Here is a 288,358-nt window from a genome sequence, read left to right as displayed (position 1 = left end):
GTGAAATGGGGCGACGCCGGCTCTAATGATTATAGATTAGAATGCGGCGTGCGTCAAGGAGGATTGACCTCTCCGGACCTCTTCAGCATTTATGTTAATGATCTGATTGAGGGACTTAGAAATACTAGAGTAGGTTGCCACATAGGTACAACGTGCATTAACAATATCAGCTATGCTGACGATATGGTACTTCTAAGTCCCTCAATCAGGGGTCTTAGACGACTACTCAACATCTGTGAACAATATGCTAGAGATCACGGCCTTAAATATAATGTTAAAAAGACGCAGATGATGGTTTTCCGTGCAGGCAAGGGCCCGGAGAGGATCCCGTCGGTTTTCTTAGATGGAGTTCCTGTAGAAAGGGTGGCGCAATTCAGGTATCTGGGGCATATTTTAACTGAGGATCTACGTGATAACCAAGACATGGAACGAGAAAGAAGGGCTTTGTCTGTTCGGTGCAACATGCTCGCACGCAGATTTGCGCGGTGTAGTACTGAGGCGAAGCTGACACTGTTTAGAGCATATTGTCAATGCTTTTACACGTGTCAGCTTTGGGTCAACTGCACCGCAAGTGCACGTAGCAGCATCAGAGTGCAGTATAATAACGCATACCGTATTCTGATGAAACTGCCTAAATACTGCAGCGCGTCGGGCATGTTTGCTGACGCCAAAGTGCCCGATTATTTCGCGATTATTAGATCTCGGGTTGCGGCTTTCTGGTTCCGCATCCGCAATTCTCAGAACGAGATCCTCAGGGTATGCTCTGAGTGTCCTGAAAATCGCATACCGAAGTACTGGCTTGCCGTGCATCGTGGCAACAACCGTAAATAATTTTTATTTTACTCTTGTATTCTATTCTATTTTATTTTATTTTATATTTAAGAAATGGGTGTAAAAAAAAAAAATTGCCTGAAAATAAACTATTATTATTATTATTATTATTTTAGATAGTGTGCAACAGAATCAGCCGCATCTGGTATCTGTTGTAAAAACTAAATTGAAAGTTCTAGTGTTTAGGCTATTCTTTTCCGTAGGGAGCTACTCTGAAAGGGATACATTTTAGTGCCATTACGCACGGTCGACTAGTCGCCCGGCAATTCGATCGACTGCGACTCTTAGAATCTAATTTATATGGAAGTCACCGTATGTATACGCCCGCAGTCGCCGCAATTTCGTGCACATACACGGTGACAAAATTACAGATTCGTCGACTGAGTTTAAACATGGTCAAATTAGTATAAACATGGTCTACTTCAGAATCAGCTACAATAACAGACCTTATAACTTTTGCAACCATTCATAATAGCCATTGCTCAAAAATCTTTCCCTACGTGGATGCCATGCCATAGAAACTTTTAACAGTCGCAATACAATAAATAACGCAATCAACAGGTCTATTAAAATCCTAGTTTGTGGGCCAGAGACAAATTTAGACCGAATACCACTTACAGGAGTCCGCTGCACTCTGCAGCAACTGCCGAAAGAATATTTCTTCCGCTCTTTGAGTTTCGCGAGCGATTTTCTGCTAGTCTGGTGTCACTGACCAAGAAGCATCCTTCATCGACTGGGTCTAGAAAGTAAGGTTTATTATTGTCTTTCTACTTACTTTACTTCTTTCTTGTGTTTATCTTTTAGGATTCGATACCTCAAGAGAAAAAATGAACCCATATAGGATCACTTTGCTGTCTGTCTGTCTGTCTGTCCGTCTGTCGTGTCTATCAATAAAACCTATAAGGTACTTTCCGTTAACCTAGAATCATGAAATTTGGCAGTTATGTAGGTATTATAAGGAGAAACTCAGAAAACTGAATTTGTGGTTACATCATTAAAAAAAAAAAGTAAAAAATAATTGACTAAATCGCAAATATGGTTGTAGTCCGTCATCAACTTGCAGTGCTTTAAATAAAAGTGTTAGACCGTAGGTACGAGTATATCTTGTACGGAATCCTTCGTGTGCAATTGAAAAGAGCAACCGCCGAGTTTCTTGCTGGTTCTTCTCGGTAGGAACGGCATTCCGAACCAGTGGTAAATTATTTGACGATTCAAAAGCACTTGTAAAAGTTTATTTGAATAAAAATCTATTCTATTCTATTCTATTCTATTCTATGTGCGAGTCCAACTCACACTTGACCGGGTTTTTTGTAGAGTAGGTAAATTATCAATATAAAGAGCCGCGAAGGAGATTTATTAGTTGTGTTTTGATGCCTCGCTGGTAGGTAAGTACATAAATAACTGGTTGCATGTGACAGGTAGAGTGAAAGTACCGGAGCTGCATCAAGTGCGGTTAACGAGTCTGAGCTCGCCAATCTCGCTCCATCGCTAGATAGTAAAACTGATTTCATCACGCTAACAATGGGAAAGAAAGTGCAGTAATTGTAGGATAAGCAGGAACTGCTAGTGTATTATTTGGTCTGAGTTTGTTATGCGGTTTGCTTACGGAGTTACGGGTCCCTTCACTCGATTTGGCCATTTTGAATTACGTCGAGGACCGTTTATTGCTGCACTTTTGATAGACAACTTTTACACAGGTAGGTAAACTACGCGCGACTACTGTCATAAAATTGTACAGTAATCGCGGAGTGGATTACACAATCCCGGCTAACATTTGATTATGTGCAATGGACTTCTATCAGTTGATAATGATGATGATGATGCAGTCATACGTTTAGATTGGGATAATTGCTTTGTACGCATTATACCTAGTAATTTAACAGTCACGTCTTATTACTTTGCTAGAACGGAAACGAGAAAAGTATAAAATAGTAAAATTGTTTTGCTAAATCATGCTAATTTCTATACTTTGACGCTACCGGCTGCAGCCCTTTTTTAGCCTTGATCAAAAAGTTAACTCTTTCATCGACCACGGTCATCGGAGGCTATCTCCGTTCTTAGAAGTACCTAAGTACATAGTACCTAGTAAGCTGGTATGTACCTATCTTACGAAGTTCGAACTCGTGACCTCTTACTTGCGAAGAGGCCATTCGCACCGCGCTGTCGCAGGAAAGGTCGTTATAGATAGATATGCCTACATTTACATAATTTATTTACAAACTGTGAGATTCGGAGCAATGACCGATTATAAACTACTCAAAACAAAATAGGGCCCACCACATTTTTTGACTGTAACTTGTAAATGCATAAAATTATGATCTTTTTTTTAATAAGGTATGTTGACGTAGAGATTCTTAAATTGTGTAAACATAATTAATTGCAAATCAGTTTATTTTGTTTACTTAAATAACACACAAACAAAAATAACACATAAACAAGAAATGTAAAAGTTTAACTTAGTTCTGGTTTTTGTCACGTTTTCCACTAACTGCTAAAACTGCTGTAAGTTTAATAGCGAGTAGGGCCTCCTCTACTCCGTATACACTCTTGGAGCCTGTTTGGCACACTTTCAATCAAGTGAACCACATTTTTCTGGGGTATCTGCTCCCAACAGACTTTTAAAGCTCTTATGAGCTCTTCTTGACTGTTGATGTCACTAAATCTCTCTTTGAGGCTTCTCTTCGATTGATCCCATAAATGTTCAATTGGATTGAGGTCGGGACTCATCGCAGGCCAGGGCAAAACCGTTATATTGGCGTCCGAGAGTGCTCTTTGTGTGATACGAGCCGTATGTGCGCGTGCGTTGTCTTGCATTAAAACAAAACTTTCACCCACTCTTTGTGAAAAGGGGACGACATGGGGTCGGATCACACGTTCGACATAACTGGCAGCGGTTACTGTACCCTCATTCAGAATTACCAGCTCTGTTTTGCCAGTCAAGCATATTCCGCCCCATACCATCACACTTGGACCCCCCCAACGATCTGTTGCGTGGATGCAAGGATCGGAAAATCGTTCGCCTTCTCTTCTCTACACGCGTATACGTCTATCATCACTGTGAAATTTAACTTTACTCTCGTCAGTAAAGAGTACAGACCTCCAATTAATCATGGTCCAGGCCGCATACTCACGAGCAAATCTTAACCGTGCTGCACGATGAGCCCTTGTTAGTTTAAGGCGGACCAAACGCATTCGGGAAAATTGTCCGTCTTCGTGGAGTCGATTCCGGATAGTTTGGTCACTAATTCGGGTTCCAGTTGACGTCAGTAACCGATTTTGTAACGTCCGGGCAGTTACCGTGCGATCCCGACGTGCAGTTAGATGGATATAACGGTCTTCCTGGGCAGTTGTGGCTCGAACTCTTCCTGATCCACGTCTTCTTGATACACTGCCTGTCTCTTGAAAACGTTCCCATACATTTCTGATAGCGCGTCGTGACACACCGAGTCGTATTGCTACAGACCTCTGAGACATTCCCTCCTGAAGCAAAACTACCGCTCTGGTTGCAGTTTCCATATCCTTATGACGACGAGAACCAGGCATTGTAATCGGGACTAGTAACAAATCAAATAAACACAGTGATATTCAACAGCAAACTTTGTAAATGACACTAGGAACACGAGCGACTGAATCTATGCATATAGGGGTAAATTTCAAGCACTTGCATTTTTTTGGCTGTCCACTTAACGATAACGTGTAAGTTATTGCTTAAAATATCGTTAAGGATTCATAAACAAGCCTACTTGATGTTAGAATGCATAACTTTGCTTATGATTGACATACCGCATATTTATAAACAAAATTCGAGATTAACTCGTGGTGGGCCCTATTTTGTTTTGAGTAGTTTAGAATCTCCAAGCAAACACGCTCTCTAGGGTTGCTCGAGTAACTGTGGTCCTTTGTAGGGTCCTTGTATTTAGTGCTCCTACTTGCATGCTATACCGTATGCGTTTCATAGCTATGTCGGCATAACAATGCGAGGAATCGGAAGTAGCTAGAGTAGAAAGGTACACAGATGAGTCGCGTCATCAATTCATCTCGGAGTCTCATGGTGCGAATGTTGTCCATGGCGACGACGTCGGCGGCGTCGTCGCGTTGCTAAGCGGCGCGGGTCGGCAGCGGGCGGCGGCCGAGCGGCGCGGCGGCGGCGGCGCGGAGGCCGCCACGTCGCGGAGAGGCCCCGCGGCGGAGGGACGAGGGAGAGCCGCCGCTCGCCACTCAGTACTCTCTGTGCGGTGCCGGTGAGTCGCCGCCTCTCGCTCTGCCGCCGCCAGTGACCGACCTCTGGAACCCGACCGTTTATGACATTCGACAACCCCGCCCCGTGCATTTTTCCGAGTTGCATTTCGATCGGTGCGAAGAGTGCGTCGGCGGTGACCGATCGGTGACTCCTCCCGCGTTTATTTATGTTGTCGTTTTGGTGTGGTGAATATTTGTGCCGTACGGACGATAACCGGATTATCTGTGCGCCCGAGTTAGTGGATATTTTTACCGATCGACGGCTTTTCCTCGAAGGTGAGTGAATTTCTCGATTTGGCGAATGTGACCGTGCGTGCACGGGACGGGACGTGGAGTCGTCGCGACGTGGCGCTCTGGAACGTCGAGAACACGGAGGCCCGATGCTCGAACGCCTCTCTCTTGCCACTGTATCGAATCGAATATCCTTTGATTAGATCCTTGTATTGTTGCGTGGCGTTGTTCTAAATTACGTTTATTAAGCGCTATGACGTCATGCACTAACAGGACGTGATTCTTGGAAAGCGAAAGATAGGTATGCGAGTAGTTTTACCGGAACAACTGCTATTTAGATTCTTGTTAGAATGCCCTATCCCACTATTCCATATGGTGGACGGAAACGAATGGAGACACGGGCGAGAGCGGGCGTCGGCGCGGGGAGGTGCGCGGCTGGTCAAGCGACCGCATTCCATATGGGATGCCGGACTGTATGCAATGTCAGTGTGGCTCTTAGCTACTCCCGCCTCTTGTACCTACCGATCATTGCACATTTGCAACAATGTCGGTTTTCCGTAGGTATATTATTGTAGTTATCTGTTGCTAAATGTTTGTTGTAGGTGGTGACATGACGGTGCAGGTCTCGTGTGTGCCTACGCTTAAATTTTAACTAGCTATCACCAATTGGACTGATAGTAGATACGAGCCTACCTAAGTACTTAAAGTTAACCACGAAGAAGGTGTCCGCTCTTTATGGACTTCCCTGCGTTAGTATCTATCTGGCCCACCTAGGTTCCTAAACTATCTAAATAGCGATGAAAAAACAGCTGACCACAATTTGATGAAACTTTTGCTATTTCTGTAGATTTTCTTTATTAGATTCTGTAGCGCAGTGCTGATGTTATCACAATCTTCTGTATATCTAGATAACTACTACCTAGTATCTAATCTACCTATCTACCTAAATCACATCATAATAATATTTACCTATCAAGACGTATCAAACAGCTTTATCTGGCGCAGCTCCTTTTTTAACCGACTTCAAAAAAGGAGGAGGCTCTCAATTCGTCGTTTCTTAATGTAAAAGGTTTAGTCAAAGGTGAGTAGGTAGGTAGGTATGTCACCCCCGTATACTAATTTGAGGGCAGATTGCTATAGTACGCTGCATAGCGCTTTGGCGACTTGTTGCGTTTGAACGAGGTCGGTACCTGCCCCTACCTATCAAAATGTAAGGAGCCTTACTAAATCGACTGGGGTTAAAAATGTGTGCGGAGAGAAACTGGGTACGTACTACGTGCATAACGAATAACGGTAATGTGTTAAGTCCAACGTTGCTACTAGAAATGTTTGTAGGCGTTTTTCACTGCGAAGCGTGCGTAGGAATCGCGCTGCTGCCGTCACGCTCTGCAGTGTGACATACGTTTCATACAGTCCGTTGTATATTACACAAATTATACAAGCAAGTCTTAAGAATACAGTTCCAGCTTCGAGCTACCGAAAAGCGATAAAGTCGCCGATCGATGCTAAACGTAAATATGGCGTGTGTGGCGGCCCTTAGATCTCGTAACAAAGCGCGAGAGTATGCGTGTTAGATAGTGCGTGCCATATTTCGACACTTGTCCCTCACTTCTTCCGCCCTGTGCCCTACTATTACTTACCTACGAAAAATACCAGAGCGTAGGTAGGTATTTTTCCATTCAGCCAATTTTATCAAGGTACCTACTAGTCCTATTACCTACCTACCTTATGATATGTAGGTACCTAATATCTTTCTAAAGAAAAACTATAAAAAGTTTTTTATTGTATAAAGGCAATTTGAATTTCTGTAAGTTTAAGAACCTTTGCACGTTGTTACACCAAGTCCTAAGCAATAGGAAAGTGTATAAGTAACTTATACATCTTACTTTCCCATATTCTAACTATTCAATCCCATATCTTTATTGCGAATTTGGGTTAGTTTACAGATCTTTATACTGTTGTTAGGTAGTGTAAAATATCTGGGCCCTTCAGCATAGATTTATGCATTATAGGTATGTAAGTTATACATATGTATTATACTTATACATTACCTACTTGTTATAGCATTTGGTGCATCTCGGAACCGTCTCCGTAAAAGTCCGTACTTTTATGTCGAAAAATCACCTACAGCTGTCATCGTAGACCGTTTTTCCTTCCCTTATAACGTGTGGCGTTATTAATAGATGCGTCATAATGTGCACCATTTTATCCAATCCTTGGCTGCTTTTATCCAGTGATAGACGGTTGTTTTTGCAGATCTTCGTTGTTCGTCCCACACAAAAAATTTCTCCCTTTATGTCTAATATAAAAGCCAGTCTAATTACATTTTATTCTCTTCAACCCGCGCCTTTCCTTGGTGATAACTTTGACGTCCTTGTGTGGGCGTTGCGTTCACGTTGTGTATCTTAAAATACCTATCCAGAATTATATTCATTACTAGCTGTGCCCGCGACTTCGTTCGCGTGGAATAGTGACTTTTCGCGCTTTATATAGCCACGGACGCTCAGGCGCGAGGCGCCGTGATTCTTTAAATTGACATAACTTTTTTATTTATGAACCGATTGACATGAAATAAACACTAAATCCTAAGTGAAGCTTACTACAATATATTAGTGAAAACCGTATCTAAATCGAATAAGCCGTTTCTGAGATTAGCGTGCACAAACACACAGACAAACAGACAAACAGACAAAAAAAAAATTAATTACAATTTAGGGTTCGGCATCGATATAATAACAACCCCTGCTACTTTTTTTTTTATATATTTCCATTGTACAGACACCACTTTTCTACAATTTTATTATATGTATAGATGTAGCTATCTGTAATGTTATCCTCTCCTAGAAGAGCTTAGTGATGTTATATCAAATTCGGTATTTGATCTAATAAGGTTTCGAGTTCAAAGGAAAGACGACTTCACTTGTGCTTTGAAGTCTTAACATTGCTATAAACAGGAATAGGTAAATAATTTAATTGTGGTATTTGTTGCTGTTATGTAAAAAAATGCCTGAATTCCCACAGAGTCATGAGAATTCAATAATTTTTGGGCACCTTCCATATCTTCCCGATGAGCAGAATGCCTCATAATATCTAGTGTCATTTAATTGCTATTATAATATTTTTTAGGAGCTGCGTTAGACAGTGGACATGCGTTGTTTCTGCCCAGACCTCAATACGAGGAGAACGCGAAAACAATACCTAACGAAGCTTCTGTTTTGTATCTCCTTGTGTAGATACTTACTTAAATATTTATCGCATAAAGTCCGGGTGTCGGGTCAAATTCACACAATCGCTGACCTTTAATCCCGCTTCAGATAGCTTAAATGAGTTATTTTGTTAATTCTTGGTACTATGTAGTATGTTCTGTTGTTTGTTACTGATACTTCCCATTTTATTTACTGCTATCATGGCATGCTAGCTTCTTACTGTACCTATCAGATACTACCTAAAAAAGTTCACTTCTTTTACTAGGTTTGTCAACTTTGCTTTGAAAATGTAAGTGACGGAGAGTCCCCAGTCCCCTCAATATCTAGCTACCACAATATAATATAAATATATATTTATTAATTGTCTTTGTTCTTCTAATCAAATGAGGAAATACGACCATGCAGATTGCAGACTGGCAAACCTTTGTAAGGAGCTTTACCTTGACATTATACTCGTACCTACCTAATACACGATTCGATAGTTTTCTTGTTCGCAAATTGGGTGAGTTTTATTTTAAACTAGCTGATGCCCGCAGCTTCGCCCGCGTGAATTGGTCAGATCCCCTGCAGCATCAGGATTGAGGAGTTGGACTCCAATTTTTTTATGAAACAATGTCGCAAAGTTCTTCTATCGATTAAAAAAGAAATGACGCAAATCGGTTCAGAAATCTCGGAGATTTCGGTGTACATAGGTAGAAAAACACAACTCCCTTTTTGAAAGTCGGTTAAAAAAGTAGCCTATGTTACTCCCTGGTCAATTCTCTACTTGTCTGTGAAAATCCCGTCAAAATCGGTTCAGCCGTTCCCAAGATTAGCCTTTTCAAACAGACAGACAGACAGACAGACAGACAAAAATTTTAAAAACGTGTGATTCAGTTATAGTATCGTTCAAATAACCATATGACCTTAATATGTGGTAGTTATTTCGAAATTACAGACAGACACTCCAATTTTATTTATTAGTAAGTATAGATGGCAGATCTTCAATATCTGCCCTAATAGTAGTTGTAAATAAGTAGGTAGGTATCTATTACAAGTAATGCCTACAGCTTATCATTTTTTTATTTTCTCAACTTTCCAGTAAAGTACCTACGTCTACCTATGTAATAATTTGTAAATTAATTTCGCTAATGTGTACATCTTTCTGAGGTGATTCATCTGCTGAATGGAGATATTCTCATTTATGTTTTCTGATGAAATAAATGCATTCCGCGGTCTCCTCTCACCGCCTCGAGATAATAAATAGGTAGATAGCTACTAGCTAGGTATCTAATGTAGTAACGCTTGTCGCTACTGTTTGTCTTGCTCTTGCTATTGATAAAAGTGCGAGTCGTACTCGCAAACGAAGGGATATCATTGTACACGAAATAACACTTTTTTTTGTGATGTTTCTTAAAATTCACGGTTTTTGGATTTTCCCATAGAGGTAGTTATATTAAAACAAATTTTCCCCTTTAAGTAGGTACTTGTGCTATCTAAGTCACTGCTAAGCTGCTAGGTAATTTGCGCGCTTCTAGATGAACAAGAATGGACTCTATAGTTTTTAATTTCCTTGCCGGGTCTTGACAGACTGACCACGAAGTGATCTTGTAAAGGTTCCTTTTTTCCTTTTGAAATATATACGGAACCCTAATTGACAGGTAAATTCAGTCAGTCAATTTGTTATTTTATATACTTAATAGGTATTATGTAGGCACATAGATAACAATTATTATTTTGTTAGGAAAATCTAGTAGTAGGAGCCTTGTTGGTAACGGTTTCGTCGTGTTTGCAGAAGCGCGTCTTTGCGTGTGTGCGTTGGTACGCGTCGCTGTACACATACACGCACACTACCGCAATCACAACTACGGTGCGGCCGTTGAACCGAATATCTAAGGAATTTCTCCACTTCGTCATTACGTTTGAAAAAAATAAAGCAGGGGATGGCGCAGATTGGTTTTTGATGATGAATCTAAACAGTGGATTTCTTTTTCTAGTCTAGGATATTACTTGTTGTGGCCCATTCATTCAGATATTTTACGCCAAAAATAGGGCCTAAGGATAAGTTGTAGGAAATGCCAAAGAGTTGCCAAGAAACAGGATCTTGGAACATTTACCCTATTTTTATGATTTTGCATTTTTCAGATAAGTATAATGGTACAATCGACGACTTTATATACTTACTATAATAATGAAGAATCTCTCTATGAGTTTATAAGACAGTGCAGCTATAGGTACCTACCTACTGTAGTAATAATTTTCCTTAGAGATAACTTAAAAGATAAACAAATCGCAGAAACCTTCTCGGAGAAACACGTAAGCGACGTGATTTGCCCGGCATTTTAGACCTTCGGAGTTAGGTTTTTCACTGATGTATCACTCTCCTTTAATCATGATTTTATCATCTGTTCGCGATAACAAGGTCCTATGTTAGTATAGGGTTCCGTACCCGAAGGGTGCCAACACGGCCTTATTGCTAAGACTCCGCTGCCTGTCCGTCCGTACGTCCGTCCGTCTGTCTGCCAGCGGGCTGTATCTCGTGAACCGCCATAGCTAGAGGGTCGGAATTGTCACAGAATGTGTATTTCTGTTGCTGCTTAAGAACAAATAATAAGAATTTCTAAATGACCGCCATGAAAATAATAAATATTAAATAAATAAATGTTGTTTTTTGTACGATGGTACGGAACCCTTTATCTGTGAGTCCGACTAGCACTTAACCGATTTTATTGTATAGGGCATAGGCAACACCGCGCATAGGGCGCCTCTGTCAGCGAGAAGCTAGGTACTTGTTTACCTTTTAAGTCGGTTAAGAAAAATTGATTAGGTAAACCTTACTTACGGCCTATCTATCTCATACAGATAGGTAGTTGTAAATAACTAACGACAGTGTTATTAACCGTTATAATTAACATAAATTGCGTTATCGTGTAAGTTTACTGTTTACATAACTATTTACATAATAGCTAATAGGTAGGTAGGTAGATCTTATATCTTGACTCACAATCCAGATTCTAGCACTTTTACATCATTGCCTCGCTCATAGGTAGGGTAACCAGACGTATGGATTTCACCTCCCGTCATGTCAGGAATATCAGGATGCTTAGACGCTAGTATCAGAATTGTTGCCGGAGTGTAAACCGTCAGGCTTTTCATTAAATAGGTAAAAATCTTAATCATTATTAACTAAATAATATATTATCCTGACTTGTCAACGCTCAAGCCAAATCCTTGGACCTAGAAAGTAGAAAGCTCGAATTTTGCAAACAGGTTCCTTTTAAAATGCAGAAATAAGGATAGATTTTTTGAAATTATCAATCGAATGGGCAGGTGGTAGTGGTCGCTAGGAATAATTACTGAAAATTCTTTCTTTTTTATAAGAAAAATCAGGACTTGTAGAAATCAAAAGTCAGGACTTATCCATGTACTACCTGGCAACCCTACTCATAGGAACCTATTTCACTAATAAAAGATTGCATCACCCGCGTTCACTTGAGTTTCGACACAGTATATAGTTGTACAATGCATCAACAACATCCGGTTCGAAATGCTAAATTCACATTCAGCATTTTTGATGGTCTTTCTAACAATAGGTAGTAGGTACCTTGTTAGTAGTGCAATGATATTTTACAAAAAAAAAACTATTCTATAGTGTCTAGATAAGAGAATAGGTAGGTATATAGGTTTCACTAAATAGTGAAATGTCAGAAGAGCTATGTAACAAGTTAAGAAATTGAAAGTCTCAAGGCTTCTGCGCCGGACTTCCTGGTTAACATAGCTACCTAACCGTAAAATATGATAAATGAAAATGCAAAAAGTGCATCAAAATCGGTTCTGTAGTTTTTGAGAAAAATTGTATTACTCTTGTCTACCTACAACCAGTTTACGCTGGCCATATACGGTCAAGTTTGCAGGTGATTTGATTCGACGCGTCCAGGAAACTTGGCGGTACATGGCTATCAGTTGATTGGCTGGAGCTGTTTCAAGTCCGCTGTAAACACGATCGTGTATGGCCAGCGTTACAACCTCTTCTTGCATCCTAAGTACCGTTTGTTTATTTAAATGGTCTAATTGAGTTGTCGTTTTAACATCTCACGGGGTTTGACCATATCCCTGAAGGATATCGTAAAATCCTGGTTTATACCATTTTCCTGCGACATTTAAAATAGCGATGTGGAATCGCGATGGTGGTCCGACGGCGAGCGGGCGTACGGCGAGTCGGGCGAGAGCCAGCGAGCGGAGACCGGCGACCTTGGGCCGAGCCGCGCCGCGGACGTTCGTTGAACGCACCTTGCTCCGCGCACCACCCCGCCGCACGCCCGCCGCCATCGCAACCCGTTTGCGCTACGATTATGCGTAATTTTCGTAAATTAAATTTAGAATTAGTCGTAACTCGTAAGTCTAGGTACCTGCCTGCCTACTAGCGATGGGCATGATTGCTAATTTAAAATCATAAGCATTTATTTAGTGAAATTATTATTTTTTAATACAGTTGCTCAAAAAGTGGCGTATTGCAGGGACGTATAGCGTTCGGGATGTGGGCTATTACATACTCGTGCTTTTTCTTTACCTTTCCCGCACTCGTGCTTTTTCTTTCCCAACTGTCAAAATATTAAAAAGAAAAACCAACCATGAAGTTTTTACTAAAAAAATTCATAGAAGTTTTTATGATTCATGCAAATACGTATTTCTAATAAGAAGCTACTAATTTGTTTCAATATCAGATTTAATGATTTGATTGAATGAGTTTGGTTAGGTTTCATTTCATTTCATCTCATTAAATTTCATTTTCATTTCATATCAATAAAAAACTTCTACTGAAGACTTGGCTGTATGGGCATAGTTACCTTTGCCTACCAGAATGGGTGAAGAAAAAAAAACTCTGCTTATATTCTACGGTTGGCGCCATTTTTCAGAAATTTTCTTTGCGAGTTTAGTTGTTGGTTGCCTAAAATGAGTAATTTCGACCCTAGTTTTTATATCTATTAACAATAAAGTTGTTTTAAATTAAATTAAATTAAGTTAGGTGAGTTTATTGTGTTTTTATTATTTTATTAAATTGATCCATTTTTTCGCAACTGTATTAAAAATAGTCGTTCAGTACACGTGCGGAACCGTCATTGCAACTCGTTCCGACTGTCAACCCTCGCCTTCAGCTACGCCTCGGCTCGGGTAGACATTTGTCGGAACTCTTTGCAATGACAGCCTTTCCGCACTTGTAATGAAATATACTATTACTTGCCAGTGATTTTTCACGGAATGTGATTTTTCAATTTTCAGTTTTTCACACTTACAATCATTTGCTTCTTAAAAACTAGGAATTATGATCAAGATCAATGGCGCTGATATTTCGCAGGTTGGTTTTCACGAAAACAGATTTTTCGCATTTATGATACGTGCGAAAATTCGTTTTTCATGTAACGTTGCAAATGATTGTTTGCTATATTAATTGAACTGGATGTTTTTTCCCTTGGCCTTTCGGACACGCAGTGATGCGAGTGTTCTCGTTCGCGCGCTCTTTAGCTCGGGTGGATGACCGTGCGCACGCGAAATGTAAACCATAAAGCGGGATTGAATGCAATAATTTTCTTTATAAGATTTTGCTTTTTAATTTTACTAACTACAGGCAGTAAGGTAGCAAGTGCTACTCAAACGGAAAAGTTTTTCACGTGATTTTTCACGGGCTATGTGAAATGGTCCATGATTTCATAATAATAGGCAACTGCCATAGTTCTACTCGTCAATGCATCAAGCTACGTAAACAGCCTAGGCTATGCTGCCGACTCAGAATTTTAATTTAATTTGCGAAGATAAAAACTACTTGCCTCTGAAGTTAACAACGCCAACAATGCAACCTAAATTAGAGCTTTATTGCCTTTTCGTTGCTACGAATTTAAATGTGCTAATAAAATGCGAAAGACGTTGTTTGGATAAAAAACTAAGTGGATGCATGCTATTTTTACACTTGCCTGAAAAACAAAATAAAATCACATAAAGAGACAAGGCTTTGCCTACATACCTAAACTAATTATGTGTAACTAGTTGATGCCCGCGACTTGGTCCGCGTGGCCCTATAGTACGCGACAGTTTGAGATGGTAATTGAGGTATGAGGCAGGGGGAAGCACACCTGCACGTCACCCGCACTAACCCAAGCGGGCTAAGCGGGTGTAGGTACGGGGCGTTCCCACCCTGGTTGCCATCTCAACCTGTCGCGCACTATAGGTAGGTTTTTTACACCTCTTTGGTTTTCTCTTAAAATTCGAACTCTTCGATTTTCTGCAATTCAGGATGTTAGCTAATTTCAGCCAAATCAGTTCAGCCCTTGTGGATCGAAGAGGTAACAGACATCCAAACTTTCACATATTTTATAATCGGGATTAGTAATTAGAATTACGATTGCTTTTAAAAAACATCATAATAAATACAGGTTGGTGTAAAATATTTACGTAGGTAGTTAGTAGGTACCTTCCCTAGGTACTCTAGTTTATTCCTTATTTAATATTTACACATGGACAAAATGTTACAAAATGTGCCGTAAAAGAGGCCGCCGTTTGATATCGACTCTCCTTATCTGCTCGAGTCCAATAATAAACAGCTGATAAAGAGCGGATATTAATGTTGGCGTAAATTACTCGAAGACTATAGCTACATAGAAAAAAAACCGGTCAAGTGCGAGTCGGACTTGCTCACGAAGGGTTCCAGACCATTGTTCTACAACATACCTAATATACAGAACACTTTTATGTAGAGCGCTGCAAGTTTATGATGACGGACTATGCGATATATATACCTGCCTACGTGATTAAGTAAATTAATTTTTTCGTGAACACATTTTAATTTTTTTTTTTTGTGATGTAACCACAAATTCGTGGCTTTCGGATTATTTCCTTTAAATAATCCGAAGTAATTATACTTGTGCTATAAGAACAACCTGCCTGCCATTCACGATGCAACGGGAAGTACCCTATAGGTTTTCTTGATAGACATGTGCAATTGGGTCGAAATATCGACAGATAAACCATCGAATTGTACCATATGTACCCGTTATATACGTTAAACCCCAAAATAAGCTTAAAATCATTAGACAACAAAGTGATCCTATTAAGGTTCCTTTTTCCTTTTGAGGTACGGAACCCAAAAATTAAAGAAGTGATGTACCTACCTATGTACATATTTAATAGAAAATCAAAGGGATTGATAAGAATATAGGATTATACTAGGTACCTACCTTTAACTAATCAGTGATTGATTAGGATCACACATCTCCGACGAACATAACCAACCATATGTAACCAACATAAAATAAGTAGCATTGGACAAGAACGAGTTGCACTGCACGACCCAAACCGCATCGCATGCGCTAAAGGATGCGATATACCCCGGACCGTATTGTATCACGCCTTGTATTAAATAATAATATTTTATTCGCGTTTTTGAATAATGCGTTTCTTGTCCGTATTATAAATAATTATATATATGTAGTATGTAATGTGCAAATCAGTTTACTTTAACTGAGATTACAAGTTTAGTAGATAGGTACTTACATTATAAAAAAATTAACATAATATAGGTTCGGTAGGTAGGTGTAAATCATTTTAATTATTTATTAAAGTCAATATTTCGCTTGAATTTTTATCCTGAAATTCATCATCATTAACAATTTGACACATTAGAACAACTCCCTTTTTGTCTGAAGTTCAAAACACAGTTCAATGACCACATTTTCGAGGTAGTAATGTCGTCAACAGAGATTGAATCACTAGCAAAACAAAAGGCTTTTGGACGACGGACGTCTCGCCTTGGCATCCACAGACGTGCCAACAAGTTGGCTGCAAAAACGCTCAAACCAACAACTAATAAAAAAGAGTCAATTAATTAGCGCTACCAGTCTAATAAAATAACATATCCGCGTAAGTCTGCAGCTTACTAACGGCCAAAATTAAAATCAATCTATCTGCAATCTGTCGATGAGTTACTTAACAATGTTGTTATTCGTCCAAAGTCTTTTTGACAAAAAACAGCGTTGCTAAGTAACTTATCGACCAGTTAAAGATAGATTGAGCATTAATTTTGGCCGTAAGTTGAAATATGCCTGTAGGATAAATACCTGGATTTAGGCAGGATAGGTCACCGGTGGTTTGGAGTCTTCCCTTTCTCGTATTCCGTGGATAGTTTCTTCGAAGCACAGATTCGCAGAACACTTCACTTAATTTTAAAGTTTATGTGATTTAACTTATTTATTTAGCGTAGCGTTTTTACAGTTTAATAGCGGGTTTTGCGTGATTAATTTAGCGTTATATGAGTTTTTTACACAAGCGGCGCGTGGCGTTTTGTACAGCGGGCGTCACGCAGTTAGCGGGTTTCAGACTCGACGTGCGTAAACGCCGGTTCAAAGGTAACTGACAGGAGCGGGGTGTGAGAGCGGGTAATAGGATGGAATTTTATGTGTGCGTGAGTGTTTGTATGTGTGTATGTATGATAGCGTAATTAAATATATAATAATAACTTAAGTAACTAGAGGGCGCTTACAACTTCCCCCGCCTAGAGGTAATCCTCTAAACAGAACGAATTGCAAGACAGAGAGATAAAAATTATAGCGTTAAAAGCGTTTAAATAGAGTTAATAGCAGCCTATTGAGAAGGTAGAGGGCATATCCGAACTACAGGCCTGATGTAGCTTCCGGAACGCGTTCTAACTTTGACTGCTCGAATTATACTGTCTTTCCCTGGATAGAGTTCTTCTATAACTCCTAGAGGCCAGCAAAGAGGATGAACGTTGGAGTCTTTGATTACAACAACAGCTCCAAGACTCACAGGGTTGGATGGAGTATTCCACTTTTGTCTGTGTTGTAAAGAAGTCAAATATTCTTGGCTCCAGCGTTTCCAGAAAGAACAAGTAATTTTAGTTAACAATTGATAGCGGGATAAGCGGCTGTCGGGAATATCCGTTAAATCCTCGACAGGTAAATATTTTGCGGGAGTGAGATTAAGAAAATGATTGGGCGTAAGTGCGGAAAGATCTGACGGATCAGAGCTTAAAATACATAATGGTCTACTATTTAATAAGTTTTCGATTTGAATTATAATTGTATTTAATTCTTCATAAGTAAGGATTTGTGTCCCTACTACCTTGTATAAATGCGTTTTTACACAGCGAACGTTAATTTCGCTAAGACCATTAAAATGCGGGCCGTAAGGCGGGCTATGTTTAAATTGAATACGATGTTCTGCGAGGCGATTTTCAATGAAATTTTTATGAGCATTGGACTGTATGAGAGTGTAAAGTTCATCTAATTTGCGTTTAGCTCCAAAAAATGTAGTAGCTCCATCGCTGTATATTAGACTTACAGGGCCTTTGCGTGCGCTTAGTCTTAAAAAAGCTGCAAGAAATAAGTCAGAACTAAGATCTGAGACTAATTCTAGGTGTACTGCCTTGGTAGTCATGCATGTAAATATGCAGACGTACGCTTTATGACTTTTAATACCTCGGCGGCGAATGTGAGTTACAAAGAAAGGTCCCATGTAGTCCACAGCGGTGTGAACGAAGGCTTTAACTTGCGCTACTCTAAAAGCGGGTAACTCTCCCATTTGTGGAAAAGTAGATTGAGGGTTAGCGCGAAAACAAATATTGCATTTGTGTACACGTTGTCGAACCAAGTTTCTGGCAGCAATGATCCAGAACTTCTGTCTGAGTAAAGCGAGTAATAACGCGGGTCCTGTATGCAAATTAGTGATATGATAATAATCAACTATTAGTTGAGTGATGCGGTCTTTAGAAGGTAAGATTATTGGATGTTTTTTTGACCAAAATTTAATTGCGAATTGCTTAAACGACCACCAACTCTGATGATGTCGTCTGCGAGAAATGGGTTAAGTTTTAAGATCGATTTCGAGCAAGGTTTATTATTTTTGAGAGCGTGAATATCTTGAGAAAAATGTTTATTTTGAACATAGCGAATTATATAAGTTTCTGCAAATTCTAGATCTGAAACTGTAATAGAACCGCGTGATTTTAAGCGTTTAGAGAATCTTAACATGTAAACAATGGTGCGCAATAATTTAGACCAGCTAGAACAGCGTTCGGCTAAGATATCAATCGGATGTTGAGTGTCGGAAACAGAAGTTTCAACTGCTAGAACAGTAATTTTTGCTTCTTCAAAATTTTCATTGTGAGCGTTTACTTGAAAAGGCGTTATGGGCCATCGCGATATAGGATGCGTTGTCCACTGAGGAGCGTTAAACCAAAGTTTGCGTTCTAATAATTCTTTCGGCGTGACTGGACGAGATATAATGTCCGCAGGATTTTCGCGTCCTTTTATATGATACCAATGTTCAGCAGATAACTTTGAATTAATTTCGGTAATCCTATTGGCAACGAATGTATGGTATTTATATGCGGGAGAATGCAGCCATGAAAGAGCTACTGTAGAGTCCGAAAATGCGTAAATGTTATTTATTTTGCAGCGCTTGCTAAGAGTTTCACGTATCAAATCAATTAAACTGGCTAATAGAAGAGATGCGCAAAGCTCGAGTCGAGCGAGTGATGTTTTCTTAAGCGGTGCGACTCTAGATTTTGAAGCGAGCAAATGAATAGATCCAGAAGAATGTTCATCTGAACTTACGCGTATGTAAACGGCGGCTCCATAGCATTTTTCACTAGCGTCAGAAAAACCTATGAGCGTTACATGGGATTCAGAGTTCATCCCTACGTAGCGTGGAATTTTGATTTGTTCTAAATGTGGTAGTTCATTACAAAATTGTTCAAACTGTTGAGCGATTGAGCTGGGTACTGGAGTATCCCAGTCGAGATTTAATTTCCAACATTCTTGGACGAGAAGTTTCATAAAAGCGGTAACAGGACCTATTAGACCGATTGGATCGAACAGGCGCGCGGTAATTGAAAGAATTAAGCGTTTTGTATAATCGCGTGGACTCTCATTAGCGTTGATTTTAAAAGTAAAAGTGTCGAGTTTAGGATGCCACTGCATTCCTACTATTTTTGTAACGTCTTGAGCATCTGAATCAAAATTAATTGCGTGCGGATTTTTATGAGAGCTAGGAACTTCATTTAGAAATTTAGTGTCATTGGAGATCCATTTGGTTAAATTGAAACCACCTGAGTTGAACATATCGACCATTTCATGATAAGTTGCTTTGGCTTTCTCAAAACCATCGATTGAGTTTATGTAATCGTCCATGTACATGTGATGAGTAGCTTCATTAGCTGCGAGCGGGTACCTGTCAATGCTGTCTTCAGCTAGCTGACGCACGACTCTCATGGCGAGATAAGGTGAACTAGATACTCCAAATGATACTACGGTGAAGTTATAAGTGTCAATAGATTGATCAGTGTCAAATCTAAAAAGAATTCTTTGAAAAGCGTGATGCGCGGGCGATAAATTTAATTGAAAATAATGTTTTTCAATATCTGCGGTTACTGCGATTGAGAATAAGCGTAAATTTATTAAGAGTTCAAATATGTTATTTTGTAAGTTAGGACCTACATATAATAAATCGTTAAGCGATTTTCCGGAGGTAGTTCGACTTGAAGCGTTTAGAACGATACGAGTTTTCGAAGTCTGCTTATCAGGGCGATAAACAGCTCTGTGCGGAATATAATAACAATTTATATCGCGTGAAGGGTTGTCTACTTTCGTAAGATAACCTTTGTCTATGTATGACTGAATGGTTGCGTTATAATCTTTACGAAGAGCGGGATTAGCGTTTAATTTCTTCTCTAATTGAAGAAAGCGGAGTTTGGCGATCGAGTATGAGTCACCGAGTTTAGCGGGATCATCTTTAAAGGGTAAGTGAACAGTATATCGGCCTGTTTCATCGCGTGAGTAAGTATCTTTAAAGATGCGTTCACATGCTTCATCATCAGGGCTTATGTGAATTTTATTAGGTACATTTTCTAATGACCAAAAGCGTTCAGTAATTTCATCAAGTGACGGAGAGTCTGTGTGACATAAAAAAGTTTTAAAATCGTTTGAGCGGTGAGTCGAGTTGTGAGCTGCGCAGTCTGCTCTCCCCATCAGTATGTAGCCTAGCGTGCTTTGAACCGCGACTACAGACGAACGAGGCGAGACCACTCTGTCACACCCAAGCAAGAAGGGGAACAGTTCATTACCGATTAGGCAATCGATCGGCCCTGGAGTATGATAATCGTCGTCAGCCAATGGCAATGCGTGTAAATGAGTTAACTGGGAAACATCGATACGAGCGTTTGGTAAGTGGTCGGTAATTGTGTCTATCACCCTAGCGGTAATAGTATAAGAACAGCGTGAGTCAAAGCGAGAATAAATTTTAAATGTTACAAATCCCAGTGATGTGCTTTCTGTTTGACCAATGCCTTTTACAACTGACGGAGCGAATTTAATTTTCAAATTTAAGCGTTGACAACATTCTTTTGATATAAAATTAGTCATTGAACCTGTATCTAAAAATAAACGGATAGCGTATTGCGTATTGTTACTACATACATTTACTTTCGCGGTAGGTAAAAGTACAGTTGTATCTTGTGAATAATTGCGTGAAGAGGTAGTCACCGAAAGTGCTAATTCTGTAGGATTGGTTGGCGGAGCGTGAGGTGCGGGAGGTGGTGCTGTAATCTTTGGCAAATCACTAGATTTATCATTCTGCGGTGGCATCTGTATCGGAGTGTTATTGTTGTTAGCACCATAGCGGTTCGGTGAGTAAGCGGTGGCATGTGACTGTGAGGTCCCGGGTTCATACCTAGGCTTAGAAAAAGAGCTACATAACAGACTGTGATGTGAGCTAGATGCACAGTTCCCACATCGACCCTGGCTCTTACAGCGGAATTTTAAATGAAATCCTAGGCAGAACTCACAAAATCTATTTTTTCTCACTATGTCTAGCTTAGTTTTAGCGTCTTGATTTTTAAAAACCTCACACTTGTAAAGCGGATGAGCGTCTTGATTTTTACAGATTATGCACTTACGTTGAGTATTTTGAGAATTTAAATTATAATTATTGTTGTTGCTGACTGTACTAGTATAAGTCTGAGTTTGCGATTTAGGTTTATATGAATTAGGTTTTTTATTTGGAGTGTGAGTATTAACTTGAGCGGAGCGTAAAGTTTGTATTTTTAATTGTTCTTTTAGAAAGTTATTTAAATCGGAAAAAGTAGGTATTTTAATGTGTTTATGATTTTGTTCAAATAATGTGACAACATCTTTACTTAACTTTGAGAGTGCTATGTGCGTAATCATAAAGTCTGATAAATCTGGTATTTCTAGGCGTCGCAGTGCCGCTTGCGCGGAGCAAAATTGATCAACAAAAGATTCGAGCGGTTGATTTTGTTTGCAATTTAAAATCGTATCTATGTGTTGAGTAGCTTGCACTCTAGTATCTTGATATTTCTCTAATAATGCGTTCCATATAATAAGATAATTCTCCGAAGTAGGTGGTATACCAGAACAAACCAAAAGCGCCTTATCAGTCAAGCAACTAACTAAGTATTGGACTTTCTGTACGTCAGTGAGTCTATTGTTGTTATGTATTAAGTTTAAAAAGTTTTCGTAAAAGACAGTCCATTTTGACGGACAGCCATCAAATGTTTTTAAATTCAGTGGAGGTAATTTTTTATTTAACAAACTGTATTGGTTGTCAAACTGTGACACAGCGGATTCACTTTTAATTTCATTTAGAGTATATTGAATTTGACAGTATAATGTGTCAAATGCGCCTAGCGGGGCATAGTTCGGCGTATAAACAGGGTCATGTTTCAAATAGGCTGAAATTAAATCGTCTATAACTATCGCGAAATCTTGACGTAAATTTTCTAAACTTTGAACGCGAGATAAGAAATTCGTTTTGTTCACAGAATCACTCACCTTCAGACTTAAATCATATATTTGTTGAATTGATAAAAACAAGAATTCTTTCTTAGCCTCTAATCTAACAATAGTTTCGTTAGATTTCGACATTCTGATTTCTGATATGCGATAATAAACGTTATTTCAAGCGAATAAGACTCAATACAGGCGAATAATTATTTCGATATAATTTTTATAATGAGTTAGTTGTAGGTAGATATAAAAAGTTTTAATCTTTAAATATTGAAAAATATACATAAATAATTATATATAATGCGTTAATATAATGTAATGCGTGGATCTAAACATTAATATGCGTAATTATACAAGATTTTTGTATATTTTTGTTAGCGGCGGTACCTATGTTCCGAACGTAATTCTATTGCAATGAATATTGAAATATACAATAAATAGCGTGTTTAGTGTTGAATTGTATATGAATACGATTCTAGGAAGAGAAATTGGATCCGGTTCGAAGGACCAGAGAAATTGTAGGATAAATACCTGGATTTAGGCAGGATAGGTCACCGGTGGTTTGGAGTCTTCCCTTTCTCGTATTCCGTGGATAGTTTCTTCGAAGCACAGATTCGCAGAACACTTCACTTAATTTTAAAGTTTATGTGATTTAACTTATTTATTTAGCGTAGCGTTTTTACAGTTTAATAGCGGGTTTTGCGTGATTAATTTAGCGTTATATGAGTTTTTTACACAAGCGGCGCGTGGCGTTTTGTACAGCGGGCGTCACGCAGTTAGCGGGTTTCAGACTCGACGTGCGTAAACGCCGGTTCAAAGGTAACTGACAGGAGCGGGGTGTGAGAGCGGGTAATAGGATGGAATTTTATGTGTGCGTGAGTGTTTGTATGTGTGTATGTATGATAGCGTAATTAAATATATAATAATAACTTAAGTAACTAGAGGGCGCTTACAATGCCTAAATATTCTGTACCTTTCGGTTCCAAGATTGTGTCCATAATAGATAACACCACATCAACAATTCAGAAAAACATCGATACATGTAAGTAGGTTTACAATCTTGTGATATACCTACATAATATTACGTAGCAGACTTATCCACTGTAGCGACGTAGCTATGTATGTTATTTGTACCTTTTCTATAAAACACCTTTGCTGATCCACGATTGTATGTACATACATAGGTAGCCGTGTTGGGTAAGTTAGGTATACTAGAGTTGGAAGTTGGCACGTCCGTAGACGCTACCAAGGCATGTATAATTGGTCATATAAAAAAATATTACCAAAACAAGCGTAGCGAGAGAGGTGGTTGCATTATTTTCGCACTAGTGGATGCGTGGGGCCCGCCGGGCGGCGCCGCGAGCGTTGACCGCGCGGCCGCTGCCTCGCGCTACATTATATCAATAACAATAAATTATATAGGTAGACACCATGCAAGAATTCTTTATTTGATTCAACGCTAAATGGTCGAACTGTAAAAAATATCCAGGCCTCAGTTGTTGTATTAGGATCTTTTTAATAAGAAACCTCTTTTTTGTGTTAATATTCCTTCGTCATGTAATGACAGTAAAAAAAGATATATAATAAAAAGACATGTAAAACTAATGGTGTCTTATTTAATATAATAATTTCATAATTAAATTATAAACACGACATCAGTGAATAGGTACCTATATACCTAAATAGTTTGTAAGGTAAGTGCCTCAGGTCTCTTAATTGATCGGAGGTGTACCTAAATAATTTATGCAGATACCTATCTTCTTACCTAATTGTAAACTACGAAAGTCGCAAAGTGTCCAACAAATGAACTAACCGAAATTAATAAGTTAATCAATCTATCTATCTGTTACCTACCTATCTGTCGATAAATTACGTAGCAACATTGATATTTGTCAAAAAGGACAATAGCGTTATCATAGACATGGATCGCTGAACGTTACAGATTAGTAGACACATCAATTTTTGAGCTCCATTTATTTATTTCTATGAGTAGACCGTACCTAACCTATTGACAGCTTACGGATACCTAAGTAGGATTCGTTTTAATACACCGAAGAAAAAATCGTAGCAAATGGATGTTTCTGGAATAAAATCTATTACGTAGGTACACAGTTTGAAACATTCCAAGTAGCTATGTAAGTACTTCCATAACCTCAAGAGATACACAAAGATGGATGCTTTACCTATAGGCAACATCAATTCAAAGAAAAGATCAATTAGTAAACATTGTATCCTATTCACGTACTTATCTCAGGATTACATACATAAACAACACAACTAATTACAGCCATTTACCTAGCTCAGAATTTTACGTAAGTGATCCGGGAAACCTTGTTAGTGAGCAATGAGCACGCTCATTACTCATCATACACGACTGTGCCGCATCTGCATCAGCCACGATTTATTGCATGCAGTATGTATAGCCAATAAACATTGTTGATGATTTTTATACACAGTAAAGGGGCAAAGCAGACGCGGTACTTTTAGAATCACAAACTATACTTTATATGTCTTTTTATTTTGTGCTTTTAGTTGATGTTTGACCGTTATGTTAAACACGATGCCTACGGTGATTCAGATTTTTTAAATCCCGTAAAAATTACGTCGATCCAATGCTCTAACAACTAACTAATTAAACAAACACTGTTTCGTGTTTATAATAATATGGATAGTGATAGTATCGGAAGCTATGCAGCGACTATATGATTCACTTTATTCTCACAGTTGCAGCGTTTCAGTGATGGTCTGGTATATTTCGATCGCAAAAGTAGAAAAGGCGCAGTATTGAACACGCGATTTTAATACCGGGACCGATAGCATTTGACCGCCAAAACACGACGAAGCATCAATGCAGTCGTTAAAGGCTGATCGTCCATGCTAAAACTGGGTATAGTGTGTGCTTTGGCTCTAAATGCATTCGTGGCAGTGAGCAGGATGTTGGAAGATTTTCCTCGTTGAGTTGGCGAATTGTTAAGACGACTCCGAGGCACGTTCATAGATATAATTCGCCGTAAACGACACTAACTTTATCAGTACACACCTAGTACATACCTATGTTTCATTGTAACTGAACAGTGTGCACTAAATTCTGCTAGATGGATTTAGATCAGGGCCTGCCGTCTGCAGTAGGTATTGTAGGGCAGCCAAAATTAGTTTCAGACATGACGTTATCGATTTTTATAGATTACATATTTCAAGTTTTAACATTATGTCATGGTCTTGGTAATCGTTTGACTTATCAAACTCTTCACTGTAAACAGTATTTAACATTATCAAATAGCCCTTTCTTTTCGCTTTACCGTAGTTGAGTAACAAGAAAGGAACGAGGAACTATGTCTGAGAATGCAAATCACTGCAAATTGACAATTTTATCGCGGTGACAGGTCATTTTTAATACCTTTGAGAAGCGCAGAGTTACTTGAGCTATTACCGCCTATCCTGTCAAAAATATGCTTATACCTACTCATAGAATCTTGAGCCAGTGCTTCTGTTAATTGCCTCATAGCTTCGTAATGTTACAAACATTATTTCCTTTCTGGTTAAAGTTAGCAGGAACTGTCAAGGTCATCTTATTAGCACTTGGACGGGGGGTAATGTAACAGAATATGCATAGTACCTACCTACCTACTCCACCTCTGAAGTACAGTCTAGTCTACAGTGAAACTAAAAGATGCTTGTCCTATTAATCATTCTCATTGCCACTCGCATGGATATCTACTGGCCTTCGTTCCAATCAACTCACACGCAGTCACATTCAATAAATCTTTCACAATTATACGATATGACCATTTTAACAGCCCAAATAAGTTGGCATGTGCAATAAAGCAATAAACATTTCGTAACTCATGCTAGCGTGGGTATGAAAACGTACGCACCGAGATGACAATATAATCAGTTAAATTGGGGTTGATTCTGTGGTCTCTTAGTTTTATGGAGGTAGATTCATCGTCATGTTTGACCAATCGCTGGCTCACAACTGAGTTTGGGCCACGGGTCTCCTCTAAGAATATGGGTTTCGCCATAGTCTGCCACGCTTTTGGCCAAGTGCGGATTGGCAGACTTCACACATCATTGAGAATATTATCTATTAGGCATGCAGGTTTCCTTGACGGAGGATCGTGTGTGGTGGCGCGCTCTTGGGAAGGCCTATGTCCAGCAGTGGACTCAAACAGGCTGATTGATTGATGCAGGTTTTCTGGCCAAATTTACCGTCGCCTAAACTCACTCAGAAAATTTAGAGGTGATGGGGATCGAAGACCGGACATAGGTAGGTACATAGTTTGTTATTCGTTGATTATTATTAGTTCCAAGTCGACCGTCGCTAATGATTGTCATCGCCTCAGTGACAAGATGTTTGCGATCTCTCCAGTCTCCACCGCCACACGACACTTTCTCCAAGTAGGTACACTTAACTAGGTATGTACGAACGCAAATTACAACTTGTTATGCAATTACAAAAACTAATGATTTGACGAGCCATGAGATCTTTAGCATATGCTAAAGATCATATAAAGACATAATAGTATGTCATAAGTCTTCGAAAACATTATGATAATTTAATGATTCCCTTCTTCATAAATACGAAAGTACTCCAATAGACAAGAAACATTAGTCTGGACGTCATTGGTTGCTATCGCTTGAGGGATCATTAATTCTTCTCTCCAAGCTTCTGTGATTTAGAAGGTTGGCTTCGATTGAGATGCTCGGTAGCAGCTTTGGTAGCTGAACGGAAGCATTTGAACAACTCTAGCTCGAGCTGCTATAAGAAGCTTGAGCTTCTTCTTTAAACCATTGCTGCCAGAGCAGGTGCTCAGCCTAAAATCCAAATCAAGAATATTAAATAAGTACCTATTGTATAATCAAGCTGTTTCCCTTAGTCTAACTGGTAAACCATAAAAATACAATTATGTTAGCAAACTAGTGTTCCACGCAGATAATCTTACATCACATAAATAGTGCAGTAACTGCTTTACAAAAATATGGCCGAGCTGGGAAAAAATCCAACTATTATTTTACCAAAACGGCTCTCGTAGACAGTTTGAAATTACATTCTTGAATAATGCCTGAACTCCGCCCTAGGAATGAATTAGTTAGCGCACAGCCGCCAAAAGTTACGCATGTGCTAAAATTAGCTATACCTAACCTGGTGGGTACATGTTACTTTGGTTACACCTGCACAGTGTTCAGAAGTGGATCACCTTAGGTCATTCCTCTTGCTCTAGTTACTAGGACATACTCCTACGTATTAACGATTGCTTTGTGCCTATCGATCTAGCATTGCTATAACTATAGTACTGTAAAGATTGAAAATCAACAGTCGGTTTATCAGATGCGGACTACGGTTTCCCTAAGTGAAGCCATACTTTCATGTCCTTCATACAAACGTTAACGTTTAGTAGAATGGTCTATATTATATGTAATTCAATAATTTTGTTTTTGTAAACAAATTTCTGAAGAGCGAGCCCAGAGAGAAGAAGAAGAAGAAGAGAATCCCCGACCCAAAAAGAGGGGTGTTATAAGTTTGACGTGTGTATCTGTGGCTTCTAAACTAATGAACCGATTTTAATTTTGTTTTTTTTGTTTGAAAGGTGGTTTGATCGATAGTGTTCTTAGCTATAATTCAAGAAAATCGGTTCAGCCGTTTGAAAGTTGTCAGCTCTTTTCTAGTTACTGTAACCTTCACTTGTCGGGGGTGTTATAAAATTTTATTTTGTTAAAATTAGTGACAACTGACAGTTTCAAACAACAATTAGGTACACATTATTTTTTGTATGAAAAATTGGTGAAATGACACATTTGACATGAAACGATACGATTTGAATATCATAATATACGGGCTACGGCATGGCTACGGCCAAAAATATTGTTATTTGCTATAACTACGCGTATTATATTATGTTTGCATTACGGCCTAAGACATGATTTTAGTGTTCAGGGCAAGAAAAAATTAAGGTCACAGTCAACATGGCATTTCAAAAGTCATTGTTTTTTATTTTAAAAATTGCAATGGTTTTGAGCATCAAAACACACGCAATCCAGTTGTTATCAGCAGATAAGACCGCTTTGATTGTGCTACCCAATTCCCTTATCTCTGGCAATCGACAAATATCTTAATCAGTTGGCAATAGTCCATAACAAACAATTCTCCGACCAATATTTCGATTTATTGGTCCATGTTATAAGTAACGTATACCGCTTGATATTGCATATTATTACAGGATATTGCGTAGGCAATAATCATTTATATTATACAGAGCACAGATGATACACCAGGGCACCTGCTTAAGCTTAGTAGATAAATGTTTTTGAAATGATTCATAGGTTTTCTAGGCCACCTGTGCAAATTTTTTTCTATATCTTCTTCTTAGAAGAAAGGTTTGATATTGTTTAAATTGTGACCTTCGTTTATTTTAGTTAAATGATCGTTCACGAAAACTGGATTGTTGTTTAAAATAGGATTATTATTTTTAACCATCACGTACATATTCATTTAATCTGTACCGCGGGGTTATATTGTTTTTTTTTTAATAAGATGTGAGGTAATGAAACGTTACTTAAAATACTATAATTAAATGTATACTTAACTAACTAGATTAATCAGCATAAAACAACATCTTCTTTTGCAAAAGCGGTAGATGTAACAAGTGGTGTATCTGATGAGAAGAGAAACGAGTGGCGATCGATAGATCGTAGGCGGGTGTTCGTACCCGTGTCTCCTTGCACGCGGTAACTTAGAGCTACCAGACCAGACTTTACTAGATTCTTCCATCCAAATTCAAATTTTTTTATTGCGAATATTGATAAACAGTACAGCCAAATACCGCCTATTAGCATGCAGAACATACATAGTTTTGAAAAAATTGTCACATAAATACCTACTCACAAAAAAATATTAAAATAGTAATGGTAAAATGTCAAAATTAAAATAGAATTAAAGCTTTTCTAAGAGGTTTTCCAATATAAGTATTTGTCTCTTATATCAAATGTTTTCCAGCACATTAAATCGCAAGATTGCACATGGATAAGCATCGACCGCTAAAAACAAATTTCATTGCACCCAGATAGTTGACCAAAAGTTCTGCAGTTAGATAGAGTTAAAAAGAATTGATATTAACATAATCTTGTAAAAATTACGTAATTAAGACGCAAATGGTTGGACGATATAAGGGGGTGGACAGGGCTTAGCTACGGATGATGATCGCCAAACTGTGTTTCGAAGACGGCACGCGATGATGATGATGATGAATTAAGGTCTAATTAGTTTAAATAAAAGCAAAATGAAAGTACACAGTACATAATCAAGCCTAACATGCGGCGGCCTTGCTGCTATGAAGCGAACGCTTTCGGTCAAACAATTAATACATAAGGAATAGTATCGGGTAGGGGGTGTACAGGATGGTAGGTATACCGCAACAGCGTTCTCCAACCAACAGGCAGCGGGCAAAGACTGAAATGCGTCCAGGTTGAAAATGCCTGATATCCGCCCCCATAGCTTATGATTTTATCATTAGATAAATTAGATAGAGATTAGCAATACGGTATGAAATGTTTCTAGATAATTGTTGGCCCTTTGAAGTAATGGAGGAATTATTGAGACTTTTAGACCAAAAAATTTAAAAACCCCTGAATTGAGAAAAAGATTAATAATAAAATTATTAACAACTGACGAAGGCCATTCCGTTTAACATGGATAGGATATGAAACGCCCTTCCGGCATCAGTTTTCCCTACGTACTTTAGTAACCTACAAGTCAAGAGTGAATATAAGAGTGAGTAATAGGCATCTTCTAGCCAAGAGCGCTCCATTTTAGCCTGCAACAAACTCTCTGCAATGGCAATCAGACTTGCTGGCACTTGCCAGCAAGTCTGATTCCAGCCAAGCGCTAGTCATAAGACACAGAAGATTAGCAGAAAATGTGTCATCAAAAAAGGGAGATAAGGCATGAAACTAATCACAATTTTTTATTATGTTAACAAGATTGCAGCTTACATAGCTCAACAATTATTAAATATACATTATGAGCTATTCATGGCAGTACATTTTTATGATAATAGCCACACGTTCTTCTAGTTAGATGTTTGTAATAATAAAACGCGAGAGGCATTTTCCGCTTATGCATAATATGATATTCCATATCCCATTCATATATCGGTAATCAGAGGTAGCCATTAAATGTAAAAAATATAAATAAATCTACATATAATTTGAAAAACCCTTGATTCCTGAGTTGAATTGAATAGAAAAATAGACAAGTGCATAGTATAAATCTCTCTTCAATATTGATTTCTAGCTAAAGAATTTATTTCTTGGAGTGGCGCTGTTGTATTTGAGAGAGAAGACTTAGAAATAAAAAATGTGTGTGTATCAAGAGCATATTATAAAAGATGTCTCAGGCCTATTTATAACTTTATATTGGTTTACATTACAAAAAAACTATTTACGTATTTCAACTAGGTATAGCAATACTGAAACATTGGACCTATGTTGCTCGACATTGCGTAGAGAAGATTTCATAAAATATTTTAGAAGGAAAGAAGGTGGCAAGTGGAGCAAAACCTTTCCTGAGTAGAGACTAAAAGGCTGGAGGCGGAATATAGGTCAGCCAACGCATTAGGCGAGATCTCATTGTAAAAACATCTGGGAAATATTGGATGCGGAAAGCGTATTACATACTACATAATAGATTGATATTGCAGTAATGGAAGAAACCTATTGTATTTAAAGGTTTGATATATACAGTTTAAATAAAGATTAATGCTGAATAGTCTATCTATTGATCAGAGCGTGATCGAACCCAGCGCCGTAACCTAGAAAATTACTTTTAGATAATCTAATAAATAAAAATCAATTGCCGCATGTAAAAAATATCTTCACTTGTGAACGAAGAAATTTTTTGGATAAAAAAGTCAGATGGTATTTTTGTATGGAAATCCCAATACACTTCTCATTTTCTCCAAAAGGTTGCTAATAATCCACGAATTAATTATATTATTGTTAAAAGCCGGTTCATTCCAAAAAATAATGCTATAACTTAGAAAGAACTGTGAAACACTGTCTTTGAAAGACTGACCTACTCATCTTTTACACAACAAATTAAATCAGTGTAATATACTTTGTACATGTAATCAATTTTGGGTAAGTGGCTTTCTGGAATGTCAACTAAGTATAGTTACTAAATTACTATGTACTTACATCGACAACAATGCTTAATCGGTAGCTAAACTAAATAAATTGATGTTTTAAAAGTAATACTATAATTTTTCACAGGTAACATTATGGATGTGAATACATAACAGAATTGACACCATCGATGTATAACACATTTTACGTAGGATAGAGAAGACCGCAAAAAGGCACAGTCATTGAGTATGAATTGTCTTGATATACCTACTCGTAAATGTAGTGCCTAGCTACCAATCGCGTTACATTCGCGGTATCTATCTGATGTAGCTAAAACAGTTGCAATTCATTTGATGGCAGTCGGCTGTTGCTCTTAATCTGTGTAGGCATAACAATTCTGAGAATGGCTGTTACATGAATGCAAACAACACAATGGCGTCGCTTTTATTAAAGTACACTGGGTTCGTGCATTACTTCATGTCAGAGGAGCCCATTTCATCGTTAGGCGAATAATACACGGCACGGCCGCCGCAGCGGTACGCGATCAAGCAGAATAAGGTCTTACTTATTCAATTCAAAAAATTCAAAAATATTTATTTCGGTAGAACAGTTTTACATAGTACATAGAAATTGGGACCATCCCAGTAAGTGACTAGTGTTACTACTAGTACTAGTGGCAGGCGGCCCCGCTCTTCCATACTACCTACGAGCATCTGTCCAGTCATATTACATTTTATTTGTCGTTACGTTCTTGCCGTGGTTTTCTCTGCAGGGTTGTGATACCCTTAACTATTAGTCTCACTCTTCTCTGACATCTGCTTTTCTTGTGCTCTAATGTAAGGTGACGTCCGTCACAGCCATCACTTGGTCTGTCCATCTCATAAGCGATCTACGCAGTGATCTGGTGTCCTCTACTCTTTCTTGAACTCTTTAGCGGAAATATCGATAGGATAGACGCTGCTTGATGCAGAGTTCTTCGAGTATGGACACTGGATAGTCTATGATTCAGATCGTACAGTTTAACATTCAAAAATGAAAACATTACGTTTCGTTTTCTTAAAATCGACGATAGCGTTCTCAATTGCCATTTCGTACATTCAAATTAGATGAGCTTGAGTTCGGCCCAGAGTACCATACCGTATGGCAAATTGCATGGCTATTAAATACCTTAAAGTTTTTCTTTCTATCTATCTTTCTATACTGCGCGGAGATGCTGGATGGCATCCGTCGCGTCTTACCGCGCGTCTTTGCTGGCCGCAGCGTACAGTGTAGTTAATGTGTTTTTCCCCTTAGTCACTGGAAATGATTTTAGTTACGTCACTATTACATTGGCAACTATGATAAATCACGCTGACTTTCACCATGTCGTTAATCTGAGATGTAGCCGAATGTATCATTAGTAAGTAACTACGGATACAAACTTACAGCTGTTTGTACAAATGGGAGATATTAATGATGACATAATTGGTGAACAATTATCGGATTCCATTCTTGGAGCTTAGATCGGCTTCAAAAATGGGAATATTTTTTAATCGAGTTGTATTTTAAAATGCGATAGTTTGGGAATTGGGATGTATACTTAATTGGATTGTAAGGGCTGAGATACATCACCACGGTGCGACGTCATCGGTAGGACAAAGGTACGTCGTCGTCGTACCATGCTACGGTGCGGCACCGAAGAGATTTCATGAGCCCGGCAATTAGTAAATTACATTTTCCTTACCTTATAGTTTGATCCTAGCATCTCCAAAGGTTGTCTAAATATGAAGAATTGATTTTATGTATGAGATGATGATGTGAAATCCGAGTGAATGTCTCTTTAATTGTTCTCTTCAAATCTATATTACATACCTACATTCGAAAAAATTCTTACTCAACCAGGCGCGGGCATCGCGCGCGTGATCTTCCTACGATTTCGATGTCGCGCCGTAGCATGGCGTCATGTTGCGCCGTTGAAAATTCAAGCGCAGCAAGGCACGATGCGAAGCTGCACAGTAGAACAGCACGATGTCGTGTCGTGCTACGACACGGCATCGTGCGTTTCTACGGTCTACGGTTTCTACGGTGCAGCTGATGTGATGTATTACCGGCCCAAATATTTCAAAGAGAGACTGCGAATTTTGTGACTTGTGTGTATATTGTGTTGGATAATCTCCGGAACCACTGCATCGATTTGAAAAATTCTTTCACAGTTGGAAAAGTACACTATTTCAGAGGGAAATAGGCTATAATTATATCATGTTCAAACAAACCCTGGCGGATTCGGTAGTGATAAATACAAGACACAAGTAATAAGTTGCTAAAGTTAATGTTTTCAAATAACTAGTTATGTAAAACCAAGTGATTCATGTTCTGTTTGTAATTTCCAGGTATGTATGCAGATAACATAGCGCGCGTACAAAAAGCATCTTGTCTCATGGTAACGTACGTAGGTATATATTATGCTAACTAAGCATGCTCAAACTTCAACTACTTCAATCGTAGACGACGCTTGAAGTTTCTGTTTTTGGTTTGGGCAAATTACGTTAGTTACTACCTAACGTAATTTGTGCAGATACCTATTCCTCTGTACAAAATAATCTTAGGTATCTCATTAAGACGAGAAGTAGAAAAAGAGAAGTGGTAAAACGTAATACCTATTTAATTATTTATATTATATCTACTTATGACATATCCCTCAAAACACACACATAATCTACACTCACGAATCATTTTGGTCATCATTCCTCATACACATGGCTAAGATTTGAAATACTCTTCCACGATCTGTGTTTCCTACCAATTAAAATCCGGGTATATTTATAAACAAAAATGAATAGGCATGTTCTAAAATCTAGGTAAACGCGTTCTATCTTAGGCCACGCGACACAATATCATACTTTCCATCAGGTGTGATTGTGGTAAAGCTTTGGTCTATAATGAATGTAAAAAAACAGTTCAGTACAGGGCGCAATAGCTTTTTTTCGATGTAAACCCCAAAGTACGTATGGTCTACTCCAAGCAATAGATCAAAAATACCACATAACTGGGTACTTATTTGAATTGATTACATAATAACTTCAAATCAAAATGAACCCGGGTAAAATGTCTAGAACTCTATATTTTGATTAAATACTAAAAGCACGTATTGGTCGTTTATTTGCCTTTGAAACAAGTTGCATGAACCTCGTCGTTAATAACTTTGCAATTTACTTAGGTACTACATAAGGAATGTAATCAATATATATACAGCAACAAATCACTGTATAAATAAGTTTTATGGTGCATGGAATAAGGGTTATTTTATTTCACGATCAAATGTAGAGCAGACTGGACCACCGTAGGTACCTAGCTTAGCCTGTTATCTGTGGAAATACCTCTGTAAAACAAATATTTACTGAATGTAAACTTATATGTGAGAGGTTCACTAGATACCTACAGTAAAAACCCAATGAGCAATATGTTGTTGTTTTGTTGTCATTTAGGTCATTCTGATAATCAGGAATCCGGGTAGATAAATAAATCTAAGTATGCAAAAGAAGTAAGAAATCTCCAAGTCGTAGCCATTTTCTTTAAATTAACAATAGTTGGCAATCGGCAATTTCGTCGATCCGAGGGGTTTTTACTTTTTACATGATCCTACTAGCTGCCCCATTCCGGCTTCGTTGAGTGGAATATTTGAAAATCGGTGGATTTAGAAAAGCGTAGTCCTTTTTTTAATAAGTTTCTTTTTTTTTAAATCGCTTTGTGACCGCGCAATTTTTTTGAGACAATAATGCCGTGGACCTGTTCCATTGATTTTTACCTTACAAAACTTATTTTTATTTAGAAATGAGTAGAAAAATGTAGGGACCTACTCAATTTCATTTAAAAAGCCATTAAAATACCGTCAAACAAAAAATATATCTGTACAAATCACTGATCACAATATTTTATTTTTCTTGACACTAAAATATACCTAAAACTAATGGTTCTCCAGTCTGCTTGTCTCATTGTATGTTTGATTGATTGATTACTCTACGCTTTCAACTCAATAATTCTAAAGAAACTTTTACTAAAAGGTTATAGATTTGTTACGTCTACGGTCTAAGCTAGACTAGTAACTATTCTAGTTATGAAATACCGTCAGTAGCAAGCCGTTCACTGGTATTCAATAATCCGGTATTATGTAAAAGGTCGATGATTCACACGTTATATTGTGTTGCGATTCTATTATACTAATATCCTTTGAAACACAAAACCTACATACACAAGACATAGAAAGAAACAAATGGAGCTGTTTATTTCAAAATGACATCTACTTTGGTCCTACTTTTGAAAACAAATTGTAGATGCCTTGATCACACCTTATTAGGGTCGATGTCATTTTAGGCGCAACGCATATCGGCAGAGTAGAATGGAGCTAGCAAAGTCGTGGTGTCTTTCTTGCTTGTACCTACTTTGTCAAGGACATGCGCGGCTTATCGTGTATTTGTCTCCTCCATGTTTTGTTTTAAAATATTAACTTTAAATCATTGATGTAAGAAGTAATAAACTTATTTCAGGGTAACTCAAAAAGGGTACAAAATAGTTCCCAAGTAGGTAGCTCCAAAATTTCGTAGAGCTATGTAATTGTTTTCAATTTGTGACTGTAAAATCAATCTTAAAATCTTTTTAACCCCCGACCCAAAAAGAGGGGTGTTATAAGTTTGACGTGTGTATCTGTGTGTCTGTGTATCTGTGTATCTGTGTATCTGTCTGTGGCATCGTAGCGCCTAAACGAATGAACCGATTTTAATTTAGTTTTTTTTGTTTGAAAGGTGGCTTGATCGAGAGTGTTCTTAGCTATAATCTAAAAAAATTGGTTCAGCCGTTTAAGAGTTATCAGCTCTTTTCTAGTTTTCTTGTAGAAAAGAAGGTTAGATAACCGTTAGGTTCATAATATTATGTCAATAGACAAATGTCAAGCTGTCAAGATGGACGTTGCCTAAATACATAATTATTTATTTGAAAATGATGTTTAGGAAAACTCAGACACTTTGGATCGTCGGGGGTGTTATAAATTTTTAATTTACACTTGTTATTAATAAAAGATATGGATTTTTCAAATAACGAATTTTACTGCCTGCCGGCCGTTGAGAAAAGAACTTGCAAGAAACGTGTCAATACTCAGTTTTCCTGAAAGAATACTAATAAAAAAGTATTAGATACTTTTAAGGTTTATTTCAAGGAGACTTTCTATTCGAGATCTTTTGTTTTAACTTAATAACAGACTTGAGATAAAATATACATACTCTAATTTTAAACAAGTGAGTCTACCACCAGTTTGGAATGCAGAATTTACTAAGAAGAAGCCCCCAAGAACTTACCTATATAAGTTCCTGCTACCCAGAGCAAAAATTTCATGTTCTAATAATACTCGTGATATGTACAAGCTTTATTTGAATACATCTATTTTAAATCTATGAATAGTCTTATCAACAGTGACCACATTCCACTTATCTCTTGTTCTTTGCCGTCGTGGCACTGCTCAGTGATTCACGGGCCGTGTGTTTGCTTGTAATCTCGCTAAATATAATATAATTTATACATTTAGCTGTGTGGGGCGTGTGTATGCCACGTGTGTCCGCCTTTATTCAATACATCTCATTATTATCGCAATTATATGCACTTATGTTTTAACATTGTTAAAACAGCGTAAAGCTGCTTGCACACTTAATTCACATAACGTCCCAACTTGGGATGGTTTCGAACTTGTGCTATCTTGGGACAACACTGGATGAAAATCGGTCTCAGAATATATATAGCCAACGACTAATCTAATACATAGTTTCGTAGCTTCCAATGGGAACTCCTTGATTTTCCGGGATAAAAAGTAGCCTATGTGCTAATCCTGGATATTATCAATTCGCATTCTCAGCCAAATCTATGCAGTAGTTTTTGCGTGAAGGAGTAGGTAACAAACATACACACACATACACACACATACACACACACACACACACACACACACACACACACACACACACACACACACACACACACACTCACACACATACATACACACACACACACGCCCATACACACAAACTTTCGCCTTTATAATATTTGTGTGATAATCGTCAAAAGTATAGGTACAACAGGATATACCTACTTATAATATAATTAATAGCTTTTAACATTTAGCGACTCCCAGATATCTGCTCCTGAGTTTTATAATATAAATGATAACTGAACAAAACTATTTAGATAAAAGTATACCGTAGAACTGAAGAGATCGTAGAGACAGACTGAATTTCATCAGACTTCATAAACGTATGAACTCCTCTTAAAATATACCTATTTCTGAGGCTCAGAATATTGGTTGAGGTTGAATAATTATTCAAGTGTAAGTTACAAATTATAATTTGTAACTTACACGTTTTTGCCGCTCTCAATCCCAGTAGGTAGGTAGTTACTTATATCTGAATGTAAATAAAGAACGATCTACGTCCTTCGGTCACAACGGTCGGTCAACGACCAATTATTATAAATGGGGCCTTAGTTATATTATACATATCTATGTATTGCGTTGGTTTTATCTCGCTCGTGGACTATAAAATAGATGTAATGATGATATTATTACATTGGAAAACTATAATTTTGATGTCAGTTTATACACTCTAATAACATTGTAGACTAATTATTGACAAATGCGATTTACAATTAATAATTACATATGTATAATATAAATAACTTATCTAAGTATATTACTTACTTAATACATAATTAATTATATAATTTTTTATATTAGTAATACTTACCTACTTATTTGTTTTAATTTATTATCTTTCTAAAATATTTCTCCATTTTATATTATTGAAAAATCAAATATACCTACTTATTTTAGTTTCATAGTCTAGTTTTTATCCGCAATTAATAATATATTATGGTTGGTTAACTGTAAATTGCATTACATTCAGATAAATACACACACACACACACATATACAAACACACACGCACACACACATCCACACTTCATACGCTCACCATAGCAATCAAAAATACTAATAGAGAAGTACTTACTAACATTACATTAATACTAGATATAAAATGTAAATAACTTAAAAAATAATATGTAAATAATTAGGATTAAGATAAGATAAGGAGTAAATAAAGGCTATTTATTTATTTATAACTGTAAATTGCGTCAGTGCGTAACTGCATGTGTTTGTTGTTCCCACGTTATATGCAATGGCCTTAAACATATAAATTGATACAAGTAGAACTAATGCAAAGGATAAAAACCGGCCAAATGCGAGTCAGACTCGCGCACCGAGTAGGGGGAGTTTTTGATTTATCGTGCAAAATGTCGAAAAAAATATCCGAGTACGGAACCCTCGCTGCGCGCATCGACTCGCACTTGGCCGGTTTTTATATGAGATTTCAATGCTGTAAATGTGCCGTGAGCCTTCATGTACTTTTAATCAGTTTCTATAAAACAACTATGTTGGTAGTTGGTGGGTCTATCTACCAACTTTGGATCTGTTCCTCACTACTTTCTAATTTTTGACTCTACCATTTTGTCTATAGCCTACCTTATTTTCTTCTTCCCTTATATTATTGTAAGTTAAATTTCACTATGAAGGCACGATTATTTTAGCCTCATTCTTATTTAGGTTGACTTTGTGTTTTGACTTTTGACCATCCGAAGTTGTAAATGTAAATGGCATAGATTTTGGTTTCCAATTCCATAATTTCAATTCAAGCTGCATTTAAAGTAAGCATATTAAAGAAGCTCTACTTAGAGGGTTCAATTTATTATATGGACTTGTACAGGTAGTAGGTATAATATCTTAAGACCCACATAATACGTACAATCTACATTGTGTTGGATCCCGGGCCCCGTAGCCAGTGGCCCGTTCGTTCAATAAACAAATCCGTGCTTGTTGAATGTTGATACAGATTCTTTACAACTGCGCTTCGTATATTTATCAGAGTAGTTCCTACTCTATTTATTTCTTTAACCTATATCTTAATGCTAAGGATATTATATTATATTTCAAGTAAAAATCTGTTCATTCTATCTGCTTGTAAATAAAAAAAAAACCTACTAATCCATACGTAATATTACATACAAATACGAAAGTGTGCTTTCTTTTCCATTTTCTTTTCTTTTCTTTTTACGGTCCATCCGTTAAACTGATTTTGACGAAATTTTAAAGTTGGCTTACAATTTTACATCCTGGGGACGGACATAAGCTACATATTTTATAAGGAAAAGCAAATCAAATGTACCCAAAAATTATTTAATACGCTTGTTTGTTACACGGCTGCATCCATCATGCTAATTCGCATAGCGTAAAAAATAAGCAATATATTTTTCCCCCAAATGTTTTCGCCAATTTGATTTTGAACGCTACTTGCACACACGAAATCTGACATCGCGTGATCAGCAAAGAATGTATGATAATAGTATATTATACTTACGAGTGCTTTCATTGTGTATTTTACGATGCTATAATGTTTTTATCGTGCTTTGATAGTTACAATGATTTCAATTGATCAAAATACACCTACTTGCTTAGTATTTTTTACTTTTGGCTGGCGAGGATTTACGAATTTCAAAAATCTTGTAGAAAAGCTCTTTGTTTTGCAAAATGCAAGCTATTTTGTATCCTTATTTTGTCCAAATCGGTTGAGCGGTAAGTAGATCTGTGAATTTCCGTTTTTATAATGCTGCGTTGTTCGAAATAAATTCCTGATAAACTGTTAGGCAACAGCCAAGCTATCATATAAAAAGTAGTATTTATGTGTATGGTTTAGTAAGACGAATAAACAACTTAACTCCACTTAATTTGGCGCACTTCAATACCATTTATGTAAACGTAAAGAAGATGAAATATTTTTCCTACCGAAAATGAATGGAACGTGGAAGTTGAAATATACTATGTACAGGTCTGGCGATTCCGTTAATATAACAGTTAAGTAAGCATATAGCTTATTTCTGCAGAGGCATAAATAAATGACATGCCAGTCTCATTCAGGACTTCAAAGGTTTTGTGACCGAGCGCAGCTGTAGTCGCGAAGCGCGGGCCGAGCAATTACATTGGATTCTGAAACATTACTCAAAGAGACGGTGACAGTGTGTGCCAGATTTGTGCAAGTGCATCTGGCATATCGGCTTTATCATGTGTCTTCTTGCAACCGTTTGCTCTTTACTGTTTAGTTCTAACTTTATAAGGTCGTCGTAGGTATGTCATCATTCACTAGTCTGGGATGAGCCCAATGGACGTCGCGCAAAGGAGGAATCGATGTGTTCATAAGAGATTTCAGAGCCTCTTAGAAAATGGTATATCACCAGATGACTTGCAATAGTCGTAAGGGTATTCTTCAATTCTGAAAATCCGTGTTAAGTAAGATTCAGGCTTCGGCCGAATCAAAGATGAATATCTTGCAGTGCTTTGGACTCTGCTCACGCATTTTACCTCGCGCAATATCCATACTTCTGACGATAAATACTTAAATAATAAATACGATAAAACTTGTGTTTCTGTGTGCTCTTGCGCCTCTTACAGGCCTTGTGCAATCACTTTATTTCTAGCCTATTTCCAAGTGTCCATTAACAATAAAACTTGCAGAGGTCAGTCGGTAAACACTGACTGACGAAGCAAATAAATTTTGATAAGTCTTTCCATTGGAAAATAAGTTCCGAAACACTTTTGCAAGTGTTGTTACTACTGGACACGGCCTATAAATTAAGTCCATAAAATAGTTATAAAATAATACAGACATTAATAGTTTATTACTATGTCGCGAAGAAAAAAATTTAACAACCACTTTCGAAAATAATATGTGGCTTAAAATGTTACTCGAGACGATTAGCATTTTTTGAAGTACAATGACTGTTTTGTAAGAATACAGTTTTTACCTACTATGCAAACAGAAAACTGACTTAGATTCTATTTGATCTGGTATTTAGAGGAGATTTTCTAAACGGATTCGTCAGCCATGAACGTTTGAACAAAAAAACAAAAACGCTTTTATTTATATTTGATTTACATTAAAGGTCGTGTTTATTATGTTAATTTCAGCAATTAAGACTTGAATGCATTATAATAAATTCTCCAAATTGATGTAACATAATGTTATACTGAAATAACATATATCAGGTCTGTAATTAACATTGTAGGCGACGTAATCATAATGCCAGAGACCATTATTGTTCCTTATGATGAGAATAACAGCTGTAGACGCAAATATCGAATTTTGGATCTTCTACAGCCCGAGTGAGATCATCCCAAAGTATTAGACAACTAAACTCAGGGATTCACTATGGGCATTGAGCATCTGTGACGAAAGTTTATCGCATTCATCGTTCCATAACTTAGACACACAGTTTCGTCTTTATTTAGAGTAGTTAGGTAGGAATATAACTAGATTTGCCTAAATAAGGCTTTCATAAACAAGTGAACCTTCGTTTAAGTTTTTCTTTTTCTATATTTTTTGTTTAGATAACTGAATGATGGCTGATGTTTTTTGTACAAATCACGAGGCAACTCCTTGATTTTGCAGGACAAAAAGAAGCCCATGTCAACCCCCGGGATATATATCATATCGAATAGCAAGATCGTTAGCACAGAATGTAAATGTACTAATTAAATAACACCTAAATCGCTTAGAATCGATTTCCTTATGAAACCATACAACGACGCTTTGCTACGTCAGTAACGTTCAGAGACTCGCATGTAAGACGAATTATGGATAATTGATTTAATTTATTATTCGAATTTTTTCTTTCGTTATTGTGATGTACCTAGCTTAGCTGTTTGAGATATAACGGGCATAAAGTGGGGAAAAATAACCAAGAAAATCTAATATTGCTTTAAATCTTCCTGACAGCATTATGATGTGTGTGCTAGAATTGGCTTTCTCTTGTCGGTTTATTTTTGTATCCTTGCAAAGAACAGGTCTGTTTGACGAAGATAAACTTTTTGCCCATTTCCCCGCTTATCTTCTGCGCACGTCTATGGTGTTTAAAGCTATATCAGACGTGATCACGATCACACTTCACAGAGGAAACTCTGGAGGGCAGCTAACCTTAAATAGATTTGCCTATTGAAGCTGAATCCCTGCCACGATCTGTGGCGCTGCGTACTTGGAAATAATAATATAATAAAGGGGCCGCCGAGTGATTGGAGATCGCACTCGAAACGTACGAGGTGTTGCGTGCGGCTTAATGAAATTCCTCCACGAACGCAGTTTAATCCTAAACGATGTTTAATGTGTGCAATAATCGACCGTGGCCGTGCATCTCGATGTCATCTCTAAGATCTTGCGTGAGTTAATCGTATTGGGTAAATAATTTTAATTACGCACAATATGGTATGTATAGGTATGTAAGTATCCCTACCATCTCCTACTTCTCCGATTGGTCCAAATGTGGTTATTTTCAGCAATTTAACAAGCAAGCAATTTACAGCAATAATTATGATATCTTGGTTTAGTTAGTCTTAGCATCTGAAACCTGCTAATTCTAACCTTGCAGAATGTTAATAGAGTAATACAAATCCATAAATAAAATGCTCACATACATAGGTACTCGTCGCGTGTCTGTCCAGGACTTGTGACTGTGTTTGGCCGGCGGGCGCAAGCCGTGTGAAATCTCAAGTGAATAATCTAAGAGTTATTTCACGCCCTCATTCCAAGTCCATACGTTTGCAGAATAATTGTATTGTGTAGTTTTCTCAACGATAGGATACGATATTTTACAGACGTGCCGCTTTTGTTCTTCTGAAAATTTAATGTACCGTAGAGTCTCCTAACTTCAACTTATATACCTAACATCGGCTAAAATTTAAAAAATTCAATTTTTTTTTTCCTTTTAAGGAAACACTAATTGTAGTGATTTGGGAAGTATACATATTTAATCATGGCAACATTGCAATGTCATTTGTCAAAATATTGGCGGCCATTTTGTCACAATCGTGAGTAACTTCGGATCACGCACACGCTTCTTTTTTACCGACCCCGAAAATTTGTGTCATTACTCAATACTGCTTGGAGGTAAGTTTTTTAAATCTTTACTACAGTTTACTCATATAATCCATTACCAAAATTAAAAAAATCATTCAGATATGTTCGTTAACTACAGAAATATTAGGGCAGACAATGTTAGGATACAATCTGTAATGTGATGTTGTTCAAACTTCGTCTGCCCTTAGGGTCGTCAAAATTAGAATAAGAACTTATGTTTTTTTTTTGTACTATACTTATATGAAAAAGTACCTGGTCTGTATTTTTTCTTACTCTATACCCTCTATACCTATTTAAAACTGTTATGTATCTGAATAATTACCAAAACGTAGATATATTTTGTATAAATAACTATGTATTTCCTACATAACAAAATGTAAAGTAAGTTGATAAAAGAGTTGATTTCTGGCGCATTTAAGGTGTTTTAAATTGAATGATTGACGTTTTCTGTGCGCTCCATTGATTTAATGATTAAATCAATGGAGCGCACAGAAAACGTCATTGCAAACTGCTTATTTTACGCCACAGAAATCGTGCACTGTTAACGATGATGATGAAGATATGCCAAAGATGAAGCCAAAAAAAGTTATAACACCGGTAAAGAATCGTCTGTTCGTTGAAGGAAGTTCTGATGAAGAAGAAGATAACTACACAGTTCATGACAGTAGCAGTTCATGTGGATCAAACTTTAATGAAGATGACAAAGAGAACAGCGATGGTGAACAGAAAACAGAATACATCGAAATAGATAATAATATTATAGATGAAAACATAAGAATAAGTTTTTTTTATTAGGTACTACGATTAAAGTGTTTAATTCATTCATCATATTTAATTTTTATTTACGATACCTTTGTGCCACCCCTGAATTTAAGAACGATTTTGGACAAAGTACGACCTAACTTCGTCTACCTAAATAAAAGTATAAAATAAATAAAATTAAAAGGCAAATTAAGATAGTGTATTTGGACTTTTGAATAATTTTATCTTATTTATATTTGATAAAATTGGCATTATGTTTAAAATAAATTTCCTATGCATAGATGAAGTTTGGAATTTCGCCTTAACTTCGTCTATTTTTTTAACGGTCATTAGCTTGCCTAAACTATAAACAGTAGGTACACTTTCATACACACATAAAAAGAACTATTACCATTGGACGATGTTTGTCAGACATAACAGATTTTTTTACATCCGATTGGCGGAAAATTTGAAAAAACGGTCAAAAGCAGACGAAGTTAGGGAACTCTACGGTACCTAGTCCTAGCATAAACATAGAGCTTAGAACTTTGGCTACTTAAATAATTATGAATAACTCAAAATTTAAAAACCCCCGACACAAAAACCTCGATAAAAAAACTAGAAAAGAGCTAATAACTTTTCAAACGGCTGATACACAGACACACAGATACACCTCTCTTTTTGGGTCGGGGTCGGGGGTTAAAAACATTAATTAAATTATTATTAAACACTTTTTCAAACAGTTTCATATTCTTATTTCATACATGTTATGGAAATGATTTGGAAGTTTGGGCTTTGTCAGCTGCGAGTTGAAAACTAAAATGTGCAATCGCGATTTCAACCAATCGCTTATATTATGTAGATAAATCATCTACTCGTAGTTACATATCCTTAAATTCTTGTATGGACTGCCTCGCTGGTTTCTTGGCTAGCTTATTTGATTGCAATCGTGAGGTCAAAGGTCAGGTCACAAAGTTATTGGATTTTTCTGTCAAGAAAATCTCAGCAGCAACCTAGTGTTTGCGTTGCTTACACTGCCGTGCCTTGAAGTTGGAGAGCACTCAAAGCTGTTGGGTCTGTACCTGTGGCTGATCTTTTCAGCAGTTCGAACTGCCAGCCATCCCATCGGACCATGCTGATGAGCCACTATAACCATAATAACATGTAGAGTGAACCATAATAATATGTAGAGTGCATCATGTTTGCGTTATGCATCATATCCAGCGTAGTTGCAAGTCTCTGTTAAGATCGACATGCTATGGCTGAAATTCGCTTGGAAAGCGGGAAAACATTATTGCCTTTACATAGTAAAGGCTTGTATTTGAAAATTAATATCATAGTGGCTTACGTGAGGTATTTCAAAAAGCAGTTGCAATTAAAAGGTTGACGCGAAGGCCGTAAGTTCCGCGTGGTGTCGCAACTCAGGCGAAGGCAGCCGCTCACTGCACGCCGCGCGAAACGGCTGCGGGTCACGTGTACCTTCCATTCCTTTCTAAAAAGCTTTCTACGTGCATAAATTGTTTATGGGTGCATTGCTCGTCAAGTGTTTTGAATTTTAAATGATTCCTACGTCAAAAGTTCAAAAAAAAAACAATACGACATTATTTTCTAAACTATGCGATGGCATGAGATTTGTGTCGGATTTTGACTATGACCAAGAAAGAATAAGGAGAAACTCTTGTCTGAAACTGAGATTCTCAGAAAATCAAATAAGCAGCTATGAATTTTGAATTTTAAATCATTTAAACGTTCAAAGAAATCAATTCCACGCATACTAACCTATGATAATAATATATCATGTGAATTATGACCAAGAAAGAATAAGTGAATAGAAATAGGAGAATAAGATCCTGAGATTCTTATGAAGTTTAATAAAAATACTATAGAATAGGACAACAGTCATTTAAGATTAGATTACGACGTTTTCAATAAGTATTTTATTTACAAAAGACGATTACCTATCATCCATAGCAGCCCCAAGCAAAGGCGGATGTTGCCTCTTTCCACATGCGCAACGGTTCAATTATCTAGTGGTGTCTGCTTCATGCATTCTAGACATCAACATTCCGATGGCGACGCGTCATAGTTCTGCTTTGATTCAGTTTGCACTCAACAGTCTCTTTGTATAGCTACCTATACCTATTTTAAGTTTCAAAAATTGGTAAACAAGCTTTGTTTATCTAACAGACGGATGAAATTGAAAGTATTCTGTTACACAATGCTATTGTTTCAAAGAACTATGATCGTCTTGCAACATGCGATCTATCATCAACTTATTTAAAGCTTCGGCTTTTATTTAATTGGCACTTTAATTGGGGTCGATTGCAATCAAATGTTTTGATGAACTACAAACTAAGATTTCTTAAGACGTAACAATGTTGTTTCAGTGGCTGACAACGAGTAGGTACGAATACGTACCTACCTATGTCGTTAACATACGAGGCATTCGAGCCTGGCTTTCAAGAAGTTCCAGTAGGTACTTGAAAAATGAAGTAGATAATATAAACAAATGGACTTCTTCTATGCTTCTTACAGAGGCTAGAATTTCCTTTTAAAATACAAACAGCAAAAATAGAAGAGTAGGTACTCCATCCTAGAGATATTTTGTTAAAGCAGTTATTATTTTAGTACTTTTGATAGAATAATGTACCTTGAATGCTTTAAATAGGTAAGTACACCGTACTATATTTGCATATATAGATTATCGTACGTAACCATAGCAATAAGACTAAATCGATACTGGTAGGTAATTCTTGTTTGTAGTTAAATTAGTGTTGAAATTATTGAATGCAGCCTTCTGGATGGTACTCGTAATGCATCGCGGCGCCGTTGCGTTTAAAGGGAATTAATTCATCTCAATCTTCAATTTTAATTGTACCTTTAGGAATCTATAAAAAGAAAGAAAATTTGATCTTTTTGCGATCTGCTGATTATCGCGGAACTGGCGATAGCTGGCTAGAAAAAAAGAAAATAAATAAAATCAAAGCAATGCTGAGTAAATAATTTCTCATTTTATTTGATCAAAACTTATGAGTAGGTAGTAGGTACTACATCGGGCCTGCTTTTAATAGCGGTTGGCCCTGACCTTTAGATATTCGTCTGTCTTTGAGATATGAATTGGTCTATCCGGGTAGGCGGCTGGTGAAGATCAAAATTGATGCAAGCTGCGATAGTAATTAATAATTACTAATTATTTATTCATGAGCAGAAATATAATGTGGTTAACTAGACTAAACACGATTTTTTTATAAAAAATGAAATCTAGGTTAGATTAAGTTTTAAATGTAATTTTTTAAAAATGGTCAAGTGTGAGTCGGACTCGCACACGAGAATACTAGCATACAAGAAGTAACACTTTTTAATTTCTTTTAATATTTAAGGCAATCATTTTTTTGTTATAGCGGCAGTAGAAATACATATTATGTAATCAATTCTCTACTTGTTACGGTTCAGGAGATAACAGCCCGCTGACAAACAGACAGACGAACGAACAGACGTACAGCGGAGGCTTAGTAATAGGGTACCGTTGGCACCCTTCAGGTACGGAAGCCTAAAATTAAATTTTCACTTCGACTCTATCCGCCTAACTACGAGTATACTGTATGTAGTCTAGGACGACTTATAGAACGATTGTCCCTGTCTTATTGGTGATTTTAAGAAATCGTTAAGAGGCTATAAGAGGCAAAAGTCAAGAAAGACTTGGGGAAAAGTCAAAAAGCGTTTCTATTCTTCTTTTGATATCTAGCTTGCCTATTCACTCTTGTTTTAAGGATACCCGAATTATAATTGGTAGGAAACACAGATCGCGGAAGAGTAAGCCAGACTTTAGCCGTGTATGAGTAATGATAAAGCAAAACGTTTCGTGCGTGTAGATTGAATGTCGAGAGATAAGGATGGAAACTCGCCCGACGCCTTGCGGTTCTGTGGCAAAAATATGGTGAAGGGAGGGCAAATGGAATTTAAGCTTCCAAGGAATCATAGAGAACAGGCATCTGTTAACTGTTGAGGCCAAGATCCACTTCGAATCTCTGTGCCCTTTGCGCCAGCGAAGTTAGGCTTTCATTTTGCGTTAATTTATTTTAAGTTGCGCCTTCGAGTGGCCAGAACCGGCGAGGCGCGGCGCCTGGCTAATTTGCACAAATAGATATCAGCTTAGATTTACCAAGGAAATGCATTATTGGTACAAACTATTCCACGCGAACATGATTTGACTTCAGATTTAGCTTGCGGGTTACTTAATTAACTTCGAAATAAGTCTTCTGGTTAACTTTAAGTCCAGACTTTCTAAACGACTGCGATTTACTTGTTGATAACGAAAGTTCTGTATAAAATGTATTGAGTTTCTTCCTCACTCTACACACACTTCTTAACTATAGTTATATCAAAATTCAAGCTGAAATTTAGCTCTTCAAGTACCTAGTCTGTAGATACCTACCTACCTATTGTTTTTGTTTAAACATACATCGCAATGCTGAACACTTGACCTTTTCTTTGTTATGCTATGCTAGCGACTGCTTACAAAATGCAGCTATTTAACCAACTTTTCAAAAATTTCATTTTGGAGCAAATTTTGACTTGAGTATGGGTAAATAGTTACTACATAGGTAAGTAGGGACGTCATCTTTATTTTCAACTAGCTGATACTTGCTCCATTATCTGCGTGGAATAATTTTTTGAAAATCCTATGGGATGGATATATTTTTGGTTTTGCAACATAAAAAATATCCTAATGATGCTATTCTGGGCCTCAAGATCCGTTCATTCAGAATTACAGAGAGACGCTTTTTCGCATTTTTAATATTATAGTAGGTATGGAATATGGATGTGGCACGATCAAGAGTAAATAATGTTTCTTTTATTTTCATATAGGATTTTAGTTTTAGGTAAAAGCGAATTGTGTTTGCTAAAAATAAAATATGTTATTTTCCTTGTGTTAAACTTTGTAAAGACGTGCCAAAGTCCTCTACACCGGGTCCTGTTAGTCACCGCTGTGGAATGCCGCACTGGCACTCCGCAGCCATCGCTCGACGCTCTCTCATTTTATTTATTCATCAATGTAGTTATTAGCCCGGCCTGTATCTACAACAAACAAATTAAACTGGTGCCAGTAAGTGCCTTTCAATAAAATTGTACCAAGATTGGTATACTTACCTAGGTGTACTATTCTGTATATTCATACGATTTACAAATGCTTTTATACGTATAATAATGATGAACAGGGCGATTTTACTCTATACTTACTTAATAAAGATGCATCTAACTTTTCGCATCCCTAGTTCAAAATCGTTTCAACTAAAAAAAAACGCTTTTTTCGGTAAGGAAGAAAAACTCATTTTTGATATGTCCAGAAGATATTAAAATTCTAAAAAATATTTAGATTTTACCTAGGGGTTAGATTCATTAATTATCAAAAAAATAATGGTACAGGTTTCGTGATACCTATTTTTCCCTACCTAATGAATAATTCGTATTTGGTATTTTTCCTCCTCTAAATCGAAATTGGCACCTGCGATCATTAGCCAGAAATGCCAGAAACGCAAGAAATAACTGGATGCATGCTCTGTTCACAATATATAAATAAATCTAGATCTAATTCTATCCAGGCAACCTTACGATTACCGATTAGCTAAACTTTGTAAGACCTAGCAGTTGCGATAGCATATCGTATCTAATTATATTTCAGGTGAAAGAGTTTACTCATTATACTTTCTTTCTATGAAATAGTCAGTATGCCAAATCATCTACAGGTTAATTAATTAAATGTAATTAAATACGTAATTTCTACCTCTTACCTACTCATTAAGGAAAATAGAAACATTTGTGAATGAAATTGCAAAGCGTGACCATATTTTATGAAGTATGAGTAACAAACTATTTACCTACAAACTTATTTACCACAATCGTTCAATGAGTTAGGAGCTAAGAGCAGCAAACCTTACATAAACTGCATTGAACTTTCATTAAACAATTATATCGATCCCTTTTAGTATCAAATGATAATGATGGCAATATCATTTATAGGCTCAGGCAATTTCCTTACTTGTGGCTCCGTGGAGGACTAGCACTGCGCCTGTATACCCGCCACAGACCGCAAATGCTGAGTTAATTTGGGTACCACACACCACGCATCTTGATTCAAATTATAATCTTTTTCAATCTGTGGTTCCTAAAGTCTAAATTGTTTCTGGTCTGGTCTGGTCTGGTCTGATGGGAGGCTTTGGGCTGCCAGCAAAGATACGTGTCCCCAAGCCATTTCGCATAGCGTACTTTCTTCTCTTCTTCTTCTCATCTCCTATTGGAGGTTAGCAATCATTAGACTAACTTGGTAGTACTGGTAGCGTACTTTGCCGCATAGAAATAATAGAGACAAGGGTTTCGTTAAACTGCCATATCTTTTCCAAGTTAGCCCGCTTCCATCTTGAAGTGCATCGTCACTTACCATGTTAGATCGCTGTTAACAAGGGTTAACTTGTCAAGTGCTTTGAATCATCAAAAGAATCTACAAAATATAGGTAATTAAAAAAACATTGCTGCTCTAGGACCTTGTATATGACAGCTCATTGTTTCAGTGCGTCAACCCCGAGCACGTTTACGTCAAACTGTAATCTTATATTTTTCAGTCTACATAGTAGGTAGGTTTCCTTTTACTTTCTATTAGCAAAACTGATAACAGTCATTAGGCGATAAATAATGATAAATTGAATAAAAAGTCGCGCAATCAATATGTCTTATATTTATTTTTGTAATAGTACCTAACGTTGAATTAACTGTAATAGTTCAGTGTTTCTAGCTCTAGTTTCGAAATGAAGTGACTATGTTGAAGTTCAGAGTTCCACTTCTGATCCATTTTAAAATAAATACTCTCCACTGCAAAAAACTGCACACTTTGGATATTCGAACCAGTCACGGAGAAAAAACTGAGTTAAAAAATTATAATAGTAAAAAATATACGTACCGAATATAATAGTATTTCATGAGGGTGCCTGTCCATTGAAGCTGAGCGGAGCGAAGTTGACTATCAAATTTTTGTCAGATCACAGAATTTAATTATCACGGCATAAACCAATAATCCGATTGGTCCGTTCCACACCGCTTCAGTGGACAGACACCCTAATAAAGACAGTCTGAGTACTGACAGTCGAGTTAAAACAAATACTTAGGAAACATTTCTGTCTGTATGTGACAGTCATGCGTGTTCTGTTTGCATGAAAGATTTATGGCTCCTGTGAACCTATAGTGGACGTTTTCATACACATACCTACTTGTAAAATGCTTTGTCTTGTAGGAGCGCCTTAAAAGCGTACCCATGACGCAGCTGCCCAAAATAGAAGAGACGTTAACAAAACAAAAATTAAACAGTTACTTCCTTGCGGTTTTGTATGGGCCTCTGGACAAGGCGAAATATCAATCGGTCTGAAGTAAAATGCCATAGTGCGCTCCCCAGCGCTTTTCATGCAATCGTACTTTGCTTCTCATCCGAAAATTATATTAACCAATCGAACTAGATGAAATTTTGCAGACACGTTCTAGAAACAAATATCTGTGTCTAGTTTTTCAGGTGTCTGTAAAGAATGGTTAGTTATAAAATTACATTGACTCAAAGGTTTACATACAAATCTTAGGGTGCTAGGGTTACTTCCCTTAAGAAATTGCTTATGTATTTACATATTAGGTATGTTCCTACTATTGTAGGTACTGCATAGCTCTGACAGGATATTACCTATACGTATTAGGCTATTACTTATTCAAAATTAATAATAAATGAATAAAATAGGCATTATTCCTGTCAATAATGAATGAATAAAATAGACATTATTTCTATGGCTGGCAATCGATAAATGCTTAGAATTTGTAGTAGGTATACCTACCAGGGGGACCAACACGGAAATTGTAACCATTCATCATCCCAACCCATGACTGGTCTACTACTGAGAACAGTGTCCTCTGAGAATGAGGCCTTAGAGCCTTAGGCCATAGTCAATCTATCACCACATTATAGTGACCAAGGCGGATTGCCAGATTTCACACACCTATTGAGAACCTTAAATATGTAGAACTCTCAGGCATGAAGGTTATTTTATGATGTTTTCCTTGATCGTTAAATTGCCTAAAATGCCACATAACTCCGAAAAGTTAGAAGATATACCCAGAATCGTACCCCGGAATGTGATTTTGAAATTTTTGTATTTGACTGAATTTATGGCGGGCGTTCCTGTTGCAGATAGGTAGGTAGGTATACCGTATACCTATTCTAATCAGTGCAGTAATAGAGTGTCAGCCAAACAGAACTGATTGCGATTGTAACACAATAACTTTAAAAAAAAAGTATTCTATCAGATTGCACAATCCGCCTTGCAAAATATAAGTTTCGCGCAGATCTGCTAAAGCTGAAGAACCATATTTAGATAACAAATAAGTAGATGAGAAGATTAACCAAAAAGTACAGTTCGTTAAACATAATGACTCATAAAATGAAGTTCTGAGAGCCATAAGTAAAAGACAATGCATACACAGAGGTAAATAGCAACAAGATCTTATCTCTATAGTAATGAAAAACTTGGAACAATAATTATTCGCTGATTAAGTTTTACAAAATTTTTATGTTGGTTTTTATATGCGAATTTTAATGCGCGATTCATTGATAACAACGTAGTTACTACTTTTTATTTCAGCATTCAAATCGAAAACGGAAATCCATACAAATACCTACCTACTCGTATCGCAAGATAATGAAGTTGAATGAATTAATTTATGAATTATCATAATTCATGATAAAAGCCAGAGGATGTCGATTTCAACCGCGTCCATAATATAGTATTTGGCCCTATGTCAATCAGGTGTGAAGAAATCTTGTCTTGTTTCGCCTTCTTGATTTCTTCGGAAAAAGATCTTCCAAAAACATATCGTCTCCAGTGTATTACTACTAAGAACTGTCTCAAGAATCCCAGAATTATGAGAATCTGCGTCATCATCTTAAACCCATTGCCGGCTCACTACTGAGAATGAGTCTCCTTTGAGAATAGGAAGGGTTAGTACAGTTTATCACGGAGTAAGTGCGGGTTGCCAGACTTCACACACCTAAGAGCATTATGGCGAACACTCAGGCATACAGGTTTCCTAACGATGTTCTCCTTTGCAATTGTTGTACCTACGTAATTGTTCAAAACGCACATAACTCCGAAACTTCTAGGAGGACTAGGGGGCATCTATCTAAGAAAAGGTGTAGCCTAGATATGATTCTAAGAATCTGCAAACTCTACTGTGAACCAATCTAGGTAAAGGAAAACGTCAGCGTGAATTCTACTTTTCTCTATCTTATGAAAAAAAATTGCATATATCGAAAAACCTCAAAAAAATCTGTGAATTGAGGACCACCTCCATTTTAGAAGTCGGTTAAAAATAAACGAAAACTAAACATATTAAAAAAAATCATAGGGCAAGATTATGTTTTAGCATCATTCCAATAATATTAACACATGTTCATTATTATTAAATGAAATGAGAGCACACATGACATATTGTTGCTTCTATGCTAACTTCCAAAATTAGAATATCATTCTACAAATGGCAACGGCCCACAATTGGCAGGTCATAATTTGTCTTTAGGTATACCGTTTTAAATCAAGCTGGAGCATGACTTCGCTAACTGGTATATTGATATTCAGTCTGGTTGCGGTGTTACCAAATTTGAATAGTTACTGCCAACATTTGAATTTGCGTCTTCACACAGACCCATTTCGCATTTTCGAGAAAGCAGTTAATTTTTTTTTAAATATTAAATAAGGAAGGGAAGCGAACAAAACGGTGTATATGCTCTTATGATCTAAATACTTTTTTCTTGTTTATTCCGGATGATTTTGGCTCACTGAATACAAATCTGAACTTATTTCCAAAAAAAACGAATTAAAACTATGCTAAAATTAGTTCAGAGTTTGTAATTTCCGTCACTGAATTTTTTTTTAAATTTATTTACCTATTTAAAGTACAAAAAAAAAAGCCTTATACAATATATCTCGCCAAACTTGAAAATGAAAACTTGAACTCATTTCCAAGCAAAATGGCATAAAACTGTGCAAATTCGCCTCTAACTTTATGGAATTATGGTGCGTTTTAATCAATGAAATATCACTTGCTTTAGCGGTGAAGGAAAATCTCGTGAAAAAACCTGCATGCCTGAGAGTTCTCCATAATGTTCTCAAAGGTAGTGAGCCGGCGGCGCGGGCGGCGCGGCGAAAGGTTGATCATGATGATGATGATGAACTGATCAAATGTAATTTTTCTTAGTACTTTACTCAAGCTTCACTATACGATAAGTGCCAGTTTATTTACTCACGTGATGAGTCGATGGTCTTAATCAAGTACTAATTTATTTGCTAAGCTAAGATTAGATGTGGACTAATCGAATTACGTGACTTTTATCGGTCTCAGTGTAGAACAAACCTCACGTTGGCTTCATTGATAGAAATAAAGTCTTTATTTATTTACAGACATTTTTAAAACGTAAGAAAATTCAGATAATGTTGTCCTACTAAGCTAGTTGTATCATGTTGTATAATGTATACCGTATACACTATACAGTATGCGAATAGTACGTATACAGTATACGTACTATTCGCATAGTGGTAATACGGTTCAAAAACAAACTGCTGAAAGAGTTAAATATCTACCTACCTGCTTTTCATGATTCTAGATCAACGGGAAGTTATACCCTAGGCCTTTTTTTTTTTTTTTTTTCTCATTTAGAGAGCTGGGTCACTAGTGTGACCATGACCCTAGGCCTATAGGTTTTCTTGACAGACACGACGGACGGACGGAGGGACGGACGGACAGACAGACAGACAACAAAGTGATCCTATAAGGGTTCCGTTTTTCCTTTTGAGGTACGGAACCCTAAAAATCAGTGTTGGACTTCTTTTAAACAAACACCAACTTATACAATCATGTTTTTAATTATGTTTTAAACAAAAATTATTTTTTAAAACTGTTGATTTCCAACCCTGGAAATAAATTTTGGTCGATCACAGCGTTTGTGTACATGAGCTCCCCGAATAATCTTGAATGTGGTAGGTAACTATTACTTCCCATGTGAATAGTGAAGGTAGTAGTAATTACTCTAGGTGGGTAACAATCGGGCCAGGCCCCTAGGGCTCTCGAGGGAGCGGCGGCACGGCAATGACCTTCTATGCAATCCAACAAACGTATTACAATAGATAGGTAGGTACTTACGCCGTAAAAGTACGAGACAATCGTATTTTATAAAAAACAAACGCGTGAAAATGTTGATACCGTGAAAGATATATAGATACTTATATCAAAATACCTAATCAAAGTACCTAATACTTATTATCGAAATATAATGTGCGCGACTGTGTAAACTGTAATAGCTTCACCCGGTTTGATTTTCTTCCAGCGGAAACTCAGGGAATCTATTCAGATGATCTTTGAAAGTAAAACCTTTTCTAAACACATATTAAATACAAATAGATACCTGTTTGAGTAGCTTTTTTTTAATTAGGTAGGATGTAGGTAGGTAATTTCCTTACAGCTGGTTTTCTACTCATTGATTATGATTAGGTAGGTACAGTTAGCTCCTTATATGCATGTCTATGACTGTCGTGAACCTACTTACTCAATAATTTACTTTCGTCAGTTCGGTATTTTATATTATCGATGTGCCGCGAAACATTGTCTGTAGAATTCGACGTAGATCCATCTTGCAAGACAATAACAGAGAAAGTTTATCAGATGATGCGAAAGAACAGGCAATTATCGAGCGTTTCGGTGCCTTTCACCCAACGTATTCACTCCGCATCTCTGTTTCAGTATTCGTAGAATGTTACGCACTGATCTATCTTAATTGAGAAGTTGGGTGGTGTGCGTGCCGGAGCGTAGCGAGTAGGTGCAGTTGAATATCCTTATTATAGCATATTATCTCCAACCGCACTTTATCTCTTTGGAGTTACTCTAGTGGTAGGAAACCACAACTCGTGCGCGGCACTTTGTGCTTTTACAACCCGGAAATAGAATCATAATAAACTGTATCTGTATCTTCGTGTATAAGCCCAAACAATATAATGATACCTTATTACAAAACTAGATGATGCCTGCGACTTCGACCGCGTGGATTTAGATTGTTTTAAATCCACCAAACCAACCAAAAGTACCCTATATCCCTTCCCGGGATGCAAACTGTCTCTGTACCAAATGCCGTTAAAATCGGTTAAATGGATGGGCCGTGAAAAGCTAGCAGACAGATTGAGAGGTAAATATTCGCATATAATATAATGTTAGTGAGCATATTTGCAATAAATATAGGTACTTAATATTAATTATCCAAGTGGGTAAGTGCCCATTTATTTATTTAACACATATTGCAGGTTATAAAATATTTATAGATAACTAGGTAAGTGCTGTACACTGCAAAAAATATGTGAGGCAACACATGGCAAACGGACGTGGTTATTTAATAAAAATAATAAAACAAACAAATTAGTGTTATGAAAAATTGAGTGTCATTAAATAGGGAAACTAAAAAGAACAAACATCAAAAGCAGAGCGCCATAACATAAAACAAGCAATGCGCCCTGAACTAACATGTGAAAGGTCGCGCTGAATGGAGGATTTCTTTTACTATGCTTGCATTAATAACGCCATATGAACTCAACTTTCATTCATAACGCTTGTCGCGTGAATGAACTCCATTAAGGGCTGCTAATTGACCGACACCGGCACAATGAGGTGGACACGCGAGCCGCGCCTCATTGTGAACCATACACGGCTTTGAAGTGTCGCATACTTTGTGAAATTCATACTTTTTACCTGTGACGTCGACTCACATTAATTGGCGATTTGCAAAGTACCGGTACGTCGCGTCGGCGCCCTCTATGCTAATGATTTTCTTGTCATAATAATAGCTGTGGAGAGGTGAGTGGAAACGCGCAGAGACTTGGGCGTAGGTGGCGCTATCGACTCGCTTCAGCGGAAGCGGCGTCATCCTGCGGAAGATAAGCGCTCAGTTTCATCTGCGACATACAGTCTAATTAAATCAAAACGCCCTCCGATTGTTGATACGACCGACAGCAAAACACGGTATCGTCCAAAATTGCAGCCACACCAGCAATTTGCATAGGTGAATAACTCAACGCGTTGTGCACTGAATAGAATCGATTTCGAAACTCCTCTGGCTTGTGTGTAACACATAACTAGGCACCTATAATGCTAATGACATTTTTTTCACATTAGCTCTATTTGAATTGCGTGTGCGCATTCCACGTTGTACACAATAAATATTGTATGCTTTGCCGTTTGTGCTCCATTTACGTTATCACGTTGGTAATAATAAAGTTATATTCATTATTTGCAACTCGCAATTGGAATGATATGGGATATGATAGGGGCGAATACATTTTCGATTACAATAGAGAGTTATTAGATGAAAAATCATTCGCCATTCGGGGAAAAACCTAATTGTAGCGTTCTAGTTAGTACTACAGTCGCTACTTGCGTGACGGTTATCGCTGGAATGTGAACTTTTGTCACTTTATATTGTTATCTTGCTCCGATTAACCTAAAACAACAATACATCAAAATATGCACTATCTTGGAACAAAACGAAAAAATTCTGGCTCCGACAGATTTATGGAATAAAAAATCGCTCTTTGGAAATTTTCGATGAAGTTTGAAAAGGTCGAAAAGCTTTTCCTTTTTAGGGAAAAGTATGTTAAATCTGTTTCTTGCATAGATTTGTCAATATTCCTCGTTTGTATTATTTATCTCTACTCAGTTTTTTTGAACAAAAAATGGAAGTTCCTCTTAACTTAACTCTTAAGAAAATAGGTAGGTAAGTCTATTTATTTTTGGGTGTATGAAAAGTCATTGCTGGGTGCTTGCTTTAAAATAGCAGGACTGTAGAGTCTAGAAATACCAAGTCTGGATCACGACTGAGTTGATTATTATTGATATAAAACATACCAAATAGGTACCTAACGTTCCTTGCGTATTCTGGTAATTTGTTATTTATACGCGCGAGTTGGTCCCCGTGGATTTAGGTTTTTTAAAATCCCGTGGTAGCTATTTGTTTTTTCGGGATAAAAAGTAGCTTATGTCCGTCCCCGGGATCTAAGCTAACTCTGAATTAAATGTCATCAAAATCGGTTAAACTGTTGGGCCGTCATAAGCTAGACAGACAGACACACAGGCACATTTTCGCGTTTATAATATTAGTATGAATTCATGCGAAATCGCATCATTATTTTTTTAGATTTAGTTAAGATTAATTAATAACTGTTTTTTCAGAGGTGATCCCAAATGCGGGCAAAGGCCTCCCCCTTTTCTTTCTTAAGAATAGACAAAGTAAAAATAAATTCAGTATTAACTGTTTTAAAAGGATATTTCAGGCCAAAACTTCTTTTCTTGAGTATTTTTTGGGCAGCCTGGGACCGTTAGTGTGTTGTGAATGAACAATGTAGATATGCACCATTGTTTGCTAATGTTGTTGTGCTAGTCGATGATTCATTCGTCTGGACAAACGATAATTGTCGCTATTAGTATTTAAATATTGTATGCAAAAATAATCACAACGATATATATCCCGTACGGCTAAGCTTTTGACGACCTGCCGGGCGATTCAGAACACTCGATTCAGTAAGTTACCGTTCGATAAGACGTACTCTTCATTGAAAAATACGTCTTATCGAACGATAACTTACCGAATCGAGTGTTCTGAATCGCCCAGCTGTTCAGAACAGCGAGCATGTCTTTTATGAAAATCAAATGAAAACACATAATATAAAATATATAATATATATAATTTTTTTTAGAAAAATTATTGTACTGAACAAGTAAAATTACGCCAATATTATGATTATTGCCTCTATAATTTACTGACTCTACAAGCTAAGTAATAAGTAGGGGTAATTGGGATGAAATCTATACCTATAGAGTGAAAGAACATAGAAGGATACAAAAGTTTAAAGAGTTTGTAAAAAACGTGTGTCAGATCAATTCATGATCATCCCAGATGATTAATCCATACAAATATTATAAATGTGAAAGTCTGTCTGTATGTCTGCTAAGCTTTTCACGGCCCATCCATTTAACCCATTGTGACGAAGATTGGTACCGGGATATAGCGTACATAAATCCATCATCTAGTAAAAACTTTTTATTATATCAGTGGTTCTTAATGTCTTTCTAGTTAGTTACTTAAGAACCAGCAAGAAACCTAGACAAAGCTAAGGCCCACATAGGTATAACACCTCGATTCGTCCCCAAACATCAAGGGCATCGTCTCACTGTATGTATTTACTATTTACACTGTGGACCAGGTATTCATAGGTATTTATAAGTATTTTATTATCCGTGCGCCATTCTATGCAGCTCGTGCGTGCTATCCCCTGTACTCTAATCACTTCGTTTACTCCACTGGTGTTCACTACACAGCTTGAATGTCGTTGGAATTATCAAACCGTTATCACTGCAGCTGTTATTAGTGGAATCGTTGGAAAATAATTGCATGGAAATGACATGTTGTGAATCATGATGCATTTACTTTTTCAACTCAGATTGTTAACTTTATCCATGGCTTTTTAATTATTTTTTTAGTTAGGTAGGTACTTACGACTTCTCTTCCGTGTGAATATTATATAGTCCGCTTCACATAAGAATGAAAATCTTTGTGAAAAATTTCAGCTTTCAGGGTCTGATTTCAGAATTTCAGCTTTCAGCTCTCTGGCTGGACGTTGATGAGTTAAGACTTTTACACATATGTATTTAGACTAGCGACCGTCTAAGACTTTGCTCCTATCTATTTTGTAAAGAAAATCTCTGTCCAAAATTTCAGTTTTCTAGGTCCAAAGGTTTGGGCTGGGAGTTTAGAAAATGACTATATTTCGTGAATAATAATGAGGAGCTGGTGAACAAAACGGTGTTTCCGATCAAAATCCTTTTTTTTCTTTAATCCGAACGTTATTACAAATGATATACACCGAACACAAAATCTGAACTTATTTTCAAGCAAAACGGCACAAAACCAACAAAACTGCATCAAAAATTGAAATTGAGACTAAAGTTCATGATTTCGATCACTGAACATTCAAACTTGAACTAGTTTTCAAGTAAAACGTACTTACTTGATTTCGGCCCGTAACTTCGGTCAAAACGGTACAATTACAGTAAAGTTACAGCAATTTTCAACCATTTTTTTGCTTCTGTCGCTTTTATATCGAGCAATTACACCGTTTTGTTCGTCAGCGCCTTAATATGTAATATTAATTCATTGGTTTTGTTTATGTTAGAATACTATAGAGTTAGAATTTATAGAATTGGAATATATTTTATTCAAATAAACTTTTACAAGTGCTTTTGAATCGTCGTTGCATTACGTAGACACAGAAAATATGCTAGCCAAAATTTAAGCTAGGTACCTAGATTATTATTGGAGATTAATATGTATGTAAAACACAGACGCTTCTTAATTTGTTTGTTATGAATACAAAGCGGTGAGGCTAGACGTTTATTTCGTGTCTTGCGTCATCATCTCCTAATATTTCATCGAATAAAAAAACGATTTATCAACGTGATGTTAGTAGGTCAATTTCGTAGATGCATAGGTACTACTCTAGACTCTGAGAATAAATATAATATGATACGTTCTGCTCTGATAATTTCAATAAATCTATTCAGTTTATGAATTATTAATTATAGTTACGTATATATAATTGTAAAACATATAAATTAATGATACGTATAGCGGCGGATAGTATTGTCAAATCTATAAATATAAAAAAGCGAAATACGATTCACTGACTAATAAATAATTAATTAATGAACACAAAATAACAGGAATTATAAAGCCTATAGAAAATTTTAGTAGAAGGATAGTATAACGATAAGATGTACGTACTTATGCAACTATGAAAATACCATGTTTTTCATACGCGAGCTACCTACCTATGTTGATTGTTATGAATGTGGCGTGGCATGCTACTAAAATATGAAAATAACTTTGCTTTTCGTCATTATCAATCATCATCATCATCAACAACCGATAAACGTCAACTGCTGGACATAGGTCTCTTATACTGACTTCCACACACCACGGTCTTGCGCCGCCTGAATCCATCGGCTCCCTGTAACTCGCCTGATGTCGTCCGTCCACCTAGTGTGGGGCTCTATCTTAGGTGGTGTTACGTTGCCACTGCTTTTACAAGAAGATATTTTTTCTTTATTACTCCTTGTTTCGAATAGATACTTTGCACTTTGCAATCATCCTATTCACGGTCAATGTAGGGGCAGATCGTGTAAATTAAGAGCTTTTGTCGGGAACTCAGAACGCCTCTAATTATCTCAAACGGCTAGGCACCCTAATTATCATGTTAACGAAGCCATCTTTATATTGCGATTCATTATAATATTAACGCAACAAGCATTCTGTATAAATGACATAGTGTTAATTACGTTTTGAATGTAATGACACGGCTGACGGAAAGCCAATGTATCCCAAATGGCAATTAATTTGATCTGTGGCCTTGCTATTTACCGTCCGACTTCCTTTTGCAATTATTATCTTGCTGGCCTTCCTGCAGCTAGTGTTAAATGTGAATATGTACATTTTAAAAGACCCAAAAACGATCATAAATGAGCAATAAATAAACATCATGCAGAATACATATCGCCCATCAGACAAATCAAATTAAGACTTATATCGCAAGTAATTTATCTGGTGGTTTCTCGGGACTTATGAAACTTGTCCCAGAAGTAGGTTCAAAAATTTAATAAGCTTGTAGCACAGTGAACAGTTTGTCAATAATATATTTAGGAAAAGTCAGGGAAATAGATAAAAGGTATTGGTGCATTCATGCGGGTTTGCTTCCAAGAAACTTTATCATTAATATAATTAGCCTCAATTTGATAAACATGTTTTTACTTTTTATATATTGGTTTTTACAAATAATTGTTTCAAAAGCGAGTCAAAATCATATTGTGGAAACCCCTGAAAGAGTTCTGTAAATGTTCCTAACTTTGCAACTTTGCATATATTGGATGCCGGCTGTAGTGGACATGTCATGTGCAAAGGCTCTAAATAGGTATAGCATTTGCCCAAAATCGACGTATGTGCGGGAGCTTCAATAGCTTTATATGAAGCGAATAGATCCAGGCGTCGCGGCTCACATTGGCCCCGATCCAGGAATAGGCCATCCACAGTTCAAGTGTACGCCGTTTCCGGTTCAAATGTGTAGAAGGTATAGTTTATATATACGCGTTTAAAATAAAAAGACAAGGCAAGGTAATTCGTAGCTTTGTATATTTGTCGTGGGCACTTCTCATGCCTGGGCGCATTTGGAACCCTCGTAGCTTTAATTTTAGTCTTACAATTTTAATTACATCATCTTACAAATCCAACAATTGACAATCAAAAAGTGTTCAATAGTACTATTGTACCCTACTTTGAATAAATTATATTTGACTTTGACTTTGAATCCTTAGTCTATAAAACGTGTATAAATCACCATGACATAATAAATTGGGATGAGGTACCTACTTTTCGCACTGCAAAAGAAATACAGACATAGAAAGAATTTTTAAATTCCCTCAAAAATGAATAACTTAAAAGTAACTGTTTCTGTGTGAAAGCTGTGTGTTACATTCGGTGGTAGGGCAGGTAGCTATGGTAGGTATAACATGACAGAAAAAAGGAAAAATTGATATTTCTGCGAATAGCTGCTATTGCGACGTGATAATTAAAATCAAAACTGGCATCTATCTAGTATCTACCCTACCATCTAACCTGTTCCACCTAGTTGGAGCTGGCGAACAAAACGCTGTAATTACACTTCTGATCAAAATACTGTTTTCTTTAATTCGAATCTATTCGGCACTCTGAATACTTTGAAGTGAACTGATTTTCAAGCAAAGCATAGGCTGTTTTGCTAAATTTAAATTTAAACTTTGATCGTGACTTTGATCAAAACGGTGTATTGCAGTACGGTTTTAGAACTTTTCATTCAGTTTTTTGTTTCTTCTGTTAAATTTTATATCGTACAATTACACCGTTTTGTTCATCAGCTCCAACATCAAGTGTGAAACGATTTTATTTGATGACGCTTTTAGTACATACTTACCTAGGCACTCGTAATACGTTTGCAAATTACAAATAATACCCTTTTCTGTTTTCTGTAGGCGTGTAAAATGAAAATAAGAGTACGAATTTCATGAAAGAAAATCAGTAAGGCCGGGTATACATCAAGAGAGAACATGAAAACATGTTTTTAAAATTCACACGTTTTTTGGCAATAAAAGAACAACAAAAAAACTTGTAATAAATAAAATCAAGCTTTGTAAGTTTGTGTCAAGTGAAAGGAATTACTCATTCCGGGATTGTATAAATTGGTTTTTTACAAAATTTTATCATAAAATATAATATAATCCATACTAATATTATAAATGCGAAAGTGTGTATGTCTGCTAGCTTTCACAGCTCAACAATTTAACCGATTTTGATGAAATTTGGTACAGAGCTATCTTACACCCCGAGGAAGGACATAGGCTTTTTATCTTGGGAAATCAAAGAGTTCCCACGGGATTCCTAAAAACCTTATTCCACGCGGATGAAGTCGCGGGCATCATCTAGTAAGACTATAACTTTACTTAATCGTCCGTCGTTCATCCGTGGTGATTTTAAGAGTACCTACTTAGTCAAGTTTTGAAATGTATCTTTTTCTTACATAATATAACTCAATGTGCCCCTGCCTTTTTGAATCCAGTGGGTGTTATTCAGTCGCGGCCGACCGCGCCGAGCCGAGGGCCATGCTTGTGCCAGGAGCGAGGGCGTACGCTTGGTTAGAAAATCTTTATAAGTTTCCGTTTTGTAGATGGTTTCAGCGCTAGGTGGGCGGTAAGCGCTGCCCACTTCCAATTTACCTTAAAGCTTCCATGGCTCAGTGATAAGCCGGTCTTATAAGCATCTTAGATTCGATTCCTGGCCTCTTATTCGGGAGGTTCGCGGTACAATCCCAGGCACGCTCCTCTAAATTTTCGGCCATAAGTGCGTTTAAACTTTAGGATTAGAATAGAATAGAATACATTTATATTCAAGTGCTTTTAGATCGTCAAAATAATTTACCACTAATTAATTAAGATAACTTGGTTTGACGGCGAAAGAAAACATCGTGAGAAAACCATGCCTGAGAGTTCTGCATAATCTTCTCAAAGGTCTGTGAACTCTACCAGTCCGCACTTGGTCAGCGAGGTAGAATATTAATGGCCAAACCCTTCTCATTCTGAGAGGTGGAACGTTTCAATCTCGAAAGTTAATTAATATTGTTTACGTAGAACAGTAGAGCAGTTATTGAAAGGTCACATGGCAATAACATAATTTGCATGCCTGGTGACAGTAGACGCGATGTTCCCGTCTGCTGCGCACTGACACCCGCCCTGGCTCTGGCAGAGCGTGGAGCGCCTAATTGTGTGTACATCGTAATATCTGAACGACGCCTGACCATGGACCTATGTCCAGAAAACCTTATTATTAAACCTACCTATATATTTGCAATCTTTTTATGTCTGATAGTCATTGAAATAACGGTGTATCCTCGCTGACCTGGGTGACCTGCTTGGATTGCTTGGCCTGCTCGGCTGGTTGTAGTGATCAAGCGGAGTGCTGCGTCAGTGATCTTATGCACAGCGAACAGGCCACGTCTAAGTGCCGACAAGAAACCCGGGGCGGAAGCAGAATAAGAACGGCTCATTGACACTGTTGCCCAAGTAATAGAATAGAAGAAATACAACAAGGCAAACTTAAGGATCGAGAATCTTAATATCCTAGTCAACCTTAGGAAGGTGTGAGAGGCATGTTCGACACGACATCTTCAGAATGTCCATCTCCATCGCAGAGGCAGACAAAGCATTATTTTTACCTAGACCCGAAACGCCTTCCGCTGTAGTTTGACAGCTACAGTGCGACGGTCGTAACCTTTGATTGGCCGACACTCTCACTATTGACTGAAATGAATTTTTACAGCAAAAATACCATAAAATAACATCAATTATTGAGATTGTAGCATTAATTGATACAGCTTTTCCACTATCTTCCTATCGAATGCAACCGTGTACGACGGCAGCTCTTGTGTTAGCTCATAATATTACGAGCATGCACCGGTAGTATAGGATGTGCGTAATTTGAATTTTGACTCAACCATGACTTCCTAATAGGAGACAGAGGTTATATCGCAATATGTCACGGTCCGTAAAGTACAATAGCTTGTTCGTTCGCAGTGAGCACTATTAGTACGATTGGAGTCATACAATTAGGTCGCTTACTACGCGGTACCGAGTTAACTCCTAGACGAATATTCTGAGTTCGAGCCAAATAGCCTGTAATAACAGCGTTAGTCTGTAATAACACGACTACAACTTTTGTGATTTGTAATACGTTGTATAAGCCGAGTGGTTACGGACTGTTGTAGGCTAAATTGCTATATTTGGCGTTCTGTGGAATTAACAAAATTTTTTTCCAGGAGAGACCTATGGCCCTGTATATAGATCAAAATAAAATTTCTACCATATCATTATGTGATTAGAACAAGGAATCGCAAGCCTCAGCAAAGAAATCTATTTCTTTAGGGTTATGTACCTCAAAAGCAAAAACGGAACCCTTATAGGATCACTTTGTTGTCTGTCTGTCTGTCTGTCTGTCGTGTCTGTCAAGAAACCTATAGGGTACTTCCCGTTGACCTAGAATCATGAAATTTGGCAGGTAGGTAGGTCTTATAGCACAAGTACTGGAATAAATCTGAAAACCGTGAATTTGTGGTTACATCATTAAAAAAAAAATTAAAATGTGTTTCAATTTTCAAAGTAAGATAACTATACCAAGTGGGGTATCATATGAAAGGGCTTTACCTGTACATTCTAAAACAGATCTTTATTTATTTTTATGTATAATAGTTTTTGATTTATCGTGCAAAATGTAGGAAAAGATACCCGAGTACGGAACCCTCAGTGCGTGAGTCTGACTCGCACTTGGCAACTGGCACTTGGTTTTTTGTATCGTGCAACCTCAGAATACAGAATGCAACCTAGTAAATATCCTTTTTATTTCGTTTCCAAAATAATTTACAGTTGTAGTACCTATCCTACCATTTTATGCTTTAGTAACACACCTATTATTATACAATATATCTAGATAGTATGTACGTAAGTATCCACCATATAGCTACTTTTACTTTCAACTAATTACACACTTGTATCTAATAGACTGTGAAGGTTGGCTAGGTAAAAGGTCCACTCCACGTCCACTCTAATAAAAGTAAAGCTGTTCCTAGAATTCTAGATCTCACAGTTGATTCGACAGTAGACGGCCGGGTACGGGCCTTGACATTTTTTATCTGTTAATTAAAATAGGATATATTCACGGTTTCGTACAAACGTTCTCAATTAAAGATCATGTCTTCTTATAAGTTCAATATTAAGTGTTTCCTAATCCTCGGTTTGAGTATTCAATTCGCTCATCGCTTTTAGTAGGATGCTTTGAAGCCAACTAGCTGTTCCTCTTCTGCCGATGAATTCAAATTCCATTTCAATTTCCTGAAACTATTAAACTATCTTGCATTCTGCTTTCCGGACCGTTGCAGTCTTGATTCTTGACTCAACGTAATATCATAAGTAGCTGTCCTGCATAAAATAAATTCATTTCATTTCATTGGCATTTGGTACAAGTTTTTGGTTTGTGATTCTGCATATTATGCGTGTTGGTACTAGGCAGGCCGGTTGTCTTCTCCACACATTCGCTATGCAAATGAATTCTCAGAACGTCTCGGGCGACGCGACGCGTTCGAGATAACTTCCTTTTGCACTTCTCGACATTTGGAAATACCCGAACACCGGTTTTGTTGCGGCGGCGGTCGGCGCCGTGTATTAATATTGAACGAGCAAAAACTGCTGCACAATATGGATATAAATCAAAACAAACACTTGCTGGTGTGCGTAACAGTTTGCGTCAGAGCACAGAGTCAGAGGTAGGTACCTAACTAGTAACTACATACCTACCTACATTCCATGCATGCCATGTATGCATTGAGATGGATCATGGAGCAGCAGATCTTATATATCTCTCTGGCTTCAAAAAAGGCTCCACAGTAGGCGACGGCCGGTAGTAGGTACTTACACATTGGAAAAACGTTCAAACTAATCAACCCTTCTTTTAGTTAAAACTCTTCTTCCGTCCAGACTCACTCACTAACTGGGTAATCAACGCCCACCCTAAAGCCCAAAGACCTAGAAAGCTGTTTGCACGAAGTTTCAAGGAATAAGACCGAAATTCTAGGTATATTATTGACACAGTACAAAAGCAGGTGCAACGCTACTTTACTGAATGACAAACAACTTGATTGGTAAACTTGTGCACCAGTCAGGTTACTGAACTAAAGCTGCTCTATAATATTATGATAAGATAACTCTCAGCCTGAAATCTGAATACAGGATGTAACCAGAACGAAGACAGGTGATAGTATTGATGATTACTGATAAGATGCTATAAAAAATTACGAAAAAAAACCTGTATTTTTAAAAGTTCACAATATATTGCAAATAAAACTACTGTCACTAGAGATCAATAAACGTTACGTAAATAGGTCACTCAAAGTCGTAGGTAGGGTCGCATTGACCCGAGTTTTGCACGCTATACAGTGCGGGTTCGAAAAATACTAAATCACTATAACTACAAGATAAGGCAAATGGTTATTGGCATTAGATTGTGTTAAGGTAGTATAATAGATAGATAGATAGATAGAAACTCTTTATTGCACACAAAAACACATATAAGGATAACAACACAGTAAGAAGAAAACAGAAAAAAAACAATTGTGTGCAAAGGCGGCCTTATTGCTTGGAGCAATCTCTACCAGGCAACCTTTGCTGAAAGGAGAAGTTCTAGGAAGGAGGTTGGATAGTACCAAGTCGCAAGGATTTTTTTACAAAGATTTATATATATACTAATAAACATAAAAAAGTAATTATATATATATATATATAATATATAAATATATATGTATATGCTATATATGACAATATAGTTACTTGCATATAATATAAAAGGGATACATATAATATAAAAAATAATAATATAATAAATAAAAACAATATTTAAGCTATTATGGCATAGATAAGTAGAATTCTTTCAAACGATTTTTAAAAATGGGCAGGGATTTCGAATTTGCTATAATAATAGCGCTATACCTTGTATAATAGTATACCTTGTCGAAGAGGAAGCAGGCACGGGTGTGACTGCACTGCAACAGTTTGGTCACAATACCCAATAATAGTAACTCAACTTGGCCGACTTCTTGCAACACATTCCTATTTCCTACGTTTAGCCATTGTACCTAATCTACGGGTGCAACTTCCCTTATGTTGAAATAACGAGTAGATATCCCAACAGAAGATCAAAAACGTTATAACCGGGCACTAACAGGTGCTCTAACTCTACTAAACCAAACCAATTTGATACCAAACTATCACTCACATGAAATACTCCTGTAAATGGCTACACTATTGGATATGTATGTAGGTAGGTACCTATGCAAAGTAGATGAGTTTGTGTGCGTTATGTGTGCATGTGTGCCGCGGGGTTCCGGCTTCGTAAGTAGTTGACCGTTGAATGGAATTCTCAGTTCTGTGATTTCGCCGAATGTCTGGGCTACCTTCTTTGTCATCTTTGTTGCTAATTAAAATTAAAAAGTCTGTCTGTGTATTCGCGTATAAGCTCTAAACTTCGGACTGGATTCATGCACCTACAGTACATTTTAAGAATTTAGACTTTGGCCGGGGCCGTGTCGTTCAGATTTTAAATTATCTTTTGTGCTATAAGGCATAACCTACCTGCCAAACATGATTCTAGGTCAACGGGAAGTACCCTATAGGTTTCTTGACAGACACGGCAGACAGACAGACAGATAACGAAGTGATCCTATAAGCCTTGCCTGCCTTGATTGCCTTTTGAGGTACGGAACCTTAAAAAAATCAATATGGTGTCTATATGCACCATTTTCAAATGAGCAAACGTCTTTTTAAATTATTACTTAGTTGGTTTTTGGCAGGTCAGTTATATATATTTTTTTTTTAATTACGATTTGTTTTCAAGAACAGAACTTCTTGTTTTGGTAGCTCAGGCCTCAGACACTGGCTTATAGTACCGTAGCATCCATTTGCCTGCTTATTTACATAACAAAGTGTGGTCCGTTCCTCCCCGACTGCGTCTCGACTGTCGGGCGCAAACGTACGTCGTCGTCTCGTCGCCACCTCCTCGTTCCTCGTTTACCGTTTATTCAATTGAACATCATCGAGAGCGATGCGATGAATGATCGTCTTGAGCACGTCAATACTCCTATACATATACCGACCTCCTTACATTGTAGTAGCGTTTCCTAATATTTTTACGTGTGTACACATAATAAGTATACTTATAGGTTTTTTACTCATTGAGTCAAAGTTCTTAGTCGTCAGTATTATGTCTTTTGATATCACCATGCTCGTTGATAGGTCTGTACCTACTCTGTAGTTGGTTCCTACTTGATAGATTGCTTACTACATACCTACTAAATGAGATAGATCGTTTATTGGAAATATGAAGTAGGAACCTACCTACCTCAAAAAGATTTTCTTCATACCCATTGATTTATTTCACAGAACCCATTTAAAAAGTTCTTATTAACTAAGCAAGTGGGTAGATTCCTAGTGCAGAGATATTGGAAGAAGAGATATATAATGGAAGTTCTCGAATTCAGTTGCTTGCATAATTTTTCCTGAGAAAATTAAAGCCATCTTGTGGCTTCTTCGCTTTTTTTACACATAAGTACTTAATGTTAAATTAAATTAAAACAAGTGTAAATTAAAAATTTATAATACCCCCGACGATCCAAAGTATCTGAGTTTTCCAAAACATCATTTTCAAATAAATAATTATGTATTTAGGCAACGTCCATCTTGACAGCTTGACATTTGTCAATTGACATAATATTATGAACCTAACGGTTATCTAACCTTCTTTTCTACAAGAAAACTAGAAAAGAGCTGATAACTTTTAAACGGCTGAACCAATTTTTTTAGATTATAGCTAAGAACACTCTCGATCAAGCCACCTTTCAAACAAAAAAAACTAAATTAAAATCGGTTCATTCGTTTAGGCGCTACGATGCCACAGACAGATACACAGATACACAGATACACAGACACACAGATACACAGATACACACGTCAAACTTATAACACCCCTCTTTTTGGGTCGGGGGTTAATAATATAAGTAAACTAAGTGAGCATAAAATGCGATAGGTAGGTAGAAATATTGTAAATTCCAGCGCGGAAATGCAGCCAGTATTCTTGGCACCATTCCACGCGGGCATGACTTGTACAGTAATTAGATAAGGCTAGCTTTAAGTCTATTGTAATATTTTCAAATACTTTAACACGTTTACTGCGGGTACAATTTTGGCTATCTATAAGCAGGTGCGTTACGAGGCAGAAATCACTGCGTATTGGTATTTGCGTTAGATCGGAAAGCGATGTAAGGCACCTCGTAAACTAACATTATTTTGAACATCTAGATTTTTATGAATTTTAGTGACAAATAAAATTTAATCAAATCAATCGATAAATTAATAAAAACAAAAAACTCAGTGAAATATGAGATCAAGCCACAAAGGCAGGTAATCGTTTAGGTATTACATTACGGGATTCCCCTGGTAAATAGATATCCCGCGTAATTGAAAACTGGAGTGATCGTTTGTCATGTCGTAATCATAACATTTTGCAAAAAAAATGCAAGGTACGTAGATAATATAAACACTACAGCAAGTTTCTAAATATGCTGACATTGATACATTACATACTAGTAATTAGATGCTTTATAAGTTTATTTTTTGAGGTCGCTGACATACCTAATTTACCTATTCAAATCATTAATTTACATTTACTTAGTATTACCTACCTATTTACATACCTACAGGTTTAATAATAGTTGTAATGCATAATTAAAAAGAACTTAAGTAATTAGGTAGGCATCTACATATGTACTTAGGGAGATACCATGTACCTAGGCACTTACCGACTTAATTTTTTTTTGCCAGTGGTGTGTTATATGTGTTCTCTACGCATGTAAATGGGTGCCTATTTTATTAAACAGCCTGGGGGTTTATACCTACCCCCACTTAAAATAGTAAAAGTACTACAAATTTCCGCTTTTAGGTTTTATATTACACATTTATTACCTACAGGTAGGTATAGGTAATTACGTAATTGCTAGATTCGTATGGGTCTAAATCAAGGTCTAAATGCAACTAATTTTTGCTTGCGAATTCTCTATGTAAATCTGAGTAATTCATAGATCTACTATCTATCGTCTCTATTTCAAAGCATCCAGTACATTTTCGAACAAATTACAAGCGGACGGAATAGCTTCATGCTTTACATCAAAGGCAACATGATAAATAGAAAAGTAAGGTTACCGTTCTGTTTGATCAGGATTACCTCTCGTGTTACAAGTGTCACTAACCGTTATGGTCTAGTATATTTGATACATTCGATCTGGGAAAATGTATCATGAAATATAAGTACGCTCTATTTATTTCCTCACGTCTCGTGTTGCGAAACAGAAGTCGGCAATGCGGCGGTCCATATTATTTTTTCACATTTTCTACAGATTTGCGTAACATTTTGCTTTTAGATCCGTATCTAGATAACCGGGAACACTAAAACCAAAACTGCCTCCGAGATTGACAGTTTTTAACCCCCGACCCAAAAAGAGGGGTGTTATAAGTTTGACGTGTGTATCTGTGTATCTGACTGTGGCATCGTAGCTCCTGAACTAATGAACAGATTTTAATTTAGCTTTTTTTTTTGTTTGAAAGGTGACTTAATCGAGAGTGTACTTAGCTATAACCCAAGAAAATCAGTTCAGCCGTTTGAAAGTTACCAGCTCTTTTCTAGTTACTGTAACCTTCCCTTGTCGGGGGTGTTATTTTTTAATTTACACTTGTTAGTAGTTGTTAACAGGCTACACTTCTTGACTTGCTTCTTCATACGAAGATTAATCCGTTTTTTGCTGACGTACATTTAAACTAAGCCAGATAGATCTATTTACCTTTATGTCCGAAAGTAATAGTTAAATTAACGTAAAATAATTATATTTATTTTGAAAGTTATGAGTTTCATGACTTATATCTCTGTTTTAGTGCAAATGAGGCAATGTGTAAATAAATTATAATATACATATACATAATATATAAGAAACTATAGAATTGCAAAACTGCTTCTTTAGTTTGTTTAAAAATATTGATTACTTCGCAAAAAAATTAGTGCAACACCGTATACGTTGATTCACGTTGTTCAAAGGTCGCGCATCTCGTTCTTGAATACGGTGTCCCGCCGTAAATGTTGATTGCAACGCTCTCACGCTAGTAGCGACTATGGAGAGCACTCTTAAATAACGTTATCTCAGAAAGTGCACTTCTTCTGACAATGGCAATGGTCAACGGCCAGGAAGCGAAAGAGGAAACGTCACGCGCCTGGATAAAATTGCATTATGGCCCATTCCTTCCACCCACTATTCTCAATAGTTTACGTTTAGTTGGAGGCAAAGGAGAATACAGTTGTATTTAGCATTTAAAAAAAATAAAAACAAAGGGAACCGCAGAGTTAGATTATGTTCATTCTAAAAGCATCAAGTACACGATTGTATTATTACCTTTCAGATTGTGTAACAGCTAACAACTACACAGCTCAAGATTGGAAAGGAATCGAATGTGCAAATGTAATTTTATAAGCTAAATCTCATTAAGCGGCAATAATAGTGCGGTGCGGTGAGTTGCACAAGCACAGCTCGTCAAATCGATATCGACATCCGCGTGAGCGCATCGTGACGGCATTTGCCTTTTAAATGGGGCGCTGTCACGGCGCCTCACGAGTTTTGCGTGGATGCGCCGGTTATCTATGTCAGTGATTGCGGGTACGAACACTACGAACACCTTGAGAGGTTGACGTTCTCTCTTTGCTTAAAATTTGAAACGGATCACTGAATTATCTTTAATCTAATATCTACTTTTTTACATTTAAGATTGTAAAATTAGAGTTCTCTAGTCTAGCGTTAGAGTATATCTTCTTTAGATATCTTCTTTAGTTTGATGTCGGATGGTCGGTTGTAACTTGTAAGCCTTCCTCTTCCTTTCTCTTGTCATGCCTTCAATACAGAGGAGAGTGGCTATCCTTGACTCATATCACATGCTTACATTCTTTCTGCTATTGGACGTGTTGTTCCACTTCGATGGACTGAGCGTTTGGTACGCATTGAGGATGGGAGACTAGTTCTTCCTTCACCTCGTCTGTTTACTTTCTTGGGCTATGGCCTGTGCTATTGAGTTTTTCTTTTCTTGCTACGGTTTGTAAAGCGATCATACTATCGACACAGTTCATGGCAACAGGGAACTGGTAACAAAACGTCGAGGCTTCGACGTCACTAGCAGGCGTCAAATGTTACCTACATTTGACGCTAGGTAGCATACTGTAGCTTTATTTTCTTTGATTTCACGTCACCCAGAAACTAATATTTGACATAATATGTTGATTCAGGATGATCAAACCGAGAGTTCCCTCACTCTAGTTCACTCTGCTGTCGATCGAACTAGAAATAGGTAATAACGTTTGTTTCCATTGTTGCAGTTTGACGTGCGAGCGGCGGACACCTCCGCGCAACGGATGCGTCGCGGGCGGCGGCGTGCGATGCGCTGCTAGACGCCGCCATGGTGGGCGTGGGAGTGGCGGAGGGCGGCGGTGGCGGCGCGCCCGACCCCTACTACGGCGAGTACTACCCGCCGGAGCCCTACTACGTGCCGCCGGAGATGTGCGCGCACCCCCAGCAGCACCCGCAGCATGCGCACATGTGCGCTGTGCACACTGAATATGGTACGTCCAATATCAATCATCCATCTGTTTACGGGAGCACGTGATGTAACTCTACCGTAGCAATAGGAAGATCTTCCACCGGATGATTGTCATATCCGGAGACTACTGACCCGGGCGTTGTATTTTGACACTTGTATACAGTGTGACATAGTGAAAATTCGTTTACGCGATTCAGGTTTCATAGTGAGTGATTGGCACCTGTGGCTCCATCTAGGACGGTATGTGTAGACACTAGACAGCCACAAACCATCAAGCAGCCTGTATACGCTTCCACTGCTGGACATAGGTCTTTTGAAGAGCGCGCTACCACACACGGTCTGTCGTATAGTCAGTCACCTTCCTCAGCCACTCATTTCCCGCTCGCATTCCGTTTACCGGTATGCAGTTTCCACTCCAGAACGCATCTGCCCCAGCCGCCAACGAGGGCAGTAACTGTTTCGCTTTCTTTTGCTGCTGCAGTAATGCAAAGTTTGGAAAGGGTTTGGTGACTTTCGCAGCTGATTTTCATACTGAAACTTGTGCAACTGGATTGTTACCTAATAATCTAGTCTAAGCCTATATAGCCTAAGTAACAGTCTAGACTCAATCTTAGTTAATTCAAATAAAGTACCGCAGTAGAATTATAGTTTTCCAAGGGTTGTACAAACTATTTGCTACACTTTGTTTAGTGAAAATATTACCGACGGCAATTTTCTTGTGAAGGTTAGTGACTTTCGTGGATTTTGCTCTTTGAAATGCATTGAACTCTTGCACTTAAAGACTTTGATGCCATTAACTTTAGTCTTTAGAGGTCAGGACCCAGACATATCTGAGCAATTTTCTTTTCAAACTTTTTCTTTTAAGCTTAACACGTAAGTAAGTATATTTTTCCTTTAGAAATGAAAAATGTACCTATGAGTGACAAACTTCTCTTCATATTGTTCATAATTTTACAGGTAGGTATGTAGTTTGTTCAGCTACGTTACAAGTGTTACATTGGCTTGGCAATTAACATTTTGGCACCATATCCACACTCTACCCATCCAAATAATAGGTACTTGGGTACCTAACCACCCGAAATTATTGTACAGGTGGAAATTACAGGTATATTTTTGATGAAGACTTACCGCCGCTCTTGAAAATTTGCAGCATCAGAGGAACCAATTATTTACCCAAAGAGTTCTCTGTGAAAGAAAGTTTTTGTCTATATCTATACACATACATAAGTAGGTATATAAAAGGAAAAGCTGACTGACTGACTGATCTATTAAAGCACAGCTCAAACTACTTACTCGACGGATAGAGCTGAAACTTGGCATGCAGATAGCTATTATGACGTAGGCAAGGATTTTTGAAAATACTACCCTAAAGAGATAATAGGCGTTTGAAATTTGTGTAGTCCACGCGGACGTAGTCGCGGGTATAAACTAGTGTTAATAAAACGACAAAAAGTATATCATCATTTGATTCTCGAGTTAGACCGTTTATTCTCATAGGCGGATAGTCCTATCTTTTGATTTTGCCAAATACGAAATAGGTAGGTAGGGACCTACTTAGGTAGTTTTAAGACAAAAGAATTTTTAAGACAAAGTGCATCAAGATTGAGGATTCTCAGTTGATTGCTCAAGGCTTGTGGTCGGTTGCGTTTAGCAAGTTTATTCTAAAACTATGCAGCACGTTTCCGTCGCGATGTCGAAATGGATTATCCCACTAAAAGCGATTTCTGCGAATGCCCAAAACAGGTCCATTCATAAACCGCAAAATTACAAGGCGGAACGGTCCGCGATGATGTCAAAATCAAGCCAAGCTTGAACCTCGCTGCATACAGCCAAATTTGTACCTTACTACTTACCTGTACAAATGATAACAGTTTGTAATCGTATGCTAGCTACTTACTTACTACTACTTACGTATGTACTTGTAAAAAATATAGATAAGAACTTTACCACAGTAATATATATACCTACCTACCTACTTAACATAGAAAATGAGCCAGTGAGGGTGAGACTCGTTATTTTGTAAAGTTTGTCAGCAACACAGGGAAGAACGATCAGTCGATCATGTAACTATAAGAGTTATCAATAAATTGTAATTTAGTTAGCTAGCTTGCACGGGTGTAGCGCTGCATCGTGTCTTGAAAAATGCGCGGCTGTACCTACTTATTTGATTTTACTGCCTATAGTGCATACTATTATCGCGCGGCTTTTGATTCTGCCTCTTATTATTCAGCTGTTATAATTAAATTGTGGTAGTTATTAGATGACGGTTGCTTTCAGGCGGCATGCCGGTAGTAACGTCGGCGACTATGATGCCGCCCATGATGCCTCCGGTGCTGGACGAGGGCATGCGGCACTACCTTGTGGCGCACCCGCATGCGCAGCCGCACCCGCACCACGCGCCGCACCACCAGCCACCACACCACCAGCCGCCCCACCATCAGCCGCCGCCGCACCACCAACCGCCACATCACTATGTGAGTTCTTTTATTAACATCATACTCATCAATCATCTTTATTCACACGCTAAAAAGTGTGCAAAGTATCTATAGCAATGCAGTGATTGCACTTGTTGTAACTTCATATTTTAATTTCGGGAATCGGAGGTCCTTAACCTAGTCCAAAGAGTATATAAACACTATGACCCTTGCCCAGAGGGCCAGAATAAATGCCAGCCGGGCGATTCAAAACACTCGATTCGGTAAGTTATCGTTCGGTAAGATGTACAATGTACATATGTATGTATTTTCAATTGAAAAATATATCTTATCGTACGATAACTTACCGAATTGAATGTTCTAAATCGCCCAGTAGAATCCGAATTACTGGTATCCACAGCATAGCACAGCAAGAAAAAAACAGGCAACGTCAAATCACGTTTGACAAATGATACAGTGTTATTTGTCAAAATTGACAAATTGAGAATTGACAATTGACATTGACACCAGTGTTTCCATTTTTAGGGGTTTCGTTCTATCTTAGGGCGAAACGACTAATATTAGGTACGGTGGCGTTTTTAACCCCAGACCCAAAAAGAGGGGTGTTATAAGTTTGACGTGTCTGTCTGTGTATCTGTCTGTGGCATCGTAGCTCCTAAACTAAAGAACCGATTTTAATTTAGTTTTTTTTTGTTTGAAAGGTGGCTTGATCGAGTGTTCTTAGCTATAATCCAAGAAAATCGGTTCAGCCGTTTAAAAGTTATCAGTGTTTTTCTAGTTACTGTAACCTTCACTTATCGGGGAGGTTATAAATTTTTAATTTACACTTGTTGCTAAATTATATTGATACAGATTGTGGATAATTTGGGGTAAAATTGGTGGCAGCGCTTTTTTACCCACCCAATATACTTAGTCAATTTTTGTACCATTTTTAAACTATCAAAAGGGATAGACTCAAGAGGCCAGAGAAGGGCAGAATGAATTTTTTTTTTTCAATAATTGCAGAATAATAACTTTACTTTTTTTAATATAAAAACTAATTAGTATGAGACTGAGAAGTACTTATTAATTGAAAATGAAAGAAAATGATGACCAACCACCCTCTCTGTCACAAGACTTAGAGATTTAGGATCGTGAAATATGAAATATATGAAATGCAGTTGTGAAACACTTTTAAATAATCTTTAACGGGAAATAAAGAATATTGTTATGCGCCATAAATCAGGATAGGTAATATTTCCATCATATCTATGAATATTTCAAACATTTTCTAAAGTAATTTAGCGCGAATTCCAGCAGAAACTAGGGTAAAACCAAAATCGTAAGTGGAAACACCGATTGACACTGTCAGTGTCAATTTGACACGTACGCTTACTGTTTATTTACCTACTTTGCCGATTACTAAGAAAACGTGCAAGATGGATAAATATTAAGATACGATCATGAATAAAATGATTAAGCGTTCAAGTAATTAAGCTAACAAAAAACGAGTGCTATTCTAATTAAGTACATACCTATAGTAAATTGTGATTTTATTATTATGTGAGACTTAACGCTAGTCGGATAAGAACTTGATAAGAAACCTGTAAACAATTCATGTTTTTGTAGCGGTATTCAATAAGATTTATCAATGCCTGTTGCTCTTTCAATAATACATAATATTGTTCAACTTCATTCTTCAACATAATACAAAAACAGTAACAATAGCTTCACATGAGTCAAGTGGAATGGCAAATAATGGATAACACAGCCAAAGTGTACAATATTATGTTTATCGGCTGTGCAAACGATTTCCGCCGATTTATCCATCAATTGTTTCACTTTCGCTTGTAAATTCAAGTAATACACGTGGAGAGCTTGAATTTACGCGACCATTTTTAGTGAACACACATATTGTATATTTTCTTTACATATGGAGTGTTCTTTAGATTATAGTGGTATTGAATTGTTTTTTGTGATTGCTGAACGCGTTATCAGTCGAGTTTGCTGTACTTACGTGGCGAATGACGTGTGCTCTGTGCCTTGTTGTCAAGTTCGCTGATATACAATTTTGTAAAATAAATAATATTGTATTATTCATATATAAAGAATAATGAGTGAATCGGACCCTATAAAAAAAGCTTCTGACAAAGAAATACCTAAGGTAAAATAAAAAGTATTTTACGTTACAACGGTCGAGTTTTATAAACTATGTGGTGGAGTGGAGCATATTGTTTGTAATAAATATTGCTAGAAGTAATGTCTATATAAAATGTAATTTTGAAAAAAGTAAAGATTGGCACACATTTGTTCATAACTCTTTTTTACCCGACTGCAGCAAAACCAAAGGAAAGGGTTATGATTTTAGCAGTCTATGTTTGTATCCAGATTCTGTGCGTTCCACCGTAGCGCCTCAACTACTGGGCCGATTATGATGATTGAGGTGGCAATTGATTCGTTGTAAAGGTCCGGGTGACATAGGCTACATTTTATATGAAAAAAATTGACCTAACGGATGTTACATAAAAAATTGACCTAACGGATGTTACATAAAAAAAGTGGGAGTCTCCAAATTTTTTATTTTTTGCTATTGTATTGAGTGGAATGTCAAATGAAAGAGAAAATAATTCTGAGTTCATGAATATAAATGTACTTTAAACTACAACTACACTAAACTACAACCTTAAAATATACCAAGGGACAGAAAAACAATTTTACTATAATATTTCAGCGTTTATTAAGAGACCGCAGTCAGGTTTTAGTATTCAACTTTTTCTTGTTTATATTGTTTTACAGGGCCCAACGAATGGTGCAGGAGGCCCACAGCATTTCTACGGGGCGGGGTACCCTCCCCACTTCCACCACGTCCCTCCACACCACATGCAGCACTCCCCTCCACCGGTGTATCAGAAAGATGAGAGGACACAGCGGCAATACTCAAAACTTAAACAGAAACTAGAACGTAAACATAACAATAGGAATAATGGTATAGGTGAGCAATATTAATTTCAAATATTTTTTTTACTACATAATGCCTGTGACTTTATCTGTGTGGATTTAGGTTTTAAAATCCTGTGGCTACTCTTTCATTTTCTGTGATAAAAATGAGCTTATGTCTTAATTTTATTTTTGTTATCCAGAGGTAAACAATTCTGGTGCGAGTACACCATCGCTGTCGCCGCGAAAGGAGTTGAATGGGCGAGGCGGCGGCAGCGGCGGCGCGTCCTCGGGCGCGTGGTCCGAGGGCGAGGGCTCGTCGGCCGGCGCCTCGCTGCAGGGCGACGACGACAACGACACGCAGGCGCTGCTCGACCTGCTCTCTGCCACACGGACTCCTCAGGTAACTTAAACATAATGCTTCCATACTTTCCAATATTGTGTTGTTTGGCGATACAGTCCTAGTGAAATGTTATTATAAACCATAACAAAGAAGCAGTTTCACATTAATCATCACATTTTATACACCTATTTTATTTCTAGGTTAGCGATATGACCCCAACCAGTGCACTTGTGCAATGGAACTCCCCATTACCCGAAGGCGTCAATCTACCTAATGTCGAGCTAACTTACGATCTACTATTGGGTGATCGAGATCGAAGATATAAAGCCATATACAGTGGACCTTCACTATCTTGTCGGTTAGTATATTAGTTGTTGTACACCAGATCAAAATATAGTTTTGTTTGTTTTTTATTTTGTTTAATACTTTTTTCTATTTTTTTTACAGAGTACGGGATCTGCGGCCCGGATGCGAGTACTCGGTGTGCCTACAGATCCGAGCGGGAGAGGTGACCGGTGCGGCCAGCGAGGCTGCCACGTTCCGCGCGCCCGCTGCGCCGCCCGAGCGCCTGCCCGCCGCGCGCGTCAGCCATCGCACGCGCGCCTCGCTGCTGCTGCGCTGGCCCTCGCCCGCCGACAACGGCGCGCGTGTCACGCACTACGTGCTGGAGATGGACTCGGGCGACGGCTTCGTGGAGCTGACGCGCCCGCGTACGCGCCAGCACACCGTCAACGGCCTGCAGCCGCAGACGCGGTACCGCTTCCGCATCGCCGCCGTCAACGAGTGCGGCCGCGGTGACTGGAGCGAGGAGACTGTGGTGTGGACGGCGGGCGCGCCGCCGCCCGCACCCGCTCCGCCGCAGCTGCGTGCCGCCACTGCCACCTCGCTGTCCCTGGGCTGGGAGCGCCGCGGCGAGGAAGAGTTCATCCTCCAAATGGACGACGCGGCCCGAGGGCACGGCTTCCTCCCGGTCTACACCGGGTCCGAATGCGCTTACGTGTGCGAAGGTTTACGAAGAGCTACCGATTATCGTTTCCGTCTCCGATGCGAAACTGTTGACGGCCAGGGACCCTGGTCCCCGGAGGTCTCCTACCGAACGCTGCCCGAGCGACCGTACCCGCCCGGCCGGCCCGCGCCCCGCGGCAAGATTCACTCGCGCGCATTCCGCTTGAGGTGGGACTCGCCCGTCGAGGACGGCGGCGCTGCGGTGGAGGCGTACACGCTGGAGCTCGACGGCGGCGAGGGCTACGGCTGCGCGTACCGCGGCCCCGAGCGCGAGGCGCACTGCGACCGCCTGCTGCCCGGCACGCAGTACCGCGCGCGTGTGCGCTGCTGCAACGCGGCTGGGGACAGCGACTGGTCGCCCGTCGAGACCGTGCAGACGGAGGCCACGTGCCCGGCTGCCTGCGCCGCGCCCGAGCTGCCCGCCGCGCCCCGCGCCACGCTCGCCGCCGTGCGCTGGCGCGCGCCCGACTGCACCGGCGGCGCGCCGCTCAGCGAGTACCGCCTCGACCTCGCCGACACGGATGGTCTGGTGCGCCTCGCCTACGCCGGCCTCGACGCCGAGGCCGTCGTGCGCGATCTGCTGCCGGGCCGCGAGTACAGGGTGTGGGTGACGGCCTGCAACAGGGTGGGCGCGGGTCCGCCGTCGCCGCTGCTCAGGTTCACGACGGCGCCGGCGCCTCCCGACGCCCCGGAGGCGCCCGCCGTCCGGGTGGAGGGTCCGCGGAGCGCGCGCGTCGAGTGGACCGCACCCGCGAACAACGGAGCGCCTATAATTGATTTTCGACTCGAAATGAGCGCGACGAACGTCGACTACGCGGAGGTTTATCGGGGTCTAGACACTATTTGCACTTTGAGCAAACTAACGCCGTTCACGCCGTACTTCTTCCGCGTCTGTGCCACGAACTCGGCCGGGCGCGGCGCGTGGTCCCCGGTGCGCGACGCGCTCACGCCGCGCGCACCGCCCGCCGCGCCCGCTGCCCTGCGCCACGACGCCACGGCCGACTCTCTGCGCCTGTACTGGCGTGCGCCCGACGGCCACGGGGCCGAAGTGCTGCGCTACCGGGTGGAGGTGGACGACGCCGCCTTCGAGACCGAAGGGCCGACGCCGGAGCGGCTCGTGGAGGGGCTCGCGCCGGACACCGTTTACCGCGTGCGCGTCGCCGCGTTCAACGAGCTCGGCCTCGGCGACTGGTCGGAGGAGGCGCGCGCGGCCACGCGGCCCCGGCCGCCCGTGCCGCCCCCCCTGCGCTGTGCGCAGGCCGCGCACAACCACCTGCGCCTCGAGTGGGACGGCGTCGAGGGCGCCCAGTACTGCGTGGAAATGCGCGCGCCCGATGCCCGCGAGTTCCGGCCGGTGTACCGCGGCTCCGCGCACTCATGCAAAGTGAAGAAGCTGCGCGAGGCGACGTCCTACACGTTCCGGATACGAGCGAGCGACGAGCGCGGCGGGCGCGGCGCGTGGTCGGCGGGCGTGGCGGCGCGCACGGCGGCCGCGCCTCCGCCCGCGCCGGCCGCGCCGTCCGTGACGCTGGTGGCGCCGCGGGCCGCGCTCGTCGCCTGGGAGCCCGTAGAAGACGCGGACTACGTGCTGCAGTGCGCCCGCGGCAAGGAAGCCATTTTTAAAGAGGTAATTAAAAATTCATAATACTCCGACAAGTGAAGGTTACTGTAACTAGAAAAGAGCATAACTTTCAAACAGCAGAACCGATTTTCTTGGATTATAGCTAAGAACACTCTCAAACAAGCCACCTTTCAAACATAAAAAAACTAAATTAAAATTGCTTCATTAGTTTAGGAGCTATGATGCCACCGACAGATACACAGATACACACGTCAAACTTATAACACCCCTCTTTTTGGGTCAGGGGTTACTGATGAAATAAATTATCGAGCCATACCGAGGAGAGCTGGAAACCCAATTATTGAATGCTTTATATAACATACCATACTTTCAAAATTTTTGGTTGGAATGTGTTACAACACAAAAAAAACTTGTAAGTGCACAACCCTTCCTGTGCAAGTCCGACTCGCATTTGACCAGCTTTTTGTTCAGTTACAGTTTTACTCATACCTAGCCTATAAATGTGATACTTTGCGTATCTTTAATTTTTTTAAAGCAATTAGAATATTCCCGTGGCGTGCACAACGCGGTCGACGTCAAGCACGAGATCTGTCTCGTGTGGCTACCGAGTTTTTGCTCACCCCGGTGTGTTGCGTGCAGGTGTACGCGGGCAGCGCGAGCCAGTTCACGCTCCAGGAGCTGGAGCACGGCGCGGAGTACGCGCTGCGCGTGTGCGCCGTGCGCGCGGCGCTGGCGGGCGCGTGGTCGGGCGCGGTGCGGCTGGCGGTGCCCGCGCCGCCGCCGCCCGCGCGCCCACGCCGCGCGCGCGCGCCGCGCTCGCTGTCGCCGCGCCACGCCGCGCTGCTGATGGCGGCGGGCTTCCTGCTGCTGGCCGTGCTGGTGGCGGTGCTGGTGCAGCGCCTGGTGGAGCCGCGCCCGTGACGCGCGCTGGCGGCGGCGCGCCCGCGAGCGCTCGCCCGCCTCTAGAGCGCCGCGACGACCGCGCTCGACCCCGCCCGGGCCCGATCGAGGCGATACGAGTGCAATTATTACGTTACGTAGCCCGGAGTCTTTCGCGTTGTCGAGAGAGGGTTTCGCCCGAACTCGTGCCGCTCGACCGCCCGCAGTGACGCTCGCGGTTCTCGCCTCCGATGTCGCGAATCCCTCGCTTCTATATCCCGAAAGCGTCTGATATATTTATGTGTATATAGTAGATAATAAAAATGAAAATGTACGCCGCCGCCATGAGATGTCGGCGGGCGCGAGGTGATCGCGGACGTTATTACCGTTTGCTGTCGAGAACGCGACGAGAAGAGAACGAGTTAGGCGTTCGGTGCAATGTTCGTTTACTGTCGAAGTTACTGACCCGGCATCCTTTATGGCCTAGAACATGTTTTATAATTTTATTATGGGAATATTTTATATTTAAAATTATTGTAAAATGTTATTAGAATATATATTTTCGGGGCTGCCATTCTGAATTTTTAGGAAACGTTACGGACTTTGCCTAATCGTATCTGTAGTTTTTCACAGATCTTCGTATCTAGTCTGCGCTATTAACGTTCATTTATTGGTTCGCCGTATCGACTGAACGTTCTGTATACTTTAAATATTATTTACACGAAAACGTTATTTATGATGGGCAAATTTTTATTTACTCTCTTTTCAAAGTGTACTTCCGAATGAACTCTGTCAGGCTCGGCGCCGTATGTTTTCCATACATTTGATATTTTTGTAAAAGAATCAATTGGTATGTTGCATGTTTTTTATCATATTTAAGTATAGCGAGTTAGCAACCAAGGTGCTGTAATGTTAATGTTCTGTTAAGAGGGACATGGCCCCTCGTCTGCAACGAGTTTCCAGTGTGTGTGCTGTGATCACTTCCTTATGCGAATGAGACTGATTTTAAACGTAAATGCTTTGTGTCTATATGATTGTTCCCATACATTGTGCCGACGCGCGCTGCACGCGCGCGCGCAGCGGTCGTGCGCCACACTCGGCCGCTACTGTATACTCCCGGTAATGTTATTTAACCATAATTATTATGATGTACCTTCCAAGTTTTACTGTCGATAGTGTTTAATTTGTTTTTATTGTAGTAGAACATGACTTTTAATTGATGACATTATGTAATACTTATAGATTAAATTGTTTATGAATTTAGAGATTATAAATTTATTGAGATTGTTACCACCCGGTGTATCGATAAGGAATTGTCAGATTTGACCTTATTTCTAAGAAATAACTGTGTTCCAAAAATAAAATGAAAAAAAATTAGAATGATCCCATATTCGTATTTGTTAATTTAATTAATCAATATATTAGAAAAATATTAACTGACTATGATCTAATTAATTATATTTTAAATGAATTATTTTCATGTAGATAAGCAGAGTATCTTTTTTAATTGTATTCAATTATACGAATTATAGTAAAAAGTGCATATGGGATTTTACATTGATGTTTCTAAGTGTCATTATTCACATATAAATGTTGTTTAAAGTTTTGTGAAATAATGTCATATTAATATAATAGTAACATTGAATATTGTTATCGCCTAGGCCTTACTGCGTTCAGTGTCTGCTAGCTGAGTCGATGTAATGTTTATGTTGTCATGGACAGCCTGTTATATGCACGAATTTAAGCTTAAAATACGTCGTTATAATAACATTATTCTGTGATCATCTTATTCTGTTCTGTCTATATACATATTTTTTTATTATTATCAGATACATTCCTAGATTCGTTTCTCGTTTTCATGGCATTACCTTCTCGTGTCTTTTTCTTTTGCGAGGAGCAATATCGCTTCGTGCCACTACGAGCTAAGATTAAACACGTAAGCACAGCTTACAGCATATTATAATATGCGATGGGGGCAGGTTAATTTTCTAAAGTTTTTATAATCCTAATATGTGCAATCGTCAATTTATTTATTTTATTGCTTAACATAAAAGTATTTATTTTTTAGAAATTATATAAAGTAAATATATTCTATAAAGTCGTGTAAATTGGAGGAATCGATGTTCCTAAATGTATTAAATGTTCCGTACGGTACACCACTCGCGAGCTGAATATTGTACTACAGTCAAGCATTCCAACTTTGTATTCCACTTTGTAAATAGGCCTAAAATCTACGACTTAATGTACATGTTGCTTTTATGTGGGAATGTACATAAATAACTGGCGTTTCTGAGCAGTGTATATGTGAGCACACAACAGCCGTGAACGCCGACGAAAATCAATTAGGTCATGCGCACACGAGCAAACTTTGTTTTTTAACAGTTCAACTCAGTCTGAGGCTGAGATTTATAGAGCGTTATTTGACTTTGCTTACACTTTGAGTTAAAATAGACCTGTGCCTGAGCAATAACTCTGTTTGTTTTAACTGTAAGTAAAGTCTGATCAATGTGTGCTATGAGATCGCACTCGCAGCCTAAGTCAATGGCTCATGTGCGAGCAAATTGCTACTGTATTTTCTTAGTCACTTCATAGAATTTATGTGAGAGACGATACTATTGCGCAAAAGAAAGTTGCTCATGTGCACGCGACCTTATAACTGTGTTGAGACTAAGCGTTTTTTAAAAATTATTACATATTGATTAATGGGGATAACATCTCATATTGTATTTGTGTTTGAATTAGTAACGTATAACGAAATGTATATGTTTATAATATAATATTTGATGATGTTATGTATACAATTTATTAAACATGGATATATCAATAAAATTATATTTTGTGTACGATGAATGTTTAATTTTTTTTTAATATACCACCATAGACATACCTACCTACCACAAAGACCGACCGCTGCTCTGCCGTCTTACGATAAATCGAATCTACATAGTTTGGTTAGCTAAAATATTATAATAATAAAAAAAAATCTTATTTTACCAAGATTTATGTTTTTGAAAATCCCGTGGGAACTCATAGTTTTGCTGGGATAAAAAGTGGCCTATGACACTCCCACGCGTCATTCACTTTATCTATGCAAAAAATCACTTCGATCCGTTGCGACATGAGCGTGATTGAAAGACAAGCCAACAAAATTTCGCCTCATATTCGCATTTTGAATATGAGTATAACTATTACTTACAGCCAGTAGTCGAAGCTCAGTGTCTCGCAATTTTTTCGCTTCTTTAATTAATAAAGTCTATGGTTTAAAATTGCATTACTTTTTATTAATAAAATATCAAAACAAGTACAATACAGAATTAAATAGTGAATTGTGTACAAAAGGTAACATTATAAGAAACGACACAAATTGTTATACATATAAAGACTAGAAAAGTTTTGTACTATGAGTATTAGTTAACTTATAATTAGGTACTTATTTGACTAAAAACATTTTTATGACTAGGCACTTTATTTCTACGTCGAACACATGATCGAAATCGTATAAATGTCGTCAGGTATAAGGGGGCAAAGCAAAGGTCGACTGACTAACCCATAGCGCGGCGGAACACACTCCTTACTAACGTACCACCAAAATATACACTGATAAATTACCTACTATGATTTATCAGTAAGATAAGTTATTATTTTCTACTCCTATTAACTTCAACCTAATTTTCATACAGTGTATAAAGTGGGGAACAACTGACACGATCGCACGTTTTCGCTGTACACTTCTGTGTAGTTGGATAAAAAGGTGTTGTGTCTTGTTGATATTTTATCGATGCAGCCTTTGAAGTTTTGGGGGAACATTTTTCTAGCAACAAAGTCCTCTTCGGTGACACCACCTGCAAAAAATCCATCATTTGAATTCGCACTTAAAGTTTATTTTGAAAAGGTGGGTAGTAAAATACATAGGTAAGTCACGCAACTGCCTGCTTGCACGTGTGGTGACGCGAGGAGGTTAAGGACGTGATTCCACTCAAGCGAGGCGAAGCATTGAAGGTGACGACTGAGATATCGTAATCTCTAAATAAAGTCGGATATGTCAAAAACACACGTCTCTGCTTCGCTCGGTTTCAGTGGGAAGGCACCTTAAAGGAAACGGGAGTTCTGGGTGACTATAATGTTCTTAGAAAGAGAACTTTATAATACATAGGTACGCTTTTTACATAGTCACGTTCATTTCTATACAAGTCGTGTATGGTTCTATCACAGCAAGTAATTACGTTACGTACCAACTAGGTACGTAGTAGACTAGTAGTCCACATCTATTCCAGTCATTGGACCTGTAAGTTCAGCGCTGGACTGAATTGTTCATAGTATTACCTACTCAATTATAAATCCAGATTGATTCCCTGAAACCCGAACTAGAATGCTATTGGAATATTGTGAGTCAGCTAATAAAAGTGCACTCACCAACGTACAAATCCAAATCTTCATAGTCCTTCTCACCATAACACTGCTCCTCTATGTACGACCTTCCATCGATAACCAAATCGACATTACTATCAAGTGACAAAACTATGGAATGCCATTCCCCATCCGCCATGAACCCAGCTTGGCCCAAACTTGACAGTAGTTTGGGGGGTGGGGGGAAGTATTCAGCTTTTTGTTTGGTGGAGTTATTGCAGTGGAGTGACCACGTTAGTTTTAGGTAGCCTTTGTCGAGACCTAGACCTAGGAAGTCGCTTCCCTAAAATAGAACAAAATACACTGTTATAAAACAGGATTCTAAGGTAAACATGTCGTCAGGCAAAAAGAGCTCTGAACGTAGTACTGTAATTTTCTACAGTACGATGCAAAGGTTGACACCAATACTATCATAAAGATCGATAAATTACCCATAGCTTAGATTCAAGTTCAGATGACTTTTTTTTTGAAGCCACGTCCAAGCGATCGTATCAAGTGTTTCACACACATCCCATGTGTACTTATATAGGTATACTTGGAAGGCCTCGGTCGGGTTATTTACTCCCTACCGGCAAAAGAGTGCCGTACTGCCAAGTGATTCAAAATTCCGGTACAATACCGCGTATAAAACTATTCGAGTTTGAATTAATTAAACTGCCATGCCATAATAACATGCCTTCCTTAGCTCGCTTCCGTCTTATACTGTATTGTCACTTACCAGGAGGTGAGATCGCAGTCAAGGCAACTTATCATGGAAAAAAATACTTAGATCTATCATACCAAGTACCTACCATATTGATCCAAAAGAGCAAGCCATTAGGATCCGCCGTGGTAAAGTTGAGAGCGAGATAGGAAGGTCGGGACGGAGCAGAGCTCAGCCGCTGCTCATTTCTTCCAGGAACCACGCGGCTCAGTGACATCATGGCTTCACCGTCGAATTGAGGTATTGTAATGTTTATATCTGCAATACATGAGTAAGTAATGAGCGGAAGATCTAGCCGTGCTCGAACCAACTGAAGGAAACTGGTGTGCTCAATTTTTACAATGCTGTACAAATGGCCAAAACCAGACCCGATATTATATTTTAAGTACCTAGTAACGTTCTGCAAAATATTGATTTGCGGAGGAGGTAATCACGATTTTCAGTCATTTAGGACTGGGAGAGAGAGAATGAGTTTCACGAATAAAGATGCTTCTAGAAAATTCCTAAAATCTAGTCTTTTTTAATACATTAGTTTTTTTAATTTAATACAGTGAAATGATCCTTATCTGATACGAAGTCAATTGGCATTAAGAAAAATATTAGTCAATTATATTGATTTTTATGGACAACTCACGCTTGACCAAAAATTGATTATATGCCAAAATTGTTTTTAAAAAACCTAAAGGTTCGTAAAACAGTTTCCTATATCTCCTATAGTTTTGGATTTTCCCAGACTCTCAGTTAAAAAAACACACTGTATATTATCTAAATATACAATAGGTACTAAAATAGACAATCTCCACTTACGTTGTTCGCACTGCAAGCCAGTGCGTCCTGAAGGACAAATGCAACGTCCTCTGTAGCAGCGTCCCGCAGCACACTGGTTGGGGCGGCAAGCGGAACGACGGCATCGCAAACCACTACTGCCAATGTTTGTACCACTGCATGCCGCCGCTCCTTCGCAAGCACCAACATTCTGACCCTCTGTGCGAACAGAGCAATATATAGTCTATATTATATTATAGGTCTATATTATAGTAGTTACCTAAATAATCCGACTCCTATGAATGTGATTCGTTCGAAATAGTTGCTTTGTATTCAATTGAGTGCTTCAGTTGGTACGTTGTTACTTGTTAGGAGAATCCCAATACTCTAGTTGGCAGATCGGTAATATATCTGTATACTAAATACCTACTAGGTACATACTCGAGTGGTCATAAAAGAAATTACCTGAGATAGCTACAATAAGTTTCTAGTTTCTGCCAGTACCAACCTACTTAGTTAATTGTGCTCGGCTGTAGAGTAGTCTAGAGCGTTGATAAATAGTAATACAATTTGATTCGGTCATGGTCAACATTACGGTTTATTTAAAAGTTTATCGAGATCAATTCTCTACCTTCTACTTGTAAGAATAAGTTTTACTACCTAAGACACTAGAAAAAATTTTGAATGATTAACTCGTCAAAAAAGAGCTTTGAATACAAAGCTTTTGGATAGAAAGGCAGTAGTCACCTTCAATGTTTTGTTCCTCCAAGGGCAAGAGTATGTTGTTCACATGGAAATTTCTGAAGCAGCCACTGTATGATTCCGGCGGTCCAGACATCACATCAAACGGCAATACCGCCAGGTCTCTAGCACCACCTACAAATATGACAATTATTTATTACAGTTTACCTTACCTCAGAGTAGCGACTATATCCTTCAGGTATAAAACCTTTGGTCATTAAATTCAAGTAATTACTTAGTAAGCAGGCAGTAAAAAGCTGCAAGCTCAGAATACATAATGCTACAAGACTTTTCAGTATCAGTTTATTTTGACCCAAGTTCGTATTTGGGTGACCGCCTTGAAGGTAACGGACGTATTTGACCTTTATATTAATTCCGTGAGTCGGAGAGAAAATTTTAGATCATCCAGGGCCCTGCACACTTTTAGTCGAATCCATCTCCAATAAAATAATGGGGAAATCAAAACCCATCTATAATTCTGTTATTAATGGAAAGGGATCACGACCCTCAGCGACCAGACTCAAATAGAGAGATAGAGAGGACGAAAGTGTAACTTACCTATGGCAATAGAAGCGTCGCTAGCCGTATGAGGGTAGGCGTGGGCCAACATGGGTTCAGTACTTAAGGATCCGTCCACCCACACGTATAACCGATTCCCGTAACGCCCACACTTCACGCTGTGCCATTGAGACATCGACAATACCACACCAGATCTGACCAGCGATGTTAACCCTGACAAATGATCTGGAAGAATTTTTATAGAACCATTTTAATTCGTTTCAATTATTGATTTTTCCTAAAGGAAGGAAAACAGTCAAAATTAAATAAGCTCTTTGAGCATTATATTTTAAAGATAATTGAAGAAATCAATGATTTATTGAAAAGTAACATTAGGTCATCGAAATTTTTACAATATAATCTATTCTAATGGTCTGCAGTGATATAGGCCTGACTGATATAGGTGATCTGGAAGAATTTCTTCCTGTTACTCAGGCATGGATAGCAGTTTATTTTCGATGATTTTTCAGGAAATTGATTTTATCGATTTTCATCACAAGAGAATGTGGCTGAGCAAAAAAAAAAATGGGTCAATCGTATTTAACATGCATCAGTCAAGTTACCGAATCAGGTCACCATTGCTTATAGTCAATAAAGAAAATTATGGTTCTCGCAAAAAAATAATAAAAAAAACGTTATGTTTTACTCACCAGTCCATCGATACTCCAATAGGCCCCCTTGAAGCGACAGCGCCGTGTAAAAATGTGGTGTCTGTACAAAAATCACAATACCCCGTTCTTTGGTCGGCTTTATTTCTGCTTCAAATGACAAGCTGACGCTCGATATGGAACGAGGGCCAAGTTTCAGATACGATCGTGTTCCAGAAAATAAGAAATCTATCGGCAACAAATCTGGAACAAAGTTGAACGAAATGTAAGTACTTAGCAAGTACAAACTCGTTGTTCGACTCACTAAGCACGCGTATCCTTTCAGAATGAGAAGGGTTTGGCCATTGTCTACCACGCTGGCCAAGTAAGAATTGGCATTTGGCACACCGTTGAGAACATTATGAAAACTCTCAGGCACGCAGGTTTCCTCACGATGTTTTCCTCCACCGTTAAAACAAGTGATACTACCTCCGTCCCTTGGCCCACGACGCCTTTACCACCAAGTTATCACCAATTGAGTAATTAATTACCTTGGTCGCAATAGAGACCAGTTTTTCCGTAAGGACAGTCACACTGGGCCTCGTCGAGTGAGATGACGCAAGCACCGCGGCAACGCGTACGCGCGCGGTCGCACGGGCTCTGTATGCTGGCGCATGTAGCTCCAAACCACCCTTCATTGCAAATGCACCTTAAATTTTGAACATTATTATATATCACAATGCCACTGACGTAGGCTTCGGCAAATAGGTAAAATCTAGATAAGTTTGGTCGAGCTAAACGGGGATTTGGAAGTACTAATTTCCAAAAAACATACTTCTCCTAAAAATTTTTACTGCAAGCTTACCGCAAGAGGGCTCCAAGATTTTCAGTGATATTTAAACTTATTGTTGAGATGCCGTGGGGAATTTTGAGGGGGAAAAGAAGAGAGTTTAGAAAGGATAGACAAGAAATTTTCTACTTTGGTAGTAGCCAAACTGATCCAGTAACATCTTGCAAGTCCAGTGGAATATTGTCAAGTGTGAATTACCATTGGTATATTGTACACTGAATATGATTTAGCGTGTAGTTTCTTTTCCAATTCCGCTATTAAATTACTTAATCACAATTATATCTTTGTAACACATACCCATAAGTAGCTGGCGAATGTATACAAACTCCCCTAGGAGCGTTGCAGGATTTGGCAGTGCACTGCGCGACTCCACACTGGCCTACGCCTCTACCTCCCACTGCCTTTCCAGTGCCAATAGCCTGACCCCCCACTTCCCAGATACATCCCCTCCACCCGGTATGTAGAGGTAGGTCATGGGGTAGGTCACGAAAATCTTCAGATGGGTGTCCACCTGAATTTTGATAGGCATTAGAATAAGCAGACTAAAGAATTTATCCGTTTGGTGAAGGTACGATTGAAACATTCTAAATCTTACTTAATCTTACCTGTCTCTTGACTCTTGAGGTGACATATTTTAATCGTCTTATAGGTAGCAAATGCCTACAGCTAACCGAAAAAAAATGTTAGGCTATAGTATTTATTTTTAGGTATCAAATGTAATGAAGGAGTTAAAACACGGCATGCTAAAAAGATTCCAACCCTCCTGTCTCCATCCCAAATGATAGGAGAAGTTTACTAAGTTCAGAAATGCTTGATGCTTGGTAGGCAAGCTGTGCTTATACTTTACCAATGAAGATGTAAGGCAGCAAGGTCATGTTGGATCGGTGTGCTGGTGCGTTGCCGGTGACGTTGTGTCTGCCGTCTATTAGTAAGCCGGCGGTCCGACCTCGTCTCCACACTCTGACAGTATGGCCTCCCCGTCGAGGACCAACAGCTCGAGAGGTAAATATTCGACGAGGACCTGATAAGAAATTAATGCCAATGTTGATTGATGATTATGCCCGTTTTCCGCAAAGGTATTGGATTCCTAATAGGTAGTTGTTCTGCCTTTTAATGGGGCAGGAGTACCTACATCCTACATCTTAAAGGATAACAAATGGTAATAAACTATTCTAACGAGGGATAATCTCTCAATTTTGAATTTCACATTGTCTATTAATCGACGAAGACGACGCCACTTGAGGGTCGAAGGATCAAATGAATATTTTCATTTGTCCAAAGGAAATCAAATACAAGTAAAAATATTTTATAACATTTGTATGAGTAAAAGACTCACCACTTCCCATATTCCACGTCAGCATTATATAGCCCTTTACAAACGCTAAAGCCATGTGCTGACTTCTGGGATCATGTCTTCCGCTTTGTCCAACAAAAGCCAGAAGCGATATTTGATCCATATCGGCTGTTTGAAATCTGAGTCGTAAGTCGAAGCGGTCTGAGTTCATAGCAGCAGAAGATAAGGGGTACATTACATAAGAGGATTTTCCTGTTGTTATCGGAGCGAGAGATGGTCTTGTTATCTCTACATCTGTAATAATGAACGATTATATTTTTTGAAAAAGATACAAAAACTGTACTTTAATCTGTTCTGACTTATTTTAGCCAGAAATAAAGCATTAAGCTGTTCCAGAAAGATCGAGAAGAGTAAGATCGAGAATGGCCTTAATTATGACGGTGAGAACGTTTTCATCCTAAAAAAATGACCAGTGTTCTGGTCAAGTTTTATGCCTGATAATAAGGGCATTTGAGGAAATTATCTGCTGGTTGGATCATATAAGTTTTTTTTTAAATTAACAAATTTTTAAATCTAAAAGTTAAAAGTGCATTGCGCAAGTCTCAATAACTTACTGTACTCGCAGAAGATGCCATGCTTGCCATACGGACACAGGCAAAGAAATCCACTGCCGGGATGGCGGACACAGCTGCCTCCAGAGTGGCAAGGGTTGTGGTTGCAAACTGACTGATTGCAGTGATCTCCCATCCAACTAAAACATACTCGTAATTTTAATTTTCGTTTAATGTAACGAGACCTAGGCACTTGATGGTGTTGGTGATATTGCAGCTAATGATATCAAAGGTATCTAATGAATGCAATTTTTGAATGTAACCATAAATTCACGGTTTTCGGATTTTTCCCTTTACTTGTGCTATATGACCTATCTACCTACCTGTCATAATTCTAGGTCAACGGGAAGTACCCTATAGGTTTTCTTGACAAACACGACAAACGGACAGACAGACAACTAAGTGATCCTATAAGGCTTCCGTTTTTCCTTTTGTGGTACGGAATCGACCACATTAGATTAATTAAACAGAATCAAAAAGTTGTAGACTGTAATGCCAAATAACGTAACTAGGTATTTAATTGTGTGTAGACAAAAATTAAAATTAACTTACCCATTGGCACAAGCACAGGTGTAAGTATCGCCGTGGTCGCTGCACGTGCCTCCGTTCATGCACGGCGATGATAGACAGGACAGGGATGAGCATTCCGTCACTTCTGCCGCATCAAATGCATCGTCGAAAACCTCGCGCTTTTCGCCATTTACCTGTAAACCAAGTTAAACTTATGCAACTATCAGATACCTCCTTACTAAAGAAAAGTGCACTTTAATAACATTGATGTTTAGCAAGAAACAGTTAAAAATTATTTTGCTATAATCCGCCAACAGAAAAAATCTGTATGGTCAAACATGCAGTTAAAAGCTATAAGCACCTCTTACCTCCCCAACCAAGCAATAAAGCCAAGTTCCCAAGCAAGCACTGCCACCACCACTCACATGCACCACCACACAAGACTTTTCCACTACTCTCGACGCACGTTTCGCCCCGACACCGGAGCATCCTCAGGAGATTTCGACTTTACAATGCTGTATTGTCTAGTACAGACAAGCAATTCATTTGATATACCTATTTATACAATCTGATTAACTTACAACCAAATCTTTTATGCATCCAACGAACGGTTTGCTATAAGTAGCATTGCTATTTGGTATATTCCCAAAGTATAGGACAGTGCTGTTATCAAGTGAGCTAATGTTGGCGACTTGTCCTCCACTCATAGCTACCGTGTCGTTGAGACGAAGTGTGCCGTTACAATGCTTCTCTTTCAAATAAAGATCTAACCTGAAAGAGTCACATTACAAGAATTAGTTAAAACCTTTTTTGTCAGATTGGCAGCGAATATTTAGGTTGCTATCACTTAACTGAATTAGAATCAATAAAATAGACTAAGCAACATCTTGCAATCTTAAAATAAGCAAATAGTAAATAATTATAACCAGTCATAAAAAACAATAAATATTTTCCAAAAGTTTTTTGCTTTGAAACCGCCTTAAGTAAGGATATTATAAGCTACAGGTTGTTTATAAGTACCCTCAAAGTAAAAATTCATTGGCAAATATTTCAGTTTATCATCAGTTGCGACAACAACAACTGTTTTACTATCACATTTCTTACACTCAATACAATATTTATATTTACCTAGTTTCTATATTCATCAAATATCCTTTATTCACATAAGTTTTGAGCTCACTTAGCAACATTGTCTGGTATCCGCAGGAAAATTCAAACTTCAACAATCCAGACTCCATATATAGCTTCATGTATGCGCCATCAGCTATATCCACATGCATTATCTGACCATCAGTTATTAGCGTTTTTGCATTGAATCCAATATTTATTGATGTTGAGTTTCTGACGTGGTGCGATATGTACGAATTACCATCGAAAGCAGCTGAGTTGATAATGATTTTTTGTTCGCAAAATCTTCCTCCATAGTTAAAAGCACACTGGCACTAAAAGTGATATCCTTTTAATAATTATTATTGGCGCTACAATTTTTGAAAAATTACATTGGCACAAATTCGCTGGTTTCAACACGTAAAGAGGACATAATAGTATCGGCAGAAAGTGTTTGAGGCATCTTAATTGTCCAAGTTGGATCAACGAAGTCATTAAAAAAGCTGGTTTCACATAACAGGCATTGAACGAATGGTAGCTTCCTAGCATCAGAAACCAAAATTCCTCTTTGGTCGTTATCCCAGCGAACTAAAAGAAAACGAAGTATCTAAGTACCTAGTTAAGTAGAGTAAAGAAACTTACCCTAATACCATGTAGAGTGTTGATGCAAGTCCCATGATTATTGCAAAAAGAATTTGTGCATTCCGACTGAAACGTTGGAAACGCCTGAGTAGTGGCATCTACATCTGTTGATTCTGTTGTTTCAGTTGAAGAAACTTGAAATGTCACTAAATCGGTAGAATTAGTTGTTTCTACAGGAGTGTCTGTAAACATTTTGTCAGTTGTTACGTCTTTGGATGAAGTTGTAGAGACATCAGTAAATATCGTTGTTTCTGTTGAAGTTTTTATACTTGCTGCATCTATTTTTGTTGAACCATCAGATGCTGTTGTTTTAATTGAAGTAGTTTCTTCGTGTGTCATAGGAGAAGTTAATTCTGTAATATCCTTAGAAGTTGTATGTTTTTCAGTGCTTGTTGGTATTAGGATAGGAGGTGGCACATCTATTGTAGAGTCATTTGTTTTGACACAAGAACCTGTACATTCAGTTGTAGCTTCAGTCTTTGAACTATCTGCTTCTAATGTTTCTCGTGAAAATTCTTCCGTTACAGTTTCTGTAGTAATTGAATCTATTTTGGATGTAGGTGATTCAGTTTCCAGTGTTGTGGATTCAGTTTTTACTGTAGTTAAATCCATTTCTGCAGTTTCAGTAGTAATAGCGGTTGTTACAGTTTTTGTAATAGAATCACTAGTGGTAGTTAAATTCACATTTTCTGGGACTATTGTTATAGAAGTAGTAGTAGAAAAACTGGTATTGTATTTCGTATAGTCAATCATCGAACTGCCAATTGGTGTAGATTCAGTAAATAGAGTAGTAATGATTGATTCATTATAACTTGGTATATATGTTGGGCTGACATATTCACATTCATAACTACCATCATCTAGTACAAGGCAATCGCATAACGTCCCAGTAAGTCTTGGAGGACAAGAGCAAGTGAAATTATCTACACCATCGATGCAGGTTCCACCGTTCATACACCTTTAAAGAAGAAACCTTGTTAAATTGTGTTTATAAGAAAAATCAGAATCTTAAAGCTGACTCTAGTGAGGGTCAGAACTAAAATGTCGTAAGTTTAACCTGGGTCCCAATAAACATTCGTCGTATTGCAGCTCGCATCGTTCGCCATGGTAATCAGGGACGCAATAGCAAATTCTTACTCCATCTTCAACGACGCACAAAGCATTGTTACTGCACGAATCCTCATCGCAAAACTCTATTTGCACTTCGCAGCTTTTCCCTGTGAAACCTAGAATCATAAAAAAAAAGGATTTATTTTGGTTAAAAATAAAAGAGAATTCATATCCAAAATCTTATTAATATCATTAAGCCTCTTAATGTTTTTTGGGGATACCTAAGAAATGCTTTTTGGCCTCTTATTTTAACTGTACAATATTTTATCATCTCCAATGCAAATTTGAAGCTCTTTTCCAATCAATTTTGGATTTTCTTTTGCAAATTTTACCTCGACACTAATGAAATTTAAATTGGCTATACTTAGTTTGTACCATAAGTGCATGCACACATGTAATCAGCGTGTGCATCGATGCAAATTCCTCCATTTCTACAGGGGTTTGATTGACATTCGTCAATTTGTTCCTCGCATTTTAGACCTTCCCATCCTAGAAGAAACAAATGTACTTAGTTTACTTTTTATATCTACTTGTACAAAAAAGTGTTAATAACTTAAGCTCAAGCCAGCTTTTAGACAGCTTTGTTTTAGGTAAATCCCAATCATAGAACTAGAACAAAATTCAAAATCGACTGTTTTGACAAACTAATGGATATGTGAGAGTGTGATGAATGAATGCGGAACGTTTTAGTATCTCCACCGTATTCTCAATATCCACTGACCTGAGAAGACCAGTAGGTATAATAATTTCAATATTTTCTTCGCTGTAAAGAATAATCGTCTATACAGCCAAGTAGAACAAGTTACAACGTCTTAGGTAAATGGACCGCATTTTGCCAAAGAAACTCAATAATATAATGAGCCAAGCTCTCGACAGGAATTCTTAGTGAAGGAAGGAGCTAACCATCCGTCGTCTGTAACGGCAAAGTGGTCAGAGATTTATTGCTGAAAAATTCATCTAATGTTTTATTTTGAAAGTTATGTTGCATTTACCTGATAAACACTTGCAGTAGAACTTATAACCTGGTCCTTCAATGCACTCCCCGCCATTATAACATCGGACTTCCTCAGTGGAGTTGCAGACAGCAACATCTAACTCGCAGTGGTCCCCAGAGAAACCTGGTATGCAGTGGCATACGTACTCGTTCGTCATATCGATGCAAGTACCATTGTTTAGACATGGGTTAGATTCGCATTCGTTGTAATTTGTCTCGCAGCTGTCTCCTATAAATAAAGATAAGACAGGGTTCCAGAAAAAGGAAGTCTTAGCTGAAGAATTTACGCCAGTGGTATGGTATGGGAAGAGTACCTATTTGATTCTTGTGCCGCGCAGTAGCGTCTAAAATGCAGTTAGCTCTATGGTTGTCAACCTCCGCTTATAGACGACTTTACAATCATACAATGAAGTAGAAGAAATTTTTAAGAAAGATTTCGACTAAGTTGACAGTCAGTTAAGTCAAACTGTTCCAACTGCTTAGATACTTGTACTTACCAAGTCTGAACTCAGTGATAGTAGTACCAAAATTGAGAGCTACAGTGTGACGATCGCAATCAATTTCGTGCCCTTTCTCCTATTGAATAAAATGCTCAGTTCTGATGACGGTTTTTAAATCCTAACCCAAATCCAGACAGTGAAACCATTGCGAAATTTAGGTGCAATTTGTGATTTCGCAACTTTGGTGCCAGGTTTACTGGGTATCATTAATTTTATCATTCAACAGTTTGAAATTTGGACTAGGAATAAAGCTTGGAACGCACAGAGCTCTCGATAGTAACTGCTCAGCAGGATTGAATGCAGTTTCGCAGTGTGATCTTCATACAGTTTTACAACTATTAGGAACCGTGTTGGACAGTGGCCATCGCGCCGCGCCGCCGTCCAGCGATGTGTTTCAACCCTAATGAGCTTGCCTATAAATCCATCAGGACACGAGCAGTTGTAGCTAGCCACGCCGTCGATGCACGTGCCTCCATTCAGACAAGGGTTGGACCAGCACTCGTCCCAATTTGTCTGACACTGGACTCCCGTGTATCCGTCGATACAGTAACAGGAGTACGTGCTAAAAAGTAAAAAAAGAAGAAGTAAGAAAAGACAGATTATAAGTTCTAACTCTGAAATAAATTGCTTAAAAATAGCTAGTCGTATCAACTTAGAATTTATGAGGAATTTAACAGCTAAGGTGACTCTTCAGGTTTTCAGTTTTTTGCGAAATTTAAGTTTTTTAAAGAAATAAAAACACGAAATGAAAATTTTAATTGCAGGCAAAATAAACAATTTATTATACTTAGGTGGTACCTAATTCTTCCTTTTTTATTTTTTTATTATTCAATTCGAAGCTTACTTTTTAATGCGCATCTAAAGCAATAAAAATATTATATTTTAATATTTCGCAGAACCAGAGCATGCACTAACGCAAATCGTTATTAGTGTAGATGCGGCTTTATAAAATGGAAAATCAAAAACCGAAATATTATTTGGTTGACCCAAATTGGGTTAGTAATGTAAACGATGAATCTTATGTATATTTAAAAATAAAGTCAAAAAACTATTGATCATTGTTGTTTTACAATAGCCACGACAGGCGAAAGCGTATTGGTAAATAAAGCGAACTTACCTATTTAGGTCGTCGATACAAATACCGTGTAAGCAAGGGTTGGCAAGACAGGCGATCCCTGCCGACACCACTGGGACGATCACAAGCATCCACCACACACATTGCAGCTGTCTTAGATTATGTCTCTCTACAGACATTCTAAATGACAAACTCTACCATTGGTCGCTACTTCCTATGCTGTATATCTAGCGTTTCTATATCATATACTTTTTATCAAGTAAATATGCATTCTACATTTTTCCAAAAACTTTAATAAACACTTGCACTAATTAAATAAAACATTGAGATGATTATTTTCTTTGAGTTATTGTGAATTGTGGTTTATCAAAAGTAATTATTAATAAGTAGTAAGTATAATGGCATAGAAAAAGTAGAGCCTTAATGAGTAACAGTTATACTTATTAAATACAAAAACCGAACACAATATTATGTTTTTCACAATTTTTAACTTCAAATTCTTAAAGTAGGTTCATCGGTAGTATCCTACGGTTTGATTTTCGAATGATAGAACAGATTTTAAATACAATTAAGTAGGTCTCAGTTTAGGTGTGGTTTCTAGTCCACGTTTCTATGACGACGGTAAACACAATACACGCGGTCAATGATGCCCTGTGCCTTTCTATTGACAAAATTTAAAGAATCGACCTCGATAAGCGCCTATCAACTTTAAAACTTTAATAAATGAATTTTTACTATTAACGAGGGTAGAAAACTTTTGTCGTTGGTTGTTTCAAGTACTGATCTTGTCTATTAGCAAATATAATACTTTAAAAAAAATAAGGAATATAAATTAAATAGCATAATAGTAATGAACCATCTTTACAAATCATTACCAGCTGTGTCATTACTCATTATTAAGTTACATTCCTTTTTTCGCAAAGTATAATTTTAAAATTTAAAAAACGAAAACGTAAGAGAACGCAAGAATCGTAAAATAAACTTATGCCCGCCGTAGGTGCCATTGGGTGCCATATTCTTTTAAACAACCAATAGTAACAAAGCTCAAGTTGTCGGCCAATAAAATGTTAGCATAACCACAGAGTATAATATAACAGTTGTGAGTTTGTTGTCACGAAATGACATTTTACTGTTGACACGAAATGTCATTGTCTGAGGAGTGAAAATTAACGTTCGAAATCTTTATTTAGAATTTAGAAGCTAAATATATATTTTTTTGCTATTTTTGTTAGATCTTGAATATATTGTAAATATTCAGAAGATGTTACATTCGAAATTTAATCTTAAATAGTTACTACTTCATTATTTTTACATAAACAAAATTAAAGTCGTGGTTGTCATTTAATTTTTGAACATTATCTTGGAAGGCCTTCAAGATGTGGAAATGAGTGCTTGACGGGAACAATAGTTTCCCATTTCCCAAGTGGTTTTCAATTCATTTTTGTTTAGACAGTTATTATTGCAGGTATACGACGAATTTTCTTTTTCTGTAGATTTCGCGTACACCTTTACGATTAACTTAGAGTCATCAAAAGTGATAGTTTTATATAGAACACCGTATAAATCAAACGAAAAATGGATCCGGGTATTCTTTGTTTCCACCATTGTGAACACAAAGTGTTTTGTACTATTATACCTGAAAATTGCCCTGTTTGTCAACAGAAACTAGATAGATATGACTACAATCTCTTGCCATTTAGGTGAGTTCAGGATTCTATGTGCTTATTTATTAGAGTTGCTTTTGTTTCTTCGATGATTGTATGAAGAGAGAGTTTGTTGCTAAGTGTCCTATTTTTGTTACAGAGTACCATATCCCTTCGTAAAAGCCTCTCAGCATCCGCGGGCTATCGTCATGAAGCCCACCCATGGGGATTTCCTTAAGTGAGTAAATTTCTCTAAAGAATAAATTAAGTCATACATTACCTTAGTCAATTTATCCTGTGAATGTTGACTCACATCCCTTGTAGATAACCGGTATACAATACAGCTATTGTGTTTCAGTGACTACTACAATTCTAAAGACTTGCACATAGGGGTCACTAACTCTCAAGGATGTGTGGTAGAGTTCAGTGAAGAGGGCATCCGGAGTGTTGACCTTGTTACTAAGAAATGGAGTGGATGTGAGACTAGTGTTGATTGGGACCAATGTCTTTTATTAGAACAGTTTGATGAACTGTGGAATGAGATATGGGATGGTGTACTTTTAAAGGTAATAATTAATTACAGTTTTTAGTGTGAGTGCTCATCATGACAGAGTTAGAACTATTATGTTACTGAGACAGTTTTTATGCTGCAATAATATGGGATCTAAAATGCTTGCTAAAAGCAAAAGAATACAAAGCAATACAATAGAATTTCTTGCAGCAGGCTAGAGATATATATAGCTCCATTCTGTTAGTTCTTATCATGTGTCTACTAACTCCATAGGAATTGGTTTTTAGCAGAGATTGTACTTCATTTGACCAACATATTTTTAGCTATTAATATTAATTGTATTCTTATAGGTGAGCCTAAGTCCACTATGGGAAGCAGAAAGATACAATGAAGAGAGACACAATTGTTTCACTTTTGTACTAGCATTTTTACGTGCACTGGACTGTGGGGAACTATCGGAAAGAGCACATGACCCTAAGCTCTTCTGCAAACAATATGTGGTGCCTCGAACTTCAGCTGCAGGGAAGTATATATCTCTTTATAGACAACTAAAAAGGCAGAGCTACTTCATACAGAAACAATGATAGCCTATACAAATATGTTTGTACAATTTGTATATCCAGTGCAGATAAAAAATGGATGGGTCTCTGTTAGTCTTTTGCTGGTACATTAATATTCCTGATCGCCTCTCTAGCCACATGCATTGATTTTCATATTCTTTGTCTACAATCAAGAGTGCCAATTTTAAAAAATTTGTATTAACTCACTTTCTTGTCGGTTTATTTGTTTGTTTGTATTTAGTACTTATCCTTTTTATCAAATTATATGCAACCTTGCAACTTACCTGCATCATATGCAACACATTTCTGCAACGCTTCAATGCATTTGTGTAATAAACTGTAAAAATTACACAGTTTACTATACTGTAATTGATGATGACATTTGAATATTGTGTATTGAATTACAAAAAATCCTGCTTGATAGTGCGAGCAACAGGTGATGTTATTTTCTATTTGTTATCTGTGCGGTTGTCAATAAGGACCAAAGATCACATGATACTTTTAATATCAGGAATTGGCGATTTAATTGCTTTTTAGGAGTGAAAAGCTGTGATTGAAATTCGCATATATTTTGTTTGTTAGTTTAGTAAGTTACTGTATATTACTTTACACATACATTTAAATATATCTGCTAAAATGCGCAGTTACGATGTTAAGCTTGCGATTGATCACAGTTGCCAAAAGACAATACCCGATGAATTCAGTTTGAAATCGTTGATTGCCGATACTGAAATATTATGTGCGCTTTGGACTTAATTTATTGTATGTATTTATTTATTATCACTTATCAGTTCAGTATTAACTGTGATGTCTCATATTTAGGATATAGGTTTCTTAAATTTTAATGCATTTAATTCAGACCAAATAGGTTATTGTATAATTTGTTTGCATATAATAATATTATATTAAAAATATTATAATAGGTATGTATATTGTATATACTTTTCTTCAAAATTAATTTCATGTAATTTATGATAACTATAGAGGTGTTAGTGGCATGCCTGGGAATGAGACTACTAAAATTAAAACAACCATAACCTAAAGTATTATGCATAGGTATGTAATCTGAGAAAAGACTTGCCATGTTAGTCCTATTGTCACCTGTAATAGTCAAAAGTATGGTATAGTACTGACTACACATACTTTTGACATGATAGTTGACATACAGAAGTCCTTTCTCAGACTCTACGCATAATATAATATTAATGTGGGGGTCAGAGTATTGATACTAAGGTCAATATGCTATGAATTTTGTTTAGATTTTGCTTTGGTTTGTTGTCAACTATCAATAAAAAGTTATGACAAGGCACATAACGCTAGTTGTTTACCATGCTTTTATCATGGTACTTCAGTTTTTAGGTATTTAATTATTATCAGCCATAGAAATAAATTATAAATGAAATTATAATTTAGTTGGAATGCATGCCACTGAATGCTTTTATCAATATTTTATAAGATGGTCAGCATATTAAATGGAAAAGTCTATTTTGTTTTCTTCATATAAATTGATTATAGTACTTATGGAAAACTATATTATATTATGTATAATATTATAAGATATATGAGAAAATAGAAGTTTTAAGTTATAATTTTCTATATGAAATTTTTTCAAGTTATGTTTCTAAAAATAAAATGAACTTATCATAGTATGTACAGATTGCCTTTTGTATCTGCCAGTAATTTTGCTTTATACTTCCATATTTGAAATCATTTTCACTCTATACTTCCATAGATGATAAACAATAATTTATAAAATGCCTAAGAATATTATATTATAATTACTGTAGTTCATAAAACTGATTATTCATGTATCCTCATATGCATGTTATAATAATAATTTTAATGTTAAACTGCATCGACACGTAAAATGCTAAAGATACTTTTTACACGTTTCATTAAACAGTAACATTAAATTCCACATATCCTTTCTTAATATTAAGATATCAATGGTACAGTACGCGTCATGAAAGTGGAAAAATTATATAACGAAAGCTTTTTTAACTTGAATTAAAATAGTGTTCAAATGAAGTGAAGCTCAACCATGTGGACCACATTTTAAGTGCGGAAACCAGCCCAGAGAGAAGAAGAAGAAGACGAACCATGTGGACAAATATAAATCCTAAACAAAATTGACAGGAATAAAATTTATTTCTTGTTACAATATGCGGGTTTTACATATTTTTTGATAAAATTAATCGATTTTTGCAAACTTCTAAAATTCTGATAAGTGTGATAGCGATAGGAAAATATAGGCGCTGAATCATTGACCTTAGTAAAATCGCCAGTCCATGTACTTTAAAAGTAATTTATAACCAAACTGGCATGTGCTTGATAGCACAGAGCAATTTAGGATTACAACTAAGACAGTGCGCTTGCTTCATCCTCCAAACTACATTTCAGCTTATAACATAAAATTTGATCACTGCGCAGTTTCTACATTCGTGGCGCGAGCTGAACCTGAAACACATTTGGTGTCTATGTAAGGAATTGTATGGTAGTAGTCAATTAGGATTTTCTAAACATTTACACTTTGGATAAGTACCTACTTGTTTCAAGTTTCAAGGTCAAGTCGTTCCATATTCATCTTCCAGTGTTTGCATTATAAACAGTAATTTACCTTTAAAATAAATGTTTTTTCAGACGTGCCACAATCACAACGACGGCGACAAAAATATCGCCACGCCACAAAGTTATATCGTCTTTCTTCCTGGATTTATTTTCCGTACCCAGACGTAGCCGTTCGTTGTACATGACAAAATTATATACTTTAGACTCCTTCGCGTTGCTCAGTCGTCCAAAAACGTGAAGTTTCATTCATTTTTACGTATTTATGACTGACGCAGCATGACTTCGAGCAGTTGTGTTGCAATTATTTTAATTCATATAGCCCCTGTCAGGTGTCTGGTGTCATTTTTGGTGGTTGTGTGGTCCGTCTGAATAAACACTGAATTTGGCTGCCATTATAAATGCCTGTATCTATTTAAAAATAGTGTGAGTAGTAAGTCAAAGATTAATTGCAAGAAGTCATCCAAATAAAACGACGTCATCGTACCTAACCTATTGTCAAGTTTTTCTTGCGGCAGTGTGCGGATCATTTTTAGAGAATGTCGCTAGCAGTGCATGAAAAACTTTAATTGGCTGGAGTGTGCCTATTTGCGATCAATCACTTGAGCTATTTTAAGCTGACCACCTGACGACGTTTATGATCTCGACATCAAACGAGCAAGCGTGTTGCAGAGATTACTCAATAGGGTTGTCAACTCTTCGAGGTCAGAATACAAAACTGGCATACAGGAAAGCACAGGAAACGTACACTTCATGACCTGTATTATCGTGTTACCAATTTGGATAAGATCGTACAAAAAATGTTCGTCGAATTTTATAAAAAAGTTGAACTTTCGTCGATCTAACAATTCGTTATCATTCTATTTTTTAGAATTATTGACACGAAATCACAACTTTTTCCATTTGTACCTGGCATAATAATATGTGCAATTATCTAGTAGATATTTATCTCATCAGATTTTTTGTAACTCGATTTCTTTTGAGAGTTGGCAGCCCTAGCTTCGTTGACTTCGTTTTTGCACGGCTCCTAGTCAGAGTTCTATGAATTTATTAATTTGTAAAAGTAATTGCTAAAAGCTTTATTATATTTTATGAAATTAATAAATTACTTACTCAAATTAAAAAAAAAACTATACTAATTACGATATCCAAAGCAATTGATTGATCTTCCATGTAAACTGAAAAATGCTTTATTTGCATTGCATTGTAAAATTACTCTCAATGAATATAATAAATAACGAATGCAATATATTATTTAGGTAGGAATAATCATAATTCGCTGGTATTGCTTGTATGTCATCAACTCATCAGTTCATCATACCTACTATAGGTAGGTATATCGTTTCACTGAGACGGCTTGTAAGGGAGGGTGCGGGTTGCGAAAGGGTGACAGTTGACGTAAAAATCGGTTAAGTTTGAGTCGTACTCGCACACGAAGGGTTCCGTCCCATAGTACAAAAAAAATAACACTATTTTTTTTTTGAATTGTCATGGCGGCCATTTTGAAGTTTTTATTATTTGTTGTTATAGCGGTACTAGAAATACATATACACATTTTGAGAATATTTCAACTCTCTTCCTATTGCGATTGACGAGATACGACCCGCTGACAGATAGACGGACGGACGGACGGAATACGGAGGATTAGTAATAGGGTCCCGTTGGCACCCTTCGGTCACGGCACCCTAAAAATCGAGGCTTCAATATCGCTGCCACCCTCTCACAACTTGCATCCTACCACCCCTTTATCTTGGTCAAGCGGTACACCTGTATTCGTAAATCATGTGCACATGATCGGTTATATCTTAATATAGTATAAACAAATATCGTCATTAGTTAAATAATGGTTAGGTAGGTTACGAGTACTGACACTCGAATATACTGCCATAATTATTAAGACTCATTAAGATTTTATACTGATAGGGTTAAGTAGCTGGTAAAAAAACTGGAATTGCTTTGTCTCCGAGGTATATGTACTTGTTTCTTAAATTAGTCTTAATCATTAGCTTCCTTTACACTACACGGTCTTTCACACGCGAATCGGCTTTCGTGCGGGAACGAGCGTGCATGTAGAGATGAGCAAGGAAAAAGAGAATGAGTGCCCGCTCCGCCCGCCCACGCGATCACTCCTGCTTTCCATCCCGCAAGTCTGTGCGCATCAAACATTTTTAGACTGACTGACTCATAGACAGACTCACTTGAGAGACTGACTGACTGACTGACTCACTCACTGACCGTCCGACCGACCGACCGACCGACCGACCGACCGACTGTCTTGACTGGGAAGTTTGTTTAAAATCAAATGCAAGATTTGTTCCTGACAGACAGACAAACAAACATAAATTTCCTGTCGGATAAAAATCACGCGGGCACTCGCGCGCGAATGATTTTACCAATCCCTCGCGATTGCACTTACGCTTTCACGCGTTCTATCCTGCACACTCCAATCGCGAGCGAAAGAGCGTGTCGTGTAAAGGCAGCTAATGACAACACTACTAATTATTGTTTCATGCTCTTGGATATTGTCTTGTTTTACAGACTTCATACGGCCGTACACTGAAACGTATTGTTTGGATGTAACTTTGTGACTGTCACAATTTTCTTTGTAAGGGGACTGTAAATGTATTAATTTATTGCGTGGCAACAAAGCCACTAAACAAAGACGCCAAATCGTCTCAATGTATTCAAAAGTAGCATAAATAAATAAAATTGAAGTATGTATCTGTTTGTGATTTTAAAATTTTACTGTGCCTTTTCTTTAGCTCTGACAAAAAAAAAATTAAAAATTGCCAGAACGGCTGGACCTATTTTGATAGGACTGCTATTATATTCTTGTGGATAAACAATTTTGATAGCCGCGAGTTCTAAGAGACATTTCGGTGTACGGTCGATAAAATTTTTGTGATTTGCACTCATATTTATTCTTGGATAGCATTTGAACGAATTTGACCATTAAGAGTAGTCTTGCCTAAATATAGTATATTGTCATCAATAAATATGAGTGCTCGTTCCTATGTTATGCTAAAATATATACGAATTTTTGTATTGATCTCTAAGACAATTTTTCTAGGTGCTACAAGTAGTATAAAAAAATTGTTACAACTTTCCGGTACTTTTTTATTTTTGATGTTTAGAAATAAAGGACTTTAATTTATCGAAAATTGTTTATTTTACGTAAAGTATACATTATATTTTAATATCACGTCACAGCTTTTTAAATAATACATATTTGTACAAATTGAGGTACGTTATTGTTAACTTATCATTTAAAGGGTTACTTTGACAGGGGCAGATTCTAGCCCAACCCAGAAGACTTCCCCAGTATAAGCGATCGTAGCCCTGAAAAAAATTACAAATCAAATTAATTAAAATAGGTATTCTCAAAAGCGGTGATAGGACCTTTTTTTCGCGATATCGGAAGTTCTAACTTCGATCCCTTGCAAGCACCTCTTACTGTTCAAATGTGCGTTTAAAAAATTAAAATTATCACTTGCTTTACGGTGAAACAAAATATCGTAAAGAAATCTGCGTGCCTGAGAGTTCTCCATAATGTTCACAAAAATGGCACAAGTCGTACTGCGCCAGCGTGGTAGACTATGGCCTAAACCCTTCTCATTCTAAGAGGATTCAGCAGTGGGCCTACCATGGGTTGATCATGACGATGATGAAGTTTTCTCAAGAATCAAACGACCGGGACCACTCACATACAAAACTACAACGACCGGTGCTCATCGCTGCGCCAGGGAGGTTGTCGAAGTATACCTACTACTTATATAGTACTCAATTATATTCATGAGCTCAAAATTTTCTCCTCTTTCATTTGACACCCCACTTGATACAATAGGAAAAAAATTTTTTGGAGACCTCCCCTTTTTTTAATGTAACATCCTTTTTAGGTAATTTTTTTCGTATATAATATAGCCTATGTCACCCGGACCTATACGACGAATCAATGGACACCTCATTTATCAAAATCGGCCCAGTAGTTTAGGCACTACGGTGGAACACACAGAATCTGGATACAAACATACATACATACATACATACATACATACACACACACATACATACATTACATACATACAGACTGCTAAAATCATAACCCTACCTTTTAGCTTTGGGCAGTCTGCTAAAGGTAATGAAACCTGATAGATACCTACCTGAATTTGATATTATCATTGAGGTCAGCTGGTGGGGTCCACGTGAAGCTGACTGTTTGCTTGTCGTCCTTGGGGTCGTGTCTCTTGTGGGTTATTGTGTCCTGAAAATACACAAAAACATATTCATACTTTACTCAATGAGCTCTATCAATGATACCCCACATGCTAGGCTAAGAATTTTTTTTCATGTATCGGAGCCTCTCTGAAAAATATTTTAATTGAATTCCTAATTCAATATTTGGTTTTGGGTCAACGTTTACGTCTACGAGCTAGAGACCTGTAACACGCGGACAAACAGACAGACAGCAGAGTGACGTTAATAGGGTTCTGTTTCTACCCTTTCGATACGGAACCCTAAAAAGTTTTCAATCATATATTATTTGAAGCCTGTGAAAAGGTAAGACCTAAGATATTTTAGTACTTCAAAAATAGGTGCTTCGATCGACGTGAAGGTTTCCAGGCATCTAAGACGTTCAAGGCTTTAGAATTAATAATGGCCGAGCTTGACGTGATTTATGAATAAAATGTTACTTCGTAAGAGGCCTCTTGGTTATTAGAATATACGTAGGTAATAATTCAGCATCATTGTCATCATTATTCACAGATAGACGTCCTCTCCTAAACATAGGTCTTTTGTGAGGATTTCACACGCCACGATCTTAAACCGCCTGAATCCAGCGGCTCCCTGTGACTAATTTGATGTCGTCTGTCCATAATAAATGTATGTTCTTGTAAATTTCAAACACGGTATGCTTATGTGCATTTTTTAGGGTTCCGTAGGTACGAATATCTCCAAAGGAAGAAGGAACCTTTGTAGGATCACTTCGTTTTATGTCTGTGTGTTGTGTCTGTCATATACTTAGTAAGGGGAAAAATCCGAAAATCGTGAATTTGTGATTATTTTCATCACAAAAACAAGTGTTATTTTTCGAACTATAGTACCTACACAATGATGGTACGCAATCCTTCGATACGAGTCCCACTCGCACTTGACAGGTTTTTTAACTTAGTAGATACCTAGTTAAAAAGGAATAAAATATGATTTTTGATCGGGACTCTGATTTGAATTTGCAACAGTCGAGCTGCGACATGTGAGCCTTCTTGGGTGATAAGTCTAGGTACCTATTTGTAGTCCATCTGCTGAATTGAAGCCTTAAAACTTTTGAAATAATGAATAAATTACTTTCAAAAAATCATTTCTATGAGAAATCGCTTTATTTTTGTGCTCGAGATCCGCTAATATCGAAATAAACCCTCATAATTATTATCAAAAATAAAACATCAAGGTTTGGTGCGAACCGCTAGCGCGTTGTTAGGCGCAGTAATATCATTATTAACTATGTCCGCAAAGGTACTATAAATCTACTTAGAACGTGAAGGTCTTTTAACAATAGCAATAATGATTGTAATCATTTTTTAACCCCCGACCCAAAAAGAGGGGTGTTATAAGTTTGACGTGTGTATCTGTGTATCTGTGTATCTGTGTGTCTGTGTATCTGTGTATCTGTGTATCTGTGTATCTGTCTGTGGCATCGTAGCGCCTAAACGAATGAACCGATTTTAATTTAGTTTTTTTTGTTTGAAAGGTGGCTTGATCGAGAGTGTTCTTAGCTATAATCTAAAAAAATTGGTTCAGCCGTTTAAGAGTTATCAGCTCTTTTCTAGTTTTCTTGTAGAAAAGAAGGTTAGATAACCGTTAGGTTCATAATATTATGTCAATAGACAAATGTCAAGCTGTCAAGATGGACGTTGCCTAAATACATAATTATTTATTTGAAAATGATGTTTTGGAAAACTCAAATACTTTGGATCGTCGGGGGTGTTATAAATTTTTAATTTACACTTGTTCTAAGCTGCGACTTCAAGAAAATAAGGTTATTAAAGCGAAACAAGAAAGTTCAAATAAGTAATTCAAAGTTTATACATATAGGCATCAGTCATCGGCCAAGAAAAGAAGCATCTCGCGGCAGTCTTGGAAATCACTGAGCATAAAATTTCGAGTTACTTATGTTTTTAGGTTTTTAGAAATTAATGTACCGGCACAATGGCGCGGCATTGAAAAGCCCCAAAGTCGCCTAGGGAAATAGATAAATACATGATCAAGCTTTGAAATGCGTTTGTTTGATATGAGACCTGAAATACTTTGCATAGTCGTACAAATTTTTAGGTAAATATAGATATTAAACACTAGGGACTGGGAATCAAGAACCGCGATACTAGGTACCTACCTACCATTGAACTAAATACATCTACTTCAGGGGTACCTACATGGGTATTTAGAAAAGTCAGTGAAGTTCTAACAGTACGTAAATCATTTTTGGGGATGGAGATACTTAGTTCATCCGCTTTCAGTCCACCAATCAGAATCATAACGTCTTTTATTTCGTTAATAACTTCATTCCTACCTATGTAGCTATGAAAAAAAGATGTTCCTATTACATATTGGTAAGTAATTATTACCTACCGTAATTGGTGATTAATTTTGTTTACAGACCTTTTTTTGGAAAATGTTATAGTTAGCTAGCTGACATAATCTATTGATACTTAATTGGTAGGTACCTACCTATCGGCTGGTATCAACGCATTGAGGCCAAATTAAATTTAGTAAAACAGGTCCAAAATTTACCGCGAAATTAATGTAGCGCAGGATATAAAAATAACTAAGTAATTGTGTAATGAAAGTACTGCGTAAGTAGCTGTGTTAATTTTTAGGGTTCCATACCCAAAAGGCGCCAACGGGACCCTAAAGACTCCGCTGTTCGTCCGTCAGTCCGTCTGTCTGTCAGCGGGCTAACAGTATCTCGTAAACTATAATCGTAGAGAGCTGAAATTTTCACAGAATGTGTATTTCTATTGCTAACAGCAAATAATAAACATTTCAAAATGGCGATCATGAAAATTAAAAAAAAAAATAAGTGTACAATGGAACTCTTCGTGTGCGAGTTCGACTCGCACTTGACCGATTTTTTACTTTCGACAATAAAAATTCGAAATTCGTTTTTATAGTTTATACCTACTTACTTAATGAGTTACAGAAAAAATCACTTAGGGATTTTCTTGGGATGATAAATAATAAAATACAGTGGTTATAGATCCTTTTGCATAGGGTGTGTTGTAGATAATGTCTCACTTACCCCTTGGACATCGCACTTCATGAGTCTAGCGAGACGATCATCAGGGTCCACCTTGAAAGTTCCCACAATCTTAGCACCAGCTCGCGCCTGCAGCATGATGCCACGGATGGTATCCGCCGCGGAGTTGCCGGAGATCGTTACTTCCATTGGTGTACCAGCCTTGACTACCTGTTTACACATTAATTAGTATCTTAATATTCAGCTCATTTTTAATTCTTGGGTGGAGCCTGTAAGTAAGGACGAAGTGTGGCCGTCCCAGATAAATTCTGGCGGAGATCATGGGAATAGGGAATACGAGGACGATTGGAATTACCTACTTAACATTGTAAACACTCTTTATACTGGAGGTGACTAGAACTTTAATCCACAACATGACACTAATTGCTTAGCTACCAGAGCCAAGGCACGATTTAGCTGACGACAGTATTTAAATAAGAAAAAAATATTATTATAATGTCGGTCCCCAATATTTGCAACTAAGTAAATGATGTCTTGGTGGGATACATAACTATGCCAGTAACTAGTAACCTTACCAGTTAGGAAAAAATATATTAATGGGGGTAAGTTGACTAATTTGTAATATGTAATTAAGGATTATTGAGGAATATTTTTACATCTGCTTAGTCTAGGAGGAAGTTTTCACAGATCTACATTCTCAGTCTGGGAAGTTCTTTTCACGATTTATACATACCTTGGTACTGGGGGTGATGGTGTAGGGTGCAGGCGTCGATTGTGGAGGTACGGGATGTCTTGGGATCATGTCCTTGCAAGCGCTAGGGGGCGCGCCATCGCCGTAACCCTGGGCTAACGCTACCAACGCCAGGATAGAGGCAAAATACGCAAACCACATCTTGAGTTCTACAAAAATAATAAGTCACTTGCAGCGTTAAATCGAAACAAAAATATAATAAGGGTAGATTTATTTACTGTGGTGTACCGAAAAAGATATGGCAAATAAAGCAATGTTGGCCACGATGCGAAAATAATCAAACAATTTTGGACATTGTGACTATCCACAAAGATCCACATTGTAAAAAACTGCACAAAAATTATCTTTATATCATCGTATCAAGACTTTGCAGTTCGGAGTAGGTAGTTGCCTGATCTTTCTTCTGTTGAAGGAATCGAATCCAATCGTATTTGTATATTTTCATAGATAATGAATTTACGAATCACCTACACAGAAATATTTATTTTTAAATAAAGAACTCCTAAAAATCACAAAACACCCGGTTTCAGCAGGCAGGTGACTTTTGTCTTCGTGGTATGAAATGATTTATTTATTGGACGATAAATTAGTAGGTACTTAAATAATGTGTCCGTAATTACTTATTCAATAATAACTACTCCGTGGTCTTGACATAAGACTTAGGAGCTTTCGAACTTTACTCATTTGAGACCAAGTAAATATTACGGTAGGCACTTGTACATATTATCAAAGCTATAGCATATTTTTCTAACAAAAGCTTCGATTATTATTAGACAAAATAATATTTTAAAAACAATCAATCGTATATATGTTAAACTGTGTCATGGTCTTTGCTGTTCTTCATAATCATATCCTAACGTTTTCCAAGTGACTGGTTCTATATGAGAAGTTTTGTAACACAGGTCTAAAGATTGTCGGCGATTGCTAAATATGCAAAATAAATAAGCTGTTTGGAGACAAACCCATAATAGGGTCCCGTATCTTGAGAGAAAAGTGTAACCCTTATAGGATCATTGTCTGTCTGTCGATAACTGTCAAGGGAATCTAAACCTTCAACAGGAAGTACCTACTTCCTGTTGAAGGGAAAAATTTATTTATGGTAAGCATGAAATACATTGAAAAGTGTTATTTCTTGTAAAACGGTACGGAATCCTGTGTATGCGAGCCCGACTCGCACTTGACCGAGCTTTCGTTGTTGTTTCATCATGGTCACAGTTCGTCCGTTTGACTGACATTTGACACTGAACGTGACCTTTCTATGTGCCTTATAGAAATGAGTATGTAATTAAAGGTGGCCTAGGATTTCTATGGCATGCAAGTTGCAACTAATGGACCGCCGCGCCTCGCGCCCGCGCCGCTGCATAGTATTGAAGTAAGTACCTAGGTACTTTCAGTTTAAAGAAACCAGTGAACAGATTTTGATGGCATTTCAATCAAATTTATGAATGTATTGATGATTAGGTGTCGGTATTTGTCCGCTAAGAATATTTTTAATTACCTACTTATAACTTCTTATTAAATTTTTTATTCACATACTTAAATTAATAATTATAATTAAAACTCATTAAAATTATAGTTATAGGTACCTTTATATTACCTACATTTTGCAAGTAAATATTTAAAACTGCCAAAGTACTAATGTAGGTAGATATAAACTATAAATGAATTACAATTAGGTATCTATTAATTAATAATAATTAATTATTTATCAAAAGTGTACAGCTGCCAGGCATCTTGTAATACAATTAAATACAAATAACGATGGATTCGATGAAAATTTAGGTTTAATTTAGATTACCAATTTTATAATCCAAGTTTTAGTTTTAGTTTTGGAATCCTTGACTGAGTTTTTGCGTTAAATAAAATACAATCTTTAAAAATAAGAACTAGTAATTAACATTTTTATGTTTTAAATTAAGCAAAAGTGTTACCTTAAAATTTAGAAGTAACGACGTGAGTTGTAGGTCGGTTATTGCGTGAATGGTTCAGAGCGACGCGACCTCGCAACTTTAAAGCAATATTACTGTGCCCCGTATTTTGCTTTGGAAGGGCGAACAGTCATAGATTATTATTCAGATGCTGCACTCCAATTTAATTTATTTAATTTCCACAAAAATGTACGATGTCTTTAAAAACTGGGTATGCAAAAGTTTTAAGGATTTCTTCGATATATTAAGTAGGTACATATTTAACTTGAATTGCGATCATATTATTTTTTAAGCGCCTTTGCTTCGATATTTTTTTTAGATAGATAATAATTCTTTTTCTAAGTGCTTGTTCATTCTAACTTGAAGGAGCCTTAGCGAGCGAACTCACGAAAACTTAAACATATTTCTTTAAAAATATCAACCGTGTGAAAACTAGTAAGTCTCTATATTATGTACCTAGGTATTTAGTTGTAAATTGCGCGCTGTTCTATACAAGAATCAAGCCTGCTCTATCTTCCAACAGAGCTTCTGTATTGAAGCAGCTCTAAGAACTGTGTCTAATCCTAGACCTAGAATCCTTGGTTTTAATGGACTGTAATTTGCATTACCACGGGTGGTTCAAAACCTAAATCACATTGCGATTATCGTAATATGTAATTGTTGTTATTTGCTGTTGCCGAAACAATGCATTTCAACCGAATATTTTTTTAACCATTATTTAGACTTTAGAGAATCAGTACCTAACTACCTGGCTACTGATATTTTTATTAAGTTTTAATCGCCCGAAGTGAGAGGAGATCTGTGCTTAGTAGTGAGTCGGCGATGGGTTGATCATGATGATGATGAATGTGTAGGTAAACCTAACAAAAAACAATTCTGCAACTAGGTATTTTATTCTATGTCAAAGTGTTAATTTATGCCCGTAATTTTTTGGTAGTGGTTACAATCATACTCTTTGCTTACGTACGGGCGAGGGTCTCCGATTGTGGAAATGTAGTAACTGTGTACTAATTTTAATAAGTGATATCCAAGAAAAGACAAAATTAAAAAAAACCTGCGAACTAAAACTGCCGGTCATGAAGCTTGTCATAACATAACACATGACCTCAGCATCGGTTGGCCCGAGCATCGCTCTTGCCGCGCGAAATTTTAAATTACTGGGGATATCGTGGGGGCAGTTGCCGCCGCCGCCGCCTACCACTTGCTTCTCGTTACTCTTGTTTAAACAATTCACGATATACACGGTGAGGTCAAAGCCGAGGGCCAAAGGTTTGTTTAAGAAGCTCAACCGCCTCTTTTCATGTGTTCACAGACTGTTTTACGTAGCGCCGTCTAAACGCACTGTGCATTTCGTGAAATTCCTCAACGAAAAGTCGTCGGTACTGCTGAAGGCGGTACGCTCGTTCTGTAGAATGAGCTGAAGTTGTTGATCGGTCATCATTATAGGAGTAAGAGCTAACGGCGGGCTATCAATGGCCCGCTGTGCGCCTACCCCGGCAGGTTTCGGCGCGTCCACGGTAACATGCAGCACGTCGCCGGCATGCGGAGCGCCAACGTCGGAAACGTACTCGTCAGAAACGATCTCTCGCAGCATCATGAAGAAGTCCTCCGTGACTACACGTTCGTGGCATTGTGAGCACCACGGTCGAAACACGGAACCCTAATCGGAACAACCACTCAACAGTCTGGTGAAGCCTTTTCACACCAAGTCCTGTAATAATTACTTTGACCAGCACTACTTCTCAATACTTTCATAACTTACACTCAGTACAGAACGTACCAGCTACTTATGAATGATGTTTGCGATATCACTGTACACTACAAGTTCCGCGATGTTTTGGCCTCACATTGGGCGCCAATTTAACGGACGAGGATCTCCGATTGTGGAAATTAAACATTCGCAACTGTGTACTAATATTAATAAGTGCTATCCAAGAAAACATTAAACAAAAAATACATAGACTGCTAAAATCATAACCCTTCCTTTTGGATTTGCCGTAGTCGGGTAAAATCTTGCGAACTAAAACGGCCGGTCACGGAGCTTGTATAACAAAAGCGCCGCCACGTCGCCGCCGCGTTACTGCTTGCTACAGTACTTATTTTAGTTCTAGGATTACCTATAATAAATTCCTTAAGGTGGATGCGACGGGTCTGCCCGCGAAATTCAAATTTAATTTGGTTTTTCGCAATTTGTAAACTAATTCGACAAAGTAGGCTTATGGCACTTCAATTGCGCCAATGGCAGTATCAGCCTCACAGGTTTATTTAAAATCTTTAAGTGAAAGGGTCCAGTTTAAGAAATTAGCTCTAGTGTCGACTATAACTCACAAATTAGTCGATACTAGAGCTAATTTCTTAAACTGGACCCTTTCAAGTACAAAGATTTTTATTTTACTTCTTCTGTGGTACGGAACCCGCGGTGCGTGAGGCTGACTTGCACTTGGCCGGTTTTATTCATAATATAATTCAAGTAATTATTAAATAGTGTAGATTCATAATAATTCATAGAACCTAAGCTACTGCAAAATAATGTCATAGGTACCTATATTATTACCAACAACAATGACTGATGGGCTTTGGGCCTTGGCCTTCTTCAGATTATTTCAAATTGGCGAAGTGCTGATTGTCCTGGTTTGGTGATACCTAGGTAATGGGAAAAACCATAAATCAAGAAAAGAAAAAGAAGACTGGGAAGCTATACACGACAGGAGGGTAAAATCTATACCTATGTACTTATAAACAAAGGATCTGTATTCTGTAACTGTATACCTATACCCACCTAAGTAGACTTGTAATGTAACACAGTCATATTATTAAATATATAAAAACCCAAATTGGCAATAAATAAAACTTGATTTGATTTGGAAAAAACCATGTGTTTAAGCCAATTTTGAGAATATTTTTAATTTTTTGTGTCTCTAAATTTAAATATGTATTGAGCGCGCTACACACCGAGCGCAGTGGGTTAGTCCTGGTGGGTTAGTTCGGCTGCTTCAGAACATTACAAGCCGCAATAATACAGCCTCGATATCTGCTGCAGCATGAACGTACTCCGCCTGCATACCACTGAGTAGAGCACGCGTGGATGCAACCCACGTACAGCGCGGCCGGGACGGCGCGGCGCGGCGCGCTTTGGTGTGTAGAGCACTTTAACATAAGTACAACTTACAACCATAGTTCATTGAAACATTAGCTGAACACTTAATAATTTTATTATTTTGCAATTTCTTCCTTGAGGAAAATGTGGTTTCTAAGAAATTATTGGTTTTTAATTATTTTATTTTACCTGTTAGGGGATTACCCTTTATAGAGGAAAATGCTTAAACAATAGTGTGAGAAATACAATTTTCATACATATTCAGTTTAAATAAAGCTATGCGAATGAGATAGTTTTACATCTATGCGGGTAATAAATAAATTAATTATACTTTTGTATGTATGCGAGCATGTAAATACTAGATAGACCTTATATTTAGTGAGATAGGCTAAGGAAGGAGGCAAAATATGACCAAGTACTAAACTATCTGTGGTAGGTACTATTAAGTATTCTGTGGTAGGTTAGTAGGTGGTCCCCATGGCCGTAGCCACAAATTAATAGTCTCTCAGCGCGCTATAGAGCAAGCTATGTTGCGTATCATTCTCGGGGATAAAATCCGGAATGAGAAAATTCGCAGAAGGACAAAACTGGTAGGCCGTGGGGAGCGGATGGATGAGGAAGACGAAGGATTGAAAAGTTGTGGGGAAGCATTGTTTTAGTACTTAGGTACAAAAGTCCGATAAAAAAAACTAGCCAAGTGCGAGTCAGACACGCGCACTGAGGGTTCCTTACTCGCGTTTTTTCCGACATATTGCACGATAAATCAAAAACTATTATGCATAGATAAAAATAAATAAAAACTCTGTTTTAGAATGTACAGATAAACCCCTTACATAATATGATACCCCCTTTAGTAAAGTTATATTGAAAATTGAAAATACTAATTATTTATTCATTAACACATTTGAATTATTTATATGTGATGTAACCACAAATTCACTGTTCTCGGATTTTTTCCTTTACTTGTGCTCTAAGACTTACCTACCTGCCAAATTTCATGATTTCAGGTCAACGGGAAGTATCGGGACGGTAGGAACGGGTTTACTTGACAGAAACAAACAGTTCCGTTTTTCCTTTTGAGGTACGGAACCCTAAAAACGGCCATTTATTTTTCTTTTGCATTTTGAATTAAGTCCTAAAAATCTAGGAACACATAATTCTACGTAATCTATACAAAATATAGGTACCACATTGTTGACGCAAAACTTTTTGAATGGTATCCTAAAACCTCCTATAAATACCAATGTTACCCGATTCTGCTGTATTAGGAGCGCTCGATCCGCTCTTCATTATTTTTATCTTGGGCTATGGTATAGAGTTGGTTATTTTTTGTCTGTGATAAAACTAAACGAAACTGGCAAAATGACAATTTCTTATAGTCTATGCTTTAGAGGTGTAAAAGTAACGAAAACGAGCGTACCCGTATGCATTCGTTACTATAACAATTAGGACTCGTTACTTTCGTATCGTTACTCGTTACTTTTGATACCACGTAAGATGAACGAATCGAGTCGTATTGCGTACGACAGTATGATGTCGCGGCGTCCGCATCGCAACATTCGTAATTTGTAGAAAACATACTTAGGTCTACATTGCATACAAAGCTGCGTAAGGGGCATTTTCTCACTTTTCCGTATTTGAACCAGACGTGTGTTTAAGTTATTCTCAATTTAGTTTGATTTAATAAGTGTAGAACTACAAGTGAACTGTTGACGGAATCTAAGTACTTAAATATTAAAATTGAGCTTGAGCTTGAGCTTATGTTAAATATCTATACTAATAAATAAAATTAGAGTGTCTGTCTACAATTTCAAAATAACTGTCTCATTATTAAGCTCATAATATGGTTATTTGAACGATACTATAACAGAATCGTACATTTTTTAAAATTTTAACAATAAACTAAACAAACATCGGTTATTGTAGCGTACGTTTTTAAATTCACCGAATTAGCGCGCCTGCGCGTAAAACATACGGTTAGCAAACATTTCAATACACGTATCTACGGTACTTGCGTGAACCGAAACAGTGTAGGAACGGCCATACGACGAAAAGTGCGAGTAACGAGATGCATTTGTGAGTAACGATTCGGTACTCGGTACTAGATGGCGCACCCGTTACTCAGTAACGAATACATACGGTTCGCTACAGCTCTACTATGCTTGAGTTGTATGGTGGTCGATTTATCAATATTTTTCGTAAATTGTTTGCTAAATAAGGCGGGAAGGCATTTTTTTGTATTTTATAACCAAAAATGAGTGTCGAAGAGGATGTTATGAAAATACAAAAGAAATTAACCAAGATGACATCAGACGATGGCACGGTAGGTGGGCTTAGCGGCTTATTATTTGAAGGCTTACCTCTAGCGCCTAATTCGTTTTCAAACGCTAAATAAATAATACATAAACCCGGTCAATGTAGTCATCAGTAGTAAAATGAGAAAGAATTTAAAACGTTTGTCAAAATCGGCACGTGTTTAACTTAAGACTCACAGTTTATTCATTGTTTTTGTTCACTAAGTATGCTGCCAAAGAAATCTGACTTCCAAATCCAAAATCTTTATGAATATTTTTAATTTTAGGGTCAAGAAGAAGCTTTGGAACTATTAAAAACCCTTCAAACTATGGCCATCAATTTGGATGTTCTTACTAAGACCAGAATTGGCATGACAGTGAATGCTTTACGGAAATCAAGTAAAGATGAAGAAGTTATATCTTTGTGTAAAACTTTGATCAAGAATTGGAAAAAGTTTTTATCAACACCTACAACGCCAGGCAAGGAGTCGGGCAGCTCATCCAAATCAAAAAAGGATTCCAGCAAAGATAAAGAACGAAAGGATGAAAAGGAAAAAGATAAAAAATTGCCAGCTTCATTCCCACCCCAATCAAATACCACTGATGCTGTGAGGCTCAAGTGCAGAGAACTCCTTACACAAGCCCTAAAAACCGATGGTGAAAACCCTAACTCTTGTGGTTCTCCTGAAGAACTGGCTGAAGAGTTGGAAGAGTGTATCTTTATGGAGTTCAAGAACACTGATATGAGGTACAAAAACAGAGTTCGATCCAGAGTAGCTAACCTCAAGGATCCTAAAAATCCAACATTGAGAACAAATTTCTTGAATGGAGTCATCTCTGCTTCTCGTCTTGCCAAAATGACCCCAGAAGAGATGGCGAGTGACGAAATGAAAAAATTGCGAGAGAAGTTCATTAAAGAAGCTATCGACGACGCTCAGCTGGCAACTGTACAGGGTACTAAAACTGAAATGCTCAAATGTGGCAAGTGTAAGAAGAAGAATTGTACATACAACCAACTTCAGACGAGAAGTTCCGATGAACCCATGACCACTTTTGTTCTTTGCAATGAATGTGGTAACCGCTGGAAATTCTGTTAAGACTGCTTTTAAATATTTTAGACTAATAGTGTATCTTTTACTGTACGATACACTGGCGTATCAAATAAACTATTCTTCACTTTTACTATGAATTAGTTTACCCATTTTTTTGCATATTTAAACTTCACTGCTAGGATTTGCAGTGATATCATAATAGTAGCTAAGGAAATCTTAGTTTAAATATTAATAGATGAAATAAATTAACATGCTTTAAGTTATAAGCATATTTTATTGTCTCTGAAACTATTGTGGATGAGGTTAATATATAAAAACTAATAAGCAGCATATTTATAATATGTATTTATTTGTTTTGATTATTCACAACAAGAGGAATCCTTTTAGGTAGGATACTTAAAATATATTCAAACTACAAAGTACTGGTTTAAAGTATTAATTTGTCTTATTGATTTTAAATACATTTTGAATGTTGGTGTTATACAGTAATTTAAAAAATTAACATAATAATTATGATAAAATATAATAATCACATCAGTATGTAGTTGTACTGCTTAAATTGAATTATTGCCAATAAAATTTGTTTTCAATGGAACTACTGTTGTTGTCTACTGAAGTGTAGTTGAAGTGGTACCATAAGGAAATTCGTGATGGAAGTGATAAAATTTTATAGGTACACAAAGTGTGGCACTCACACATTATAAACACTTGCAAAGGTGCTCCTTTTTAAATAAAAAGAAGAGCACCTTTGCAAGTGTTTATAATAAGGAAGGATAAACTGGACTTGCATAATTTTTTTTAATCACTAATCTCATATTTTCAGTTATAAAATATAAATATTATTAAAATTCCACAATGAACATTACAATATTTAAATCCACTCATGTCTTTTTTACTATTCTTAATAATAAGTAAATAAGGCTGATTTATAATTATGGGCTTAATAATTTTGTAAAATTAAGGTGCTTCAAAAGTTTTGTGTCATAAAAAGGTACTTAACAGACATTTTCACATTTAAAATATTAGTTTGGATTATAACAATGAATTTAACCCTTGGACAGATTAAGATTTAACCCAATTGTAATTTTATTAATTTTTATATTTTCCTAGGCAATGCCCAAGAATTCACCTGTTTGGATTTAGGTTTTCAAAAATCCCACAGGAACCGCTAATTTTTCCAGGATAGAAAGTAGCTTATGTCTCGTCCGCATGGATTTAGGTTTTAAAATCCCATGGGAACTTTTAACTTTCCGTGATAAAAGTAACCTATGTCTGTCTCCAGGATGCAAGCTATCCCTATACCAAATTTTGCCAAGATTATTTGACGAATAAGTTAGGACATTAATAATAATTGAATTTAATGGCATATATTATTTAGGTACTTTTATATTTTATTGATTTTTAATTTTGATAATTGTATCAAAAAAATGTTTTTGGGACAGCTCAAAATTCTGACCTCAGGGCAGCAAATAGAATTTGATAGGCTTTTGTTACTAGCCGTTTTACTAATATTATTATGCTAAATATATTATTAAGTACTCGGTTAACTTCTTTAAAAAATGTTCTAACTATATTTTTTATTTTGTTAGAATTGACAATATTAATAGCCCAATTTTGATTTTTACGGGTCTATATTACAGTAACTGTTATTTTTCGTTTGCGGACTTTTCACAAAAACAATATATTCTAGGTACTTTTATAAATGAACTTTTAGGCACATTGGTATTCATGACAAAATAACTTCGTAATGTATGATATATACTGGCCATTCAAAATCATTTTTTATAGCTACTAGTTCTAACTCCTATTTTTCCTTACTATGATCCGAAAATACAAATCAGCCGAAACTTCTTTAACCTAATATGGCAAGCTTGACTTTGGTTGAATATCAACAGTTTTATTTTTTGGCTCCTATGGATCTGATCATTAACGTTACCCACTTTAGGTACTTACATTTACTTACTTAATTTTAGCTTACACAGTAATAGGTATACATACTATGAGTTGGTACTTAATATCTTACATCTAGCATTAACTTCTAACTAATCTACAAAAAGTTCTCCTGTTTTGATTTTCACAAATATTTTTTTCTTATTTGATAATTTGTTTTTGTTTAGGGTATCTAATTTGAGATCACTTGAGAAATCATTTTCATCTAATTTGGTGATTGTAAAACTGATGTTTTCATTAGCCACAAAACATTCAGGGTTATGGTGCTTTTGGTAATTAAAATGAGTTTTTACATGATCTCGAAGAAAATGGGATTGTATAACAACTAAATCGCAATAATTACATTTATGGTTACCACTGCTGAGGGAGTCTGTTTCATCGTGTCTCCTGTAGTGATTACTGAGCGCATCTTGACGCTGGTTTATGTAGGGACATAGTAAACACATATGTTGTCTCCGATCTTTGGTAGGCGACGGATCAGCGGTGTTTGCGTCTTTCCCGGAAATATTCAAAGAACGCCTGCGTTGCAACAACCGTAGGGTTTGTTGATCGCTTATTGAAAATTGTTGAAAATCACTTTTAACTGGTCTTTTTGGCATAGTCTTTATTGCTAATTTTATATTATCCCCGCCATCATCTGGCTTAACATCTATGTTTTCAGACTCAGGCCCTTCGAGTCCGTTGATTCCTTTCTTCCTCTCGGCTTGTGCTTCGTCGTTCATTTGATGTTTCCTCATGTGTTGAACATAATTAGCATAATATTTTACGGAATAGTCACATAGTTCACATTTATACCTTTGTTTCGAACCGTGTAATGATAGATGTATCTTATATTGTTCTCGTTTTTCAAATGCCGATGGGCACTTGTGGCATTTGTACCGTTTTTCTTTCTGACGTCCATTTTTCAGATAAGTAGGATATATGAACTCAGGATTTCCATGCATCAAATAGCCGAATTGTGGGTCAGCTTGAAGCACTGGTGGAAAATGATCATTCGGTTTAACAAGCTTATCTTTATCCGTGAGTACTCTTTTTTGAGCCTCTGTCTTCCTTTGAAATAAATCTGTGCCTGATAAGGGAATGTTTTTGAAGTCCATATCATCTCCAGAGTCATAATCGCATGTTGATAATTTGTTCTCATTTTCATGTAATAGCTCGTGTTTCGCTAGGTTTCCGATATTTTTAACAGCATAACTGCATTTCTTACATTTGTGATCACCATCCCCACCGTGTAATCCCATGTGATATGTTAGTGCAGAATTTTTAAAGAATTTTGCTGGACATTCTTTACACAAGTATTGCTTTGGCGTATGTTTTGTTTCTGTAGATTTTTTATTGTTATTTTCATTAATGTCAAAGTTTTTACCGGGGTTTGCTACAATCCACGTAATCTCGGACGTAAGCGGGCAGTGAACAAGCTGTAATTTTGGTTCTTTGAAAGCCCAATGAGTTTTATGGATAAATTTCAGCATTTTTGTCTTAGTATTGTATTCATCTGTGTGAACGAATATATGACTATTTAAATCATCGTCTTGAGGTACAGAAAATGCACAGCTTTTGCATTTATTTGAAAAGGTTAAGTCATGAAACTTATCATGAACTTTTAATTCACTGTCGGCGAAAAATCGAGCTGGACATTTTTGACAAAAGTACAAAGTTTTGGTTTCTTTTTCACCTATATGCTCTTCCCCTCTTGGTAATTCCTCGAGCACATTTCGCTTTTCTGTATCGATTACTTTTCGTAATTTCGCTATCTGTTCTTCGTCAGGCACGTCCATGTCTACGGGGCAATAAATGCGACCATATATTTCTGCGTGGGCTTTGGAATGTTCCGCTAATCCTGCTTTATTATCACATGTATATTTACACTCCAGACATTTATAAATTGTTATGTCACTGTTCTCAAACACCACACAGTGAATTTTTTCATGACTAGGTATTTTACATTTTTGAGAATTAACATAAGAACAATAACGGCATTTATACATTTTGTGAAATTCATTTTTTGCTGATACCCACACGAAGGGAATTTCGTCAATATTATTAAAATATTCAGATTTGTCGTCAGCCTGATTAGAATTCGATGACATTGCTTCCATCTCAGCCTCCATTTCACTCTTTTTAGGAAGAATCCCATGAACTCTCATATGTTGATGCAGCAAATGCCTCTTGGATACGCTGTAATTACATTCTTGACATTTGTATGGAGTATCTGCTGGTAATCGATGGAACTGCTCGTGGTACATGTACTGAGATTTACTATTGGTTTCATAGGGGCATTCTGTACACCTGTGTCGTTTTGTAGCGCACGGATTTAATGGATTTGCTCCATGTTCTGGTAAAGGTGATTTGCAACCCATGGCTTTGGATATGTATTCTTCTGGATCCGAAATGCCATGTAAAACAAGATGCTGTATTAATTCATGTTCATCCTTGACGAAAAACGGGCAAAAGTAGCATTTGAATATTGATTGCGCTGAAGGTTGATGTTGAAGTAAATGTGCTGCCAGTATGTTCTTATCGTTTGTCTTAAATGGACATTTTGTGCATACATCACCACCAAATTCACCTGTCGATGTTGTAGGCATATTTTCTAATTTTGGTTTTACAGTTGTGATAACTTTTATTATTCCATCATGTTTCAAGCGGCAATGTCTCTGAAAAGTTGAAAAGGAAAATTTATAATCGATTGCATCATCTACTATATAAATACTTTCAATTGTTTGTTATCTGACAAAAATATATTGTGATAGCATAATAGCTGTCGAGATTTGGTACCTAATCGATTCAAAATTCAAATTATTTTAATTGTACTTTAAAGTTACCAACCTGTATAACATGTTTCCAATTAGAGAGTTGGTTGCAATGTCCACACCGATAAGCTAAATCCGCAGGATCAGGCATATTTTCTGGTTTCTTGTTTGCATTATTTCCAGATTTAACGTCTTCGGAGTCTTCTGGTTTGGAATGTTCCCGGACGTGTTCTATTAACGCTTCTTTCGAGGAATCCCTAAAAATTTAAATTTCGGTCAATTTTTTTCAAATCTGCTATATTTGAAGAAAACATAAAAATCTTGACTTGAATGACTATGACGTACGAGTGTTACAAATAATAAAACCCTAGGCCGACACGACTGAGTTTTCTAGGCAATCTATCTATCAATTTGACTGGTGCCTGAATTCCCGCAGAAACTCAGGGATCACACCTATCTGGATTCTGAATAAACTTGAAATATAAAACATGTGAAAACATGTATACAAAATTTCATCCAAATCGTTAGAGCCGTTTACGAGAAACCAATCACATTTACAGGAAAAATTTGAATTGGAGGAATTCACAGGAATTGGTTGTTTAAAGGATAGAATTATATTAAACATTATGTTATTCATTTTGAAGGAAAGTTCAATACTTACTTGTAATTGCATTTTTTACATTTCCACATTGTCTTTTTAGGTTTTTTACCATCTTGCAGCCTACTATCCATGTCAAACTTGTCGTCGATGGAATGAGTGTGTAGATTAAGTGGTTGCATCTCCATAGATACATTGGCACTCTCGTTAACGTCATTATATGACTCCTCCTCTAATGCTGTATCAGCGGCTGCATTTTGGTCGACATAGTGAAACTCGTTTTCTCCATTTTCGTTCATAACTGGCATCGCTAAAAATTTATTGTATTTACTGTAGTTTCGCCTTCCAGTCTCATCCGTCATAAGAACTTTTGCATCTGCGTGTTCAGGATCTCGAGCTGACTTTAATTTAATATGTTTCGTTATATCCCATCGCCAGTTCGATTTGTACTTACACAAAGAGCATTCAAATGGCTTCTTGTTGAGATGCCCAACTATATGTACGTGAAATCTTGAAGCAGTGGCTGCCCAAAACAAACAGTGCGGACATTTAAAAACTTTTTTACCCACCGCTTGGCTGGGCGATAAATTCATTGTTTCATTATCATCAACAATATCCAACTCGAAGCCTCTGATCTGCTCCGGCAAGGTGGAATCGTCATTAATACTTATGTCTAATGGAGTTTCAAACTTATTACTATTATGACTTATGTCGTTCCAAACAAAAACTACGTTTTCCATAGGATGTGGTTCCGCATCCTTTTCTTGATTGCTCAATACGGTTCCCGTGCTATCATTGTTATGTCCTTCTAAAGTGTTCTCAAAGGCACCGTCTTTCTTTCTGCACGTCTGCATATGCAGGTATAAATCAGCGCTTGATTTGCATCGATGTCTGCAATGTTGACATCGTGTCGACCCCAAACTTGAATGCAGCGCGTTTGCTGGTATTCGATTCGACTGTGCTGTGCAATTCTTCTCATGAACTGAATGCTCAGATAAACATTTACTTTCAAATCTGCAATTTTTACATACAAGAGTACCTTCTTCGCCAGTTTCAGTCAGTAATCTCTCCTTCAGGCGGTCAAAAAAAGATTCATTCTTTTTCCGGATGGACGTATCTTTTGCAGCCAGATTATTTACTGGAGTTAAAGTTATGTCGATAGGTAAAGTGTCTATTTTTTGCATGTCTGCTGTTTGTATTTTTGATGACTCTTTAAACTTCTTAGCTGGTGGTTCACCAGGAAGAGGCTTAGTTTGATTAGGAGTTGAAGCATTTAGGGGTATAAGTTGTGGGATTGGTCTTGGCGCTTTTCTACTTTGTTTTTGGTGTTTGGCTTCATCTGATGTAAGGGCTACTTCGACTTCAGGTTCCTTAGACAATTGCATATTTTCGTTTTTGGGAGTTTCCGATGTAGACGCTTCGTTGGAATCGCTGTTACAGCTTATAACTTCTTTGTCCATGTATTGAAGTCCCATTTCCTGAAAACAAGAAGATAAATCAATTTAATAATTTTATTATTTATTATTTAAATTGTTTTTCTCATAGTTACACGTGTAATGTGATGATTTGTGTGATACTCAGAACATAGAATATGGTACATAAAAGAATTGTGTATTTTGTTAGAACAAGTGCATTTTAAACAAATATCACTACTTTAACGGTGAAGAAAAAACATCGTGAGGAAACCTGCAAGCCTGAGAGTTCTCCATAATGTTCTCCGCACTTAGTGACCGTGGTAGACTATGCCCTAAATTCTTCTCATTCTGAGGCCACGCGTACTTAGTAGTGCCACGGTAATGAGTTGATGTGTATCACCAAATTCCTGCTTCATCATCAGACCCTAATCTGAACTATGAACGCCAAGTAGAAGCGCCACCCATGTGCTGTACTGTAAGTTGACAAGGAGTCGGGAGTCTGAGAACTGTCCTGGTTACAGAGCATCATATCAAAGTGTCTGTAGTAGTCATTAATGTTGTATGGCGTAAATAGCAAGTGAATTTGACAAGTGGAACAAATAGTACAAAATATGTCAATTATATTATGACCCCCGCCAGCTGACAAAAGAGCTGATAAACTTCAAGCGGCCGAATTGATTTTCCCAACCATAGCTAAGATCTATCTTGAATTGATTAGTTATGCATGTGAACAGGTAGTAAGTGCCTACCAACATAAATGATCTTTTGCCTATCCAAAAAAATCTGGGTCATTGCAGATCAAGCTATGATGTGGCCTAGTTGGCATACTATATTTCTGGATAAGCAGCAGCGTTAACAAGTCGGTAACTCGATGGATGACCGATTTTAGAAATCCGAACGTAGCGAATAGCGATGGTTTTCAACGATAGGTTGTGTGTGTAGCGTTCATCTTTTTCCGTGGCTTAGAAAGCACTTCAGTCCCGCTTATCATAATGTATCACTAACATTGGATAATAAATAATCTGCAAACCAGAGTCGAAATCGTGCCTAGTCCCGTCGTATATGGCAGAATCAGCGAGGTGATTCGCTAACTCAGTGTCTAACACATGATAGCCACCGAGTTCATTTGACATTGCTGCTCTACTGAGTGATATTAAAAGATTTTTTCGTACAAAAACTTCAATGGATTAAAAATAAATTCAGTGGTAGACACTGAGTTAGCTGGTAGGTATATCTGCTGGTATAGCCCACCGCATCATTGTCCCAGAAAACCTCCTACTATTATAACAATATGATTAATGACTCCCAAGGTGCTGGAATAACGACGTCGCATCGGGAGAGTGCAAATGAGTCACAGGGAGCCGCTCGATTCAGGCGGCGCGCAAAACCGTAGCGTGTAAGTAAGTTCCTTCAAGAGACCTATGAGTGGACGTAATCGATTGATGATGATGACGAAAATTGCCACCATGAAAATTAAAAAAAAAAGTGATATTTCTTGTACGATGGTACGAAACCCTTCCTGTGCGAGTACGACTCGCACTTGACTGATTTTTTAGGGTTCCGTATTTCCAGAGAAAAAGAAACTCCATAGTATCACTTCGTTGAGTCTGTTTGTCTGTCGTGTCAAGACCCGTCGAGGGAATCAAAACATAGGGTAGATTCTAGATCAACTTCCCGTTGACATAGTCATGAAATTTGTTAGGTAGCAATATCTTGTAGCACAAGTATGATGATGATGAATGGTACGAGTCACAATTCTCAGCAATGAGGCATACGAGTACTACCCAGTGATAGATAGTCGCGGATTGCTCGTTTGCGAAACAGTGTTACACCTACCTACTAGCGGATGTCCGCAACGTCGCACGCGTAACAGGTTTTAAATTACCCTTTATTTAATAAGCCCTTCCATACTCCGGGAAGATGTATTTCCCTTAAAGAAAGCTCATCGCTTGTTGCTACGTATATTTTTCATACATTATTTGCCCTTTTTACCTAAAATGATAAGTCTACTTATAAAATTGTCAACTCTAAAAAGTGATAAACATTTAATCCAAGCCGGGAATCAGGATTTACGAGTAATTTGCGAATTATTGCGAGAAGACTTTTCTAACCAATGCGTCTCATATTTTGTGCCTGATATAAATAAATAATAATTTGTTAATTTGTTTCCACTACCAGTAAGTAATGTACCAGGTAATTATTATATTATTGTCATGTAAAAACAAAGTTAAAAAGCCTGTTTGAACTGAATGTTGATTTTACTCAAATAATACGTAGCTACCTACCTACCTTTAATTTTATTTGTGGCTAGAAAGTAGGGATTGCCGCCACTATGGTTTAAACTTGGGTTTAAAATAATAATATACCTAATCATAGTCAAAACAATAACTAATGATTAAGTTCCGAAATGTGTTAACCAAAGATTAATTTTGTACCTATTACCTGCATAAGTAGGTTTTTACATCGAAAGTGTTAGGTCGACAAGTAATTTGATGTAAATAATAAATTAGAGACTACCTTCTAATTGATTTAGACAATGTTCTTGGTAGAGATACTCTGATAACTGATAATAATCATGCACGCATTGCAAACGATAAGCGGACAACATGCCGGTACGTAGATTGTTAAGTAATTGTTATAGTAAGATGATGCAAGAGCGCGCGAGGGTCCGAGTGGAGTGCAGTGTAGTCACTCGGTGAAGCCGGAGTGATAAGAGGTGTGACGTCAGCGACCACTGCGGCCCCCAGGCGCGGCCTCACGCACTCACTGCGAACTCACCGATGCAGAGTGCGACGAACGTGAGTCTCCACTTCCTTCCTCCTCTTTCAAAATGAGAGCGCTAGCGTCCGCCGTGTCGACTCCAGCGGGCAAGTCGCTGGCACCCACCCGGTTGCGGCGCCGGTTGGAACCCGTTTGGCCAACGGGCGGCGAGTGGTGATTCATTTCGTGCACTGTCAAACTCTGCCTGATATCCGCCGTGAAGTTACACATGGTACAGTGAAAACTCCCGTTCCCACCGTGGTTTTTCATATGTCGATCCAAGTTCCACTTGTAAGGCGTGCGAAAGTCGCACATAGTGCACTTAATCATAGGCATCGAATGATATTTAACGTGTTTCGTGTATCTCGATCTTATATGGGTGACGTAGTTGCATTTGCTGCAGGGAAAGAAATTGCTCCTGTCTGTCGGCTGGTCAGGTGCCGCGTCGTTTGCGCTCGCGGCCTCGGTCTCGAAGTTGCGCTCGAGTGCCTCTTCGTTGTAGTCCTCCACGTCTATTTGCATGTCGTCGCACTCCTCCACTTCCTCGAGCAACTCTTCCATCTTCTCTATCGGCTCCGAGGTTTGCAAAGTGGGCGGTAGTAACGTTCCCGTCTCCTTGACGGAGGGAGATTCGTGGACCATCTTCACGTGTCTCGTGAGTTTCTGTTGATGCCGGGAAGCATAAATGCAATAGGGGCAGTCGTAAATCTTGAGTCTTTCGAAGTGAACGTCACGCGTGTGCACGAGATAAGCGCGCGGGTTTTGCGTGTAGAACGTGCACTTCGTGCAGTTGTAGTTTCGCTTTATCTTGCACTGCGGCAATTCAAAATCTTCCGCGGCGTCCGAGGAGGCCTCCGAAGATGCGTCGCCGCACAGGCGGCCTTCGAGCGGGCGCACGAGAGTCGCGACCTCGCCGAGTTGCGCGCTCTGCGGCGAGGACATCTGTTGTAGCATACTCCGCTGCAACAAAACAATGCTCGGTGTAGGTTAGCGTTCCGAGACGAGGGTCCGCGCTCGGCGCGAGGGCGGGCGAGGGGTGCGCGGGCGGGGGCGTGCCGGCGGAGCGCGGCGCAGCAGCGGTCGCGTGTGCGGAGCGCGAGAGCGTCGCCGGCAGAATGAGGCGGCCGGCTGGCAGGCGACCGCCAAGCGCCGGTGGCGGCTGGCGGTCGGCGAGGGCGCGTGGGCCGCGGGACGGGTGCGGAGGGTCCACCGACCGCCGACCCATGTGATGTTCTATGTTTTTCATCCTCCTCGACACGGGCGCGGCTAGGGGAGCCGACGCAGCAGGCGACCTCCGCCGAGGCATTCCTCGCTGATAACATCAACGCATTTCGTAAAAATATGTTGGAACCGCAAATGCAATTACCTATCTACTTGAAGTAGCTTGCTGGTTATGATGATTTAAAAGTGCACACTATAGATGCCTACGAACTGGACTTGATAAGTTTTATTAAAGCATCTTTTATATTATTTCCCTATGCAGGTATAACCCATCTACATAATAGGTAGGTCTACGTGTATAGCCGTATAGTACCTACTTAAGTAATACTTACGTAAATGTAGCCTCGATAGCTCAACGGCTACAGGAATTGACTGAAATCCGAAAGATCACCGGTTCGAACCCCACCCATTGCACTAATGACATTAAGAATGGCATTAGAGGAGTAGGCTCCTAGCACAAACTTAACGCTTAGTTGGAGGGGAAATGGGAATCTTAGTCAGCATAATATACTTGGCTAATATTCTTTAAAAAAATGTGCACAGCATCGACAGCATCCCATGAGTGGGTAGGTATCTATCAAACAGCTGTTGTCCCATTGTTGTAGGTAAAATACGCAAGGCACTATACTAGGTAGGTAAAAATAAAACGTACCTTCACTACCTATAACCTAGGTGCCTATGTAGGTAACATAATATTTTGATGTGTGGTAAATTATGTTTTAATATGAAGTTTATTGGTTGATGATATCAATTTTCAAACATTATTGGTATTAACTATTGGTAGCTTAACCTACCTACCAGGTGATTGACCCTTAATAATGAAACGTGACACCTAACTAGGTGTTTATCAATAAGTATATAATACGTAATAATATAAACTGTATTAGTCGAATCTCTTATAAAGGTCAAGCAGCGTTGATGTCCTATTTATCAAAATTTACGAAATTTAAAAAATAATTCAATTTTAATTTTACATTTTTATTTATACCTATATAATAATGTATACAATTTATTCGGCTATATACCAAACTGGTAACATTATTTTTTTATTATTTTTGGTTGATTGGAGCCTGAACATTATCATTATCGCCGGTTTGATTTCTGCTGACCCAATTTCGATAAAATAAGCGAGTTAAATTTTAAAAATTTAAATTTCTTAAATGGGTCGCGTTCAGTATTTTTTCCATCGGAGTCGGTTGGATTAACAGAAGTAATAGAAAAAATACTAAATGTGATTTTTCTCCGATAAGTCATATCATATCCTAGAGGCAAGAATCACATTTGAAACTTTTGATAGCGAAACACATCGATGGCGAAAAATAATATTTTTCAGGTGATAATGGAAATTGTTTTCGTCAAATCAATATTTAACCTATTGCCTATACATTTAAAACTCGGTGGTTTAGAAACACACCCCTTACTTTTTAGGATACCTGTCCAACGAAGCGGAGTAGAGCAGAGTTGTGCGGTGTTAAGTTGACCAACCAGAGTTTTGAGAATAGACGCGGCCGTGATAAAATTATCAGGTATATCTACCTGATCTCTTATTATTCATCTGCGTTGTCTGCTCTTCACTTTAGTGGGCAGGTTCCCTTAGCCAGGCCCTTAAAATTAGCATCTAACGATATCAGTTAAACAGATAAAGTACCTAACTAAGTACCTTCAAATTACCTTTTAAAGCCTACAAAATGTAGATATAAAAGCATTAAAGTTGTATAAAAATAAAATTTTCTAAAGTGTATTTATGTAGATAGGTATAAATTGTTGTCCTATTTATTTACCTACAAATATTTTCTAAAGGCGGTTCTTGGCTAGTGCGTTTAATTAATATAATCGAAACTTGCAGTTGTAATGATGCGCACACAACGGTTTTTTACTCGCTGCGACAAGCCGCTAATTCACTTCTGTGTTGCTTTCTCATTATGGACGAAGATGTTGGAATAATGAAAATGGCTGTACTTTGTTAAAGATTTAATAGACTTAAAATGTAAAAACAAAATAAAAGGACCTCTTAACAATGATCGGCCTTCCAATCAATCAATCAATCTATTTCTATATTATATTAATATTTTTTCTAAAAGGAAATCATTGATTTCCTATAGAAAAAAGGAAATTTTCGTATAAAACACAATGATCTACCTGAATAACCGTCTAAATTTTTCTAGTATTTTAAGGATGTCCAGATCTATTTCTGAACAAACCCCATTCTTTAACATGAAGATCGCTGCAATCCTTACATTTGTATCATACAAACATTTCATTGATTATTTTGAAGTAAGTTGCATTTAAAAAACCGCCGCGGGAAAATGCCGCCTGTGCGCGCATTTAATAAGCATTGCGGCTATTTAATCGCCCGTGCGCGCCTATAGCCATACAAACTTGTTACTCGTACTGGTACGTGGAAGTACCTATAATTTCAAATTCAAATTATTTTTATTCAATTAAACTCTTACAAGTGCTTTTGAATCGTCAAAATAATCTTCCACTGGTTCGGAATGCCGTTCCTACCGAGAAGAACCAGCAAGAAACTCGGCGGTTGCTCTTTTCAAATGTACAATTTACAAAAATATGCCATACTGTATACAAGCAATTGCAGCGCCGTGTATTGCTGGAGCGAGTCAAATCCAAGCTTTTTTGTCATTTACATAATCTTCGATTGTATAATAAGCTTTTTTCAGGAGCATACTTTTAATAGATTTTTTAAACTTGTGTAAAGGCAAGTCTAAAATTGATTGTGGAATTTTATTATAAAATATTACACTCATTCCCACAAACGACTTTCCCACTTTCCTGAGGCGGGGCGTAGGATAATAAGTATATTCTAATGTCGTCTAAATAAAAACTTAAATTAAACTAAAACTTTCAGGTTAGGTAACTATCCTGAAAGTTAACTGCTTAAATTGATAGTATATACTTTGTCATTATACCTCTTTGTACTAGAATCCATCCATACTAATAATATTATAAATGCAAAAGTGTGTCTGTCTGTCTGCTAGCTTTTCACGGCCCAACAGTTTAACCAATTTTGATGAAAGGTACAGAGTTAGCTTACATGCCGGGGACGGACATAGACTACTTTTTATCCCGGAAAATTAATGAGTTCTCACGGAGTTGATTTATATACAGGTACAGAGGTAGCTTGCGTCCCGAAAATTGCCATAGGCAACTTTTTATCCCGGAAAAGCAAATAGTTCGCACAGGAACCCTAAATCCACGCGGACGAATTCGCGGGCATCGTTTAGTGTTTTAATAAATAGTAACCTAACTTCTTTAGAAGTCCTTTCATAATAGTGCGCAGCGAGGTCAACGGTGGGCGGAGGAAGCACTCAGGCCCTTGAGAGTCAAGCACTCAGGAAAGGAAACACAGAAGTTGAAACTTTTAATTTACGACGCGAATATAGCGAATACCTACTGCGCGGCGCAAAAAATTCGCAGTTCTCAGCTAAAGTTGCAAATAAAGCTAGTCTTTATACCTAGATAGCAAAATATATTACCTAGTTGTTGTAGGTAAGAAATGGGAATATACTCCTATAGAATATAATATTAATTCCTTTATAACTTTTAGCAATCGGTAGAAGGTAAATTATGTACTTATTTCGCAAAAAAAATGCGGATTTTAAACTTCAAATCACATCGTAACGGTGGTAAGTAGTAAAACGTAACATTTTAGATTTTTATAGAATGTAGTATTATTTATTTGTCCAAAACTTTGATAATAATATTAGGTAGGTACTTATTATGTTTATTCATATTATGTATAATATTCTTAATGTAATGCCACCAGCTACGACTATTTGGATTTAGTGCGAGCTGCAAAAGCTTTGAAATCCAATCTGTTTTTCATTATTTTGAAACTAAACTACGCAACGGATTTTAATGCAGTTTTCATCAATAGATAGAGTGATTCAAGAAGAAAGTTTATACATGTAGTTTTAAATATTTTCCTGTTAATTTGTCGAAATATGACGATAATTGTCCAAGATGTAGGGTATGTCGGAAGAAATCAAGCGAATCAAGCCGACTGAGAGCTTTCATCGAAAATGCTGTCTTATCAGGGGGCACGGCAGTGCTTCCGCCAAGACGAGCCAAACGGCGGACGGGCACAAAGTACTTTTTCTCGAATTCTTTTGACATAATATAAATAACCACACTGATACTACATTAGTAAGTACGAGTATGTAGGTATCTATTGCACCTTGCGAAGCCGAGGCGGGTCGCTAGTTAAAAATATATAAATCTTCGTCCGAAGATTCTGAAGTTATTCTGAATTTTATATTGTCTAGAGATAGATACGAAAGCAAAGGTAAGTTTTGTTTTTGTTCATCTAGGTACCTATTTTATTACCTAATCATTTTAAACTTCTTAAAGTAGGTATAATACGTATGTAAGGCAAGACAAATTCCAAGGTAATATTATAATCTTCAGTAAGTATAAAGAAGAGGTAAAAACAAAATTTTTGACCCATAGCTGTTTCAATGCCGCCCACGCGACTGGTCCACAATAACATAGGGATACAACATAATAATATTTATGTATAAACAAATAGGTAAACTGTAATGGTTTCCTGCAATGACTATTAAGTCATTGCATACCTACCTTGAAAGGTGAACTTGTTAATACAAAAAAAAATAAGTAAGTACCTACCTAAGTATATGGGTTTTACATACCTAAGTTTTTGTTGCTTCTGCCCCCCATAAAAGTTTTGAGAAAATATTTCAGGTGTAGGTAGCAAATTGTAAGGAGTTATATTATAATTGAAATCATTTATTCATGTGCAAAATAAATAATTTGAAATTAAAAAAAAAAGAATTTAAAAACCGGTTGTAGGGTACCGTACGCGAAGGGTGCCACTTAATGGGACCATAGTTTTATGATAAATCGTAAATCTGTGCTATTACTAAGAAACCGCTGTCCATCCGTTCGTCTGTCCGTCCGTCCGTCTATCCGAGCGTCCGTCTGTCTGTCTGTCAGCAGTCAGCAGGCTATATCTCATGAACCGTAATAAGTAGAGTTGTTTTCACAGTGTGAATTTTCTATTGCCGCTATAAAAATTTCAAAATGACCTCCACGCAAATTAAAACACCTTTAAAAGTACCTACATGGCATTATACTTTGTACGATGGTACGGTACCCTTCGTGAACGTGTCCGACCAATGATGTTCAATAAAACAAAATAGTCAAGTACCTATTTTCTTTTATTGGAAATCATGCAGTGTGGGATAAGAAAAGTTATTACTTATTAATTAGTTATTACCTATTACGTCTGTTACAATTATGTACCGGTTCTATACAGTTACATTATGCCAGTAAAAGTATCTAAGTCACATATTTAAATAAACTTGTTACCTATTTGGCAACGAACTTTTTACCAGTAAACGATATCGTACAAGAAAGTGCTTCTATGTTCTACATCATTTGCCAATCCTGCTACCACGACATATATTTTTCTACGTAGGTACCTAGGTGCCAATACCACATTAACAGTGTGTGTAACTCAAGTAAGTGACTGGCAATATACTTAAAATTCGAGTGCGCGTTGCTTTAAAAGCACTCGCAGTTAAAACTCGAGGCAGCTGGCGGACGTCCTGGTGAGCGCGCGAGGGGCGAGGGGAGCGGGCCGGGCGTCAACAGACAACTTGACAAGTCAGCGGCAGGAAACGGCCGGAGAAGGCATCCCAGCCCGAGCACAATGAGCGACGGCGCGCCACAGGGGGAGCCTTGGCAATCGATATGGCGTCGCTAAGGTCCGTTGGCCGCTGCGAGCGGTTTGGATCGCTGCAGAGGCGGATGCCCCCGCCGCGCGCGCCCCTCGCGCCCCGCGCTCACCACACCTGCTGTGTATTTATAGAGCGGTATAACAGCGTTGCCCGGGGATGCAGGGATGGCGGCGATACCACGGGCTTCGGCGTATGCGTTTTATATCATTGCAGTGTTCGCTAGCAAGCCGCGACGCGGGTGACGCCCGCGTGTTGCAACAATGCTCACTTAACATTATTAAGAGTTGGAGACTATACATTATGATATGCCATCAAATAAACAGGCCAATAAGCCAGTAAAATGTTTCGAGATTCTTGTTACACGAGAACAAGGAAAAAATGACTAGTAGAGTCAGCGTTGAATAAATTACCTACGTACCTAGTACGCCTAAGAAGACTAAGCGGTGAGAGTGGTTAAAACTTCGGCCTCCTATTCGGGGGTTGCAGGGTTCGAGCCCCGACAGGCACCTCTAACTTTTTGGAGTTAGGTGCGACTTTTAGGTTTACTAAATATCAATGGTTTTATCAGTGAAGGATTAACACGCTAAAGAAATCTTGCAAGCCCGAGAGTTCCAAAACGCACTTGGTCATAGTGTGGTGGATATGGCCTAACCCCTCATTCTGAGCCGAGAACAGTGCTCAGTAATGGACCGGCGATGGTTGAGATGAAGACGTAGATTAAACGACAAGACCAAGAATAAAAAATACAATAGTACTTATAAAAACGCATATTTTTGGCATAGACCACTTTGAATGAGATCTAATATAATGATAATTTTTATTAATATTTCAATAAAAAAATTAACAAAAGCTCTTAAAGTAAAAATATACTTAGGTAAACTTTTTCAGAATGATGTAGTTTAAGTATTACGCGTACGTCATAAGTTTGTATATCATCATCAACAAAGCCCACAAAGTAAATAATTTATTATGTAGTCACGCCATACTGCGCTAGTTAATAAAATAAAAGCTCGCATTCCTTTCACTCTCGTCTCTTTCAAGTTCGACTCCCCTATCGCGACCATCGAGCATATCGTGTCATTTGGACTTATGGAGGACACACTCTTGCTTTCATTTGCTGAGACGTGTACACACAAAACTGAATTTAGAGCTCTACTACTTTAATTTGAATTCAAACATAGCGCTGAAATTCTCTTATTTTTCTGATATCAAACAACCAGACATTGTTGTAACTACATAGGTAGTACATAGGCTACATAGTTAGGTACATCCGTTTACATTATGCATATTAGTTTTTGATTTAGTTCAAAATGTCGGAAAAAATATCCGAGTGCAGAACCCTCGGCACACGAGTCTGACCCGCACTTGGCCGGTTTTTTATCCCGTAAAAATACATGGTTCCCGTGGGATTTCTTGGACACGCGGACGAAGTCACGCGCATCAACTATTAGTCCCATAAATATTGAAGACCGTAGAGGCAAACGTAGAGGAAATAATTATTACCTAGTTGAATATAAAATAATACTCGTATTAAAAGTATTTATTGTGCATTACTTGCGATGGCCCTTGGTTTTGCTCGACGAAAATGAAAGCTCCCTATAATTCTCAGTGGGAAAAAACTTTGTGCGAATTTTCGGCTTTCTTGGTCCAACCAAGGGTTCGGGCTGGGCGTTGGATGAGTCAGTCAGTGAGTCAGAACTCTAATTTAGGAAATTATGCCTACCTAATTATATACTTATTTAGATTAAAAAATATTTAATTATTGCATAATATTTTTTCAGCAAAGTTTTCAGCGACGAGCGTATTTGTTTCCATTTATCTGTTCTATTGGGTTTTGGCAAAGGCGATCTCTCAATAATATCATAGCGGTCGCATAAAGTCACGTCGGAGGATAATGAACGGGTCCCCGCGTGAATAATATATTATTGTTATGTACATGTCATGTAAAGCGGGGATATTCTAAGAGGATGTGAATCGTTGTTACATATTATAATAGGCTTTTTCGTTTGGCAAACCCTAGAAGATGCCGTTTGCTTTTCCTGATTGTCACTATAATTGTGAAGCCGTTTATACAATTAAGTAATTAACTTATTTTTTTTTATAACTTAGTAGATAGAAAAGGGGTTTACGCGCGATTTCATTTCTTTTTATTCATCATAGGCACACGCTTGACTACAATCACATCTGATGGAAAGTGATGAAGATGGCACGCGTTTACTCTTGTTTTGAAGATACCCGAATTATATTATTGTTGGTAGGAAACAGATATTTAGGATAGTTTAAGTTTGCCGGTAGTAAGGTGACTAGCCACGGCAAAAACTCCGACCTGAAAAATTATACTAGCTGACTTGCCCCGACTTCGCTCCGGTGGAATTTCTGAAAATCCTTCCCAGTGGGTCGTAACTTAGAGCACGTTTAACAGATATAACTTGCATCATCGTTCATCATCCCACCGCAGACCTACTACTTACTGAGAACGGTCTCCTTTCAGAATGAGAAGGGTTTTGGCCGTAGTCCCCACGCTGGCCATGTGCGGATTGACCGACTTCACACACCTTTGAAAACATAATAGAGAACTCTCATGCACGCAGGTTTCCTCACGATGTTTTCATCGTCAAAGCAATTAGTTAATTACATAAAACGCACATACCTAACTCCAAAAAGTTAGAGGTGCGTGCCCGGAATCCAACTCACGACTCCAAGCATAGGAGCCTGCTATCTTAGCCTCTACATGTAAAGTTTCTAGACTAAATGATTTGGCCTGTATATTATATTATTATGTAAGTTGATGTCAGTTGAAATGTATTATGTTATGTTATAGTACGTAACAAGTCGAGATGGCAATCGGGGTAAGAGGCGGAGGGACGCCCCACATACCCGCGCTATACCGCACCGGGTTAGTGCAACTTGCGGGGGTTGTCCGGGTGTGCGGGGCGTCTCCACCGCGATTGCCATCTCGACCGGTCGCATACTATAGGTACCTACGTTGAATGTCAGTTGGAAACGTGTATGCAGTTCAAATACACGTGCGACGATGTTATACCTCTTATTGTGTTAGGTAGGTACCTACATGTTCTTGTGGATTGCGTCGGCACTGGCATTCCAAGCATGACTAACCATGGCATGGGCGCAAATAAGTAAAACTAGTGACGAAGCGTTGCCTCTCAGAGCGGCGCGGCCTCGCCGTTACCTACCACTGCTTGCATCAAACCCGTTCTTATTTCGTTTTAGCCCGATTTCGGCGAAGCGATGGAAGGTAATGTATTTAACAATCAATGTATGTATGTAGGTACTCGTGACAACAAAAAGCGGTGATAGCCTAGCGGTTAAGAGGTCAGCATCCTGTTCGGGGGGTCTAGGGTAACTTAGGTGTTGCAAGCAATTAAGTAAGTAAATAAGTCATTTACTTTAACGATGAAGGAAAACATCGTGAGGAAACTTGCGTACCTCAGGGTTTTCCGTAATGTTGTGCAAGTATGAACTCTGCCAATCCACACTTGGCTAGCTAGGTGGACTATGGTCAAACCCTCACTCTGAGACGAGCCCCATAATTCATATATCATGTAGGACAACTTATAGCACTTATGATTTATGTTACAGAACTCTAAAAGGACAACAATATGATATTATACTATATATAGCTCGATTACCACTCACTGACTGACTCACTCATTGACATAATTGTTCTCCTAGAAAGAGAAGGAAAATGATATAGTGATGTAGGGGAGTTGTGTTCGGTTTCGGGAACCCTCTGGGGAAAAATTATGACATTTCGGAAAAACAAGATGGCGGCCGAATGGATTTTTGCAGCTCCGTTGTTTTTCAACCGATTTTGTTGAATTTTGCAAACTTTGAAGAAAGTAGTAAATGACTAAAAGAAAATGTGGAAAAAATTGGAAAAACAAAATGGCGGCCGAGCCGTAGCGTTTTAAAATTTTTGATTTTTCGACCCCGAACCGCGGCGCCACAGATCCGAGACGGGGTAATCGAGGATAATTATTTTTTTTGGTTTCGCCCACGATTAGCCTGTATTTTGACAGAACGGGAGTGGTTTTTAAAAATTCAAGATGGCGGCTGTCATGGCGGCCGTTTTGTTCGAGGTACGAAAAAACGCAATTTTAAAAGTTAAATATCTCAAAGTTGGCAACATCGGAGCGATTCGGTTTTTATGAAGCGATTGTACGTATAGGCTCGAGGTATAGATTGGAGGAAAAAAATTACCCCATTTTCAGGGAAATTTCAAGATTTTCGGGAAATTGTAAAAAATCGAAATACGCACTTTTAGCAAAATCCGAGTATGAGCGATTACGTGTTTTGCTCGTGCAAATGATATTTAGGTACTTTTGTCGCCGGCGACTGGCAACACTAGAATTTATCAAAGCAAAAGTGATTTTCGACATGGTCTTTTTTAGGGGCGATCGGTTCGCCTGGGTGCGAGCGAGATGAGAGATTGAAACGTCATCGGGAGCGGTATATCCTGTAGTTTATAGGAAAATTATGAAACCGTGTAAAATCTTTCTGTGAAACGAGTTGGCGGCCATTTTGTATTTTTTTTAATTTTTCGAAATTTTGATCGCGTTTTTGAGGCAGTTGGCAACATTTTGGAAAGTTAACATGTATGAATCGATTGTGTATCTCTGCTGGCAGTGTGGAGATATACAACCGGTGTTGCCACTTTTGGGGAGATTTTCGAGATTTTCAACTAAGAAACTCCTGTAAAATTTTGTATGAAATTTTTTTTTTCGCTGATGGTGTCGTATAGAAAACAAAAAGTTAGTAAGCCAAAATTATGGAGAGAGCTGATGATTGAGGATATCGGAGACGGGTGAAGGGCCCGCTTAAGGTATTGAAGATAGGTGGGGGGTGCTCGAGCAAATGTCATTCATGACGTCATCCAATTGCCAAAAAGCTGAAAAAAAATTCAAAATGGCGAAGAAAAGATGGCCGCCATACAAATTTCGCCGGTGTCAAGCTCGGAGGGTATAAAAGATGGAGGTGTGGTTTCTTGGCAAAAGAGAATCAGGATCCGAAGGTCTACTCGATGAATAGAAAAAAAATTCAATATGGCGGAATTTATTTTTCCATACATTTTGTATGGCGATTATGAATGTCTCATTCTCCTAGAAAGAGACGGATAACGATACATTGATGTATGGGAGATATGTTCGGATGCGCAATATGAGTAGGGGAAAATTATGACATTTCAGAAAAACAAGATGGCGGCCTATATGATTTTTACAACTCTTTTGTTTTCCAACCGATGTCGTTGAAACTCGCAACCCTTGAAGAATATAGTAAACGCTTAATAGAAAAAGTGGAAAATTTTGGAAAAACAAGATGGCCGCCGTACAAATTTCGTCGGTGTCTATCTCGGAGGCTATAAAAGATGGAAGAGTGGTTTCTTGGCAAAAGATGATCAGGGACCGAAGGTCTACTCGGTGGAACAAACTCTGCATGCTCGCGGACCACTTTAGTGGTCCGCGCACCCACGCACCCTACTTTATTAACCTCAACTACCCCATTTTTACAAAAAACTATTTGGATGTCGTTTTCAGGGTTCTCTAGGGTGCTGATTTTGATAACGACATTTATTTTGAAATCCAAGATGGTGGACATGCACTTTTTAAGAAAAAAATGGTATGGGTGTCGTATCATGGGGTTTTCGGGGTGAATTGTGTGTCTTAATAAATAAATTTGGTTTAATGTAATAAAGTTAACCTGACCACGTCACGCGAGCTGCTTTAGCAGCTCGCGCACCGAGCGAAATACTAGTTGATATTTATATATGTGGCGGAAAGTGGAGACGACGCGAAAATATTACGTCAAGCTAGTTTCAATAGTGCCTATAGTAGTAGTTATTAGATTTGAATTTTTTAACTAAGATATCTTAGGATATTATGTTATTACAGAATTGATACGAGCATGTTATATTATTGTGGGGTAAGTATTTAGTAAGTGGAAGCCTGAGTAGTAATTGAATTCGGAACCTCTTGCACGTCCGCACCACTGCGCCAGTAGGCACGAACAACTGTGTACCATCTATCTACTCATGTGTCTTTACTAAATACTATACTATGTTTACTTCAACACGTTAGTACTTAGGTAGCTAACTAGGTAGCTCCTAACTCCTAGCTAATCAATTTTCTACGTGCACTGATAGTTTTAGCTTGGTACTGATTATGTTACTTACGTCCGATAAGAAAAGAAGTTTCATTTTACCTTTACATGTATAAAATTGAAAATATAGACGTACGTATTGTGTTTTAGCTTAGCTTTAACGTACCTACGTCACGGTAAGTAGGTACTTATACCATTTTCTATATGAAGCATTTATATTTATTTATAGCTTGACTGCAATTAGAACTGCTGGCAAATGATGATGCAGCTTAAGGTGGCCCTTCTTACGCACTTCTCCATACAAACGTATTACGCCTAATTGCCTATTCACTCTTGACTTTAAGATACAAAGGTATGTTAAAAGTGGAGGGGAAAACTGATGCTAGAAGGGCGTTCCGTAATCCATATCTTAGTGGTTCGAATTAGAAATGAGGAGGCAAATCGCTTCGCACGTGTCTGTGGAATTTCACCTACGTAAGTAGGTACGAGTGTAAACCTTGACGGTGCCTAAATGAAGCCGATGGACTAAACTTATTGAAGGCATAACAGGAAACAGATTAAAAGTTATCTATCCGCTAATAATACAGCGTATGTTAGGTACCTATATGTCATGTAGAGCTGTGGAATGGTAAGCGACATTGCGGATTCTGCGACGCAAATAATTTGCGCGCCAATTGACCTTTCGTCGGGCGATGTCGTCGGCGCGGTGTGGTGCGGCGGCGGCGGGCGCGGTCGCAGCTTCGCCAACAGTCTATATATAGCACGACAACATACGCCGAGCAGCCGCTAGGGGCCGACTACGTAGGCAGTTTCCTTTATCACCCACCCGACAGCCTCAGCAGGCGAATGCGAAAGCCTAGCTAAACCACCGTTGTGGAGATGAATTCGACGGGTAGCCGACCCACTCTCCACCCTCCCTCTGGATCGATACCGTACAGATGGTCGCCACAAGAACATCCTACGAAAGACATGTAGCTACTACCTACCTAATCACGTGTTAACGGATGCACATTTCGTCCTTTGTTTGTCCTTTACATTGAGTTGGTAATGCGTTACGCATCAAGACCGCGTCCGCATCGCCTCGAGTGGGAGGTAGATCGCTTAGTGTAGGTGAGGTAGACTATACATACATGTAAGTAATCTCTTATCTAATGAAATGTTGATTAGTCAATTTGAATCAATTAATTAATAAATGTGAAAATTATGAATCAAGAGACACCTTACTTAACAAAAAAGTATAAAGCATAATGATGTTGACGTGATGAGCGTTGTTCACGAGCATATCACCGGTCGGACGGGTAATTACCATAACCTTGAAGAAGGTGGCCGCTAAGCGACGCGGGCGTAGAGGACAATGAAAGGAGTGCTCGGGCGTCAGTGCAGTCGACGGCGATCGTGGCAACAGAGCTCGCTCGCCGCTCAGGAATTCGTACCAGCGATGGCGTGCAGCGTGCTCGTTTAAAGATGGCTGCGATAAGGCGCGGTGACGTGGTGACGCTCTTCGGGCGCGGGCGTCGTGTCGGCGCGGCGCGTGTGTGCGTGCGCGCGCCGTGTGCTGACGCCGTCCCTGGCGCTCCCGGCCGCCGCCCCGCGCGCCCGCCGCCCCGCACGTTCCGCAACATGTGCGAGCGACGTCGGCTGTGCCCCAGCTCGACAGCGCCACCCAACACTCGTCCCTCCCGCGTCGAGCGTTGTGGCAACCGACAGCCCGATAATGCGCGTTATCAACCCAGCAGATAGCAGAGGTGCTGCTAGCTCGTTTAGGTGTCATGGACGCTTCGCTTTGACCGATCGACTCGTGCATGAGCACAGTCACGCCGCGCCGACTTGTTTGTTAGCCACTTCTGTGATTTACATTGTGAGTCAATATTGACGCAAGAAAACAACAAGCAACTACATAATATACTCCTACTTACCTACCTATCGCCGCGCCGCTGAGAATGCCATTCATTTACGTCTCTCGTGTTACCGCGATGCGCAGTAGGACATAATGTTAGCATGCTTTTGCGAATAAAATACATGTGGTACCTACGTACCTCAATAGCTCAACGGTTAAAGGAGCGGATTGAAATCCGAAAGGTCGGCGGCTTAAATCTATTGTCGTACCCATTCCTAGCACAAACGCAGGACATCTTTACGCTTAGTTGGAGGGGAAAAGGAAATATTAGTCATGATTCATGAATCAAATATTCTCATGAATCATCATCATTCTCATTCATGAATCAATTTCTTTTTAAACCAAAACATTTCAGATCAATAGAACTATAGACCCAATTTTAATTGGACCTTGGACCATTGTTTGTAGGATTCATAAACTCCTGCCAACTCTATGATTCGAACCACAAATTTATTGTACCTACCTACCTAACTAGAATCCATTAAAAAAACATTGAGCAAAAGTGGCAAGATTCTACATTAATTGTGGAACACTAATCACTATGGAAATACTAGCTAACTACAAAGACTTGTTTTTAAGGAGGTAGGTGCACAAAAATGTAATAAATCCCAGTTCTATTAGACGAAGTAGGTCAATTAACTTTTAAATACATACCTACATGTCTACGAGTTTTATTTTTCACAAGCAATAAGTTGCATAGCTCTTGAAGTCGAGGAAAAGGGGAACTCGGTGGTGTAAGAAGCCGTTAAAGTACCTAACGTCAACGCAGCAAATTATCAGGGCCGTCCGTCCGTCGCTGTGGGCTTGTGGTAGCGGCTGCCTACGCGTATATGTATACCTTAAATAGGTATATGGCATAGGTATATGGCATAAAGATAGGCATGCTTTAACATCAGATAGTATAATATTCGCTGTGTAGTGTAAATAGGTATGTCTTCAGCGTCATTAGATCAATTCTGTAAGGGCCGACTGAAATAAAACTGTGTTTGATGAACATTCTTTCCGAACTAGGAATTTTTGAGTATAACCGGAGGAAAATATTAAAATAATATCTAAAAGTCTAAGTAGACCTTGACAAGCTCATTTGTATTGTAAAATCTAAGAATGTATCAATAGAATTTTTGCTCTGCAATGAATAAGTTTGTAATTTAGAAATACCTAGTAGAGATGGTGGTATGGAATAAAGATGGTTTACAAATTAATAATATAGATTATAGAATATCGAAAACGAAATAATATTTTTAAACCATCCTAACCCTAACCGCAACCTTAAAGAAAGAAAGACCAAGCTTAAATAGAAATAAATCTTTGTAAACCTGTTAATTTAGTATCGACTCTACCGCCAGGTAGCAAACTTGCAGACCAGCGACAAGATAGGTATTTTCAAAAAACGTCGCTATCTGAAAACCATTTCTTTTCCTACCGAATAACTTCTAGCATTATTTTACCAAAGCTTTTTAAAGCTTTCAAAGTTCGCATTTTCGTAAGTAACGTAGAAAACCTTTGAAAAAAGACCCGCGACCGCTATTTAGAGGATAACAACTTCGATAAGGCGATTGAAAAGTCATTTTTACGAGATCATTTCATGGAACTCGGAAAATGAATAAGCATTGTTTACTGCAGCTAAAAACGGAAATTGATTTTAACTTGTTCTCTTGCCCAGCTGTGCAATAATGACACTAGGACATGCTAAGATTTAGATTGAATTGGTAATTGAGTTTTTTTTCATAAGCACAAATTGTATGTTAATTTTTGCATAGGGCTTAATACGGTCGAAATTAATCAATCTCACTGTAACATATTTTTAACCCCCGACCAAAAAAGAGGGGTGTTATAAGTTTGACGTGTGTATCTGTGTATCTGTCTGTGGCATCGTAGCTCCTAAACTAATAAACCGATTTTAATTTAGTTTTTTTTGTTTGAAAGGTGGCTTGATCGAGAGTGTTCTTAGCTATAATCCAAGAAAATCGGTTCAGCCGTTTGAAAGTTATCGGCTCTTTTCTAGTTATTACTGTAACCTTCGCTTTGTCGGGGGTGTTATAATTTTTTAATTTACACTTGTGTCCCTTGTATAAGTTACTTTTAGCAACCTTGTTAGCAACATTGTTTATTGTCCAAAAAGACTGTACTTACAATTTTTGAAAAATAATAACGTTGGTCAACGTTGATAAGTGGTAAGTAAGTTATCGACAGATTAAAGAAAGTAAGTATCATTGATTAATAACTTTGTCCATTAATAATTTTTTCGGATTTATGTGCGTTTTAAGCAATTAATTAATATCACTTGCTTTACCGGTGAAGGGAACCTGAAAGTCTGAGAGTTTCCCATAAGTCTGCCAATCCGCACTTGGCCAGCGTGGTGGACTATGTTCGAACACTTCTCTTTCTCAGAGGAGACCCATGCTCAGTAGTGAGCAGACAATGGGTTGATCATAATGATGATGATGATCTAAATACCTAAACCATTGCCGTAAACCCATAGCAATAGCCGACTTAGCATCTTAGTTACTTAGCAACAAATAGTTTCTTTCGAACACTATGCAGTGTGGCAGTATGCACGCCAATTGTATGGAAGTAAGTCGTTGGTGGCCTGCCATACACGTATGGGAGCGTCTGCTCTTCAAACGAGTTTTGTAGTGCGAAAGCAGGACCAGCCGGCCGCGGCCGCCAGCTGCCGCCGCGTCAGGTGTTGCGTGGCCTCGGATTCAATGACTCTAATCTAATGCGTGGACACCAGTCACCAACTAACACCTAACACTAATTTAAAACGAGTAGGTGCCCTAACAAGTTACAACCCTATCACTTTGTTGTCTATCTGTCTGTCAGTCTGTCCGTCTGTCGTGTCTGTCATACAGACAACGAAGTGATCCTATAGGGGTACCTTTCTTCTTTTGAGGTACGGAACCCTAAAAACTAAAAAGTGTTATTTCTTGTACGATGGTACGGAGCACTTCGTGTGCGAGTCCGACTTGCACTGATTTTTTTTTAATTGGCACGGAAAGCCACGAGAGCTATAGAATCGGCGGCGCTTATTAGTGAATCATATTATTTAGGTGGTGCGACTTGCAAGGCCTGCACAGTAGGTAGTTAGGTACAGTAGGTAGGTATACAGCGAGGTCACGGCAAGCCGAGTGCGACGCCCGTTTCGAGCCAAACGTCGACAACACATGGATATGGAGTCGAGACTTCGAGAGCGACCACGCATACATTACGTGCCGCCTACAAAACATGCGATGCGGCTGTCTGCCTGCTAAATCTATAACCATTATAGAACTATGAGGCGGACTGTTTAACAGAGATGTGCCAGGAAGATGAGTGATAACCGCTAACTACAAAAAATGTATAGTTAATTATTATTATAGAATTGTAATGTTGACTGTCTACCAGAGATGTGCTGGGACGATGGGTGGCGATGGCGAACTGCAGAAAGTAAAATTATTATAGATCTGTGAGGTGGACTCTTTACTAGATGTTATGCGCTAAGAAGATGGGTAGTGTTGGCAAACTACACAAATTGTATAACTCCACCTTAGTGGAATGACTAGCAGAGATGTTCTTGGAAGATGGGTGGTGAATGGCGATGGCGAACTATGTACAAAAAACCCTCAGACTCGCGCACTGAGGGTTCCGTACTCGGGTATTTTCTCCAACATTTTGTACGATGAATCAAAAATTATTATAAGTACATAAAAATAAATAAAAATCTGTTTTAGAATGTACGGGTATAATCCCTCTCATATGATACCCCACTTGGTATAGTTATCTTACTTTGAAAATTGAAACACATTTTAATTTTTTTTAAATGATGTAACCACAAATTCGCGGTTTTCAAATTTATTCCTGTACTTGTGCTATAAGACCTACCTACCTGCCAAATTGCATGACTCTAGGTCAACGGGAAGTGTTCTATAGGGTTTCTTGACAGACACGACAGACAGACAGACAGACAGACAACAAAGTGATCTTTTTGAGGTAGGAACCCTAAAAATTATATGCAAAGTGCGGGGCGTTGGGAACGATAGGAAACTATTATGAGGAGACTCTTGACCACTTCACAACTCTCCTGTACGTATTATATTTTAGAAGCCGAAGTTTCATGAATATAGCCATGAGCAAGGGCTAGTACCTACGAGTGTGCTCGTAAATAGCAATACCTACATAGCAAGTTGGTTGAATATAGCACAGGCAACGCGTGTTCTCTTCGTTGTTGGCTGGCGATGGCTGGCGGCCGGCGAGCGGCGAACATGAGCGACCTCTTTTCGATTCAGTGACGCCGAGCTCGCAGACTGCCGACCGCCGCGCCGGCATCACGGGGGAGCGGTAGGTATTATTAAATTGAAAATGTGCTATCCTGTGCGTGTGCCATTAAAAACGATGAAAAGTTCCAAGTAATGTACCCACGTACTTATTTCACGTTTATTATACGTTTTGCCCGCGGCTTCGACGGTTTCAATCAAACCAATTGATTTCAAAATCAATGGGATCAGCAATAGTTGAGATGACCTTTTCAAAAAGCTTATGAAGTAGGTATCGTCCACCCGTAATTTATAGGTACTCCAATATGCACATGTAGTAAAATCTATAATATCAGAACTTAAAAAAAGGAAAAATCTTCTCTAATAGAAAAAATCTTGGAACATCTTCTAGTACCTAAACAAAGAACTGATGGACACGTGAATCCAGTTGGAATGTCGCCAAGCCGTGCGAGATGCCACGGTTAGCTAAACCAAGCAAGTTGCGAAGAGAAAGGCGTATGTAAGGCGTATGTACGCAAGCGCAAGCAGTAATAGGTCGTCCTATGAGGCTTCAGAATCCCGAGAAGGCTATCTTTGATAACGTTATCGTTAACGACGATGGCAACTGCCAAGGCGAAGCATTTCGTGACCGGTGACTACTTTTGAAGCCTTAAACATCAAAACCACACGTACTGTAACAATTTCTTTCTGTTAAAGGGACCCTGGTGCTCGGTCTATATAAAACTGGCGAATAGCGACTTGTCTGTAATTATAAGTTATAACAGGAGATGTACCCATGGCGCGGAATCGTCTCTTTATAATTTGACGTTCTTAAGGCGTAGTAAAATTGCATTATAATATTCTCTGCACAAGCGATGGTACGGAACCGATTCCGACTCGTTTTTAAAATTCTGAAAATATGGAAAGATTCAGATACCTACCTTTCGACAGGTACCACGATACCTACCTTCAGACTTTATTTTTAAAATTTTGAAAATATGGAAAGATTCCGGTCCGTTACAGGTGCAAGATAGGTAAATAAAAGCAAACTAAAGTCTAGAATCGTATTTACGTGCGATATTTTAAAATCTCATTCAAATGTTATGTAATCACTAATCACATATCTAAAGACCTACCTACGTAATAAGTTCATGACCAATAATCTAATTAATTCTGAAACACGACAAAACCGGATATGTTTCTTGTATGAATGTGTAGTAAGGATGACAGGCTTCACGCTTGACTACGATCTCATTATAATGGTTAGTAACTAGTAAGTTATATCGCGTTGTCTTGAATAATCACTATCGCTGCTTCAGTGGTACATAGCTATCTAGCTTTTCGTAGGAATTTTCAATTTTTCACCAAACTATTTTTAGTTTTTTTGTATATGTAAATATAGCGAACAAAAGAGCAGGCAGATCACCTGATGTGAAGTGATTACCGCCGCCTATGTTTGCAGTAGCAATGCTTGGCCAGCGTTTCAGGAATTTGTTGATCCGCCCCTTATGTTGAAAACCTTATGTTGAAAATTGAAATCTAGTGGGAAGAAACCACAGAAGAGAGTTTGTTCTCAGTTTGAGGAAAAAAATAATCTGGCACAACGAGTGGTCGAGCGAAATTCACCAGGCAGGCAGGCACCCAGGCGTTGAGGGTGAAATTGCTTACGGTGGCGTGTGGTGCGGCTGTAGAAAAAAGAGGGTGGAATAGGGTCAAACAACTCAGAACACTCCCCGTTATAAAGGCGGTAGAACACGCAAAGAGAGATTACGTCTTGCAGTGCTCCAGGCTTACCAACGAGTTGGTTAGCAATAATATAATATTATTTTAGTATACCTAAGTATGTCACCCTTCACAGATTCCCAAAATGGCAAAAGATAGGGGTCGTTTATAGAGAAGGCAATCTGATCTGCTGGGTTACGACTCTACGAGGAAAGAGAGAGCGAAATAATTTTTTGTGTTTACCGAAAACGAAGGAGGAAAACCCGTAAAGACTTTTGATTTCTAGTGGGATCTAGAATATGCTTCTTTAGACACTCGGAACATCAACTAGTAAAATATGGCTTCTTATGTAATATTTGAGGTGGACTAATACAAATACATCAGCAAGGTATAGGAGTACCTATAGGTACAAATCAATGTAAGAAGCAATGTCAATAAATGTACGACTACAGCAGCGACTACCTACCTACTACAGTACCTACCTATCTACCTACTACAATGTGATGACTTGGTGACGATCTAGTCGTTGTACCTACATAATTTCTTGCCTGAAGGTCACAACTCACAGCGCTGAAAATTAGCTTTAAACTCAGATTTTTCAGTGAAACAACTTTTTCACCAATCGGTTAATGAAAGCTATAATATTCAGTAAAAAGTAATCATCAACTACGGTCTTAAGTTATGAAATCTGCTTTATTATCGTATTTATAAGAGTTTACTGTTATCTATTCTGTTTTGCTAAGTAGGTATATATTGGTTTTACATAAGTATTTCTTCTAACTGCTTGCTATCCACTGACCTTTCAATCCTCTCGGACCATTTACATTTATGTTTACTTACTATGCCCATTATCGTACGTGGACACCTAATTCAATATCATTGTTTTTCAATTGTAACATCTTAAAGTATAGGGATAAAAGGTCCCTATCAATTAATTACCGTTAGGTAAGCTATTCAGGTTTGTCTTCTTATCAAAACTAAGTTTGATATGTTATAACTTATACCATTTGTCATTTAATCATGTATAATTGAGTCCGTCTGCTATCTGCTGACCTAATTGCGGGTCAGAAGAGTAGCGCTAAATAAGAGCGACCTCGCAACTCCGGCCTTGTAGTTGTACGTATATAGCGAAGCAGGAAAGTAACCCCCTAGTCCCTACCTCGTGAGACCTCCGGGAATGATGGGGGCCGCCCCGGCTCTTCGGCGGTTCAACGTCTGCCTACGATCCCCAACCTACGTATTACATTACGCATACCTAGCTGAGTTAAGGCGAAGACACATTACAATTCCTTGCAAGTTGATGCTAGTCTAATAACAAGACGTAATAACTTCATTAAAAAAATTAAAAAACACGACTGCCCTATCAAAAAAAAAACACATTTGAAAATGGCACCAGCCGAAGTATAAAAATTTCGAAAAATATAATAGCCTGTGTCGCTCGGAGGTGATGTGAGGATTCTAAGGATGCCCCATGCATACAAATCTGTTCTGAGCATTTAGAAGTTATTGTGGAGTAAAGAATACAATATTACAATCGTGTAAAAAGAACCGTAGGGAAGACAATTTTAAACACCCCTTTCGAAAATATAACATGCTATGTGATTTTTTTTTTCACACCCATTTAAATTATTAATAAAATAATGTAGATATTATTCCGTTTTTTTGAATTTTGTAATTCACAGAACTTAAAGATTTAATATTATGTTCTGTGTTGGAACTTATGTACCGAAAGAATCTCTCTCAATAGAGGTCACTCCGGCACTCCGGTTAACGCTGCCTAGTGCCTACGGTCTTTTTCCTACGACTTGCAGAATTAGGGTAAAGACAGATTACACTTATCCAAGATGTACTTGCATTAGATGCTCATAAGACTTAGTACCACCTATGTCAATCATTGATCAGGCACGCAAAGCAGAGGTTTAAATTAGATTTACTGTTGCGGCATATTATTATAAGACCTTTCTTTGCAGTTTCTATGCTTATCCGGAGAAGTGCAACGAGTCTCTAATTTAGACTGTAGGTCAGTACCTACGTTGCACGTCTCTATTTTCAAATAGAGAAAAACTTATGTTAAACGAACCTGTCTTTGCCCTTACGCTCGTACTTATCTTACCTAGCAAACCATCCTTACATTATTGTATTTACAATTCAACACGGCAAAAGACTTAAGTAATCTATGCTTTGATAAAAATGGCAGATTATCACGAACATACTGTGATAGATATCGCTATGCACAGTAGGTATATCTGGACAAGTAGTAGATACCTACAGTTTTAGATAAAGTTGTACATAAAGAGTACGAAAAAACAGGAAAGAATAGCTCATGACATGAGAGTCATGTCAACATACATACTCGTACGTTGTTTATTAACTTGCACTTACTTATTGTCAAATATTCTGTGATGACAAGTCTGAAATAATCTTCGATAAACATTACCACCAACCACTAAGCCATGGCGCAAACTCTTTGAACTCTCAAGTCGTATACATTTACGAGGGCTTATACGGTATTTGATATGAACGTTGCTAGTGCTATGCTACATCATACATTATTTTGGAATCAGTCTGTCCTTACCTTTATGCTTCTTTGCTCTTAGTTCTTTCTTGCCAACTATAGGTACCTATAGTTCTTTTTGAAACGGCAATTATAGCGATATATACTACGTTTAAAGCTTTTCTGCTATCAATTAGTACTTTGTGCAACAATGTTATCGTAACTTACGACTTTTCTTATGTAACTATCTACCAAATAGTGTTTAGCTACCTACTTCGGAGTTCGCTGAAACATTATTATCAGAGTCACTTGTGTAATGCGCGGTTTGTTTGTGATGTTCGCACTGCGAATCTATTTCCGAGGACAAATCAGTGAGTATTTTTTCTACTTGGAAATTTCCTTTCAGTCTTGTTTCCTTTCAGTCTTGTTAAGGCCTCGACAGACACAAAGCGCGATAGCAGCGGCAAGACGCAACGTCACAAACGCGTGTACGATTTGTAAATAATAGAGCTATACATATAAGCATTTATACATCACATTACGGAACGCAATGGGGAATGTACGCAACTTCTTTTAAGGCGCTAATAAGAAAGAACATAATTTAAGTATGTATTAATAGTAGGTAGACCGATTTGATATTTACTAAGGTAAGTAATAAGTAATTTATTTTTTGAGTGATGTGAAGTGGATTTACCTAGCTAGTAGCTTTGAATTGTAAAGGAAAATTAAAATATACCTAAACAAAAGAACAATAGTTTTTCGTTAGAATTACTTAGTTTAATTGTCACGTTTATAATTAATCGGTTGGTAAGTTTCAACGTCCACTGTTAGGTCGAGACTCGAGCTCGGGTCTCGGACTACAATAAGGGCATTGCACGTTCTACGTAATACAGATATGGAGCGCCCACTTGTGCAGGACTTGTAAAACGAACAAGAGTATGCAACACAGAATTCGAAAAAAGTTATCAGAAATGGTACCTCTCTCCTGCACCGTACTTGCACCGTGGTGAGACCGATATTTTAAATAGGTAAGTTGAAATTATGTCAAAGTACCTATGCATAACCCATATCATAATACATTTGATATTATTATCACACTAATATTATAAAGGAGAAAGTTTGTATGTGTGTGTGTGTGTGTGTGTGTGTGTGTATGTTTGTTACTCCTTCACGCAAAAACTACTGGACGGATTGGGCTGAAATTTAGAATGGAGATAGATTATACCCTGGATTAGCACATAGGCTACTTTTTATCCCGGAAAATTAAAGAGTTCCCACGGGATTTTTAAAAAACTACATCCACGCGAACGAAGTCGCGGGCATCAGCTAGTTGTCATATAATTGTGTGCGTAAAATATCAATAAATTTAAGAAAAAATGTGACTGGAAAGAAAATACAAGTTGTACTTATATGTAATGCTTTCTTCTAGGCAATCGTAAACTGCGTGGAAATGTCTCTCAACAAGTTTCAAGTTTTTGTAAAATGCAAACTTATTGAAAAATTCTGTTATAATCTAAACTCTAAAGGATTATTTATGATAGTTCTAATTAGTATTGAGTAATATTGTGAAATGGTGATAATAAAAATAATACCCAGCTGAGTTTGTTGTGCGCTTCTTCTCAGACCTGGGCGTGTTTAGAACTCTCGTAGCTTTAGTTTTAAGTTTACGTAATTATAACACCAGCACGTCACTGCTATTTAGTTTTAAATTCAACAATTGACAATGAAAAAGGGTACAGTGACTTCTACTTTGAATATATGACTTTAGTTGAGTACCTAACCACCACCACCACCAAAATGGAAAGAACAAAAGCAACCTAAATCAAACTGCGCGGAGCTATTACGTCTGTTTTTTACAGTAGGTAGATAAAGCACACAGATGTTTCCAATGACTTCTCTGTATTGGATATTTCATTGCACATAATGCGCGGCGAATATCTCACACACCTTTAACACTTCTATGCCTATTTCGAATTCTGTGTTATGCAGTAGGTACGCCAGCTGCGTGGCAGCTGCCGCCCGCGAGCCCGGCTCCCGAGGACCGAGGTGGGCCCAACAATCTCTCAACTACAGATGCGAATTATTCGACCGTCTAATGCAGGTGCTTCTGCAGTATCTTAGCTATGTGAATATGCAATCGCAATTTACCCTGTATGTCGTGGTAACTTGCGTCTTGTATAGAAACTGATGGAGGAACACTTTTGCGCAATGATTTCATAGGTAATTCACAGTTCACACCAAATGTGCGCGAACGACTTTACCTACTCTCCGAACTCGCTTTAATTAATTATTTATTATTATTCACCTATAAGATAAGGCGCAGACACTAAATAAGAATATTTTGTGAAAGCGTCTGAAAGCGTCATCGGATTCGGATCGTCTTGTGAGTTGTGATATTCCTACAAAAAATCTGCAATAAGACTAACATTTTTCAATCTAACTTAAGTTGTTTTTTGATTTAATTGAATAATGAATTGATAATATAATTTTTAAAATTTAACTGTTAAGTACAACAAAGTAAAAAAAAAATAGAGCGATCGCGCCATTCTTTGATGTACCTATATTCTAAACTCAAAGAAAACCCCAAGAAGTCGTCATAGTCGAACAAAATTACTCTACCCTTAAAAAAAAAGAAAATTGGTAGTTTAGCGTTCGTGTCTCCGCGTGGTTGCGTTTAAAGCAAAGTTAACCGTCCTTTTTTGCACGCTACCGCGTTAACGTACCAGAAATTACCACTTCGAAGAAGTAACTAGCACGACATTTGACAAGCGTAATGCCGATCTTATCAGCAAAGAGGCCGATGCATACGCACACGAGTGGAGTGGAGTGCAGTGTTTTTGATAACAACATAAACTCAGCTTTACGTACTTTGACGCATGGTTGCAATTAGTACCAACCAATCCATCGCCGGCTCGCTATTTTGCACGGATCTCCTTTCAAAATGACAAGGATTTGGCCAATGTCCACCACGTTAGCCAAGTGCACATTGGTAGATTTCATAAACCTTTGAAAACTCTCAGCCATGCCGATTTCCTCACGTAGGTTTTCCTTTACCCTTTTGCTTAAAGCAAGTGATATTTAATTGCCTAAAACGCACATTTTACTCCGAAACGTTAGAGGTGTGTGCCCGGGATCAAACCCCCCAAATAGCCTGAGTCTAGTTTAGTTCTGCTCAGTGGTGTAAGATTGACATACAAGTGCAATTCCCCTTAGGGCTTAGAGATCTGCAGCGGCTGAACGTAAATTGTCAGCTTGCCAGGGCGAGAGGGTATTGACTATTGATGATAGCGAGCCGAATCAGCCATTTCTGTGTAGGTATGGTATTATGGTATTGACGCAGGGACATTAAATTCTTTAGTATCAGTAGTGAGTATGTGTACCTAAGCTCTAAGCTTTTTTGGCACAAACGTCATTTGATATTGTAACTCAGAACTGTAACTGGGAAGGTTTCAGGTCTCTTTTCATTTATAAGATGGAATGAAATCGTAAATCTATATAGTATGACCGCATGCATTATTATTCTGCCTGTCAAATTATTATCATTTTCGCCACTATCTCTATTTATCACTTCACGATCATCAGTCTACATTTTTTTGCGATTTCCCTGATTTTATACATTTACTGTAACCGATAAAAAATTCTTGGATTGTCGCTGTTGCACAATTACTTATAAACTGTACGAAAAAAATCACCCTTTTTAACAAATAATTTTTAATCGTTAAGACACTAGTTCAAGAAATTTTTCTCATTTTCGTGAGAAAATAATAATCATTTATTGTTTGTGCAAATATTCATCGACACTCGGCAGTCACACCACAATCTTACAGCTACAGCTTTCGCCTTGCAACTGTAAACAATGTCATTAATTTAGTTTTTCTAGATTGTCTAGCACGCACTTGGTCAGTCTTGCGCGTGGTGTTTGTTGTTTTATAATATTGTTCTTAATCTTTAAAAATATCAAGCACTTGAGCATCTCTTCAAAAATTTCTACGGGATCCCTGGCCATTAAACAAGTATGTATCTTTAACAATATTTAAACTTTCAAAAAGAGAATTATAGAGCCTGTTACTATCCTTTCACTCTAATAATATAATTATACTTTTCAATCTTGTCTCTAAAGGGATTTTCGGAAGATCTACACAACTAAAACACAGACTAAAACTAATACGAAATACAAAAAAATACACAGCAGTAATACCAATATGTAGCAACTAGTGAAAAAAGGCCCAATTTCAAAAGCACAGAATATAAATTCAAAACAGTGAAGGAGGTCCAAGGATCCAAAAACCTGCCGTAACAATCTCTGTCTTCAGCGCAGTGTAGTTTCGAACCGGCTTTTACATGCTTTTGTGTGAATACTGCCGAGGTAGACAACAATTTACGTAATCTTGCTCGCGTTGCGTCCTTGCTCGGGTTTTCGGCACTCTTCCGGGAGGAAAAAACATCCTTGGTACCTAGTTCGAAACGAAGTTTTATCTAGGTACATGACGTGCTTACGCAATATCTTATTTACGGTTGAGCTTATTCTAGTTCTTTGAATAGCTTCGCTTAGTTTGGCTAACTCATTCTGTCATAATTCATACATCGATGCATTAACTTACAGTCAGTATTAAGAAACTATCACTTAAGTTTTACGTTTAGTTTGAATCTTTGATTTCCGAGACAATAATTGAGTCACACAAGTTTTTGGCGGTTCTAATTTCGTTCAGAAAATCTGGGAGGAGAGCATAGCAAGTAACAAACTGTTGAATCGGCGTCTTCGTCTGGCATGCCCATGTAACATGTCCTAACGCTTTTTTAAGATGATTATTTTCAATTGTCATTTGATTTATTGATTCCTCGCAGTTTCAGACACTTGCATTTATTTTAGACTGAACTTTTTTTCAGGACGGATAATTTAAGTTCAGTTTTTCAAATATCCTTCAGCAAGGCTATAGCGCCAGTGTAAGGGCACCATGCTCGTTAATGAACACTTGGACGTTGTATATTTTTTTAAGTAAATATGTATCAATTTTTAGTGATAAGATTTTTTTGTAACAGTACATTTCTTTGTGTTTTCTTTGTGCATAATAAAAATTCGTGTATCTAAATAAAAATACCTGATTTCTAATTCAAAATCTGTTTAGATGAGGTGGTTGATCTTCAAGAATCTGTCAGTTGATAATAAATCTACCAGTGGGCTAGTGCTTGCAATGTTTGATTCAGGAAAAGTTCTTTATAGGATGAAAATCGTAATTGATGACGTATTTTATATGCTATGCTCCGCATGTTGTGTTTAAAACAAAGCACGTGTGTGTGCCACACAATTTATAAGGTGTGTCAGGGGCGTACCTCGGTATGGCATTGGCGTGAGCCCGAGAGCTCGTCTGCGATATTTAATACTATCTAGATTCTAGGCCTTCCATATTTTTGCGAATGGCTTACATGAAGAAGTGGGTAATAGGCGATGCAGAAAACTGGATAAAAATCTAATTAAAATAAATAAATAGGACCTACCTATACCTCTGGTACAATAACGAGACATCAAAGTAATTATTTAGAAATAATGGGAAACGAAATATTAGGAACTAATTATTTTGAAATGTCTAAAAGGGATTTATACTTTGCTACGAAAAAGCTCTAAGAAAAGTTACGTCCTGCGAAAAGCTAAATATATTTCCTTCGCCATTCATGGTAATATTATTATTATCACTGCGAGAGTGTGTATGTCTGTTAGCTTTTCACAGCCCCATGGGCTTAACCGATTTTGATGAAAAAATCAAGAGTTCCCACGGGATTAAAAAAAATCCAAATGGATGAAGTCGTGATTGCCAGCATCCCGTAAACATTAGGCTACTTTTTAAAGTCATTGACTTTTATCCCGGAAATTTGAAACCCTGGGATTCTTAAAATCCTAATTCCACGCGGCCGAAGGCATCTAGTTAATCATAATAAAGTCTGTTTTATATTCTCAGGGATAGTCTCAGTCTATATTTTTATCATCTGCCAATCCGCACTTGGTTTGGCCTACGACCAACTCTTCTCACTCTGAGTGGAGACGCGTGCTCAGTAGTGCAGGGCGCGCGAAGGGCTGAGATGATGATGATGATATTTTTATCGAACCCAAAAATTCACTTCAACTCCAATGAACTCCACGATCAAACGTGACGTAGCAAGGACTCCCAAGTCAGCCTTAGTATACCTAATTAGGTTGGTATGTTGGTACGATACGAGTTCTACGATACGTCGTACCTACTTCAAGTTGAATGGTTTCACCGAAATGTTACGGTTGATGAAATTCAGTTGGTTGTTGTAATAGGATAAAAAAAGTATACCTAAAAGACACGAAAACTGAAACTGAAAAAGTTGTCGTTATAACGCGTCTTTTTGTGAAGAATTTTCTACAGTTCATCAATTTTTGTGGACTTCAATGAAACGTCTTTGAATCAGAAAGATGTTGAATTCAGTTTATAATTATTCTGAGAATGGAAAACTTAGATAGGACCTGATTTTCTTCATTATTAAGTACGCAGTCAAGGCCGCTGGAAAAAGTTATTTAGCGATAAGTGCCACTTTGTTCTATGCACTAGGTAGTAGGTACCTATTACTTAACCATTGCACATTTTACGGTGAATTATTTTTCATCGGCTTCTGTCTAAAAGCAGTAGATTTAGCAAATCCTAGCAGTTGTGAAACCGGGGTCGGCTACTCTTGCGGACCTACAGGGAACTACACCCTGCCTCACCCACCCCTCATTTTCACTCTTTTGGGCGACGGGGATCTCAATCCTACCTCCGTTCCGAAACACTCTTAACGCCCTAACACGGTCAGGCAGTTCTGCTCCTAATGTGCTTGAATGTTGGTTCGAGTTTAGCGTAAATTGAATATAACGAGGCCGAGAGCTGTTTGAACGATACGCTGTCGAGGGTACGCTATGTAGCACTTTGTTGGCACGCGACTTTTGAACGTATTCCTAGGTAGATAAGGGCGAGGTTGGTGTACGGCATGATGTATAACACCGTACATGCACAACTCGGTGCTGGCGAAGACAACACCGGACGGACGAGCGTCAATCCCTTGATAAATCTACACGCACTGTTAGAAAACTATACAATACGATTATTATTTGAGTAGGCAGCATTGCTAAGTATTGGCAAAGCAGGCAAAGCAAGATGTGTTTTCAGTCACGTGGCGTTAGAGTCCACAACAATGTCACAAACAACTGTAAGAATACTCAACAGTTAACAAGCTTATATGGGTAAGTCACGTTTCCATTTACCACTCAACTAATCATTCGACATTCGAACAGCGTTGACGACCGTTTTTCAGTAGGTAGGTATGGTGTATGAAAATGACGTACCGATTATACCTAAGTAGGCACCTATTTAATACAGCCAGAAAGTCGACAAAAATAACAATGTTACATTAATTGCGGTTGAGCCCTACAACGCGTCATGCCTGCTGTTAGTCGTTAATTTCAATTTGCAACGTAATCTACATCGTCTTTCAACAGTTGCGCGGAATCTACCTACCTAGATACTCACATGTTATGATTATGAGATACGAATGAGTACATTGATATCTCATACCTATAGTAAATAGGAACGACGCAAGAGCAGAGTAAAGACAGCAGAGCCCGAGGTCGACCGCTAACAGTCGCTACGACTCTATGGCTGTCGCGATAAGGCGCACATCGCCTCGCGCACTGACCTCACCGCACCGCGCCGACAAATAATAAATATGTAACACTGATAAAGCCACAGAAGCGTTGACCGGCAAAAGTATCTCATTTGGCAAATATTTGTTTTGAGAAGGAGGACCATCGAAGATCGCCATTTCGTTCGAACGGCTATTTCTGGTTACCGAGTGACAGAGGGTACCGGCCGGCCGCCGATGGCTCGTCGTCTTACAAAGTACGGTTCGAAACGCGGAGCGACGAGAAGGTCGCGTGAGTAGGTACATACCTGCGTGCAGGCTGCGGCGGCGGCTGGGCGCGCTGCTCGTACAACAGTCTTGCGTGGTGGCGCGCGTCGGACTGGCGAGGCGCGAGGGCGCGGGCAGCAGCGTCGCCGCGGCAGCAGCCGCCGCGCCCGCGCCCCGCACCGCGCTGCATTCCGTGCGTGCGCCCGCCGCCGCCGTCGGGAGAGCCGCTGACATCAGCACACCACGACGCCTAGGGCTGCCAACTGCCGACCTACCTCGTCACGTCTGTACAGACTGTGCTTACGTAAACTTACCTGCTTGTTACATATGCTGCGGGCCTATTCCGTATCTCAGTGGCTATGTCATTTGGCTACTTAGACTAAGTAGATGCCTCCGTCGTTTGGCTACTTGACTTAGACTACGAAAAGTAACGTGTCCAATAGATAAATGCGTTACGGAGTCCATCGCTGTCTATGACCGAGATTCTGTGCTTATGATTTCCGAAGTTTCGATAATGTATTTAGGAGTTTGACAGTATAGTCATGATCATCAACATTATCCACCATAAGTCGATATCGTGAACCCATCGCTTGCTCACTACTGAGCTCGGGTCTCCTCTCACAATGAAAGCTTTGGCAATAGTCTACCATGCTGGCTCAGTGCGGATTGGTACATGGCAGAGTACATTTAAATGCCTTTGCTGTTACCCATTCGTAAGACACTTTTCGCAGCGTACAACTAAATTACATAGCCATGGACATACGGAAAAGACCTGCTCAGTAACTGATGATTAGGTACCTACCTAAGTCACTTACATTCTGTCTAACAATATTAGCCACAAAAAACAAGATTAATAATAATTTACATCTTTCTCCTCTAACTTAGCGAACGTGACACTAGTTCAAGAGATAGGTAGGATTTGAACTTACGAGCTTCAGGAATTCAATCCAGAACCTACCTGAGTATCTTTGAGCTATTGTGGTTTAGTATACTTTATATGTATTAAAAGGACTAACTTCTCTCTTTCGTGGTTAGTCCTTGATTATTTAGATGTATGTAGGTACATATAAAACATAAATTATAATTTTAATACACCAAACATAGGTAAATCAAGCCTTAACATCCCCTGTGAAGCAGCAATGTAGCACCAACCAACCTCGGTGATTATCATTCAATATTAGACACTGAGTAAGTGAATCACCTGCCAGGTCTCCTCTTAGAATGAGAAGGGTTTAGTTAGTTAGGCTATCGTCCACAATACTGTCCAAGTGCGGATTATCACATTCCTACTTACTTACCTTTGAGAACATTACCTTCCTGCTCTTAAAAATCACTTGTTACTTTTACTGCCTAGATACACACTTTTACTCATAGAACTGGGACACACCCATGTAGAGCAGCCATATGACAGCCCTAAATTGTGCCTATATCATAGCAACTTCTACGTCAACCTCCCATCTCTGTACGGACGTAGGTAGCGCTGTCACCTTTACATAACCCCCACGATCCATTTGCGACGCGCTCTACACTTCCAACAGCTTTGCTCTCTTTAATCTCTGGCTACAGCGAAATGATGAAATAAGTAGGTATTAACTTCTCGAAATTCTAGATAGATGGGCACCACAGAAATCGAAATAAAGAAATGGTATCTTCTGTGTTTGAAATCAGGATAGTTGTCGCAGTTTTTTATCAATCCACTCATACAAAAAACCGGAAGATCATAATTTATTATATTCTCTAGTATCCAAAGCAACTTAAATTAAAATGTCATCATCATCTCAATACTCATCCCGTTGCCGGTCCACTACTGAACACGGATCTCCACTCAGAATGAAAGGAGTTTAGGCCATAGCCATAGTCCATCACGCTGGCCAAATACATATTCACTTCACTTACCATTGATAATAATATTATGGAGAGCTCTTAGGCATGCAGGTTTCCTCACAATTTTTTCCTTCATCGTTAAAGCAAGTGCTTATTTAATGATTAAATAGCTTATTAAATAAGCTATTAAAATTTATTATGAGTAAAATAACATAGGTTATGTGCATTTTAACCTTTTCAATAACTACCTATTCATTTATTAAAGGACCGCGATCGAACCCTGGGCTTCCCGAATAGTTCAGTATTAATCGCGCGCCGCTTCTTTCAACAGATGGAGGTAACAACTAACATATCTACCTAATGAAATTAATATAAGAAGAATATAAGACTGAAAAGTGAAATCCCAATATAAAAGACCTGAAAATTATGTAAGTAGAAGTTGGTACCTTACTTATTACTTAGTAATTATCTCTATAGCAGATTATACAGTAGAGTATATCTACAGTAGATTTATCATTGTCGTAAAGTACATACTTACCTACATATCCTTGGGTTTTTGAGACGTTAGAGATTCGTAGCCTTAAAGGTTATCATCACGAGCTACGCGACACAGGAAAATAAGAGCAAATGTGCGTTATAAAATAACGAGGGAAACTCCAGACGGCCGAGCCGCAGCGCGCCGCGCCGCCGCCGCCGGCTGCGATGATTTCAAAATAAAAATAAATTGCTGTTCTTTGGACCAATCTTGAATCTTCAACTTTAAGGAAGCTTCATGTTTCCTTACCTACCTATCAAACCTATTTACATTCTGAGAGGAGATACGGACTCAGTAGCAATGCGTTGAGTAGCGACAATGATCATGATGATTATGGGTTATTTCGAGTCCAACTATAACCGGTTGCAGTGGTAGTAATTCACCACTATTAGAGTCAAGAAGACAAGGTATATTTATGCTAGCTATACTTACCTACCCTTAACCCTTACATTTTACTTAGTAAGAAATTACTTAGTTTATTGTTCAAACGACAGCTTTGAAATAATTCTTCATGGGAGCTGCTGAACACAATGGGTACAAGACCGTGAAGTGGAAATGTCTAGCAGTGGACACTGGATATCCGTCGGTTGAGAGTTGAGTCAACGACTAGGTACCCACTACGAATGCATAGAGCTCTGTAGGTAAGTAAGCATAGAATTTTGGACCGCGTACATAAGTAAGCGTAGGTAGTGTGTGGCGCCCTCTAGGACGTTTGATTGACCATTTAAAGAGCTGGCGGAAAGTTGTTGGATGTGGAAGGCTGAGGGGTGAGGACCGGATGTGGTAGGGCCATGGTGCTCATTAGGGAAGGTCTATGTCTAACAGTGGATGTTCACAAGCTTTAACAAATATTTGATTATTATAATTCGTCAAGAATTCAAATCATCTTAATTTTGATAAAATATTTCGACAAAGCCGCTGGATATGTATGTTAACCTAGTTGCCATACAACACGCAGAAAACTGCGGTTGAAATAAAAACCTATGCTCGAGCCAAGGCGTAAGTGTGCCATCGTATAAATTTTACCGAATGATGGATTTCAAAATATAAAACATCGTTATTTTCATGTATTCATAAAAATATACACATGAAATAAAAATTATGTAGGTACCTCGATCATTGAATCTGATAAAAATGATTGAAGTGAAGATTGGATGCCGGGTTCGTGGTCCTACTCCCACCGCTTTGACCCACTGGTGGCTCTACGGTATATCACCATGGCCGTGGTCCAACTGGTGGATCTACGTTATACCACCATTTTCATGGCGCGTCCTTGGTCCAATGATGGGTCTACGGTATATATCACCATATTAAATTAGATACCCGTGGCCTCACTGGTGAAGATTGCTCATGCTTTAAAGCGGGGTTGCACGTAAAAATTTACAAGGCGCACACTTTTGTTTGACAATTTATTAAATTCGGAATTCACTATATTGTGCGAATAATAAAATATAATAAATAAGTAGTCCTGAGGCAGATTAAGTACCTGCCTAAAATGATATGAAATGCGTGTAACAAAACAAAATGCGTTTTTATTAGTAAAAATAATGCATTTAAAATTGGAATTAACATTGGAGCAATTTTAAATACGGTGAAGGAAAATATGGACAGGAAACTACCTGCCCGAGATGAAGAACTCTCGGGCCAAGAGTTCTTCAAAATGTTCTCAAAGATGTGTGAAGTCTACCAATCCGCACTTTGCCAGCAAGATGAACAAAGGTAGGTGACCTTGCTGGCAAAGATGCGGAACCCTTCTCATTTACAAAGCACATTAAGTTGAAGCTCCTCCAGGTAAGAAACGAGTGAACGATTTTTTGTAGAAGATAGCCAAAAGACTCTTTATATTCTTGTATCAAGCGTTTTAAAAGCCATTTTGAAATGCTAGATACCTAGCCTACTTGAGTTTCAGTATTTGCAAAATTACTTTCATGATGTTAGGTATGGCGGCTCAAAGAACTCAACTTTCAAAGAATCTTTAGTACGTCTCATCGAAGAAGAAAGAAGTGGTTCAAATAAAACGATAACTGCTATTTTTTCAATTTTATTTTTATATACAAATGGAAATCTTCCCTTATGTAAATAATATTATTATTAACTTACTTAAACTTAATTTATGCTATTTTGTACAAAGATTGTACGACGGAAAAGGCAGTGCGTGTGATAGAGATCGCTACATGTAGGGAGTATGGCAAGTCCTCAGAAGGTGCTTGATAAAATATGGTGCTCTCAATTTAAAGAACTGTTAATTATAAGTCAAATTATTAGAGGTATTCAAGCGACGTTTACACTTGCATAGTGACACATTATATTGAAAGATTATATTTAAATCGGCTTAAAAGTTTAAAACCATCTAAAAAACAAGTACCTATTTACCTAGTCATAAGTAAGTACTCTAAATTATTATGAAAGTGCATTTAGTCCAATAAAAAAGCTTTTCGCTCTAATAAAAATAAAAGTGGTTTAGTTAAGACTGTAATTGAGAAGCTGGTGAACAAAATGGTATAATGACACTTCTGATCAAATACGATCCGGATGTTTTTGGACTTATTTCCAGGCAAAACAGCCTAAAACTGTGCTGTGACTGAGCCCAAATTTCGTGATTACACCGTTTTGTTCATCAGTTTCTCAATTATGTATCCATCTCAGTTACTAAGTAGTCAAGTCAGACTCTAGTTGAGTCAAGAGCCTCGAAAAGCTAGCAGCTAAAAGCCTGTAAGCGGTCTACAAACTCAAGCGTAAACGTAGCTTTTTCTACCGTCATTGGTAAAGTAATTAACTGATTTAAATGACCGGAGAAATGTATTGTTTAGACTGGTTAAATCACAGACGGAGACCAGGGTTGGTGCTGGCCACATAGTTCAACAGCTCTTCAGAGTCCTCGCACACTACGGGTTTCTCATGGTAACAAGCGACGTCGTGCCACGCGATGCCGTCGTTGTAAACATTGTTGAGGATGGAAAGACAGGACTCCGTGGTTCCGTTGATGTCGAACTCAGCGTTGTCGGGTTGCCGCTGCTTCTTGTGTCCAGTTTGTGACCATGGGTTGTAGCCCCAGCCGTTCTGAATCTAGAACGATATAAAGATTTTTAGATACGAAAGTGGTAGTTTTTTTTTTAATTTATAGACTAGTACTTGGCTGCAATCAGACCTGCTGGCAAGTTAAAATGCAGCCTAAGATGGACCGCGCTCGTCGCTTGTCTAGAAGATGCCTATTCACTCTTGACTTGAATGATTATTATTTATTATGATGAGATGATTATTGTTCTAATTGGTGGAAGTTATCATATTGACAGAATCTCTATCGTTGTGATTGGTTGAATTTATTCTATTCGTGCCGCAATTGTTCATTTTGGCCAATAGTGAGAGAGTGTCAGCTCATCGGAGGAAATGAGATCGTCACACTGCAGCTGCTATGGCGGCAGGCCTACTTACTGAATTTCTGCTACGCCGACTGGTACTTACTTAGTGACTATTCCTACAGTTAGCTTTGCAGTAGAATTATGTGTATTAGTACGTGCGAACGTCATCAGCGTAGAACGTATTAATCATGTAGTCATCATTAAACGGTGCAACATAATATCAATTTTCAATATAGTCTCAGATTACCATCTGACCCCCGCAACTGGTATGGTTAGACGAGTAGCTTATGTCTTAAACTACCTACCACATAAGGTTATGACTGTTCTCATCAGATCTTAGAAATAGAACGCTCGACGACAACAGCTACATGGTAAGACATCATACTGTCCGCGCATACGTTTTGTACGAATTGTAATACAAAATAAAGCACTGCACCTACAGGTAGGTTCATTTCGGAAAACTTGTATCAATCATTATTACGTTCAATCGTTCTGGTTGACTGGATTAATGTGATTCATGTTGCAACAAAGCATTATAGCCAACAGTGAGCAAGTGTCGACCAATCAGAGAGACGATTGCGATCTTCACACTGTAGCTGTCATTTTACCCTAATCGAGGGTCTGTTCTCTTTGCGACGCGGCTTCTACTCGTGCTACGCGTATGACCAACTTCTAGAGCCTTAATCCTATCCTTGTATTATAACTTCTAGAAGCCGTGTTTAGCAAATTGCTACTGCAGTATTTTAAGCTTAACCGGGATTGACTACTTCTTTCCAGGACCAAACAAAAATAATACTAACCTGATTCGTGGCTCCAATCTTTTCACGATTAGCGGACCAAAACCAACCTAAGATATTCTTAGGTTCGAGGTCCTTGCGCGATTCACATCCCTTGAAGTCACACAGGCGACCGGACGTCCAGATGTAGGGAACATCGTCTGTAATTAAACAAAATAAAAATAAGTAACCAGGTAGGCTATAGTCAAGAAGAAGAATAGCTCTACACTGTCTACACAGAATACATACGGTGATATCTACTTCAACGACGTCAAACCTATCCATAGTCATACCCATACTAATATTAGAAATGCGAAAGTGTTCTTTTCTCTGTCTATCTATCTGCTAACTTTTTACGATTCATCCGTTAAAACGATTTTGACGAAAGGTACAGATATACTTGCATACCGGGAACGGAAATTGGCTACTTTTGCCCCGGAAAATCAAAGAGTGTCCACGGGATTTTAAAGACCTATTTAGCGTATTTAATGACTATGTAGATTTTAGTTTTATAAATAAATTATTAATTATTAAATATATATAAAATAGCTGAATCAAATATGAACTTATTAACTAACTATTAACTGTAAAATAACTAGACAAGGTATCCCAAATAACGTTTATAGCCACACTTACTTTGCTGGATAAGTTTGAAGATTAGATTATTTTCCTCTTGCGTCTCCATGGAGACCAGGTCCATGCAGTACTCGCGGCAGATGTTACGGCCGTCCAGCCAGTCCACCTTCCTGTTAGCTAGCTCGGGCACGTGCCCACTGTAGAAGTAGTTGTGTCCACGGTAGAAGAACTCCTTTGGTCCTGAAAGTAAAGAAATATTTTTTAAGTAAGCAGGTAACTAAGTAGGCTTTTAGCGACATCCAATAGAACCATACACATAGTTAGCCTAAGGCTTCAGGAAGGCAGGGAGCTTTGATGAAAAATTGGTCAAGTGGGGAGATATGTTGATTCCTTAAGCTCACATACCTACTTATTTTTCTTATTTTACATTTGAGTATATAGTGAAAAAAATTATGTTCCCTGATCAGCGATTTCAGCTGTCAAACGGCTAATTCGAATTGTGTATGTTGTTCATAAATGGTTAACGATTGGATCGTTGGTTTTTGGATTGATCATGGTTGATCATGATCCAGATTCCAACCCGCGACTTCGCAATCCATGTGTGATCATCGTGATGATCCACGTGATTTTTGTAAAGATCCACGTGATTTTTAACCTAAAGCCTAATAAGTATACCTACCTATCACATTGTTTGGATCCATTCACGCTGACACAAAGTCGCTTCGATTCGTTTCGACTGTATTATTGTGAATCGACGGAATAAGTTGATAGGTATTTCTTATTTATTGCCATAAATGGTCATACCAGTGTTTTTACCAGTTCAAATGCCATTTGACCTCTGGTAACCGGCTTACGATGTTTCGATGGACCAGTTGCATAATGTAGATTAGAATAATAGTCCATTTGAAAAGCCACTTAACCCGTTCTGTCGAAATTCTTTAAACCTAACCTCTGTAAAGATGCGGAACTAGAAGATTGTATAATTTGTTGACTGAGTGATCAGGTTTTTAATACAACGACCGATTCTGCTGGACAAATTGATCAAGAGATCAAATATTCGAAGCGTATTCGAAATAATCGAATAAAAAGTTAGAGTTGCATGTCCGTGATCGAACCGTCAACCTCCCGAATAGGAGCCATATTGGTAGATAATAATTAAAGGTAAAATTAGTGGGCTCATGTCACCATAAACAATTTGCACTCGGCAATCGGCACCTACACAAGTTGATAGGTACGACAAGGCTACCTAATCGGCCTCACCTCACGTAACACAATCAACAGCAAGAATAAATAAATGAATAACAATTCACACGATCAGTTGCAGTTGCTTATATGTTTAGAGGTTCGTTAATGGCAGACGACCCTCGGGCGGCGGGTCATGTACCTAACGAAAACACGAAGCCTATCACGGTCACGACATTGAAGACTAACTGAATTTAATAAACGTTAAATTGTGCCTCGTATGTCGTAAGTGCAATGGAACACGTCTTTACATAACCCTGCATCGGCGACCTTTCCGTGTTGCGTAAGATCGCATCGGTCACCTAACATGTAAAATGCGTTTTGCCAAAATAAAATTGGTTGACGCCTTCTCATTCAAATTGATTAATGAGACGAATTCTGTATAGGGTCGAAAAATTAAGTTTCCCTTAAGATGGAAGCGACGGGCCTGCCCGCGAAATTGAAATTTAATTTGGGTTTTCGCAATTTGTAAACTAATACGACAACGTAGGCTTATGGTATTTTAATTGCGACAATAGCAGTATTCTCACAAATTAGTCGATACTAGAGCTAATTTCTTAAACTGGACCTTTTCAATTAAAGATTTTTATATACTTACTAATTACAAATTGCAAAAAACCAAATTAAATTTGAATTTCGCGGGCAGGCCCGTCTCATGCCCCTTAAGTAGAATGACACAAAAAATACGCAAATATTGAAAAAAAAAAACAACATATTGGCTAACGGTTAACGATTACCTACCTACGCTTTAACCTTACATGGTAGACACATTCAATAAAGTTTCTGAAATGTAGAGTCGCACTCTAGTACGATGCTCTTTTAACCCCCGACCCAAAAAGAGGGGTGTTATAAGTTTGACGTGTGTATCTGTGTATCTGTCTGTGGCATCGTAGCTCCTAAACGAATGAACCGATTTTAATTTAGTTTTTTTTTTGTTTGAAAGGTGGCTTGATCGAGAGTGTTCTTAGCTATATAATCGAAGAAAATCGGTTCAGCCGTTTGAAAGTTATCAGCTCTTTTCTTGTTTTCTTAAAAAGGTTTCTGTGTCGGGGGTTTTTTAAATTTTGAGCTATCAAACTGTGTTTGCATTATCACATTATAATTTGTCTTGGTAGATTGTTCTTCCAATACATGTTTACGTACATGATTTACAGGCTTTTTGTACTTATTTTATTCAGATTTTGTATTTTGGTCAGATAACCTATTTATCTAAGCGAACCGTCTACGCGTTTAAATCAAGGGAGAGATTCTTTGTAGTAGGTAAAACTAGCTAGTAGTACTATTAATCTAATGTGATGTTATCGGAGATTTTTATTTATTCATTTTTTAAACACTATGATCACACCTGGTGGTAACTGACGATGCGATCTAAAATGGAAGGGGGCTTACTTATAACCTGTTATTGTAACTTTGCCTAATTACACCCATACCACTAAGTAGGTAGGTAATCGGTTTCTACGCTGCATTGCAACGGGATCGCTTGCCGGCGACTTTTTTTTTTTAAATTAAGTAGGTATATAGACTAGCGCTTGGCTGCAATCAGACTTGCCGGTAGGGTGGTAACTAACCATGGCAGAAACACCGCGCGGGATCAATCTCGATTTTCGAGCCTAAGTATTTATAAAAAAAAAAAGATTCCGACGAATTGAGAACCTCCTCCTTTTTTGGAAATCGGTTGAAAATTACCTATCAATTTTCCCGCTGACCCTGCCAGGACTTGAACCCAGAAACCTTGCAATTAGAAGACCACTGCGCCGGGTAGACCGTGTTATCAAGGATCGTGTACTTTATAATTTATATTCTCTTTGTTGTGATTCTAATTTGGCCGACAGATGCGTCTGTCACGAGGTTAAAGTAGGCCAAGGAATACGTACAACTTACTAATAGGTACGAGATCTACCTACTTAAACTATTTTTAAAGTGTCGTCAGCGTCACAGATGATTTTAATTGTTTAACTGTTTACATCTATGTACATCATTTTTCTCTACATTGGCCTGAAAAAATTACACTCCTTTATTTGGGCAATCCTGTAATAATTAATGAGTATTTAGTAGGTAACTAAACATGTCTTGCTGTGATCTTTCTCATATAAAATATCAGCACTATAAATTATTATTTAGATTAATAGAATTGGGTACGTAGATAACATTATGGTAATTAGTATAATTTGGATACCTTTTCTCCAAATGGTTTTTTTAATTCAAACTCAATATCATTAATAGGCTCTTAGGATACAGCGTGAACATTTTAAGGTAGAGGTAGTGACCCATAATCTCATTAATTATGTCTGAATACCTGTTTTCGCGGTTATTTTATGGCATATATTAATTTATATACCGACTAGATGATGGCTGCGATTTTGTCCGCTTGGATTTAGGTTTTTAAAAATCCCGTGGGATCTCTTTAAGTTTCCGGGATAAAAAGTAATCTACGTTCATCTTCAGGATGCGAGCTACTGTCTCTGTATCAAGTAGGTAGATGATGCCTGCAACTCCATCTACGTGGATTTAAGTTTTTTAATTATCCCAGAGAACCCTTCTCTTCGGTTTTTCGCAATCAAATCGTTAAAATAGGATGAGCCGTGTAAACCTAGCAGGCAGACAGACATACACTTTCGCATTTATGATATTAAGTAGGTACTTACCTAAGATTAAGTATGATAATATAATATTTGTATGGATATCAAATGTTAATCTTCAGACGATTGCACAAAATTTAGGTACCTACGTTTGTAGGTAGGTATATTTTATAATGAGGTGCGATTGCAAAGTTGAATGCGCCAAGATTCGCACGAGACGTGACAAGCGATTATCGGGTACCGAGGCATAGGTATTTGTGTACCTTACAGAAAATGAAACCTTGTGCGTTGACAGACAAACAGATGTGCGATTGTGTCGTGATCGAACACGCAGTACAATAGAAACGCATTTATCTTTACGAATAAGCCGTTGTTAATGATTAGGTATAGGTAAGTACTTATTTATTTTATATGCAGCGTAAATAGCATACAAACAAACATAGGTGCTATAAGTTTCCATACATCTTCCTTAGATAGGTGCCTATGTTTTTCAGAATGTTTAGAATTTGAGTTGGATTTTAACAGATAAATATCACATATTTTCCATATCATGTCCCGGGAAATGGGTTCACGAACACATTTATCAGGCTATATATTTATTTGGCGGGGGCACGGTAGTGTGGTAAATCAAGCTACATTTTATACTCGTATATAAGTTTTGAAACAATGATGTACCTTGGTACCTACTTATTTTTGGATACTTACATTCAAAACATAAAGTACCCATGCCTAGAATAGACGGTGCATGCGGCTAATTGGCACCGGCTCCATACATAATAGGTATACCTACCTATTCGGTAATAAATTAAATTATTTTTTACTTTTTCGGCTTCGTCGAATCTCTGGTAGGTAATTTAACATACCATACCTACTCTGTGACCTAACTATGAGTGACAAACGAGCTTTTAATCGAACGGATCGTGCTGTATAAAAGCTTCAGACAAACTACCTAACAATATTTAAGTTCATACCTACCTAGGTATCTTGTTATGAAATCTTGATGCAAAATTACGACATAATTATTTACAATGGCCACAAAAGAAATTCATAATAATAGTTCTCTACATGGCAAGTAATCTCTAACGTTAGGATAAGTCAATCTCTATTATAATAATTACAAGCTGTCTAGATGCTTTTGCTATTCATTTGTAAATATCACAGCTTACTTCGCGTTCCTAAGATGAAATAAGTAAGCATATAATTTTACAATGGGTTTGTAGAATTGAAAGGTTGTGTTTGGACGAAGGCTGAGTTGCAACATCCCTGGCATCTTGAATTTATTTTACTAAATTATGAATGATGGCGAAGTGAGAATCCATTTTCAATAGAACACTCATAAATATTTTAACGACAGGCAATCGATGACAGCCGATGATGTTAATTTATGAGTTTTTATAGATAAATATTAATGCACTCGTGCTAGTGCTAGTTTTTACCGGAACGCATTTTTGTTTTCAATTTCTATCACTGGCCAAATCTTGAGGATTGGGTGGTTAGGTTCTGTAACCTTCGATTAGACAAAATTTTACATGGAACATGAATCCGTTAAACATTTATTAAAACCTTTAGTCCTCATAAAGATACTAGAATTAAAAGGCCTTTTAATAATAATTAATTTAACAGGTTAATTATTATTTATCATTGAACTTTGAACCGTGGCATGATTAAACGCTCTAGAGCCCGGGACGACTATCTAAAGTTATTTAGTTACTAGTAAGTACCTAAGTTAAAAATATACAGTTATGTGAATTATTGTGCATTTCCTCAAAGTAAAGTTGGTAGATAGTAAAGTTCAATGCTCAGAGTTAACTATCTCGTATCTTCCTATTGTTTGTGGTAACGTTTTAGAAACAAGGAAATCCAATTATACCTACCTATATTACATAACTAGTGTTTTGCTCGGTGCGCGAGCTGCTAAAGCAGCTCGCGTGACGTGGTTAGGTTTATGAGTTGTATTAAACCGATTTTTTTTATTAAGATACAAAATTCACCCCAAAAACACCATAAAACGATACCCATATCGATTTTTTTCTTAAAAAGTGCATGTCCGCCATCTTGGATTTCAAAATAAATGTCATTATCAAAATCAGCACCCTGGAAAACCCTGAAAACGACATTCATATCATTTTTTGTAAAAACGGGGTAGTTGAGGTTAATAAGGTAGGGTGCGTGGGTGCGCGGACCACTAAAGTGGTCCGCGAGCATGCAGAGTTTATTCCACTGAGTAGACCTTCGGACCCTGATCATATTTTGCCAAGAAACCACTCTTCCATCTTTTATAGCCTCCGAGATAGACACCGACGAAATTTGTACGGCGGCCATCTTGTTTTTCCAAAATTTTCCACTTTTTATATTAATCGTTTACTACATTCTTCAAAGATTGCGAGTTTCAACGAAATCGGTTGGAAAACAAAAGAGTTGCAAAAATCACGTCGGCCGCCATCTTGTTTTTCTGAAATGTCATAATTTTCCCCTACTCATATCGCGCATCCGAACATATCTTCCATACATCAATGTATCGTTTTCCGTCTCTTTCTAGGAGAACGAGACATTCAATATTCGCCATACATTTTCTATGGGGAAAAAAAATCCGCCATTTTGAATTTTTTTTCTATTCATCAAGTAGACCTTTGGACCCTGATCATTTCTTGCCAAGAAACCTCACTTCTATCTTTTATACCCTCCGAGCTGGACACCGGCGAAATATGTATGGCGGCCATCTTTTCTTCGCCATTTTGAATTTTTTTTCAGCTTTTTGGCAATTGGATGACGTCATGAATGACATTTGCTCGAGCACCCCCCACCTATCTTCTATACCTTAAGCAGGCCCTTCACCCGTCTCCGATATCCTCAATCATCAGCTCTCTCCATAATTTTGGCTTACTAAGTTTTTGTTTTCTATATAACACCATCAGTGAAAAAAAAATTTTTCATACAAAATTTTACAGGAGTTTCTTAGTTGAAAATCTCGAAAATCTCCCCAAAAGTGGCAACACCGGTTGCATATCTCGATACTGCCAGCCGAGATACACAATCGATTCATACATATTGACTTTCCAAAATGTTGCCAACTGCCTCAAAAACGTGATCAAAATTTCGAAAAATTCAAAAAATTACAAAATGGCCGCCAACTCGTTTCACAGAAAGATTTTACACGGTTTCATAATTTTCCTATTAACTACAGGATATACCGCTCCCGATGACGTTTCAATCTTTCCTCTCGCTCGCACCCACGCGAAAGGGGATACCGTGAAAAAGACCGCGTCGAAAATCACTTTTACTTTGATAAATTCCAGTGTTGCCAGTCTCCGGTGACAAAAATACCCAAATGTCATTTGTACGAGCAAAACACGTAATCGCTCATACTCGGATTTTGCAAAAAGTCCGTATTTCGATTTTTTACAATTTCCCGAAAATCTTAAAATTTCCCGAAAAATGGGGTAATTTTTCCCCACCAATCTATACCTCAAGTTCATATGTACAACCGCTTCATAGAAGCCGAATCGCTCTGATGTTGCCAACTTTGAGATATTTGAATTTTAAAATTGCGTTTTTTCGTACCTCTAACATAATGGCCGCCACGACAGCCGCCATCTTGAATTTTTAAAAACCACTCCCGTTCTGTCAAAATACAGGATAATCGTGGGCGAAACCAGAAAAAATAATTATCCTCGATTACCCCGTTTCGGATCTGTGGCGCCGCGGTTCGGGGTCGAAAAATCAAAATTTTCAAAACGCTGCGGCTCGGCCGCCATCTTGTTTTTCCAATTTTTTCTACATTTTCTATTAACCGTTTACTACTTTCTTTAAAGATTGCAAAACTCAACGAAATCGGTTGGAAAACAACGGAGCTGCAAAAATCACATCGACCGCCATCTTGTTTTTCCGAAATGTCATAATTTTTCCCCAGAGGGTTTTGGAAACCAAACACAACTCCCCTACATCATTATATCATTTTCCGTCTCCTTCTAGGAGAACAATTATGTCAATGAGTCAGTGAGTGGTAATCGAGCTATATATAGTATAATAACTAGTGTTTTGCTCGGTGCGCGAGCTGCTAAAGCAGCTCGCGTGACGTGGTAAGGTTAACTTTATTATATAAAACCAAATTGATTTATTAAGATACATAATTCACCCCGAAAATTCCCATAAAATGACAGTCATTTCTATTTTTTGTAGAAAATGTAAGTCCGCCATCTTGGATTTGAAAATAAATGTCATTATCAAAATCAGCACCCTGGAAAATCCTGAAAACGACATCCATATTATTTTTTGTAGATTAGGATAATAATTTAGTAGGGTGCGTGGGTGCGCGGACCACTAAAGTGGTCCGCGAGCATGCAGAGTTTGTTTCACCGAGTAGACCTTCGGACCCTGATCATCTTTTGCCAAGAAACCACTCTTCCATCTTTTATAGCCTCCGAGATAGACATCGATGAAATTTATACGGCGGCCATCTTGTTTTTCCAAAATTTTCCACTTTTTCTATTAATCGTTTACTACATTCTTCAAAGATTGCGAATTTCAACGAAATCGGTTGGAAAACAAAAGAGTTGCAAAAATCACGTCAGTCGCCATCTTGTTTTTCTGAAATGTCATAATTTTCCCCTACTCATATTGCGCATCCGAACATATCTCCCATACATTAATGTATCGTTTTCTGTCTCTTTCTAGGAGAATGAGACATTCTATATTCGCCATACAAAATGTATGGGAAAAAAAATTCCGCCATTTTGAATTTTTTTTTTATTCATCGAGTAGACCTTTGGATCCTGATCCTCTTTTGCCAAGAAACCGCACCTCCATCTTTTATACCCTCCGAGCTGGACGCCGGCGAAATTTGTATGGCGGCCATCTTTTTTTCGCCATTTTGAATTTTTTTTCAGCTTTTTGGCAATTGGATGACGTCATGAATGACATTTGCTCGAGCACCCCCCACCTATCTTCAATACCTTAAGCGGGCCCTTCACCCGTCTCCGATATCCTCAATCATCAGCTCTCTCCATAATTTTCGCTTACTAAGTTTTTGTTTTCTATCTGACACCATCAGTGAAAAAAAAATTTTTCATACAAAATTTTACAGGAGTTTTCTAGTTGAAAATCTCGAAAATCTCCCCAAAAGTGGCAACACCGGTTGCATATCTTCATACTGCCAGCCCAGATACACAATCTATTCATACATATTGACTTTCCAAAATGTTGCCAACTGCCTCAAAAACGTGATCAAAATTTCGAAAAATTAAAAAAAATACAAAATGGCTGCCAACTCGTTTTGCTGAAATAAATTACATCGTTGTACAACTTTTCCAATAACTACAGGATATACCGCTCCCGATGACGTTTCAATCTCTCCTCTCGCTTGCACCTACGCGAAACGATCGGCCCTAAAAAGAGACCACGTCGAAAATCACTTTTTCTTTGATAAATTCCAGTGTTGCCAGTCTCCGGCGACAAAAATACCCAAATGTCATTTGTACAATCAAAACACGTAATCGCTCATACTCGGATTTTGCAAAAAGTCCGTATTTCGATTTTTTACAATTTCCCGAAAATCTTGAAATTTCCCTAAAAATGGGGTAATTTTTTTCCTCCAATCTATACCTCAAGCCTATACGTACAATCGCTTCATAGAAACCGAATCGCTCCGATGTTGCCAACTTTGAAATATTTAACTTTTAAAATTGCGTTTTTTCGTACCTCGAACAAAACGGCCGCCATGACAGCCGCCATCTTGAATTTTTAAAAATCACTGCCGTTCTGTCAAAATTCAGGATCATTGCAAGCAAAACAAGAAAAAATTTATTATTATCGATTTCCCGTTTCGGATCTGTGGCGCCGCGGTTCGGGGTCGAAAAATGAAAATTTTTAAAACGCTACGGCTCGGCCGCCATCTTGTTTTTCCAATTTTTTCCACATTTTCTGTTAATTATTTACTACTTTCTTCAAAGTTTGCAAAATTCAACGAAATCGGTTGGAAAACAACGGAGCTGCAAAAATCACACCGGCCGCCATCTTGTTTTTCTGAAATGTCATAATTTTTCCCCAGAGGGTTCCCGAAACCGAACACAACTCCCCCACATCACTATATCATTTTACGTCTCCTTCTAGGAGAACAATTATGTCAATGAGTGAGTCAGTCAGTGAGTGGTAATCGAGCTATATATAGTATAATATATCGAGCTATATATAGTATAACTAGCTTTTGCTCGGTGCGCGAGCTGCTAAAGCAGCTCGCGTGACGTGGTAAGGTTAATTTAATTATATAAAACCAAATTGATTTATTAAGATACAAAATTCACCCCGAAAACACCATAAAACGACACCCACATCGATTTTTTTCTTAAAAAATGCATGTCCGCCATCTTGGATTTCAAAATAAATGTCGTTATCAAAATCAGCACCGTGGAAAACTCTGAAAACGACATCCATATCATTTTTTGTAAAAAACGGGGTAGTTGAGGTTAATAAAGTAGGGTGCGTGGGTGCGCGGACCACTAAAGTGGTCCGCGAGCATGCAGAGATTATTCCACCGAGTAGACCTTCGGACCCTGATCATCTTTTGCCAAGAAACCACTCTTCCATCTTTTATAGCCTCCGAGATAGACACCGACGAAATTTGTACGGCGGCCATCTTGTTTTTCCAAAATTTTCCACTTTTTCTATGAATCGTTTAGTACATTCTTCAAAGATTGCGAGTTTAAACGAAATCGGTTGGAAAACAAAAGAGTTGCAAAAATCACGTCGGTCGCCATCTTGTTTTTCTGAAATGTCATAATTTTTCCCTACTCATATCGTGCACCCAAACATATCTCCCGAACATCATCGTATCGTTTATTGTTTCTCTCTAGGAGAATAAAACATAAAATATTCGCCATACAAAATGTATGGAAAAATAAATTCCGCCATTTTGATTTTTTTTTCTATTCATCGAGTAGACCTTCGGATCCTGATCCTCTTTTGCCAAGAAACCACACTTCCATCTTTTATACCCTCCGAGCTGGACACCGGCGAAATTTGTATGGCGGCCATCTTTTCTTCGCCATTTTGAATTTTTTTTCAGCTTTTTGGCAATTGGATGACGTCATGAATGACATTTGCTCGAGCACCCCCCACCTATCTTCAATACCTTAAGCGGGCCCTTCACCCGTCTCCGATATCCTCAATCATCAGCTCTCTCCATAATTTTGGCTTACTAAGTTTTTGTTTTCTATATAACACCATCAGTGACAAAAAAAAATTTCATACAAAATTTTACAGGAGTTTCTTAGTTGAAAATCTCGAAAATCTCCGCAAAAGTGGCAACACCGGTTGCATATTTCTATACTGCCAGCCGAGATACATAATCGATTCATACATATTGACTTTCCAAAATGTTGCCAACTGCCTCAAAAACGTGATCAAAATTTCGAAAAATGAAAAAAAATACAAAATGGCCGCCAACTCGTTTCACAGAAAGATTTTACACGGTTTCATAATTTTCCTATTAACTACAGGATATACCGCGCCCGATGACGTTTCAATCTTTCCTCTCGCTCGCACCCACGCGAAAGGGGATACCGTGAAAAAGACCGTGTCGAAAATCACTTTTACTTTGATAAATTCCAGTGTTGCCAGTCTCCGGTGACAAAAATACCCAAATAACATTTGTACGAGCAAAACACGTAATCACTCATACTCGGATTTTGCTTAAAGTGCGTATTTCTATTTTTTACAATTTCCCGAAAATCTTGAAATTTCCCTAAAAGTGGGGTAATTTTTTTCCTCCAATCTATACCCCGAGTCTATACGTACAATCGCTTCATAGAAGCCGAATCGCTCCGATGTTGCCAACTTTCAGATATTTAACTTTGAAAATTGCGATTTTTCGTACCTCTAACATAATGGCTGCCACGACAGCCGCCATCTTGAATTTTTAAAAACTACTCCCGTTCTGTCAAAATACAGGATAATCGTGGGCGAAACCAAAAAAAATAATTATCCTCGATTACCCCGTTTCGGATCTGTGGCGCCGCGGTTCGGGGTCGAAAAATCAAAAATTTTGAAACGCTACGACTCGGCCGCCATCTTGTTTTTCCAATTTTTTCTACATTTTCTGTTAACCGTTTACTACATTCTTTAATAATTGCGAGTTTGAACAGAGTCCCTTAAAAAACAAAGGAGCTGCAAAAATGACGACGGCCGCCATCTTGTTTTTCCGAAATGTCATAATTTTTCCCCAGAAGGTTCCCGAAACCAAACACAACTCCCCTACATCATTATATCATTTTCCGTCTCTTTCTAGGAGAACAATTATGTCAATGAGTGAGTGAGTGGTAATCGAGCTATATATAGTATAACTAGTGTTTTGCTCGGTGCGCGAGCTGCTAAAGCAGCTCACGTGACGTGGTAAGGTAAACTTTATTATATAAAACCAAATTGATTTATTAAGATACATAATTCACCCCGAAAAACCCCGTAAAATGACAGGCATTTCTATTTTTTGTAGAAAATGTAAGTCCGCCATCTTGGATTTGAAAATAAATGTCATTATCAAAATCAGCACCCTGGAAACCCTGAAAACGATATCCATATTATTTTTTGTAAATTAGGATAATAAGTTAGTAGGGTGCGTGGGTGCGCGGACCACTAAAGTGGTCCGCGAGCATGCAGCGTTTGTTCCACCGAGTAGACCTTCGGACTCTGATCATCTTTTGCCAAGAAACCACTCTTCCATCTTTTATAGCCTCCGAGATAGACACCGACGAAATTTGTACGGCGGCCATCTTGTTTTTCCAAAATTTTACACTTTTTCTATTAATCGTTTCCTACATTCTTTAAAGATTGTGAGTTTCAACGAAATCGGTTGGAAAACAAAAGAGTTGCAAAAATCATATAGGCCGCCATCTTGTTTTTCTGAAATGTCATAATTTTTCCCTACTTGCCTCCCCCACCCGAACACATCTCCCCTACATTATTGTATCGTTTTCTGTCTCTTTCTAGGAGAATGAGACATTCAATATTCGCCATACAAAATGTATGGGAAAATAAATTCCGCCATTTTGAATTTTTTTTCTATTCATCGAGTAGACCTTCGGATCTTGATTCTCTTTTGCCAAGAAACCACACTTCCATCTTTTATACCCTCCGAGCTGGACCCCGGCGAAATTTGTATGGCGGCCATCTTTTCTTCGCCATTTTGAATTTTTTTTCAGCTTTTTGGCAATTGGATGACGTCATGAATGACATTTGCTCGAGCACCCCCCACCTATCTTCAATACCTTAAGCGGGCCCTCCACCCGTCTCCGAAACCCTCAATCATCAGCTCTCTCCATAATTTTGGCTTACTAAGTTTTTGTTCTCTATACGACACCATCAGTGAAAAAAAAATTTTTCATACAAAATTTTACAGGAGTTTCTTAGTTGAAATTCTCGAAAATCTCCCCAAAAGTGGCAACACCGGTTGCATATCTCCATACTGCCAGCCGAGATACACAATCGATTCATACATATTGACTTTCCAAAATGTTGCCAACTGCCTCAAAAACGTGATCAAAATTTCGAAAAATTCAAAAAATTACAAAATGGCCGCCAACTCGTTTTGCAGAAATAAATTACATCGTTGTACAACTTTCCCATTAACTACAGGATATACCGCTCCCGATGACGTTTCAATCTCTCATCTCGCTTTCACCCACGCGAAATGATCGTCCCTGAAAAAAGACAATGTCGAAAATCACTTTTGCTTCGATAAATTCCAGTGTTGCCAGTCCTCGGCGACGAAAATACCTAAATGTCATTTGCACGAGCAAAACACGTAATCGCTCATACTCGAATTTTGCTAACAGTGCGTATTTCTATTTTTTACAATTTCCCGAAAATCTTGAAATTTCCCCAAAAAATGGGGTAATTTTTTTCCTTCAATCTATACCTCGAGTCTATACGTACAATCGCTTCATAGAAGCCGAATCGCTCCGATGTTGCCAACTTTGAGATATTTAACTTTTAAAATTGCGTTTTTTCGTACCTCTAACATATTGGCCGCCACGACAGCCGCCATCTTGAATTTTTAAAAACCACTCCCATTTCGTCAAAATTCAGGATAATCGTAGACGAAACCAGAAAAAATTATTAGTTTCAATTTCCCGTTTCGGATCTGTGGCGCCGCGGTTCGGGGTCGAAAAATCAAAATTTTGAAAACGCTACGGCTCGGCCGCCATCTTGTTTTTCCAATTTTTTCCACATTTTCTGTTAATCGTTTACTACTTTCTTTAAAGTTTGCAAAATTCAACAAAATCGGTTGGAAAACAACGGAGCTGCAAAAATCACGTCGGCCGCCATCTTGTTTTTCCGAAATGTCATAATTTTTCCCCAGAGGGTTCCCGAAACCGAACACAACTCCCCTACATCACTATATCATTTTCCTTCTCTTTCTAGGAGAACAATTATGTCAATGAGTGAGTCAGTCAGTGGTAATCGAGCTATATATAGTATAACTAGTGTTTTGCTCGGTGCGCGAGCTGCTAAAGCAGCTCGCGTGACGTGGTAAGGTTAACTTTATTATATAAAACCAAATTGATTTATTAAGATACATAATTCACCCCGAAAAAACCCATAAAATGACAGGCATTTCTATTTTTTGTAGAAAATGTAAGTCCGCCATCTTGGATTTGAAAATTAATGTCATTATCAAAATCAGCACCCTGGAAAACCTTGAAAACGACATCCATATTATTTTTTGTAGATTAGGATAATAATTTAGTAGGGTGCGTGGGTGCGCGGACCACTAAAGTGGTCCGCGAGCATGCAGAGTTTGTTCCGCTGAGTAGACCTTCGGAACCTGATCATCTTTTGCCAAGAAACCACTCTTCCATCTTTTATACCCTCCGAGATGGACACCGACGAAGTTTGTGTGGCGGCCATCTTGTTTTTCCAAATTTTTCCAATATTTCCATTAATCGTTTACTACTTTCTTCAAAGATTGTGAGTTTCAACGAAATCGGTTGGAAAACAAAAGAGTTACAAAAATCACTTAGGCCGCCATCTTGTTTTTCTGAAATGTCATAATTTTTTCCGACTCCCATCTTGCACCCAAACATATCTCCCGAACATCATCGTATCGTTTTCTGTCTTTTTCTAGGAGAATGAGACATTCGATATTCGCCATACAAAATGTATGGAAAAATAAATTCCGCCATTTTGAATTTTTTTTCAATTCATCGAGTAGACCTTTGGATCCTGATCCTCTTTTGCCACGAAACCACACTTCCATCTTTTATACCCTCCGAGCTGGACACCGGCGAAATTTGTATGGCGGCCATCTTTTCTTCGCCATTTTGAATTTTTTTTCAGCTTTTTGGCAATTGGATGACGTCATGAATGACATTTGCTCGAGCACCCCCCACCTATCTTCAATACCTTAAGCGGGCCCTCCACCCGTCTCCGAAACCCTCAATCATCAGCTCTCTCCATAATTTTGGCTTACTAACTTTTTGTTTTCTATACGACACCATCAGTGAAAAAAAAAAATTTCATACAAAATTTTACAGGAGTTTCTTAGTTGAAAATCTCGAAAATCTCCCCAAAAGTGGCAACACCGGTTGCATATCTCCATACTGCCAGCCTAGATACACAATCGATTCATACATACTGACTTTCCAAAATGTTGCCAACTGCCTCAAAAACGTGATCAAAATTTCGAAAAGTTAAAAAAAATACAAAATGGCCGCCAACTTGTTTCACAGAAAGATTTTACACGGTTTCATATTTTTCCTATTAACTACAGGATATACCGCTCCCGATGACGTTTCAATCTTTCCTCTCGCTCGCACCCACGCGAAAGGGGATACCGTGAAAAAGACCGTGTCGAAAATCACTTTTACTTTGATAAATTCCAGTGTTGCCAGTCTCCGGTGACAAAAATACCCAAATGTCATTTGTACGAGCAAAACACGTAATCACTCATACTCGGATTTTGCTAAAAGTGCGTATTTCGATTTTTTACAATTTCCCGAAAATCTTGAAATTTCCCTAAAAATGTGGTAATTTTTTCCCACCGATCTATACCTCGAGTCTATACGTACAACCGCTTCATAGAAGCCGAATCGCTCCGATGTTGCCAACTTTGAGATATTTAACTTTTAAAATTGCGTTTTTTCGTACCTCTAACAAAACGGCCGCCATGACAGCCGCCATCTTGAATTTTTAAAAGCCACTCCCGTTCTGTCAAAATACAGGATAATCGTGGGCGAAACCAGAAAAAATAATTATCCTCGATTACCCCGTCTTGGATCTGTGGCGCCGCGGTTCGGGGTCGAAAAATCAAAATTTTCAAAACGCTACGGCTCGGCCGCCATCTTGTTTTTTCAATTTTTTCCACATTTTTTGTTAATCATTTACTATTTTCTAAAAAGTTTGCAAAACTCAACGAAATCGGTTGAAAAACAACGGAGCTGCAAAAATCACGTCGGCCGCCATCTTGTTTTTCTAAAATGTCATAATTTTTCCCCAGAGGGTTCCCGAAACCGAACACATCTCCCCTACATCATTATATCATTTTCCGTCTCTTTCTAGGAGAACAATTATGTCAATGAGTCAGTCAGTGAGTCAGTGGTAATCGAGCTATATATAGTATAACTAGTTTTTGCTCGGTGCGCGAGCTGCTAAAGCAGCTCACGTGACGTGGTAAGGTTAACTTTATTATATGAAACCAAATTGATTTATTAAGATACATAATTCACCCCGAAAAACCCCATAAAATGACAGGCATTTCTATTTTTTGTAGAAAATGTAAGTCCGCCATCTTGGATTTGAAAATAAATGTCATCATCAAAATCAGCACCCTGAAAAACCCTGAAAACGATATCCATATTATTTTTTTGTAAATTAGGATAATAATTTAGTAGGGTGCGTGGGTGCGCGGACCACTAAAGTGGTCCGCGAGCATGCAGAGTTTGTTCCGCCGAGTAGACCTTCGGACCCTGATCATCTTTTGCCACGAAACCACTCTTCCATCTTTTATAGCCTCCGAGATAGACACCGACGAAATTTGTACGGCGGCCATCTTGTTTTTCCAAAATTTTTCACTTTTTCTATTAATCGTTTACTACATTCTTCAAAGATTGCGAGTTTCAACGAAATCGGTTGGAAAACAAAAGAGTTGCAAAAATCATATAGGCCGCCATCTTGTTTTTCTGAAATGTCATAATTTTCCCCTACTCGCCTCCCCCATCCAAACACATCTCCCATACATCAATGTATCGTTTTCTGTCTCTTTCTAAGAGAATGAGGCATTCAATATTCGCCATATAAAATGTATGGAAAAAAAAGGTTCCGCCATTTTGGATTTTTTTTCTATTCATCGAGTAGACCTTCGGATTCTGATCATCTCTTGCCAAGAAACCTCACTTCCATCTTTTATACCTTCCGAGCTGGACACCAGCGAAATTTGTATGGCGGCCATCTTTTCTTCGCCATTTTGAATTTTTTTTCAGCTTTTTGGCAATTGGATGACGTCATGAATGACATTTGCTCGAGCACCCCCCGCCTATCTTCAATACCTTAAGCGGGCCCTCCACCCGTCTCCGAAATCCTCAATCATCAGCTCTCTCCATAATTTTGGCTTACTAAGTTTTTGTTTTCTATACGACACAATCAGTGGAAAAAAAAATTTTCATACAAAATTTTACAGGAGTTTCTTAGTTGAAAATCTCGAAAATCTTCCCAAAAGTGGCAACACCGGTTGCATATCTCCATACTGCCAGCCTAGATACACAATCGATTCATACATATTGACTTTCCAAAATGTTGCCAACTGCCTCAAAAACGTGATCAAAATTTCGAAAAGTTAAAAAAAATACAAAATGGCCGCCAACTTGTTTCACAGAAAGATTTTACACGGTTTCATATTTTTCCTATTAACTACAGGATATACCGCTCCCGATGACGTTTCAATCTTTCCTCTCGCTCGCACCCACGCGAAAGGGGATACCGTGAAAAAGACCTTGTCGAAAATCACTTTTACTTTGATAAATTCCAGTGTTGCCAATCTCCGGTGACAAAAATACCCAAATGTCATTTGTTCGAGCAAAACACGTTATCACTCATACTCGGATTTTGCTAAAAGTGCGTATTTCGATTTTTTACAATTTCCCGAAAATCTTGAAATTTCCCTGAAATGGGGTAATTTTTTTTACTCCAATCTACACCTCGAGCCTGTACGTACAATCGCTTGATAAAAGCCGAATCGCTCCGATGTTGCCAACTTTGAGATATTTAACTTTGAAAATTGCGATTTTTCGTACCTCTAACATAATGGCCGCCACGACAGCCGCCATCTTGAATTTTTAAAAACTACTCCCGTTCTGTCAAAATACAGGATAATCGTGGGCGAAACCAAAAAAAATAATTATCCTCGATTACCCCGTTTCGGATCTGTGGCGCCGCGGTTCGGGGTCGAAAAATCAAAAATTTTGAAACGCTACGACTCGGCCGCCATCTTGTTTTTCCAATTTTTTCTACATTTTCTGTTAACCGTTTACTACATTCTTTAATAATTGCGAGTTTGAACAGAGTCCCTTAAAAAACAAAGGAGCTGCAAAAATGACGACGGCCGCCATCTTGTTTTTCCGAAATGTCATAATTTTTCCCCAGAAGGTTCTCGAAACCAAACACAACTCCCCTACATCATTATATCATTTTCCGTCTCTTTCTAGGAGAACAATTATGTCAATGAGTGAGTGAGTGGTAATCGAGCTATATATAGTATAATAACTAGTGTTTTGCTCGGTGCGCGAGCTGCTAAAGCAGCTCGCGTGACGTGGTTGGGTTAACTTTATTATACTAAACCAAATTTATTTATTAAGATTCAAAATTCACCCCGAAAACACCATAAAACGACACCCACATCGATTTTTTTCTTAAAAAATGCATGTCCGCCATCTTGGATTTCAAAATAAATGTCGTTATCAAAATCAGCACCGTGGAAAACTCTGAAAACGACATCCATATCATTTTTTGTAAAAAACGGGGTAGTTGAGGTTAATAAAGTAGGGTGCGTGGGTGCGCGGACCACTAAAGTGGTCCGCGAGCATGCAGAGTTTGTTCCATTGAGTAGACCTCCGGACCCTGATCATCTTTTGCGAAGAAACCACTCTTCCATCTTTTATAGCCTCCGAGATAGACAACGACGAAATTTGTACGGCGGCCATCTTGTTTTTCCAAAATTTTCCACTTTTTCTATTAATCGTTTACTACGTTCTTCAAAGATTGTGAGTTTCAACGAAATTGGTTGGAAAACAAAAGAGTTGCAAAAATCACGTCGGCCGCCATCTTGTTTTTCTGAAATGTCATAATTTTTCCCGACTCCCATCTCACTATCGAACATATCTCCTGAACATCATCGTTTCGTTTTCTGTCTCTTTCTAGGAGAATGAGACATTCAATATTCGCCATACAAAATATATGGGAAAATAAATTCCGCCATTTTGAATTTTTTTTCTATTCATCGAGTAGACCTTTGGATCCTGATCCTCTTTTGCCACGAAACCGCACCTCCATCTTTTATACCCTCCGAGCTGGACGCCGGCGAAATTTGTATGGCGGCCATCTTTTCTTCGCCATTTTGAATTTTTTTTCAGCTTTTTGGCAATTGGATGATGTCATGAATGACATTTGGTCGAGCACCCCCCACCTATCTTCAATACCTTGAGCGGACCCTTCACCCGTCTCCGACATCCTCAATCATCAGCTATTTCCAAATTTTTCCTCGATTTTTTTTTTGTTTTCTATACGAAACCATCAGTGAAAAAAAAAATTTCATACAAAATTTTACAGGAGGAGTTTTTGGGAAAAATCTCGAAAATTTCCCCAAATGTGGCAACACTGTTTACATATTTCGATACTACTGGTTGAGTCACACAATCGATTGATACATGTTGACTTTCCAAAATGTTGCCAACTGCCTCAAAAACGTGATCAAAATTTCGGAAAATTTGAAGAAAATACAAAATGGCCACCAACTCTTTTTGCAGAAGCAAATTAGATAATTTTACAACTTTCCTATTAACTACAGGATATACCGCTCCCGATGACGTTTCAATCTCTCCTCTCGCTCGCACCCACCCGAAATGATCGTCCCTGAAAAAAGACAATGTCGAAAATCACTTTTTTTTTGATAAATTCCAGTGTTGCCAGTCTCCGGCGACAAAAATACGCAAATGTCATTTGTACGAGCAAAACACATAATCGCTCATACTCGGATTTTGTGAAAAGTCCGTATTTCGATTTTTTACATTTTCGCAAAAATCTTGAAATTTCCCGAAAAATGGGGTAATTTTTCCCCACCAATCTATACCTCAAGTTCATACGTACAATCGCTTCATAGAAGCCGAACCGCTCCGATGTTGCCAACTTTGAGATATTCGAATTTTAAAATTGCGTTTTTTCGTACCTCGAACAGAACGGCCGCCACGACAGCCGCCATCTTGAATTTTTAAAAACCACTCCCGTTTTGTCAAAATACAGGATAATCGTGGGCGAAACACGAAAAAATAATTATCCTCGATTACCCCGTCTCGGATCTGTGGCGCCGCGGTTCGGGGTCGAAAAATCAAAAATTTTAAAACGCAACGGCTCGTCCGCCATTTTGTTTTTTCAATTTTTTCCACATTTTCTGTTAACCATTTACTACTTTCTTCAAAGTTTGCAAAATTCAACAAAATCGGTTGGAAAACAACGGAGCTGCAAAAATCACGTCGGCCGCCATCTTGTTTTTCCGAAATGTCATAATTTTTCCCCAGAGGGTTCCCAAAACCGAACACAACTCCCCTACATCATTATATCATTTTCCGTCTCTTTCTAGGAGAACAATTATGTCAATGAGTCAGTGAGTCAGTCAGTGGTAATTGAGCTATATATAGTATAACTAGTTTTTGCTCGGTGCGCGAGCTGCTAAAGCAGCTCACGTGACGTGGTTGGGTTGACAAGTATTAAAACGATAGTATTTATTAAGATACAAAATTAACTGCGAAAACACAATAAAACGACACCCATATCGATTTTTTCTTAAAAAATGCATGTCCGCCATCTTGGATTTCAAAATAAATGTCGTTATCAAAATGAGCAACCTGGAAAACTCTGAAAACGACATCCATATCATTTTTTGTAAAAACGGGGTAGTTGAGGTTAATAAAGTAGGGTGCGTGGGTGCGTGGACCACTAAAGTGGTCCGCGAGCATGCAGAGTTTGTTCCACCGAGTAGACCTTCGGACCCTAATCATCTTTTGCCAAGAAACCACTTTTCCATCTTTTATATTCTCCGAGATAGACACCGACGAAATTTGTACGGCGGCCATCTTGTTTTTCCAAAATTTTCCACTTTTTCTATTAATCGTTTACTACATTCTTTAAAGATTGCGAGTTTCAACGAAATCGGTTGGAAAACAAAAGAGTTGCAAAAATCATATAGGCCGCCATCTTGTTTTTCTGAAATGTCGTAATTTTTCCCTACTCATATCGCGCACCAAAACATATCTCCCCTACATTATCGTATCGTTATCCGTCTCTTTCTAGGAGAATGAGGCATTCAATATTCGCCATACAAAATGTATGGAAAATTAAATTCCGCCATTTTGAATTTTTTTTCTATTCATCGAGTAAACCTTTGGATCCTGATCCTCTTTTGCCAAGAAACCGCACCTCCATCTTTTATACCCTCCGAGCTGGACGCCGGCGAAATTAGTATGGCGGCCATCTTTTTTTCGCCATTTTGAATTTTTTTTCATCTTTTTGGCAATTGGATGACGTCATGAATGACATTTGCTCGAGCACCCCCCACCTATCTTCAATACCTTAAGCGGGCCCTCCACCCGTCTCCGAAACCCTCAATCATCAGCTCTCTCACTAATTTTGGCTTACTAAGTTTTTGTTCTCTATACGACACCATCAGTGAAAAAAAAAATTTTCATACAAAATTTTACAGGAGTTTCTTAGTTGAAAATCTCGAAAATCTCCCCAAAACTGGCAACACCGACTGCATATCTCTATACTGCCAGCCGAGATACACAATCGATTCATACATACTGACTTTCCAAAATGTTGCCAACTGCCTCAAAAACGTGGTCAAAATTTCGAAAAATTAAAAAAAATACAAAATGGCCGCCAACTCGTTTCACAGAAAGATTTTACACGGTTTCATAATTTTCCTATTAACTACAGGATATACCGCTCCCGATGACGTTTCAATCTTTCCTCTCGCTCGCACCCACGCGAAAGGGGATACCGTGAAAAAGACCGTGTCGAAAATCACTTTTACTTTGATAAATTCCAGTGTTGCCAGTTTCCGGTGACAAAAATACCCAAATGTCATTTGTACGAGCAAAACACGTAATCGCTCATACTCGGATTTTGCGAAAAGTCCGTATTTCGATTTTTTACAGTTTCCCGAAAATCTTGAAATTTCCCGAAAAATGGGGTAATTTTTTTCCTCCAATCTATACCTCGAGCCTATACGTACAATCGCTACATAAAAGCCGAATCGCTCCGATGTTGCCAACTTTCAGATATTTAACTTTTAAAATTGCGTTTTTTCGTACCTCTAACAAAACGGCCGCCACGACAGCCGCCATCTTGAATTTTTAAAAATCACTCCCGTTCTGTCAAAAAACAGGATAATCGTGGGTGAAATCAAAAAAAATAATTATCCTCGATTACCCCGTTTCGGATCTGTGGCGCCGCGGTTCGGGGTCGAAAAATCAAAATTTTGAAAACGCTACGGCTCGGCCGCCATTTTGTTTTTTCAATTTTTTCTACTTTTTTTATTAATTTTTAACCAATTTCTTGAAAGTTTGCAAAATTCTACGAAATCGGTTGGAAAACAACGGAGCTGCAAAAATCACCTCGGCCGCCATCTTGTTTTTCTGAAATGTCATAATTTTTCCCCAGAGGGTTCCCGAAACCGAACACATCTCCCCTACATCATTATATCATTTTCCGTCTCTTTCTAGGAGAACAATTATGTCAATGAGTCAGTCAGTGAGTCAGTGGTAATCGAGCTATATATAGTATAACATTTTCTATTAACCGTTTACTACTTTCTTCAAAGATTGCAAAATTCAACGAAATCGGTTGGAAAACAACGGAGCTGCAAAAATCACATCGGCCGCCATCTTGTTTTTCTGAAATGTCATAATTTTTCCCCAGAGGACTCCCGAATCCGACCACATCTCCCCTACATCATTATATCATTTTCCGTCTCTTTCTAGGAGAACAATTATGTCAATGAGTGAGTGAGTGAGTGAGTGGTAATCGAGCTATATATAGTATAATAACTAGTTTTTGCTCGGTGCGCGAGCTGCTAAAGCAGCTCACGTGACGTGGTAAGGTTAACTTTATTATATAAAACCAAATTGATTTATTAAGATACATAATTCACCCCGAAAAACCCCATAAAATGACAGGCATTTCTATTTTTTGTAGAAAATGTAAGTCCGCCATCTTGGATTTGAAAATAAATGTCATTATCAAAATCAGCAACCTGGAAAACCCTGAAAACGATATCCATATTATTTTTTTGTAAATTAGGATAATAATTTAGTAGGGTGCGTGGGTGCGCGGACCACTAAAGTGGTCCGCGAGCATGCAGAGTTTGTTTCACCGAGTAGACCTTCGGACCCTGATCATCTTTTACCAAGAAACCACTCTTCCATCTTTTATAGCCTCCGAGATAGACACCGACGAAATTTGTATGGCGGCCATCTTGTTTTTCCAAAATTTTCCACTTTTTCTATTAATCGTTTGGTACTTTCTTCAAAGATTGTGAGTTTCAGCGAAATCGGTTGGAAAACAAAAGTGTTGCAAAAATCACGTCAGTCGCCATCTTGTTTTTCTGAATTGTCATAATTTTTCCCTATTCATATCGCGCATCCGAACATATCTCCTATACATCAATGTATCGTTTTCCGTCTCTTTCTAGGAGAATGAGACATTCATAATCGCCATACAAAATGTATGGAAAAATAAATTCCGCCATTTTGAATTTTTTTTCTATTCATCGAGTAGACCTTCGGATCTTGATCATCTTCTTCCAAGAAACCACACTTCCATCTTTTATACCCTCCGAGCTGGAGACCGGCGAAATTTGTATGGCGGCCATCTTTTCTTCGCCATTTTGAATTTTTTTTCAGCTTTTTGGCAATTGGATGACGTCATGAATGACATTTGCTCGAGCACCCCCCACCTATCTTCAATACCTTAAGCGGGCCCTCCACCCGTCTTCGAAACCCTCAATCATCAGCTCTCTCCATAATTTTGGCTTACTAAGTTTTTGTTCTCTATACGACACCATCAGTGAAAAAAAAATTTTTCATACAAAATTTTACAGGAGTTTCTTAGTTGAAATTCTCGAAAATCTCCCCAAAAGTGGCAACACCGGTTGCACATCTCGATACTGCCAGCCGAGATACACAATTGATTCATACATATTGACTTTCCAAAATGTTGCCAACTGCCTCAAAAACGTGATCAAAATTTCGAAAAATTAAAAAAAATACAAAATGGCCGCCAACTCGTTTCACAGAAAGATTTTACACGGTTTCATAATTTTCCTATTAACTACAGGATATACCGCTCCCGATGACGTTTCAATCTTTCCTCTCGCTCGCACCCACGCGAAAGGGGATACCGTGAAAAAGACCGTGTCGAAAATCACTTTTACTTTGATAAATTCCAGTGTTGCCAGTCTCCGGTAACAAAAATACCCAAATGTCATTTGTACGAGCAAAACACGTAATCGCTCATACTCGGATTTTGCTAAAAGTGCGTATTTCGATTTTTTACAATTTCCCGAAAATCTCTAAATTTCCCTAAAAATGGGGTAATTTTTTCCCACCGATCTATACCCCGAGTCTATACGTACAACCGCTTCGTAGAAGCCGAATCGCTCCGATGTTGCCAACTTTGAGATATTTAACTTTTAAAATGGCGATTTTGCGTACCTCTAACATAAAGGCCGCCACGACAGGCGCCATCTTGAATTTTTGAAAACCACTCCCGTTCTGTCAAAATACAGGATAATCGTGGGCGAATGACGAAAAAATAATTATCCTCGCCTACCCCGTTTTGGATCTGTGGTGCCGCGGTTCGGGGTCGAAAAATGAAAATTTTCAAAACGCTGCGGCTCGGCCGCCATCTTGTTTTTTCAATTTTTTCTACATTTTCTGTTAACCGTTTACTACTTTCTTTAAAGATTGTAAAATTCGATGAAATCGGTTGGAAAACAACGGAGCTGCAAAAATCACGTCGGCCGCCATCTTGTTTTTCTGAAATGTCATAATTTTTCCCCAGAGGGTTCCCGAAACCGAACACAACTCCCCTACATCACTATATCATTTTCCGTCTCCTTCTAGGAGAACAATTATGTCAATGAGTCAGTCAGTGAGTCAGTGGTAATCGAGCTATATATAGTATAACTAGTGTTTCGCTCGGTGCGCGAGCTGCTAAAGCAGCTCGCGTGACGTGGTAATGTTTAGCTTTATTGTATTAAACCGAATCGAGTTATTAAGATACAAAATTCACCGCGAAAACACCATAAAACGACACCCATATCGATTTTTTTCTTAAAAAATGCATGTCCGCCATCTTGGATTTCAAAATAAATGTCGTTATCAAAATGAGCACCCTGGAAAACCCTGAAAACGACATCCATATTATTATTTGTAAAAACAGAGTAGTTGAGGAAAATAATTTAGTAGGGTGCGTGGGTGCGCGGACCACTAAAGTGGTCCGCGAGCATGCAGAGTTTGTTTCACTGAGTAGACCTTCGGACCCTGATCATCTTTTGCCAAGAAACCACTCTTCCATCTTTTATAGCCTCCGAGATAGACACCGACGTAATTTGTACGGCGGCCATATTGTTTTTCCAAAATTTTCCACTTTTTCTATTAATCGTTTACTACATTCTTCAAAGATTGTGAGTTTCAACGAAATCAGTTGGAAAACAAAAGAGTTGTAAAAATCATATAGGTCGCCATCTTGTTTTTCTAAAATGTCATAATTTTCCCCTACTCATATTGCGCATCCGAACATATCTCCCATACATCAATGTATCGTTTTCTGTCTCTTTCTAGGAGAATGAGGCATTCAATATTCGCCATACAAAATGTATGGAAAAAAAAATTCCGCCATTTTGGATTTTTTTTCTATTCATCGAGTAGACCTTCGGATCCTGATCATCTCTTGCCAAGAAACCTCACTTCCATCTTTTATACCCTCCGAGCTGGACACCAGCGAAATTTGTATGGCGGCCATCTTTTCTTCGCCATTTTGAATTTTTTTTCAGCTTTTTGGCAATTGGATGACGTCATGAATGACATTTGCTCGAGCACCCCCCACCTATCTTCAATACCTTAAGCGGGCCCTCCACCCGTCTCCGAAACCCTCAATCATCAGCTCTCTCCATAATTTTGGCTTACTAACTTTTTGTTTTTTATACGACACCATCAGTGAAAAAAAAATTTTTCATACAAAATTTTACAGGAGTTTCTTAGTTGAAAATCTCGAAAATCTCCCCAAAACTGGCAACACCGGTTGCATATCTCCATACTGCCAGCCGAGATACACAATCGATTCATACATACTGACTTTCCAAAATGTTGCCAACTGCCTCAAAAACGTGGTCAAAATTTCGAAAAATAAAAAAAAATACAAAATGGCCGCCAGCTCGTTTCACAGAAAGATTTTACACGGTTTCATAATTTTCCTATTAACTACAGGATATACCGCTCCCGATGACGTTTCAATCTTGCCTCTCGCTCGCACCCACGCGAAAGGGGATACCGTGAAAAAGACCGTGTCGAAAATCACTTTTTTTTTGATAAATTCCAGTGTTGCCAGTCTCCGGCGACAAAAATACCCAAATATCATTTGTACAAGCAAAACACATAATCGCTCATACTCGGATTTTGCGAAAAGTCCGTATTTCGATTTTTTTCAATTTCCCGAAAATCTTGAAATTTCCCCAAAAAATGGGGTAATTTTTTTCCTCCAATCTATACCTCGAGCCTATACGTACAACCGCTTCATAGAAGCCGAATCGCTCCGATGTTGTCAACTTTGAGATATTTAACTTTTAAAATTGCGTTTTTTCGTACCTCGAACAAAACGGCCGCCACGACAGCCGCCATCTTGAATTTTTAAAAACTACCCCCATTTCGTCAAAATTAAGGATAATCGTGGGCGAAACCAGAAAAAAATTATAAGTTTCGATTTCCCGTTTCGGATCTGTGGCGCCGCGGTTAGGGATCGAAAAATGAAAATTTTGAAAACGCTCCAGCTCGGCCGCCATTTTGTTTTTCCAATTTTTTCTACCTTTTCTATTAACCGTTTACTACTTTCCTAAACAGTTGCGAGTTTAAACAAAATCGGTTGGAAAACAACGGAGCTGCAAAAATCACGTCGGCCGCCATCTTGTTTTTCCGAAATGTCATAATTTTTCCCCAGAGGGTTCCCGAAACCGAACACAACTCCCCCACATCATTATATCATTTTCCGTCTCCTTCTAGGAGAACAATTATGTCAATGAGTCAGTGAGTCAGTCAGTGGTAATTGAGCTATATATAGTATAATAATAATATAATATAATAATATATATAGTGCTAATTTGAGTTAGTAATGTATGGTTTGAATATAAATAAATTTTTTTAGATTTTTCCCTACTCGCCTCCCCCACTCGAACACATCTCTCCTACATTATTGTATCGTTTTCCGTCTCTTTCTAGGAGAATGAGACATTCAATATTCGCCATACAAAATGTATAGAAACATAAATTCCGCCATTTTGAATTTTTTTTCTATTCATCGAGTAGACCTTCGGACCCTGATCATCTCTTGCCAAGAAACCATACTTCCATCTTTTATACCCTCCGAGCTGGACGCCGGCGAAATTTGTATGGCGGCCATTTTTTCTTCGCCATTTTGAATTTTTTTTCAGCTTTTTGGCAATTGGATGATGTCATGAATGACATTTGGTCGAGCACCCCCCACCTATCTTCAATACCTTGAGCGGACCCTCCACCCGTCTCCGACATCCTCGATCATCAGCTATTTCCAAATTTTTCCTCGATTTTTTTTTTGTTTTCTATACGAAACCATCAGTGAAAAAATAATTTTTCATACAAAATTTTACAGGAGGAGTTTTTGGGGAAAATCTCAAAATCTCCCCAAATGTGGCAACACTGTTTACATATTTCGATACTGCTGGTTGAGTCACACAATCGATTGATACATGTCGACTTTCCAAAATGTTGCCAACTGCCTCAAAAACGTGATCAAAATTTCGGAAAATTTGAAGAAAATACAAAATGGCCACCAACTCTTTTTGCAGAAGCAAATTAGATAATTTTACAACTTTTCTATTAACTACAAGATATACCGCTCCCGATGACGTTTCAATCTCTCCTCTCGCTCGCACCCACGCGAAATGATCGTCCCTGAAAAAAGACAATGTCGAAAATCACTTTTTTTTTGATAAATTCCAGTGTTGCCAGTCTCCGGCGACAAAAATACGCAAATGTCATTTGTACGAGCAAAACACATAGTCGCTCATACTCGGATTTTGCGAAAAGTCCGTATTTCGATTTTTTACATTTTCGCAAAAATCTTGAAATTTCCCGAAAAATGGGGTAATTTTTCCCCACCAATCTATACCCCAAAATCATACGTACAATCGCTTCATAGAAGCCGAACCGCTCCGATGTTGCCAACTTTGACATATTCGAATTTTAAAATTGCGTTTTTTCGTACCTCGAACAAAACGACCGCCATGACAGCCGCCATCTTGAATTTTTAAAAACCACTCCCGTTTTGTCAAAATACAGGATAATCGTGGGCGAAACACGAAAAAATAATTATCCTCGACTTCTCCGTCTTGGATCAGTGGCGCCGCGGTTAGGGATCGAAAAATGAAAATTTTGAAAACGCTCCAGCTCGGCCGCCATTTTGTTTTTCCAATTTTTTCTACCTTTTCTATTAACCGTTTACTACTTTCCTAAATAGTTGCGAGTTTAAACAAAATCGGTAGGAAAACAAAAGAGCTGCAAAAATCACGTCAGCCGCCATCTTGTTTTTCCGAAATGTCATAATTTTTCCCTAGTCATCTCCCTCACCCAAACACATCTCCCCTACATCACTATATCATTTTCCGTCTCTTTCTAGGAGAACAATTGTATCAATGAGTCAGTGAGTCAGTGAGTGGTAATCGAGCTATATATAGTATAATAACTAGTGTTTTGCTCGGTGCGCGAGCTGCTAAAGCAGCTCACGTGACGTGGTTATGTTAACTTTATTATATTTAACCAAATTTATTTATTAAAGATACACAATTCACCACAAAAACCCACAAAACGACACCCATATCAATTTTTTTCTTAAAAAGTGCATGTCCGCCATCTTGGATTTCAAAATAAATGTCGTAATCAAAATCAGCACGCCGGAAAACTCTGAAAACGACATCCATATCATTTTTTGTAAAAACGGGGTAGTTGAGGTTAAAAACGGGGTAATTGAGGTGCGTGGGTGCGCGGACCACTAAAGTGGTCCGCGAGCATGCAGAGTTTGTTCCACCGAGTAGACCTTCGGATCCTGATCATCTTTTGCCGAGAAACCAGTCTTTCATCTTTTATACCCTCCGAGATAGACACCGACGAAGTTTGTGTGGCGGCCATCTTGTTTTTCCAAATTTTTCCACCATTTCCATTAATCGTTTACTACTTTCTTCCAAGATTGCGAGTTTCAACGAAATCGGTCGAAAAACAATAGAGTTGCAAAAATCATATAGGCCGCCATCTTGTTTTTCTGAAATATCATAATTTTCCCCTACTCATATCGCGCATCCGAACATATCTCCCATACATCAATGTATCGCTTTCTGTCTCTTTCTAGGAGAATGAGGCATTCAATATTCGCCATACAAAATGTATGGAAAAAAAAAAATCCGCCATTTTGGATTTTTTTTCTATTCATCGAGTAGACCTTGGGATCCTGATCATCTCTTGCCAAGAAACCTCACTTCCATCTTTTATACCCTCCGAGCTGGACACCAGCGAAATTTGTATGGCGGCCATCTTTTCTTCGCCATTTTGAATTTTTTTTCAGCTTTTTGGCAATTGGATGACGTCATGAATGACATTTGCTCGAGCACCCCCCACCTATCTTCAATACCTTAAGCGGACCCTTCACCCGTCTCCGATATCCTCAATCATCAGCTTTCTCCATAATTTTGGCTTACTAAGTTTTTGTTTTCTATATAACACCATCAGTGAAAAAAAAATTTTTCATACAAAATTTTACAGGAGTTTCTTAGTTGAAAATCTCGAAAATCTCCCCAAAACTGGCAACACCGGTTGCACATCTCCATACTGCCAGCCGAGATACACAATCGATTCATACATACTGACTTTCCAAAATGTTGCCAACTGCCTCAAAAACGTGATCAGAATTTCGAAAAATTAAAAAAAATACAAAATGGCCGCCAACTCGTTTCACAGAAAGATTTTACACGGTTTCATAATTTTCCTATTAACTACAGGATATACCGCGCCCGATGACGTTTCAATCTTTCCTCTCGCTCGCACCCACGCGAAAGGGGATACCGTGAAAAAGACCGTGTCGAAAATCACTTTTACTTTGATAAATTCCAGTGTTGCCAGTCTCCGGTGACAAAAATACCCAAATGTCATTTGTTCGAGCAAAACACGTAATCACTCATACTCGGATTTTGCTAAAAGTGCGTATTTCGATTTTTTACAATTTCCCGAAAATCTTGAAATTTCCCTAAAAATGGGGTAATTTTTTCCCACCGATCTATACCTCGAGCCTATACGTACAACCGCTTCATAGAAGCCGAACCGCTCCGATGTTGCCAACTTTGAGATATTTAACTTTTAAAATTGCGTTTTTTCGTACCTCGAACAAAACGGCCGCCATGACAGACGCCATCTTGAATTTTTAAAAACCACTCCCGTTCTGTGAAAATACAGGATAATCGTGGGAGAAACCAAGAAAAATAATTATCCTCGATTACCCCGTTTCGGATCTGTGGCGCCGCGGTTCGGGGTCGAAAAATGAAAATTTTGAAAACGCTACGGCTCGGCCGCCATCTTGTTTTTCCAATTTTTTCGACATTTCCCGTTAATCGTTTACTACTTTCTTTAAAGATTGTAAAATTCGACGAAATCGGTTGGAAAACAACGGAGCTGCAAAAATCACGTCGGCCGCCATCTTGTTTTTCCGAAATGTCATAATTTTTTCCCAGTAGACTCCCCCATCCGAACACAACTCCCCTACATCACTATATCATTTTCCTTCTCTTTCTAGGAGAACAATTATGTCAATGAGTCAGTCAGTCAGTGGTAATCGAGCTATATATAGTATAACTAGTTTTTGCTCGGTGCGCGAGCTGCTAAAGCAGCTCACGTGACGTGGTAAGGTTAACTTTATTATATAAAACCAAATTGATTTATTAAGATACATAATTCACCCCGAAAAACCCCATAAAATGACAGGCATTTCTATTTTTTGTAGAAAATGTAAGTCCGCCATCTTGGATTTGAAAATAAATGTCATTATCAAAGTCAGCACCCTGGAAACCCTGAAAACGATATCCATATTATTTTTTGTAAATTAGGATAATAATTTAGTAGGGTGCGTGGGTGCGCGGACCACTAAAGTGGTCCGCGAGCATGCAGAGTTTGTTCCACCGAGTAGACCTTCGGACCCTAATCATCTTTTGCCAAGAAACCACTTTTCCATCTTTTATATTCTCCGAGATAGACACCGACGAAATTTGTACGGCGGCCATCTTGTTTTTCCAAAATTTTCCACTTTTTCTATTAATCGTTTACTACATTCTTTAAAGATTGCGAGTTTCAACGAAATCGGTTGGAAAACAAAAGAGTTGCAAAAATCATATAGGCCGCCATCTTGTTTTTCTGAAATGTCGTAATTTTTCCCTACTCATATCGCGCACCAAAACATATCTCCCCTACATTATCGTATCGTTATCCGTCTCTTTCTAGGAGAATGAGGCATTCAATATTCGCCATACAAAATGTATGGAAAATTAAATTCCGCCATTTTGAATTTTTTTTCTATTCATCGAGTAAACCTTTGGATCCTGATCCTCTTTTGCCAAGAAACCGCACCTCCATCTTTTATACCCTCCGAGCTGGACGCCGGCGAAATTAGTATGGCGGCCATCTTTTTTTCGCCATTTTGAATTTTTTTTCAGCTTTTTGGCAATTGGATGACGTCATGAATGACATTTGCTCGAGCACCCCCCACCTATCTTCAATACCTTAAGCGGGCCCTCCACCCGTCTCCGAAACCCTCAATCATCAGCTCTCTCACTAATTTTGGCTTACTAAGTTTTTGTTCTCTATACGACACCATCAGTGAAAAAAAAAATTTTCATACAAAATTTTACAGGAGTTTCTTAGTTGAAAATCTCGAAAATCTCCCCAAAACTGGCAACACTGACTGCATATCTCTATACTGCCAGCCGAGATACACAATCGATTCATACATACTGACTTTCCAAAATGTTGCCAACTGCCTCAAAAACGTGGTCAAAATTTCGAAAAATTAAAAAAAATACAAAATGGCCGCCAACTCGTTTCACAGAAAGATTTTACACGGTTTCATAATTTTCCTATTAACTACAGGATATACCGCTCCCGATGACGTTTCAATCTTTCCACTCGCTCGCACCCACGCGAAAGGGGATACCGTGAAAAAGACCGTGTCGAAAATCACTTTTACTTTGATAAATTCCAGTGTTGCCAGTTTCCGGTGACAAAAATACCCAAATGTCATTTGTACGAGCAAAACACGTAATCGCTCATACTCGGATTTTGCGAAAAGTCCGTATTTCGATTTTTTACAGTTTCCCGAAAATCTTGAAATTTCCCGAAAAATGGGGTAATTTTTTTCCTCCAATCTATACCTCGAGCCTATACGTACAATCGCTACATGAAAGCCGAATCGCTCCGATGTTGCCAACTTTCAGATATTTAACTTTTAAAATTGCGTTTTTTCGTACCTCTAACAAAACGGCCGCCACGACAGCCGCCATCTTGAATTTTTAAAAATCACTCCCGTTCTGTCAAAAAACAGGATAATCGTGGGTGAAATCAAAAAAAATAATTATCCTCGATTACCCCGTTTCGGATCTGTGGCGCCGCGGTTCGGGGTCGAAAAATCAAAATTTTGAAAACGCTACGGCTCGGCCGCCATTTTGTTTTTTCAATTTTTTCTACTTTTTTTATTAATTTTTAACCAATTTCTTGAAAGTTTGCAAAATTCTACGAAATCGGTTGGAAAACAACGGAGCTGCAAAAATCACCTCGGCCGCCATCTTGTTTTTCCGAAATGTCATAATTTTTCCCCAGAGGACTCCCGAATCCGACCACATCTCCCCTACATCATTATATCATTTTCCGTCTCTTTCTAGGAGAACAATTATGTCAATGAGTCAGTCAGTGAGTGAGTGGTAATCGAGCTATATATAGTATAACTAGTGTTTTGCTCGGTGCGCGAGCTGCTAAAGCAGCTCACGTGACGTGGTTATGTTAACTTTATTATATTTAACCAAATTTATTTATTAAAGATACACAATTCACCACAAAAACCCACAAAACGACACCCATATCAATTTTTTTCTTAAAAAGTGCATGTCCGCCATCTTGGATTTCAAAATAAATGTCGTAATCAAAATCAGCACGCCGGAAAACTCTGAAAACGACATCCATATCATTTTTTGTAAAAACGGGGTAGTTGAGGTTAAAAACGGGGTAATTGAGGTGCGTGGGTGCGCGGACCACTAAAGTGGTCCGCGAGCATGCAGAGTTTGTTCCACCGAGTAGACCTTCGGATCCTGATCATCTTTTGCCGAGAAACCAGTCTTTCATCTTTTATACCCTCCGAGATAGACACCGACGAAGTTTGTGTGGCGGCCATCTTGTTTTTCCAAATTTTTCCACCATTTCCATTAATCGTTTACTACTTTCTTCCAAGATTGCGAGTTTCAACGAAATCGGTCGAAAAACAATAGAGTTGCAAAAATCATATAGGCCGCCATCTTGTTTTTCTGAAATATCATAATTTTCCCCTACTCATATCGCGCATCCGAACATATCTCCCATACATCAATGTATCGCTTTCTGTCTCTTTCTAGGAGAATGAGGCATTCAATATTCGCCATACAAAATGTATGGAAAAAAAAAAATCCGCCATTTTGGATTTTTTTTCTATTCATCGAGTAGACCTTGGGATCCTGATCATCTCTTGCCAAGAAACCTCACTTCCATCTTTTATACCCTCCGAGCTGGACACCAGCGAAATTTGTATGGCGGCCATCTTTTCTTCGCCATTTTGAATTTTTTTTCAGCTTTTTGGCAATTGGATGACGTCATGAATGACATTTGCTCGAGCACCCCCCACCTATCTTCAATACCTTAAGCGGACCCTTCACCCGTCTCCGATATCCTCAATCATCAGCTTTCTCCATAATTTTGGCTTACTAAGTTTTTGTTTTCTATATAACACCATCAGTGAAAAAAAAATTTTTCATACAAAATTTTACAGGAGTTTCTTAGTTGAAAATCTCGAAAATCTCCCCAAAACTGGCAACACCGGTTGCACATCTCCATACTGCCAGCCGAGATACACAATCGATTCATACATACTGACTTTCCAAAATGTTGCCAACTGCCTCAAAAACGTGATCAGAATTTCGAAAAATTAAAAAAAATACAAAATGGCCGCCAACTCGTTTCACAGAAAGATTTTACACGGTTTCATAATTTTCCTATTAACTACAGGATATACCGCGCCCGATGACGTTTCAATCTTTCCTCTCGCTCGCACCCACGCGAAAGGGGATACCGTGAAAAAGACCGTGTCGAAAATCACTTTTACTTTGATAAATTCCAGTGTTGCCAGTCTCCGGTGACAAAAATACCCAAATGTCATTTGTTCGAGCAAAACACGTAATCACTCATACTCGGATTTTGCTAAAAGTGCGTATTTCGATTTTTTACAATTTCCCGAAAATCTTGAAATTTCCCTAAAAATGGGGTAATTTTTTCCCACCGATCTATACCTCGAGCCTATACGTACAACCGCTTCATAGAAGCCGAACCGCTCCGATGTTGCCAACTTTGAGATATTTAACTTTTAAAATTGCGTTTTTTCGTACCTCGAACAAAACGGCCGCCATGACAGACGCCATCTTGAATTTTTAAAAACCACTCCCGTTCTGTGAAAATACAGGATAATCGTGGGAGAAACCAAGAAAAATAATTATCCTCGATTACCCCGTTTCGGATCTGTGGCGCCGCGGTTCGGGGTCGAAAAATGAAAATTTTGAAAACGCTACGGCTCGGCCGCCATCTTGTTTTTCCAATTTTTTCGACATTTCCCGTTAATCGTTTACTACTTTCTTTAAAGATTGTAAAATTCGACGAAATCGGTTGGAAAACAACGGAGCTGCAAAAATCACGTCGGCCGCCATCTTGTTTTTCCGAAATGTCATAATTTTTTCCCAGTAGACTCCCCCATCCGAACACAACTCCCCTACATCACTATATCATTTTCCTTCTCTTTCTAGGAGAACAATTATGTCAATGAGTCAGTCAGTCAGTGGTAATCGAGCTATATATAGTATAACTAGTGTTTTGCTCGGTGCGCGAGCTGCTAAAGCAGCTCACGTGACGTGGTAAGGTTAACTTTTATTATATAAAACCAAATTGATTTATTAAGATAATTCACCCCGAAAAACCCCATAAAATGACAGGCATTTCTATTTTTTGTAGAAAATGTAAGTCCGCCATCTTGGATTTGAAAATAAATGTCATTATCAAAATCAGCACCCTGGAAACCCTGAAAACGATATCCATATTATTTTTTGTAAATTAGGATAATAAGTTAGTAGGGTGCGTGGGTGCGCGGACCACTAAAGTGGTCCGCGAGCATGCAGCGTTTGTTCCACCGAGTAGACCTTCGGACTCTGATCATCTTTTGCCAAGAAACCACTCTTCCATCTTTTATAGCCTCCGAGATAGACACCGACGAAATTTGTACGGCGGCCATTTTGTTTTTCCAAAATTTTCCACTTTTTCTATTAATCGTTTAGTACATTCTTCAAAGATTGCGAGTTTCAACGAAATCGGTTGGAAAACAAAAGAGTTGCAAAAATCACGTCGGTCGCCATCTTGTTTTTCTGAAATTTCATAATTTTCCCCTACTCATATCGCGCATCCGAACATATCTCCCAAACATCAATGTATCGTTTTCCGTCTCTTTCTAGGAGAATGAGACATTCATAATCGCCATACAAAATGTATGGAAAAATAAATTCCGCCATTTTGAATTTTTTTTCTATTCATCGAGTAGACCTTCGGATCTTGATTCTCTTTTGCCAAGAAACCACACTTCCATCTTTTATACCTTCCGAGCTGGACACCGGCGAAATTTGTATGGCGGCCATCTTTTCTTCGCCATTTTGAATTTTTTTTCAGCTTTTTGGCAATTGGATGACGTCATGAATGACATTTGCTCGAGCACCCCCCACCTATCTTCAATACCTTAAGCGGACCCTTCACCCGTCTCCGATGTCCTCAATCATCAGCTTTCTCCATAATTTTGGCTTACTAAGTTTTTGTTTTCTATATAACACCATCAGTGAAAAAAAAATTTTTCATACAAAATTTTACAGGAGTTTCTTAGTTGAAAATCTCGAAAATCTCCCCAAAACTGGCAACACCGGTTGCATATCTCCATACTGCCAGCCGAGATACACAATCGATTCATACATACTGACTTTCCAAAATGTTGCCAACTGCCTCAAAAACGTGATCAAAATTTCGAAAAATTAAAAAAAATACAAAATGGCTGCCAACTCGTTTCACAGAAAGATTTTGCACGGTTTCATAATTTTCCTATTAACTACAGGATATACCGCGCCCGATGACGTTTCAATCTCTCCTCTCGCTCACACCCACGCGAAACGATCGCCCCTAAAAAAAGACCACGTCGAAAATCACTTTTACTTTGATAAATTCCAGTGTTGCCAGTCTCCGGTGACAAAAATACCCAAATGTCATTTGTACGAGCAAAACACGTAATCACTCATACTCGGATTTTGCTAAAAGTGCGTATTTCGATTTTTTACAATTTCCCGAAAATCTTGAAATTTCCCTAAAAATGGGGTAATTTTTTCCCACCGATCTATACCTCGAGCCTATACGTACAACCGCTTTATGGAAGCAGAATCGCTCCGATGTTGCCAACTTTGAGATATTTAACTTTTAAAATTGCGTTTTTTCGTACCTCGAACAAAACGGCCGCCATGACAGCCGCCATCTTGAATTTTTAAAAACCACTCCCGTTCTGTCAAAATACAGGATAGTCGTGGGAGAAACCAAGAAAAATAATTATCCTCGATTACCCCGTTTCGGATCTGTGGCGCCGCGGTTCGGGGTCGAAAAATGAAAATTTTGAAAACGCTACGGCTCGGCCGCCATCTTGTTTTTCCAATTTTTTCCACATTTCCCATTAATCGTTTACTATTTTCTTCAAATATTGCAAAATTCAATGAAATCGGTTGGAAAACAACAGAGCTGCAAAAATCACCTCAGCCGCCATCTTGTTTTTCTGAAATGTCATAATTTTTCCCCAGAGGACTCCCGAATCCGAACACAACTCCCCAGCATCATTATATCATTTTCCGTCTCTTTCTAGGAGAACAATTATGTCAATGAGTCAGTCAGTGAGTGAGTGGTAATCGAGCTATATATAGTATAACTAGTTTTTGCTCGGTGCGCGAGCTGCTAAAGCAGCTCACGTGACGTGGTAAGGTTAACTTTATTATATAAAACCAAATTGATTTATTAAGATACATAATTCACCCCGAAAAACCCCATAAAATGACAGGCATTTCTATTTTTTGTAGAAAATGTAAGTCCGCCATCTTGGATTTGAAAATAAATGTCATTATCAAAGTCAGCACCCTGGAAACCCTGAAAACGATATCCATATTATTTTTTGTAAATTAGGATAATAATTTAGTAGGGTGCGTGGGTGCGCGGACCACTAAAGTGGTCCGCGAGCATGCAGAGTTTGTTCCACCGAGTAGACCTTCGGACCCTAATCATCTTTTGCCAAGAAACCACTTTTCCATCTTTTATATTCTCCGAGATAGACACCGACGAAATTTGTACGGCGGCCATCTTGTTTTTCCAAAATTTTCCACTTTTTCTATTAATCGTTTACTACATTCTTTAAAGATTGCGAGTTTCAACGAAATCGGTTGGAAAACAAAAGAGTTGCAAAAATCATATAGGCCGCCATCTTGTTTTTCTGAAATGTCGTAATTTTTCCCTACTCATATCGCGCACCAAAACATATCTCCCCTACATTATCGTATCGTTATCCGTCTCTTTCTAGGAGAATGAGGCATTCAATATTCGCCATACAAAATGTATGGAAAATTAAATTCCGCCATTTTGAATTTTTTTTCTATTCATCGAGTAAACCTTTGGATCCTGATCCTCTTTTGCCAAGAAACCGCACCTCCATCTTTTATACCCTCCGAGCTGGACGCCGGCGAAATTAGTATGGCGGCCATCTTTTTTTCGCCATTTTGAATTTTTTTTCAGCTTTTTGGCAATTGGATGACGTCATGAATGACATTTGCTCGAGCACCCCCCACCTATCTTCAATACCTTAAGCGGGCCCTCCACCCGTCTCCGAAACCCTCAATCATCAGCTCTCTCACTAATTTTGGCTTACTAAGTTTTTGTTCTCTATACGACACCATCAGTGAAAAAAAAAATTTTCATACAAAATTTTACAGGAGTTTCTTAGTTGAAAATCTCGAAAATCTCCCCAAAACTGGCAACACTGACTGCATATCTCTATACTGCCAGCCGAGATACACAATCGATTCATACATACTGACTTTCCAAAATGTTGCCAACTGCCTCAAAAACGTGGTCAAAATTTCGAAAAATTAAAAAAAATACAAAATGGCCGCCAACTCGTTTCACAGAAAGATTTTACACGGTTTCATAATTTTCCTATTAACTACAGGATATACCGCTCCCGATGACGTTTCAATCTTTCCACTCGCTCGCACCCACGCGAAAGGGGATACCGTGAAAAAGACCGTGTCGAAAATCACTTTTACTTTGATAAATTCCAGTGTTGCCAGTTTCCGGTGACAAAAATACCCAAATGTCATTTGTACGAGCAAAACACGTAATCGCTCATACTCGGATTTTGCGAAAAGTCCGTATTTCGATTTTTTACAGTTTCCCGAAAATCTTGAAATTTCCCGAAAAATGGGGTAATTTTTTTCCTCCAATCTATACCTCGAGCCTATACGTACAATCGCTACATGAAAGCCGAATCGCTCCGATGTTGCCAACTTTCAGATATTTAACTTTTAAAATTGCGTTTTTTCGTACCTCTAACAAAACGGCCGCCACGACAGCCGCCATCTTGAATTTTTAAAAATCACTCCCGTTCTGTCAAAAAACAGGATAATCGTGGGTGAAATCAAAAAAAATAATTATCCTCGATTACCCCGTTTCGGATCTGTGGCGCCGCGGTTCGGGGTCGAAAAATCAAAATTTTGAAAACGCTACGGCTCGGCCGCCATTTTGTTTTTTCAATTTTTTCTACTTTTTTTATTAATTTTTAACCAATTTCTTGAAAGTTTGCAAAATTCTACGAAATCGGTTGGAAAACAACGGAGCTGCAAAAATCACCTCGGCCGCCATCTTGTTTTTCCGAAATGTCATAATTTTTCCCCAGAGGACTCCCGAATCCGACCACATCTCCCCTACATCATTATATCATTTTCCGTCTCTTTCTAGGAGAACAATTATGTCAATGAGTCAGTCAGTGAGTGAGTGGTAATCGAGCTATATATAGTATAATAACTAGTTTTTGCTCGGTGCGCGAGCTGCTAAAGCAGCTCACGTGACGTGGTTGGGTTGACAAGTATTAAAACGATAGTATTTATTAAGATACAAAATTAACTGCGAAAACACAATAAAACGACACCCATATCGATTTTTTCTTAAAAAATGCATGTCCGCCATCTTGGATTTCAAAATAAATGTCGTTATCAAAATGAGCAACCTGGAAAACTCTGAAAACGACATCCATATCATTTTTTGTAAAAACGGGGTAGTTGAGGTTAATAAAGTAGGGTGCGTGGGTGCGTGGACCACTAAAGTGGTCCGCGAGCATGCAGAGTTTGTTCCACCGAGTAGACCTTCGGACCCTAATCATCTTTTGCCAAGAAACCACTTTTCCATCTTTTATATTCTCCGAGATAGACACCGACGAAATTTGTACGGCGGCCATCTTGTTTTTCCAAAATTTTCCACTTTTTCTATTAATCGTTTACTACATTCTTTAAAGATTGCGAGTTTCAACGAAATCGGTTGGAAAACAAAAGAGTTGCAAAAATCATATAGGCCGCCATCTTGTTTTTCTGAAATGTCGTAATTTTTCCCTACTCATATCGCGCACCAAAACATATCTCCCCTACATTATCGTATCGTTATCCGTCTCTTTCTAGGAGAATGAGGCATTCAATATTCGCCATACAAAATGTATGGAAAATTAAATTCCGCCATTTTGAATTTTTTTTCTATTCATCGAGTAAACCTTTGGATCCTGATCCTCTTTTGCCAAGAAACCGCACCTCCATCTTTTATACCCTCCGAGCTGGACGCCGGCGAAATTAGTATGGCGGCCATCTTTTTTTCGCCATTTTGAATTTTTTTTCATCTTTTTGGCAATTGGATGACGTCATGAATGACATTTGCTCGAGCACCCCCCACCTATCTTCAATACCTTAAGCGGGCCCTCCACCCGTCTCCGAAACCCTCAATCATCAGCTCTCTCACTAATTTTGGCTTACTAAGTTTTTGTTCTCTATACGACACCATCAGTGAAAAAAAAAATTTTCATACAAAATTTTACAGGAGTTTCTTAGTTGAAAATCTCGAAAATCTCCCCAAAACTGGCAACACCGACTGCATATCTCTATACTGCCAGCCGAGATACACAATCGATTCATACATACTGACTTTCCAAAATGTTGCCAACTGCCTCAAAAACGTGGTCAAAATTTCGAAAAATTAAAAAAAATACAAAATGGCCGCCAACTCGTTTCACAGAAAGATTTTACACGGTTTCATAATTTTCCTATTAACTACAGGATATACCGCTCCCGATGACGTTTCAATCTTTCCTCTCGCTCGCACCCACGCGAAAGGGGATACCGTGAAAAAGACCGTGTCGAAAATCACTTTTACTTTGATAAATTCCAGTGTTGCCAGTTTCCGGTGACAAAAATACCCAAATGTCATTTGTACGAGCAAAACACGTAATCGCTCATACTCGGATTTTGCGAAAAGTCCGTATTTCGATTTTTTACAGTTTCCCGAAAATCTTGAAATTTCCCGAAAAATGGGGTAATTTTTTTCCTCCAATCTATACCTCGAGCCTATACGTACAATCGCTACATAAAAGCCGAATCGCTCCGATGTTGCCAACTTTCAGATATTTAACTTTTAAAATTGCGTTTTTTCGTACCTCTAACAAAACGGCCGCCACGACAGCCGCCATCTTGAATTTTTAAAAATCACTCCCGTTCTGTCAAAAAACAGGATAATCGTGGGTGAAATCAAAAAAAATAATTATCCTCGATTACCCCGTTTCGGATCTGTGGCGCCGCGGTTCGGGGTCGAAAAATCAAAATTTTGAAAACGCTACGGCTCGGCCGCCATTTTGTTTTTTCAATTTTTTCTACTTTTTTTATTAATTTTTAACCAATTTCTTGAAAGTTTGCAAAATTCTACGAAATCGGTTGGAAAACAACGGAGCTGCAAAAATCACCTCGGCCGCCATCTTGTTTTTCTGAAATGTCATAATTTTTCCCCAGAGGGTTCCCGAAACCGAACACATCTCCCCTACATCATTATATCATTTTCCGTCTCTTTCTAGGAGAACAATTATGTCAATGAGTCAGTCAGTGAGTCAGTGGTAATCGAGCTATATATAGTATAACATTTTCTATTAACCGTTTACTACTTTCTTCAAAGATTGCAAAATTCAACGAAATCGGTTGGAAAACAACGGAGCTGCAAAAATCACATCGGCCGCCATCTTGTTTTTCTGAAATGTCATAATTTTTCCCCAGAGGACTCCCGAATCCGACCACATCTCCCCTACATCATTATATCATTTTCCGTCTCTTTCTAGGAGAACAATTATGTCAATGAGTGAGTGAGTGAGTGAGTGGTAATCGAGCTATATATAGTATAATAACTAGTTTTTGCTCGGTGCGCGAGCTGCTAAAGCAGCTCACGTGACGTGGTAAGGTTAACTTTATTATATAAAACCAAATTGATTTATTAAGATACATAATTCACCCCGAAAAACCCCATAAAATGACAGGCATTTCTATTTTTTGTAGAAAATGTAAGTCCGCCATCTTGGATTTGAAAATAAATGTCATTATCAAAATCAGCAACCTGGAAAACCCTGAAAACGATATCCATATTATTTTTTTGTAAATTAGGATAATAATTTAGTAGGGTGCGTGGGTGCGCGGACCACTAAAGTGGTCCGCGAGCATGCAGAGTTTGTTTCACCGAGTAGACCTTCGGACCCTGATCATCTTTTACCAAGAAACCACTCTTCCATCTTTTATAGCCTCCGAGATAGACACCGACGAAATTTGTATGGCGGCCATCTTGTTTTTCCAAAATTTTCCACTTTTTCTATTAATCGTTTGGTACTTTCTTCAAAGATTGTGAGTTTCAGCGAAATCGGTTGGAAAACAAAAGTGTTGCAAAAATCACGTCAGTCGCCATCTTGTTTTTCTGAATTGTCATAATTTTTCCCTATTCATATCGCGCATCCGAACATATCTCCTATACATCAATGTATCGTTTTCCGTCTCTTTCTAGGAGAATGAGACATTCATAATCGCCATACAAAATGTATGGAAAAATAAATTCCGCCATTTTGAATTTTTTTTCTATTCATCGAGTAGACCTTCGGATCTTGATCATCTTCTTCCAAGAAACCACACTTCCATCTTTTATACCCTCCGAGCTGGAGACCGGCGAAATTTGTATGGCGGCCATCTTTTCTTCGCCATTTTGAATTTTTTTTCAGCTTTTTGGCAATTGGATGACGTCATGAATGACATTTGCTCGAGCACCCCCCACCTATCTTCAATACCTTAAGCGGGCCCTCCACCCGTCTTCGAAACCCTCAATCATCAGCTCTCTCCATAATTTTGGCTTACTAAGTTTTTGTTCTCTATACGACACCATCAGTGAAAAAAAAATTTTTCATACAAAATTTTACAGGAGTTTCTTAGTTGAAATTCTCGAAAATCTCCCCAAAAGTGGCAACACCGGTTGCACATCTCGATACTGCCAGCCGAGATACACAATTGATTCATACATATTGACTTTCCAAAATGTTGCCAACTGCCTCAAAAACGTGATCAAAATTTCGAAAAATTAAAAAAAATACAAAATGGCCGCCAACTCGTTTCACAGAAAGATTTTACACGGTTTCATAATTTTCCTATTAACTACAGGATATACCGCTCCCGATGACGTTTCAATCTTTCCTCTCGCTCGCACCCACGCGAAAGGGGATACCGTGAAAAAGACCGTGTCGAAAATCACTTTTACTTTGATAAATTCCAGTGTTGCCAGTCTCCGGTAACAAAAATACCCAAATGTCATTTGTACGAGCAAAACACGTAATCGCTCATACTCGGATTTTGCTAAAAGTGCGTATTTCGATTTTTTACAATTTCCCGAAAATCTCTAAATTTCCCTAAAAATGGGGTAATTTTTTCCCACCGATCTATACCCCGAGTCTATACGTACAACCGCTTCGTAGAAGCCGAATCGCTCCGATGTTGCCAACTTTGAGATATTTAACTTTTAAAATGGCGATTTTGCGTACCTCTAACATAAAGGCCGCCACGACAGGCGCCATCTTGAATTTTTGAAAACCACTCCCGTTCTGTCAAAATACAGGATAATCGTGGGCGAATGACGAAAAAATAATTATCCTCGCCTACCCCGTTTTGGATCTGTGGTGCCGCGGTTCGGGGTCGAAAAATGAAAATTTTCAAAACGCTGCGGCTCGGCCGCCATCTTGTTTTTTCAATTTTTTCTACATTTTCTGTTAACCGTTTACTACTTTCTTTAAAGATTGTAAAATTCGATGAAATCGGTTGGAAAACAACGGAGCTGCAAAAATCACGTCGGCCGCCATCTTGTTTTTCTGAAATGTCATAATTTTTCCCCAGAGGGTTCCCGAAACCGAACACAACTCCCCTACATCACTATATCATTTTCCGTCTCCTTCTAGGAGAACAATTATGTCAATGAGTCAGTCAGTGAGTCAGTGGTAATCGAGCTATATATAGTATAACTAGTGTTTCGCTCGGTGCGCGAGCTGCTAAAGCAGCTCGCGTGACGTGGTAATGTTTAGCTTTATTGTATTAAACCGAATCGAGTTATTAAGATACAAAATTCACCGCGAAAACACCATAAAACGACACCCATATCGATTTTTTTCTTAAAAAATGCATGTCCGCCATCTTGGATTTCAAAATAAATGTCGTTATCAAAATGAGCACCCTGGAAAACCCTGAAAACGACATCCATATTATTATTTGTAAAAACAGAGTAGTTGAGGAAAATAATTTAGTAGGGTGCGTGGGTGCGCGGACCACTAAAGTGGTCCGCGAGCATGCAGAGTTTGTTTCACTGAGTAGACCTTCGGACCCTGATCATCTTTTGCCAAGAAACCACTCTTCCATCTTTTATAGCCTCCGAGATAGACACCGACGTAATTTGTACGGCGGCCATATTGTTTTTCCAAAATTTTCCACTTTTTCTATTAATCGTTTACTACATTCTTCAAAGATTGTGAGTTTCAACGAAATCAGTTGGAAAACAAAAGAGTTGTAAAAATCATATAGGTCGCCATCTTGTTTTTCTAAAATGTCATAATTTTCCCCTACTCATATTGCGCATCCGAACATATCTCCCATACATCAATGTATCGTTTTCTGTCTCTTTCTAGGAGAATGAGGCATTCAATATTCGCCATACAAAATGTATGGAAAAAAAAATTCCGCCATTTTGGATTTTTTTTCTATTCATCGAGTAGACCTTCGGATCCTGATCATCTCTTGCCAAGAAACCTCACTTCCATCTTTTATACCCTCCGAGCTGGACACCAGCGAAATTTGTATGGCGGCCATCTTTTCTTCGCCATTTTGAATTTTTTTTCAGCTTTTTGGCAATTGGATGACGTCATGAATGACATTTGCTCGAGCACCCCCCACCTATCTTCAATACCTTAAGCGGGCCCTCCACCCGTCTCCGAAACCCTCAATCATCAGCTCTCTCCATAATTTTGGCTTACTAACTTTTTGTTTTTTATACGACACCATCAGTGAAAAAAAAATTTTTCATACAAAATTTTACAGGAGTTTCTTAGTTGAAAATCTCGAAAATCTCCCCAAAACTGGCAACACCGGTTGCATATCTCCATACTGCCAGCCGAGATACACAATCGATTCATACATACTGACTTTCCAAAATGTTGCCAACTGCCTCAAAAACGTGGTCAAAATTTCGAAAAATAAAAAAAAATACAAAATGGCCGCCAGCTCGTTTCACAGAAAGATTTTACACGGTTTCATAATTTTCCTATTAACTACAGGATATACCGCTCCCGATGACGTTTCAATCTTGCCTCTCGCTCGCACCCACGCGAAAGGGGATACCGTGAAAAAGACCGTGTCGAAAATCACTTTTTTTTTGATAAATTCCAGTGTTGCCAGTCTCCGGCGACAAAAATACCCAAATATCATTTGTACAAGCAAAACACATAATCGCTCATACTCGGATTTTGCGAAAAGTCCGTATTTCGATTTTTTTCAATTTCCCGAAAATCTTGAAATTTCCCCAAAAAATGGGGTAATTTTTTTCCTCCAATCTATACCTCGAGCCTATACGTACAACCGCTTCATAGAAGCCGAATCGCTCCGATGTTGTCAACTTTGAGATATTTAACTTTTAAAATTGCGTTTTTTCGTACCTCGAACAAAACGGCCGCCACGACAGCCGCCATCTTGAATTTTTAAAAACTACCCCCATTTCGTCAAAATTAAGGATAATCGTGGGCGAAACCAGAAAAAAATTATAAGTTTCGATTTCCCGTTTCGGATCTGTGGCGCCGCGGTTAGGGATCGAAAAATGAAAATTTTGAAAACGCTCCAGCTCGGCCGCCATTTTGTTTTTCCAATTTTTTCTACCTTTTCTATTAACCGTTTACTACTTTCCTAAACAGTTGCGAGTTTAAACAAAATCGGTTGGAAAACAACGGAGCTGCAAAAATCACGTCGGCCGCCATCTTGTTTTTCCGAAATGTCATAATTTTTCCCCAGAGGGTTCCCGAAACCGAACACAACTCCCCCACATCATTATATCATTTTCCGTCTCCTTCTAGGAGAACAATTATGTCAATGAGTCAGTGAGTCAGTCAGTGGTAATTGAGCTATATATAGTATAATAATAATATAATATAATAATATATATAGTGCTAATTTGAGTTAGTAATGTATGGTTTGAATATAAATAAATTTTTTTAGATTTTTCCCTACTCGCCTCCCCCACTCGAACACATCTCTCCTACATTATTGTATCGTTTTCCGTCTCTTTCTAGGAGAATGAGACATTCAATATTCGCCATACAAAATGTATAGAAACATAAATTCCGCCATTTTGAATTTTTTTTCTATTCATCGAGTAGACCTTCGGACCCTGATCATCTCTTGCCAAGAAACCATACTTCCATCTTTTATACCCTCCGAGCTGGACGCCGGCGAAATTTGTATGGCGGCCATTTTTTCTTCGCCATTTTGAATTTTTTTTCAGCTTTTTGGCAATTGGATGATGTCATGAATGACATTTGGTCGAGCACCCCCCACCTATCTTCAATACCTTGAGCGGACCCTCCACCCGTCTCCGACATCCTCGATCATCAGCTATTTCCAAATTTTTCCTCGATTTTTTTTTTGTTTTCTATACGAAACCATCAGTGAAAAAATAATTTTTCATACAAAATTTTACAGGAGGAGTTTTTGGGGAAAATCTCAAAATCTCCCCAAATGTGGCAACACTGTTTACATATTTCGATACTGCTGGTTGAGTCACACAATCGATTGATACATGTCGACTTTCCAAAATGTTGCCAACTGCCTCAAAAACGTGATCAAAATTTCGGAAAATTTGAAGAAAATACAAAATGGCCACCAACTCTTTTTGCAGAAGCAAATTAGATAATTTTACAACTTTTCTATTAACTACAAGATATACCGCTCCCGATGACGTTTCAATCTCTCCTCTCGCTCGCACCCACGCGAAATGATCGTCCCTGAAAAAAGACAATGTCGAAAATCACTTTTTTTTTGATAAATTCCAGTGTTGCCAGTCTCCGGCGACAAAAATACGCAAATGTCATTTGTACGAGCAAAACACATAGTCGCTCATACTCGGATTTTGCGAAAAGTCCGTATTTCGATTTTTTACATTTTCGCAAAAATCTTGAAATTTCCCGAAAAATGGGGTAATTTTTCCCCACCAATCTATACCCCAAAATCATACGTACAATCGCTTCATAGAAGCCGAACCGCTCCGATGTTGCCAACTTTGACATATTCGAATTTTAAAATTGCGTTTTTTCGTACCTCGAACAAAACGACCGCCATGACAGCCGCCATCTTGAATTTTTAAAAACCACTCCCGTTTTGTCAAAATACAGGATAATCGTGGGCGAAACACGAAAAAATAATTATCCTCGACTTCTCCGTCTTGGATCAGTGGCGCCGCGGTTAGGGATCGAAAAATGAAAATTTTGAAAACGCTCCAGCTCGGCCGCCATTTTGTTTTTCCAATTTTTTCTACCTTTTCTATTAACCGTTTACTACTTTCCTAAATAGTTGCGAGTTTAAACAAAATCGGTAGGAAAACAAAAGAGCTGCAAAAATCACGTCAGCCGCCATCTTGTTTTTCCGAAATGTCATAATTTTTCCCTAGTCATCTCCCTCACCCAAACACATCTCCCCTACATCACTATATCATTTTCCGTCTCTTTCTAGGAGAACAATTGTATCAATGAGTCAGTGAGTCAGTGAGTGGTAATCGAGCTATATATAGTATAATAACTAGTGTTTTGCTCGGTGCGCGAGCTGCTAAAGCAGCTCACGTGACGTGGTTATGTTAACTTTATTATATTTAACCAAATTTATTTATTAAAGATACACAATTCACCACAAAAACCCACAAAACGACACCCATATCAATTTTTTTCTTAAAAAGTGCATGTCCGCCATCTTGGATTTCAAAATAAATGTCGTAATCAAAATCAGCACGCCGGAAAACTCTGAAAACGACATCCATATCATTTTTTGTAAAAACGGGGTAGTTGAGGTTAAAAACGGGGTAATTGAGGTGCGTGGGTGCGCGGACCACTAAAGTGGTCCGCGAGCATGCAGAGTTTGTTCCACCGAGTAGACCTTCGGATCCTGATCATCTTTTGCCGAGAAACCAGTCTTTCATCTTTTATACCCTCCGAGATAGACACCGACGAAGTTTGTGTGGCGGCCATCTTGTTTTTCCAAATTTTTCCACCATTTCCATTAATCGTTTACTACTTTCTTCCAAGATTGCGAGTTTCAACGAAATCGGTCGAAAAACAATAGAGTTGCAAAAATCATATAGGCCGCCATCTTGTTTTTCTGAAATATCATAATTTTCCCCTACTCATATCGCGCATCCGAACATATCTCCCATACATCAATGTATCGCTTTCTGTCTCTTTCTAGGAGAATGAGGCATTCAATATTCGCCATACAAAATGTATGGAAAAAAAAAAATCCGCCATTTTGGATTTTTTTTCTATTCATCGAGTAGACCTTGGGATCCTGATCATCTCTTGCCAAGAAACCTCACTTCCATCTTTTATACCCTCCGAGCTGGACACCAGCGAAATTTGTATGGCGGCCATCTTTTCTTCGCCATTTTGAATTTTTTTTCAGCTTTTTGGCAATTGGATGACGTCATGAATGACATTTGCTCGAGCACCCCCCACCTATCTTCAATACCTTAAGCGGACCCTTCACCCGTCTCCGATATCCTCAATCATCAGCTTTCTCCATAATTTTGGCTTACTAAGTTTTTGTTTTCTATATAACACCATCAGTGAAAAAAAAATTTTTCATACAAAATTTTACAGGAGTTTCTTAGTTGAAAATCTCGAAAATCTCCCCAAAACTGGCAACACCGGTTGCACATCTCCATACTGCCAGCCGAGATACACAATCGATTCATACATACTGACTTTCCAAAATGTTGCCAACTGCCTCAAAAACGTGATCAGAATTTCGAAAAATTAAAAAAAATACAAAATGGCCGCCAACTCGTTTCACAGAAAGATTTTACACGGTTTCATAATTTTCCTATTAACTACAGGATATACCGCGCCCGATGACGTTTCAATCTTTCCTCTCGCTCGCACCCACGCGAAAGGGGATACCGTGAAAAAGACCGTGTCGAAAATCACTTTTACTTTGATAAATTCCAGTGTTGCCAGTCTCCGGTGACAAAAATACCCAAATGTCATTTGTTCGAGCAAAACACGTAATCACTCATACTCGGATTTTGCTAAAAGTGCGTATTTCGATTTTTTACAATTTCCCGAAAATCTTGAAATTTCCCTAAAAATGGGGTAATTTTTTCCCACCGATCTATACCTCGAGCCTATACGTACAACCGCTTCATAGAAGCCGAACCGCTCCGATGTTGCCAACTTTGAGATATTTAACTTTTAAAATTGCGTTTTTTCGTACCTCGAACAAAACGGCCGCCATGACAGACGCCATCTTGAATTTTTAAAAACCACTCCCGTTCTGTGAAAATACAGGATAATCGTGGGAGAAACCAAGAAAAATAATTATCCTCGATTACCCCGTTTCGGATCTGTGGCGCCGCGGTTCGGGGTCGAAAAATGAAAATTTTGAAAACGCTACGGCTCGGCCGCCATCTTGTTTTTCCAATTTTTTCGACATTTCCCGTTAATCGTTTACTACTTTCTTTAAAGATTGTAAAATTCGACGAAATCGGTTGGAAAACAACGGAGCTGCAAAAATCACGTCGGCCGCCATCTTGTTTTTCCGAAATGTCATAATTTTTTCCCAGTAGACTCCCCCATCCGAACACAACTCCCCTACATCACTATATCATTTTCCTTCTCTTTCTAGGAGAACAATTATGTCAATGAGTCAGTCAGTCAGTGGTAATCGAGCTATATATAGTATAACTAGTTTTTGCTCGGTGCGCGAGCTGCTAAAGCAGCTCACGTGACGTGGTAAGGTTAACTTTATTATATAAAACCAAATTGATTTATTAAGATACATAATTCACCCCGAAAAACCCCATAAAATGACAGGCATTTCTATTTTTTGTAGAAAATGTAAGTCCGCCATCTTGGATTTGAAAATAAATGTCATTATCAAAGTCAGCACCCTGGAAACCCTGAAAACGATATCCATATTATTTTTTGTAAATTAGGATAATAATTTAGTAGGGTGCGTGGGTGCGCGGACCACTAAAGTGGTCCGCGAGCATGCAGAGTTTGTTCCACCGAGTAGACCTTCGGACCCTAATCATCTTTTGCCAAGAAACCACTTTTCCATCTTTTATATTCTCCGAGATAGACACCGACGAAATTTGTACGGCGGCCATCTTGTTTTTCCAAAATTTTCCACTTTTTCTATTAATCGTTTACTACATTCTTTAAAGATTGCGAGTTTCAACGAAATCGGTTGGAAAACAAAAGAGTTGCAAAAATCATATAGGCCGCCATCTTGTTTTTCTGAAATGTCGTAATTTTTCCCTACTCATATCGCGCACCAAAACATATCTCCCCTACATTATCGTATCGTTATCCGTCTCTTTCTAGGAGAATGAGGCATTCAATATTCGCCATACAAAATGTATGGAAAATTAAATTCCGCCATTTTGAATTTTTTTTCTATTCATCGAGTAAACCTTTGGATCCTGATCCTCTTTTGCCAAGAAACCGCACCTCCATCTTTTATACCCTCCGAGCTGGACGCCGGCGAAATTAGTATGGCGGCCATCTTTTTTTCGCCATTTTGAATTTTTTTTCAGCTTTTTGGCAATTGGATGACGTCATGAATGACATTTGCTCGAGCACCCCCCACCTATCTTCAATACCTTAAGCGGGCCCTCCACCCGTCTCCGAAACCCTCAATCATCAGCTCTCTCACTAATTTTGGCTTACTAAGTTTTTGTTCTCTATACGACACCATCAGTGAAAAAAAAAATTTTCATACAAAATTTTACAGGAGTTTCTTAGTTGAAAATCTCGAAAATCTCCCCAAAACTGGCAACACTGACTGCATATCTCTATACTGCCAGCCGAGATACACAATCGATTCATACATACTGACTTTCCAAAATGTTGCCAACTGCCTCAAAAACGTGGTCAAAATTTCGAAAAATTAAAAAAAATACAAAATGGCCGCCAACTCGTTTCACAGAAAGATTTTACACGGTTTCATAATTTTCCTATTAACTACAGGATATACCGCTCCCGATGACGTTTCAATCTTTCCACTCGCTCGCACCCACGCGAAAGGGGATACCGTGAAAAAGACCGTGTCGAAAATCACTTTTACTTTGATAAATTCCAGTGTTGCCAGTTTCCGGTGACAAAAATACCCAAATGTCATTTGTACGAGCAAAACACGTAATCGCTCATACTCGGATTTTGCGAAAAGTCCGTATTTCGATTTTTTACAGTTTCCCGAAAATCTTGAAATTTCCCGAAAAATGGGGTAATTTTTTTCCTCCAATCTATACCTCGAGCCTATACGTACAATCGCTACATGAAAGCCGAATCGCTCCGATGTTGCCAACTTTCAGATATTTAACTTTTAAAATTGCGTTTTTTCGTACCTCTAACAAAACGGCCGCCACGACAGCCGCCATCTTGAATTTTTAAAAATCACTCCCGTTCTGTCAAAAAACAGGATAATCGTGGGTGAAATCAAAAAAAATAATTATCCTCGATTACCCCGTTTCGGATCTGTGGCGCCGCGGTTCGGGGTCGAAAAATCAAAATTTTGAAAACGCTACGGCTCGGCCGCCATTTTGTTTTTTCAATTTTTTCTACTTTTTTTATTAATTTTTAACCAATTTCTTGAAAGTTTGCAAAATTCTACGAAATCGGTTGGAAAACAACGGAGCTGCAAAAATCACCTCGGCCGCCATCTTGTTTTTCCGAAATGTCATAATTTTTCCCCAGAGGACTCCCGAATCCGACCACATCTCCCCTACATCATTATATCATTTTCCGTCTCTTTCTAGGAGAACAATTATGTCAATGAGTCAGTCAGTGAGTGAGTGGTAATCGAGCTATATATAGTATAAAACTAGTGTTTCGCTCGGTGCGCGAGCTGCTAAAGCAGCTCGCGTGACGTGGTTAGGTTAACTTTATTATATAAAACCAAATTTATTTATTAAGATACACAATTCACCCCGAAAAACCCATAAAATTACACCCATTTCAATTTTTTCTAGAAAATGTAAGTCCGCCATCTTGGATTTCGAAATGAATGTCATTACCAAAATCAGCACCCTGGAAAACCCTGAAATTGACATCGATATTGTTTTTTGTAAAAACGGGGTAGTTGAGGTTAATAAAGTAGGGTGCGTGGGTGCGCGGACCACTTAAGTGGTCCGCGAGCATGCAGAGTTTGTACCACTGAGTAGACTTTCGGACCCCGATCATCTTTTGCCAAGAAACCACTCTTCCATCTTTTATAGCCTCCGAGATAGACACCGACGAAATTTGTGCGGCGGCCATCTTGTTTTTCCAAAATTTTCCACTTTTTCTATTAATTGTTTACTACATTCTTCTAAGATTGCGAGTTTCAACGAAATTGGTTGGAAAACAAAAGAGTTGCAAAAATCACGTCGGTCGCCATCTTGTTTTTCTGAAATGTCATAATTTTTCCCTACTCGCCTCCCCCACCCGAACACATTTCTCCTACATTATTGTATCGTTTTCCGTCTCTTTCTAGGAGAATGAGACATTCAATATTCGCCATACAAAATGTATGGGAAAATAAATTCCGCCATTTTGAATTGTTTTTCTATTCATCGAGTAGACCTTTGGATCCTGATCCTCTTTTGTAAAGAAACCACACCTCCATCTTTTATACCCTCCGAGCTGGACGCCGGCGAAATTTGTATGGCGGCCATCTTTTCTTCGCCATTTTGAATTTTTTTTCAGCTTTTTGGCAATTGGATGATGTCATGAATGACATTTGGTCGAGCACCCCCCACCTATCTTCAATACCTTGAGCGGACCCTTCACCCGTCTCCGACATCCTCGATCATCAGCTATTTCCAAATTTTTCCTCGATTTTTTTTTTGTTTTCTATACGAAACCATCAGTGAAAAAAAAAAATTCATACAAAATTTTACAGGAGGAGTTTTTGGGGAAAATCTCGAAAATCTCCCCAAATGTGGCAACACTGTTTACATATTTAGATACTGCCGGTTGAGTCACACAATCGATTGATACATGTCGACTTTCCAAAATGTTGCCAACTGCCTCAAAAACGTGATCAAAATTTCGGAAAATTTGAAGAAAATACAAAATGGCCACCAACTCTTTTTGCAGAAGCAAATTAGATAATTTTACAACTTTCCTATTAACTACAGGATATACCGCTCCCGATGACGTTTCAATCTCTCCTCTCGCTCGCACCCACGCGAAATGATCGTCCCTGAAAAAAGACAATGTCGAAAATCACTTTTTTTTTGATAAATTCCAGTGTTGCCAGTCTCCGGCGACAAAAATACGCAAATGTCATTTGTACGAGCAAAACGCATAATCGCTCATACTCGGATTTTGCGAAAAGTCCGTATTTCGATTTTTTACATTTTCGCAAAAATCTTGAAATTTCCAGAAAAATGGGGTAATTTTTCCCCACCAATCTATACATCAATTTCATACGTACAATCGCTTGATAGAAGCCGAGTCGCTCCGATGTTGCCAACTTTGAGATATTTAACTTTTAAAATTGCGTTTTTTCGTACCTCTAACTTAGCGGCCGCCATGACAGCCGCCATCTTGAATTTTTAAAAACCACTCCCGTTTTGTCAAAATACAGGATAATCGTGGGCGAAACGTGAAAAAATAATTATTCTCGACTATCCCGTCTCGGATCTGTGGCGCCGCGGTTAGGGGTCGAAAAATGAAAATTTTGAAAACGCTCCAGCTCGGCCGCCATCTTGTTTTTGCAATTTTTTCTACCTTTTCCATTAACCGTTTACTACTTTCCTAAATAGTTGCGAGTTTAAACAAAATCGGTTGGAAAACAAAAGAGCTGCAAAAATCACGTCAGCCGCCATCTTGTTTTTCCGAAATGTCATAATTTTTCCCCAGTCATCTTCCTCACCCAAACACATTTCCCCTACATCACTATATCATTTTCTGTCTCTTTCTAGGAGAACAATTGTATCAATGAGTCAGTGAGTCAGTGAGTGGTAATCGAGCTATATATAGTATAATAACTAGTTTTTGCTCGGTGCGCGAGCTGCTAAAGCAGCTCACGTGACGTGGTAAGTTAAACTTTATTATATAAAACCAAATTGATTTATTAAGATACACAATTCACCCCGAAAAACCCCATAAAATGACAGGCATTTTTATTTTTTGTAGAAAATGTAAGTCCGCCATCTTGGATTTGAAAATAAATGTTGTTATCAAAATCAGCACCCAGAAAAACCCTGAAAACGATATCCATATTATTTTTTGTAAATTAGGATAATAATTTAGTAGGGTGCGTGGGTGCGCGGACCACTAAAGTGGTCCGCGAGCATGCAGAGTTTGTTTCACCGAGTAGACCTTCGGATCCTGATCATCTTTTGCCTAGAAACCACTCTTCCATCTTTTATAGCCTCCGAGATAGACACCGACGAAATTTGTACGGCGGCCATCTTGTTTTTTCAAAATTTTCCACTTTTTCTATTAATCGTTTACTACATTCTTCAAAGATTGCGAGTTTCAGCGAAATCGGTTGGAAAACAATAGAGTTGCAAAAATCACGTCGGTCGCCATCTTGTTTTTCTGAAATGTCATAATTTTTCCCTACTCGCCTCCCCCACCCGAACACATCTCCCCTACATTATTGTATCGTTTTCCGGCTCTTTCTAGGAGAATGAGACATTCAATATTCGCCATACATTTTCTATGGGAAAAAAAAATCCGCCATTTTGATTTTTTTTTCTAATTATCGAGTAGACCTTCAGATCCTGATCATCTTCTTCCCAGAAACCACACTTCCATCTTTTATACCCTCCGAGCTGGACACCGGTGAAATTTGTATGGCGGCCATCTTTTCTTCGCCATTTTGAATTTTTTTTCAGCTTTTTGGCAATTGGATGACGTCATGAATGACATTTGCTCGAGCACCCCCCACCTATCTTCAATACCTTAAGCGGACCCTTCACCCGTCTCCGATATCCTCAATCATCAGCTTTCTCCATAATTTTGGCTTACTAAGTTTTTGTTTTCTATATAACACCATCAGTGAAAAAAAAAATTTTCATACAAAATTTTACAGGAGTTTCTTAGTTGAAAATCTTGAAAATCTCCCCAAAACTGGCAACACCGGTTGCATATCTCCATACTGCCAGCCGAGATACACAATCGATTCATACATACTGACTTTCCAAAATGTTGCCAACTGCCTCAAAAACGTGATCAAAATTTCGAAAAATTAAAAAAAGTACAAAATGGCCGCCAACTCGTTTCACAGAAAGATTTTACACGGTTTCATAATTTTCCTATTAACTACAGGATATACCGCGCCCGATGACGTTTCAATCTTTCCTCTCGCTCGCACCCACGCGAAAGGGGATACCGTGAAAAAGACCGTGTCGAAAATCACTTTTACTTTGATAAATTCCAGTGTTGCCAGTCTCCGGTGACAAAAATACCCAAATGTCATTTGTACGAGCAAAACACGTAATCGCTCATACTCGGATTTTTCAAAAAGCCCGTATTTCGATTTTTTACAATTTCCCGAAAATCTTGAAATTTCCCCAAAAAATGGGGTAATTTTTTTCCTCCAATCTATACCTCGAGCCTATACGTACAATCGCTTGATAGAAGCCGAATCGCTCCGATGTTGCCAACTTTGAGATATTTAACTTTTAAAATTGCGTTTTTTCATACCTCTAACATAACGGCCGCCATGACAGCCGCCATCTTGAATTTTTAAAAATCACTCCCGTTCTGTCAAAATACAGGATAATTGTGGGCGAAACACGAAAAAATAATTATCCTCGACTACCCCGTCTCGGATCTGTGGCGCCGCGGTTCGGGGTCGAAAAATCAAAATTTTCAAAACGCTGCGGCTCGGCCACCATCTTGTTTTTCCAATTTTTTCTACATTTTCTATTAACCGTTTACTACTTTCTTCAAAGTTTGCAAAATTCAACGAAATCGGTTGGAAAACAACGGAGGTGCAAAAATCACGTCGGCCGCCATCTTGTTTTTCCGAAATGTCATAATTTTTCCCCAGAGGGTTCCCGAAACCGAACACAACTCCCCTACATCATTATATCATTTTCCGTCTCTTTCTAGGAGAACAATTATGTCAATGAGTCAGTCAGTCAGTGAGTGGTAATCGAGCTATATATAGTATAACTAGTTTTTGCTCGGTGCGCGAGCTGCTAAAGCAGCTCACGTGACGTGGTAAGGTTAACTTTATTATATAAAACCAAATTGATTTATTAAGATACATAATTCACCCCGAAAACCCCCATAAAATGACAGGCATTTCTATCTTTTGTAGAAAATGTAAGTCCGCCATCTTGGATTTGAAAATAAATGTCATTATCAAAATCAGCACCCTGGAAAACCCTGAAAACGATATCCATATTATTTTTTTGTAAATTAGGATAATAATTTAGTAGGGTGCGTGGGTGCGCGGACCACTAAAGTGGTCCGCGAGCATGCAGAGTTTGTTTCACCGAGTAGACCTTCGGACCCTGATCATCTTTTGCCAAGAAACCACTCTTCCATCTTTTATAGCCTCCGAGATAGACACCTACGAAATTTGTACGGCGGCCATCTTGTTTTTCCAAAATTTTCCACTTTTTCTATTAATCGTTTACTACATTCTTCAAAGATTGCGAGTTTCAACGAAATCGGTTGGAAAACAAAAGAGTTGCAAAAATCATATAGGCCGCCATCTTGTTTTTCTGAAATGTCATAATTTTTCCCTACTCATATTGCGCACCAAAACATATCTCCCCTACATTATCGTATCGTTATCCGTCTCTTTCTAGGAGAATGAGGCATTCAATATTCACCATACAAAATGTATGGAAAATTAAATTCCGCCATTTTGAATTTTTTTTCTATTCATCGAGTAAACCTTTGGATTCTGATCCTCTTTTGCCAAGAAACCGCACCTCCATCTTTTATACCCTCCGAGCTGGACGCCGGCGAAATTTGTATGGCGGCCATCTTTTTTTCGCTATTTTGAATTTTTTTTCAGCTTTTTGGCAATTGGATGACGTCATGAATGACATTTGCTCGAGCACCCCCCACCTATCTTCAATACCTTAAGCGGACCCTTCACCCGTCTCCGAAATCCTCAATCATCAGCTGTCTCCATAATTTTGGCTTACTAAGTTTTTGTTTTCTATACAACACCATCAGTGAAAAAAAAATTTTTCATACAAAATTTTACAGGAGTTTCTTAGTTGAAAATCTCGAAAATCTCCCCAAAAGTGGCAACACTGGTTGCACATCTCCATACTGCCAGCCGAGATACACAATCGATTCATACATATTGACTTTCCAAAATGTTGCCAACTGCCTCAAAAACGTGATCAAAATTTCGAAAAATTAAAAAAAATACAAAATGGCCGCCAACTCGTTTCACAGAAAGATTTTACACGGTTTCATAATTTTCCTATTAACTGCAGGATATACCGCTCCCGATGACGTTTCAATCTCTCATCTCGCTCGCACCCAGGCGAACCGATCGCCCCTAAAAAAGACCATGTCGAAAATCACTTTTTCTTTGATAAATTCCAGTGTTGCCAGTCTCCGGCGACAAAAATACCCAAATGTTATTTGTACGAGCAAAACACGTAATCACTCATACTCGGATTTTGCTAAAAGTGCGTATTTCGATTTTTTACAATTTCCCGAAAATCTTGAAATTTCCCTAAAAATGGGGTAATTTTTTCCCACCGATCTATACCTCGAGTCTATACGTACAAACGCTTCATAGAAGCCGAATCGCTCCGATGTTGCCAACTTTGAGATATTTAACTTTTAAAATTGCGTTTTTTCGTACCTCGTAACAAAACGGCCGCCACGACAGCCGCCATCTTGAATTTTTTAAAACCACTCCCGTTCTGTCAAAATACAGGATAATCGTGGGCGAAACACGAAAAAATAGTTTTCCTCGACTACCCCGTCTTGGATCTGTGGCGCCGCGGTTCGGGGTCGAAAAATGAAAATTTTGAAAACGCTACGGCTCGGCCGCCATCTTATTTTTCCAATTTTTTCTACATTTTCTGTTAACCATTTAGTACATTCTTTAATATTTGCAAGTTTGAACGGAGTCCCTTAAAAAACAAAGGAGCTGCAAAAATCACCTCGGCCGCCATCTTGTTTTTCCGAAATGTCATAATTTTTCCCCAGAGGGTTCCCGAATCCGAACACATCTCCCCTACATCATTATATCATTTTCCTTCTCTTTCTAGGAGAACAATTATGTCAATGAGTCAGTCAGTGAGTGAGTGGTAATCGAGCTATATATAGTATAACTAGTGTTTTGCTCGGTGCGCGAGCTGCTAAAGCAGCTCACGTGACGTGGTTATGTTAACTTTATTATATTTAACCAAATTTATTTATTAAAGATACACAATTCACCACAAAAACCCACAAAACGACACCCATATCAATTTTTTTCTTAAAAAGTGCATGTCCGCCATCTTGGATTTCAAAATAAATGTCGTAATCAAAATCAGCACGCCGGAAAACTCTGAAAACGACATCCATATCATTTTTTGTAAAAACGGGGTAGTTGAGGTTAAAAACGGGGTAATTGAGGTGCGTGGGTGCGCGGACCACTAAAGTGGTCCGCGAGCATGCAGAGTTTGTTCCACCGAGTAGACCTTCGGATCCTGATCATCTTTTGCCGAGAAACCAGTCTTTCATCTTTTATACCCTCCGAGATAGACACCGACGAAGTTTGTGTGGCGGCCATCTTGTTTTTCCAAATTTTTCCACCATTTCCATTAATCGTTTACTACTTTCTTCCAAGATTGCGAGTTTCAACGAAATCGGTCGAAAAACAATAGAGTTGCAAAAATCATATAGGCCGCCATCTTGTTTTTCTGAAATATCATAATTTTCCCCTACTCATATCGCGCATCCGAACATATCTCCCATACATCAATGTATCGCTTTCTGTCTCTTTCTAGGAGAATGAGGCATTCAATATTCGCCATACAAAATGTATGGAAAAAAAAAAATCCGCCATTTTGGATTTTTTTTCTATTCATCGAGTAGACCTTGGGATCCTGATCATCTCTTGCCAAGAAACCTCACTTCCATCTTTTATACCCTCCGAGCTGGACACCAGCGAAATTTGTATGGCGGCCATCTTTTCTTCGCCATTTTGAATTTTTTTTCAGCTTTTTGGCAATTGGATGACGTCATGAATGACATTTGCTCGAGCACCCCCCACCTATCTTCAATACCTTAAGCGGACCCTTCACCCGTCTCCGATATCCTCAATCATCAGCTTTCTCCATAATTTTGGCTTACTAAGTTTTTGTTTTCTATATAACACCATCAGTGAAAAAAAAATTTTTCATACAAAATTTTACAGGAGTTTCTTAGTTGAAAATCTCGAAAATCTCCCCAAAACTGGCAACACCGGTTGCACATCTCCATACTGCCAGCCGAGATACACAATCGATTCATACATACTGACTTTCCAAAATGTTGCCAACTGCCTCAAAAACGTGATCAGAATTTCGAAAAATTAAAAAAAATACAAAATGGCCGCCAACTCGTTTCACAGAAAGATTTTACACGGTTTCATAATTTTCCTATTAACTACAGGATATACCGCGCCCGATGACGTTTCAATCTTTCCTCTCGCTCGCACCCACGCGAAAGGGGATACCGTGAAAAAGACCGTGTCGAAAATCACTTTTACTTTGATAAATTCCAGTGTTGCCAGTCTCCGGTGACAAAAATACCCAAATGTCATTTGTTCGAGCAAAACACGTAATCACTCATACTCGGATTTTGCTAAAAGTGCGTATTTCGATTTTTTACAATTTCCCGAAAATCTTGAAATTTCCCTAAAAATGGGGTAATTTTTTCCCACCGATCTATACCTCGAGCCTATACGTACAACCGCTTCATAGAAGCCGAACCGCTCCGATGTTGCCAACTTTGAGATATTTAACTTTTAAAATTGCGTTTTTTCGTACCTCGAACAAAACGGCCGCCATGACAGACGCCATCTTGAATTTTTAAAAACCACTCCCGTTCTGTGAAAATACAGGATAATCGTGGGAGAAACCAAGAAAAATAATTATCCTCGATTACCCCGTTTCGGATCTGTGGCGCCGCGGTTCGGGGTCGAAAAATGAAAATTTTGAAAACGCTACGGCTCGGCCGCCATCTTGTTTTTCCAATTTTTTCGACATTTCCCGTTAATCGTTTACTACTTTCTTTAAAGATTGTAAAATTCGACGAAATCGGTTGGAAAACAACGGAGCTGCAAAAATCACGTCGGCCGCCATCTTGTTTTTCCGAAATGTCATAATTTTTTCCCAGTAGACTCCCCCATCCGAACACAACTCCCCTACATCACTATATCATTTTCCTTCTCTTTCTAGGAGAACAATTATGTCAATGAGTCAGTCAGTCAGTGGTAATCGAGCTATATATAGTATAACTAGTTTTTGCTCGGTGCGCGAGCTGCTAAAGCAGCTCACGTGACGTGGTAAGGTTAACTTTATTATATAAAACCAAATTGATTTATTAAGATACATAATTCACCCCGAAAAACCCCATAAAATGACAGGCATTTCTATTTTTTGTAGAAAATGTAAGTCCGCCATCTTGGATTTGAAAATAAATGTCATTATCAAAGTCAGCACCCTGGAAACCCTGAAAACGATATCCATATTATTTTTTGTAAATTAGGATAATAATTTAGTAGGGTGCGTGGGTGCGCGGACCACTAAAGTGGTCCGCGAGCATGCAGAGTTTGTTCCACCGAGTAGACCTTCGGACCCTAATCATCTTTTGCCAAGAAACCACTTTTCCATCTTTTATATTCTCCGAGATAGACACCGACGAAATTTGTACGGCGGCCATCTTGTTTTTCCAAAATTTTCCACTTTTTCTATTAATCGTTTACTACATTCTTTAAAGATTGCGAGTTTCAACGAAATCGGTTGGAAAACAAAAGAGTTGCAAAAATCATATAGGCCGCCATCTTGTTTTTCTGAAATGTCGTAATTTTTCCCTACTCATATCGCGCACCAAAACATATCTCCCCTACATTATCGTATCGTTATCCGTCTCTTTCTAGGAGAATGAGGCATTCAATATTCGCCATACAAAATGTATGGAAAATTAAATTCCGCCATTTTGAATTTTTTTTCTATTCATCGAGTAAACCTTTGGATCCTGATCCTCTTTTGCCAAGAAACCGCACCTCCATCTTTTATACCCTCCGAGCTGGACGCCGGCGAAATTAGTATGGCGGCCATCTTTTTTTCGCCATTTTGAATTTTTTTTCAGCTTTTTGGCAATTGGATGACGTCATGAATGACATTTGCTCGAGCACCCCCCACCTATCTTCAATACCTTAAGCGGGCCCTCCACCCGTCTCCGAAACCCTCAATCATCAGCTCTCTCACTAATTTTGGCTTACTAAGTTTTTGTTCTCTATACGACACCATCAGTGAAAAAAAAAATTTTCATACAAAATTTTACAGGAGTTTCTTAGTTGAAAATCTCGAAAATCTCCCCAAAACTGGCAACACTGACTGCATATCTCTATACTGCCAGCCGAGATACACAATCGATTCATACATACTGACTTTCCAAAATGTTGCCAACTGCCTCAAAAACGTGGTCAAAATTTCGAAAAATTAAAAAAAATACAAAATGGCCGCCAACTCGTTTCACAGAAAGATTTTACACGGTTTCATAATTTTCCTATTAACTACAGGATATACCGCTCCCGATGACGTTTCAATCTTTCCACTCGCTCGCACCCACGCGAAAGGGGATACCGTGAAAAAGACCGTGTCGAAAATCACTTTTACTTTGATAAATTCCAGTGTTGCCAGTTTCCGGTGACAAAAATACCCAAATGTCATTTGTACGAGCAAAACACGTAATCGCTCATACTCGGATTTTGCGAAAAGTCCGTATTTCGATTTTTTACAGTTTCCCGAAAATCTTGAAATTTCCCGAAAAATGGGGTAATTTTTTTCCTCCAATCTATACCTCGAGCCTATACGTACAATCGCTACATGAAAGCCGAATCGCTCCGATGTTGCCAACTTTCAGATATTTAACTTTTAAAATTGCGTTTTTTCGTACCTCTAACAAAACGGCCGCCACGACAGCCGCCATCTTGAATTTTTAAAAATCACTCCCGTTCTGTCAAAAAACAGGATAATCGTGGGTGAAATCAAAAAAAATAATTATCCTCGATTACCCCGTTTCGGATCTGTGGCGCCGCGGTTCGGGGTCGAAAAATCAAAATTTTGAAAACGCTACGGCTCGGCCGCCATTTTGTTTTTTCAATTTTTTCTACTTTTTTTATTAATTTTTAACCAATTTCTTGAAAGTTTGCAAAATTCTACGAAATCGGTTGGAAAACAACGGAGCTGCAAAAATCACCTCGGCCGCCATCTTGTTTTTCCGAAATGTCATAATTTTTCCCCAGAGGACTCCCGAATCCGACCACATCTCCCCTACATCATTATATCATTTTCCGTCTCTTTCTAGGAGAACAATTATGTCAATGAGTCAGTCAGTGAGTGAGTGGTAATCGAGCTATATATAGTATAATATGAGTAAATAATATGAGTAATTACCTATGTACAAACAACAAATATTACAACAAATACAAATACACAAACAAACAATACAAACAAATACACAAAATACAAAAATGTAGGTACAAATATTTCCATTGTGGTTCACATAAACAATTAAATAATCCATACTAATATTATAAATGCGAGTGTGTCTGTTTGTCCGCTAGCTTTTTACGGCACATCCGTTTGACCGATTTTGACTAAAGGTAGGTACTGTGTAGAGATAGCTTGCATCCCGAGGAACGACTTAGATTGCTTTTTATCCCCGAAAGTTACCACTGAATTTTTAAAAACGCAAAGTGAAATAGGCGAGCAAGCGAGCATTATCTAGGTAATAAATAAGTTTTCAAATTAAAAGCCTGTTTTTTTGGCTGACTCGTTTAAAAAATGTATTGTGTATTTTTGAATTTTTATAATAAGATGGTTGCATATTATCATTTTTCGTTCCTTCTCAACTCTCTTCTCAAGCCATCCAACGTCAAGCACAAACATGCATAGTAAAGTCAATGAACAGTTTTTGTTTAAGTTTCGAAGATCTCGGTGAATGCCACATTTCGTAAACGGTTAGTACTCTACCATTCAGAGATGGGACAGCCTGCGGAACCGCTGTTACGTGATCCATTCATTTTCACCGTTTCTTGTGACTATTTTGAAGTATTATTCGCCTATACGCCGTAGCTATTGGACGAATCACGGTAAGCCTATTTGCAACACTGAACTTCATTCATAATATACTCCTACCGTACTAATGAATTAAATGTTTGTGAGTTTTTACTTTTGTAGCTAATCTAAGTATTTATTATGACTCTTGAAGATCCTCTATTTAGAACCTTACAAAGGCAGGAAGAAGGGCGTTTACAATGAAATTATTTGTACCTATTTCCTACGTCAACGGAGATAAACTACTGAGTACCTACCTAACTTACACAGAGGCACCTGGAAAAATTTAAAATGAAAGAAGTACTAAATCATACTAAAACTAAACAACTGGGAAGAAGAATAAATAAATAATTATTTAATAGGCTGGTATTAATTTTTTGTTGGCGTGTAATAAATACAGACGCGACGCTGCGCATGCGATTTCTCTTAGTAGAAAATCGCAAGTTTTCAGAATTTAGAAAAAAAAATGCATGCAGGTACCTCCGTCACAAAAATACGGCGTCACAGACGTGTTATATTGGTTACATAACATGTTTAAAAGTACGACGAGGAAAATCGCTTTCCCTGGCACGGCACGTAGTGTGTTACGAATTTTTGATTAGCGAATATGTAGCCATGATGTGGCCAAAAGTTCACACATGCAGATTTTATGTAAAACTGGCTGACTCGCGCTAGGTTCCCAAAGGTGGGCTACTTATTACATTATTTATACCTACTGTTCATGTAGCATCCTACGAGTACGTATCTAAATTATGGTGAAAACTGCATTGGAAATTGGAATGCACCAAGAAGTTTAAAAGTTACAAGCGCGGATTGCCACTTTGCTTTAATTTAATATCTAAACTATTTAGTAAAAAACAACGAGTGGGTTGATGACGACAGCATAATATAAGATGTAGCAGATTTTACAATATTTTGAATTTTTGCAACGTTGACGCAATCGGTAACGGAACTGAGTGACCGTACTGAACACGTCACTTTTACCGTATTGCCCATGTTTTATTAAAACAAGTGTAAATTAAAAAATTTCAACACCCCCGACAAGTGAAGGTTACAGTAACTAGAAAAGAGCTGATAACTTTTAAACGGCTGAACCGATTTTCTTGGACTATTCCGCGCCTACGATCCAAAGTTTCTGAGTTTCCCAAAACATTATTTTCAAATAAATAATTATGTATATCTAGGCAACGTCCATCTTGACAGCTTGACATTTGTCAATTGACACTTGAATATTATGAACCTAAGGGTTATCTAACCTTCTTTTCTACAAGAAAACTAGAAAAGAGCTGATAACTTTTAAACGCCTGAACCAATTTTTTTGGATTATAGCTAAGAACACTCTCGATCAAGCCACCTTTCAAACAAAAAAAAAGTAAATTAAAATCGGTTCATTCGTTTAGGCGCTACGATGCCACAGACAGATACACAGATACACAGATACACAGACACACAGATACACAGACACACAGATACACACGTCAAACTTATAACACCCCTCTTTTTGGGTCGGGGGTTAAAAAGTAGTAATGGGATTTTTTTTTACAATACAAGCCCTTACATCTGCGCTAGGCTTATGTAACAATCTGACGAGGAAAATTGTTATTTAGCACATCACGTGCTGCTTGAAGGTCACCGAATTAGAGGTCAAGGTTACATAGATCTGTGCCAATACACACTTCAGTTTCTCCATACCTTCTCGACAGGCAAGGTAATTATGCCCACCTAAGATGGGCTAATCACCTTTAAATCATCTACCTATACCGGTTTAGTGTAAATTGTAGATGCTCATAAATAACGAGGTATATTAGGAGTTGTCCATATGGTAGAGCCAATTACTATGGTAGGTAAAATCTTAGGTGTAAGGCACACCGGCAGAGCTGTGGCGGCGTCTTTCTTGATGACTATACTTTATTTACTTAGCCATAACGGCGGCTGCGTAACAAGCCCAGTGCAGTGGCACCTAAGCGCGGTGCGTATTTTTCGTCTTTTTAATGCCATTTCGTTGCCCGCTTTTCAGGAATTTGTTGATCCGCCCCTTTAGTAACCCCAAGTCGGGAACCACGCCGAAGGGAGTTGGCTGGTTGGTTTGCTTGGAAAAAAGATCTGGCACTACGGATGGTTGAAGTGCACTACGCACCCAGGTGGTGAAGGCTGGTTTTTAAAACGCTTAATACACTAGTTCTCCAATTTACCATTTTTTGTAAATAATATATCGAAAATTTAGCTGATTATGCCAAAACTGAGGCCAAGAAGTTATGGAAATTACCTACTTGCCAGTGGAAACGGCCTAAGCTTAAATAGGTGAATTCATTACATACTTTCAAGCACTTAAGTATTCTACTTTTCCATAGATACTTATAAAGTTATGTCATGTAATGATATAAATTACATTGTTAATTTACATAATCTAATTAGCCGGTCATTATAAGAATTTTATTCATAACTTACTACGTACGCGTAATTAGAACAAAAACAATCTATAAAATAAAATGTCATAATTATTATTGTTATGTGCAGCCCGCCCGCTATTTTATTTTTTATCATTTTCTGCATAATATAAAATACAATTTACACTTACACTTTTCGCAAGGAAGGTTTATTAGCTGAAATTAAGTATCAATTTATGAAATATATTTTTTATACATTCATTTATAAAAACACGTGTCATTGAGTATGTTATATTATAATAGTGAGCAGATACCTTAAAAGCTACCGATCGATGGACCATGAACCTGTTCTCTAGATAAAACAGCCTTTTCACATTTTACGACGTGTTACGTCACCTAATAAAACCTATTGCTAACAGAGTGTTTTGTAAACGATAAATAAATAGACATGTTGAACTATTGACGCTATTATAAAAAGTTGCTCCTGCTATTTTGGAAGTAGTTTCAAAGGTGTCACCTTATCTAGAGCTTCGAAAGATAAATTTGAATAACTTGTTTGGACACTTCGGTCATTAAGTAGGCAATATTTTATTTTATTCATTTTCGATGTGATTTGGCTTGGCGACAAAATTATTAGGTTGTGAAGTAAAATTCAACATCTCACTATAGGTAAAATATTATCAGTTCACACATATCGCAGACTGATATTGATATCACAGGATGTAAATTCTTTGGCAATTGTTATTAACTTCGAGGATGAGGAAGAGAAATGGATATTACGAACGGGCTCCCGCAATACTTCCTACACTCGAGGTTCGATTAGATGTGCCCAAACTCTGTCAAAACAAAAACGTGACGTGTCAAAATGCGCACAAAGGACATCTTATAATATCTATATCATAGTCCAAAGCCGAAATGCCGACACATTGCGACTGGGCAAGCCTATGTTATCTTCAAGAATGAGTTTTAAAGGGCCATTTTAATAGGACACTTACTGTTAGCGCATTTCTGAGGATTGGGGAGGGACAGAAACCTTCCAGGTTTTTGTGCTGCAGCCAGCGCTACCAGCGCCGCCGCGCACACCACCAGCAGCCACAACTGCATCTGTGGACAAAAGTAAAATAACATATCAAGTAATTATTATCGCATTATATTATGTACCTATATCGGATTTTTTTTCGGACTATGAAGAAAAAGTTAATGATTCCACATTATTCGACCTTTAGCCTAGAATACAAGGTTATCATTCGAAGATTCTCGAAAATTAGATTACATATACCTATCGAACCTTAGCAGATACAGAGTATATTATTAATATCCAGAAACGAAAACACAGGTCAATGGTCATGCGCCCTACGCCTAAGGCCTGTATACGGCAATTATTTTCCCGTAGTTAGATAGGTATAGGCTAATTCAACTATAATTGTTCGAAATTAGTTGATTTCATTCAGAGAGTTAAACGAAGATAATATATCGATTTCATTAGTTAAGAATTAAGACACCCAAACGTTTCTATTTATAACGCGTAAACTAGGTAGGTACTTAGGTACTTATATTATGTGTTATGTAGTCGCATACGGTATAAGTACAATCAATTTGCATCACATGTCAAGATCTGCCCAAGATCGGACATAATGTAACATAATCGAGCAGATATGTCGATAAATAAATAATTAATGTGTCATTGGACTAGAGTAGCCAGATCCAAATTTTTTAAAGCAGGATATAGAAAGTAATTAGACGCCAATAGAAATCTGCAATAGTATTGTAGGAATCTACATTATTCTATATATGTATACATATATTATAATTGAGTAAGGTATATAGGTATTATCAGTTTTTGAAAAATTTTGATCATCACCAAACATTATTATATTATGCGGGTAGACAAATATACCTACTAAGCAGGTTTATAATACGAGAAAAATACAGGAATTTCTTAACAAAACCGGAAATTTGGGCGCTCTACACAAAACAGACTGGTCAAAGCCTCGAAGGAATGGGTTGCTTAAGAAATCTGAAGAATAGATTAACAATTTTTTTGATGGGATTAGAAACACATACTTCAAAAGTCAAGGGGTTAATAGATGTTTAATAACGCGCCAAAACTTACAAGAATACCTACAGATACCTCTATACTGTTGAAAACGCAGCTTAGCTGAGCGATAATATAGACCTTCTAGATACGCATTAAGTATGCAGTGAAGAATAATGTCGATAAAAGTGTCTTGCGTAATCACGCAAATTAAGTAGCTTTTAAGTATGCACTCAAAGTTTTTACATTTTACCAAATAACCAAAAGCCGGTTGGCACGATAAGTTACATTCTTGCAAAAATATTTCACCATCAGTCATTTTCAAGTTTAGTGCAATACCGTCTCTTCGATTTGGCGGTCAACGATGCAGATTAACAAATAAGTAGGTACTTATATGGCTTTAGAATCTAGTAGATGCCGATGACGATCCGCAATTAGAAATCCCAAAAAACCAAAATAGGTATTTAGTTGTGATCAGAATCAGCACCAGTGTGGTGCTAATTCTATTAAAATTAGGTTATGATATCCTATTGTTTTGCAGGGAACATTTTGAAAGAGATTCATAGTTAGTTACTTTTTAGATGTTGGAAGAGCCAGAGTAGCACTATTAACAAAAATATAAGACTTATTTATTCTAATTCTATATTACAGCTTTAAAATACAAAAAAAAAAATGTTGTTATGAGCACAAAGCGCAATAAACATCCCTTGCCCCTTAACTTATCCATAGAATTCCTTTTATATTGCGAGCGTGCTAATCTGGATTTTGTGAAGTTCAACCCCCTACTCGGTCACTACGTGGCAATGGTATATACTTAGTATTGAAACGCTAAATTGCTTCGCGGCACGGTTTTCGGAAAAATTTCGGAAAAAATTATAGATTTAAAAAATTTCCCAGCCGACGCGACGCGACGTTCGAACTCAGTATCTCCCAGGCGCTCAACTGCAACAGGGAGATCGTCAAATATTGCTTTTCCGAAGCCATGATAAATGGCTCCATTCTACCAAAGTTATCAATTCCATTGCATCCATAGTATGTCACGCTTCATCGATGTGTCAATTCACAGCTGGCAGGACATTGATCAAGCGGCTCCAAGCCCGCATGCTTGGCGGCTGTTGTATGTTACGTAAGGGCCAGAACGCGTCTCGACGGACAGACGCCCGCCGGCGACAATATACATGTAAACGAAACACCGACCTAATTTATAAACAAGCGTAAACTGTTAACCGTGTCACAACTCACAACCAGTGCAACAATGCAATCGCTAACAAGCTTTTTTTTTGTATATTCTCCTACGAGATTATCACACCATGCATTCATTACTAAACAACGACTTGCCTGCTCCCAGTGAGCGCTGTGGTCTTATAAGTGGGAGGTTTCAGGTTCGATACCTGGCAGGGACAATTTGAGAATTTACAATATCTAAAATCTCTAGTCTGGCCTGGTGGGAGGCTAGTTACCACCCTACTGGCAAAATCGTCCGCGTTCCGGTCCGATGCCGTGTACCAACCGATCGGGAGTTCGGGTTTAATGAAGTCATGCTTCCAAGTTAGTCGGCTTCCGTTTTAGACTGCATCATCACTTACCACCAGGTGAAATCGCAGTCAAGGACACTTGCATCACAATAAAAGGAGAACTATGTAATTAAGTAAGCATACTTGCGTATTACATCTTATGGAAACACCTGAAGCTCAATCGTGAGTATGACTTTGATAAGCTAGTGAGTACTGAGTATGCAACATCTAGTTGTAGAATTATGCAAACTAGGACAGCGTCATTCGATATCAAAGTTAATAGTGAGGTTGGAATGTAATTTGCCGGATATCTCTTGAGGTTCTAGCAAAAAGAACAAAAAAGCGGGAAGTTCAATACTCTCCGTGACAGCTCTAACTTAACCCTCCGCAGTGCCGCAGTCACCTCGAGACCACGACCCATCCAACTTGATCGAAATATCGATAACAATTTTAAATCAATATAATTATTAATCGTGGTATATTTACGTACCTACCCACTATTTTGCCCACTATTTATATTATCATATGGAAATAATCAAAGGATCCAAATGAAAAACAACTATAAGCGTCGATGAGTAAAAACTAGAAACTCGCCGCGCTCTCGTATGCACGCACGCTTCGGATATGCTAATATGGACTCCAAGGCATCAGCATAAGAATAAAACCAGCATGTATATAGACCCGGAAGTTGTCGGCTGTCGTCAAGCGGAATGCAGAGAAGTCACCTGGTACGTGAGGCCAACCTTGACACGTTTTACTGCTTTTAACTGATGTAATTGCCGTAAGCGGATAATTGTGATTCCACTCCATCAATAAAGAATAGGCGTCGCGTCATCACGAGTCGGTACAGAATACAGATACAGACGTGGCGGCGTGTCGTGTTAGATCAGGGTTAGATGGGTGTAATTAATTATCTAGTCTTCGGATGGAACGTGGTCCAGATCAAGCGTGATATAATATGTCCTCCATTGACATTGAAAACGAACGAGGTTTTCTTTCCGATCATTAATTAATACTCGCAGAGCAGGTTTAGATCCTTCTCATATAAATTTCTACATTTTGAACGAATGCGCCTTACTTATTTATTTCTTCCGTAATCAGTAATAATTAGCTTTAAGATAAGTTTCGCTATATAACATTTTCATAATAATAATCCGTTTAAAATTTATAATCATTTGAGCACCCAATCTATCGATATATCTAAGATTCGTACAGTAATATATGCTTACTCAATTTATATTTATTTACTTTTAAGAAATCCTTCTTATTTATAAGCAACCGAGAATCCTTATGCACATAATACGAGTATATTGTATCTGTAAATATATCTTCAAAGAATATAATGCTACCTACGATAACTGGTAATTGTATATTAACATATACCTAATAACGTTAATAACATATTGTATAATAATTATTAATATAATTTTACATATTATAAAAATTCATATAATAATAATTAGGTATACCTACGCAATAAATAATTATATTATTTTAACAAAATAAACCTCACCATGATTTCTTAGTTGCTAAAACGAAGCTCACATAATCACACTAATATCACACTAATATTATAAAGGAGAAAGTTTGTATGTGTGTGTGTGTGTGTGTGTGTGTGTGTGTGTGTGTGTGTGTGTGTATGTGTGTGTGTATGTTTGTTACTCCTTCACGCAAAAACTACTGGACGGAAGAATGGAGATAGATCATACCCTGGATTAGCACATAGGCTACTTTTTATCCCGGAAAATCAAAGAGTTCCCACGGGAATTTTAATTCTTAATATCACATGGAATCAAAAGTGGCACCCAACGAATCCATTAGCGTATACCGAATCCCAACTCATTACAAAACAAACGTCAAACACATCTATCACTACTTAAATCAAACAAACGTGCGTTATTAAAACAAAGTACCTAGCACGTCTCAGTTACGTTCACTCCTCAGACCTCACGTCGAACATTCATCAAAGCTCGCAAATTCAATGCATATTCTTCTCTTAACCAATCGCAAATTTAGTGCGAGACCCGACCACAATGTTCCACGGTTTTGCAAGCGGCTGCCGAGGCCGGTCCATCAGTTTCACGATACTCACGACGCGCTTCGCTTCGTGAGCTACTTTATGAAGCCAATCTAGCAAATGCCTTGCACAGAAATCGCAAAAAGCAACCCTATCCAAAATCTCGATTTCTAGGTTTTTGATTACCTCAAAAGGAAAAACGGAACCTTTATAGGATCACTTTGTCTGTCTGTCTGTCGCGTCTATCAAGAAAACCTATAGGGTACTTCCCGTTGACCTAGAATCATGAAAGGCAGGTAGGTAGCTCTTATAGCACAAGTAAAGGAAAAAATCTGAAAACCGTGAATTTGTGGTTAGTTAACAAAAAAAATTTGTTCAAAACGTAGTACCATTTTTTTACCAGATTTTCAATTTCAAAGTACTATAACTATTCCACGTAGGGTACCATATGAAAGGGCTTTACCTGTATATTCTAAAACAGTTTTATTTTTATGCATAATAGGTTTTAATTTATCGTACAAAATGTCGGAAAAATGTCGTACGGAACCCTCGGTGCGCGAGTCTGAATCGCACTTGGCCGGTTTTTCCATATATCTAGCCATTTAAGAGGGCTCTATCCGTCACTCGTTTCATACAAACGTAGTTCGAATTTCATTTGAATATTAAGCAACCAAAGTCCATGAAATTTTGCAGACATATTCTAGAAACTAATATCTATGTCTGTGGTTTTCCAGATTTCTGTTAAAATATTCGGTTTCAAAGTTACGCGGTCTTAAAAATTAACATACAAATCTTTGAGCCCCTGTAATTTTAAAACTACATATTTTTAGAAAAATCTAAAACACCACAGACACAGATATTAGTTTCTAGAATATGTCTGCAAAATTTCATGGACTTTGGTTGTATAAATTTAAACATCCCTATTCCTTAGTGAATTAGTAGGTAATCTAAATGCATTGAAATCCACTAAGAGGTTTTGAAACTTATATTTTCATACATATTATGCGTTAGTGTGTCAAAAAACAATACTTTGGTACATCATTTGTATGCAACGATAATAATATATGACAACGGGAAAGCTTGACATCTAGTTAATTGCGATTCAGCTCATAGCCGCAATGTTCTGTTATATTTGCCTATAGTGTTGCAGTCGTCTGTCTGCGTCTATATAAACAAGTGAAACTTTTTTATTACTGTATCCACTGTCCACGTAACATTTGATCTTTGCTTCCAACCTTCGGGTCGTGTAGCCAATATTAAGTTGATGTTCAAATATTTCCAATTTTTAACAGTCTTTGCTAATATATTTCGTAAAACTAACTGATTTTAAAAATTAACATTATAGCTGTGTTTAAACTTAGACATGGAGTGGAGAGTGACCAGACATCAGAACACGTATTGCTTAAATTCAGTGGTTTATTTGTCCAACAAGAAGCCTACATTGGCCTCCCAGTAACACTTCCAGAAGTCCTTGCCGACCTGGCTGGCCTGTTTGGATTCTAAGAGTGAGCTAGGTGAAGTGATCCGGCAGGGAGCTTCAGAAAAGAAACCTTAGGTTTCCTTTCTGAAATTAAGAAGAAGAAGAATGCATCGAGTGGAGTTTGAACCATCGACCTTACGTATTATTCACTCCTTATCTTATATGTTGAGTTATTGAGGCTTTTGGTTCCTTTCTTTGGTTCCTTCCTTGTTTACTCACTGGGAACTTCGTTATTTGTATAATCGCTCATTATTTACATAACTTACGAGTAGGTCTTCTGTGTCAATTATCATCTTAATTATAAAGTTTCTGAAAAAGATAAAGGCCTACTGCCTACATCTATGTATCCCTATTACATTTTTTCCAAATTGTGAGACAATTTACGAAAACAATGGCATCTACTAATTGTGTTGAATGTGATAATCATTATGTAAGTAGTATCATAGTAGATAACTAATCTGAATGGTCAGTTATGAAATACGAAAAATGGGTGGTGGAGATTAAACCGTAATTTAACTGTAATCGTTAACTGAGGCCGTCATATCTGGGTTGAGAATAACAATTAAGTATTAGATGTAGATCCTGGGAATATATTCACATCAATGTGTACTCTTTACATCATAAAGTCAAATCTTGACAATGTATATGCCTACCTATTCGGGTAGATTTCAGTATTAGTAACTATCTACTACGTATAATTATGGTATATATATTATGGTATATCTCCATCAAAACAAATTAGGGTGGCGAACATCAACGTAAATTAGCCAATTCATCATCATCATCAAACCATCAGCTCACTACTGAACACGAGTCTCCTCTGAGAAAGAGCAGAGTTGTCTCACATTCCAATAGGAAGACAATTCTTATATACGATTGAAGAGAGAATAGGAGCAGTACAACTTTAAGTACTTTCCAGGGGAGAGTGAATCTCCGACAACTTTCCAACTCCGACCAGCTACTGAAAGTTTCTTGACAGAGAAACCTCGGTAGAAGGAGATTGGTATGTAAATACACTCCACAAACCGAATGGATCTGTCTTAACAAGATGTGTAACTATCAAAGAGCTAATAAACTTTAATGCTTCACTATACATAATTAAATTGCTTCAAGCGGCAATAACGAAGAATGGCAAAACTTTTGTAGCTAACATAGATAAAGTTCTTGATACCACAAGCAATTTATCTATGATAGATCTTTAAAATCTGAACTTACGAAACTTCTAAAGCTTCTAGTTAAAATGAATTGTTTCTGTTTGGCATTTATAAAGAATTCACTGTTTGAAATACACGTGTCGCAATTTATATTGCAACAGCCTATAAACTATATATCAAGAAACAATATTCGCTTTAAAATATATTAAAATCCCATAAATAGCTTTTATGGGGGCGTAGGTTATCTGTTTAGGCATAGCTACTATTTTTGGCAATAGGCCTTTTCAAGTTAGACCGGCTCTCTGAGTTACAATAATAACCTACTTTATACTATGACTTTATTAAAATCTTACCCACTCTACTATATTGAAAAAATCAAAAATGAAGAATGATCAGAAATAAAGTCATTATTTGTGTAAATATTTTTTCTTTCGCTATATCTACCTATAATATATACCTATGTAGTTTATTAGAAGTCTAACTACATATTATTGTAGTCGAATATATTTAATTACCTACTAGATAATAACTAGTTACCTAATGGTCTCAAATATTTATGATTGTGTTTATAACTCTCATTTTTTGACTCTCACATTTCATCTTCAAGAATCCTGAAAGTTTTTTTTAAATCTGAATCAAAGTAGGTAGGTATGTGGCGGTAACAAGTTTCTATAACTGTGTGGAGTTTTAATTTTATAGCCCAAATAGCATTTTCTGTTTAAAATATCTTTGACACATAGCAATAGACAGATAGACGGACTGGACGAAAATTAAGGGTTCCTTGTTTTACTACGGAACTTTAAAAGTGTATCAATTCAAAGTTCGAACCATCTTGGTTTCGAACACCTACGAATAAATCGCTCTCACTAGGCACTTATAATTTATTTAAAGATAAAACTCTAGTAGGCTATAAAAGATTCATTATTGTTATGTTCAACAGCTATTGCGGAAATCGCACACATTAGCATTGTTAATGTATGTGTATATTTATACATTAATTAGCAACATAGCTCCATAGCTTCGATGATCACATTATGATTAAAACCAAGATCAATGTCAAAACGTTTTTTCTCGCGACATGTTTGGTTTGCTCGCTAGTCTGTGACCATATCTGAGGCAAACGGAAAGAGCTAACCTGGAAGAAGTATGATATGATAATAATATACTCGCACCTACAGAGAACCTTTAAACCTAGAGTTATTATTCAGTTCATCCTATACCCAAAACGTGATCAATATGCAGGTACGATTTTTTGCTATATGGTAGCACTGGAGTTGACAAGTAATAGTTATTATAATAACAGGTTCCATGACGTAGACCTACGATGTTTGTCGAGTCTAGTGGTTTTGATTCGTTCATGTTTGTATCGTTTGTATTGATCATAGACCTACGATTTTTCTCTATGGTATTGATAGTGTTCAAGAATGGAATATTTAAATATTACTTATTACTAGACGTTATTAAATAAAGCCCAACACTATAACAATAACATCATTGTATAATTAGATATTCCGTTCTGCTAGTATTTATACTGGTATACTATAGTAGGAACTTATCTAATGAGCTAGTACTGTAGTGTGAATAGACAATTAACGATTTATCACTGTAAATACTTAGTCTTAATAGTCATTATTGTCTGCTTAGTTTAGTTTAATTTAAGTTAGTACGTATTTGATGTGCCTTCTTTTGTGCCTTAATTATTGGTCTTGTTTTGTATAATGTATGAATAAATACGCTGTAAAACGATCCCTCCTATGATGCCAGCGGGTAAATGTATTTAAGAAGACTCGTTAATTTGGTATTATTATTGTAATATACATAAATACTTTATTATTATTATCTTTATTTGTATTTTTTTATTTTAAGTAAGTTTATATTTTTTTATATATTATATTAATATTATATTATTATGGCTACTAACGATATGGAGCACAGTGGATCTGAGGACGAATTTTTCTCCGCCTCTGATAAATCGGAAGCATCCGACGACAGTTTCCACAGCATTTCAACATCTCTTCATTCCCAACTTCTTACATCGCTGTCACCCTTTCCTAAAAACTTCAATGTTGTACATATTAATGCCCAAAGTATTCCATCTCATTTTCCTGATCTTTTAGCTTCTTTTGAAAATAATAATTACATCCATGCTATTTTAGTGTCTGAAACCTTCCTCAAACCATGTTTGCCTTCTATCTCCTACTCTATTCCTGGTTTCCACTTGATTCGAAACGACCGCACGGGAAAAGGTGGGGGTGGTGTGGCCATTTATCTTCGTAGCCATATTCCCTTTACTGTTTTGGACAAGTCACCCAGTTTGTACTCGGAATCTGCTGAACACATTTTCATTGAAGTATTATTTGGTCAACTGAAACTACTCCTTGGTGTTTATTACAGCCCTTCTCTACATATTAACTATTTTCATTCGTTTGAAACTCTTCTTGAACAATATGTACCGACAGTTGACCATACAATTATTTTAGGTGACTTTAATACGTGTCTCCTCAAAGATGATGCGCGTGCGAAACGCTTGACTAATATTGTTAATAGTTCCAACCTACAGTTGCTTCCATCCTTGGCCACGCATTTCTTTCCAAATTGCGCTCCCTCTCAGCTGGATTTGATTATGGTCTCCTCTAGAGAACATGTAAGCTCACATGGTCAATTTTCAGCAGAAGCCTTTTCCTATCATGATCTCGTATATGTATCATATAAAATACGTCCTCCGAAAGCCAAGCCAACCGTTGTCATGCGACGGAGCTTCAAGAATTTTAATAATGATAGGTTCCTACAGGATCTCAACAACATAGATTGGGATACCATTTTTGATGCTGCTACAGTGGATGAAAAGCTCAATTTATTTAATTCTTTGTTAATTGAAATCTTTGATGTGCATGCACCACTGCGCCCAATCAAGTTGAAACATTTACCGGCTCCGTGGCTAACTAAAGAAATAAAAATTATTATGTCTAAACGTAACAAAGCAAAAGCTAAATATAAACTACAACCAACTGAAGAGCATCTCGATAAATACAAAAAACTACGGAACCGATGCAGTAAACTTTGCCGAGATGCTCAACGTGACTATATTCATAAGTCTATTGATAACAGTAACCCTTTTAAAACCTGGAAATTCCTAAATTCACTTGGGATTGGCAAGCAACATTGTCAGACCGTAAAGAATGTAAACTTGGATGACTTGAATAGACATTTTACCGCAATTACGCCAATGGATAGCCATATAAAAAATGATACTTTAAACCGTATTACTGCATCACCTACTCCTGACTCTCCCCCATTTATATTTAACTCAATTACTCCTGATGACGTCAAAAAACACATCTTGGCAATCAAATCTGATGCTGTTGGCAGTGATGGTATAAGCCGGAAAATGATAATGCTTGTGCTGGAAAAAGTGACCCCGATTCTTTGTCATATTCTTAATTACTCGTTACCGACCAGTACTTTTCCCAGCGCGTGGCGTGCAGCGTATGTTATTCCTGTTCCCAAAACAACTAATCCCTCATCTTTCTCTCACTATCGACCAATTTCTATTCTTCCGTTCCTTTCTAAAGTAGCTGAACGTATAGTTTCCTCTCAACTTCGCCTTTACCTATCCTATAATAACCTACTTAATCCTCACCAGTCAGGTTTTCGGCCAGGACACAGCACTGTCACTGCGCTCACTAAGATCTGTGATGACATTCGTTACGGTCTTGACAACAAACTTGTGACAATTATTGTTCTTCTTGATTTTAGTAATGCCTTTAACACGGTTGATTTTGATATAATGCTAGCCACGCTTAAGTCTATTAATATATCACAAGACGTTGTGAACTGGTTTCACTCTTATTTATGGCATCGTCAGCAACGTATCCGTATTGATAATAAGTTTTCCTCCGTCTCCTGTCTCCGTGCTGGTGTGCCTCAAGGAGGTGTCCTTTCGCCACTTCTTTTTGCTATATTTATTAATTCTATCTCCCATTCCCTCTCCTCGTCTTACCATCTTTACGCCGATGACCTACAAATTTACTTATCCGTACCTGCGGATGAAGTGATGATGGGTATTTGTAAAATTAATTCAGACTTATGTAAAATTAGTACTTGGAGTGAGTCGCACGGGCTAACTATAAACGCTAGTAAGTCACAGGCTGCTATCATCGGTAACCCTAAGCTAACCTGTAAAATCGATCCCAATTCTGTAGGTTCGATTGTGCTGAATAACTCGACATTGCCTTTCAGTCATACTGTCAAGAATCTCGGCTTGTTTATTGACTCTTCATTCTCCTGGATTCCGCATATCAATTATGTAAGCAGACGCCTTTTCGCTGCTGTCGGCTCCCTTAAAAGATGGAAGAATCTCCTCCCAATCAAAACAAAAATATCCTTGGCTGAATCTCTGCTCTTACCCATTCTTGATTATGCCGATAGCAGCTATACGGATTTGAACGAGGAGTTACTAAACAAGCTGGAACGGTTGCAAAATCTTTGCATTCGATTTGTCTTTGGCTTGAGAAAATTTGACCATGTCAGCGAATACCGTTCTCGTCTCAAGTGGTTGCCAATTAGACGGCGACGAAATTTCCACGTCCTCATTCTACTCTTTTCTATTCTCTATGAGCCTCACACTCCTCCCTACCTTAAAGATCGCTTCACTTTCCTCGGTGCTGCTGATCGCCACATGAAGTTGCGCTCTTGCTCGGATAACAAGCTCCAAACCCCAAGAAATTACACAAAATTCTACGGGAGGTCCTTTACGGTACATGCAGTACAACTGTGGAATGACCTCCCCAAGAATATTCGAAGTTCGAAATCCCTGCCCATTTTTAAAAATCGTTTGAAAGAATTCTACTTATCTATGCCATAATAGTTTAAATATTATTTTTATTTATTATATTATTATTTTTTACATTATATGTATCCCTTTTATATTATATGCAAGTAACTATATTGTCATATATAGCATATACATATATATTTATATATTATGTATATATATAATTACTTTTTTATGTTTATCAGTATATATATAAATCTTTGTAAAAAAAAAAAATCCTTGCGACTTGGTACTATCCAACCTCCTTCCTAGAACTTCTCCTTTCAGCAAAGGTTGCCTGGTAGAGATTGCTCCAAGCAATAAGGCCGCCTTTGCACACAATTGTTTTTTTTTCTGTTTTCTTCTTACTGTGTTGTTATCCTTATATGTGTTTTTGTGTGCAATAAAGAGTTTCTATCTATCTATCTATCTAATTTAGGAAATTCCAACCTAAAAATGTAAGCTACCCAACAAAACCACGTTGAACATTTAAAATTGTGTTCTACTTAATTACAGAGAACCCAAACTTTATGCAATTGTTATTTTTAGCTATGCAATTGTTATTTTTAGAGCCTCAATAGCTCAACCGGTAAAGGAGTGGACTCCGACCGAAAAAACCGAAAGGTCGACGGTTCAAACCCCGCCCGTTGCACTATTGTCGTACCTACTCCTAGCACAAGCCTGACGCTTAGTTGGAGAGGAAAGGGGAATATTAGTCATTTAACATGGCTAATATTCTTTAAAAAAAAATTACAAGGATATACTCATTTAAAGTTATTCAAAATTAATTACGGTATTTTTATTTTAATTCTACATCAATGCATTTATAACTAGATAAAGTAATGGCTGCTGAGTTGACCAAGAGATCATTTCTTCATTTTGAATATTCATGAACAGAGAAATAGCTCGTCTATTCAAACCTGTTACAAAGACTTAATCAGCTATATTTTTTTTAATTAAAAGTTTAGAATTAAAAAAAAACACAAACTGTAACTACATATTTATTCGTCATGTTTATGGAAAACTGCCAACTTATGTCTGGCATTAATTGAAGAACGCAAGCATTGCTCACGATATAATATTTTCAATTTCCATCGCAACTGGATGAATGGAACGCATATTAAGGGGTAATCAAAAATACATTCATTTTTATTTGACTAGTTATACAAAGCTAGGAAATCGTCTTAGAACAATAAAGTTACACCTTCCATATTAAAATATTGAAATGGGATATAAAAAAAAATCAAGCGATTGTTACGCGATTTGAATAATTTGGGCTTTTAAGGCAATATATTTTGATCATTTCATGTGTCATCTTCGATTGGCTAATTTACCATAATAATTTCAGAATTCGAACATGATTCACATAATTATAATAATAATCGAACTGTTTGCAAATATAATGTTAATTTCGGGTCCCAATTTCTTAATCTAGTATTAACATAAGTCATAAGGTGTTGAAAACTAATACCACATAAACCGTCAGGCCGGTACACCTTTTGATTATTATAAATTGATTTATGGGTAGTAAAATAAAGCTGTATTTACATTAATTGATTTGTTAATGTATTAGACATCAACGCGCTCCCAAGCTTGTCGATTTAATATAATTAATGTGGAGTAGAAGATTGTTTTCATATGTTGTATAGACAATCTTGGCAAGAATTAGACATAAGTAATAATACTTTTAGAATTCTTGAATTTTATATTTTGGAAATTATTTAAATAAGTTAACAGTTAGACGGTTAAACCTCCGTTTAGTTCACATAAATAGGTAGTTCAGTGGTTTAGTTAGTCTCAAATTTTCGCCATCAATGTTCGAATCTACCTAACATCCGGCAGATTAGGTATCGATGTAAGAAAAGAACGATACACAAGGTAGGTCGGTATTATATTACACGTCTTCGTAGTGGCCTTGAACCGTTGCGCAACAAGTTATTTGTGCCACCGCCCGCCTGACTCCACGCTCTTCACCATATTGAAGAAATGCATTTTAGATATGTTTAGATTATATTTATCAATTTATTTCAATATTTGTTGGTTCCAGCAAATAGGCTATCAAGGCACGCCCAGAAAAGGTGTAATGAACTAGTAGGTATTTCATCAAATCCTGGCTACTCTTAGTTACTCTTAGACAAGGCGGTAGCCAGGATTTGATTTTTTTTGTCCAACTTAGGTAAAATTTTATGATTATTTTTCGATTTGACAGTACCTTATTAGAAGCCAATAATACCTAAATAAGAGAGCGAGCGTAGTGAGTTTTGCTTATTACAGAAAAAATTAAAGCGAAATGGAAACGAGCTCAGACATAACAAAATTTCAGATATAGGCTAGTTTTAACACAAAAAAATAAAGTTCCCACAGGATTTTCAAAAACTGAAACCTCCTCGGTGAAAGTTGCGGGCATCATCTAGTTTGTTTATATGTTTGAAATACCATCACGAAAAACTCGGTCGAATTTCAAGCGAGCGAAGTTGAGTGCAAAGGTTGGTTGCACTTTAATGTAAGGACTCTTTTTGCGAAGATAAGATAAAAAAAGTATTTTTTTTTAAAAAAAAAGGCACCAACAATTATTTACTTGGTCTTATAAGCTTTAGCTGAAATCTGGTGGGCTATGACCATGGCATTTGGCTCAAAAATTTGACTTTTACTCATATATATCATATTATATGCCCTAGTGAATGTTTGTAGTTTTTTTAAACTAGAAAAGAAAACAAACGCTCTTTGGTTTCGCTGCTTTAACCTAGTTTTAAGCGCATTATGAAAACATGAGCAATTAGCCGTTTTTCCCGCCACAATAACCCAAGACTTGAGTACCGACATACAATGATTGCTCACTTAGACAAAATGTTGCACATTAGGTACAACTAGTTACATATTTGCAGTTTCAGAGTTAGTTTAATAGAGTAGTTGTTCGCGACACCGCTAACGTAACAAGATATTGTTTTACGAAGATCTCTAGCCGTTGAACTATTTGTAATACTTACTTATTATGTATTACTTACTTATTTATTATAGTCGCATCATAAGATTTGTTTAATTCATCCAAGATTTTAGCCAATAGCTGTACTACTATGTATTCCGAGCCAATAGCCAAAATAATTTCGAGAAGGTACCTATCATGCTTGTAACACGTTCCCATCGGGATGCTATTAATATTAATTCATAAGGACATTTCTTATTCTCTTCATCTTCACAAAGTCCTTAAATTTCATGAAAAAAAGGAACTGTCATTCAGAACATAATTGCGTTCTTTTTGAATGGAAAAATAATCCATCTTTTCGTCTTCAAAGATCTAATTTCATAAAGCGGTTTTATGTGCGTAGTTACTAATGGCTACTGCATAAGATTGCGCTTAGACAAGCTTCTAATAAAAACTCTACAAAGACCTGTCTGATATACCGTATTTGAACCATTACGAAATGATCAAAAGACTAGATAACATCGTGCCTAACCCGTACGTTAGGGGGTCAAGGACAATTTCACATTGGTGATTATTTTATCTTTGCAAATCACAGAATTCGCTTGGTCATAACAGGATTAGCAAATGTCTAACCACACGAACTACTTAAAGGTAGTCCATGTGGTAAGACCTACCTGATTTAGTATTTAGTTTTGATAAAAAGCTAGAATCCCACGAAAAGTTCTATGCGAAATGCCCATAACGTATATTTTATAATTATTTTAGTGAATTTGTAGTATTGAGTGATAGTGAATTGGAAATAAAGAAATAAAATTCTAGTCGACAAAACAAAGCAGTCCTAGTGGTAGACGGATGATAGTTTTAACTTACCTATGTAAAAGTAATACAGATATTCGTTCAAAAATCTAAATTATGATTTATTTCGTAGTTTAACTAATAAATAGATACTAAATAGATATACTTAGAATGGAACTTAACTTACTTTATATTTACAACTAGGTGACCTGAATCGGTTTTGAGGGTCGTGACCCTTTCCAATTAATTTCAATGGTAGTTTTCTTGGGATAATAATAATGTACGCTAAGCTCTTAGATCCTTCCGCATATCCGCATATCTACAACTCAGCTAAGAGAATCATAGTCAAAGTAAGTTTAACAAGATAAAGCTGAAAACTAAAACCCGACGGCGATCGTCGTAATAAACGCTGAAATATTAGAGCAAAATTGTTTTTCTATCGCTTGGTATGTTTTAATATTGTTGTAAATTCATATTTATGTGCTCAGAATTTTCTCTTCTTTCATTTAACATCCCACTCGATACATTAGCAAAAATAAAAAGATATTGGAGACCTCCACTTCTTTTGATGTATCATCCGTTAGGTCAATTTTTTTCGTATAAAATATAGCCTATGTCACCCGGACCTTTACAACGAATCAATTGACACCTCATTCATCAAAATCGGCCCAGTAGTTTAGGCCCTACGTTGGAATACACAGAATCTGGATACAAACATACATACATACGTATTCATACATATATACATACATAGACTGCTAAAATCATAACCCTTTCTTTGCCGCAGTCGGGTAAAAAAGGAGCTCTTTTTGGCTGTAATAAAACTTAAAGCTAGTAAGGTTCCAGCTAATTTTCCGAGCTATTGCCCAATGCGTCCTTCGTGGTGCCGTAATCACGTGCGCCATCGTATTGTGCCGCCGCGCCGTGGGACCGACTTTTTGCCACAATCAGGCTATAACTACGAGTATAATGCTAATGTTCTTTACCACGACTTCAGTTCCTAATTCGAAAACTTAGCTCCCACGAGCTTGAAAAAAGAATTGTACTTATTTGCTATGATACCTTAAAGAAGCCTATTTAGGGTTGCCACTTGGGCACCTGTCACTTCGTGATTTACGGGTTACCAGTATCAAAAATGCGGGGTTTAGATTTTTTTACGGGAGGCAGTGGTTAAAATAGATATTTTTAGGGTTCCATACCTCAAAAGGAAATACGGAACCCTTATAGGACCACTTTGTTGTCTGTCTGTCTGTCTGTTCGTCTATCCGTCTGTCGTGTCTGTCAAGAAAACCTATAGGGTACTTCCGGTTGACCTAGAATCATGAAAGGCAAGCAGGTAGGTCTTATTTACATCGCAAAAAAAGAAGTTTGTTTCAGTTTTCAAAGTAGGATAACCACACCAAATGGGGTAGCCTATGAAAGGACTTTACTTGTACAGTCTAAAACAGATTTTTATTTATTTTTATGCATAATAGTTTTTGATTTATCGTGCAAAATGTCGGAAAAATACCCGAGTACGGACCCTAGGTGCCCGAGCCTGACTCGCACATGGCCGGTTTTTTTAAAGTATTGTTTGAAGGTACAGCTTTTGAAAACTCTTCATTTTGTGAAATTACATTTAACTTGTAATTCCGCCTTTGTATAGTTTGGAGTTGACTTATGAATATAAATGATAGGTGTCAAGATTAATAATGAGGTTTGCTTGTTTGCTTTACACTTGACGTTACTTGCTTTAAACATGACTTTGACCTTCAATAATTCGTAAGTCTAAGTTCATAAGTGAACAATAAGTAGAACCTATTGTGATATACTCGTAATTATTCATGGCAGAGCAATAATAATAATTAGGTATAGTACCCGACAGGTCGAGATGGCAATCGTGGTACGAGGCAGGGGGACGCCCTGCACACCACGTCACCCGCGCTATCCCGCACCGGGTTAGCGCGGGGGCTGCCCGATTGCCATCTCGACCTGTCGCGTGCTCTAGGCAGTTAGGTAATCGTTTGATACTTATTCGCTTTGAATAAAAATCGTTTAGCAAAACTAAGAGTGGTCGTTTAGTGATTATAATAAAAACTTATCTAACTTATTCGTTAGCCGCGTTATTACGAGAAAGTGAATTTCTGTCTGATATTAATTGATAAATAAAAAGAGAGAAGATATTTTATAATAAAAAACTACAATCGATAAATCGATAATAATAATTTTGCGCGTCGCGTTTCGTCTCTACTCTCTATTCACTCTAATTCTATACAAACAGAAAATATGCTTTAAAAGCTCTTACAAATAAAAAGTAAACATTTGATGTGTACTGAGTAGGTAAGCTAATTGAAATAACCGTAAATAAATGTTACTAGCATACGTAGCCGTATCGCTAGGAAGAGTCCACATACAAATTCGGGATTTTGACAGAGAGTTGTTATCTATCTGCGAGTACCTACTAAATGCATCGAATTATTACATTAGACTTAGATTACATTATTGTGTGTAATTGTCTATATACACTGCTCTTGTAAGATTCAGATGTTAAAGTAAGCTGGTGCTCAGTGCAATAAACTAATTGACATGGAAGTCGTGTATGAATAATATTTACATACCTACTTGCATACTTTAACATGGACACATCGCAACGCAAGAATCTTTATGAACTAGAACGAGTTAGTATTATGAACATAAGTTTTTAATTACTCGTAATAATCTGTTATTTACGTAGCCTAAGAAAATGTAACGTATTTGTACTTACCTATACTACCTAAAGTACTTTGAAAACTTTTCACTTTAAACCGCACACATTTACACGTACGTAATCGGACCGCATCGCAAGTCGAAACGCGAAAACAGTATAAGACAGGACCAATTGTACCTACCTAGGATATGCAAAGGTTCAGCTTATACTTTTCAGGGCTAAGTGCGTTTTAAGCAATTAAATATCATTTCTTTAACGGTGAAGAAAAAATTGTGAGGAAACCTGCATGCCTGTGGGCTGTGACTTATGAGTTCTTCGTATTCTCGGCCGATAATGGCCTAAAACATTTTCATTCTAAGAAGGTATCCGTGCTCAGCGATGGATTGAGAACATAGATAAAAGATAGCTGACAATGAGATGATGAAAAGTTTAGGCTATTTTAATTTGCAATGTCGTCTAAAGATTGAACAGAACAAAGAGAGAAAAGGGAGAAGAGAAAATATCATTCGGTCACCACTCGCATGCAAATTATAATCTTGATGGGTTGCGATTTCGTCCGTCATGTTTGCACTTAGCTTAAGATTTAGAACTTTACGAAATCGGGTGCTTGACGCGAATACTAAGTCATGTTTGTCACAAAATATTTGAAAGTCGACATCTTTGCCGGCGGAATAACCTTCGTAACGGTAAGTTATGAAACTTGACTTTGATCTATTAATTAGAATATGCATGGCATGCATTTTTTAGTAGACGAGAACAAAAATCCTATTGAGAAACTTAAAAATATTCTACTCCGTGGGAACAACATTCCCATAACAGATTACCAAAACATTTCAAAGTGCCGATTTCAAAATTTATATTCTAGTTATAGCTAGTTAGCTGTATAAGTAAATATATATACCTATATCTTTAAATATCTCTCCACAAGATCAAAGTAGATACATATTTATAAAACGTACCTACCTACTGACTGAAAAATTCGTTACAAAGTATAGATTATTAAATGATAAAAAAGCTTGAGAGTGAGTTGCATTAAATCTGATAGTGCTAATACTACTTAATACATGATACGAGTATTATGATCACAATTTAAATAATACGCCTCTGAGTTTGTAGTGGGTTTCTATTCAGTTTAGGGCGCCTTCCGAACCCTCGTATCTTGAGTTTTAATTTGGGAAAAGAATGTTGTTAAATCTAATATTCATTCAAAAACTGTATTGTCTACTAATTTTGAATAAACTATTTTGAGTTTTTAGTTTTGATGACGAAAAAACAAATAACAACCAAGTTCACGATTAAATTCAAATTAAAAATATTTTTATTCAATTAAACTTTTACAAGTGCTTTATATTTTTTTTCAGTTTATTTCCATGCAAAAGGTTTTATTAAATGTAAGTAAATGTTATTTTTTTACATCTAAGTGACATGTGTTATCAAGACATGTTATAATTTTAACAGAACCAGTAAATTATGTAGTGGCCACATAGAAAAGGGCCAGCAAACTCAGCAACCATGTCGCAACTCCGGCTTGACATAGTTACATACGAGTAATCTTCAGCTCGTTCGAAAATCCGTAAGGACAGGGCATCGAATAGCTGCCAATCTTATAGTCAATCTTTGTGTCAAGCTGTCTATGAAATAGCAGCAATCTTTGCTGTGCTTTGCGGTTATTTTAAAGCTACTTATGCTATTATTGCGTTATTTATTTTTGATTACTTTATAATTATGTTGAAATTTGTCTAAAATAATCGCATTTGATGAGCGCATTTCGTTTTAATTTGTTATATTTGTAAATTATTTAATGATTTAATAAACATTACAAATTACATTACAAAATTACAACATTTAATTAAATAAAGGTTGAACTTAATTAATGTTGTATATTTTCTAAACTAAACTTAATTGAGAAAATCTTACTAATTACTTTTTACTATCCTTAATTTATTTTAGGGTCAATATATTTATCCCGAATCATCCCTTAAATTTTGTAAAGTTCAATGTGACTTACCTTGTTCGATGAATAAAAAATACGGCAGGGAAAAATCACAAAGACACTTTTGTAATAGCGCGCGGCAGGTTTCGTCGAAGTCTTTTATAGTGAGCGTAGCGGGGATGCGACTCGTGCGCATGGAGGGACGGACGGCTCGACGTGCTACACGATGCCTCGTGCCAGCTTATCTTGACCCCCGAAGAGCCTACTAGATAAAGGGCTCATTTTATTAAGACATATTATTATTTATCTGGTCGATACCTTTTTCGGCCGTTCGGAATCTTGTAAAGCCCATAACTTTTTCCCAAATTGAAATTTCTCTTTAGTGTTCGAGTTTAATAGTTACTTTTTATTGCACTGCGGAACTTGATGAGGCTTCTGATATTTACCAACGAAAGAAGAGTTGCATTGTACTTTTATTTGTGCTTTTTGTTTTACTTTTTCTGTTTTCCGATATTAATTACGTGATGAAAACTAAGAGACAAAACTTCTAGGCAAGCAGTTGCAAGTGGGATCCGCTCCTTTCGGTATATCCGGTGAAAATAACTCGTTGATAACTAAGTACCTAATACCTACTTTCAAGTATTTTTATATTTATTATTAATTATTATCCAAATGTTATCAAAAACCAAACGCTCATTTTCAAAATGTTTAGCTTGTTTGTCCCGGCTTATCTTTAAAACTACTGAAACGATTTTGCATGGCATGTAGAAGACTGTACAACGAGTGATCTAGGCTCTGCTTTTTATCCCGGAAAACAAAAGGACTCCATTGGGATTGTTAATCCTATTTGTCCCGGCTAATTTTTGAAATGGTTGAACAGATTTTAACAGGACTCTCGTAGGCATGTAAATTGTAGAGCACTATGCAACAAGTGATCTATAGGCTCTGCTTTTCATCCTGGAAAAACAAAAGGCTGCTTTTGGATTTTTTACGCGAATTGAGTCGGCAAAACAAATCCGTTGATCAAAATATGAATTTAGCTCATTAACTTCCTCGATTTACCTATAATATTTAGGAGTTTTGCAAAAGGTTACAAACTATTACGGAACACCAGTCACAGTCATTAAACCGTTCGTAAAAATATATGAAACTGTACCGAGTTCGTGACCCACAGTGACTCACAAACATCATTCTGGTTATCAAACTAAGGTCATAACGAAAATGTGCCTATCACATGATCATTTAACATCCACAGTAAGATGATATACTAGAGGAACCAACCTCATACCTAAATCTGAAGTCAATAAGCGTTCCCACTTCCCACTTAATTTTACTTACTATTATAATTATGTGAAAGTTTAGCCTTCACGCCAAAATGCTTGAAAAATTCGTCTGAAAATCTGGAATGGAAAATAGCTGATACTCTGAATTAACACAAAAGCCGAATTTTATCCCGGAAAATCAAAAAGTTCTTACGGGATTTTTAAAAACCTAAATCCACGCGGACGAAGTCGCGTACATCAATTAGTAGATAAATAAAAATTTAATTTTGGAAATAAAATAAAATACAAGATAAAAAATAATAAATAGCGAAAATAAGCGATGTTCCTATATTATCCAATAAAGGAAGAGATTGTCTGTTTTTATGTTTATCTCAGGGATAACATGTTTTAAGAAACTTCTTATCACATCATTATTTGAATTCGGAGTTAAATCCATAACACTTAAGTAAGTAGGTAAGGTAATTAAAAACATCAGTATAAAATATAAAGTAGGTACTAGATGATGCCCACGACTTCGTCCGAGTGAATCTTGGTTTTTTAAAAATCTTGTGGGAACTCTTTGAGTTCGTGAGTTAAAAAATAGAGTCCGGCCTCTGGATGCAGGGCAAGGTATCTCTGTACCGAATTTCGTTAAAATCGGTTAAACTGTTTTTTAAAATAAATTGTTTATTTAAGTAATAATTTACTTAATAACTTAATATCGAGATTCTGATTAATATCGAGAAGATAATAATCAAGATATTGCTTTAAATCTCGACAGAAAATGTTCACATGCTTCAATAAAGAAACCTTTATGTTAAAAATTAGCATCTAAGTTAAATTAACCATATAAAGTTCAGGGTAATATTATCACGTACAAGTACGAAAAATATATTTAAATCTTTAACATAATATTGGTAGGTACCTATTTACTTCGACTTCATGTCGACCTCAAAAATAAGAATAATCTCAAGCTACCTATACTTATCGAGCAATTTTTTTTATTACTTAATTATTATACAAATGAGCACCTATGTTACCGACTTTTCACGGTGATGTGATAAAATCACCATTAGACCATGTTTAGTATGCAGCAGTCCAAATACAATCAGTGTGACAACGCGCTCTCTCACGGTTTTTTTATCGACAAAGAATTGCAACAAGCCTCGGGACTCGAGTGAGATATATTATACGCCTCACTGATTAGACTTGGGCTCTGGTTGCTGTATGTGCAAAAATATATAAGTTTACTCATCATTAATTCATCACCCAATATAAAATAGGCTGCTGCAAGCTGATTAAGCCTGAAAATTAACACATATTAAGTAGTTCCAACTTCCATTTGAAGAATGCCGCATTAGGTATTGCATGTTCCGGGTAAAGTATTTAATCGAATTCAGATTTTCGATACCTATACTTTACTTGTGGCGGTACCTATGCGACGTCAAAACTCTACCATAGACTCAGAAAACCGATTCCACTGAGAAGAGTCGGCATGAAACTCAGCAGTTACGTAGTCAACAGTCACTATGTACAAATTGATTATACGCAAAATGGATAGAGCTATAATTTGTAATAACATAGTTGCCATATATATTTCAAAAAAGAATAAGTAGGTACTGCAATATTATGTCCTTTTTTAGTCGCAAATAATAACAGTCGTATGTTGCCAAGAGGATTTATTTTGCTTCATAGAATTTAAAAATAGGACGCACAATAACAACTTAGTTATATTTTTAGCTTACACAAACACAAAATAATCACATAATATGACATGTGTAGCTGTAGAACTCTAATAATTATAATAAGATAGAACTGATGGCGCGATCGCAGGAAGCTCACACGGATCTAACGCGGATCTCCGGTTTATATCAGCATAATATTTACGGTTGCTACGAAAAAATATACACGAATAAACCATTTAGGTATTACATGTAGAATATTTAGGTACAGATTACAGAGTTTTGGTACCTAAGTATAGGTATATGAATTTTTCTAACTAATAAAACCATTGTCCTTTTTTAATTTCAAGTTCATGGAAAGGTTAGAAGCACCAAAGCACGTACCTACGAGTACCTATGCTGATCATCCAAGAGATAGAACAGACGTGCGATGAATGTCCCCTTATGGTCCCCTTACAGGAAGAAGAAGGCAGCTGTCAGAGAGGAATGGAGACGCACAGTCAAGTGCCACACCACTGTATATGACTACGACTGCTCTGTCAAAAGTGTAACGTCAGAGAATAAGAGGGTGGAACTTTCAAGGAAATATCAGACTCTATTTCTACTCCCTAACACCTAAAGAGCTTATTTGCATGGCTTCTCTAATCTCTGCGATCTCTCGCTCCGGGACTCTTACGTATACAGGATGTTCTTTTGAGAGTAAGTAGTCACCATACTTTAAATTAGGCGATAGAAGACTCTGTGAGGTTACTGACGAGTGCACGTCGCAGTGACGTAGTTTTCACATGCAGTTTCACGAATTACAAGCATGTGGTGCGTACATGAAAGTTGAAATGGCGTTTGCATGACGTCCTGTTGCGCAGTGCCTGTCGCTCATCCTCGCCAGGCCTTAGTAGTCAAACTTTTAGTGGTTACTATTAGGTAAGATTCCTCCTATATCAATGGTAGGTACTATGATATTGACTCTATCTGAGACTAACAAGAGTTGCTACCCAGAGATGGTAGTAAGGTGCTTACTTGTATCGTAGATAAAAGGTAAAATCTAAGTAGGTAGGTATGACTTAACACAGGCAGTTGTTTTTAATATCAATATTCTCGTATGTAATGAACTTGATGTATTGTTTCAATTCATTACGTTAAGAGGATCATTGTCAACGATCCCCCGTCGATTTCCTACGTATGATATTATTGTTCTCATCTCTATCTGCCCTGGTTCGTGTATTCTCGGTTCCTAGATCGGTGCATTTGTGATAACCAATTCTAATTGCTGTGATTGGCTGAATTTACCATGTTCTTGCTGCGACAGTGAGTTTGAGCCACTAGCGGAACAATGTTAGCCGGTCAGAAATGATTGCAATTAGTCAACCTGTATGACGTCCGTGTTCTGTTTTTGATTACAAAAAAGAAAAAATTGTTGTTGCAATCATCAATTTTAGCAAATAGTGAAAGAGAGTCGACCAATCAGAGGTCACAACTACCGTCACACTTTCTGTGAAACTATGGCAGTAGGCTTACCGAGTAATGAAAACAATTTTTCATTCTGTAATGTCATGTGGCAAGTAGGGTTGCCACCTGCCTCTTTTTGATTTACAGGCTACCACCATCAAAAATACGGGGTTTAGATTTGAAGAAATTTAAAAATTTGAAGTATTTGAAGAAATAGGCGGTGGTTCTCTCTGAAATGCATGGAAAGCCTATTTAGATATTTCAGTTTATTTGTAAGTTTTGTATTTTTTCTCTGTATGTTGCCGTGTCTTGATTGGTGAACTGTGTTTGCAATGTGATTTTAAATAAAAGATTTATTTATTTAAATAGCTTTTAAAAACTCTAGTTTTGTAAAGCAAAATGTTATACATTTCATGCATACAATCTTTGCATTTTAACTTAAATTTACATTTAACTTGTAATTCCACCTTCACAGTATCAATACTATGGCCGTAGCCAGGAATCGATTTCGGGAGAGGTTTTATCAGGGCCGGAACTGAATCCTGTCATGAGGAAAAAAACATTCGCTCAACTTTATGGGCTAATTACCTGGTTAGTGGAATTTTGCCTTTCAATTTGACAGTGAGATAAAATACAACAATAAAAAAGCGCGAGCGCAGTGAGCGTAAGTGTTTTTGGTTCAATTACAGAAAGAATTAAAGTGAAAGGGAAACGAGTTTAGCCATAGCAAGATTTTATTTTTAAAGCTCCCTATCCATACTAATATTACAAATACGACAGTATATCTATTTGCCTATCTATTTGTTACCCTTTCACGGCCCATCTTCTTTACCAAAATTTTGGTACTTACTATTCAGAGGTAACTTGCATCCCAGACATAAACTTTTTAGCCCGGAAAATCCCCCACGGAATTTTTAAAACTCTAAATTCATGCAAACGAAATTGCGGGGCTTACACCAAGTAATACAAATTCAAAGCGCGAGTGAAGTGAGCGCGAAATGTTTGATATATTTCCAAAAAAAAATTGGTAAGCAAATGCAAGAAATAGTGTAAGTATTATTTTAGGCTTAGGTTTTTGACGGCTTCCCAGGCGCAGTCGCCATTTCTAAATTTCTGGTCTGGTGGGAGGCTTCGGTCATGGCTAGTTATATGGTTAGTATGGCCCTAACGGCCAAGAAATTAGACTGCATCATCACTTACCACTAGAAAAGATTAAAGTCACGGGCTAACTTGTATAAAAAAAGGCTAACATCCTCAAACCAAGCCCCGCCGCCTTGGCTACGACCATGATCAATATCGAGTGGGTTTCGGCTACGCATTGCCGCAAAAGGAAAATATTCTTTCTACTGGACATAACGTCAGTGTTCGGTTTCGCCAGCCAAGTGCGAGTCAGACTCACGCACCGAGGGTTCCAATTCGGGTATTTTTTTCGACATTTTACACGAGAAATCAAAAACTGTTATGCATTAAAAAAAATATGCATAAAAATAAATAAAAATCTGTTTTAGAATGAACAGGTAAAGCCCTTTCATATGATAACCCACTTGATATATGTAGTTATCTTACTTTGAAAATTGAAAATACTAATATTTGTTCATGAACACATGACAGACGGATAGAAGGACAGATGGACAGACGGACAGACGGAAAGACAGACAGACTGATAGACAACGAAGTGATCCTATAAGAGTTTTTTTTGCTTTTGAGTTACGGAACCCTAAAAATATTTAGTTTTATTTGCCCCGTATTTTATTTTCATAATTACCGGTTTCTCTATCCTGACATACGGGGTAACCAGTAAAATACGGGGCCTCTGGCAACCCTATTCGGAAAACACTGTCACATTCAAGTTAATGTCAAATATTTTGTTTTCAATTACAGAAAGCTGCATCAATCATTATTACAATATTTTCTTTGTTGTGATTGGCTGAATTTTTGAGTTTCAGCCAATAAACAGACTGTTTGCCAATTAAACGTCATAACAATATAAATGCCAGAAAGTTTAACCAAATAAAACAAACTTAATGAGAACCTAGTGAGAATGCAAACGGCACACAATTTATAATACATATTATGTTAGTCGTATATAATAGATATTATAGTAGTCGTTCACTTTGGTAATAGTCAGATTGTCATCAGTAAAATTGATATTGGTCGATGTATCGTAAATTATTGTTTCGGTGACAAATATTTTTATTATCTATTTATCTTTGAACAGAATGGAATAGAATGAAATGGAATGGAATACAATGATAAATTTTTATTCCTGTAAACTTTTAGGTAAACTTCAAAGTGTTTTTGGATGGTCAGAAAAATTTACCACTGGTTCGGAATGCCGTTCCTACGTTTTCTAGGGTTTCGTACCTCAAAATGAAAAACGGAACTCTTATAGGATCACTTTGTTGTCTATCTCTCTGTCTGTCGTGTGTGTCAAGAAAACCTCTAGGGTACTTCCCGTTGACTCAAAACCATGAAATTTGGCAGGTAACCTAACTGCGTAATTTTGGGTAGTTTTTTTAATCGATAAAGAAAGTTTGCGACATTGTTCAATAAAAAATTTGGATTCCAACTCCTCAATCCTGATGTTGCAGGGGACCTGACTACTAAAGCTAATGGGATTTAAAAAGTGTCGATTATTAATTGATATTGAAGGTATCTATACCAAGTAAACACTTTGTCGTTGACCTCAACCCTGATGCTGTAAGAAATTGCATTCCTAAATCCTGGTGATCCCTCGGGATTTGAAAAGGATAATCCGTTTAAATATTCTTACGTGATACAGAAACAAGTTGCATCCCGGGGACGGGCTATTACGGAGAGGCAACTTTTGTTCTGGGAAATGAAAGGATCGGGATTTTTAAAAACCTAAACCCACGCGAGCGAAGCTGCGGGCATTAGCTAGTTGTAAATATGTTTAGAAGCTACTATAAGATAATAGATAAGGTACTTATTTCCTTATATTTTTAATGTATGGCAGCGCGCGGTTTTAAATTATAAATTGCACGTCCTGTCCTTTTCTGTAATACATTTTTTTCTCAATATCTACCGCTTTATCTCATAGCAAGAGTCTGTAAGACATAATACAGTGAAAATAGTCAAAATATACAATTTTTGCAGTTTCCACGTCAGTACCTGTCGAATTTTTCTAACAGTGTAAGCAGCAGAGCTGAGTTTACCATCAAGTGTTGATATGTGGGTGTTCCATAGAAGCTTTGCATCTAACATTATACCGAGAAACACGGGGTTCTCCTTTATTTTCAACATATGATTATTTATCAATGAATTTATGTCATTTAAGGTCCTGGTATTGGGCAGTGTGAATTCAACACACTTAGATTTCTTTGCATTTGGAAGTAAATTGTTAGCAATAAATCAGAGAGTGACCTGTGATATGGCATTACATATAGTATACATTGTCAAAAATTATAATATTAAAGCTGTGCGTATTGCGTGAGGAATAGGTTGCAAGAGAGTTGCAACTTGCAGGGTTTGATGCATACGCTATTGCCAGCAAACATGAGACATATTTTTATCTACAGGCAACGTCTGAGTAGGTAACGCATACGTCTAACGCAAGTTGAAATGTATTTAGTTAGACCTATCGACAAGTTTGGAGTCGGGTGCAGTCTAAATGTGGCCCGTGTGTTTAGACTGTCCGTTTCTGTCAGTTTCACGTGTCGTCCCCCGCACTTCACCACCCCGCTTGCACAAATCGAGACAGCACGAAATTTTCAAGATTTCTGGGTGTAATTTCTGGTTTTCGTAGTTCCCACATAATTATAACAATATAAAATATATAACGATAATTTTTTTACTACATAATATTCATTAAATTTTCTAGGTCTGTGGTTTTTCCAAATTTCATTAAATTGCTTCGTTGTCTAGAAAAACGAGCACAAAGTTGGGCCTTTTTTTAAAGAAAAATACAAATCTTTGAGCCCCTGTAATTTTAAAACTACATATTTTTAGAAAAATCTAAAACACCACAGACACAGATATTAGTTTCTAGACTATGTCTGCAAAATTTCATGGACTTTGGTTGCTTAATATTCAAATGAAATGGGAACTACGATTGTATGGAGTAAGTGACGGAGAGAGCTCTGTTAACAATAGCTTTCCCATGAAGAAGACAATAAGATTTGGCAATCGTTTTTATGTTGACAAATAAGCCATTATATGTATTGTGAAGTTGTGAAGATATACTGATCGAGCGATAATAAAATAACTGATAAATAAAGGTAAAGGTATAGGTACACGCCTATAACCTAAGTCAGTAATTTTAATACTCTCTCTCTCTCTTAATACGTCTGGCCCAAAAAATATTCTACTATGCTCTTCCTGCTGCTAGTAGCGCGAACGATATTCAGGCTTTGGGAAATCAAAAAAATGCAGAGTAGGTACAAACGCTGAACATTTCTACCTGTAAGCAACCTATTACGATTATTTTCACAATATTTCACGATATTGTGAAATTAATCATCTGCAGGCACTTATCGTTTTCGCGATGTAGGTCTATACTTAGTACTTATTGTATAAGTACTACCAATGTTTTATTATTATTTAGTTTTTAGCTCTCTTCTTTAATAAACGAAGGTGCAAATAATAATAATTAGGGACTGGCTGGAGCAAAGTGCATATATTTTTTTTTTGCGTTATTATTAGTAAGTATATGTTTACTTGACTGACGGAAATATATAATATCTAAGTACCTACCTATGGCTTGTATAAAATGCTTTTACTTTTTGGAATAGTGTTGTGTTGTGAAATAAGTTAAAAACAAACAGACGCAGCAGACTGACTTTATTCTTTGCATAGTCATTAGTGATCACTGATCACATAAAGTGAATTAATGAACATACTACACCATGTGATAAATTCTTTTATTTTATGCTGAGATCATCGCAGTCGAGAAATATTATATAAGTAGAGAAAATCTTTGATAAACTAAGGTTAGCAATTAGAACTGACATTAAAGCTTTATACGTTATTACATAAATATATAATTAAACAATTATTAACATTAACGATACCGATAAATCGATTGTTATTTATTGCTTTATGTGCATAATTAATATCGATCGATGTTTAATGAAAACATTGTGCATTACATCACTATTTGCTCGACTGTAGAAGAAAAAGAGTGAAAATAAGAGTGACTTTATCTCACACAGAAAAATTTCCACACATAGCTACTGTATATTCAGATTTTTCGTTCCTTTCAAAAAGGAGAACTTTTTCTTTTCCGTTTTTGGCAGAAATTTTTAGTTTGGTAGGTTTCCCAATTCGGTTGCCAATATCTAATCGGCAAAGGAAAGTTTTTCCGTCCCTTTTAAAAGGAAACTCTATTAGGGGGAGAAAATCAGTAGGAAAATTTTCCCATGTCCAATGAAAAATAATGAAATATTCTATTGTCTTTGTATTGTGAAATAATTTAACAGGGCTATCTCCGTCACTCGCTTCATTCAATCGTAGTTCCAATTTCATTTGAATATTAAGCAACCAAAGTCCATGAAATTTTGCAGATCTATTCTAGAAACTAATATCTGTGTATGTGGTGTTTGAGATTTTTCTAAAAATATGTTGTTTTAAAATTACAGGGGCTCAAAGGTTTGTATGTAAATTTTTAAGACCGCGTAACTTTGAAATTGAATATTTTAAGAGGGTTCTCTCCGTCACGCGTTTCATACAATCGAAGTTCCAATTTCATTTGAATATTAAGCAACCAAAGTCCATGAAATTTTGCAGACATATTCTAGAAACTAATATCTATGTCTGTGGTTTTCCAGATTTCTGTTAAAATATTCGGTTTCAAAGTTACGCGGTCTTAAAAATTTTCATACAAATCTTTGAGCCCCTGTAATTTTAAAACTACATATTTTTAGAAAAATCTAAAACACCACAGACACAGATATTAGTTTCTAGAATATGTCTGCAAAATTTCATGGACTTTGGTTGCTTAATATTCAAATGAAATTGGAACTACGATTGTATGAAACGACTGACGGAGAGAGCCCTGTTAACAGAAATCTGGAAAACCACATAGATATTAGTTTTTAGAATATGTCTGCAAAATTTCATGGTCTTTGGTTGCTTAATATTCAAATGAAATTGGAACTACGTTTGTATGAAGCGAGTGACGGAGAGACCCCTCTGACAATTCTCTTGGTTGACTTCATCGAGAACATTATTCTCTATTATGTGTGAAGTCTGCCAATCCACATTTGGCCAGCGTAGTAGACTATGGTCAAACCCGAGACTCATTCCGAGAGGAGACCAGTGAGCCGGGAGCGCCGTTGTGTTGATCATAACTTCATTAATATAATATTCAAAATGAGCGATTGCATTCGAGTTTTTAATAGGTTTTCCCTACAAGAATTGCGTAACTTTATGCGTAAGGCCGCCAAATCCTTTTTAGCCGTCTGTCCTGCTTTGTTCTATTAGCATACAATCCTTTGAATACAGCTGTTTGTATATTAAAACAATGTGTACCTACTCGTAAGTTAATAATCGACCATTCGTCCGTACAGTGGTGTGAATTCCAGCGTCGCGTTTTGATCGAACGATAGTGTCCTATTATTTTTGTATGAGCTCGAAATATATGAATTTATTTCTTTGAGTAGAATCAAAAGCCTAAGATTTATAGCTTTAAGTAAGAGGCTGGATAACATAGGAGGTGATGGGTTTCATCCTCTCAACTTCTCGCCGCCTCACTACCGAGTACGCGTCTCCTTACAATGAGAAGAGTTTAAGCCATCGTTCACACTTCTCCCCCAGGACAAGTGCTGATTAGTAGACCACAATCTTCCCACATCTTTGAGAACATTATGGAGAACTCTCAGACATGCGGGAAGGAACAGGTCTTAGCTACCCGAAATAGCATATCAAATTACTTTAATTTAGAGTAATAAAATACCAATCGAAATTAATTACGAGGGCAATAAGCTCAGAAGTGTTTAGGATTTATAAGTTCATAAACTTTTATAGAGCTTTTTTATTCTTTATGCCACTTTATTGCACTTAGGTGCCTTTAAAGAATGTAGGTAGGATCTACCTTAAATGTAAGTCTTCTCTGGTCTCTGCCTAGCTATTGCCTACTAACGCACCTACTAACGTGACTTCATCCGCGTGGATTAAGGTTTTTAAAATATTGTCCCGTGGTAACTCTTTAATTTTGCGACAAATTAAAACTATGTTAGTGACGTAGATACAAGCTCGTAGGTATCTCTGAAAAGAACATAAAAATCGGTTAAACGGGTGGGCCTTGAAGAATCCCGAAGGAACTCTTCAATTTGCCGGGATGAAATTGTCCCCGGAGTGAGCGAAAAGGAATTTCAAAAGTAGTATTTATAATTTACCTTTGGTGTAACGTGACATTATATCTTGCCTTAGTACATTGTTATGAGAGCACTTTGTTATTGATTACTCAGCTTCTCGGCAACAAGCCAGAATGATACAATACTTAAACACTGCATTGCAACAATATTACCCTCAGTACGTAGGCAAAAATTAATACCATACATCGGCCTTAACTGGTGTAGTGACAGGTAGAATAAGACTCTATCTGCCACTTCAGTTCTATTTATAAAGGTAAAAGTGTTGACTTACTGACTGACTTATCAAGGCCTATAAGCCTAAGCATTTATACCTAGAAAGCTTAAGAGGGCTCTCTCCGTCACTCGTTTCATACAAAATGCATGTCTGCAAAATTTCATGGACTTTGGTTGCTTAATATTCAAATGAAATTGGAACTACGATTGTATGAAACGAGTGACGGAGAGAGCCCTGTTAAATTCTGCACAGATAGCTATTGCCTTTAAAATGTAAATCAAGCAATTGAACGCAGCAGACTTGACAGCCAATAGGCTGCGTAAATCGGATTTTCAAGACCGGGCAAAGTGGGTAGCAAAATATAAGAAAGCGGACCCCACCCAGGTGGAAAAATATATAAAAATCTGTTTTAGGATGTACAGGTAAAGCCCTTTCATATGATACCCCACTTGGTATAGTTATCTTATTTTGAAAATTGAAATACATTATAATTTTTTTTAAATGATGTAACCACAAATTCGAGGTATTCAGATTTATTCCTGTACTTTTGCTATAAGACCTACCTACCTACCAAATTTCATAATTCTAGGTCAACGGGAAGTACCCTATAGGTTTCTTGACAGACACGACGGACGGACGGACGGACAGACAGACAGACAACAAAGTGATCCTATAAGGATTCCGTTTTTCCTTTTGAGGTACGGAACCCTAAAAACTATGTCAACGAAGAATGAAGACAAGCAAGAATAAGACAGAATTTTTCGAAATCTCAACGGGAGCGAAGCCGCGGGTAATCGCTAGTAACATAATGACCTGAATTAATAATGTTCATAAAAATGTTGACCATCTGTGTATCTATCCGTTGAACGTGATTGCAAAAGCTTTTAAAATCGGTGCGTATTTATATCAATTTGTCAAGAATGTGCGTGATTATCGCTTTGCATTTCAATGTGGATGCTTCACAAGCTCTGCATAGCAAATAAATAGTGCCAGTAGACGTCGCAGCGAGGATCTGATATTCATACCTACCTGCTTACTGCTAATTGATGAATATTTCCTTAGCAACTACACAAGCACAATGGAAAAACCCTTACTAACATAATATAATTAGGTATTTCTTAATCAATCAGTTATGCATATTGAAGTAAAGCTGTGATGTGATGGTATGTATTACGAACCTACCTACCTATTATTATTATTTTATTTTCATTAACATTGAAAGTTTCTAACAAGTCAAAAAGCTCGCAGTTTCAAACGCACCTAAAGAAATCCAAAATAAACACAGCTGGGTTAGGTCTCAGGTTCTAGAATTTTACAAATTTTACCTTTGATCAATGATCACTGACTTCTATTAGTACAGTGTAAAGTAGTAATGTAAAGCAGTGCATTTGATACATTATTCAATGTAATAATTAAATTCCTAAATCCCGAGCATTTTAGTCTATGCTATCATCCATCACAATGAAAAACTGAAAACTGAACTTTTACGAAGTAGGTATTGATTCATCATGCGATAGGTACCTACCTACCTATGTATCTATGAAAGGTTTACAAAAGTACCTACTTTGAAAAATTATTTTGAGTTTGAGTTTGTTGGTAACGAATAAAAGTAACTCAAGAGCATAAAATAAACCCAAATACCTTTCATTTAACGAAATTAAGATCAAATCATATTTTTTTGATAATCTAGGCCTTTGATAATAATAAGTTAGACGAAAGGCCTACGAGCAGCTTTATAAGCTTTACCTATTTACTTAGGCGGAAAGCCTAGGCGCGCGTTTTCCATGTTTTGATTTATTTTACCGATTTAATTAAGTTCATAAGGCTGAATTTAAGAAGTACCTTTTTTTGTTGACGGACTGAGTTTAGGTAGTACCAGGTACTCTATTTACGCTGGCCCTTAGTTGTTATTTGTTACCAACGATTTCTATTTGACTTGATAGAACGAATCGATCAATAAGTGGGTACATATCTATAACCATGAATGGATGAATTTGCTCATGATATACCAATTATTTCTAAAAGTAATTACACTACTTTAAGCTTTAAAGAGGTGGATTTACATTGCACGATCTAAAGAACTAATTTACGACCCACGATGCAATTGCTTCGGCTTTAGGACTCGGCCGTAATGATTGGGCCGACCTTAGCCCGTTTGTGAGCTCTAGTCTCTGATACAAGTGAATTATTTAATTCACTCGCTCTTAGTAAGATGTGATGAGAAATGACAGCTTTTTAGGGTTCCGAACGGCCGATTTAAAAACGAAAAACTTGTAAAGATCACTTGTGTCTGTCTGTATGTCCGTCCGTCACAGCCAATTTGTTTCAAATCTGTTGGACCTGACAGGATTGATTAAATTGTGACTTTCTGTGACCCAAACATGGACGATCTAAATGAATTAATTCTGAATAATGTGTGGCGATAACTTATGAAAAAATGAAGAAAAAAAAAGTTGTCTGAACCGTGTGATATATCGAATGAAAGAACTTGTTGTTAGTGTTTCAAACATTGTTTTGGTCTTTTGAAATAAAAGGTTTAAAAGAAAAAAAAAAATCCTCCCTTATCCCTAAGCCTAAAATTTTGAAAAAAATACAGAAAGTGGTTCTTTAATTAAAACATAAATTATTAGATTCAAGAAGCTTATGGCCTAAACATAACATCGTAAATCTCTCAATAGGAGCTCACAAACTTACGAGTAGGTACATATTGATCGTACAGAACCCTCTCTAGGCGAGTTCAAGTCGAACTTGTCCAGTTTTTTTATGGTATGATGCGGCGTTATTTGCGGTAAGCGAAAGGTCATCCGCTACAATGTAACAATTACAATTACAAGCCTACTGCCTACGTTTATAATAATGCTATAGATGCCTACGCTTATCATCAAATTCTAATAGGTGCCTACCTACCTAACAGTGGCGGGAGCTCCATGAAGACAAAAAGACATAGTCCACCCTGACGTTAAGGAATTATTTGACGTTAACAACCAACTGATCGATGAAATACCTATAGTGATAAGCGAGATAGTTTTTTCCAAGGTAATTATCAGATTAGAGTTCATGTGATTAAGAATTAGGTATGTCGACTTACTGGGCGACCTCAAGTTTTTTGCATACATAACGACTAAATAATGCAGATATTAAATGAAAGGTCCTATCTGACTGTTCTCGTAACTTAACGTCCATTAAAATTATGACCACAATATGAGATGAACTCAGATTTCGGTATTAGTAAGACAATGCAGGTAACTTTGTCAGTATAATGGAGACCACGGGGAGTCGCCGCCGTCGTCGTCGCCTAGAAGTAAGGTAAGTAGGTAAGTACCCAACTTAAAATAAAAAGCCCGGTCAAGTGCGAGTCGGACTCGCACACGAAGGGTTCCGTGCCATTGTACAAGGTATACCTCTAACACTTTTAAGTAGAACATGCAAGTTAATAACGGATTGCGCCATCTATAGGTATGTGATTTGTATAATTATATTTTCGTGAACACATTTTTTTTTTGTGATATAACTACAAGTTCACGGTTTTCAGATTTTTTCTTTATTTGTTCAATAATACCTAGCTACCTACCTGACAAATTTCATGATTCTAGGTCAACGGGAGGTACCCTGTAGGTTTTCTCGACAGACACGACAAACGGACAGACAGACAGACAACAAAGTGATCCAATAAGGGTTTTTTCTTTTTGAGGTAAGGAACCCTAAAAACAACAGAGAACGGCATGCAGGCCGCAGGGGCCTCATTTAATATGCCGCCCCGGGCCTCCGATAGGCTTAGCTGCTGATCCTATTATAGACGGAGGTAGGTGCTCCGTGTATCCTATAACATTTCTTTGAAATATAGGCGTTGGGAGCGCTATTCAATTACGAACTACCAACAGAATTATTTGGCGAGGTCGCAACGGTCGTGATCGTATAAATTGCTGGTGTATCGAGTTTGTATCCTGGTAACAAATGTCAAAGCCATCTTCGTCATCAATACACACGGGAGTTCCACGATTTTTATTTGTCTTTAACATTTTATTTTTCAGTTTGGTACTTTTTATCGATGCGAGGTCACTTGGCTTTATAATATCTATGGGACATAGAGATTGAAAACAAATAAACTACCCCAAACATTTTTATACATAAACATTACTAGTACTTAAACAGATAAGGCCTATGATAGACCTATCCAATGCAAAAAGTCGATATACCTACCTATCTAATTAATAGTTATTTATACAAAAATAAATAACAGAACTAGAAATGGGCATGGTTGCTAATCCATACTTCCATACTAATATCATCACACTAATATTATAAAGGCGAAAGTTTGTATGTGTGTGTGTGTGTGTGTACCTATGTTTGTTACTCCTTCACGCAAAAACCACTGGACGGATTTGGCTAAAATTCGGAATGGAGATAGATAATATCCTGGATTAGCACATAGGCTACTTTTTATCCCGGAAAACCAAAGAGTTCCCACGTGATTTCGAAAAACCTAAATCCACGCAGACGAAGTCGCGGGCGTCAGCTTGTTAGGCCCAACAACTGAACCGATTTTAATGAAATTTGTTACAGACTTGAGGTACATACCGGGGAAGGACATAGGCTACTTTTTATCCCGGAAAATCGATGAGTTCCTACAGGATTAAAAAATCCGAAATCCACGCGGGCGAAGCCGCGGGCATCTTCTAGTTTTGAATAATTTTTTCATCTGGTAAACTTAGGCTGGGATCTATAGAGTGCACTTTGACTTTGCTCAGACTTAAGACACTGTTAAAACGAGACAGCGTTATACCGCTTGCATAAGTCTGTCTCGAGATTTTGCTACGTGATTTTTCACAGGCACAAATCTATAATAGAAATCTGTTGGGTGTAGTGTTAATTCCAACATATACCCAGGTGTTAGCTAAAAAGTAAATTAAATAGATGATCTAATATGTAATCAACCGTATTTATTTGACCAATAAATCATAGAATTATTCGTTTACATTTAAAAAATTATAATACATACAGTAACCCTAATCAAAATGTAGCTATACTATATTACAACAGAGGTAGGTGTTAAAATCATGTTTTAATTGGTTCACTTTTTAAATCTCCTCGGTGCACGGGGTTAACTTTACAAGTTATCTTATAAGATTCCACCATCTTTACTGAATCTCGGACTAATATAGTGGACCGAATCGTGAAGGAGTGCGCGAAACAGACAGCAGCGTCACACAACGAGGTCTGAAAGCTCAGGTACAAGCGAAAATGTGTTTTATCAGTCCTATTTCTGAGTCTCATTTCCACTCGTCCGGGTAATTTAGTTCCTTTACGGGAACAACCAACGAATTCGAATTCGTCCGTTGTTACGTCGACATTATTTTCGTCGCGAACGCACACGTGCCAGTTCTGCGGCGCTCCCGGCGTAAACTTGACGTTCTTGGTTTCAGCGTCCAAGTTTACGTTAAAATAAATTATAAGGTTTCCACACTTTCTATTGACGAATAAATCGTTTTTGTACAGAATTAAGTTTTCGGGCTCGACAAATGTGGGGTCTGGAAGACGAACTTTGAACTCTTGGCACACGTTTTTGGTCAGGTTTAGTATCTTTATGCAGTGGTTGTTTGTGTCAGCTATGTAGAGGTATTTCCCGTCGGAACTGATGGACAGGCCTGAAGGCTCGTTGAAGTTCGCCGGGTCCGTGGTTTCGATCATAGTTGGGTACAATGTGGTCACTTTTTGTGGGCCAATGTCAACTTTTTTGATTTTATGATTGTAGCTGTCAGCGATGTATAACGTTTTGGTTGATTCGCAGTAAGCTACAGCAAGGGGGTGCTGCAGCTTTGCGTCCACGCCGATGTCGTCGACGTCTCCATAGGCGAAGAGATTCTGAAAAGAAACAACAAAGTTTAATTTTTACTCTTCCTTTAAGATATCTCTCCAGTAATACCGATAGTAATATACTTACTAATGGGTTGCGATCGCCGCCGCAAAGCGTCGACACTTGTCCGGTGGAAAGTGCTATTCTTCTTATGGAAGAACTCTCCGAATCCGCAATAAATATTTCTGGACTGGTACCTAAACAATAAGCTTGCTTTCATTTTCCTGTTTGCCACGAAAAGACGTTAAGAAAAATTGGAATCGATCCTGGGACTTCCCATAAATAAGCTCTATGTTTGTATACTGCCACTGACCTAGTCTGAGTGCGAGTCCGGAGGGCTGCGCGAAGGCCGCCGTGTTGGGGTAGGCGCTGTTGCGCGCCGCCTCCGCGCCCGACCCCGCGATACACGCGCACGTGCCTGTGCGAAACAAACATAATATGTCCCATATGTTTTTTATTAAACTCATACTCCTTTGATTTCTACACGGCATCGTACCGGATCGCTAAATCGCTTGGCGGCACAGCTTTGCCGGTAGGGTGGTAACTAGCCACGGCCGAAGCTTATGTTGTATGTTCATGGCTAGAAAAGTTGATGGCATACCAAAAGCGCTGCAAACGTGATACATTTGTACGGGAGCAGGTAATGTATGATCAACCGTAAAAACAGAACAATGATCGTTTTGATATTATACTTTGTATTAAAGTTGAGCGAATAGCAATGTTCCTAATATTATAAATGCGAAAATGTGTCTGTCTCTCCGCTAGCTTTTCACGGCCACACAACAACAGTTTAATCAATTTTGATGAAATTTGGTACAGAGTTAGTTTAACATCCCGGGGACGTATGTAGGCTACTTTTTATCCCGGAGAAGCAGAGTTTCCACGGAATTTCAAAAATCTTAATCCACGCGGACGAAGTCGCCGGTATCATCAGTCATCATAGTATTCAGTATAATTTATTAAGTACGCTCACCTTCAGAATATGACTTATACTTCCACCATATTGTATTATCAAGGAACAGTGCCCAGATCTGATGCGATCCAGCGCAGGCTATTACAAGAACACGGCGTTTCTCATCTTTCTTCTCTTTTTCTAAAACAAATATCATTCATTCTAGTTACTTCTAGTTTCATTATAATAATTCTTATGTTTGACTATCGCATTTTGACGATCGCAATCGTTGGCATAGGCTGAATCTACTGTAGTACTAAATTTTACTGTAGGTACTTGATACAACAGTTTACTTCAGTCAGACCTCCCAATATAAATTTAATAATAAATAAAATGCAGTGTTTTAGAAGGCTGCCAACGGGACCCTGTCGGTTCAACTGCCTGTCAGCGGTCTGTATCTCGTAAACCATAATAGGTATAGAGTTGAAATCTTCACAGAATGTGTATTTCTACTATCACTATAACAAGTAGTACATATTTCAAAATGGCCGCCATAAAAATTAATAAAATAAATTAAAGTGTTACTTCTTGTACAATGGTACGGAACCCTTTGTGTGCGAGTCCGACTCGCATTTGATTGATTTTTTACCTTTCTCGTCGAGTTTGACGTTGTCCTCTTTGTCCGGCGCGGCTTGTCCGTGTGGCGGCGGCGGCGGCGGCGGCAAGAGCGGTCGAACGGACATATCCAGGTCAGGGGTCGTGTATAGCAGTATGTCCCACGGCGACGATAGGGCTTGCAGACCTAGACACTTGCCGCCTAAAAATGATTTTTGCTTGTTCACATGGGTGCATACTTTAGTATGAATGCCTTGATTCATTTATAAACCTTACACGAATCGCGGCCGTGAAAGCCTCATTTTTTTTTTCGTCTGGCTTTACTCAGATTAGCCAATGTGAAGTTTGTTTTTATTTTCAAGTTAGTGAAACTATACAAGTATGGACTCCGTCTGCGCCGGCACCCGCCGACATACGCGTGGCGCCCCTTTAGAGCGCTTCCCACTCAGTTCCTCCACCAAAAAACACCAACTAACACAAAATCCACTCTTAACAAAAAAAAAAACACTCCAAAAAGGCACAACACGCGCGCCAGCAAACGCCAACACAGACGAAGTCCACCTCATTATTTAAGCAGAACTGAATTGACATGTCTAAATCCTATCTATCCTTTTCTGCATTTCTGCTGGGAGTATTATGAACTGTGTTGGTATAAGGAAAAGTTATTGATAAAATGATTATTTCGACTACTTTTAGTTGCACCCTGTTTTCTGTGCCTTTTCTAATAGAAATATAATAATGAAAAATAAAATGAAATGCGTCATTTTCTTTAACAACAATTTTATAAGAAGTTACCATGATCGCCCACCGCAGCCTGTTCCCCTGTGCCAACTAAAACTTCAACGCTTCCTTCGTCGAGATGTATGGCTCTCAAGGCATGGTTGTTGGTGTCACACACCACTAGCACTGTACTTGTCAACCAGCAGATACCTTGCGGCGAATTGAATTGCGCCTCGTTTACTTCTGCAATAGAAATAGCTTTTTATCTGCTGTCATATTATATTGACATTCATCATCAAAAAAGCCGTGAGATGTCGTGGGGGCACTCGACAGAAGCGAAAGAGTACTGTTCTCTGTCTCGCTCACTCATATGGGCAACAATACACGCTGCCCACCCAATGAGATTCCATTACAAGCGTCCGTTAAGATTCAAGCAACAAACTTAGAGCAACCGCCGAGTTTCTTGCTGGTTCATCTCATTCAGTGGTAGATGCTTTTGAAGATTCAAAAGAACTTCTTAGCAAACACTTAACTACTAACGGCGATAAATTGCACCTTGTTGGCTGGGCTCTGCGTATTGCTGTCCATACTTAGTGCGCAAGTACAAGATTGCATATAGTGTGTAAGAAGCTTCGCTTCTGTTGGGAGGGTGAACTTACTGCCATCTTTAAATCCAGGTTCGGTGCCGCCGATGATACGCAGAACGATCCCAGAGCAATCCGTCAGCAGCACGCGATGGTGGCCCGTGTCCGATATAGCCAGAAACGGCTCCTCGCCGCGACCTCGGTAAAATGGGTTCAATGCCAACTACAAAAAATACATATTATCAAAAATTGCGGGACCGGCAGGATTCGAACCTAAATCTTCTGGGAATCGTGCCCGCTGCCTTGACCATTCGGCCACTGTTCGCCTCGCTACCAGTTAAAAAATGTTCACAAAAAATATTTGGATTGAAATCTATAGACCGCACGTCTTATACTTTGCTTAAGACTTAGGTATGTTTCAGTTAAAACGAGGCTTTATGCCAGCGGTATAACGATGTCTCGTTTTACAGTGTCTTAGGTCTGACCAAGGTCAAAGTGCGCTCTATAAGCTCTCAGCCTTAATGTCACTAAATACTTTGTTTTGAGATATAAATAAATAATTATTAAATACATATTATCAAAAAAAGCGGAACCAGCAGGAACAGGCAATATCCTCGATAGCTCAACGGTTGAGGAGCGGACTGAATTCCGCAAGGTTGGTGGTTCAAACCCCACCCGTTGCACTATTGTCATACCAACTCCTGGCACAAGCTTTACGCTTAAATGCAGGGGAAAGGGGAGTAAAAAAATCCTTAAATTTTCATTACAAAAACAAAAATTTAAACAATAGTATAATTAATGGATAGATAGAATTTAATATGATGTTCTTTAATTTAATTGAAGATGTAATACTTTTAATAATACTACATGATGCACGCGATTTCGTCTATATGGATTTATCTGTTAAAAATCCTGTGGAGATTGTGATTTTTCTGGATAAAAAGTAATGAAATGTCAATCTCTAATATGCAAACTATTTCTAACTAAACTTATTAAAATTCAAATAATCTTTCTAAACAGTATTTATGAAACCAATTGGAAACCATGCTAACTTAAATGGCAACTCTAATTTCAAATTAAAGCAACACAAACCTTACTAGGGAAATAAAGTAGGTCTTTATCTTTAGCTTTCACATGTGTGTTGAGTGAGATGGGCAGCGGTGTAAGAGAGATGCGCGACACAAAGTAACGCATTGTCGCTCCAACGTACAAGATTAACTCGTCTTTATGTCCCTCGCCAGTTATTACGAACAGTGGCTTGTTTCCTGGACCTGAAAGTTATAGAAGACTAGATAATGCCCACAAATTAGTCCTAATTTTAAATTTAAATTGGTGTTGGCGCCTAAGTTAAACAAATTCTGATGCATTCAAGAGGAACAAATAATAGTACAAGAATTTAATGAATTTAAATTTATCCTGAAAGATTTTCATTTTAAGTATAGAATGTAATGGCTATACTCTTATTCACGTATTTAGTCGATGTAAGCCCAACTAGTTTCGATCTCATCTGGGGTCCTTTTTCATAGGGACTCGGCTCGCTGCGTGTCGCAGTCGAGACTGCCTTACATCGACTAAATACGTGAGTATAGCTGGTACATTCCATACTTAAAGTACAAGATTTTTTTTAAATCCATTATAGCACACTCTTGACAACAATCACACCTGATAGAAAGTGATGATGTGGCCTAAGATGGGTAGCTTTAACCTAGAAGATACCTATCAGAGTATTCACTCTTGTTTTAAAGATATGTACGTGGATTGTCATGATCAACCCATTGTCAGCCCTGAGCACAGGTGTCAGTAGGGTTTAGCCATAGTCCACCATGCTGGACATGTGCAGATTGGCAGACTGTACTGGATTAGACCTCGATTGTAATTGGTAGAAAAGATATTGTACCTAATATAAGTAGAGTAGGCCAGCACCTAATTCCTAGTGCCTCCCACATGGCACTGTCAGCATCATTGACAACAGGGTGGTGTATACCATACCTCTGCACCGCAGACAGTATATTACCAGAATTTTTTTCATTGTTGAATTTGGCACAGTGGACACCAATCTACAACAAAATAAGTTTTAGATATTTGGATTTGAAGAATCGTTTGACTACAATAATAATGTATAAGTAATGTGGAGAATATTGCCATAAACTTGTTTTACAGTAGTTGTATTAAAAAAAACAAGCACACCCTAAGTACATGTAATAATAATTATTTTAATATCACTGTTTTTTAAAGTAAATATGAAAGGGTATCTGTTTGTAGCTTAGGCCTGACTGCACCAGAGGTATAATATTTTTCACTGCAAAACTGTATTAATTTCGCACAATTTAGCTCAATGACAGCTTTCTCTGGTGCTACAAATGTGACCTGCTTGCTCACTTGCTTTTTGCTCGCTATTTGTACATAAAAAAAGCTTGCATCCTAATGGCATTAAACTCAAGATTACTGTTCTGTTTTCCTGTTCCTTAGCTTAAAGATAAAGTGAAATAACATACCACAACCAGTCCACCGTCAGATTTATGTATCTTCTCTAAATGAGCCAAGTCAGAAAGAATATGATAACAGTTAATACAGCAGTATGTCCAAAAGTCCAACACCACAACTTTTTCAAAGCACTGTTGAGCCAAAGAAATAGGCTCAGAGACATTCACCCATTCCAAATCTATAAAAAAGAAAATGTTATATTTTTAACAGACCTCAAAATTAGGAGGTTCTTTTTTCTGGTTTCTTGCTGGTTATTCTTGGTAGGAATGACATTCTGAACTAGTAGATGCATTTGATGAGTAAAAAGTAAGTTTGTAAAAGTTTAATTGAAAAACCTGTCTGACCCTATGGCCCCCAGTCAGATGGGACGGAAATTTGGACAGGTCTGAAACTTGTCAGTCATACTCTGATGGAGATTTGGCTGGCTTATACAAAATATTTATACTTAAAGAATAACTTATCAATAGTTTTATAAAAGATGAAAATAAAGAAGAAAACTTGCATTTCTCAGGAGATATGCTTTTACATGTTTCAGTGTGTTACTCTTCAGTGAGAGTGACAAGGATCCAGTCCCAGTATTGGGACTGGGTGTCAGTAGTATCCCAATACTGACCCTTGCCCAGTATTGGGACAATAATAGAATGTTGTATTGTACTTATATCTAATTGTATTGAAGTGTTAGGAAAATAGAAAGTACTTTTTTTAAAGTCTTCTACTGGCGGAACCACTGCCCAAACTTTCTTTATATGATTTGTTATTAGAGTATCTCGTTCAACTTCATTGCTTACAGCTGCCATGGCTTCGGTTAAATCCATACAGGCCTGGGCCACATAATCTAAATAACTCGAATCCATTTTTGTAATCAATGAAATATATTCGCTCTGTGCTACAGACACTTTAATTCAAGTAAATGTATGCATTACTCTCAAAATAAGGATAATTATTTCACAAAAACATCTTTTGTTTTATACCAGCTTCAATTTTTGTTTTAAAAAAACATTGAAAACAGTGAAAACATAGGATAGAGATCAGAGATCTTTCATGGCCGTAGGACGTTTTGTATTTTTATTTCTCTCGTCTGGCTTTACAAAGAATAAAGATTAGCCAATGTCAAGATTGTAGTTATTTGTAACAAGTTAGTTAAACTATACAAGTATGGACCCCGTCTGTGCCGGCGCTCGCCGACATACGCATGGCCACTCCCTTAGAGCGCTTTTCAGTCAGTTTTAACAAAAAAAAAAAACACTCCAAAAAGGCAGAACACGCCCGCCAGCTAACACCAACACAGACGAAGTCCCGTTTTGTAATTGTATCCTTCGTCCAGAATGGTCCAGAAGTGAAAAGCATTTAAAAAAAAAAGAAAAAAGTACCACAGAAAGCCTACAGAAGGAGTCCATACTTATACATATAGTTTCCCTAACTTGTGAATAACTACAAACATGACATTGGCTAATCAGTGTAAAGCCAGACGAGAGAGAATAAAAAAAAAACTATGAAGTCTGTGGTCGTGGTCGTGGTGTGGTCACTGGTCGTGGTCTTCTTTGTTGTTCTTTGTTGACAACTTGACAAATGACATGTTTACAAAACAATTTTAAATTCTTCTACGCCGTGACTTGTTTTAAAATTAATTTCTTTGTCAGCTGTTTTATTCAGGTTATGTTAATTGTTACTTATTAAACATTATAATCGATAATAAGTTCTACTCAAAATTGAAACAGAAAAATTATGCCCGAAGATGGATGCCATGTTTGATATTTGTTACCTTTCGCCCGACGGAAATAATTTTGAGCCTGATGATATTCCTAAAACAAAAGATAATGTGTGGATATTAGGAAAAAAATATAGCGCTATCCAAGGTATGTAAATGTAAATTTTTGCTAAATCTTGAAAAAAAAAAAATACAAAGAGAAAACCTTGTTTATTTTATGCGGTTTGCTTTTTTGTAGATTTGGATCGTATAAGGCGCGACATAAGTTCTATCATTTGGTGTACGTACAGAAAAGGATTTGTGCCTATAGGAGACGAGGGTCTGACTTCAGACAAAGGATGGGGTTGTATGTTGCGCTGTGGACAGATGGTGCTTGGTGTGGCACTGGTTAGAGTCCATCTATCGTCTGATTGGGTGTGGACACCAGAAACAAGGTAATTTTTTTTATTCACAAACAGCAAGCAAACAAGCAACCTCACCTGATGCTAAGCATTCATGCTGCCTGTGAATATCAGCTACAACAATAGAGCAGCCACTAGTGACCAGGTTTGCAAGCTTTTTTAATAAATTTTGTACATATAAAAAGACTTGTATTTTATTAAAAAGACACTCACTCATCAACCCAGCTCTAACTGCTGGTCTAGAAACTAGAATTTTGTATGTAGGTTCTCTGGTAATGAAAACAACACTAAAAAGGAGTTTGAAAAATTCAATAGAATCTTTGAAAAATCTTAATCCACATAGGAAGTTCCATGAAATATTCATATTGGTTACCTATTTCATTATTATTTTTGTAATTTTAGAGATCCAACATATCTGAAAATAGTTCAAAGGTTTGAAGAAAGAAAACAAGCTCCGTATTCCATTCATCAAGTAGCACTCATGGGGGCATGTGAAGGGAAGGAGGTTGGCCAGTGGTTTGGACCCAACACTGTTGCACAAGTACTCAAGTAAGGTCTCTTAAGTGATTATATTATTTTATCTATACATATAAAAAGACTTCTCCTGACCAACTGACTGACTGATCTTGAAGAAACATGAAATTTTGACACTTTGTATATATTTATATTTATTTTCACTAAAAAGATTAAATAGGGTAATTAAAAAAGATTAAATAGTGATAAAAATTTGTATTAAAGTCTATCAGTTTTAAAATCATATCTACAAAAATGGTATTTAGGATGTTGGTTAAAAATGAAGAAACACATATTTCATGATTTTCAAAAACTCCACCCCTCATTGATTTTGACTTGCTTGAAGTTGTGGTGGGTCCTACCTTTATTATAATCGTAGGGTCAGTGTAGAAGTTTCTAATAGATAATTAAATAAACATGAACCTTATATCCAATTGCATTAGAGTTGTAATTAATTAGGCCTAAGATAAATATGTAATTGTTTAATTATGATAATAGCTATTCTCAACCAATGATCCATTTTCAGAAAACTAGTAGTATATGACAAATGGAGCTCGTTAGTCATACATGTTGCACTAGACAACACTGTTGTGAAGGAAGATATCTGTAAGTATAAAGGTTGTTACTGACTTATGCAGCACCACTCCAGCACAGCAGCTCATTTCTGAAAGAATTTGACTGACAACATTATTTTGTAGCTTTACTTTTTTACTTTGTTCATTCATTCAACACTAGACTTATTGTGAATGAATCAGGCCAAATATTAGAATATTTGGGTGCCATGAAAAGCTAGGCTATTATAATTTATACCATAGCCACTTGGTATTTTTATTTTTTGTGCAGTAACCTTAAAAGCAACCAAACCGACTCTGGCTGTTTTTTTTTTTTTTTTTTGGAAAAAAATGTATGTAAATAATGTAAATACCCAAATTAAGTTTAGCAAATACACTTATGAGCTTTTTGTATTATTGCTTTATATTTGTTAACCAATAACAAGATAAAATGCAGCTACTTCATAGTACTTTTTCATTAGTGACATTGACCATTTAATTAAATGCTGAAGTGGTGTGGCACTGCACATACCAATTAATTTAATATTTAAGAAATGCTGTAAATTTCTCAATGGTTTTGATTGCAGTGCAACAGTGTATTGTGAACAATGACAGAGGGGACACCTCAGATACTCCTGACAATCTGATAGTGTCAGACTGGATGCCACTTCTGTTGATAGTGCCCCTTAGACTTGGATTAAGTGAAATTAATCCTGTGTATATTGATGGAATAAAGGTAATTTAAGTCAAAAATCTATACATATATTTTTAATGTGCTAAAATATTTTGTTTGTGTAAATTTATTTTTGCATTCTTTGTATTTAATTACACACCTATTTGCCTCATTTAAAATTATTAGAAAATAGGGTATTTAGGCGGATATCAACATATTATGCTCCCTGGGGTTGTGTGCGGTTTAAAGTGGTGAGAGATTAAGATTTAAATAAAAATGCTTATATCAATGTACAAACATGTACCTAAGACTATTGTAAATTATTAGTTGGGTAACCATGGACTTGGACTATCCATGCTGTTTGGATAATAAGGCTGGTCAGTCAATAGTTTTTCTGAGCGTTTTGCAATATTAATTACATAAATTTGACAATTTAAGTCCGGAGGAGGTGGGCCTGGACGATGCTGAATTTTCGGTTCCGGGTTTTCTAATCTGTATTTCATGATTTACGGCTATTTTATTTGAGTTGCTAATTTGCTTTCAGACATGTTTCGAAGTGCCGCAATCGATCGGCGTGATCGGCGGGAAACCCAACCAGGCGCTGTATCTCATTGGCTGCGTCGGTGACGAGGCCGTCTACCTCGATCCGCACACGACACAACGATCCGGCTTGGTTGAAGTAATTCACTTGTATGATATTCACCATCCATCCACACATTCATCCATCCAGCTATCCATCCTAGCAATACGCAACGGGGCCATGTATCTCATTGGCTGCGTCGGTGACAAGGCCGTCTATATCGACCCGTCGTACCGACGAATTCACGTAGACCGCACCCTACGCGTAGGCCTTTCTATGTGATTCAAATAAAAAGACCATCACCATTTTAAAATATTTAATGTCGAAGTAATGGGGGGTTTGTGAAAAACCCTTTAAACTAAAAACAGTACAATATAAACCATTTGAAAAAAAAAATGTTGATAGTAGTAAAAGTTGATGTCTGCAAGAATTATGAAGTGACTTGCCAAAGCTATTCATATTTAAAACATTTTTGCCAAAAACATTATTGCCATCCTTTTTTGACTGGCATATTACCAATAAATTTGAAATGACCTGCAACCATTTTTATTTACTAAATGTCCTACTACATTATAATATAATCTGGCAATTAATACACAATTACATCTAGTAATTGCCTAATTCATTTCCAGAACAAAATGACAGATGAACAGAAAGAAATGGACTGCACATATCACTGTAAATACGCTTCGCGAATACCTATGCTCTCTATGGACCCCTCAGTCGCTGTGGTGAGTAGAAACTTTAGATATTAGTAATTGCGTTATATGCTGCGGTTATGTGGCTTAAGTCAGTGATGAACTTTAAAATCATAGCTCATTAGAGCCAGCCGGTGTTCGACCTGCAGAGTCTCACCATAAGGATAATATCATCATAATTCATAAGGACTTCTATGGACATACGCTCTCTGCATCAACTCTGCAGCATCAGCGGACCGCCTCGCTTGCAAGCTGCCTACGGGCGGACTGGTCGTTGACTGCTCATTCGGGTCCCGATTGATTCACGCTATTGATATTACAGACCTAGTGCTAATCGCTGACAGACCCGCGGGAACTCTTTGATTTTCCAGGATGAAAAATAGTTTATGTACGTCTCCAGTATGCCAATTGCCAAACTATCTTTATACCAAGTAAAAGATGCCCGCACCTCATGCGGCATTAGGTTTATCAAATATCCTGTGGTGGAACTCTTTGATTTTCCGGGGCCCAAAGTAACCTATGTTATTCCCTTGGATGCAAGTTATCTCTGTAGGTACCAGACGTCAAAATCGGGCTAACCCATGGGCCGTGAAAAGCTAGCAGACAAACTTTCGTGTTTATTATATTAGTATGGATAGTATGGACTGTTGTTGATGCGATTCACACATAAAAAAATCTTGTGTAATTTTCCAGTGTTTCCTATGTCGGACAAGGAGTGATTTCGACGAGTTGTGTACGACAATAGAAACTAAACTAATGAAGGAAAGTCAGCCTCTGTTCGAACTCTGTGATAAACGCCCAGCGCACTGGGGGCCAAGCACCAATGATATAGACTTACAAAATACTAACCTTTTTACAGGTAAAATGTTATATCTTTACTATTATTAAATAGAGGGATGTTTGACTAGTGTTTATCAAATAGTGCAGGTGAAACAATGTTGACTGATAGGTAACTGGCTGGGTGTCTGAATTTAGCCTTTTCGTTTCGCCCTGCCTGGGAGAGCATGTTATGTTAGCCGTTATTTTTACTAACATCTGATCATCAACAGTATAAGTCGAAATCTCGTTCTCTTATTCGAGTCCGGAGTTATATGCAGGAGTATTTGAAATCCCACCATATTATTATGTCAAGAAAAGTATGATTAAATAAATAATGGAAAACTTGCGCTTGACTGCAACCACTTATCACACCAAGCAGGGGCAAATGCAGCCTAAGGTGGAGCCTACCCACAAGGTGTAACAACATGATCATAATCATCTACTTATCGCCAACTCACTACACAGCACAGGTTCCCTCTCAGAATGAGAAGCTTTAGGCCATAATCTACCATGCTGGTCAAGTGGGGAGCAGACTTCGTTAACGTTTTCCTTCACCGCTAAAGCGTTAGAACTCACATAACTCTAAAAATAAATGATAACAATATTTTATTAACATTCTTCATTGATTAATCTTCTTTTTTTTTTCAGAATTTGAAGAAGTTGATCGACAGTTTGATGATTCGGATGATGAATTCGAAATCCTATGAAATTGTCGATGTACTATGGCGTTATGGCCCAAAGGAAATAGTATGCTATATGATATTTTAAATAACTCATCACAACACAATATTATGTTTCTCTATATACATTCTGTATTTTGTAATTATTGGAAGACTTTGTGTTCATTAATGCAATTTAAATGCATTTTAAGTTGTGTATTTTATTTGTTTATTATTTTAATAAAATAAGTAGCTAAATGAAATAATTGTATGTTGAGTTAGGGCTAGGGACAAATCCAACGAAATTCCATGGGTGAAAATTTATTACAATGAAATGAAATGAAATTTATTTATTTGTTAAATATGGGTAGCTTACAATCTAAAAATCCGTGCATATTTTACTGACCCTTCAGCATGCAAATATTAATAAATTAATAATATATCTACAGGCAATTTGTGTAGTTACATAAATAATAGGTACATCATTAGAAATGTTCACAGAGAGCACCGAAATGGACATCATTATTACAAGACCTGAAAGACGTGCCATATAAAGTGACAGTTATATTTTGTGCCGATTCTAAGCGCCTCAACGAGCGTTACAATTAAAATTGATGCTTTGTGTCAAATGATCTCCGTGTTGACAGATGTTGTATCACTAATATTTAGTTCCGAGTACGCTCACATGTCGCTCACTGCCGCTATCAGCGCCAAAATGGCGAAAATCAAGTAGCTTTAAAAACAGGTTCGCAATCGTAAGTCCTGGGTGGATTAATAGAGGTCTGTTAAGAGATCACGACAAATCACAGCACGGACAAATCGCCACAGAAAAATTCCACCCGTTTTACGCTCGCTCGCGGAGTTCAGCTAGATTTGTCCCTAGATTAAAGATTATCGCACATTATATGTTAAGAGCCATGTGCCGCAAACAGCACTTGTGCAGTTTCAGTGCGTAATATAGTTGAGTCAGTTTGCGAAAAGGCAAACAATTTTATTAGCTAGCTCCGACTAACAATCAAAAGAAATGCGGATTACATCTAGACAGAACTAAGCACATAGGCAGGGACCTATATTATGCATAACTGTGAAACGAGCCGAGCGTTCTGCATCAATTTTACAAACCAGTGTAGTGTCGCGCATCGATAAGAATGCAACTTAAAATCTTGTGTGAGTGAAACAGCATATGGGATGCGATCTCTCTTGAATATGCGAAAGGTGCGATGATAATGTGTAATGTGCGATCAGCATAAAGTATATTATATAAACCGTACGAAGTGTGGTTTCTTTATAGAGAGTATCTAACTCTACAGAGAAACACTTGCAATCGATTTATCTGTTGAATGGAAAACGATCATATGTAAATCGCATAGTATTAAAACTTCGGTTAACCTAAGACAAATCCTCCTGGAACCGTATTCTAAATAATTGTTAACATGCGCGGTTTTACACCTCTAGTTAACTTCACCCACATAACTTTATTATGATAAATGTAAATCTATTTCACCGATTAGCGTTAACGTATGTGTGTGCGTAACGTAAACTGCATCGCGGTCACGGTGAACGGTCTAAGTGCCACACGAACACTTAACAGTGTGTACGTGTGCACTTAATACCAATAATATTATATTAACTGTGTGTGAAGTTAGCCGGAGATATTAGGCAGTGTCTGTAAGCACTGTTAATGCCAATTTGGTGTTCATACAATCAATATGTACCACAATTGATACGAGTGATCCGTTTCCCGGATCGGCGCGGCGCACAATTTAATCGAAGTTTTAATCCCTGCAGATTGCATTAAATTCCAGTATCGTTTTAGTTTCACCGTGGCATAACATGCTATGGTGAACTAAAACTAAATTGGTGGTCAAGCGCAAACCCTGTAATGTAAGCAGCTATATTTTTC

At 38.0% G+C, this 288,358-nt stretch overlaps 10 protein-coding genes across 13 annotated transcripts; 5 read left to right on the top strand and 5 right to left on the bottom strand.

Moving 5' to 3' along the window:
• The first annotated feature begins 183 nt into the window (after positions 1 to 183).
• Positions 184 to 831, top strand: LOC123867322. Its single transcript, XM_045909312.1, has one exon. The coding sequence runs from the start codon at positions 184 to 186 to the stop codon at positions 829 to 831; it is 648 nt and encodes a 215-aa protein (XP_045765268.1).
• A 4,194-nt stretch (positions 832 to 5,025) lies between these two features.
• Positions 5,026 to 86,064, top strand: LOC123868497 (fibronectin type-III domain-containing protein 3a). 2 transcript variants are annotated; one of them, XM_045911073.1, is made up of 8 exons: positions 5,026 to 5,346; positions 73,841 to 74,083; positions 76,339 to 76,535; positions 79,272 to 79,467; positions 79,616 to 79,815; positions 79,956 to 80,113; positions 80,203 to 82,387; positions 82,982 to 86,064. In XM_045911073.1, the coding sequence occupies exons 2-8, from the start codon at positions 73,921 to 73,923 to the stop codon at positions 83,261 to 83,263; spliced, it is 3,381 nt and encodes a 1,126-aa protein (XP_045767029.1). In that variant the 5' UTR covers positions 5,026 to 5,346; positions 73,841 to 73,920; the 3' UTR covers positions 83,264 to 86,064. The 2 variants fall into 2 exon arrangements, with proteins under 2 accessions (XP_045767029.1, XP_045767101.1); XM_045911145.1 differs by lacking the exons at positions 5,026 to 5,346; positions 73,841 to 74,083; positions 76,339 to 76,535 and adding an exon at positions 77,747 to 78,639.
• Positions 86,065 to 86,548: 484 nt separating this feature from the next.
• LOC123870482 (protein eyes shut) lies at positions 86,549 to 100,367 on the bottom strand. The gene is made up of 21 exons (XM_045913844.1): positions 99,718 to 100,367; positions 99,014 to 99,162; positions 98,099 to 98,329; positions 97,482 to 97,595; positions 97,054 to 97,222; positions 95,997 to 96,954; positions 95,376 to 95,689; positions 94,829 to 95,018; positions 94,290 to 94,441; positions 93,741 to 93,877; positions 93,169 to 93,420; positions 92,680 to 92,853; positions 92,130 to 92,343; positions 91,534 to 91,691; positions 91,046 to 91,246; positions 90,396 to 90,581; positions 89,844 to 89,972; positions 89,139 to 89,315; positions 88,420 to 88,589; positions 87,635 to 87,911; positions 86,549 to 87,063 (listed from the first exon to the last, which is right to left on the bottom strand). Exons 1-21 carry the CDS (start codon positions 99,852 to 99,854, stop codon positions 86,894 to 86,896), a joined length of 4,659 nt encoding a protein of 1,552 aa, XP_045769800.1. The 5' UTR covers positions 99,855 to 100,367; the 3' UTR covers positions 86,549 to 86,893.
• Positions 100,368 to 100,828: 461 nt separating this feature from the next.
• Positions 100,829 to 103,463, top strand: LOC123870200 (MKRN2 opposite strand protein). Its single transcript, XM_045913437.1, has 4 exons — positions 100,829 to 101,375; positions 101,479 to 101,556; positions 101,677 to 101,884; positions 102,180 to 103,463. Exons 1-4 carry the CDS (start codon positions 101,251 to 101,253, stop codon positions 102,411 to 102,413), a joined length of 645 nt encoding a protein of 214 aa, XP_045769393.1. The 5' UTR covers positions 100,829 to 101,250; the 3' UTR covers positions 102,414 to 103,463.
• Positions 103,464 to 107,954: 4,491 nt separating this feature from the next.
• LOC123870411 (putative defense protein Hdd11-like) lies at positions 107,955 to 115,024 on the bottom strand. The gene is made up of 5 exons (XM_045913743.1): positions 114,889 to 115,024; positions 112,940 to 113,106; positions 112,249 to 112,416; positions 109,115 to 109,215; positions 107,955 to 108,293 (listed from the first exon to the last, which is right to left on the bottom strand). The coding sequence occupies exons 2-5, from the start codon at positions 113,096 to 113,098 to the stop codon at positions 108,221 to 108,223; spliced, it is 501 nt and encodes a 166-aa protein (XP_045769699.1). The 5' UTR covers positions 113,099 to 113,106; positions 114,889 to 115,024; the 3' UTR covers positions 107,955 to 108,220.
• A 5,114-nt stretch (positions 115,025 to 120,138) lies between these two features.
• On the top strand, positions 120,139 to 121,465 carry LOC123869766 (transcription elongation factor S-II). Its single transcript, XM_045912821.1, has 2 exons — positions 120,139 to 120,305; positions 120,564 to 121,465. Exons 1-2 carry the CDS (start codon positions 120,237 to 120,239, stop codon positions 121,371 to 121,373), a joined length of 879 nt encoding a protein of 292 aa, XP_045768777.1. The 5' UTR covers positions 120,139 to 120,236; the 3' UTR covers positions 121,374 to 121,465.
• A 188-nt stretch (positions 121,466 to 121,653) lies between these two features.
• LOC123868315 (zinc finger protein Xfin-like) lies at positions 121,654 to 162,244 on the bottom strand. Of its 3 annotated transcripts, none has more exons than XM_045910985.1 (5): positions 162,151 to 162,244; positions 130,823 to 131,764; positions 126,693 to 128,107; positions 126,108 to 126,288; positions 121,654 to 125,935 (listed from the first exon to the last, which is right to left on the bottom strand). In XM_045910985.1, exons 2-5 carry the CDS (start codon positions 131,756 to 131,758, stop codon positions 123,371 to 123,373), a joined length of 5,097 nt encoding a protein of 1,698 aa, XP_045766941.1. In that variant the 5' UTR covers positions 131,759 to 131,764; positions 162,151 to 162,244; the 3' UTR covers positions 121,654 to 123,370. The 3 variants fall into 3 exon arrangements, with proteins under 3 accessions (XP_045766941.1, XP_045766782.1, XP_045766862.1); XM_045910826.1 differs by lacking the exon at positions 162,151 to 162,244 and adding an exon at positions 145,166 to 145,916; XM_045910906.1 differs by lacking the exon at positions 162,151 to 162,244 and adding an exon at positions 145,293 to 145,557.
• Positions 162,245 to 166,496: 4,252 nt separating this feature from the next.
• On the bottom strand, positions 166,497 to 256,942 carry LOC123870119. Its single transcript, XM_045913325.1, has 5 exons — positions 256,842 to 256,942; positions 236,412 to 236,520; positions 169,240 to 169,419; positions 168,628 to 168,764; positions 166,497 to 167,534 (listed from the first exon to the last, which is right to left on the bottom strand). Exons 2-5 carry the CDS (start codon positions 236,518 to 236,520, stop codon positions 167,289 to 167,291), a joined length of 672 nt encoding a protein of 223 aa, XP_045769281.1. The 5' UTR covers positions 256,842 to 256,942; the 3' UTR covers positions 166,497 to 167,288.
• Positions 256,943 to 273,619: 16,677 nt separating this feature from the next.
• LOC123865225 (NHL repeat-containing protein 2) lies at positions 273,620 to 280,916 on the bottom strand. Its single transcript, XM_045906135.1, has 11 exons — positions 280,551 to 280,916; positions 279,865 to 280,031; positions 279,267 to 279,426; positions 278,462 to 278,640; positions 277,445 to 277,592; positions 276,861 to 277,028; positions 276,100 to 276,267; positions 275,532 to 275,651; positions 274,872 to 274,976; positions 274,646 to 274,755; positions 273,620 to 274,566 (listed from the first exon to the last, which is right to left on the bottom strand). The coding sequence occupies exons 1-11, from the start codon at positions 280,705 to 280,707 to the stop codon at positions 273,760 to 273,762; spliced, it is 2,289 nt and encodes a 762-aa protein (XP_045762091.1). The 5' UTR covers positions 280,708 to 280,916; the 3' UTR covers positions 273,620 to 273,759.
• A 484-nt stretch (positions 280,917 to 281,400) lies between these two features.
• LOC123867901 (cysteine protease ATG4B) lies at positions 281,401 to 286,677 on the top strand. Its single transcript, XM_045910222.1, has 9 exons — positions 281,401 to 281,709; positions 281,800 to 281,995; positions 282,365 to 282,511; positions 283,002 to 283,081; positions 283,614 to 283,762; positions 284,244 to 284,378; positions 284,912 to 285,010; positions 285,671 to 285,836; positions 286,445 to 286,677. The coding sequence occupies exons 1-9, from the start codon at positions 281,589 to 281,591 to the stop codon at positions 286,501 to 286,503; spliced, it is 1,152 nt and encodes a 383-aa protein (XP_045766178.1). The 5' UTR covers positions 281,401 to 281,588; the 3' UTR covers positions 286,504 to 286,677.
• Positions 286,678 to 288,358: the final 1,681 nt, after the last annotated feature.

Source organism: Maniola jurtina, chromosome 1 (genome assembly GCF_905333055.1).
Source record: "Maniola jurtina chromosome 1, ilManJurt1.1, whole genome shotgun sequence".
Lineage (NCBI taxonomy): Eukaryota > Metazoa > Arthropoda > Insecta > Lepidoptera > Nymphalidae > Maniola > Maniola jurtina.
Note: the sequence above shows the minus strand (reverse complement) of the source record. Positions and strands in the feature narration are given on the sequence as shown.

Excerpts from the sequence above, each read along its gene's own strand:
- LOC123867322 (XM_045909312.1), top strand. The coding sequence starts at position 184 with ATGGTACTTCTAAGTCCCTCAATCAGGGGTCTTAGACGACTACTCAAC.
- LOC123865225 (XM_045906135.1), bottom strand. The coding sequence starts at position 280,707 with ATGGATTCGAGTTATTTAGATTATGTGGCCCAGGCCTGTATGGATTTA. Across the intron at positions 278,641-279,266 it reads GCCTACTCTACTTATATTAG|GTCCAGGAAACAAGCCACTG; the intron begins GTACAATATCTT and ends TATAACTTTCAG. Across the intron at positions 274,977-275,531 it reads GTATAAGTCATATTCTGAAG|GCACGTGCGCGTGTATCGCG; the intron begins GTGAGCGTACTT and ends TGTTTCGCACAG.
- LOC123868497 (XM_045911073.1), top strand. The coding sequence starts at position 73,921 with ATGGTGGGCGTGGGAGTGGCGGAGGGCGGCGGTGGCGGCGCGCCCGAC. Across the intron at positions 74,084-76,338 it reads CGCTGTGCACACTGAATATG|GCGGCATGCCGGTAGTAACG; the intron begins GTACGTCCAATA and ends GGTTGCTTTCAG. Across the intron at positions 82,388-82,981 it reads AGGAAGCCATTTTTAAAGAG|GTGTACGCGGGCAGCGCGAG; the intron begins GTAATTAAAAAT and ends TGTTGCGTGCAG.
- LOC123868315 (XM_045910826.1), bottom strand. The coding sequence starts at position 145,663 with ATGCACGAGTCGATCGGTCAAAGCGAAGCGTCCATGACACCTAAACGA. Across the intron at positions 126,289-126,692 it reads TGTAAAAAATGCAATTACAA|GGATTCCTCGAAAGAAGCGT; the intron begins GTAAGTATTGAA and ends TTAAATTTTTAG. Across the intron at positions 125,936-126,107 it reads ATTGGAAACATGTTATACAG|AGACATTGCCGCTTGAAACA; the intron begins GTTGGTAACTTT and ends TCAACTTTTCAG.
- LOC123870119 (XM_045913325.1), bottom strand. The coding sequence starts at position 236,520 with ATGCAGTTGTGGCTGCTGGTGGTGTGCGCGGCGGCGCTGGTAGCGCTG. Across the intron at positions 169,420-236,411 it reads TCCTCAGAAATGCGCTAACA|GACCAAAGGAGTTCTTCTAC; the intron begins GTAAGTGTCCTA and ends CTTTACTTTCAG. Across the intron at positions 167,535-168,627 it reads AGATTGGAGCCACGAATCAG|ATTCAGAACGGCTGGGGCTA; the intron begins GTTAGTATTATT and ends ATATCGTTCTAG.
- LOC123870411 (XM_045913743.1), bottom strand. The coding sequence starts at position 113,098 with ATGTGGTTTGCGTATTTTGCCTCTATCCTGGCGTTGGTAGCGTTAGCC. Across the intron at positions 112,417-112,939 it reads CCATCACCCCCAGTACCAAG|GTAGTCAAGGCTGGTACACC; the intron begins GTATGTATAAAT and ends ATGTGTAAACAG. Across the intron at positions 109,216-112,248 it reads TGAAGTGCGATGTCCAAGGG|GACACAATAACCCACAAGAG; the intron begins GTAAGTGAGACA and ends GTGTATTTTCAG.
- LOC123869766 (XM_045912821.1), top strand. The coding sequence starts at position 120,237 with ATGAGTGTCGAAGAGGATGTTATGAAAATACAAAAGAAATTAACCAAG. Across the intron at positions 120,306-120,563 it reads TGACATCAGACGATGGCACG|GGTCAAGAAGAAGCTTTGGA; the intron begins GTAGGTGGGCTT and ends TTTTAATTTTAG.
- LOC123867901 (XM_045910222.1), top strand. The coding sequence starts at position 281,589 with ATGGATGCCATGTTTGATATTTGTTACCTTTCGCCCGACGGAAATAAT. Across the intron at positions 284,379-284,911 it reads AACGATCCGGCTTGGTTGAA|AACAAAATGACAGATGAACA; the intron begins GTAATTCACTTG and ends ATTCATTTCCAG. Across the intron at positions 285,011-285,670 it reads TGGACCCCTCAGTCGCTGTG|TGTTTCCTATGTCGGACAAG; the intron begins GTGAGTAGAAAC and ends GTAATTTTCCAG.
- LOC123870482 (XM_045913844.1), bottom strand. The coding sequence starts at position 99,854 with ATGTCTGTAGAGAGACATAATCTAAGACAGCTGCAATGTGTGTGGTGG. Across the intron at positions 93,878-94,289 it reads ACCTGTGCTTGTGCCAATGG|TTGGATGGGAGATCACTGCA; the intron begins GTAAGTTAATTT and ends AGTATGTTTTAG. Across the intron at positions 87,064-87,634 it reads AGATTTGGATTTGTACGTTG|GTGGTGTCACCGAAGAGGAC; the intron begins GTGAGTGCACTT and ends GATTTTTTGCAG.
- LOC123870200 (XM_045913437.1), top strand. The coding sequence starts at position 101,251 with ATGGATCCGGGTATTCTTTGTTTCCACCATTGTGAACACAAAGTGTTT. Across the intron at positions 101,376-101,478 it reads TACAATCTCTTGCCATTTAG|AGTACCATATCCCTTCGTAA; the intron begins GTGAGTTCAGGA and ends TTTTTGTTACAG. Across the intron at positions 101,557-101,676 it reads ACCCATGGGGATTTCCTTAA|TGACTACTACAATTCTAAAG; the intron begins GTGAGTAAATTT and ends ATTGTGTTTCAG.